Below are 288,358 nucleotides of genomic sequence, written 5' to 3'. Positions count from 1 at the left end.
TCATATTATTTTTTGCTCTCTTAAAACCTCCCCCCCACTAATTAGTTTAAAGCCCTCTCTACAGCCCTAGTTATTTGATTCGCCAGGATTCTAGTCCCAACACTGGCCAAGTGAAGTCCGTCCCAACGGAACAGCTCTCTCCTGTCCCAGTACTCCTGTCCCAGTACTCCCTGGACTCGGCAATGGTCCCGGCAGACTGGAAAACTGCTAATGTAACACCCTTATTTAAAAAGGGCAGTAGACAGAAGGCTGGAAACTATAGACCGGTTAGCCTAACATCTGTGGTAGGTAAAATTTTGGAGTCCATTATTAAGGAGACAGTAACAGGGCATTTGGATAATCATAATTTAATAGGACAAAGTCAGCATGGTTTTATGAAGGGCAAGTCATGTTTGACAAATTTGCTGGAGTTCTTTGAGGAAGTAACATATAGGGTGGATAAAGGGGAACCAGTGGATGTAGTGTATTTAGACTTCCAAAAGGCATTTGACAAGGTGCCACACAAAAGATTATTGCTTAAGATAAAAAATCACAGGATTGGGGGTAATATTCTGGCATGGATAGAGGATTGGCTATCTAACAGAAGGCAGAGAGTTGGGATAAATGGTTCATTCTCAGACTGGCAATCAGTAACTAGTGGTGTTCCGCAGGGGTCAGTGCTGGGTCCCCAACTCTTTACAATCTATATTAACGATTTGGAGGAGGGGACCGAGTGTAACATATCAAAGTTTGCAGATGATACTAAGATGGGGGGGGAAGTAGTGAGTGAGGAGGACATAAAAAACCTTCAAGGGGACATAGACAGGCTAAGTAAGTGGGCAGAGATTTGGCAGATGGAATACAATACTGGAAAGTGTGAGGTTATGCACTTTGGCAGGAAAAATCGTAGAGCAAGTTATTATCTTAGTGGCAAGAAACTGGAAAGTACTGAAGGGAAGTAGGGAAAAACCGGGGAACTACAGGCCAGTGAGCCTAACATCAGTGGTAGGAAAATTATTGGAAAAAATTCTGAGGGACAAAATTAGTCTCCACTTGGAGAGACAAGGATTAATCAGGGATAGTCAACATGGCTTTGTCAAGGGAAGATCATGTCTGACTAATTTGATTGAATTTTTTGAGGGGGTGACTAGGTGTGTGGATGAGGGTAACGCAGTGGATGTGGTATACATGGATTTCAGTAAGGCCTTCGATAAAGTCCTGCACAGGAGACTGGTCAAGAAGGTAAGAGCCCATGGAATCCAGGGTGCCTTGGCACATTGGATACAAAACTGGCTTAGTGGCAGAAGGCAGAGGGTGATGGTCGAAGGTTGTTTTTGTGACTGGAAGCCTGTGGTCAGTGGGGTACCACAGGGATCGGTGCTGGGGCCCTTGCTGTTTGTGGTCTACATTAATGACTTGGATATGAATGTAAAAGGTATGATCAGTAAATTCGCAGATGATACAAAAATTGGTAGGGTGGTAAATAGTGAGGAGGGTAGCCTCAGTCTGCAGGACGATATAGATGGGTTGGTCAGATGGGCGGACCAGTGGCAAATGGAATTTAACCCGGAAAAGTGCGAGGTGATGCACTTTGGGGGGACTAACAAGGCAAGGGAATACACAATGAATGGTAAGACCCTAGGCAAGACGGAGGGGCAGAGGGATCTGGGTGTGCAAGTACACAGATCCCTGAAGGCAGCGGAACAGGTGGATAAGGTGGTAAAAAAGGCATATGGGATACTTGCCTTCATTAGCCGAGGCATAGAATATAAGAGCAAGGAGGTTATGATGGAGCTGTATAAAACACTGGTTAGGCCACAGCTGGAATACTGTGTGCAGTTCTGGTCGCCACACTACAGGAAGGATGTGATCGCTTTGGAGAGGGTGCAGAGGAGATTCACCAGGATGTTACCAGGGCTGGAGCGCTTCAGCTATGAAGAAAGACTGGGCAGACTGGGTTTGTTTTCCTTGGAGCAGAGGAGGCTGAGGGGGGACATGATTGAGGTGTACAAAATTATGAGGGGCATAGATAGGATGGATGCTGAGGAGCTTTTTCCCTTAGTAGAAGGGTCAATAACTAGGGGGCATAGATTCAAGGTAAAGGGCGGGAGGTTTAGAGGGGATTTGAGAAAGAACTTTTTCACCCAGAGGGTGGTTGGAGTCTGGCACTCACTGCCTGAAAGGGTTGTGGAGGCAGGAACCCTCACAACATTTAAGAAGCATTTGGATGAGCACTTGAAATGCCATAACATACAAGGCTACGGACCAAATATGGGATTAGGTTAGACAGGGCTTGATGGCCGGCACGGACACGATGGGCTGAAGGGCCTCTATCCGTGCTGTATAACTCTATGACTCTATGACTCCACAAAGGGATCTGGGGGTCCTGGTGCACGAAACTCAAAAGGTTAGTATGCAGGTGCAGCAAGTGATTAAGAAGGCCAATGGAATGTTGGCTTTCATTGCTAGGGGGATAGAATATAAAAATAGGGAGGTATTGCTTCAGTTGTACAAGGTACTGGTGAATCCGCACCTGGAATACTGCGTACAGTTTTGGTGTCCATACTTAAGAAAGGACATACTTGCTCTCGAGTCAGCACAAAGAAAGTTCACTCGGTTAATCCCGGGGATGAGGGGATGGACATATGAGGAGAGGTTGAGTAGATTGGGACTCTACTCATTGGAGTTCAGAAGAATGAGAGGCGATCTTATTGAAACATATAAGATTGTGAAGGGGTTGGATTGGGTGGATGCAGGGAAGATGTTCCCGATGATGGGTGAAACTAGAACTAGGGGGCATAGTCTTAGAATAAGGGGCTGCTCTTTCAAAACTGAAATGAGGATGAGCTACTTCACTCAGAGGGCGGTAGGTCCATGGACTATGCTGCCCCAAAAAACTGTAGAAGCTACATCATTACATAAATTTAAAACAGAAATAGACAGTTTCCTAGAAGTAAAGGGAATTAAAGGTTACGGGGAGCGGGCAGGAATTTGGACATGAGTCTAGGTTCGGATCGGTCATGGCCCTGTGGGTAGCGGAGCGGGCCCAGGGGCCGTGTAGCCTGATCCTGCTCCTATTTTGTGTGTCTAATTCTCTTAGATGCAGGAGATGGTTCTGTGATAGTGGATTGGCAGTTAGGATCAGAGCAGCCATGATCTTATTGAATGGCGGAGCAGGCTCGAGGGGCCGATTGGCCTACTCCTGCTCCTATTTCTTATGTTATTATGTGTCCCAGGAAGCAAAACCCATTTCTCCCACACCAGTCTTTGAGCCACGCATTTAACTCTCTAATTTTATTTACCCTAGCCAAATTTGCATGTGGCTCAGGTAGTAATCCAGAGATTATTACCCTTGTGGTTCTGCTTTTTAATTTGGCCCCTAGCTGCTCAAACTCCCTCAGCAGAACCTTCTTCCTTGTCCTATCTATGTCATTGGTACCAACATGGACCACGACAACTGGATCCTCCCCCTCCCACTCCAAGTTTCTCTCCAGCCCAGAGGAGATGTCCTTAACCCTGGCACCGGGCAGGCAACACAGCCTTCGGGACTCTCGCTCTCGGCTGCAAAGAACTCTATCTATCCCCCTAACGATACTATCCCCTACCACTACAACATTTCTTTTATCTCCCCCCACTTGAATGGCCCCCCGCTCCACGGTGCTGTGGCCAGGTTGCTCATCCTCCCCGCAGTCCCTGTTCCCATCCTCACAGGGAGTAAGAGCCTCAATCCTGTTGGACAAGAGCAAGGGTTGCGGCTCCTCCAACACTACCTCCTGGATCCCCGTACCTGCCTCACTTCTAGTCACACCATCCTGACCCTGGCCACGGACTACATCTGAATTAATTAATCTAATTGGTGTGACTACCTCCTGATACACAGAGTCCAGGTAACTCTCCCCGTCCCTGATGTGTCTCAGTGTTTGAAGCTCGGACTCCAGCTTTTCAACACGGAGCCGGGATTCCTCGAGCAGCCAACACTTACTGCAAATGTGATCACCGTGAGCATCAATGGTGTCCACCAGCTCCCACATATTGCAGCAGCAACACATCACCTGATCTCCCATTCTATGTAATTAATTAAATTTATTTATATTATTTTTAAATACCCTCTGCCCGATTCTAGATGATGAATATCGCACCTTAGAATCTATAAACCACAGACTTTAAGCTTAAAAAAGAGAGAAATACTTACCAACCAATCACTTACCCACTTTCTGGTGACGTCACACTTGGATTACTTTTTACCTCTCTCCTTCCCTCCGAGTTCTGAGTTCGGAGATTAGTAAACCTTACCTGGTCTCTGGGGCCTTTTATAGCCCCGCTCTGCCGCTCGAGTTTCCCGCCGACGCTGTGAGGCCTTACCTGGTCTCTTTTTAAACTTAAACTCTGTGGTTTATAGTTTCTAAGGTGTGATATTCATCATCTAGAATCGGGGCAGAGGGTATTGAAAAATAATATTAATAAATTTAATTAATTACATAGAATGGGAGAGCAGGTGATGTGTTACTGCTGCAATATGTGAGAGCTGGTGGACACCATTGATGCTCACGGTGATCACATTTGCAGGAAGTGTTGGCTGCTCGAGGAATTCCGGCTCCGTGTTGATGAGCTGGAGTCCGAGCTTCAAACACTGTGACACATCAGGGAGGGGGAGAGTTACCTGGACTCTGTGTTCCAGGAAGTAGTCACACCAATTAGATTAACTAATTCAGATGTAGTCCGTGGTCAGGGACAGGAGGGTGTAACTATGAGTGAGGCAGGTACGGGGATCCAGGAGGTAGTGTTGGAGGAGCCGCAGCCCTTGCTCTTGTCCAACAGGTTCGAGGCTCTTACTCCCTGTGAGGACAGTAGCAGGGACTGCAGGGAGAATGAGCAACCTGGCCACAGCACCGTGGAATGGGGGGCCATTCAAGTGGGGGGAGTAAAAAGAAATGTTGTAGTGGTAGGGGATAGTATCATAAGGTTCGATAAGGATAGATAGGGTTCGTTGCAGCCGAGAGCGAGAGTCCCGAAGGTTGTGTTCCCTGCCCGGTGCCAGGGTTAAGGACATCTCCTCTGGGCTGGAGAGAAACTTGGAGTTGGAGGAGGAGGATCCAGTTGTCGTGGTCCATGTTGGTACCAATGACATAGATAGGACAAGGAAAGAGGTTCTGCTGAGGGAGTATGAGCAGCTAGGGGCCAAATTAAAAAGCAGAACCACAAGGGTAATAATCTCTGGATTACTACCTGAGCCACAAGCAAGTTTGGCTAGGGTAAATAAAATCAGAGAGTTAAATGCGTGGCTCAAAGACTGGTGTGGGAGAAATGGGTTTTGCTTCTTGGGACACTGGCACCAGTACTGGGACAGGAAAGAGCTGTTCCGTTGGGATGGACTTCACTTGGCCAGTGCTGGGACTAGAATCCTGGTGAATCGAATAACTAGGGCTGTAGAGAGGGCTTTAAACTAATTAGTGGGGGGGGAGGTTTCAAGAGAGCGAACAATAAAAATGTCAGCGGAGAAGGCAATAGAACAAAGTAGCAGTGGGGAAATTAAAAACCAGAGCGTGTCAGGAAGGGACAGAATATATAAAAATAAAGGTAAAGTAGTAAAGGGGGTAAAAGCAGGAATAAATTGTCACAAAACATATTTAAAAGTTCTTTATCTGAATGCACGCAGCATTCGTAACAAAATAGACGAGTTGACGGTACAAATAACTACACATGGGTATGATCTGGTGGCCATTACAGAAACATGGCTGTGAGGTGGCCATGACTGGGAACTAAACATCCAGGGGTATTTGACTATTAGGAAGGACAGACAGGAAGGAAAGGGAGGTGGGGGTGGCTATGTTAATAAAGGATGGAATCACTGCAATAGTGAGAAATGATATTGGGTCAAAGGATCAGGATAGTGAAACAGTTTGGGTGGAGATAAGGAATAATAAGGGGAAAAAGTCACTAGTGGGCGTAGTCCATAGGCCTCCTAACAGTTGCAACTCTATTGGTCAGAGTATAAATCAGGAAATAGTTGGGGCTTGTAATAAGGGAACAGCTATAATCATGGGAGATTTTAACTTTCATATTGACTGGACAAATCAAATTGGGCAGGGCAGCCTTGAGGAAGATTTCATAGAGTGCATTAGGGATGGGTTCCTTGAGCAGTATGTTACTGAACCAACCAGGGGGCAGGCAATCTTAGATCTGGTCCTGTGTAATGAGACAGGATTAATAAAAAATGTCCTAGTAAAGGATCCCCTTGGAATGAGTGACCATAAGATGGTTGAAATCCAAATTCAGTTGGAGGGTGAGATAGTTGGATCTCAAACCAGCGTACTAAGCTTAAATAAAGGAGACTATGAAGGTATGAGAGCAGAGTTGACTAAAGTGGACTCGGAAAATAGATTAAGGTGTAAGATGGTACAGGAGCAGTGGTGTACATTCAAGGAGACATTTCACAACTTTCAAGATAAATTTATTCCACTGAGGGAAAAGGGGCGTAAAAGAAAAGACAGCCATCCGTGGCTAAGTAAAGTAATAAAGGATAGTATCCGACTGAAAACAAGGGCATATAAAGTAGCCAAATCTAGTGGGAGGATAGAAGATTGGGAAGCATTTAAAAGCCAGCAAAGAATAACTAAAAGATTAATTAAGATAGGGAAGATAGATTATGAAAGTAAACTAGCAAAAAATATAAAAACAGATAGCAAGAGTTTCTACAGTTATATAAAAAGAAAAAGGGTGGCTAAAGTGAATGTTGGTCCCTTAGAGGACGAGACAGGGAAATTATTTGTGGGGAACATGGAGATGGCAAATACGCTGAGCAAATATTTTGTATCAGTCTTTACAGTAGAGGACACTAAAAATATCCCAACACTGGACAAACAGGGGGCTATGGGGGGGAGGAGCTAAACACAATTAAAATCACTAAGGAGATGGTACTCGGTAAGATAATGGGACTTAAGGCGGATAAATCCCCTGGACCTGATGGCTTACATCCTAGGGTCTTGAGAGAAGTAGCGTTAGGGTTTGCGGATGCATTGGTGGTAATTTTACAAAACTCCCTGGATTCAGGAAAGGTCCCAGCAGATTGGAAAATTGCTAATGTAATGCCCTTATTTAAAAAGAGAGGTAGACAAAAGGCTGGAAACTATAGACCAGTTAGCCTAACATCTGTGGTTGGTAAAATGTTGGAGTGCATTATTAAGGAAGCAGTAACAGGACATTTGGATAAGCATAATTTAATCAGACAGGGTCAGCATGGTTTTATGAAGGGGAAATCATGCTTGACAAATTTGTTTGAATTCTTTGAGGACGTAACAAACAGGGTGGATAAAGTGGAACCAGTGGATGTGGTGTATTTGGACATCCAAAAGGCATTTGACAAGGTGCCACACAAAAGATTACTGCACAAGATAAAATATCACGGGATTGGGGGTAATATACTGGCATGGGTGGAAGATTTGCTATCTAACAGAAAACAGAGAGTTGGGATAAATGATTCATTCTCGGGCTGGCAATCAGTGACGAGTGGTGTTCCGCAGGGGTCAGTGCTGGGACCCCAGCTCTTTACAATCTATATTAACGATTTGGAGGAAGGGACCGAGTGCAACGTATCCAAGTTTGCTAACGATACAAAGATGGGAGGGAAAGCAGTGAGTAAGGAGGACATAAAAAACCTGCAAAAGGACATAGACAGGCTAAGTGAGTGGGCAGAAATTTGGCAGATGGAATATAATGTTGGAAAGTGTGAGGTTATGCACTTTGGCAGAAAAAATCAAAGAGCAAGTTATTATCTAAATGGAGAGGAACTGCAAAGTGCTACAGTACAAAGGGATCTGGGGGTCCTGGTGCATGAAACACAGAAGGTTAGTATGCAGCTACAGCAGGTGATCAGGAAGGCCAATGGAATCTTGGCTTTTATTGCAAGGGGGATGGAGTATAAAAGCAGGGAAGTCTTGCTTCAGTTATACAGGGTACTGGTGAGGCCACACCGAGAATACTGCGTACAGTTTTGGTTTCCATATTTAAGAAAAGATATACTTGCTCTCGAGGCAGTACAGATAAGGTTCACTAGGTTGATTCCGGAGATGAGGGGGTTGACTTATGAGGAAAGGTTGAGTAGGTTGGGCCTCTACTCATTGGAATTCAGAAGAATGAGAGGTGATCTTATCGAAACATATAAGATTGTGAGGGGGCTTGATCGGGTGGATGCGGTGAGGATGTTTCCACTGATGGGTGAGACAAGAACTAGGGGGCAGAATCTTAGAATAAGGGGCTGCCCTTTCAAAACTGAGATGAGGAGAAACTTCTTCACTCAGAGGGTAGTAAATCTATGGAATTTGCTACCTCAGAGAGTTGTGGAAGCTGTGACATTAAATAAATTTAAAACGGAGATAGACAGTTTCCTAGCAGATAAGGGAATTAGGGGTTACGGGGAGCGGGCAGGGAAGTGGATGTGAGTCTAGGCTCGGATCAGCCATGATCCTATTGAATGGCGGAGCGGGCCCGAGGGGCCGTATGGCCTACTCCTGCTCCTACTTCTTATGTTCTTATGTTCTTATGATGGTTACTGAGCCCACTCTTAGCTCCTCACTGACCGGCTCCTCCCAGTCCTGGAGTTTAATGCTCACTCCCTGCTCTGTAAATGTAGACAACTATTTACTGACTGTGACTAACTGTGTTTGGAGCTGTAGTTCCAGCTTGTATCATTCCCCGTGAAAGTCAGAGTGAGTTACAGCAAAATCCGTGCAGATATAAAGGCTCAAATCCTGGAAACTGAAACCAGGTCAGTACATGCTGGTTGTTCTGATCAACTTGTCCTGGACACGGGAATAGTCTGTGGGACAGCTCAGCCCGACCATTTAAAAAGTCAACAGCGTCCCTCTTGAAACCGTTGATTGGTGTTGAATGAACGGGTCTAAATAAGAGGAGAGGCTGACAGGGAGAGTGAACAACTGAATAATCAGTTTCTCAAAGTGTTCACCAGTACTGAGAGCTCAGGCTTAAGACTCAAAGAATGTACTCCTGGGCAGTAATGCCACTGGAGCTGCCTTGACCGAGCTTGGTACCTGCCCACACAGCTCGACGCTGGCCCAAGTGTTGACTTTTTAAAGGGAATTTGATAAATCCTTTTACAGGTTATATGGTTTACTATATGAGGGGAGCGATAAAATGCCCGTCGTTGTCCTTGTTGCAATCCAGTGATTTTTGTCATTTCTTCTTCTGTCACAGGTACACGGTTGGTGTCAGGATGAGTGAGAGGAAATGGACGGTTTCATCAAACTACCAACAGATTGAAGCTGTGAGTAACAAAACCACAAAGACAACTGGATCACACATCCTGACCAAAATCACATCAATGCCAGCAGAGATACCACAAAGGAGGAAACAGCAACACTGAAATACCCCTCACGCCCATCCCTCCGTGTCCCATCCATTTCTTTAGTATCAACTGTACATCTTTTAATTTCTTTATTTGACGGTCAATAACAGATCCATTTAAACGCGCAGCCAATGATTGGAGATGGTGTTAAACCAATTCTTTCCCTTCTAGCACGTTTCTTTCCCATTTAAAAAAATTTCCCACGCCCCTCTCCCTCCTCCCTAGTTCTCCCCTGGGCTGGACCTTCACGTCCAGCCCTCAGGTCCCTGAATTGGCACCAAGCACCAACCCTGCTCCAACTCCAGGCTCAGTTTGGCATTGCTCGGGGTTAACTGCACTGGCACTGGATAGGGCCCAGTCAATTCAATTCAATTCAATTCAAATCGCTTTATTGGCATGACAAGTTACATCTTATGTTGCCAAAGCATCGAAAAACATTCATGTTTGTTCACAAAAATACAGATCTATCCATACAGTGTATAAACAGATATATCCCTGAGTGTATAAATATACTTTCATATAATTTATATATACTCTTTTCTTATATTTAGTGGTTGTCCCTCTGTTTATGGCAAGCTGTAACATAGTGTGCCGCTAGTGTTATACAATTTCTCTCTTCCCCTAGTAGGTATGGGAGTTTTTGGTCGTCATTCAAATTTCTGAAATCCGGGCATATTTTTGTGAATTTTGGGTAGAAATTCTCCCTTATGCCCTGATATTTTCTACAAGCTGTGAGGAAGTGCATCTCTGTCTCCACCACTCCCTGACTGCAGTGAGAGCATATCCTGTCCTCTCTTGGTAGCCGGGTCTGTCTGTGTCTACCTTTTTCGATCGCCAGGTTATGTTCACTAAGTCTGTACATTGTCAAAGTTTTTCTCAGTTTGCTATCCTTTACCATGGTCAGGTAATCAGCCATGTTGTATTGTCTGTTTAGGGCCAAGTAGCAATTGAGTTTGCTTTGGGTTTTTGTTGTTTCTGCCCAATATGACAGATATTATTCCTTTTGCTTAGCGACGATTGTGTTGGATCGAATTCTTTGTGTTACGCTGTCACTGTCCTGGGGCTGGTTATTGTTAGTAGTGTTAGTAGTTACTTCACTGAGTCCCAGGACTAGTTGACTGAGGGTATTCTTCTGTATGGTCCTCTCTTGGCATTTCAGGGCTTCGTAATGATAGCATTGGGGGTTGCTCATTTCTAGGTGTTTCCAAAATTTGATGGCTCTTATTTGGATAGTGATTATTAATGGATATTGGCCTAGTTCTGCCCTGTATGCATTGTTTACGGTTTTCCTTTGAGTCTGGAGGATACTTTTACAGAATTCTGCATGTAGGATCTCAATTGGGTGTTTGTCCCATTTTGCAAATTCTTGTTGTGTTAGCGGTCCCCACACCTCACTGCCATAGAGTGCAATTGGTTCAATTACTGATTTGAAAATTTTGAGCCAAATGCTAATTGGGATTTCTATTTGGATTGATTTTTTAATGGCATAGAAAGCCCTTCTTGCTTTCTCTTTCAGTTCATTCACAGCCAGTTTGAAATTTCCCGTAGAACTGATTTTTAAGCCCAAGTATGTGTAGTTAGTGGTTTGTTCAATTTTGGTTGTTCCTAGTGTGAAATTTATTTTGGGTCCCTGATGTCTGGATCTTTGCTGGAACACAAGGACTTTGGTTTTTTGGGGATTTATTGTCAGGGCCCAAGTCTGGCAGTACGACTCCAGCAGATCCAGTTTCTGCTGTAGACCCTCCTTAGTTGGTGACAGCAGAACCAGGTCGTCTGCATAGAGGAGGAATTTAACCTTGGATTCATATAGGGTGAGGCCGGGTGCTGTAGATTGTTCAAGTAGTTTTGCCAATTCATTTATGTAAATATTAAAGGGTGTCGGTGAGATTGGCGAGCCCTGCGTCACCCCCCGCCCCTGTGGGAAGTATTTTGTTTGTTTGTCTCCAATTTTAACTGCACATTTGTTGTTTGTATACATTGATTTAATTACATCATATGTTTTTCCCCCTACCCCGCTTTCGATAAGTTTCAGGAATAAACCGTCATGCCAGATGGAGTCGAAAGCCTTCTGGAAATCTATAAAGCATGCGTAGATTTTGCTTTTGTTTTGATGAACGTGTTTGTCAATTAGGGTCTGTAGGGTGAAGATATGATCTGATGTTCTATAGTTTGGCAGGAATCCAATTTGGCTTTTACTCAAGACATTGTGCTCCTCAAGGAAGTTTATAAGTCTTTTGTTTATGATGCTACAGAATACCTTCCCCAGGTTACTGTTTACACAGATGCCTCGATAGTTATTTGGGTCGACTTTGTCCCCACTTTTGTATATGGGCCATACAGTCATCTCTGACCGATGTCGGCTGGTGGTCCAAGTTGGGACTGAACAGGAAAGTCATCTCTAACCGATGTCGACTGGTGGTCCAAGTTGGGACTGAACAGGAAAGTCATCTCTGACCGATGTCGACTGGTGGTCCAAGTTGGGACTGAACAGGAAAGTCTCAAGGGTGGACGCTCTGGTTGTTGCCTCGATGGTGTGGAATGGGACGAGCTGGTTAAAGCCAATCCATCCCAGTCAACAACATCGGGTGAAACCCCGGTACCACTTGTACTGAGGCCTCCCAGGATAGAGGAAGAGTCTTCCTCTGGCACCAGCTGGTTCGGAGGTGTCCATGCCTACTGGTGCCAGAATCAGGCTGGTTCCCCCAAGCGCCACCAGCTACTGTTGGTGTGTCCTTCACCAGAGGCATCCGTCCTCTCTGGTGACACCAACGCAGCCCCGGGACATTGGTCTCTAGTTGGCACCAGCTCATTTGGGGGCACCACCCTCGGTGGACTCGACCCTACACAGGGTCACCTATGCTGCGGGTGATGCCCACTTTGGTGAGTGCAGCTGCAGATCTCTATTTATAGATCTGTGGCTCCCACCCACCACTGTGGACCCACCTTCAGCTGCTCCCTACGACACTCGAGAGGCACTCCCACGGAGAGTGCGTGCGCTCCAGAAACCAAACTGGGAGCCTGAGTCGACCACGGCTTCCGTGCATTGAGGTTTTTCCATATATTCAAAACAAGGGTGACTTCGTGTCTGAAACTGTGAGTTCCGGAAGTCCCATCACTTGTGCGGGTTGAGTCTTTACCTGGGTCTTGCAAAGGCCTCAGGCATCGACCTTTGTTGGATTCCCCCTCCCAATTTCCAAGGCGGTTTGGGCGGACTTGATAGGCGCGCCCCAGTTATGGCCAAGGTAGGCAGCTCCGCCACTCTGCCTCACAACTTAAGGTTCGCTGGTACAGCTGGCGAACTTCAGTCATGAAAGCCTCAGAAGGAAGGGAACTGCCCAGGAAACTAGTCCTGTTCCACCTACCAGAATCCAAATGGTGGGACATGTGGGCCTGGCGGACCTTCCTGCAGGGTTTGGTGCATATCCCGAATTCCCTGCCATCAAATCCACTGGGGCTGGCTTCACTGACCAGCAGGTGAGTTGAGGGAGCAATCCCTGCCAGAGAGGACCACCTTCAGAGAGCATCTGCTGCAGCAGCAGACTGTGTGGGTGCTCTCAATGTAGGAGCAGGATCTATCATCCAGTGGATCTTGCATCGCCACTTAGTTTGTCCTCACACCTTGGGTATCCTTCAGGTTCTGCAGATGCCCATTGGTGCCGAGGGCTTCTTTGGCGAGCAAGTGGAGGATCTGCTGTAGCAGAACCTTCAGGCATTCCCGAATTGACACACAAGGGTGGGGGGGCACTGCTCACTTTGTAGCTTAGCCCACCCCATCTATAGGCCCCTTCCACTCGCCAACACCAGTCCACTCACCACCACCAATCCATTCACCTCCACCAGCCTATTCAAGGCTTTATCCGGAGCACGATGTCCTTTGTATCTTGCTAGCCCGTCATTCCAGATTAGGACCTGGAATGCAAGTAGTTCACAACAAGTAACATTCGAGACCCTGTCCAGCTCCATCTCCCCCAGCAGTGATCATGCCTGGATAGCCCACCTCAGAGTTGTGTGGGTGGACTATTTCCAGTACTTCCCTGTGGAAGTGGATCACTCTGGATGTTTGGTTTGGCCATCAGAGGAACCATCTACTAGTGGGCATACTGGCAGGTCTTCTACCATCCACACTGAGAGCGAGTGATCATCATCCAGAGGGCTCAACTTTTGGGGATATTTCTCCAGTTGAGCCTTCTGGATGACCATCACTCTGCCAGTAATGTATCCACAGGATGAATGGTCTTCTCAGCCAGTGATTTCACTTGGCATTTCACTTGGGGTGTGAACGGTATAATAGGACATCTCCACTTTCAGACTCGGTGCAGGGTAAGTTAGTGTGTCTGCAGACAGACAATATGACAAGGGTCCGGTAAGTCAACAAACAGGGTGGGACCCCCCTTCCTGGGACCCTCTGTCAAGATGATGCATTGCTTCCCATTGGTGCTTGAACGACGGGGTGACACTCTTGGTGCCACATTTGGCCCGGGGAGGACAACACAACAGTCGGCACACTCAGCTGCTCTGTAGTCCACCCTAACTAGTGGATGATCCACACTGAGGTAGTCCAGAACACCTTCAGGACTTGGGGGGTTTACCAGGTTGATCGACTTGCTCGCATCACCGGATAATCACCAATCTGCTAGAGGACCTCAGGCTGTAGGGGCGGAGGCCCGACAGTCTTTCGTGCTTTTGTTTCTGGATTCTGTTGCTCAGGGTTGCCTGATCTCCAGGATGCTCCAGGAAATTGCAGCAGGTGGTGGTTCTGGTTAACCCTTTAGTTACCTCACAAACCGTGCTTCAGGGACACCCGGGTGTTGAATACACATTTTGATTTCAGGAGCCCACGGGAGAAATCCAAGTCATTTTTAGAGTATAGAGGACCCTACCTTTTTTAGGGAATTTTTCATTCTGACATCCTCCACACATTGCTGGACACTGTCCAACTGGTACTCAGGGTGAAAAGGGCGGAACGTACCTGCAAGTGAACAGATTCGCCGGCTCCCAGGACAAATAGATCAAAGTGGGTGTTATTCACGGGCGCCAGCGCCAGATCCAAACAGTAAGCTGAACCGTCAGGATCTGGATTTGGATCCTGCCAGCTTCTGATTGATGGCCTGGCAGTTGAGATGGAATGCCCGTCAGATTAGGGTATACCAGCAGTACGGCACTCATGGGTAATGCTCACTTTATTGTGTCTGTCCTGGTCATTTAAGCCTCTGTTCCCATACAAGTACCTCCACCCTCCTCGTCCTCAGTACGACTTGGTTAGTCGCCAGCAGTGTGTGCAGAATGCCTGAATGAAGATCACAGCTCCCTTGTCAGCTGTTCCCATGTCAGCTGCTCCCTTGTAAGCTCCTCTTCATTCTTCAAGTGACGTGGCATTTGCCACCCGCCTGGTTGTCGCTTGGGTCTACTGGGGAGTGTTGATATGTCTTTTCCTCGTTCTGGGTTGTCTTTGGGTGTCAACAAACTGGGTTCTGGGGTGTGCTAAAAGTTAACACTGCACGGGAGTTGGGGAGGGAGGGGAAAAACAAGTGGGTTTGTCCTTCAAAGTTAGGACGTCTTAACAAAATGTCTTAACAGGGAAGGTCACGCCTTAAGAGATTTTCCCCAGGCAAATTGTGCCGATGCATCCCAGTAATTAGATCCACATTCCACCCCCAATTCGGCCTGTCAATGTTTAGAAACGGATGTTCCCAGCAAATTAAACGGTGTCACAGTTAACACTTTAAAGAAAAGATTGGGGACAGTTTTCGTTCAACCTGGAACAACAGAAGTGGGAACTCTAGACAACCTGCCAACCAGTTTCTCGTCATGGCTGAATATTGGGTTTGTGACTGCTGCTATAGAACTAGACTGGAGGTTGTTGAAGACCAGGCTCCCGGGGGCTGTGTTCAATTGATGTTAGCAGAGTTGAAGTGAGAAAGTAATTGTCTTAGAATATTTGGGCCATAATGATCTCCTGGACTAGTTTCGATCGCCTAAGGGGGTCGGAGAGGAATTTCCCAGATTTTTTTCCCAAATTGGCCTGGGTTTTTATGTCTGGTTTTTCACCTCTCCCAGGAGATCACATGGTGGGGGGTCTATATATTGCGATACACAAAGCTGGATGGACCAGAGAGTCTTTCCCTGTATGTGATATTTCATATATTACAAGTCATGTTTCAATAACTGAAATGTGAGAAGTTTAACATCTGAAAATAAACGTGGATTGAAAATGAACAAACTTACTGTGTGTCTCCTGATTTGTGCACGGATCATTGAAGGGAACAGAAAGGGGAAGAGATGAGTTCTGATTGTCCCTGGGCTCAGTTACTGACTGGGTGAACTCTTTGAGCCACACACTAGGCTGGACCCAGATTGATTCCCCAGTCTGCACATACAAACATACAAAAAGACATACAAAAGTAGATGAAGACTATCAGGCCCATTAAGCTCTCCGCATCCAGTAGACAGTATGACCTCACATGCTGCCGTCCCACCTACCAGTTACGCTATCTCTGGAAACAGACAAAGAAACATGGCCAATTCAGGAAAAACCTCTGGCCAATTGCTCTCCAACTTCCAACACATGACAATCTAAACTAACCACTAACTCTCACTGTAACTGGTAATGGCCTCTCAGGGACTGGTCAAGATCATACAGCACAGAAGGAGGCCATTCAGCCCATCATGCCTCTGCCAGCTCTTTGAATGCACTATCCAATTAGCCCCACTCTCCCGCTCTTTCCCCGTAGCCCAGCAAATTTTTCCTTTTCAAGCATTTACCCAATTCCCTTCTGAAAGTTACAGTGGATGGAATTATAAGTTGGTGGAATTCTGTCATGTGATCCCCAAAGTTCCAGTAACTAAATTGCCAAATCCCCCGGTCAGTAAAACCTGGATTGGGCTTATTCAGTCACTAAAACACCAGTGGCACTTTCAAAGTCCAAGGCCATGTCAAGGAACTCCTCCAAACACAATTAAACAACAAAGTAGTGAATTGGTACAAAAACAAATACTAGTCGGGAGGGGCTGGGGGTGAAGAATTGAGTGGGGGAAACAAGACAACACTTGGCATGTGCTGAGAGGCAGAGTAGTGTGTTGGGTTTCCAACTCTGCAGGATGTCCCGGAGTCTCCTGGAATTTAATCTCCTGGATTTTTTTAAATTCGTTCATGGGATATGGGCTTCGCTGGCAAGGCCAGCATTTAATGCCCATCCCTAATTGCCCTTGCGAAGGTGGTGGTGAGCTGCCTTCTTGAACTGCTGCAGTCCGTGAATTGAAGGTACTCCCACAGGAGCAGTTTGGTAGAACTGAGCGACTTGCTCGGCCATTTCAGAGGGCAGTTAAAGAGTCAACCCCATTGCTGTGGGGTCTGGAGTCACATATAGGCCAGACCGGGTAAGGACAGCAGATTTCCTTCCCTAAAGGACATTAGTGAACAAGGTGGGATTTTAGTTTCATGGTCATCATTACTGATGGTAGCTTTTTATTCCAGATTTATTTACGTAACTGAATTTAAATTCCCCAGCTGCCATGTGGTGGGATTTGAACTCATGTCTCACAGATTGTTTAATCTAAGTCTGTCCCTGGATTGCTAGTCTGGTAACATAACCACTATGCTACCATTCCCCATTGCAGCTGTGAGCAAACCTGGGATAAAAGTCAACAGGGCATTAAAGAAAATGATTTTCTTTTCCATTTTCTTTGACCACTTTCATTCATTTATAAAAATATTGGAGACGGGGGAAAAAGGCGGTCGGATCCAGCAGGTCACATGATGAAAGCGCCAGGAATACGTCCAATCAGAGATGGCGACCTGTGTTGGGTGACTCACGCCATTTATATACCACGACAAAATAAAATAATAGCACGGGTTGATAATTGTGGGTGGCACCAAGACACACACGTGCAATGTGAAACCTGTTGAATAATCACTGACTACTGAGGCACAAGTGGGTCTAAATAACACTTTAACAAACAGAATGGCTGCACATTAATGGCACAGTAATTAACTTGGGATATAATAGGCTTTATTTTGGAAGTACTTAACTCCCAAACTCTCATTACCACACGGCTTGCCAAGAAACAACTGGATCTTCTTTCAATCACAGGTGTTAGAACTCACAACCAATCAGCACAGTGTTAACCCTTCGCTCCCCGGAAGTTTAAAGAACTTTCATTTTCAATTGACATTGAGAATGACTATTTTGGGAACTGCCTCCCCGGTTTAGCACCAGGATTCTCCCCAGATAACCTGGGTTTATAACACAGTGTTCACATGGTTAGTGCCCCGAGGCACTTTAGAGAGTAGAATGAGATGCCAAATAGTAATACTAAGAAAGAAGCAATGGACACAAGTAACACTGCACCTTCACTGGACAGCTGCTGACGATAACCTTCTGTGGTGTATGTAACCTGTTCCACCTTAAGAGAACTTAAGCCTGGTCCACCTTAAGAAAGGTACTACTTTCTTTGGCTGCTGTATACGTAATACCGGTGGTGACCACACCGGTATATAAGCACAGTGTAATAATATTGTATTCAGTATAGTCCGACCTCCAACCAGTAAAGACCTGTTGAACTTACTCTTGTGGTCTGTGTAGTAATTCTCACTATAACACACAGACTTAACACCTTCAATCCGCCCTCACAACAGATGTCAAGCCAGCTCCTTCTTCAAGGTGAGAAATTACCCTGGATGATAATCCTGAGATTTATTCTCCTTTTTGTTTCTTATCCGGCTCCCGACATTAAATTACTTGGTTTTGTTACCCCATTGTCTTCTATTTGCAAACGTGAGCTATTGGAGCTTGATAGACAAACATGCTCACACGTGTCACCTAGAAACACAAACAAATTGATTTTTTTTTAAACAGTGAGGATATTGCACCGTCAGATCCAATCCATGTGCTGCCGTCAAAAATGGATGAATAGTTTAGGGTCTGGTCATTACAAGGACAATGTTGAAAGATAAAGGACCGACTGAAAGGTTGGTGCTGAATTTAGCAAAGACTAACTTTCCAATGTTGATACCAGGTAAACAATTGCACAACGCAATTTTGATTTACACCCTCCAATTTCTCAGTAGTGCATCAAGAACATGCATTGATAGACCTTTCACAACATCAGGACATCCCAAAGCACTTTACAGCCAATGAAGCACTTCCTTAAAGTGTAATCGCTGCTGCAATGTAGGAAACGCAGCAGCCAATTTGCGCACAGCAAGCTCCCACAAATAGCGATGAAATAATGACCAGATAATCTGTTTTTTTAGTGATGTTGGTTGAGGGATAAATGTTGGCCCAGGAGAACTCCCCTACCCTTCTTCAAAATACTGGCCATGGGATCTTTTAAGTCCACCTGAGAGGACAGATGGAGCCTCGGTTTAACATCTCATCCGAAAGACGACACCTCCGACAGTGCCGCACTCCCTCAGTATGGCACTGAAGTGTCAGCTTAGAGTATGTGCTACCACTGGGCCATGCAGGCACCTAAATCAAACAGCTAGATGATTTTAAAAGTACGGGATAATGGAACAAGAAATCTGAATGGGTTTCAAGAAGGAACTAGACAGGTTCTTATCAACAAATGGGATTCAGGGTTATTAGAAACGCACCAAGGGAATACGGTGAATAGGTGGGCTCATCAGAACATAGGAACATAAGATGTAGGAGCTGGAGTAGGTCATTTGGCCCCTCGAGCCTGCTCCACTGTTCAATAAGATCATAACTGATCTGATCTTGGCCTCAACTCCACTTCTCTGCCCGCTCCCCATAACGCTTGACTCCCTTATCGTTCAAAAATCTGTCTATCTCCACCTTAAATATATTCAATGACCCAACCTCCACAGCTCTCTGGGGAAGAGAATTCCAAAGATTCACGACCCTCTGAGAAGAAATTCCTCCTCATTTCTGATTTAAAAGGGTGCCCCCTTATTCTGAAATTATGCCCCCTAGTTCTAGATTCCCCCACGAGGGGAAACATCTTCTCTGCATCTACCCTGTCAAGCCCCTTCAGAATCTTATATGTTTCAATAAGATCACCTCTCATTCTTCTAAACTCCAATGAGTATAGGCCCAACCTGCTCAACCTTTCTTCATAAGATAACCCCTTCATCTCCGGAATCAACCTCGTGAACCTTCTCTAAACTGCCTCCAATGCAAGTATATCCTTCCTTAAATAAGGAGACCAAAACTGTATGCAGTACTCCAAGTATGGTCTCACCAATGCCCTGTACAGTTGTAACAGGACTTCCCTACTTTTATACTCCATTCCCTTTGCAATAAAGGCCAACACTGCATTTGCCTTCCTAATTACTTGCTGTACCTGCATGCTAACTTTTTGTGATTCATGTACAAGGACCCCCAGATCCCTCTGTACCTCAGCATTTTGTAATCTCTCCCCATTTAAATAATAATTTGCTTTTTTATTTTTCCTACCAAAGTGGATGATAAGTATGTACCATCTACAAGATGCACTGCAGCAACTCACCAAGGTTTCTTCGACAGCATCTCCCAAACCCGCAACCTGTACCACCTAGAAGGACAAGGGCAGCAGGCGCATGGGAATACCACCACCTCCAAGTTCCCCTCCAAGTCACACACCATCCTGACTTGGAAATATATCGGCCGTTCCTTCATTGTCGCTGGATCAAAATCCTGGAACTCCCTCCATAACAGCACAGTGGGAGCACCTTCACCACACGGACTGCAGCGGTTCAAGAAGGCAGCTCACCACTACCTTCTCAAGCGCAATTAGGGATGGGCAATAAATGCCGGCCTTGCCAGCGACGCCCACATCCCTGGAAAGAATTAACAAAAAGTCCAAATACAATTTAAAACAAAATTGGAGCAGGGTTAGATCAATGTGGTGCAGCGCCTTGAATCATGGAATTTTACAGCGTAGTAGGAAGCCATTTGGCCCATCATGCCAACTCCATGCGTACCAGCTCCACGGAAGAGCTTAGTCCCATTTCCCTGCTCTTTACTCATACATTTTGCATTTTCCTTTAGTAAATATTTAATCACTAAGATGACTCAGTTGTTTCTCAATGGGCAGCACTCTCTCTCGCCTTTGAGTCAGAAGGTTGTGGGTTCAAGTCCCACTCCAGAGATTTGAGCACAAAAATCCAGGTTGACACTCCCAGTGCAATGCTGAGGGAGTGCCGCAATGTCGGAGGTGCCGTCTTTCAGATGAGACGTTAAACCGAGGCCCCCTTGCAACTCTCTTATCTGGTCTGGGCCTGTATGTGACTCCAGACCCACAGCAATGTGGCTGACTCTTAACTGCCCTCTGAAATGGTGACTCACCACCTTCTCAATAAAAGCCGGCCTTGCCAGCGATGCCCACATCCCAGGAATTAATTAAAAGAAGATGATCTGGTCATTAGTTGTTTGTGGGAGCTTGCTGTGCGCAGATTGGCTGCCGTGGTTCCTACATTACAACAGTGACATCACAACACTTCAAAAAGTACTGGGACATCCTGAGATTGAGAATGGTGCCATATAAATGCAAGTTTCTTTTCCCTAATGAGTCCGTGGGGCGATGCTCTCCCCTGGTGCGATGATGAGTTAAATGGTGCAGCAAAGCCTGTTACTCAATCCACCCTTGCACGAGGTCAGAGGATCTGAACCAGGACGGATTGGAGGAGGTGCTACAATGGACCTCAGTATCCCTGGGTGAAGAACATAAGAACTAGGAGCGGGCCATTCGGCCCCTTGAGCCTGCCCCGCCATTCAGTAAGATCATGGCTGATCTGGTCTTGGGCTCAACTCCACTTTTCCCGCCCGCTCCCCGTAACCCTCGACTCCCCCCATAGCTCAGAAATCTCAGCCTTGAATATATTCACTGACTTCGCCTCCACAACTCTCTGGGGTAGAGAAATCCAAAGATTCACGACCCTCTGAGAGAAGAAATTCCTCCTCAGCTCCGTCTTAAAAGGGCGACCCCTTATCCAGAAACTATGCCCCCTAGTTCTAGATTCCCCCACGAGGGGAAATATCCTCTCTGTATCTACCCTGTCAAGCCCCCTCAGAATCTTATATGTTTCAATAAGATCACCTCTCACTCTTCTAAATTCCAATGAGTATAGGCCCAACCTGCACAACCTTTCCTGATAAGACAACCCCTTCATCCCAGGAATCAACTGAGTGAATCTTCTCTGAACAGCCTCCAATGCAAGTATATCCTTCCTTAAATACGGTGACCAAAACTGTGTGCAGAAGGAGGAGACAAATCAGCTGTAGTTTCCACTCATGATCTCCTTCAGGTTTTCCCGAAGACATTGGCTGTAGACCAGGGTTTGCCAACACTCTAGGGTTGCCCTGGAGCCTCCAGGAGTGAAGGACTAATCTCCAGGACACTGTGCTGCGAGGAGGACAACCCAGGAGTAAAACAGTGGGTTTTATTTTTAATTTTCTTTGAACACTTTTGCTTCTTAGCAATGGAAATACTGGAGATCGGGGAAAAAAGGCTGTTTGACTGATGGGCAAGAATCCTCCAATTAGGTAACGAAGAGTCTGTCCACTTTACGATTGGCCGTGGGGAGGCGGGGCTCCGCGAGGGTGGACGTGTCGAGCGACCAATGGCGGGAGGGTGGGGGTGGGGCGGTGGGAGGCAGGAGATCATGTGATGACACCTCCAGGAATATGTCCACCCAGAGTTGGTGACCCGAGCAAGTATTTAAAACAGGCATAGATATTGATCGATGCATTTTTGAAAAAATATATTTTGAATCTTCATACCATCTATTCTATTACTTTAAAGGAATGGACGTCAATCCCTTTCTTAACAGGCCAGGTGGAGAAGGTCTTTACACTGATGTCTCGTCATATCCCTTTAAAATTACGAACAGGTTCAAGGAGAAAGATCTGACAACACTGGAGGAGGAGAGGAAGCGTGAGCAGAACCTGAAGAGACTAAATTGCTGGTTTGGCCTCAGCTAGAGTATTGTGTCCAATTCTGGACACTGCACTTTAGGAAGGATGTCAGGACCTTGGAGAGGGTGCAGAGGAGATTCACTAGAATGGTACCAGGGATGAGGGACTTCAGTTATGTGGAGAGACTGGAGAAGCTGGGGTTGTTTTCCTTGGAGCAGGAAAGTTGAAGGGGAGATTTAATCGAGGTGTTCAAAATGATGAGTGGTTTTGATAGAGTAGATAGGGAGAAACTGTTTCGAGTGGCAGGAGGGTCGGTAACCAGAGGACACAGAATGAAGATAATTGGCAAAAGAACCAGAGGCGAGATGAGGAGAATTTTTTTTACGCTGTTGTTGTGATCTGTGATCTGGAACGCGCTGCCTGAAAGGGCGGTGGAAGAAGATTCAATAGTTACTTTCAAAAGGCAATTGGATATAAACTTGAAAAGGAAAAATTTGCAGGGCTATGGAGAAAGAGCAGGGTGAGTGGGATTAATTGGAGAGCTCTTTCAAAGAGCCGGCACAGGCACGATGGGCCGAATGGCCTCTTTTGGTGCTGTAAAAATCTATGATAATATGAAAGAAAAGCTAATGGCATGTTAGATTATAAAGAGAAAATGACCAGTTGAGTGTCAATCAGAGGTAATCCTGCATCAATACAATGCACTGGGCTGGCACCACTTAAAGCTCTCATTGTGGTGTATGTAACCTGTTCCACCTTAAGAGAACTTAAGCCTGTTCCACCTTAAGAGATGTACTACTTTCTCTGGCTGCTGTATACGTAATACCGGTGGTGACCACACCGGTATATAAGCACTGTGTATTAATATTGTATTCAGTATAGTCCCGACCTCCAACCAGTAAAGACCTGTTGAATTTACTCTTGTAGTCTGTGTAGTAATTATCACAATAACACGCAGACTTAACAGTGGCGACGAGTCCGATTCTTACCCTGCGGCAGTTATTTCCACGGCGGCTTCGTCCACAGACAGGACGTCGAAGAGAGGTTTCCACCCTCATCACCCTACTGGAAGACACGTCGAGCGGCAGACATCGAGAAACCGGAGTGCAGAAGACATCCTGACCTCAAAGCCTCCATCAGCGACTGTCAGCTTTCTTCTTTTCTACCTCGGTGGTGGGTAAGCCGGGCAGCGACGCGACAGAAAGTCAACCGCGTTGGCTTTACAGACGGGGCTGGGAAGACGGAGGAATAAGGGCGGTGAGATCGATCGCGACCGGAGATAAGGGCCGGGCCACTTTCGAGCGAGAGGCGCAGCGCGGGGACATCGATCGCGACCGGAGGTAAGGGCCGCATTCGGGCTAAAAGGTGCAGCGTCTGGGGAAACTGAAGGCGCGAGAGCCGCGGTGAAGCGGAGACAGCGTCGGGGGATGGTTGAAGACCGCCAAGCGTGGGAAAACTGCCATTTTGTGGGCGGAGGACGACGACAAGAGCGGGAAGCCGCCACCTTGGATAACATAAAAATACAATAAATTGCAACGATGCCTAAACATGGGAACATTAATACCTTTGATAGTGACATCGAAGATTGGGCCATGTATGTAGAACGCATACAAAATTATTGTAAGGCAAATAAAATTCCTGATGCAGATAAAGCACTAACATTATTAAATTTAATGGGTGCGAAGACATACGGGCAATTGAAACATCTGTTATCACCAGATGAACCGGCGGATAAGACGTTCGATGAGATTGTTACTGTCCTGAAAAATCACCTAAACCCCACGCCGCTGATGCTAGCGGAACGATGTAAATTTTACGACAGAAGGCAGCTGCAGAATGAAAGCAATGCTGAATATTTGATGGAATTACGTAAGCTAGCAAAATATTGTCAGTTTGGAACGGGACTGATAGAGGCACTACGAGATAAATTTGTGTGTGGTTTATTTAAACAGGATACACAAAGGCGACTGCTCGAGGAGAATGAGCTGACGCTTGAGAAGGCGGTCACTATGGCAGCAGCACATGAAGCCGCAGCGACAGGCACGGCAGTAATGCAGCTACGGTCACCGGAACTCGGTACAAACAAATTGGGTTTGAGTTCTGTCAAATGTTATCGTTGTGGAAAGACAACGCACGATGAGAACCAGTGTTGGTTTAAAAACCAAGAATGCAGAACGTGTGGCAGGCTTGGCCACATAGCTAAAGTATGCCGGTCAGGAAAGAAGACCAGCAACAAAAAGTCACCACAAGGAAAATACGCAAAGGTACACAAGGTGACAAAGAACAGTTTGACCGAACAGAAGTCAGATTCAGACGCTAGCAGTAATGAACTGGATAGCTTAAGAGTACACAATGTTGGTAAGGGTGCAGATCTCCAGACAATTTGGGTCACTCTTCAGATAGCAGGAGTCCAAGTAAAAATGGAATTGGACACTGGATCGGCATTGACGGTCATGAATAAGAAAGATTACAGAAGGTTATTCCAACATATTCCCCTACAGGATACGGAGATTATATTGAAAACATACACGGGGCAAAGAGTGTACCCCATCGGAAAAATAGAGGTAGAAGTGGTCCACAAGGGCGAAGAAAGCCAAGTAATGGACTTACATGTGCTACCTGAAGGAGGTCCACCACTACTAGGACGGGAGTGGATTAGGAAAATGAATATGGACTGGCACTCCTTGAAGGCACTAACGGTAGATTCCGGGGAAACAGATGTCAAACCTAAACGATTGTCCAGAATATTGGATGATGCTAAAGAGGTGTTCCAGCAGGGACTGGGAACACTGAGGGTAATTACGGCAAACATCAAGATTGATGAACATGCACAACCAAAATTTTTTAAAGCCAGACCGGTACCCGATGCAATACGACCTACTGTTGAAGCGGAACTGGAAGCACTAGAACGTTCAGGTGTACTGTCTAAGGTAGATTGGAGTGAGTGGGCTACGCCCATTGTTCCTGTTATGAAACATCCTGCGAGCAACAAGCCAGGAGATCCAGGGAAGGTTCGCATCTGTGGAGACTTCAAAATCACCGTTAATCCGGTGCTTCACACGGTGCAGTATCCGCTTCCACGGATTGAGGATATTTTCGCTTCATTGTCTGGCGGGAAACACTTCACCAAGATAGACCTGGCGCAGGCGTACTTGCAGATGGAGGTTGAGGAAGAGTCACGCCAGTACCTCACGATCAACACGCATCGAGGGTTGTACCAGTACAATAGGCTGGTTTTTGGAGTGGCATCGGCTCCAGCAATTTGGCAGAGGGCCATGGAGCAGGTATTACAGGGAATTCCAGGCACACAATGTTACCTGGACGATATTCTGATCACAGGTGATGGTGATGAACAACATCTCGCAAACTTGGAACTGGTGCTCAACAGACTGAAAGAGTATGGACTTAGAGTAAATCGGCAGAAATGTGAGTTCTTCCAGAAGCGGATCTCGTACTGTGGCCATGTCATTGACCAGGAGGGGCTTCATAAGTCTCCTGACAAGATTGAGGCAGTTGTAAAGGCTCCCGCTCCAGAGAATGTCTCTCAGTTGAGGTCGTTTCTAGGATTAATTAACTATTACCATAAATTTCTGCCAAATCTATCCATGGTACTGCACCCGTTAAACGCTCTTTTACAGAAAGGGGTACCATGGGAATGGGGCGAAAACTGTAAGAAGGCATTTCGCAAAAGCAAAGAATTGATCACCTCAGAGGAAGTGTTGGCTCACTTCAACCCGACACTGCCTATTCGGTTGGCTTGTGATGCTTCTCCATATGGTATTGGGGCAGTACTCTCACACAAGTTGCCAAATGGCACGGAAAGGCCAGTCGCGTTTGCATCCAGATCATTGACCTCCGCTGAGCGCAACTATGTGCAGATCGATAGGGAGGCTCTTAGCCTTGTATGGGGAGTGAAGAAGTTTAATCATTACCTGCAGGGCCAAAGATTCACACTTCTGACAGACCATCAACCGTTGGTATCTGTGCTGTCTCTCCCTCTAACTTAACCTTACTGTATGTACATAACCTACTTAAATATGTATAACTTACCTGTTAGGGCCGTTGCCCCTTTAATTCACCGTTTAGGGCCATTGCCCCTTTAAGACGCGCCTTAGCGTGCTGACGTCACGTACGACGTGACGTACGTGCGTGAGGCGGCTGCCGGCCCGACTCGGCTCTCCTGAAAGGCTGCCGGCACAGCCCGGCCCAGCGTCTTCGGCCGCATCGATCAGCCGCCGGGAGCGCCGCTATCCTCCGCTCCCGCGGCAAGCACCGGCCCAGCCTGGCCTCCAGCTCCTGCTCCCGACCTAGGCCCCAACGGCCAGCGACGCAACTACCGGCAAATGCGACGACGTCACGACCCCGAGCGTGATGAGGCCACCACGCTCCCCACGGCACTGCGAGTTCATTCCTCGTGGAGCTGCCGCCGGAACAAGACCTGCGCCACGGTGCTCCTCGGTTGTATTGTCCCCATGCTTCAGTCTTGGAAATTGTTTGTCTGTGAGTACTTAGAATGCTATAGACGATTAGCGTACACTGCATGTTGTAGAAAATGTTTAGTTGTAACTTTCTCTGTCTAGCTGGTTAACTAGCAGCCGTATTTGATACACTATGTACAGGGCTAATTTAAAGAGAATGCCTTCCAGCTTGCTAAATGTAATTCGTTGCCAGATGTACCGTGTTGCCCAGACGTACCTAAATTTGTGTATACATATCAATTATGCGTCTGTATACTAATGTGTCCTTCCATTTCTGTGTTGTATTTCAGTTTTACAATTAGAATCGTTCAGTAAAGCGTTACAAGAAAAGTCAAGCCTTGTGATTTTATTGGAAGATATCGAGTTGTTCGCTATCTGTCTAGCTCTGCATAGAATCGCGTTGCGAGGGCAGAACAGTAAAAAGACAGCAGCACAGCGGGCTCAAGCACAGGAAGATACCACTCAGCTACCATGAGTCTACGCTCAGGAAAACAATATACTCTAGAGGAAGTCGACCAGCCAATCGAGAAGAATGAGCCTCTCCCAGCAAACGAGGCCAAGTCACAGTCCTCTAAAGCAGCCTCTAGAACATCTCGGCGGTCCAGCAGACCGTCGTCACCGACAGCTCTCCCAGCAAACGACGCCAAGTCACAGTTCTCTAAAGTATCCTCTAGGTCATCTCGGCGGTCCAGCAGACCGTCGTCATCGACAGCTTCTACAGCCGCCAAAGCACGTGCCAAGGCAAAGGCCACCCAAGCGCAATTGTCCTTCGCTGAAAAAGAAGCTGACCTCATGGAGCAGAGAAACCCACAAAGGACAGCAACAAAGCCTCTGTGAGTGTGCACAAAACAGAGGTTCCAGCCGAACCCTCAGTCAACCAATCCAGTTCTGCTGGGAATGAAGTGGATGACCCAGATCGTCAGTGTCCTATACACAAGAAGCCCCACCCACTCAAAAAGTGTCGAAGCTTTAGAGACAAGCCCATTGATGAGCGCACGTCATACCTGAAAGAGAACCGCATCTGCTTCAGGTGTTGTGGGTCGACTACGCACATGGCAAAAGACTGCAAGGCGACAATCAAGTGCCTTGAGTGCAACAGCGAAAAACACATAGCAGCCCTGCATCCAGGTCCTCCTCCGTCAACCACCGAGAGCGCCGCGGTTGACAAAGAGGATAGCGGGGAGCAAAGCGAAAGCACATCTTCAGTCACCTCCAAGTGTACAGAGGTTTGCGGAAATGCAAGCAGCCCATGCTCATGCTCCAAAATCTGCTTGGTTAAAGCATATCCTGCAGGGAGAAAGGAGAAGGCAATCAAAATGTATGCAGTGCTCGATGAGCAAAGCAACAAGTCCCTAGCGAAGACGGAATTCTTCAATCTCTTCGACGTCAAGGCCAGCACCGCTCCGTACACGCTAAAAACCTGTGCAGGGACAACAGATACTACGGGTAGGAGAGTCGGGAACTTCATGATCGAGTCCATGGATGGGAAACTACAGCTTCCCCTCCCCACCTTGATTGAGTGCGACATGATGCCAGAGGACAGGACGGAAATCCCCTCCCCAGAGGTCGCACGCCATCAGCCCCACCTACAGCCAATTGCCAATAAGATTCCAGCTGTGGACCTGGACGCTCCAATCCTCCTACTCTTGGGAAGAGACATCTTAAGGGTGCACAAGGTACGTGAGCACATCAACGGGCCCCACGATGCTCCCTATGCGCAGCGGCTTGACTTGGGATGGGTCCTCGTGGGTGGAGTTTGCCTGGGAACAGTCCACAAACCAGCGGATGTCAGCGTCTATAAAGCAAACGTGTCGTGCAACGGTCGCACATCCTGTCTCAGCCCATGCCCAAACAGGATCCAGGTAAAGGAGGACTACGACGACATGACGCAGCATCATAGGTCAACCTCCTCTGCCTGTGAGGAAGAGGCAGGCCCCACTGTGAGCACAGATGGCCTAGGATGCTCAGTGCTTGAAAGGTCCAAGGACGATAGACACAGCTGGGCGGCACCCCTGCCATTTCGCCCTCCTGGACGCCGTCTTCCGAGTAGCGGGGAGCAGGCTGCGGGGCGCCTCTGCTCGCTCAGGAGAACCCTGGTGCCGGGGTCCACCGACCCAGACACGCCTGCAGTCCCCACCCCAGCGATGCTCCTGACTCAAAAGATGAGTGCTATTTCAGCTCCCTCTGGAAACTTCGACATGGCCGAGCTGCACGGGAAGCAGTGGAAGCAAGTACAGTGTCGTGCAGACACTTCTTGGAAGAGATGGGGAGGAGAGTATTTGCCCACCCTACAGAGCCGTAGGAAATGGACAGAAGACAAGCCGAATGTCAAAGTGAGAGATGTCGTCTTGCTGAAAGACAGCCAAGCACACAAACGAACGGTCAGTGGGACTGGCCGTCAAAACTCTGCCGAGCAGGGACAAGAGGGTCCGCAAGGTGGAGGTGAAGACCGTCAAGGAAGAGACTGTCAAGGTGTTTCCGAGGCCAGTCTCAGAGATCATAGTCCTCCTTTCCGAAGAAATCTAGAGAACGGACTCTGAGCGTGTGCCAGCCAAAGGACGTTTTCTCCAGGTTATTTTGTATCTGCAGTGGTACAAATGGAATTGTACCAAGCGGGGAGTGTGCTGTCTCTCCCTCTAACTTAACCTTACTGTATGTACATAACCTACTTAAATATGTATAACTTACCTGTTAGGGCCGTTGCCCCTTTAACTCACCGTTTAGGGCCATTGCCCCTTTAAGACGCGCCTTAGCGTGCTGACGTCACGTACGACGTGACGTACGTGCGTGAGGCGGCTGCCGGCCCGACTCGGCTCTCCTGAAAGGCTGCCGGCACAGCCCGGCCCAGCGTCTTCGGCCGCATCGATCAGCCGCCGGGAGCGCCGCTATCCTCCGCTCCCGCGGCAAGCACCGGCCCAGCCTGGCCTCCAGCTCCTGCTCCCGACCTAGGCCCCAACGGCCAGCGACGCAACTACCGGCAAACGCGACGACGTCACGACCCCGAGCGTGATGAGGTCACCACGCTCCCCACGGCACTGTGAGTTCATTCCTCGTGGAGCTGCCGCCGGAACAAGACCTGCGCCACGGTGCTCCTCGGTTGTATTGTCCCCATGCTTCAGTCTTGGAAATTGTTTGTCTGTGAGTACTTAGAATGCTATAGACGATTAGCGTACACTGCATGTTGTAGAAAATGTTTAGTTGTAACTTTCTCTGTCTAGCTGGTTAACTAGCAGCCGTATTTGATACACTATGTACAGGGCTAATTTAAAGAGAATGCCTTCCAGCTTGCTAAATGTAATTCGTTGCCAGATGTACCGTGTTGCCCAGGCGTACCTAAATTTGTGTATACATATCAATTATGCGTCTGTATACTAATGTGTCCTTCCATTTCTGTGTTGTATTTCAGTTTTACAATTAGAATCGTTCAGTAAAGCGTTACAAGAAAAGTCAAGCCTTGTGATTTTATTGGAAGATATCGAGTTGTTCGCTATCTGTCTAGCTCTGCATAGAATCGCGTTGCGAGGGCAGAACAGTAAAAAGACAGCAGCACAGCGGGCTCAAGCACAGGAAGATACCACTCAGCTACCATGAGTCTACGCTCAGGAAAACAATATACTCTAGAGGAAGTCGACCAGCCAATCGAGAAGAATGAGCCTCTCCCAGCAAACGAGGCCAAGTCACAGTCCTCTAAAGCAGCCTCTAGAACATCTCGGCGGTCCAGCAGACCGTCGTCACCGACAGCTCTCCCAGCAAACGACGCCAAGTCACAGTTCTCTAAAGTATCCTCTAGGTCATCTCGGCGGTCCAGCAGACCGTCGTCATCGACAGCTTCTACAGCCGCCAAAGCACGTGCCAAGGCAAAGGCCACCCAAGCGCAATTGTCCTTCGCTGAAAAAGAAGCTGACCTCATGGAGCAGAGAAACCCACAAAGGACAGCAACAAAGCCTCTGTGAGTGTGCACAAAACAGAGGTTCCAGCCGAACCCTCAGTCAACCAATCCAGTTCTGCTGGGAATGAAGTGGATGACCCAGATCGTCAGTGTCCTATACACAAGAAGCCCCACCCACTCAAAAAGTGTCGAAGCTTTAGAGACAAGCCCATTGATGAGCGCACGTCATACCTGAAAGAGAACCGCATCTGCTTCAGGTGTTGTGGGTCGACTACGCACATGGCAAAAGACTGCAAGGCGACAATCAAGTGCCTTGAGTGCAACAGCGAAAAACACATAGCAGCCCTGCATCCAGGTCCTCCTCCGTCAACCACCGAGAGCGCCGCGGTTGACAAAGAGGATAGCGGGGAGCAAAGCGAAAGCACATCTTCAGTCACCTCCAAGTGTACAGAGGTTTGCGGAAATGCAAGCAGCCCACGCTCATGCTCCAAAATCTGCTTGGTTAAAGCATATCCTGCAGGGAGAAAGAAAGAAGAAGGCAATCAAAATGTATGCAGTGCTCGATGAGCAAAGCAACAAGTCCCTAGCGAAGACGGAATTCTTCAATCTCTTCGACGTCAAGGCCAGCACCGCTCCATACACGCTAAAAACCTGTGCAGGGACAACAGATACTACGGGTAGGAGAGTCGGGAACTTCATGATCGAGTCCATGGATGGGAAACTACAGCTTCCCCTCCCCACCTTGATTGAGTGCGACATGATGCCAGAGGACAGGACGGAAATCCCCTCCCCAGAGGTCGCACGCCATCAGCCCCACCTACAGCCAATTGCCAATAAGATTCCAGCTGTGGACCCGGACGCTCCAATCCTCCTACTCTTGGGAAGAGACATCTTAAGGGTGCACAAGGTACGTGAGCACATCAACGGGCCCCACGATGCTCCCTATGCGCAGCGGCTTGACTTGGGATGGGTCCTCGTGGGTGGAGTTTGCCTGGGAACAGTCCACAAACCAGCGGATGTCAGCGTCTATAAAGCAAACGTGTCGTGCAACGGTCGCACATCCTGTCTCAGCCCATGCCCAAACAGGATCCAGGTAAAGGAGGACTACGACGACATGACGCAGCATCATAGGTCAACCTCCTCTGCCTGTGAGGAAGAGGCAGGCCCCACTGTGAGCACAGATGGCCTAGGATGCTCAGTGCTTGAAAGGTCCAAGGACGATAGACACAGCTGGGCGGCACCCCTGCCATTTCGCCCTCCTGGACGCCGTCTTCCGAGTAGCGGGGAGCAGGCTGCGGGGCGCCTCTGCTCGCTCAGGAGAACCCTGGTGCCGGGGTCCACCGACCCAGACACGCCTGCAGTCCCCACCCCAGCGATGCTCCTGACTCAAAAGATGAGTGCTATTTCAGCTCCCTCTGGAAACTTCGACATGGCCGAGCTGCACGGGAAGCAGTGGAAGCAAGTACAGTGTCGTGCAGACACTTCTTGGAAGAGATGGGGAGGAGAGTATTTGCCCACCCTACAGAGCCGTAGGAAATGGACAGAAGACAAGCCGAATGTCAAAGTGAGAGATGTCGTCTTGCTGAAAGACAGCCAAGCACACAAACGAACGGTCAGTGGGACTGGCCGTCAAAACTCTGCCGAGCAGGGACAAGAGGGTCCGCAAGGTGGAGGTGAAGACCGTCAAGGAAGAGACTGTCAAGGTGTTTCCGAGGCCAGTCTCAGAGATCGTAGTCCTCCTTTCCGAAGAAATCTAGAGAACGGACTCTGAGCGTGTGCCAGCCAAAGGACGTTTTCTCCAGGTTATTTTGTATCTGTAGTGGTACAAATGGAATTGTACCAAGCGGGGAGTGTGCTGTCTCTCCCTCTAACTTAACCTTACTGTATGTACATAACCTACTTAAATATGTATAACTTACCTGTTAGGGCTGTTGCCCCTTTAACTCACCGTTTAGGGCCATTGCCCCTTTAAGACGCGCCTTAGCGTGCTGACGTCACGTACGACGTGACGTACGTGCGTGAGGCGGCTGCCGGCCCGACTCGGCTCTCCTGAAAGGCTGCCGGCACAGCCCGGCCCAGCGTCTTCGGCCGCATCGATCAGCCGCCGGGAGCGCCGCTATCCTCCGCTCCCGCGGCAAGCACCGGCCCAGCCTGGCCTCCAGCTCCTGCTCCCGACCTAGGCCCCAACGGCCAGCGACGCAACTACCGGCAAACGCGACAATGTCACGACCCCGAGCGTGATGAGGTCACCACGCTCCCCACGGCACTGCGAGTTCATTCCTCGTGGAGCTGCCGCCGGAACAAGACCTGCGCCACGGTGCTCCTCGGTTGTATTGTCCCCATGCTTCAGTCTTGGAAATTGTTTGTCTGTGAGTACTTAGAATGCTATAGACGATTAGCGTACACTGCATGTTGTAGAAAATGTTTAGTTGTAACTTTCTCTGTCTAGCTGGTTAACTAGCAGCCGTATTTGATACACTATGTACAGGGCTAATTTAAAGAGAATGCCTTCCAGCTTGCTAAATGTAATTCGTTGCCAGATGTACCGTGTTGCCCAGGCGTACCTAAATTTGTGTATACATATCAATTATGCGTCTGTATACTAATGTGTCCTTCCATTTCTGTGTTGTATTTCAGTTTTACAATTAGAATCGTTCAGTAAAGCGTTACAAGAAAAGTCAAGCCTTGTGATTTTATTGGAAGATATCGAGTTGTTCGCTATCTGTCTAGCTCTGCATAGAATCGCGTTGCGAGGGCAGAACAGTATCCATTTTTAACCCTAAGAAGGGTGTTTCGGTGATGACAGTGCAGCGTCTCCAGAGATGGTCTCTTTTCCTAGGGGCACATCAATATCAAATAGAATTCAAAGGTACGAAACAGCATGGCAATGCTGATGGGCTGTCGCGCCTGCCACTACCTGAAGAAGAAGACACGACGAAAGTTGACCCTGTTGAGTTATTTCATTCGACCATCATCGAGTGTTTACCAGTCACCAATGCAAGTATTGAAAGAGAAACCAGGAACAACCCGACACTGTCCAGAGTCTACGAGGTGACAGTGAAAGGATGGCCAACACGGGGTGATCCTCTGTTACCGGCATTTTCGGCAAGGCGAGACCAGCTGTCCATCTGCCATGGTACCTTGATGTACGGGACAAGAGTGATTATTCCTCCCAAGTTAAGGGAAAGAGTTTTAAACGAACTGCATGAAGGTCATCTGGGGGGAGTTAAAATGAAAAGTCTTGCTAGGGCTTATGTATGGTGGCCGGGTATTGACCAACAGATTGAAGAGTTAACGAAAAGCTGCGCTGGGTGCCAAAAAGTGCAAAATGCACCTCCGATAGCACTGCTACACCCATGGGAATGGCCTTCAGCCCCATGGCAATGCGTACACATTGACTTTGCTGGTCCATTCATGGACTCCATGTTCCTAATCGCGGTGGACGCACATTCCAAATGGCCAGAAGTCATCAAGATGAATACCACTACTTCAGAAAAGACAATTGCGGTGTTAAGAACAATATTCGCAAGGAACGGATTGCCAGAACAGATCTGTTCGGACAACGGACCACAGTTTGTATCGGAAGAATTCCGACAATTCTTAAAGAAGAATGGAGTAAAACATTATACCTCTGCCCCATATCATCCGGCGACAAACGGGTTGGCTGAAAGACTTGTCCAGACATTCAAAAAGGCAATTAAGGCCATGAACGATGATCAGATTCCACTGCAACACAAGGTCGACAAGTTCCTGATGTCATATCGAAACGCCGATCATGCAGTGACTAACCAAAGTCCTGCCATGATGTTTTATAACAGGAGGTTGCGGTCCAAGTTGGACTTGTTAAAACCAAATGTGCGGAGGGAAGTGGAAAACAAACAGTTTCGGCATATTAACAACAAGACCACTCGAACTTTCGACGTAGGACAACCAGTGTTGGCAAGGGGCTATGGAAACGAAAAATGGCAGTCCGGAACAATTCGGGCCAGACAAGGACCTCTGATGTACACAGTAGATATTGGTCATAATGTGATAAGGCGTCATGCGGATCAACTGGTAGAGTCGAGAGCAAGGGTCGAACCCATGGTTGTGACAGAGACAACTGTGGAAGACGTTAATGAACCTGAGGCATCTACCTCGGCAGGGAATGTACTTGATGATGATGACACCCAATACATTGGAAACCAAATAGAGGAGGCACCTCAACAACAAGAATCAGAGACTACTGAGAGGCGTTATCCAAGCCGCATCAGAAAGCCTCCTGAGAGACTGAACCTTTGAACTGTTATACCTGAAGTTATATATGTATATATGTTATTATGTTATGTTAAATGGGGATATGACTGTTAAGCTAAAAAGGGAGGATTGTGGTGTATGTAACCTGTTCCACCTTAAGAGAACTTAAGCCTGTTCCACCTTAAGAGATGTACTACTTTCTCTGGCTGCTGTATACGTAATACCGGTGGTGACCACACCGGTATATAAGCACTGTGTATTAATATTGTATTCAGTATAGTCCCGACCTCCAACCAGTAAAGACCTGTTGAATTTACTCTTGTAGTCTGTGTAGTAATTATCACTATAACACACAGACTTAACACTCATCAAAGTCACAAATGACATCCTATGTGACTGTGACAAAGGTAAACTACCCCTCCTCGTCCTTCTGGACCTGTCTGCAATCTTTGACCACTCCATCCTCCACAAATGCCTCTCCACCATCGTCCAGCTGGGTGGGACTGCACTCGTCTGGTTCCATTCTTATCTATCCAGTCGTAGCCAGAGAATCACCTGCAATGAATTCTCTTCCCACTCCCGCACCATTACCTCTGGTGTCCCCCAAGGATCTATCCTTGGCCCCCTCCTACTTCTCATCTACATGCTGCCCCTCGGCAACATCATCCGAAAACACAGCGTCAGTTTCCACATGTACACTGACCGCACCCAGCTCAACCTCACCACCTCTTCTCTCCACCCCGCCACAGTCTCTAAATTGTCAGACTGCTTGACGGACATCTTATTCTGGATGAGCAGAAAGTCTTGCCAATTAAATATTAGGAAGACCACAGCCATTGTAGAACTAGGGGACGGGATGATGGCTGGTTCCCGACCCGCTCCCAAAAATGTCAACTTTCCCACCCGACCCGCCTCTGATAGCGTCCGCAACCACCCCGGAAAATTCCGGCCCATGACGCTGTCAGATTGTTGTAAAAACCCAACTGGTTCGTTAATGTCCTTTAGGGAAGGAAACCTGCCGTCCTTACCCGGTCTGGGCCTATATGTGACTCCAGTCCCACACCAATGTGGTTAACTCTTAACTGCCCTTCTGAACTGGCCGAGCGAGACGCTCAGTTATATCATAAACTGCCGCATAGAATCTGCAGCGGTTCGAGAAGAAGGCCCACCACCACCTTCTCAGGAAAACTCGGGGATGGACAATAAATGCCGGCCTTGCCAGCGACGCCCACATCCCGAGAACTAATGAGAAATATTATACAGAGAAAGGGGTAGGGAAATGAGTAGATAGCTCCCGTGAAGAGCTAGCAAAGGCACAGCAACGATCGGTCGAATGGCCTGTGCAGTGCTATAATTTCTATGAATATGGTATTAGTGAGGCAGGTGGGAACTGGTGAAACCCACAGACACAGACACCAGAATGACATATTAATTTTCATAAAATAAAAACAGAAAAGGCTGAAAGCACTCAGCAGGTCAGGCAGCATCTGTGGAGAGAGAGAAACAAAAGAACATAAGAACATTAGAAATAGGAGCAGGAGTAGACCAATCGGCCCCTCGAGCCTGCTTCGCCATTCAATAAGATCATGGCTGATCTGATCCTAACTGCGAATCCACTATCACAGAACCATCTCCTGAATCTAACAGAATTAGACACACGAAATAGGAGCAGGATCAGGCTACACGGCCCCTGGGCCCGCTCCGCTACCCACAGGGCCATGTCCGATCCGAACCTAGACTCATGTCCAAATTCCTGCCCGCTCCCCGTAACCCTTAATTCCCTTTACTTCTAGGAAACTGTCTATTTCTGTTTTAAATTTATGTAATGATGTAGCTTCTACAGCTTTTTGGGGCAGCATATTCCATGGACCTACCACCCTCTGAGTGAAGTAGTTCCTCCTCATCTCAGTTTTGAAAGAGCAGCCCCTTATTCTAAGACTATGCCCCCTAGTTCTAGTTTCACCCATCATCGGGAACATCCTCCCCGCATCCACCCGATCCAACCCCTTCACAATCTTATATGTTTCAATAAGATCACCTCTCATTCTTCTGAACTCCAATGAGTAGAGTCCCAATCTACTCAACCTCTCCTCATATGTCCATCCCCTCATCCCCGGGATTAACCGAGTGAACCTTCTTTGTACTGACTCGAGAGCAAGTATGTCTTTTCTTAAGTATGGACACCAAAACTGTATGCAGTATTCCAGGTGCGGTCTCACCAATACCTTGTACAACTGAAGCAATACCTCCCTATTTTTATATTCTATCCCCCTAGCAATGAAAGCCAACATTCCATTGGCCTTCTTAATCACTTGCTGCACCTGCGTACTAACCTTTTGAGTTTCATGCACCAGGACCCCCAGATTCCTTTGTGCTTCAGTACTTTCCAGTTTCTTGCCATTAAGATAATAACTTGCTCTACGATTTTTCCTGCCAAAGTGCATAACCTCACACTTTCCAGTATTGTATTCCATCTGCCAAATCTCTGCCCACTTACTTAGCCTGTCGATGTCCCCTTGCAGGTTTTTTATGTCCTCCTCACTCACTACTTTCCCTCCCATCTTAGTATCATCTGCAAACTTTGATATGTTACACTCGGTCCCCTCCTCCAAATCATTAATATAGATTGTAAAGAGTAGGGGACCCAGCACTGACCCCTGCGGAACACCACTAGTTACTGATTGCTGTTGTGTCTGTGTGTTGATAGAGACACTGAAGACAGGAGTTTGGTTCATAGGTGTTTACTAAACAAAGTCTGGAGGGGAACTAACGGATACAACACAATATACAGGCTTATGTAGCCCGAGTGGCCATTACCGGCATTACAGTACACATGGGGCTCTTAAAGGCACATACACTACAATTCCTCCCCTTCTAGCTAACCAGTACATAATATTTTAAGTAATTATTAATTACATGTTATAAGAAAAATAATATACACATTGCTGCAGTTAATTAATTATAAGTCAGTCTCTCGGGAGGCTTCCTGACTCGGTCCGGATAACGCCTCGGTGGTGTAGTAGTTTCTGGTGGTGTAGTAGGTTCTTTTGGCAAGGCTGATTCGGCTTGAATGCCAGTGTCGGGTTCATCGGGTTCCAGTATCACCGGATCGGAGGTAGATATGGGTATCTCTACTTCATCGTTAGGCGTATAGAGTTGTGGTGTAGGTTGTCCCTTTTCGGATGACTCTATGATTTGGTCAGCATGGCGCCTTATTATGCTTTCTCCGATGTCCACGGTATACATCAGCAGTCCTAGTCGTGTGCAGATAGTTCCAGGCTGCCATTTCTCGGTACGGTAGTCCCGGGCCAAAACTTGTTGACCTATCCAGAAGGTTCTAGTTGGCCTTTCATTCATGCCTTGAAATTGCCGGTTCTCCACGTCCCTTCTGATGTTGGGCTTGATCAAATCCAGCCCGCATCTTAGGCTTCTATTGAAGAACATCATGGCAGGAGTTTGGTTTGCAACCATATGTGTTGCATTCCTGTATGCGAACAAGAAGTTATCCACCTTGTGCTGAAGTTTTATGTCTTCATTACCCATGGCCTTTATGGCCTTCTTGAAGGTCTGGACAAACCTTTCAGCCAATCCATTGGTGGCGGGATGGTATGGGGCGGACGTGTAGTGCTTAACCCCATTGTTTTTTAAGAACTTCCTGAATTCTTCGGACACAAATTGCGGTCCATTATCAGAGCAGATCTGTTCCGGCAGCCCATTCCTGGCAAATATGGTCCTTAATACTGTGATGGTTTTTTCCGTGGTGGTGGAGGACATCTTTATTACCTCCGGCCACTTGGAGTGTGCATCAACCGCGATTAAGAACATTGAGTCCATAAATGGACCAGCAAAGTCAATGTGTACCCTTTGCCAGGGAGATGAGGGCCACTCCCATGGATGTAGAGGGGCTTGGGGTGGAGCGTTTTGGACCTTCTGGCATCCTAGGCAGCTCTTGGTCATTTCTTCTATGTCTCCATCGATACCTGGCCATCATACAAACGCTCTGGCTAGGTTCTTCATTTTCACTCCACCCAGATGCCCCTCGTGAAGCTCCTTTAGCACTTTATCCTGGAGTTTGGGTGGAATCACCACTCTGGATCCACACATCAAGGTTCCTCGGCATACTGACAGCTGTTCTCTTCTTTGCGAGAATGCTGGCAACAGTGGTTCGCCCTGTGCTGGCCATCCCTTCACCGTTAAGTCGTAGACTCATGAGAGAGTCGGGTCATTTCTCGTTTCCTTTTCAATGGCAGAATTTGTTACTGGTAGACATTCCACTATGGTTGAGTGGAACATCTCCACTGGGTCTGCTGTAGGTGCCTCTTCTACCATTGGCAATGGTCGGCGCGATAACCCGTCAGCATTCCCATGCTGTTTTGATTCTTTGTATTCTATGTTGTATTGGTGTGCCCCTAGAAAAAGGGACCACCTCTGTAGCCTTTGCGCTGTCATAATGGGAACACCCTTTTTAGGGTTGAATATGGAGATGAGGGTTTGATGGTCAGTCAACAAGGTAAATTTTTGTCCGTGTAGGTAATGGTTGAATTTCTTCACTCCCCACACCAGGCTGAGTGCTTCCCTGTCGATTTGGGCATAGTTACGCTCAGCTGAGTTCAATGAGCGTGACGCAAAAGCTATTGGCCGTTCCGAGCCATCAGGGAATTTATGCGATAATACTGCTCCTATGCCGTAAGGGGATGCATCGCACGCCAGTCTGATTGGCAGTGATGGGTTGTAATGAGCCAAAACTTCTTTGGGCATGATTAAGTCTTTGCATTTATGGAAGGCACGTTTACAGTCTTCGCTCCATTTTCAAATTACTCCTGTTTGTAGCAGTTCATTAAGAGGGTGTAGAAGAGTTGATAAGTTTGGTAAAATTTTATGATAGTAATTTATTAATCCCAGGAACGACCTTAATTGTGAAACATTTTCAGGTGCTGGGGCTTTTATGACCGCTTCAATTTTTTCAGGTGACTTATGCAACCCTTCCTTATTAATTATGTGGCCACAATATGATATTTGATTTTGGAAAAATTCGCACTTGGGGCGATTTGCTCGTAGGCCCCGTTCTCTCAGCCTAGTGAGCACCTGCTCCAAATTGGCAAGGTGCTCGTTGCCGTTTTCTCCTGTTACAAGGATGTTGTCTAGGTAGCATTGAGTCCCCGGAATCCCTTGGAGGACTTGCTCCATAGCTCTTTGCCAGATAGCTGGAGCGGATGCCCCTCCGAAAACCAGTCGATTGTACTGGTACAGGCCTTTGTGTGTGTTTATCTTGAGATACTTTTTAGAGGCCTCTTCAACCTCCATCTGTAGATATGCCTGTGCCAAGTCAATTTTGGTGAAACGTTTCCCTCCGGATAGTGAGGCGAAAATATCTTCTATCCTCGGAAGAGGATACTGTACCGTGTGAAGGACCGGGTTTACCATCACCTTGAAGTCTCCACAGATGCGAATTTTTCTCTGTTCTTCAGATTTATCATTATTCAATGCTTTCTTCATGACTGGAACGATGGGTGTTGCCCACTCGCTCCAACCTATTTTGGATAATACGCCTGCATTTTCCAAATTCTCCAGCTCTGCCTCGACTGCTGGACGAATTGCGTATGGCACCGGTCTTGCTTTAAAAAGCTTGGGAATTGCTGCATCTTCCACTTTTATTGAGGCGGTGATGCCTTTCAAGGTTCCTAGTTTCTCTTGAAACACTTCTTTGGCGTTGGCCAAGATGTCTTTTAATCGTTCAGGTATGACGTCATCATCGTTTTTTTTCTTACTGGTCACCGTCAGTGCCTGAATGGAGTGCCAGTCTAAACGTATTTTCCTGATCCATTCACGTCCCAACAGCGGTGGGCCACCATCTTGTAGAATGTATAAGTACAACTTTTGTATTTCCTTGCCATTGTATACAACAGGCACCCTTATTTTTCCTTTGGGGTATACTTTCTGCCCCGTATATGTTTTCAAGATAATGGATGTGTCTTTTAAAGGTATATGCGGAAATAGCCACTCGTAATCCCGTCGATTTATGACGGTCAGAGCTGATCCTGTATCTAGCTCCATTTTAACTGGGGACCCTGCTATCGTGATAGCAACCCAAATGGTCTGGTAATCATCTTTGTCAAGTACATTATGTAATTTGAGACAGCATAGTCTCTTGTTTTCGGAGTCGCCATCGCTCTTCTGGTCTTCGGAGCTACTGTCCGTCATCATTTGTACCTTTCTGTACTTTTCTTTATTGATTTTTTTTTCCTGTCTGTGGATTTATTTTGTCCAGATCGGCATACCCATGCAATGTGTCCAATCTTTCCGCATTGCCTGCATGCTTTGTCCTTGAACCAGCAGTCCCTCTGGTTATGGGTGGATCTGCCGCAGCGATAACATCTCTCGAAACCCTGTGTCATTTCATGGGTGCCGAAGTCCTGTGTCTTTTGTTGTATCTCTGCAGCTCCTCTTGCGGCTGCTTCGTATGATACAGCCATACTGAAAGCCTTGTCCAGTGTTAAATCTTTTTCAGAAAGCAGCCTTTTCTGTGTTCCTTCACTTAAGAGACCGCAGACGAATTTGTCTCGAAGATAATCTGCTAGTCCTGCCCCGAATTGACAGTGTTTTGATAGCTTTCTTAATTCGGTGAGGTAATCAGCGTTACTTTCATTCTTATGTTGATTTCTCTTGAAGAATTTGAATCGTTCCGCTATCAGCAGCGGTGTTGGGTTTAAGAGCTCCTGTAGGGTATCAACAATTTCTTTAAAATTCTTGTCCTTTGGTTTGGCTGGAGTGGTTAAATTTCGTTACGGCTCGTATATCTTTGCGCCCATTAGATTTAGCAGTACTGAAGCTTTTTTTTCATCTTCTATTCCATTTGCAGTGCAATATACCTCCACTCTTTCCACATATGTGGTCCAATCCTCTATCTCGTTATCAAAAGCATCAATATTGCCAGACTTAGGCATCTTAGAAAAGATATGGCGCTTCCCGCGCTTTTCTTTCTTTTCTGCAGAAAAGATATGGCACTTCCCGCGCTTTCCCGCCGCTGCTGCCGATGACAACGCTGTTTCCTGCGGTTTCAGTTCTTTTTTTATTTATTTATTTACAGTTGGAGACTCGTTCCCACCGGACTTTCTCTCTAGGTCTGAACGCCGGCCTGCTTGCAGCGCCGGCCGTCTCCCGAGTGCTCCCTCCCCATCTGTTACTGCTTGCCTCCGATTTCGCTGCTTGTCCCAGCTGTAGAACCAGCCGTTGGAGCCCCAGCCTGACGCCCAGGAAGGATTAGTGCAGTACCTGCCACCAGCTTGGCCAGCTGGTGAAACCACAGCTTCTTTCACTTTCTTGATTCTTCTGGACGCCAGAGGAATCGATGTCCTTGAGGTGCTGCCGAATTGCAGGTAAGTCCGTTTCCACTTCATTGCCACTGTTGTGTCTGTGTGTTGATAGAGACACTGAAGACAGGAGTTTGGTTCATAGGTGTTTACTAAACAAAGTCTGGAGGGGAACTAACGGATACAACACAATATACAGGCTTATATAGCCCGAGTGGCCATTACCGGCATTACAGTACACATGGGGCTCTTAAAGGCACATACACTACTATTGCCAGTCTGAGAATGAACCATTTATCCCAACTCTCTGCCTTCTGTTAGATAGCCAATCCTCTATCCATGCCAGAATATTACCCCCAATCCTGTGATTTTTTATCTTAAGCAATATTCTTTTGTGGGGCACCTTGCCAAATACCTTTTGGAAGTCTAAATACACTACGTCCACTGGTTCCCCTTTATCCACCCTATATGTTACTTCCTCAAAGAACTCCAGCAAATTTGTCAAACATGACTTCCCCTTCATAAAACCATGCTGACTTTGTCCTATTAAATTATGATTATCCAAATGTCCTGTTACTGTCTCCTTAATAATGGACTCCAAAATTTTACCTACCACAGATGTTAGGCTAACCGGTCTATAGTTTCCAGCCTTCTGTCTACTGCCCTTTTTAAATAAGGGTGTTACATTAGCAGTTTTCCAGTCTGCCGGGACCTTTGCTGAGTCCAGGGAGTTTTGGAAGATTATTACCAATGCATCCACAATCCCTACCGCCACTTCCCTCAAGACCCTAGGATGTAAGCCATCAGGTCCAGGTGATATATCCGCCTTGAGTCCCATTATTTTACCGAGTACCACTTCCTTAGTGATTTGGATCGTGTTTAGCTCCTCCCCCCCCCCCCTATAGCCCCCTGTTTGTCCAGTGTTGGGATATTCTTAGTATCCTCTACTGTAAAGACAGATACAAAATATTCATTCAGTGTTTTTGCCATCTCCATATTTCCCACCATTAATTTCCCGGACTCATCCTCTAAGGGACCAACATTTACTTTAGCCATCCTTTTTCTTTTTATATAACTATAAAAACTCTTACTATCTGTTTTTATATTTTTTGCTAATTTACTTTCATAATCTATCTTCCCTTTCTTAATCAATCTTTTTGTTATTTTTTGCTGTCTTTTAAAGTTTTCCCAATCCTCTATCCTCCCACTAGATTTGGCTACCTTATATGCCCTTGTTTTTAGTCGAATACTATCCTTAATTTCTTTACTTAGCCATGGATGGCTGTCTTTTCTTTTACACCCTTTTCTTCTCAGTGGAATATATTTTTTTTGGAAGTTGTAAAATAACTCCTTAAATGTACACCACTGATCATGTATCGTCTTACCCTTTAATCTATTTTCCCAATCCACTCTACTCAATTCCGCTCTCATACCTTCATAGTCTCCTTTATTCAAGCTTAGCACGCTTGTTTGGGATCCAACCTTCTCACCCTCGAATTGAATATGGAATTCAACCATGTTATGGTCACTCATTCCAAGGGTATCCTTTACTAGGACATTTTTAATTAATCCTGCCTCGTTACACAGGACCAGATCTAAGGTTGCTTGCCCCCTGGTCGGTTCAGTTACATACTGCTCAAGAAACCCATCCCTAATACACTCAATGAACTCATCCTCAAGGCAGCCCTGCCCAATTTGATTTGTCCAATTAATATGATAGTTAAAATCCCCCATAATTCTAGATGTTTTATCTTATTACAAGCCTCAACTATTTCCTGATTGATATTCCGTCCAACAGAGTTGCAACTGTTCGGAGGCCTATAGACTACACCCACTAGTGTTTTTTTCCCCTTATTATTCCTTACCTCCACCCAAACTGTTTCATTATCCTGATCTTTTGACCCAATATCATTTCTCTGTATTACAGTGATTCCTTACTTTATTAACATAGCCACCCCACCTCCCCTTCCTTCCTGCCTGTCCTTCCTGCTCGAGTTAACACTTCAGATTGATGACCTTTCGTCAGAATGCAAAGGCCATCGGCCCGAAGTGTTGATTCCATTTCTATTCCCACAGGTGTTGCCCGACCCACTGAGCTGTTCAACAACAACTTGCATTTATATAGCACCTTTAACATAGTAAAACATCCCAAGACGCTTCACAGGAGCGATTATCAGATAGAATCTGACACCAAGCCACATCAGGAGATATTAGGACAGATGACCAAAAGCTTGGTCAAAGAGGTCGGTTTTAAGGAGCGTCTTAAAGGAGGAGAGAGAGGCGGAGAGGTTTAGGGAGGGAATTCCAGAGCTTGGGGCCCAGGCAGCTGAAGGCACAGCCACCAATGGCGGAGCGATTGAAATCGGGGGATGCACAAGAGGCCAGAATTGGAGGAGCGCAGAGATTTTAAAGAGGGTCTTACAGCATTTTCTGTTTTTATTTCAGATTTCCAGCATCCGCTTTGGATATACGAATTTTCACCTTGCCTCTCTCGGGTTTAGGGCGGGTTACCTGCGAGCAATCTTTCCTAGCACAACAAATTCTGTTTGCAGTTACTTTGCATCCCGATTTGTGATAAGTCTTTCTTTAATAAGTTTGCAAAGCAATAACCATCTGACATCCATCTAAGTTCTACAGAAAATGCCTATATTTGCAAGACAAAGTGAGACCTTTGTACCTGTGGGTGACTCACGCTGCCGTCAGTTCTTCAATCCCTTGTGCTATTTGTTTAAAAGTTGAGGGACTGGATCCATGTAAAACACAGCAATAGATAGCGCAACCCCTAAACTGCAGACTGCACTGGTACACAAGGAAGCTACAACCATAGACTGCCTTGCAACAAACTCGACAACTTTGTAAGTAGAAATTGCTTTGGCTTCGGTTGCTATGAAAGGTGAATCTATCGCTGAGACCACGCAAGGGGCAATTGGAGTTTAAAATGGTTAACAATTAAAATGGATTCCACTTGTGTGAATAGCTTAGTCTCTACAGTTTTAGTGTATGTGTGTAGGCTTTACAATTTGCAAAATCTAAAAACAGTATAACCCTATGTAAGCTATAAGAAAGAAAGAACTTGCATTTTTGTAGCGCCTTTCATGACCTCAGGAAGTCCCAAAGTGATTTACAGCCAATGAAGTACTTTGTTGAGGTGTAGTTGTAATGTATGTACTTTCAATGGGTGCAAAAACGTATGGCTTACTACGAAACCTAATAACCCCAGAGAAGCCAGTAGAAAAGGATTTTGAAAACATAGTGTCAATCCTACAGGGCCACTTAAACCCCACACCGCTGCTGATAGCAGAAAGATTTAAGTTTCACAAAAGGAACCAGCATAAAGATGAAAGTAATGCTGAGTATTTAACGGAACTGTGCAAGCTATCGAAACACTGCCAGTTTGGAACGGGACTAGCAGATACTTTAAGGGACAAGTTTGTGTGTGGGCTTCAAAGTGAAGGAACCCAGAAACGGCTTCTATCAGAAAAGGACTGCAGAGAACGGTACAACAGGTGTTTACTCAACGTGGTTCAAACTGCAACTGAAACAACAGATTACTACTCAGCGTTATATACAGGTGTGGTCACTGCCGGTACTACAGTATACATGAGCTGCAGAAAGTAGTTCCCCCCTTAAAGGTACATACATTACAATTCCTCCCCTTTTAGATTAACAGTACCATAACACTCATTTAACAATTAAATATCAAACTAATTACAATTAACACTTTTAACATGCAACATTAGCTGAAAATAGTCTATTTATAAATTCAGTCTTTGGGGAGGCTTCCTGATCCTTTCTGGATAGCGCCTTTCCCGAGTGTCTTGCTCTTGGTGCGGAGGCGATTCTGGCCCCCTGTCGTCGGTTGGTTCATCAGCTTCCGATGCTACTGTTTCTGGGGTAGATGCTACCTGTACGTCGGGTTCATCACCAGGTACGTATGGGCGAGGCATGGGGTTGACTCGTTCCTGTGACTCTAGGATCTGGTCAGCATGGCATCTCATGATGCAATGACCCGAAACTGTCTCAGGTATATGATTTGACGGTGAAGGGATGGCCAGCACATGGTGACTCACTGTTGCCAGCATTCTCATCCAGAAGAGAACAGCTGTCAGTATGCCAAGAGACCTTGATGTGTGGATCCCGAGTGGTAATTCCACCCAAGTTAAGGGAGAGCGTGCTCAATGAGCTTCACGAAGGTCATCTGGGAGGGGTGAAAATGAGAAGCCTTGCTAGGGCTTATGTGTGGTGACCGGGGATCGATCAGCAAATCGAGGACCTGACAAAGAGCTGCTCAGGATGCCAGAAGGTCCAAAATGCACCACCACATGCCCCTCTACACCCATGGGAGTGGCCCTCATCTCCATGGCAACGGGTGCATATTGATTTTGCTGGTCCATTCATGGACTCAATGGGCCAGAAATTCGGGAACGGGGCTTGCCGCGCGTGCAAGGTCCCGATTTGCACTTACCCGACGCGCCTGCCGATCACCTCCAGGGACGCCTGGAATTCCATTTTGAATCTGAAGAATCCCGGGCAGTGTTTGACGTCACGCCGCCCAGGAGTACAGCCAGCGCGAAGCCTGGAGCGCGCTGTGCAAGTGAGACACGCCCCTTAAGGTCTCATTGTAGTAGGACACGCCCCCAATCTCTCCGAGCAGCTGCACAGGACTTTGGAGTTACACAGCTGCAGGGAAAGTAAGTTATCTGCTATTTTATGAATGTTTTGTGAACTTTTATAACATTTTTAAAACGTTTAAATGATTTTGATGACTCTTAGATAGTTTTAAAGAGAATTGAAGCTATTTAAGCATTTTTTAAAGCCTTGAAAACATTCTATTAATTCTTTACAGTTAATTAGCAAAGTGAAATGGCTGGAATGAGCACAATTAACGTGATTAAAAGAACTCAGAACTTCACTGATGAGGACCTCAGCAATCTCCTCAACGAGGCGCCTGCGCATCATTGGGAATGAGCAGTCGAGAGCTCCGCGAAAAGGTCAGACGGCAGCGTGGTCGGAAGTTGCACAAGCTGTCAGCGCGACCTCCACCATTCCACGTACAGTGGAACAATGCCGCAAGAAATTCAGTGACATGCTCCGATCTGTCAGGGTTTGTACAGTTATAACTAAAGTGTACTGTAACATTGCTTAGAATTTAAGTTAGCCAGATCTATAAAGGCTTTCTTTTACTGCAGTCAATTTACTTCTTGGTAAAGTCACCTGAGGTAGCAATAAAACTTTATGGCTTTGGGGCCATCTCAAGGATACCTAATGTTCTCTTATCTTGATTCCATTGCTTGGAGCTGTAAAACTTCAATCAAAGATGTAAAGAAACACCCAGCCCAGTCTTCAAAGCCTTCGCTGTCCATGTCAGAAATGCAGCTGTGTGATTCTCTTATTTAAATTGAAGTGTTTATTTATGAAGGAAAGGATAGGTAACCTTGTCGTTTCATCAGTACACCCAGTAATCAATGTTGAAAGAATTTAAACATTTATTTAACTTCAAAAACTTTTACAACAAATGTTACAAAATTGTAAAATAGCTAGTTTGCACTTTGAATGTCTGTATTGCAGTAAGAAAGTAAAAATTACTGTAAAATGTTTACACTTTCTTTTCTAACAGTCACCATTTTGCACATGTTTGAAAACGTTGAAAGAGGTAGTTAGCATCTTTATTTTTGTTATATCACTAAGAATCAAACACAAATAGTTAAACCTGTTTACAAAGTGATTTAAAAACTGTTAACATTAACATTTTTAAATTGCATAAAGTAGGTCATTAACATCCTTGAACGAAGAAAGACAAGTAAAGACGAATTCTTTCCAATAACACTTCCTCACTGTTCCTGTCCATAATTTTTTTTTACATTCATAACTGTTACTTAAAATTTACAAGTTATTCACTTTATACATTGAAACTGAATCTGAAAAGTGTTTGATTATGCAATAAAAGGTCAATGTTGCACTTCAATATGTGTCTGCTTCTGTCTTTGCCTTGCGGGGGGAGGGGTAGGTACAGGGCATAACTACCGCGTGAAGGTGTTGGCTACCAGCAGTTCGCGAGCAGCCTTAGATTCGGCGGCACTTGGATCCTCTCCATGAGGCCTGGCAGCATGCACATTGCCATCGCCTTCATCCTCCACTTCAACAGGCAGCTGTTCCTCATTGTTAAGGGTCAGTCCTTCCTGCAGGGCAAGGTTGTGCAAAGCACAACAGGCCAGCACTATCCTTGACACTTTCTGGTGAGAGTACTGCAAGGTCACCCCTGACCTATCCAGGCACCGGAAGCGTGATTTCAGAACTCCTATTGTCCTCTCCACCACTTGACGTGTAGTCACGTGTGCATGGTTGTATCTCTCCTGAGACTGATTAATGGTATTGCGGTAGGGGGTCATCAGCCATGGTTTTAGCGGGTAGCCCTTGTCGCCCAGTATCCATGCGGATCCTGTAGGCAATTTGCTGAGAGAATCATACAATTTAGAGTTCCGGAGGACAAAGGAGTCATGATTACTTCCCCGGTGTCCAGAATTAACGTTTAGGATCCTCAGGTGCGCATCACATAATATCATTACATTCAATGAATGATACCCCTTCCTGTTAATGAATGTCACAGGTGCATCCTTGGGTGACTTCAGTGCAATATGTGTTCCATCGACGGCCCCAATCACTTTGGGGAATCCAGCAATGCGATAAAAAGCTAAGGCCATCTCCTTCTGATGTCGAGTTGACAAGTCATAATGAATGAAATCTGAAATCCTACGGCAAATGGCTGCTGTGACCTGGTGAATGCAGACCCTCGCAGCATTCTTGGAGATGTTGGTTATGTCACCGGTACCTGCTTGAAATGATCCACTTGCAAAGAAGTTCAATGCTGTGGTTACCTTCATGTTCACTGACAAGGCAGTGTGGATCTTCGAGCGTGGCTCCAAGTCTGCCTTCAACATGTCACATAGTCGTCCAATTGCCTCTTTACTGAAGCACAGCCGCCTGATACACAACTCCTCGGACAGCATTTCAAATGATCGCCTCTCCCTGTAAACTCTGTGGGGTGGGTAGTTGTTCCTTCTGATCAGGAGACGTTCCTGGTTCCTCAATCTTCTACGTTGTTCCCTGGCATTCCTATTTCTTTGCAGCAAATACACAAATAGCATCAGGGCTAAATTTCTACAACAGGGCATTTTCCTCGCTCACAGGACTACTCCTCACACAGACGTACCTGTACGGAGTAAATGGAAATAGTTGTTACACTCCTTTTAATAAACTGAGTGCCTATAACATCAACTCTGCCTATGCCAGGAAGCATGCTTTTACGACTTGCAAACACATCCTTCCCGCCTGATGAATATCACAGGCCTACATCTTATTCACTGAAAGGAATACATACATAAATGCACATCCTAAATGGAATATATACAGACATACATACAATCATACATACATACTTACTAAATATTACTGATGAATATTTCATTCTGTAAGCATTTCATAATTTAAAAAATAAATTTCACATTTTATAAAAAAAAATTCAATGAGGCCTTGCCCACAGCCACAACAATTGCTCGTTCTAACTACAGTACTGAAAAACCATTTTAAACAAAAAAAAATGTTTTAACTTACCTCAGCCTTTCTTAAAATAAGTTTCCTCCCTTTCCCAAACAGAAATAGAAGACTTTCAGAAGCTCCACGATAAAATATATCTTCCTCCGCAGCCAATGAACAACTTTACACATGCTTTTTTCAAGTGTAACTTGTAAGGACTTACCCTCACTGAATCCATGAATGAAATCGATGAAGTTCACTGCGCAAGCGCTGCCTGTGCAGTCGCACGCGCTGTGCCTATGAACCCCTTCGTTCCGAGGACTGTAAATGCTGGCGTTCCCCGCATGCGCTGTGCATGCTGAACGCCGGCATTTCCAACGGCCAGATGCGTGAGTACCCAGACCGTACTCACGCATTTGGACACGAATTTCTGGCCCAATGTTTTTAATAGCCGTGGATGCGCACTCGAAATGGCTTGAGGTCATCAAAATGTCCGCCACCACCACGGAGAAAACTATTGCAGTCCTACAGACCATTTTTGCCAGGAACGGCTTGCCAGAGCAGATTTGCTCTGATAACGGACCACAGTTTGTGTCCGAAGAGTTTCGAAGATTTATGAAAAGGAATGGGGTAAGGCATTACACATCCGCCCCGTATCATCCAACCACAAATGGATTGGCTGAGATGTTCGTACAAACCTTTAAAAAAGCAGTAAAGGCCATGTGCGATGACGACATTCCACTGCAGCATAAGGTGGACAATTTCCTGTTAGCCTACAGAAATGCGACACATGCAGTCACCAACCAGGCCCCGGCCATGATGTTCTTTAACCGAAGGTTGAGATCTCGTCTGGATTTGCTCAGACCAAATGTACGAAGAGATGTTGAGAGTAAGCAATTCCAGCACATCAATGAGAAGCCGACAAGGAGCTTCAATGTAGGGCAATCAGTCTTGGCCGCGACTACCGAGCAGAGAAATGGTAACCAGGAACGATATGCACATGGCAGGGGCCACTAATGTACACAGTGGACGTTGGGGAGAGCATCATGAGACGCCATGCTGACCAGATCCTAGAGTCACAGGAACGAGTCAACCCCATGCCTCGCCCATACGTACCTGGTGATGAACCCGACGTACAGGTAGCATCTACCCCAGAAACAGTAGCATCGGAAGCTGATGAACCAACCGACGACAGGGGGCCAGAATCGCCTCCGCACCAAGAGCAAGACACTCGGGAAAGGCGCTATCCAGAAAGGATCAGGAAGCCTCCCCAAAGACTGAATTTATAAATAGACTATTTTCAGCTAATGTTGCATGTTAAAAGTGTTAATTGTAATTAGTTTGATATTTAATTGTTAAATGAGTGTTATGGTACTGTTAATCTAAAAGGGGAGGAACTGTAATGTATGTACCTTTAAGGGGGGAACTACTTTCTGCAGCTCATGTATACTGTAGTACCAGCAGTGACCACACCTGTATATAACGCTGAGTAGTAATCTGTTGTTTCAGTTGCAGTTTGAACCACGTTGAGTAAACACCTGTTGTACCGTTCTCTGTAGTCCTTTTCTTATAATACACGGACATAACAGTAGTCATTGGTGTAATGTAGGAAACACGGCGTGATAATGACCAGATCATCTGTTTTAGTGATGTTGGTTGAGAAATAAATATTGGCCCTGGGACACCGGGGGGAACTCCCCTGCTTTTCTTCAAAAAGTGCCGCGGGATGTTTTATATCCACCTGAGAGAGCAGACGGGGCCTCGGATAAACATCGTATCTGAAAGTCGGTGCCTTTGACAGTGCAGCACTCCCTCAGTAAGGCACTGGGAGTGTCAGCCTGGATTATGTGCTCAAGTCTCTGGAGTGGGACTTGAACCCACAACCTTCTGATTTAGAAGCGGGAGTGAGCTACGGCTGGGGTTGTGCTTAGAGCAAGGTGTTTGTGAGTGTTGCCACTTGATTGGCATACATTCAGAATCTAAGAGGGCAATTGTAACCTAACTCATTGGCCTACTGACTTCAATGAACAGAAAAATCGGGCGGAGTGTGAAACCAGCGATGCACCTGATCCCGTCAGAGTCCTGACAGATGGGTTTGGCTAACATTGCCCCCTAAAGATCACTTGTGCTCAACAGCTTGCATTTATGTCATGCCTTTAACATGGAAAATGTCCCAAATTGCTTTACAGGATCATGGTGGGGGGGGCGCAGTGTTTAGAATATAAATCAAATGAATTGGCGTTGGACCGTGGAGCAAGGGTTAGGAGAAGTGACTGGGAGATGGGGTTTTGAGAAATTTGCTGTGGGTGGAGAGGTGGAGGGGATTAGTGAGGGATTTGCAGAGTCTAGATCATGAGGGGTTTGGACAGAGTAGATAGAGAGAAACTGTTCCCATTGGTGGAAGGGTCGAGAACCAGAGGACACAGATATAAGGTGATTGTCAAAAGAACCAAAGGCGACATGAGGGAAAACTTTTTAACGCAGCGAGTGGTTAGGATCTGGAATGCACTGCCTGAGAGGGTGGTGGAAGCAGATTCAATCGTGGCTTTCAAAAGGGAATTGGATAAGTACCTGAAGGAAAAATTTTTGCAGGGCTACAGGGAAAGGGCGGGGGAGTGAGACTAGCTGAAGTGCTCTTGCAGAGAGCCAGCACGGGCTCGATGGGCCGAATGGCCTCCTTCTGTGTTGTAACCATTCTATGATTTTACAAATCAAACAAATGGGCGTTAGGCTGTGGAGCAATGGTTAGGAGAAGCGACTGGGAGATGGGGTTTCGAGGCGGTTTCTGTGGGTGGCGAGGCAGAGGGGATTAGCGAGGGATTTGCAGAGAGCGGTGCCCAGGCAGCTGTAGGCACGGGGCCGGCTGTTGTGGGGTGAAGGGAGGAGAGACACCAAAGGTCAGTCAGAGGGACCGAAGGGTGTGGCAGCAGATGTAAAGCTGGAGAAGTTTGCAGTAATCGGGTGTGGCGAGATTAGAAGATAAGGACGAGGATCTTCAATGGAAGCCAATGTATTTCAGCAAGGGCTGCACGATGCTCCATTAACATGCTGGAAAGACATTAGATCGGAGGGATAGCAGATCTCAGGTGACGTGGGTCATGAAACGTTGGATGATTCATCATTGTAGAAGGCACGTATACACATTTTAGTCGAGGTTCTGTGGCGCTGCTCATGGTGCATTTGATGATATGCTGCTTTTATAATGACTGGTGTGTTATACAATGCAATGGACCATGTATTATACTGCCGCTAAGGTAGACCTGTATTTAAGCTGGCACGTCCCGTAAAGACCGCAAAGGTCTAATTGCAGATTGGAAGGTGCTTGCAAATTTCCGTCTCCGGGTGAGAAAAAAAACATAAAATGCCTGGCTTTCTTTTTTTCTTTACATATTTTTAACATTTTTAAGCATGATGTTGAAGTTGTACATGGATAGATAATACTTACACTTATATAGTGCCTCACCTCAAAACATCTCAAGCCACTTCATGCAATTATAAACCTTTGAAGTGCAGTGATTGGTATAATCTGTTGGTATAATATATAATGTAATATCATGTAATGTAATGTAATTTTTTTTATCCATTCATGGGATGTGGGTGCCACTGGCGAGGCCAGCATTTATTGCCCATCCCTAATTGCCCTTGAGAAGGTGGTGGTGAGCCGCTGTCTTCTTGAACCGCTGCAGTCCGTGTGGTGAAGGTGCTCCCAGAGTGCTGTTGGGGAGGGAGTGAAATGGTAGAATGCGATGTCCAAGTAATTTGTTACCATTAAGCAATGGGACCAATTATAAATGGATGGAATCGTGGTCTCCAAAAGATAGATAAAATCCCAGGAACCCAAATAAATAAAGATGGAGCTTGACTTATTCAATCACTGTAAACCAATGGTTCCGCTGATGGTGAGAAGGTAAATCTTGCTATTCGACATTTTGCTAGCGTCAGCTGTGGCTCAGGGGGTAGCACCCTCGCCTCTCAGTCAATAGGTTGTGTGTTCTAAGCCCCACTCCAGAGACTTGAGCATGTAATCTAGGCTGACCCTCCCAGTGCAGTGCTGAGGGAGTGCTGCACTGTCGGAGGTGCAGTCTTTCAGATGAGACGTTAAACCGAGGTCATGCCAGCCCTCTTGGGTGGAAGTAAAAGAATTCCATCGCACTATTTCGAAGAGCAGGGTAATTCTCCCCGGTGTTCTAGCCAATATTTATCATTCAAGCAACATCACTAAAAAACAGATTATCTGGTCATTCTCTCATCGCTGTTTGTGGGAGCTTGCTGTGCAAATTGGCTGTTGCATTTCCAACAGTACACACTGCAGCCACAGTGCACCGGTGGTGAAAGGAGTGAATGTTTAAGGTGGTGGATGGAATGCCGATCAAGTTGGCTGCTTTAGAAACATAGAAACATAGAAGATAGGAGCAGGAGTAGGCCATTCGGCCCCTCGAGCCTGCTGCGCCATTGAATGAGATCATGGCTGATCATCCAAATTCAGTACCATGTCCCTGCTTTCTCCCCATATCCCTTGATCCCTTTAGCTTTAAGAAATATATCTACCTCCTTCTTGAATATATTTAATGAATTGGCCTCCACTGCCTTCTGTGGTAGAGAATTCCACAGGTTCACCACTCTCTGGGTGAAGAAATTCCTCCTCATCTCAGTCCTAAATGGCTTACCCCTTATCCTTAGACTGTGCCCCCTGGTTCTGGACTCCCCCGCCATTGGGAACATCCTTCCTGCATCTAGTCTGTCTAGTCCTGTTAGAATTTTATAAGTTTCAATGACATCCCCTCTCATTCTTCTGAACACTAGCGAATATAAGCCCAATCGACCCAATCTCTCCTCATACGTCATTCCTGCCATCCCAGGTATCAGTCTGGTGAATCGTCGCTGCACTCCCTCCATGGCAAGAACATCCTTCCTCAGATAAGGCAAACAAAACTGCACACAATACTCAAGGTGTGGTCTGACCAAGGCCCTGTACAACTGCAGCAAGACATCCTTGCTCCTGTACTCGAATCCTCTCGCTATGAAGGCCAACATACCATTTACCTTCTTAACCGCCTGCTGCACCTGCATGCTTACCTTCAGCGACTGGTGCACAAGGACACCCAGGTCTCATTGCACTTCCCCTTCGCCCAATCTATTGCCATTCAGATAATAATCTGCCTTCCTGTTTTTGCCACCAAAGTGGATAACCTCGCATTTATCCACATTATGCCATGCATCTGCCCAATCACCCAACCTGTCCAAATCATACTGGGGTTTCTCTGCATCCTCCTCACAGCACACACGCCCACCCAGCTCTGTGTCATCTGCAAACTTGGAGATATTACATCTAGTTCCCTCGTCTAGATCATTAATATATATTGTGAATAGCTGGGGTCCTAGCACCGATCCCTGCGGTACCCCATTAGTCACTTCATGCCACTGGGAAAAAGACCCGTTTATTCCAACTCTTTGCTTCCTGTCTGCCAACCAGTTCTCTATCCAAGTCAGTACCTTGTCCCCAATCCCATGTGCTTTAACTTTGCATGCTAATCTCTTACGCGGGACCTTATCGAAAGCCTTCTGAAAGTCCAAATACACCACATCCACTGGTTCTCCCTTATCTATTCTACCAGTTACATCCTCAAAAAATTCCAGTAGATTAGTCAAGCACGATTTACCTTTTGTAAATCCATGTTGACTTTGTCCGATCCTGTCACTGTTTTCCAAGTGCTCTGCTATTACCTCTTTTATAATGGACTCTAGCATTTTCCCCACTACCGATGTCAGGCATGCTGGTCTATAATTCCCCATTTTCTCTCTACCACCTTTTTTAAATAGTGGGGTTACATTAGCTACCCTCCAATACATGGGAACTGTGCCCGAGTCTATAGAATTCTGGAAGATGACCAGCAATGCATCTACTATTTCTAGGGCTACTTCCTTAAGTACCTTAGGATGTAGATTATCAGGCCCTGGGGATTTATCAGCCTTCAATCCCATCAATTTTCCTAACACCATTTCCCTACAAACACTGATTTCATTCAGTTCCTCCCACTCATTAGACCCTATGTTCCCCGACATCTCTGGGAGTTTATTTGTGTCCTCCTTTGTGAAGACAGAACCAAAGTATGTATTTAATTGGTCAGCCATTTCTTTGTTCCCCATTATAAATTCCCCTGATTCTGACTGCAAGGGACCTATGCTTGACTTCACCAATCTTTTTCTCTTCACATATCTATAGAAGCTTTTACAGTCAGTTTTTATGTTCCCTGCTAGCTTACCCTCATATTCTATTTTCCCCCTCTTAATTAATCCCTTTGTCCTCCTTTGCTGAATCGTAAACTGCTCCCAATCCTCAGGTTTGCTGCTTTTTCTGGCCAATTTATATGTCCTCTCCTTGGATCTTATGCTATCCCTAATTTCCCTTGTTAGCCATGGTTGAGTCACCTTTTTTGTTTTATTTTTATGCCAAACAGGGATGAACAAATTCTGTAGTTCATCCATGTGATCTTTAAATGTTTGCCATTGCCTATCCACCGTCAACCCTTTAAGTAACGTTCCCCAATCCATCCTAGCCAACTCGCGCCTCATACCATCATAGTTTCCTTTATTTAAATTCAGGACCCTAGTCTCTGAGTCAACAACTTTACTCTCTATCGTAATGAAGAATTCTATCGTATTATGATCACTCCTCCCCAAGGGGTCTCGCACAACAAGATTGCTAATGAATCCTTTCTCGTTACATAATACCAAGTCTAAGATGGCCTGATTTCTAGTTGGTTCCTTGACATATTGGTCCAGGAAACCATCCCGTATACACTCTAGGAATTCCTCCTCCACAGTATTGTTACTTATTTGATTAGCCCAATCTATATGTAGATTAAAGTCACCCATGATAACTGCTGTGCCCTTATTGCACGCATCTCTAATTTCCTGTTTAATGTCAACCCAACCTCAGCATTACTGTTTGGGGGTCTGTATACAACTCCCACTAACATTTTCTGCCCCTTGGTATTTCTCAGCTCTACCCATACAGATTCCACATCGTCAGAGCTAATATCCTTCCTTACTATTGTGTTAATCTTCTCTTTAACCAGCAATGCTTCCCCACCTCCTTTTCCTTTTTTCCTGTCATTCCTGAACATTGAATACCCCTAGATGTTGAGTTCCCAGCCTTGGTCACCCTGGAGCCATGTCTCCGTAATCCCAATTATATCATAATCCGTTTACATCTATTTGCACTTATGGCTTTGACACACTGCCTCATCTAACCTGTTTCAAGCCTGAATTACCAAAAATAGGACCGAAATCCACAAGATCTAAAGCCTCTCTTCCTGAGCTGTAGTCCTAAAGCTATACGGAAAATAAGATTTATGACCTTATAATAAATATGTGGTTCTCTATAAAGTTATAAACTGGAAATATCCAGCGCGAGTGTCTAACGGATGCTGCATTTTGCAGCATATATAAAATGCTGTTCTTTTGCCCTGCCTGAATTTCAACAGATATTGGAGAAAACGTTGGCCCAGAAATTCGGGGCGGGGGCTTCCTGCGGGTGCAAGCCCCCGGTCTGCACTTAGCTTGCGCGCCGGCCGTTGAGCTGTGGGCTCCCGTGGAATTCCGATCCGGGGCCTGGTCCAGCTGCTGGCGAGCAGTGCTTGCGTATCCCAGGGGCGCAGTTAGTTCGATGCGTCCCCTGGGATCACGTGGGCCATGGGCAGCCAATTGGAGCAGGGAATGCTCCATTCATAAGTCTGACAGGAAGTGCTGTCAAAACTTATAAATACTACAGCCCCAAAATAGCACTAAATCTTCAAATACATTTTTTTTTAAATCACATTTTTTAAATAAACTATAAATTACATGAAATAACTATTTTAAACAATAATTTAAATTTTTGAAAAAAATAATTTTATTGTCTAACAGGGCTAAAAATCAACTTACCTTGCTTTAAAGTATTTAAAAATAATAAACCTGTGGAAAAAATGTTTTAATTTTAATTAATTCACCACTTACCTTGTAAAAAGTAGGCCTTATGCCTGCTTTTTATATTTCTAAATTCTGCAGGCTTACCCTCCCGGGAAAACCTGTAAAAAAAAAACGAAGTTCAATGCGCACGCGCAGCCTCCCCCGTGCACGCGTTCGACCTCTGAACCTCTTCGTTCAGAGGAACGGAAGTGCCGGTTTCCCACGCATGCACAGGTGGATATTACAGCTGGATATTACAAAGATCCAAACATCAGGGACCCAAAATAAATTTCACACTAGGAACAACAAAAGTTGAACAAACCACTAACTACACATACTTGGGCCTAAAAATCAGTTCTACGGGAAATTTTCATCTGGCTGTGAATGGACTGAAAGAGAAAGCAAGAAGGGCTTTCTATGCCATTAAAAAATCAATCCAAATAGAAATCCCAATTAGCATTTGGCTCAAAATTTTTAAATCAGTAATTGAACCAATTGCACTCTATGGCAGTGAAGTGTGGGGACCGCTAACACAACAAGAATTTGCAAAATGGGACAAACACCCAATTGAGATCCTACATGCAGAATTCTGTAAAAGCATCCTCCGGACTCAAAGGAAAACCGTAAACAATGCATGCAGGGCAGAACTAGGCCAATATCCATTAATAATCACTATCCAAAAAAGAGCCACCAAATTTTGGAAACACCTAGAAATGAGCAACCCCCAATGTTATCATTACGAAGCCCTGAAATGCCAAGCAAGGACCATAAAGAAGAATACCCTCAGTCAACTAGTCCTGGGACTCAGTGAAGTAACTACTAACACTACTAACAAGAACCAGCCCCAGGACAGTGACAGCGTAACACAAAGAATTCGACCCAACACAATCGTCGCTAAGCAAAAGGAAAAATATCTGTCATATTGGGCAGAAACAACAAAAACCCAAAGCAAACTCAATTGCTACTTGGCCCTAAACAGACAATACAACATGGCTGATAGATAAGCTAAATACGTGGCTTGAGCAGTGGTGCAAGGGAGAGGGATTTAAATTCTTGAGGCATTGGAACCAGTTCTTGGGGAGGAGTGACCTGTACCAAGGGGACGGTCTACACCTGAACTGTGAGGGAGCCGATGTCCTCGGGGTAATATTTTCTAGGGCGGTTCGGGAGGATTTAAACTAATTTGGCAGGGGGATGGGAACCTAGGTAGTGGAAAAGAGGGAAGTCATATGAAGTCAGAAATAGATGGTAGAAAGGTGAGAAGCAATAAGCAAAGGAGAGAAACACAAAGGGCCAAACTAATTCATAATGAGAGTGTGAAAAAAGCAAGCCTGAAGGCTTTGTATCTTAATGCTAGAAGCATTAGGAACAAGGTGGATGAATTAGTTGTGGAAATAGAGGTAAACAAGTATGATTTGATTGGGATTACAGAAACGTGGCTGCAGGGTGGGCAAGGCTGGGAACTTAACATCCAGGGATATACAATATTTAGGAAGGATCGGCAAAAAGGTAGGGGAGGTGGGGTAGCATTGCTGGTAAAGGAGGGGATTAATGCAATGGAAAGGAAGGATATTAACTCGGATGAAACGGAATCTGTATGGGTAGAAATGAGAAATAGCAAGGGGTGGAAAACGTTAGTGGGTGTGATATATAGGCCTCCAAATAGTAATATGGAGGTGAGGGAAGGCATAAAAAGGGAAATTAGAGAAGCGTGCGATAAGAGCACAGCTGTCATCATGGGTGACTTTAATTTACATATTGATTGGACTACCCAAATTAGTAAAAATTCTGAGGAGGAGGAATTCCTGGAATGTTTTCGGGACGGTTATCTGGACCAATATGTCGAGGAGCCGACTCGAGATCAGGCCATTTTAGACTGGGTATTGTGCAATGAGAAGGGACTTATCAGCAATCTTCTTGTACGAGGCCCCTTGGGTCAGAGCGATCATAATATGATCGAGCTCTCAGTCGAGATGGAGAGTGAGGAAATTGAATCAGAGACTAAGGTCCAGAACTTAAATAAAGGGAATTACGAGGGTATGAGACGGGAATTGGGTAAGATTGATTGGGTGGTGTTTCTGGGGGGATTGACAGTGGATAGACAATGGCAAGCATTCAAAGATAGAATGGAAGAATTCCAGAACATGTTTATACCGGTTTGGCATAAAAATAAACCTAAAAAGGTGACTCAACCGTGGATAACGAGGGAAATTAGGGACAGCATAAAATCAAAAAAAAGGGCATATCAACTGGCAAAAAAAAGCACCAGACCGGAAGATTGGGGGCAGTACAGGATACAGCAAAAGAGGACAAAGGGATTAATCAGGAAGGGGAAAATAGAATACGAAAGTAAACTTGCAGCAAACATAAAGACAGACTGCAAAAGCTTTTATCGGTATATCAGGAGGAAAAGACTGGTAAAATCCCAAGTCGGTCCCTTGCAGTCCGATTCGGGAGAATATATAATGGAGAATAAGGAAATGGCAGACCAATTAAACTCATACTTTGGTTCTGTATTCACAAAGGAGGACACAAATAACCTCCCAGGAATATCGGCAAACATAGGGACTAATGAGAGGGAGGAGCTGACAGAAATTAGTATCTCTAGGGATATGGTGTTGGGTAAGTTGAGGGGACTGAAGGCCGACAAATCCCCGGGGCCTGATAAACTACATCCTAGGGTACTTAAGGAGGTGGCCCTGGAGATAGCAGATGCTCTAAGGATCATCTTCCGGAACTCCATTGACTCGGGAACAGTACCCGTGGATTGGAGGGTAGCTAATGTTACCCCAATATTTAAAAAGGGGGGTAGAGAGAAAGCAGGGAATTATAGACCAGTAAGCCTTACATCGGTTGTGGGCAAAATGCTAGAGTCCATTATTAAGGATAAAATAGCGGAGCACTTGACAAATGGGGAAAGGATCGGACAGAGTCAACATGGATTTACAAAGGGTAAATCGTGTTTGACTAATCTGCTGGAATTTTTTGAGGAAGTAACTGGTAAAATAGATGGGGGAGAGCCAGTGGATGTGGTGTACCTTGACTTCCAGAAAGCCTTCGATAAGGTTCCACACAAAAGATTATCATGCAAAATTAAGGCTCATGGGATTGGGGGCAAAGTATTAACGTGGATAGAGAACTGGCTGGCGGATAGAAAACAGAGAGTTGGAATAAACGGCTCGTTTTCGGAGTGGCAGGCAGTGACCAGCGGGGTGCCGCAAGGATCTGTCCTGGGACCCCAGCTGTTCACAATATATATAAATGATCTGGATCAGGGAATTGGATGCAATATTTCCAAATTCGCTGACGACACTAAACTAGGAGGAGGGGTGGGCTCTGATGAGGATGTCAGGAGGCTACAGTGCGATTTGGACAGGTTGGGGGAATGGGCGGATACGTGGCAGATGCACTATAATGTGGATAAATGCGAGGTTATCCACTTTGGGGGTAAAAACAGGAGGGTAGATTATTATCTAAATGGCAATAGATTGGGAGATGGGGAAGTGCAGAGGGACCTGGGTGTTCTTGTGCACCAGTCACTGAAGGAGAGCATGCAGGTGCAACAGGCGATTAAGAAGGCAAATGGTATGTTGGCCTTCATATCAAGGGGGTTCGAGTATAGGAATAGGGATACCTTACTACAGCTGTACAAGGTGCTGGTGAGACCGCATCTGGAGTATTGTGTACAGTTTTGGTCGCCCCATCTGCGGAAGGATGTTCTTGCCATGGAAAGAGTGCAACGGCGATTCACCAGGCTGATACCTGGAATGGCGGGAATGACCTACGAAGAGAGATTAAATAGTTTGGGCTTGTACTCACTGGAGTTTAGAAGATTGAGAGGGGATCTCATCGAAACATATAAAATTATGGCAGGCCTGGACAGGCTGAATTCAGAGAGAATGTTTCCAATGGCCGGGGAGCACAGAACCAGGGGCCACAGTCTAAAAATAGCGGGCAAATCATTTAAAACAGAGATGAGGAAGAATTTCTTCACTCAAAGAGTGGTGAGCCTGTGGAATTCCCTGCCACAGAGGGCTGTGAAGGCTAATTCAATAAATATTTTCAAGAGAGAATTGGATATATTTCTGAAGGCAAAGGGGATTAAGGGTTACGGAGAAAAGGCGGGGACGGGGTACTGAACTGGTAAGATCAGCTATGATCTCAGACGAAGATCAGCCATGATCTCATTGAATGGCGGAGCAGGCTCGAAGGGCCGAATGGCCTACTCCTGTTCCTATCTCTATGTTTCTATGTTTCTATGATTACCTGACCATGGTAAAGGATAGCAAACTGAGAAAAACCTTGACAATGTACAGACTTAGTGAACATAGCCTGGCGATCGAAAAAGGTAGACACAGGCAGACCCGGCTACCAAGAGAGGACAGGATATGCTCTCACTGCAGTCAGGGAGTGGTGGAGACAGAGATGCACTTCCTCACAGGTTGTAGAAAATATCAGGGCATAAGGGAGAATTTCTACCCAAAATTCACAAAAATATGCCCGGAATTCAGAAATTTGAATGACGACCAAAAACTCCCATACCTACTAGGGGAAGAGAGAAATTGTGTAACCTTAGCGGCACACTATGTTACAGCTTGCCATAAACAGAGGGACAACCACTAAATATAAGAAAAGAGTATATACAAATTATGTGAATGTATATTTATACACTCAGGGATATATCTGTTTATACGCTGTATGGATAGATCTGTATTTTTGTGTACAACCATGAATGTTTTTCGATGCTTTGGCAACATAAGAGGTACCTTGTCATGCCAATAAAGCGATTTGAATTGAATTGAATTGAATTGAGTACCCCGTGCATACTCACCCGTGGAGACCCGAATTTCTGGGCCAACTGGGGTAGAGAATTCCAAAGATTCACGACCCTCTGAGAGAAGAAATTCCTCCTCATCTCCATCTTAAATGGGCGACCCCTTATCCTGAAACTATGCCCCCTAGATCTAGATTCCCCCACGAGCGGAAATATCCTCTCAGCATCTACCCTGTCAAGCCCCCTCAGAATCTTATATGTGTCAATAAGATCACCTCTCATTCTTCTAAACTCCAATGAGTATAGGCCCAACCTGCTCAACCTTTCGTCATACGTCAACCCCTTCATCCCAGGAATCAACTTAGTGAACCTTCTCTGCACTGCCTCCAATGCAAGTATATCCTTCCTTAAATATGGAGCCCAAAACTGTACGCAGTACTCCAGGTGCAGTCTCACCAGCGCCCTGTAAAGTTGTTCAAGTCTTCCCTACTTTTATACTCCACACCCCTTGCAATAAAGGCCAACATTCCATTAGCCTTCCTCATTACTTGCTGTACCTGCAAGCTATCATTTTCTGTTTCATGTACTAGGATCCCTAGTACCAAAAGTGTGAAGAAAAGCGGCTTACCAGCGCTCGTTGTTCCATCGTGTGTCAGTTTCAGCCTCTGCCCGATGTCAATTACGCTCTGTACATCTGGATCGCTGATCCCACACTGACTCCAATCACCAGCTTCAGACACTGTGAAGCACGGATTGGATACAAGGGGCAACATTCAATGGCTGGGAGGCTGCGTGAGATGATAGATCATCTCCCACCATAACACCCAATATGAGCACAGCAAGGTCCCATTAGCATCAACGAGATAATGACCAGATAATCTGTTTTAGTGATGTCGGTTGAGGGACAAATGTTGGCCCCAGGACAGGGGGGAGAACGCCCCACCCCTGCTCTTCTTCGAAATGGGATCTTTTACCTATAACCAAGAGGGCAGACGGTGTAATGTTATCTTAATAACGTAATTACGAGTCTCCCAAGCAGCTGTAGTGGAGTGCCATTTATTCAGTCCTGACTCTGTGTCTCGTAGTACAGTACCTCAAGCATGGCCAAGATGGCGTCGGATCCCGCCCCCGGATATGACGTCAGCCGTCAACCAGCTGTCAATCAAACCCCACTGTCTTTACGACAGCTACGGTTATCTGTACATCTTCCCCCTTCAATGAAGACATAACACAGTAACAACATAACATAACATAACCATGAACACTTGTTAACATCATATAGAAACAGTCAGTGTAACTACACCGTTGAACTAATTGCAGGTAGGTATAAACCTTACCCACACCCAGGAGTCCATTAACTGTTTACAGTCTTATCAATCCCTGTCTACAGGTCAAGTTTAACTACAGGCTTTCTGGTGCGCTATAACCTGCGTGGCTGAATGGGTGTTTGCTGAACCACCCCAATTGTATCCCTTAAGTTCATGTCTGTACCACACAGGTCCCTTGTCACATTATCACTACTGTGTCCTTCGTCACTTTGTGGCATTTCCCTCATCTCGTCTCTTTGTGGCATTGCCCTCATCTCGTCATCCTCTCTGTCCTCCTGAGGCTGAAAGGTCTCTGTGGTTTTCAGTAGGTGCCTCCTGTTTCTGCGAAACACATTGCCGTTCCCTGTCATGACACTGTATGACCTGGGGGGCGACCTGTTGTAGAACGGTGACTCTTTTAGGCCATGACTCAGGCCCTTCAATGCGAACTATATCTTTCTCCTGTAGAGGCACTAGTGTAGTGGCTGTGCGGTCATGAAGTGTTTTTTGTTTCTGTTGTAGTTTCCGAGCCTTGTCTGCCCACACCTCATCTCTGTGGTCAGGTGTGACATAACTGGGAAGTCGTGTACGGATTTTCCGACCCAGTAAGAGCTCAGCTAGAGACTTGCCACTTGCTAGTGGGCCCGCCCTGTACGACATCAGGGCCAGATATGGGTCAGTGTTGCTGTGTGCTGCTTTCTTTAATAGTCTTTTCACAATCTGTACCCCCTTCTCCGCTTTTCCATTAGCCTGAGGAGAGAGCGGACTGGAGGTTACATGATTAAACTCATACTCTGAAGCAAATGACTGAAACTCATGACTGGCATAGGGAGGGCCATTATCAGAGACCAGGGTTAGAGGGATGCCCTGCCTGGAAAAGACTGACTTCAGGTGAGTTATCACAGCTCTTGATGTGGTACTGGACAAGAGAGCCATCTCCGGATAATTGGAATAATAATCAATAACTAACAAATAGTCTTTTCCTTCATACTGAAATATATCAGTTCCGACCTTTTCCCAAGGTTGTGATGGGAGCTCTGTGGTAATGAGGGGCTCTTTTGTTTGCTTGTAGTGATACTCCTGACATGTAGCACACTCGCTGATCAACTGGTCAATATCAGAGTTCATGTTTGGCCAGTAGAGTGCCTCACGTGCTCTCCTTTTTGACTTTTCTGCACCCAGGTGCCCTTCATGTATACTGTTGAGCATTTCTCGTCGCATAGAGGTGGGCACTACTATCCTGTTACACTTAAGCAGTAGTCCATTGACCACAGAGCGCTCAGACTGAATGTGATAATATTGTTTACATGACCCTTTCTTCCAGCCCTCTTGAAGATTTCTCATTACTTTACTCAGGACTGGGTCCTTTGATGTCTCTGTGACTATCACGGATAGTTGTTCCTGTGTGGCGGGCAATGCTGCGTAGACCATATCCACATGAAGAGCCACATCCTCTTCTGATTCACTGTTTTGTGTGGCGTAAGGCGCAGCCCTGGATAGTCTGTCTGCAATGAACATTTGTGTCCCAGGCACATATGTTAGCTCAAAATCATAATGTTGAAGTCTCATCATTAGGCGTTGTATCCGTGGTGACATGTCACACAGATTCTTCTTTGCGATCCCTAGCAGTGGCTTATGGTCAGTTTCTAGGATAACCTTGGGAAGGCCATAGATGTAGGTATGAAATTTTTCACACCCAAATGCCAAGCCAAGGCACTCCTTCTCGATTTGCGCGTACCGGCACTCTGTAGCCGTCATGGAGCGTGACGCATACGCCACTGGTCGCCATTCTCCTTCATCTTCCTGTAGAAGGACAGCCCCTAATCCATTCTTAGAGGCATCTGTGGACACTTTTGTCCTCTTTTTAGGGCAGAAGAACTTCAGTAGGGGTTCACTTGCTAGAATGTGTAGCAGCCCCTTCCATTCTCTCTCATGTTCATGTCCCCATTGGAACTCTGTCTCTTGGTGCAGCAGTTTTCTCAGATGAACAGTTTTCACTGCTAGATTTGGAATGAATTTTCCTAGGTAGTTAACCATGCCAAGGACCTGCTGAACCCCTTTCTTGTCCTTTGGTTTCTCCATGTCATGTATAGCCTTTACCTTTGGCTTGTCTGGCTGAATCCCCTCTGTAGAGATCTTGGGCTAGATTTTCAGTATAGGCAGTTTTGGGGCGCTAGCTTTAGCGCCCGCCCAAAGTTAGCGCCCGCCCCAAAGTAGCGCCCCGTTGCCGGGAATTCAGTGGCTTCGCCCTAAGAGGTTGGTGGAGCGCTAAAAGAGGCGTTCCACTACTCTCTTTAGGCGCTAAGCCGGCGGTCCAGAGGGATAGCGCCCAGGCGGGGCGCAGCACGGGTGCGGTCATTTTTGCACTGACAGCAGACCCCGTGGTGCCGACCAGCTCTTAAAGGGGGAAGGGACGAATTGGTCTGCTGCCACGCCCTGCACACTGCAGCCTTGCAAAGAGGCCTCAACACTACTGCTCAGCCCCAGGGAGTCATGGCAACGCCAGAGAAGGCCCGTCAGCGTGCCCTGCGCTTCTCAGAGGGTGATCTGGACATAATGGTCACAGCTCTGGAGGTGAGGCGCAAGATCTTGTTTCCAGAGAGTGGGAGGAATCCAACCCACCACGACTACACCAAAGCCTGGAAGCAGATCGCCCAGAGGGTGACGTTCACCGGCGAGGCCCCCAGGACCCACAAACAATGCCGTAAGAAATACAACGATCTGACCAGGATTGTGAGGGTGAGTAGCCTTTCCAGTCTCCTCCTCATTCTTGCATGTACACCTGACATGATGGGCAAAGGGACCTGAAAGTCCTTTTGGCCAGCCCTCAGCCAGCAGCATTGGGACAGTCATGAGCATCAAATGGCCATTCGGCACTCTACACTTTGGCCAAGCTATTCCACCATGGGAGGCAGTGCACAGTACATCAGGGCTTCACTCTGTCCAAGCTATTCCACCATGGGAGGCAGTGCACACTACATCAGGGCTTCACTCTGTCCAAGCTATTCCACCATGGGAGGCAGTGCACAGTACATCAGGGCTTCACTCTGTCCAAGCTATTCCACCATGGGAGGCAGTGCACACTACATCAGGGCTTCACTCTGTCCAAGCTATTCCACCATGGGAGGCAGTGCACACTACATCAGGGCTTCACTCTGTCCAAGCTATTCCACCATGGGAGGCAGTGCACACTACATCAGGGCTTCACTGCGCACTTACAGCCCGTCCTTTCTCTTGCAGGCTAAAGTAGCGTTTAATCGCCAGGCCCGTGCCAGGGGTGGCCGCGCCAAGCTGCAGAAGCTCACTCGGCTGGAGGAGCGCGTGTGTGTGCTCATGGGAGCCCGTGTGATTGTCCCCACAGCGTGCGGTGTATCCGACCCTCCACTGCCCGGCAATGGTAAGGACCTCGCCTTTTGGCCCTCTCGCGTCGCACTGGCCCATCCGAGCTACCTCCTTTGCCACTGTCCCACCAATGCGCTGAATCCCACCAGTCCTAACTCCCTCGCTGACGCCGTCTCCTCACTCTGAAGTTCTCTTGTGCATTCCTGCTTTCAGCTGGTGACGACCAGGACCCTGAGGCTGCCAGTGACAGCACCTCCAACCAGGAGGAGGAGGAGGAGCAAGCCGGACCTTCGGGGGAACAGTCACGTCCCGCAGGAGAGGAGGAAATGCTTGACACCTCCTCACTGGACGAGTGCCTGGAGGAACTGTCGCAGGGCAATGCAGCTTCTGGGACCAGTGGCGTCCAGCCACCCAGCAGCCGTGCGCGTGGCCCGCGGCCTTCCCCCCAAAGGGGGGAAGGATCAGAGGGGAGTGCTGCTGCTCGGCACACTCGCCGTCACCAACGCGGCAAGGGTCCCCTAGTTCGGCCCCCTCCTCCCCAGCGGGAGAGTCGCGACTCCAGTCCGGACACCTTCACTTCGGAGGAGGTGCGGAAGCTCGATCAGATGGCCGACGACTCGGACCGGCGCCACACGGAGCTCATGAGCGTGGTGGGGCGCATGCCTGAGGCCATCGAGTCGCTGGCGACCAGTGTGCGCGAGTTCGGGGCAGCAACTGCCGCGACTGGCCGCATGTTAACTGATGCCGTCAAGACCCTGGCGGATGTGATGCGCGCGCACACCAGGACCACAGGGCCACTCACTGCTGCCACACGCGCTGTCTCAGGCAGGCATCGCCAGGGCAGGCGCCGCGCTGGACCATCCCAGCAAGCCGGCCGTCGGCTGATTGCTGCGGATCCTGCAGTGCGGGCCCGGCCGAGTGCCACCGCGCCACAGCACCAGCCAGCGCATCCCAGACGCCAGCTGGCCCACATTGCGCCATCCGTCGCCGCCATTCCCCCTCTGGGGCGTCAAGGGCAAGCGGCTGCAGCTGATGGTGGCCAGGCTCAGGTGCGCCACTCAGGAGACGGCCCCTCGAGGCCCAAACGCCGTGTAGGCCGCCCCCCAGCGGCATCTGGCGGAAGGGCATCTGAGCCTCAGGCGCCTTCCCCCAGCCTCGCAGCAGCCACTGGGCAGAGCTTGCGAAGGAGCAGCAGGCAGGGCAGGGGAGGCAAAATGCTGGCCAAGGTCTCGCCCTCGCGGGCCACTCAGTAGAGGGTGTGGCCAGCTTTCCTTTAATATGGCGGTGGCCATCTTTATTTTGCCCATGGTTGTGCTTTTGGAGGGCTTTTTTTTTGCGTTAGGCCGACGTTGAGGCCCGGTTTCAATAAAGGTGGAGTGGCTCCTCCCCAGTTTGTGGGAGTGAGTCGTTTGTTGGGCTTTTTGTGGGGCCCGTTTATTGTTTTTGGGGATTCATGTGGGAAGGGCTTTTCATTTTTGTGTAATAAAAAATTATCTTTATTCATGCAGTCTCCATGGTTGTTCTTCTTAGTGTTTGTTGGCTTCGCCGGCTGAGGGCTTGCGGAGCGGCTGCATTCATCTTCCCTCATGGCCCCTGGCCATTCCCTGACAGGGGGCTTAGAAGTACCGTGTAATAAGGTGGCGTCGTGCGGCCCTTGGCCCTGGTCGCTCCCTCCTGGGAACGTACTCCTGCTCCTCCTCCTCCTCCTCCTCCTCCTCCTCATGCTCCTCCTGCTCCTCCTCCTGAGGTGCTGGTCCAACGTCAGGTGGCAGTGCCTGAGTCCTGCGGATAGCCAGGTTGTGTAGCATGCAGCAAACCACCACAAATTGGGAGACCAGGTCCGGCGAATACTGGAGAGCTCCTCCGGAGCGATCAAGGCAGCGGAACCGCTGCTTGAGGACCCCAATAGTTAGCTCGATGATGTTGCGGGTGGTTTGATGGCTCTCGTTGTAGGCCTCTTCAGCAGCGGTCCTGGGCGCGCGGAGCGGGGTCATGAGCCAGGTGCACAAAGGATAGCCTTTGTCCCCGAGTAGCCATCCTCTTGGGGGAGGCTGTGCCTGGAACATGTCATGCACAGTACTCTGCCGCAGGATAAAGGCATCGTGGCTGCTGCCTGGGAAGCTGGCATTGACTGCCATGATGCGCTGCTTGTGGTCACAGACCAGCTGCACATTCAGAGAATGGTAGCCCTTCCTGTTGCGATACTGCTCGCCATGCTCCAGAGGGGCCCACAAAGCCACATGCGTACAGTCAATGGCGCCCTGCACCAAGGGGAATTCCCCGAGTCTGGAAAATCCCAATGCGCGCTGATGCTGGCTCTCCAGGGCCATGGGGAAGGAGATGAATTGGCTTCTCCTTCTGAACAGTGCTTCGGTCACCTGGCGGATGCAGCGATGCGCGCCGTACTGGGAGATGTTTGCTATGTCCCCAGCAGCGTATTGGAAGGAGCCGGTGGCATAGAAGTTCAATGCCACTGTCACCTTCACTTCCACCGACAGAGACGTCCTGCACCTGAGCTTTGGCCGCAGATCTCGGCGAAGCAGGTGGCAGATCTCTGCAATCACCCCCTTTCGGAATCGGAGCCTTTTAACACATTGCGCGGCACTCATGTTTAGGTAGGAGCGCTGCTGGCGGTATAGCCTGACTGGGTAAGGCCTACGTGGCCGACGCCTGTAGCCCCCTCTGCCTCTAGCCAGGGCTGCCCCTCTCACAATGCGTCTGCGAGCCCTACGGACATGGAGCTGCAGCTCCGCGTTGGCACCCCATGCAACCCCCATCAAATCCTGGCAAACACTCTAATTTCCAAATGGCCACTTGCAGCGCTGTTGCCTGAGTCCAAAAATACCTGGCTCTTGCTGCTTGAAACCAGTTAGCTATCCTCCTTGTTGCGTCTCCAGAAATGCGTTGCACAAGACTGTTTTCTGAAAAAAGGATGGCCTTTATACTGGAGAGGACGTTCCCTTTAATTAGCGCCCCCCGGGGCCCGCGCTGGTTGTGTTGCGTTCCTTTTTCCAAACGCTCCGGCCGCCCGCCGCACAATGGGGCGGTCCGACTGAAGTTTGCAATCGGGGCGGCCAAAGGGCGTTGCACGAGGATGTGACGTCATTTTCTGCGCGCGCATCCGGGCGGGCGCTAAACTTTGCGCCGGCGCTAACGGGCAACTTAATTTGGGGCGGGGCGCAAACTGCGCTGCGCCCGGGCGCTACACGCATAGCGCCCGGAAATCACTTCTCTTAAGGCGCTAACTGCTGGCGCAAGCAACTGAAAATCTAGCCCCTTGTCTCCGAGGAATGTGATTTCATTGACACTGAACTGACATTTGTCTTTATTTAGTTTGAGTCCATACTGCTGTATTCTCTGAAGTGTTTTCTCCAGTCTGGTGTCATGCTCCCCGAGTGGAGCCCCATACTACCAGATCATCTACGTACACCCGCACTCCCTCCAGGCCCTCGAGGATTTGCTCCATTGCTCTGTGAAAGATTTCTGGGGAGGAGCTAATACCAAAGGGCAGACGCTGGTAGGAGTATCGACCAAACGGGGTGTTAAAAGTGCACATCAAGTTTCAACTGCCAGAAACCATGCGAGGCGTCCATCTTGGAGAAGGCTTTCGCTTCTGTCATTTCGCTGACTATTTCCTCTCTCTTTGGAATTTGGTAGTGCTCTCTTTTGATATTGGCATTAAGGCCCTTGGGATCCATGCAGACACGCAATTTATCAGTTTTCTTTGAATTGACGCAGACCATGGAATTTACCCAGTCAGTCGGTTCCTCAATCTTCTTTATGACAGCTAGTCTCTCCATGCGGTCTAGCTCTTTCCTCAGTTTTTCACGGAGAGCCACTGGAACTCTCCTGGGTGCGTGAATCACAGGTTGTGCATCCTCTCTCAGTTTGATGGAGTATGTAAAGGGCAGTGCTCCGAAACCCTGAAATACATCTGCATATTTGTGTGCTATAGTCTCATGAGTCAGATTTGTACTATCTTGGGGGGCACTCTGCACACAGTTCAGTTCATTGATAGTATAGACTCATTTTACCAAGCCCAAATCCACACAGGCCTTATCCCCCAACAGTGACTCATGTCCTTCAGGCACTATAAAAAAGGTCAAAGTGTGAATGTGATTTTTTACCTTAACATTCAGCCTACACGTTCCTTTTGTTTCAATGCTTTGTCCATTGTATGCCTTCAAAGACACTGGCCTAGAAATTCACTTGGGCGCGGGCAGCTCGCTCGCGCCCAAAAGTTAGCGCTGGGCGGGGAGGCATTAGCGCACACCGTATATTCATCTTCTGCGCCCCAATTCGGAAGCGGGCGCTATACCAGGGTGTGCCCGCCTCCGTTTGGGGCGCTGCAACTGAATATCGGCGCGCTAGTTGCCGCAGCGCCACCCGATGCGGTGCGGCAGGCTGCGGTACTGCAGGCCTCCCCCTTCTCTTAAGGGGGAGGTGCCTGCAACGGCCGGAGCCCCGATCGCGAGTGCCGGCAAAAGAGCCCGGCACAACGGAGAAGTGCCGGGCTCCACGGAAACCAGCCGGCAATGCCGCGGGGGGGGTGGTGGAGGAGGCCGGGGAAGGAGGTGCGGGCAGGCGGCCGCCGAAAAAGTGGCCGGCCGCACCTTCAGCTTTAAAGCGCCCCACTATGGCAGCAGGACGGCCCCGTTTTCTGTTCACTGTTTGCGCCCGCTTCGGAGGAGGCGGGCGCAAATAAATATGGGGATCGGCGCGGTTTCGGGGTGTTACGGGCCACCGCACACACCGATGACGTCATCGGTCCCGGCGCAGCGCTAACGGCTACCGCCGCCAATACCGCTGCAGTCAATTTCAGCGCTACCATCCCGCCAGCGCAAAAGACCTCTTTAGGCGCTAAGTGGGCGCAAGGCCCCCTGAATTTCTAGGCCACTGTCTTGTTCAGTATTTTAGGTCGCACTTTGAGATTCCGTGCATCACTCCAACTTATGAGGTTTGCCTTAGCACCTGTATCTAGCTTAAAGGGAACAATGGTGCCATTTACCAGCAAGGGAGCTATCCAAACTTCAGTCTTTGGTCCTACAGAGTGCACTTCATTAGCATTTCTGCCCTGTTTTGACTCATTTTGCACCATTCCAACAAACAAAGTCTCTGCTCCTGTCTCTTCAGTCTCAATAGCATGCACTGTCTTTTTACCTTCAGTTTTCTCTTCCCAAAAATACATCTTGGCAAAGTGATTCCTGCCTTTACATTTTGCACAGTTCTTCCCATAAGCAGGACACTGTCTGGCTACATGTTTATTACCGCACCGTCTGCATTCATAAGGTGTCATCGTCTTGAACTCCGTGGGCCCTCTTGTGTCCCTTTTGTGTATCACAGGTTTTTCAGCCCCAGGGCGCTGCCGCCCACGGCTGTGCTGCTCCCTTCGAAAGTTTTCGTGTGCATGGCTGAGAGTTCACTAGCATGACATATTTTCACAGCTGCATCCAAATTTAGGTCATTGTCTCTAAGCATTCTCTCCCTCACCTTCTTGTCGAGTATTCCAAAAACGACTTGATCGCATATCATCAATTCCTTCAGATCCCTAAAGTTGCATGTTTGTGCTTTATTTTCAAGTCCGTCAAAAAAAATCAAAGGATTCTCCTTGCTTTTGCATGCGGGAGCGAAACACGAATCTCTCATACGTTTCATTCTTTTTTGGAGGGCAGTATTCGTCGAACCGTTCTATTACCTTGTCCAGATCATTTCTGTCATCTTTGGCTGCAAATGTAAATGTATTAACCAGCTCGATTGCCTGCGAGCCAGCCACTGTTAGCAACAAAGCTACTTTATGTGTTCCAGAGCTAGTCGAAGCGTTAATCGCTATGAGGTAGAGAAGAAAGCGTTGCTTGAAGACATGCCTATTTCCATCCACATTTCCTTCTAGTTGCAGGCTAGCCGGAGGTTTTATTCCTTCCATTGTTGTAGTATGTCCTTATCGTGAGTTCTATAAATCCTGGTACCATGTAATGTTATCTTAATAACGTAATAACGAGTCTCCTAAGCAGTTGTAGTGGAGTGCCATTTATTCAGTCCTGACTCTGTGTCTCATAGTACAGTACCTCAAGCATGGCCAAGATGGTGTCGGATCCTGCCCTCGGATATGACGTCAGCCGTCAACCAGCTGTCAATCAAACCCCGCTGTCTTTACGATAGCTATGGTTATCCGTACAGACGGGACATCGGTTTAATGTCTAATCAGAAAGGTGACACCTCCGAGAGTGCAGCGCTCCCTCAGTACTGCACCTCCGACAGTGCGGCATTCCCTCAGTACTGCCCTTCCAACAGTGCAGCGCTCCATCAGTACTGCCCTTCCAACAGTGCAGCGCTCCATCAGTACTGCCCCTCCGACAGTGCAGCGCTTCCTCAGTACAGCCCCTCCGACAGTGCGGCGCTCCCTGAGTACTGCCCCTCCGACAGTGCAGCGCTCCCTCAGTACTGACCCTCCAAAAGTGCGGCACTCCCTCAGTACTGCCCCTCCAACAGTGCAGCACTCCCTCAGTACTGCCCCTCCGACAGTGCACCACTGTGGTAAACCACTGTTATTGTTACACTGTTGTTATCACCTACACAAGGTTACCTCTTGCCTCGCACGCTGTTATACCTGGGCATACCTCAGCTGACTCCGCCCATGGCTCCGCCTGCTTGCCCAGGTATAAAGGTGATTGCTTGGCTAGTATTCTTCCTTGCTGGAACCGATCACCCACGAGGGTGGGCTCTGTTATTTAGCCAATAAAAACCTATAGTTACTATCTTAACTCGTCGCTTTTCATGGAATGAATTGATAGGTATATCAATTTTATTGGCTAAATTTTGAAATGACTGACCAGCCCCAGCAGCCGACTTGGCTGTGAGCCCTCCGACCACCGTACCTGGATCTAAATCCACAGGCAGCGAATTCAGCCCTCGACTTCGATCACTGGCTGAGCTGCTTTGAATCCTACCTGGTAGCCTCCGGCGTGCCATCGGAAGCCGACAAGCTAAGAGTTCTGACCGCCCAGGTGAGCCCTAAAGTATTTGCACTCACCCGGGACCTTACTACATATGAGGAGGCCCTCGACCTGCTAAAAGAGCAGTACCGGAGCCCAGTAAATTCAATGTATGCCAAACATCTCCTAAGATCCCGCTCACAACAGCCAGGAGAGTCTGTAGATGAATTTTTACGGGCGCTACAAACACTCGGCAGGGACTGTGACTTTAAAGCTGTATCGGCTGCACAACATGCTGAAGGAAATATCCGTGATGCCTTCGTGAAAGGTCTTCGGTCCAACTACTCACGGCAAAGACTGCTTGAATCAAAGGACCTCGACTTGAAAGCAGCTACAGCCCTCGCTCGCTCCCTGGAAGTGGCCCATCGGGACCTCGAGGCGTACTCCGGGTACAGTGCTGCGCGACCGTGGGACTCGGGCCCGACTCCGGCCGCAATACCCCTCGCACCGCCGCCCCTGGGACCTACTACGGCGGCGGTGTCCCGGAATCGATCGGGACCGCCACCCCCGGGACCTGCTGCGGCAGCGGAGCCCCACGATTGGGCCGCCAGCTGCTATTTCTGTGGCCAGGCGAGACATCAAAGGGCGCGCTGCCCTGCAAGGAACGCGGCCTGCTCCGGCTGCAGAAAAAAAGGCCACTTCGTGAACGCCTGCAGAGGGAAAGCCACAGACGCCAGCAGTGCCTCATGTGAGTTGTGGGGCGGCCATCTTTGATCAAGGCCACAGACGCCAGCAGTGCCTCATGTGAGTTGTGGGGGTGGCCATCTTTGATCAAGGCCAGAGACGCCAGCAGTGCCTCATGTGAGTCGTGGGGGTGGCCATCTTTGATCAAGGCCACAGACGCCAGCAGTGCCTCATGTGAGTCGTGGGGGCGGCCATCTTCTCCGCCATTTTGTTCACCGCACTCGGCCGCCATGTTGTCTCCAGACCCGACCACTGCCTCACCTGCCGACGACAGCAGCACACTCAGCCATACACTGGCCTCCGTCACGCTTGACCAAGCTCTCCCGCATCATCTGTCCAGGTCCATGATGGACATCGAGGTAAACGGCCACGCCACGACCTGCCTGTTCGACAGCGGGAGCACGGAGAGTTTTATTCACCCAGACACGGTGCGCTGCTACTCCCTCACTGTCCGGCCAACGCGCCATCGGATCTCAATGGCGTCGAAGTCCCATTCAACAGACGTCAGCGGATACTGTGTGGTGACCCTGTCGGTTAGGGGCACGGAATATAAAAACTTTAAACTTCTCGTCCTGCCCCAGCTCTGCGCTGCCGTCCTACTAGGGCTGGATTTCCAATGCCACCTCCAAAGTGTCACTTTGGCATGCAGTGGACCCCTCCCCCCACTCACAGTCTACAACCAGCAGTTTTTAAACCGCCCGCCGCATACCACCTGTGGCCTCTCCACTCTCAAAGTCCCGCCCCCCTCCTTGTTCGCTAACCTCACCCGCGACTGTAAACCCGTCGCTACCAAGAGCAGGCGGTACAGCGCCGGGGACAGAGCTTTTATTAGCTCTGAGGTGCAGCGTCTCCTGAAGGAGGGCATCATCGAGGGGAGCACCAGCCCCTGGCGTGCCCAGGTCGTAGTCGTTAAGACCGGCAATAAAAACCGCCTGGTCATCGACTACAGCCAAACCATAAACCGGTACACCCAGCTGGACGCATACGCCCTTCCCCGCATATCTGACATGGTCAACCAGATTGCACAGTACCGGGTATTCTCCACCATCGACCTTAAGTCGGCCTATCACCAACTCCCTATCCGCCCTGAGGACCGCCAGTATACCGCCTTCGAGGCGAATGGCCGCCTCTACCACTTCCTTAGGGTTCCCTTCGGCGTCACCAACGGGGTTTCAGTCTTCCAAAGGGAGATGGACCGGATGGTTGACCAGAACGCGCTGCAGGCCACGTTCCCTTATCTAGATAACGTCACCATCTGCGGCCACGACCAGCAGGACCACGATGTTAATCTGGAGAAATTCCTCCGTACGGCCCAACGGCTGAATCTCACTTACAATAAGGAGAAATGTATATTTAACACCTCGCGCCTTGCCATCCTCGGCTGCGTAGTAGAGAACGGAGTCATCGGCCCCGACCCCGAAAGAATGCGCCCCCTCATGGAGCTTCCCCTTCCCCACTGTCAAAAGGCACTGAAGAGAACCCTGGGGCTCTTCGCTTACTATGCCCAATGGGTGCCCAATTATGCGGACAAAGCCTGCGCAGCCTTCTCCCTCATAAAAGGAGACATTGCGAAGGCCACAATGCACGCAGTGGATGAGTCCATCCCTTTCCAAGTGGAGAGCGATGCATCCGACTTCGCCCTAGCTGCAACCCTTAACCAGGCGGGGAGACCTGTGGCCTTCTTCTCAAGGACCCTTCAGGGCCCTGAGATCCGACACTCTTCTGTCGAGAAGGAGGCCCAGGCGATTGTGGAAGCGGTACGATGCTGGAGGCATTACCTGGCAGGCAAACGATTTACCCTCCTCACCGACCAGCGTTCGGTTGCTTTTATGTTTAATAACAAGCTGAGGGGCAAAATCAAGAACGACAAGATCTTGAGGTGGAGAATTGAGCTCTCCACCTACGAGTACGATATCTTGTACCGGCCTGGTAAACTCAACGAGCCCCCAGATGCTCTATCACGAGGTACATGCGCCAACGCGCAAGTTGATAGACTGCGGACCCTCCACAACGACCTCTGCCACCCCGGGGTAACTAGACTTTACCACTTCATTAAGGCCCGCAACCTGCCCTACTCCATCGAGGAGGTCAGGACCATGACCAGGAACTGCGAAGTCTGTGCCGAATGCAAACCGCATTTCTATAGGCCGGACAGAGCAAGCCTGATCAAGGCCACCCGCCCCTTCGAGCGCTTGAGCATCAATTTTAAGGGGCCCCTCCCGTCCTCTGACCGTAATGTGTACTTCCTCAACATTATTGACGAGTACTCCCGTTTCCCCTTTGCCATCCCCTGCCCAGACATGACCAGTACCACGGTCATCAAATGCCTGAACGACCTCTTCGCCTTGTTCGGGTTCCCGAACTATATACATAGCGACCGGGGCTCATCCTTCATGAGCGAGGAACTTCGGCAGTTCCTGCTCGCGAGAGGTATTGCTGCGAGCAGGACCACCAGCTACAACCCCCGGGGGAACGGCCAGGTGGAAAGAGAGAACGCGACAGTTTGGAAGGCCGTCCTCTTAGCCCTAAAGTCTAAGGGCCTCCCAACCTCTCGCTGGCAGGAAGTCCTCCCGGCAGCGCTCCATTCCATCCGGTCACTGCTTTGTACTGCCATTAACGCCACCCCTCATGAGCAAATGTTCGTTTTCCCCAGGAAGTCGACTACGGGAACCTCGCTACCAACATGGCTGACTTCTCCGGGGCCCGTCCTGCTGCGGAAGCACGTGAGGACCCATAAAACGGACCCCCTGGTCGAGAGGGTGAACCTCCTGCACGCCAACCCCCAGTATGCCTATGTGGAATACCCAGACGGGCGGGAGGACACAGTCTCCTTGCGAGACCTCGCACCCTCGGGCACCCCTGAGACACCACCGTTATCCCCCACCACTCCCCCAAATCCAGCTCCTGTAGGCGGCATGCCGGAACCCCAGGGGCCTTCGTCGACCACGCAGACACCAGCATTAACATCGGATACTGTAAGGAATGACCCAGATTCTGCCTCGCCTCGCCACCAGAGGGCTCCATGAACTCTCTTAATTGTGTCCTTCTTTATTCATTATTGTATTCACCTGTGCATTGTTAGATACCTACTATTTAAGTGGTGTTCACTTTATGTTCATTGCTCAGTCTTGAGTTTCACTGCCTGGTGATACCTCTTGCTGGCCTGCTAGCCTGTATTCTGTGCTGTTGTTATTTTGTTTATGTCAAGTAAAGTCTACCTTTGTTTTGCAACCTAACCTCTGCCTCAGTTTGCCTTACTGCAGTTGGGTCCACTGAGTTCCGGTCCTTACAGCAAGACTGAGCCAAAACATGGACCCAGCAGAGAAGGACCAATGGCTAAGACAAATTTCTGAACAGCTACAACTGATCTTGAACGAACTGCGGTGCCTCGCCACGGCATTCTCCCGAAGCCAGAATCAGCTGGAGGCCCTCGTCATTGCTTTCCATCAGAGCCAGAACCAGAGTCAGGTGATCCAAGCCGCTCCAGCACCGTTACCCGCTCCTACGGTTTCGCCTTCCCCTCTGAAAGAACCCCGATTACCTGCACCCGAGCGCTACGACGGTAACCCAGGAGGATGTCGAGGTTTCCTAACCCAGTGTTCCCTGGCTTTCCAACTGCAGGGTTCATTATTTCCCAGTGACTGTTCCCGAGTGGCCTACATCACTTCGCTACTCACCGGCAAGGCACTTACCTGGGCTACAGCCGTCTGGGAACAGCAAACTCCGGCATGTTCAAACTACCAACTTTTCTCGGAAGAAATGAGAAGGGTCTTTGATCACCCTGTCAGTGGGAGAGAGGCATCTAACAAACTGCTTCGGCTTCGCCAGGGGGTTCGTAGCGTTGCGGACTACGCTATTGAGTTTCGCACTCTCGCTGCAGAAAGCCAATGGAATTTGGAGGCGCTCATCGCCACTTTTCGCCACGGTCTCACGGATGAGATCAAGGACGAACTGGCTTCCAGGGATCCGGTGAGTGATTTGGAGTCTCTTTTTGATATCTCCGTTCGTGTGGATAATCGTCTCCGTGAGAGACGAAGAGAACGCCACTCCTTTTTCACCCCGCTTCCAGAGACCAGAGCCTTTCCTGCTTCGAAGCCATCTGAGAACCTCCGAGCCATCCCGAGTCCATCTTTGACCGATCCAGAGGAGCCCATGCAGGTGGGAGTAACCCGCCTCTCGCAGCCCGAACGTGATCGCCGAATGAGAGAGGGATCTTGCCTCTATTGTGGGGAAGCTGGCCACTTTTGCTCTTCCTGTCCAGAGTTGGTGGTAAAAGCCAGGGCTCGTCCAGGACGGAGGCACCTGAGATGAGCGTAACCATTCCTTCCGACCCCACTGTTTCTAGGGTTTTGCTGGCATCCTCCCTTTTCTGGGGCAATCAACAACATGATCTTAAGGCCCTGGTGGATTCGGGGTCTGATGGTAACTTCATAGATCTGGGGTTAGCTAAACAGCTCAGGATTCCCCTGACCCATCCTGATCACCCCCTCACTGTTGTTGCCCTGGATGGAAGACCCCTGGGCTCTGGAACCATTCACCATCATACTGTCCCCCTGTGTTTGGGCGTAGAAGGACAACATTTCGAGACCATCCAATTCTCCCTTATCCACTCTTCCGAGTTTCCATTAATTCTGGGTTACCCTTGGTTGGCCTGCCATAATCCTCGCTTGGATTGGGCCACCGGCCGGCTTACGGAATGGGGCTCCGCCTGCCATACTACCTGTCTTCGCGCCAAGTCTCCTTCCCAGCCCCAGGAGTTTCCATCACGCTCTGAATTGTCCCGAGTGCCACCCGAGTATGAGGATCTAAAAGAGGTCTTCAGTAAGGTTCGAGCCACATCACTTCCCCCTCATAGGCCATATGACTGTGCCGTTGACCTCCTGCCTGGGACATGCCCACCAAGGGGTAGGATCTTTTCCCTTTCTGCTCCCGAGACCACCGCCATGGAGGAGTACATCCGTGACGCCCTCGCCGCTGGCTTCATCCGTCCGTCCACCTCTCCTGCTGGTGCCGGTTTTTTCTTCGTGAGTAAGAAAGATGGAGGTCTCCATCCCTGCATCGACTACCGTGGCCTTAATCGGATTACCATAAAGAACCGTTATCCGCTTCCACTCATGTCGACGGCCTTCGAGCTACTTCAGGGAGCCACGGTCTTCACAAAATTGGATCTCCGCAACGCCTACAACCTCATCCGCGTCCGCGAAAGGGACGAGTGGAAGACGGCATTCAACACACCTACTGGGCACGATGAGAACCTGGTTATGCCTTTTGGATTGACCAACGCCCCTGCTGTGTTCCAGGCGCTCATCAATGACGTTCTCCGAGACATGCTGAATCGCTTTGTTTTTGTCTACCTGGATGACATTCTTATTTTCTCCAAAACTCTTCACGATCATGTCCAGCATGTAAGACAAGTCCTGCAACTTCTGCTTAACAACCTCTTGTTTGTCAAGGCTGAGAAGTGTGAGTTTCGCGTTTCCATGGTTTCATTTCTGGGCTTCATCATCTCCAGCGGCAACATCCAAATGGACCCTGGCAAGACCCAAGCTGTCCGAGATTGGCCACCACCCACCTCTCTCAAACAGGTGCAACGTTTCTTGGGGTTTGCTAACTTCTATCGGAGATTCATCAGAAACTTCGGCACCATTGCTGCCCCTCTCAACGCCCTCACCAAGACCGCCTCTACCCGGTTCAGTTGGTCCGCTGAGGCTGCGCAGGCTTTCGAGGATCTCAAGCGGCGCTTCACGTCTGCTCCTGTCCTCGTGATTCCGGATCCCTCACTCCCCTTCATTGTCGAGGTGGATGCCTCGGATATAGGAGTGGGCGCCGTTTTATCCCAACGGTCTAACGACAACAAACTGCACCCTTGCACCTTTTTCTCTCGCCGACTCACTCCCGCTGAACGAAACTACGATATTGGGAACAGGGAATTACTTGCAGTTAAATTGGCACTGGAGGAGTGGAGACATTGGTTGGAGGGGTCTAAACACCCGTTCATTGTCTGGACTGACCATAAGAATCTGGCCTATATCCAGGAGGCCAAACGACTTAACTCTCGTCAAGCTCGCTGGGCACTGTTTTTTAATCGTTTTGACTTTGTCCTGTCATACCGTCCAGGATCCAAGAATCTCAAGCCTGATGCTCTCTCCAGGCAATTTGATCCACCCGAGCGGGAGAGACAACCAGAACCTATTATTTCTACTTCTCGAATTGTAGCACCGGTTCGCTGGGGGATCGAGACGCTGGTCAGAAAGGCGCAACAGAGGGAGGCAGACCCTGGCAACGGCCCACCCGGTCGCCTTTTTGTCCCCAACATGACTCGCTCACAAGTCCTGCAGTGGGGGCATTCGTCGCGACTCACCGGTCATCCAGGCACATCCAGGACGCTGGAGTTTCTTCGCAGAAGGTTCTGGTGGCCCACCATGGAGAAGGATGTAAAGGCATTCGTGGCAGCTTGTGCCATTTGTACACGAAACAAGAACCCTCGTTCACGCCCCCAGGGTTTGCTGCATCCTCTCCCCATTCCCACTCGCCCCTGGTCACACCTCTCGGTGGATTTCATCACAGGCCTTCCACCATCTCAAGGCAACACTGTCATTCTGGTCATCGTAGATCGCTTCTCCAAAGCCTGTCGCTTTCTGCCCTTGCCCAAGCTTCCCTCAGCTCAAGAGACAGCCGAGCTCATGGTCCAGCATGTTTTTAGGTTGTTCGGTTTGCCCCTTGACATCGTTTCTGACCGTGGTCCACAATTCGCCTCCTGGTTTTGGAGAGCCTTCTACAAGCTCATTGGAGCTACTGTCAGTCTTTCCTCGGGTTTCCACCCTCAGTCGAACGGTCAAACAGAACGGATCAACCAAGACCTGGAGACGACCCTGAGGTGTCTCGTGTCCACTGACCCTGCGACCTGGAGTCGTCACATCGTCTGGGCTGAGTACGCGCACAACACGTTGCGCTGCTCCCCCACAGGACTGTCGCCGTTCGAGTGCCAGTTCGGTTTTCAGCCTCCACTGTTCCAGGAGCTCGAGGTGGGGGTTCCGTCCGCGGAGAAGTTTGTCCAGCGTTGTCGGCGGACCTGGAGGAGAGCGCGGCTGGTCTTACAACGAGCTTCTCGACAACGGCAGATCCAGGCCAACAAGCGGCGCAGACCGGCTCCTTCATTCCGTCCTGGTCAGAGGGTCTGGCTTCCTACGCAGGATCTCCCGCTGCGAGTGGAGTCCCGCAAGCTGGCGCCCCGTTTCATCGGTCCCTTCATGGTGTTGAGGAAGGTCAACCCGGTGTCCTACCGTCTCCAGCTGCCCCGCTCCATGCGGATTCATCCTACCTTCCATGTCTCCCGGCTTCAGCCAGTGGCCAGCAGTTCCCTGGTGCCCGCCACGAGGCCTCCTCCTGCTCCCCGCATCATCGACGGCCAGCCTGCTTACACGGTCCGTCGCCTGATGGACTCTCGCTGGGTTCGCGGGGGCCTCCAGTTCCTGGTGGACTGGGAGGGATATGGTCCGGAGGAACGCTCTTGGGTCCCGGACCGGGACATCCTGGATTGCGATTTAGTACGGAATTTTTTTCGTCGTCACCATGGGCCTTCTGGGGGAACGTCAGGGGCCGTTCCTAGGGGGGGGGGTCCTGTAAGGAATGACCCAGATTCTGCCTCGCCTTGCCACCAGAGGGCTCCATGAACTCTCTTAATTGTGTCCTTCTTTATTCATTATTGTATTCACCTGTGCATTGTTAGATACCTACTATTTAAGTGGTGTTCACTTTATGTTCATTGCTCAGTCTTGAGTTTCACTGCCTGGTGATACCTCTTGCTGGCCTGCTAGCCTGTATTCTGTGCTGTTGTTATTTTGTTTATGTCAAGTAAAGTCTACCTTTGTTTTGCAACCTAACCTCTGCCTCAGTTTGCCTTACTGCAGTTAGGTCCACTGAGTTCCGGTCCTTACAGATACTGCACCACCGCCGCCGCTGCTGCGCCGGTCAGAAAGGCTTACGAGGCCTCCTGATAGACTGACATACATGAACTAGTAGTGCACTTCACCCCGCCAGACTCAATTTTAAACAAGGGGTGAATGTGGTAAACCACTTTTATTGTTACACTGTTGTTATCACCTACACAAGGTTACCTCTTGCCTCGCACGCTGTTATACCTGGGCATACCTCAGCTGACTCCGCCCATGGCTCCGCCTGTTTGCCCAGGTATAAAGGTGATTGCTTGGCTAGTATTCTTCCTTGCTGGAGCCGATCACCCATGAGGGTGGGCTCTGTTATTTAGCCAATAAAAACCTATAGTTACTATCTTAACTCGTCGCTTTTCATGGAATGAATTGATAGGTATATCAACCACCACCTCAGTACTACCCATCTGACAGTGCAGCGCTCCCCCAGTACTGATCCTCCGACAGTGCAGCGCTCCCCCAGTACTGATCCTCCGACAGTGCAGCGCTCCCCCAGTACTGATCCTCCGACAGTGCAGTACTCCCTCAGTACTGCCTCTCCGACAGTGCAGCACCCCCTCAGTACTACCCCTCTGACAGTGCAGCGCTCCCCCACTACAGACCTCTGACAGTGCAGCACTCCCTCTGTACTGACCCTCCGAAAGTGCAGCGCTACTTTAGTACTGCCCCCTACGACGGTGTGGCCCTCCCTCAGCACTGCCCCTCCGACAGTGCAGCACTCCCTCAGTACTGCCCCTCCGACAGTGCAGCCCTCCCTCAGTACTGCAACTCCGACAGTGCGGCGCTCCATCAGCACTGCCACTCCGACAGTGCAGTGCGCCCTCAGTACTGCCCCATCAACAGTGCAGTACTCCCTCAGTACTGACCCTCCGACAGTGCGGCGCTACCTCAGTACTGCCCCCCGACACTGTGGCGCTCCCTCAGTACTGACCCTCTGACAGTGCGGCCCTCCCTCAGAACTGCCCCTCCGACCGTGCAGCGCTCCCTCAGCACTGCCCCTCCGACAGTGCAGCGCTCCCTCAGTACTGCCCCTCCGACAGCGCAGTGCTCCCTCAGGACTGCCCTGCCGACAGTGCAGCGCTCCCTCAGTACTGCTCCTCTGACCGTGCAGCGCTCCCTCAGTACTGACCCACCGACAGTGCAGCGCTCGCTCAGTACTGAGCCACCGACAGTGCGGCGCTCCCTCAGTCGTGACCCTCCAACAGTGCAGCACTCCCTCAGTACTGTCCCTCTGACAGTGCAGCACTCCCTCAGTACTGCCTCTCTGACAGTGCAGTGCTCCCTCAGTACGGCCCCTTCGACAGTGCAGCGCTCCCTCAGTACTGACCCACCGACATTGCAGAGCTCCCTCAGTACTGCACATCTGACAGTGCGGCGCTCCCTCAGTACTGACCCCCAGACAGTGCGACGCTCCCTCAGTACTGACCATCCAACAGTGCAGCACTCCCTCAGTATTGCACCTCCGACAGTTTGGCACTCCCTCAGTACTGCCCCTCCAACAGTGCAGCGCGCCCCCAGTACTGACCCTCCGACAGTGCAGCACTCCCTCAGTACTGACCCTCTGACAGTACGGCACTCCCTAAGAACTGTCCCTCGACAGTGCAGCGCTCGCTCAGTACTGCCCCTCCGACAGTGCAGCACTCCATCAGTACTGCCCCTCCGACAGTGCTGCGCTCCCACAGCACTGCCCCTCCGACAGTGCAGTGCTCCCTCAGTACTGCCCCGCCGACAGTGCAGCGCTCCCTCAGTACTGCTCCTCCGACAGTGCAGTGCTCCCTCAGTACTGACCCCCCGACAGTACAGAGTTCCCTCAGTACTGCCCCTCCAACAGTGCGGCGCTCGCTCAGTACTGAGCCGCCGACAGTGCAGAGCTCCCTCAGTAGTGACCCTTAGGCAGTGCAGCACTCCCTCAGTACTGCCCCTCCGACAGTGCAGCACTCCCTCAGTACTGCCCCTCCGACAGTGCGGCGCTTCCTCAGTACTGCTCCTCCGACAGCGCAGAGCTCACTCAGTAACGCCCCTCCGACAGTGCGGCACTACCTCAGTACTGCTCCTCCGACAGTGCAGCGCTCCCTCAGCACTGCCCCTCCGACAACGCAATGCTCCCTCAATACTGCCCCTTCGACAGTGCGGCACTTCCTCCATATTGACCCTCCGACAATGCAGCGCTCCATCAGTACTGACCCTCCGACAGTGCGGTGCTTCATCGGTACTGCCACTTCGACAGTGCGGCGCTCCCTCAGTACTACCCCTTCGACCGTGCAGCGCTCCCTCAGTGCTGCCCCTCCAACAGTGCGGCACTCGCTCAGTACTGACCCACCGACAGTGTGGTGCTCCCTCAATACTGCCCCTCCAACAGTGCGGCGCTCCCTCATTCCTGCCCCTCCGACAGTGCAGCGCTCCCACAGTACTGACCCTTCGACATTGCGACGCTCCCTCAGTACTGACCCTCTGATAGTGTGGCGATCCATCAGTACTGCCCCTCCGACAGTGCGGCACTCCCTCAGTACTGACACTCCGACAGTGCAGCGCTCCATCACTACTGACACTCCGACAGTGCGGCGCTCACTCAGTACTGATGCTCCAACAGTGCTGTGCTCCCTCATTGCAGCCCCTCCGACAGTGCGGTGCTCCCTCAATACTGCCCCTCCGACAGTGCGGCACTCCCTCAGCATTTCCCTCCGACAGTGCAGAGCTCCCTCAGTACAGATCCTCCGACAGTGCAGCACTCCCTCAGTACAGGCCCTCCAACAGTGCGCCGCTCCCTCCGCACTGCCCCTCCGACAGTGCAGTGTGTCCTCAGTACAGCCCCACCGACAGAGCGGCACTCCCTCAGTACTGACCCTCCGACAGTGCAGTGCTCCCTCAGTACTGCCTCTCCGACACTGCAGTGCTACCTCAGTATTGCCCCTCCGACAGTGCGGCACTCCTTCCGTACTGCCCCTCTCACAGTGCTACGCACCCTCAGTACTGACACTCCAACAGTGCGGCGCTCCCTCACTACTGACCATCCGACAGTGCAGCATTCCCTCAGTACTGACCCTCTGACAGTGCAGTGCTCCCTCAGGACTGCCCCTCCGACAGTGCGGCGCTTGCTCAGTACTGACGCTGCAACAGTGCAGTGCTCCCTCATTACTGACACTCCGACAGTGCGGCGCTCCCTCAATACAGCCCATCCGAAAGTGCGGCACTCCGTCAGTACTGACGCTTCGACAGTGCGGCGCTCCCTCTGTACTGCCCCTCTGACATTCCGGCGCTCCCTCAGTACTGCCCCTCTGACATTAGAGCGCTCCCTCTATAAAGCCCATTCGACAGTGCGGCACTCCCTCAGCGCTGCCCCTCTGACAGAGCAGTGCTCCCTCAGTACTGCCCCTCCGACAGTGCGGCGCTCCCTCAGTACTGACCCTCCGACAGTGTGGCGCTCCCTCAGCACTGCCCCTCCGACAGTGCAGAGCTCCCTCAGTACTGATGCTCCAACAGTGCGGCACTCCCTCAGCATTTCCCTCCGACAGTGCAGCACTCCCTCAGTACTGCCCCTCTGACAGTGCAGCATTCCCTCAGTACTGCCTTTCTGACAGTGCAGTGCTCCCTCAGTACGGCCCCTTCGACAGTGCAGCTCTCCCTCAGTACTGACCCACCGACATTGCAGAGCTCCCTCAGTACTGCCCATCTGAAAGTGCGGCGCTCCCTCAGTACTGACCCTCAGACAGTGCGACGCTCCCTCAGTACTGACCCTCCAACAGTGCAGCACTCCCTCAGTATTGCACCTCCGACAGTTTGGCACTCCCTCAGCACTGCCCCTCCGACAGTGCAGCACTCCATCAGTACTGAACCTCCGACAGTGCAGCGCTCCCACAGCACTGCCCCTCCGACAGTGCAGCGCTCCCTCAGTACTGCCCCGCCGACAGTGCAGCGTTCCCTCAGTACTGCTCCTCCGACAGTACAGAGTTCCCTCAGTACTGCCCCTCCAACAGTGCAGCGCTCGCTCAGTACTGAGCCACTGACAGTGCAGAGCTCCCTCATTAGTGACCCTCCAGCAGTGCAGCACTCCCTCAGTACTGCCCCTCCGACAGTGCAGCGCTCCCTCAGTACTGCCACTCCGACGGTGCGGCACTCCCTCAGTACTGCCCCTCCGACAGTGCGGCGCTTCCTCAGTACTGCCCCTCCGACAGTGCAGTGCTCCCTCAGTACTGACCCACCGACAGTGCAGAGCTCCCTCAGTACTGCCCCTCCGACAGTCCGGCGCTCCCTCAGTAGTGACCCTCCAACAGTGTAGCACTCCCTCAGTACCGCCCCTCCGACAGTGCAGCTCTCCCTCAGCACCTTCCCTCCGACAGTGCAGCGCTCCATCAGTACTGATCCACCGACAGTGCAGAGCTCCGTCAGTATTGCCCCTCCGATGGTGTGGTGCTCCCTCAGTACTGACCATCAGACAGTGCAGCGCTCCCTCAGTACTGACCCTCCAACAGTGCAGCGCTCCCTCAGTACTGCTCCTCCGACAGCGCAGAGCTCACTCAGTAATGCCCCTCCGACAGTGCGGCACTACCTCAGTACTGCTCCTCCGACAGTGCAGCGCTCCCTCAGCACTGCCCCTCTGACAATGCAGTGCTCCCTAAGTACTGCCCCTTCGACAGTGCGGCACTCCCCCCATACTGACCCTCCGACAATGCAGCGCTCCATCAGTACTGACCCTCCGACAGTGCGGTCCTTCATCGGTACTGCCCCTTCGACAGTGCGGCGCTCCCTCAGTACTGCACCTCTGACCGTGCAGCGCTCCCTCAGTACTGCCCCTCCAACAGTGCGGCACTCTCTCAGTACTGACCCACCGACAGTGTGGTGCTCCCTCAGTACTGACCCTCTGATAGTGTGGCGATCCATCAGTACTGCCCCTCTGACAGTGCGGCGCTCCCTTAGTACTGGCACTCCGACAGTGCAGCGTTCCCTCAGTACTGCCCCTCTGACAGTGCGGCGCTCGCTCAGTACTGATGCTCCAACAGTGCAGTGCTCCCTCATTGCAGCCCCTCCGACAGTGCGGTGCACCCTCAATACTGCCCCTCCGACAGTGCGGCACAACCTCAGCATTTCCCTCCGACAGTGCAGAGCTCCCTCAGTACAGATCCTCCGACAGTGAAGCACTCCCTCAGTACAGGCCCTCCGACAGTGCGGCGCTCCCTCCGCACTGCCCCTCCGACAGTGCAGTGTGTCCTCAGTACAGCCCCACCGACAGAGCGGCCCTCCCTCAGTACTGACCCTCCGACAGTGCAGTGCTCCCTCAGTACTGCCCCTCCGACACTGCAGTGCTCCCTCAGTACTGCCCCTCCGACAGTGCGGCGCTCCTTCCGTACTGCCCTTCTCACAGTGCTACGCTCCCTCAGTACTGACAATCCAACAGTGCGGCACTCCCTCAGTACTGACCATCCGACAGTGCAGCATTCCCTCAGTACTGACCCTCTGACAGTGCAGCGCTCCCTCAGTACTGCCCCTCCGACAGTGCAGCGCTCCCTCAATACAGCCCATCCGACAGTGCGGCACTCCATCAGTACTGACGCTTCGACAGTGCGGCGCTCCCTCTGTACTGTCCCTCCGACATTCCGGCGTGTAAGATTCGCGAAATTTTCATTAAATAATCACGCAGGAATTTAGGGTTAATAAAACAGCTTTATTGACCAAAAGAAGCTTGTACAGAGAAACCTTTGATAAAAGGGCACACAAAATCGCCGCCGGACCTCGTGACCAGCTTCTGGGACCATTTGAATTTCTGTTACTGCAAGCCAGACAGGCTTGTGGATTGAGGACATTAAAAGCCCGCGGAAACCAGTTTCGGGAAGCCGAAACTCATGGAACTGAGTATACATATTGATTAGATTATAAGTACAGGACAGATTTGGGTAGCAGGATGAGACCCATCAAGAAATGGGCGGACAATTGAACGAACACTTTATCCCATTTACTGTACAAAGAGAAGCCGTTTAACAGCCATCAAGGGCAATCTCCAGACTGATCAATATACAAACCGAGTTACGGTGACAAAGCAAAGACATTATCGGCCCAGGAAGGCCAGTTAAGCTATCACCGACTCCCGTTATGAAGACAAAACACCCCTGCAGAGAGTTCTGCCCGCCAAAATTATTACAAAGACAGGACTATGATTTGGCGGGAGATAAGAATGTTCCAAAAAGGTATAACTGTGGATTGAAAAAGTCCATCAGTAGTTTCCCTTCTTGAACGCTTCAGAAACGCTTCGGAGTAGCTTCGGAACTTCTACGGTACTTCTTCAACTTCTTTGGTGAAACGCTTCGGGACCATCAGAGACCTTCACACAGCACTTCGGTTCGGAACGTGTTCGGTGTTCGGGCAGGCAAGGCCTGACCACGACGAGAAGACGACGAGAAGATTTCGGCTTGGAAGCCAGCTCGGCCAGACAAGGCCCGGCCACGACGGGAAGACGACAAGGGTGGCCCGGGTACTTTTGTCGGGAGATCATCGACGACCCAGGCCGAAGAAGAAGACACCCTGTACCCCAGCTCTGCTTCAAATCAGAAGGACAATTATGACTGTATAAAGAAAGCTTTTTGGGACCAGCGTCCCGCCCCGGGGAAGACCATCGGGAGATCGACGACCCAGGCCGGAGAAGAAGACTCAGGGCCCAGCACTCCAGCGTCTCAACATCACATCGGCGAGCGCTCATCGCAGGGGAACCAAGAGGAAAACAAGCTGCGCCAGAATCTTCCAAACCCACGTGACGACGGAAAGCTGTGTCGAAAGGCTGTAAACCCTGTTAAGTCTGTTAATTATTTAGTTAATTAAGACACAGACTAATGAGTAACAATACAAACAGGTCTTTACTGGTTGGAGGTAGGGACTATACTGAATACAAGATTACTGCACAGTGCTTATATACCGGTGTGTTCACCCCCGGTATTACGTCTACAGCAGCCTGAGAAAGTAGTACATCTCTTAAGGTGGAACAGGCTTAAGCTCTCTTAAGGTGGAACAGGTTACATACACAACACTCCTCCCTTCTTAGCTTTATAGTCATCCCCCCATTTAACATAACGTAATAACATATATACATATATAACTTCATGTTTAACGTAACATATCACAGATTCAGTCTCTGCGGAAAACAGTTCACAGATTCAATCTCTGTGGTGTAGTCGGTTCACGTTACTCATTCAATAGTCCTTTCATGGATTTAACAGCTTGAACTTCCGAACTGATTTGGCTCCGTTCGGAGGGACCACGTGTGTGATCTGGTAGAGGTGATAATGGTTCAGATGGGTCATCTTCTGTTTTTCCTTTTCCTTTTCTGCTTCTTGGAGACTCTCTGGGCTCCATTGTCAGCTGCCACAGCTGCCAGCTGCATGCGCAGTTCCTCCTTCTCTTCCTCCTGTTTCCGTCGTAGAGCCAGCTTCTCCCGATGTTCCGTAGAATTTTGGTGCTCCTCCATGATTTCTGCACTTTGGGAGTCGAAGTTACAAGCTGGGCAGGACAGGACATCGTAATATTCAGTGTCGTCCACCAGGTCATGGTAATATTCGGTGTCGTCCTGAGCTAGACCAGTGAGAGGGTCGTCTATTTCCTCCATACCCAGCTGGACATTAGCCAGCTCTTGTTCCAAATCCAGACATCTTTCCTGAAGAGACTTCTTCATGTGTACCTCTGCATCCAGCTTTTTCTGGGCTTTCAGCAAGTCATTTACTAGTGACCTCATTTGTGATTTTAATACTTCAACTTCCTTTGGAGATTGATTGATCGGACTATGCAATCCCTCTACCGGAGCAGCTGTTTCAGCGGTCTGTTGCTCTACATTGACGTGAGTCAGCGTACTTTTGGCATCCAATGGCTGCTCTGTTGCAGTCGTTTCAGTCTGTGTCGTCACATCAGCCATCTCAATGACTTTTGAGAGCTCCGAACCCTTTTCCTTTGAAGATCGCAGCTCGTGTTCAAGTTTTTCCCATTTCAGAGTCTTGTCCCTCAGCATATGAAGGAGTTGGCTGACCGTTAACTCTTCTGACACCAGATTATGGCACGCACCTTCAGAACCTGAATCAGCTTTGATTCGTTCGGCCTCCTCGCGCAGATGGTTGGTGTGCTCCTGCTCCATTTTCTCCATCAGTTGCTTCTGTTGACTTTCCAGATTCTCCCACTCTGTAACAAAGAACTTTTTTATTTCATTCATCTCTTGCTCAAAACGGCGAATCATTTGTTCTAATTGCTGTTGTAGTTTGAAATGGAGTTGAGTTCGAGCCCAGTGTCCCTCAAAAATGTGCATATCAGTAGACTTGACAGACTCAGAATTCTCTGTTAAACTATGTTGTTGTTGCTCAGTGGAATTCTGTGCTGAAACTTTGTCTTTTGCACATGGGTTGGTCTTACCATCATCAGTTCTAGAGTCTGGGCTGATTATCTGCACCGAGTTCTCACTCTTTATGGCTTTTAGCGAATGCCAGTCCATATTTATGTTTCTAAACCACTCCCGGCCTAGTAGTGATGGACCTCCCTCCGGTAGCACATATAAGTCCATTATTTGACTTCCTTCGCCCTTGTTGGCCACTGCAACCTTTATTGTCCCGATGGAGTACACTCTCTGCCCCGTGTAGGTTGTCAATATAATCTCCGTATCCTGTAGGGGAATATGTTGGAATAACCTTCTGTAATCTTTCTTATTCATGACCGACAATGCCGATCCAGTGTCCAATTCCATTTTTACTTGGACTCCTTCTATCTGAAGAGTAACCCAAATTGTCTGGAGGTCTGCACCCTTACCAACGTTGAGTACCCTTAAGCTAGCCAGTTCAATACTGCTTAAGCCAGCCAGTTCATTACTGCTAGCGTCTGAATCGGACTCCTGTTCGGCCACCTTGTGTACCTTTGCGTATTTCCCTTGTGGTGACTTCTTGTTGCTGGTCTTCTTCCCTGACCTGCATACTCTAGCTATATGTCCAAGCCTACCACATGTTCTGCATTCTTGGTTTTTAAACCAACACTGGTTCTGATCATGCGTTGTCTTTCCACAACGATAACATTTAACAGAACTCACACCCAATTTGTGTGCACTGAGCTCCGGTGACCGTAGCTGCATTACTGCCGTGCCTCTCGCTGCGGCTTCGTGTGCTGCTGCCATAGTGACCGCCTTCTCAAGCGTCAGCTCATTCTCCTCGAGCAGTCGCTTTTGTGTATCCTGTTTAAATAAACCACACACAAATTTATCTCGTAGTGCTTCTGTCAGTCCCGTTCCAAACTGACAATATTTCGCTAACTTACGTAATTCCATCAAATATTCAGCATTGCTTTCATTCTGTAGCTGCCTTCTGTCGTAAAATTTAAATCGTTCCGCTAGCATCAGCGGCGTGGGGTTTAGATGATCTTTCAGGACAGTAACAATCTCATCGAACGTCTTATCCGCCGGTTCAACTGGTGATAACAGGTGTTTCAATTGCCCGTATGTCTTCGCACCCATTAAATTTAATAATGTTAGAGCTTTATCTTGGTCACGAATTTTATTGGCCTTACAATAATTTTTTACTCTTTCAACATATATGGCCCAATCTTCGAGGTCACTATCAAAGGTGCTAATATTCCCGTGTTTAGGCATTGTAGATTTGCAATTTCTCAGATTTTATTTTCTTTACTTGTTATCAAAGATGGCGGCTTCCCGCTCTTGCCGTCGTCCTCCGCCCACAAAATGGCGGTTTTCCCACGCTTGGCGGTCTTCACCCGTCCCCCGACGCCGTCTCCCTTCAGCCCCCGATTGCGGCCCTTATCTTCGCCGCGATCGCCCGAGTGCGGCCCTTATCAGCGGATGCGATCGATGGCCCGGCTGCGCCTCGCACTTGAAAGCGGCCCGGCCCTTATCAGTGCTTGCGATCGATGGCCCGGCTGCGCCTCGCACTCCAAAGCCCTTATCTCCCGATCGCGATCGATGGCCCGTGCTTTTCACCGCGGCTCTCACGCCTTCAATTTCTGCAGCCGCTGCCCTTTCAGCCCGAGTGCGGCCCTTATTGGTGGTTGCGATCGATGGCCCGGCTGCGCCCCTCACTTCAAAGCGGCCCGGCCCTTATCTGCCGATCGCTATCGCCCTGTACCTCTGTCTTCCCCAGCCCTGTCTTCTACTCCGGTTCACAAGCTGATGGAGGCTTCAGGGTCCTAATGCCTGTCGCTTCCAGTGGGGTGGTGTGGTTTGAAACCTCTCTTCAACCACCGTGGAATAACTGCCGCAGGGTAAGAACCTGACTCGTCGCCAGTGTTAAGTCTGTGAATTATTTAGTTAATTAAGACACAGGCTAATGAGTAACAATACAAACAGGTCTTTACTGGTTGGAGGTAGGGACTATACCGAATACAAGATTACTGCACAGTGCTTATATACCGGTGTGTTCACCCCCGGTATTACGTCTACAGCAGCCTGAGAAAGTAGTACATCTCTTAAGGTGGAACAGGCTTAAGCTCTCTTAAGGTGGAACAGGTTACCTACACAACAAACCCCTTTTCGCAATTCTTAAAGTGGTGAGCATGATCCCGAGTTCCTCAAATCGAAACTTAGTTAGGTCTAAGGGAGGGGGTTAAGGGTAGTTGTAATGTGTTACCCCTTTTACGATGTGCCATGTGTTCCCCATTTCCAGAGAGTTAAGTTTATAGATGTGTGCATGCTTGTAGTTGCTTTAATCTGTGCATATGACATGTATTTTATAATGCTGCAAACTGTTCAATAAAGGCATCCATTTCGTGCTATTCGACCTGGTCTATTGAGCTTTTCTGCACTACAGCTCCCTGCACCTAAGTCCAAGGTCGAGAACCGTAGGGGCGAGTGGGTCGAACCACTCACGGGTAATTATTGCAAGAAGCCTGGCAGGAGACCAGAGCAAGCAAGAGAAACCCCCTACAGGCGCTCCCTCAGTACTGCCCCTCTGACATTAGGGCGCTCCCTCTATACAGCCCATTCGACAGTGCGGCACTCACTCAGCGCTGCCCCTCCGACAGAGCAGTGCTCCCTCAGTACTGCCCCTCCGACAGTGCGGCGCTCCCTCAGTACTGATCCTCCGACAGTGTGGCGCTCCCTCAGCACTGCCCCTCCGACAGTGCAGAGCTCCCTCAGTACAGATCCTCCGACATTTCAGCACTCCCTCAGTACAGCCCCTCCGACAGTGCGTGCTCCCTCAGCACTGCCCCTCCGAAAGTGCAATGCATCCTCAGCACTGCCCCTCCGACAGTGCAGAGCTTCCTCAGTACAGATCCTCCGATAGTGCAGCACTCCATCAGTACAGCCCCTCCGACAGTGCGGCGCTCCCTCAGCGCTGCGCTTCCGACAGAGCAGTGCACCCTCAGTACTGCCCCTCCGACAGTGCGGCGCTCCCTCTGTACTGCCCCTCCAACAGTGCGGCGCTCCCTCAGTACTGCCCCTCTGACATTAGGGTGCTCCCTCAATACTGCCCCTCCGACAGTGCGGCACTCCCTCAGTACAGCCCCTCCAACAGTGCAGCACCCCCTCAATACTGCCCCTCCGACAGTGCAGTGCTCCCTCTGTACTGCCCCTCCGACTGTGCGGCGCTCCCTCAGTACTAACCCTCAGACAGTGCAGTGCTCCCTCAGAACTGACCCTCTGACAGTGCGGCGCTCCTCAGTACTGCCCCTCCGACAGTGCAGCGCTCCCTCAGTACTGCCCCTCCGACAGTGCAGGCCTCCCACAGTATAACCCCTCCGACAGTGCAGCACTCCCTCAGTACTGCCCCTCCAACAGTGCAGCACTCCCTCAATACTGCCCCTCCGACAGTGCAGCGCTCCCTCTGTACAGGCCCTCCGACAGTGCGGCGCTCCCTCAGTACTGACCCTCCAACAATGCAGCGCTCCCTCAGTACTGCCCCTCCGACAGTGCGGCGCTCCCTCAGTACTGCCCCTCTGACAGTAGGGTGCTCCCTCAATACTGCCCCTCCGACAGTGCAGGCCTCCCCGTGTACAACCCCTCCGACAGTGCAGCACTCCCTCTATACTGCCCCTCCGACAGTGCAGTGCTCCCTCTGTACTGCCCCTTCCGACAGTGCTCGCTCCCTCAGTACTGACCCTCCGACAGTGCGGCACTCCCTCAATATTGCCCCTCTGACAGTGCAGCAATCCCTCAGTACTGCCCCTCGGACAGTGCAGCGCTCCCTCAGTACTGACCCTCCGACAGTGCAGCGCTCCCTCAGTACTGCCCCACCGACAGTGCGGCGCTCCCTCAGTACTGCCCCTCTGACACTACTGTGCTCCCTCAGTACTGCCCCTCTGACAGTGCGGCGCTCCCTCCGTACTGACCCTCTGATAGTGCAGCGATCCAGCAGTACTGCCCCTCCGACAGTGCAGCGCTCCCTCAATACAGCCTATCCGACAGTGCGGCACTCCCTCAGCACTGCCCCTCCGACAGTGCAGAGCTCCCTCAGTACAGATCCTCCAACAGTGCGGCGCTCCCTCAGCACTGCCCCTCCGACAGTGCAGTGCGTCCTCAGTACTGCCCCACCGACAGAGCGGCGCTCCCTCAATACTGACCCTCCGACAGTGCGGCGCTCCCTCAGTACTGCCCCTCTGACAGTAGGGTGCTCCCTCTGTACTGCCCCTCCGACAGTGCGGCGCTCCCTCAGTACTGCCGCTCCGACAGTGCAGTGCATCCTCAGTACATCCCCACCGACAGAGCGGCCCTCCCTCAATACTGACCCTCCGACAGTGCGGCGCTCCCTCAGTACTGACCCTCTGACAGTGCAGCACTGCCTCAGTGCTGCCCATTCGACAGTGCGGCGCTCCCTTGGTACTGCCCCTCCGACAGTGTGGCGCTCCCTTGGTACTGCACCTCCGACAGTGCGGCACTCCCTCAGCATTTCCCTCCAACAGTGCAGAGCTCCCTGAGTACAGATCCTCCGACAGTGCAACACTCCCTCCGCACTGCCCCTCCGACAGTGTAGTGCGTCCTCAGTACTACCCCACCGACAGAGCGGCCCTCCCTCAGTACTGACCCTCCGACAGTGCAGCATTCTCTCAGTACTGACCCTCAGTGCAGCAATCCCTCAGTACTGCCCCTCCGACAGTGCAGCGCTCCTCAGTACTGCCCCTCCGACAGTGCGGCGCTCCCTCGGTACTGCCCCTTCTACAGTGCGGTGCTCCCTCAGTACAGCCCTTCCGACAGTGCAGCGCACCCTCAATACTGCCCCTCCGACAGTGCGGCACTCCCTCAGCATTTCCCTCCGACAGTGCAGAGTTCCCTCAGTACAGATCCTCCGACAGTGCAGCACTCCCTCAGTACAGGCCCTCCCACACTGCGGCGCTCCCTCCGCACTGCCCCTCCGACAGTGCAGTGCGTCCTCAGTACTGCCCCACCGACAGAGCGGCCCTCCCTCTGTACTGACCATCCGACAGTGCAGTGCTCCCTCAGTACTGCCTCTCCGACACTGCAGTGCTCCCTCAGTACTGCCCCACCGACAGTGCGGCGCTCTTTCCGTACTGCCCTTCCGACAGTGCTACGCTCCCTCAGTACAGCCCATCAAACAGTGCAGCACTCCCTCAGTACAGCCTCTCTCACAGTGCGGTGCTCCATCAGCACTGCCCCTCCGACAGTGTAGTGCGTCCTTAGCACTGCCCCACCGCCAGAGTGGCCCTCCCTCAGGACTGACCCTCCGACAGTGCGGCACTGCCTCATTACTGACACTCCGACAGTGCGGTGCTCCCTCAGTACTGCCCCTCCGACAGTGAGGCGTTCCCTCAATACTGCCCCTCCGACAGTGCGACGCTCCCTCAGTACTGCTCCCGACAGTGCAGTGCTCCCTCAGTACTGCCCCTCCGACGGTGCAGCGCTCCCTCAGTATTGCCCTTCCGACAGTACGGCGCTCCCTCAGCACTGCCCATATGACAGTGCGGCGCTCCCTCAGTACCGCCCCTCCAACAGTGCGTTGCTCCCTCCGTATTGCCCCTCCGACAGTGCGGCACTTCCTCAGTACTGCACCTCCGACAGTGTGGCACTCGCTCAATACTGACCCTCCGACAGTGCAGCGCTCCCTCAGTATTGCCCCACCGACAGTGCGTTGCTCCCTCCGTATTGCCCCTCCGACAGTGCGGCGCTTCCTCAGTACTGCACCTCCGACAGTGCGGCGCTCCCTCAGTACTGACCCTCCGACAGTGCGGCGATCACCCAGTACTGCCCCTCTGACAGTGCAGCGCTCCCTCAGTAATGCCCATCCGACAGTGCAGCACTGACACTCCGACAGTGCGGCATTCCCTCAGTACTGACCCTCCGACAGTGCAGCATTCTCTCTGTACTGACCTTCAGTGCAGTAATCCCTCAGTACTGCCCCTCCAACAGTGCAGCGCTCCTCAGTACTGCCCCTGTGACAGTGCGGCACTCCCTCGGTACTGCCCCTTCGACAGTGCGGTGCTCCCTCAATATTGCCCCTCCGACAGTGCGGCGTTCCCTCAATACTGCCCCTCTGACAGTGCGGCGTTCCCTCAATACTGCCCCTCTGACAGTGCGGCACACCCTCAGTACTGCCCCTCCAACAGTGCGGCACTCCCTCAGCACTGCGCCTCCGACAGTGCAGCACTCCCTCAGTACTGCCTCTCCGACACTGCAGTGCGTCCTCAGTACTGCCCCTCCGACAGTGCGGTGCTCATTCCGTACTGCCCTTCCGACAGTGCTACGCTCTCTCAGTACTGACAATCCAACAGTGCGGCGCTCCCTCAGTACTGACCATCCAACAGTGCAGCATTCCCTCAGTACTGACCCTCTGATAGTGCAGCGATCCATCAGTACTGCCCCTCTGACAGTGCGGCGCTCGCTCAGTACTGATGCTGCAACAGTGCGGTGCTCCCTCATTACTGACACTCCAACAGTGCGGCGCTCCCTCAGCACTGCCCCTCCGACAGTGTGGCGCTCCCTCAATACAGCCCATCCAACAGTGCAGCACTCCCTCAGTACAGCCTCTCCGACAGTGCGGCGCTCCCTCAGCACTGCCCCTCCGACACTGCAGTGCGTCCTCAGTACTGCCCCTCCGACAGTGCGGCGCTCCTTCCGTACTGCCCTTCCGACAGTGCTACGCTCTCTCAGTACTGACAATCCAACAGTGCAGCGATCCATCAGTACTGCCCCTCCGACAGTGCGGCGCTCGCTCAGTACTGATGCTGCAACAGTGCGGTGCTCCCCCATTACTGACACTCAGGCAGTGCGGCGCTCCCTCAGTACTGCCCCTCCGACAGTTTGGCGCTCTCTCAATACAGCCCATCGGACAGTGCAGCACTCCCTCAGTACAGCCTCTCCGACAGTGCGGCGCTGCCTCAGCACTGCCCCTCCGACAGTGCAGTGCGTCCTCAGCACTGCCCCACTGCCAGAGTGGCCCTCCCTCAGTACTGACCCTCCGACAGTGCGGCACTCCCTCATTACTGATGCTCCGATAGTGCGGGGCTCCCTCAGTACTGCCCCTCTGACAGTGCGGTGCTCCCTCAGTATTGAACCTCTGACAGTGAGGCACTCACTCAGTACTGCCCCTCCCACAGTGCAGCACTCCCTCAGTACTGCCCCTCTGACGCTGCAGTGCTCCCTCCGTACTGCCCCTCCGACAGTGCGGTGCTCCCTCCGTACCGCCCCTCCGAGAGTGCGGCGCTCCCTCCGTACTGCCCCTCCGACAGTACAGCGCTCCGTCAGTACTGGCCCTCTGACAGTGCAGCGCTCCCTCAGTACTGCCCCTCCGACAGTGCAGGCCTCCCCCAGTACAACCCCTCCGACAGTGCAGCACTCCCTCAGCACTGCCCCTCCGACAGTGCAGCGCTCTCTCAGTACTGCCTCTCCGACAGTGCGGCGCTTTCTCAGTACTGCCTGTCCGACAGTGCGGCGCTCCCTCAGTGCTGCCCCTCCGATAGTGCGGCACTGTCTCAGTGCTGCCCCTCCGACAGTGCGGGGCTCCCTCAATACTGACACTCTGACAGTGTGCGCTCCCTCCGTACTGCCCCTCCGACAGTGCGGCGCTCCCTTAGTACTGCCCCTCCAACAGTACGGCGTTCCTCAGTACTGCCACTCCGACAATGCGGCGCTCCATCAGTACTGATCCTCCGACAGTGCAGCACTCCCTCAGTACTGCCCCTCCGACAGTGCGGCACTCCTTCAGTACTGACCCTCCGACAGTGCGGCGATCACTCAGTACTGCCCCTCCGCCAGTGCAGCGCTCCCTCAGTACTGACCCTCCGACAGTGCGGTGCTCCTTCAATAATGCGCCTCCGACAGTGCGGCGCTCCCTCAATACTGCCCCTCTGACATTGCGGCACTCCATCAGTACTGTCCTTCTGACAGTGCAGTGCTCCTTCAATACTGCCCCTCCGACAGTACGGCGCTCCCCAAGTACTGCCCCTCCGACAGAACGGCGCTCCCTCTGTACTGTCCCTCCGACATTCCGGCGCTCCCTCAGTACTGCCCCTCTGACATTAGGGCGCTCCCTCTATACAGCCCATCCGACAGTGCAGCACTCCCTCAATATTGCCCCTCTGACAGTGCAGCAATCCCTCAGTACTGCCCCACCGACAGTGCAGCGCTCCCTCAGTACTGACCCTCCAACAGTGCAGCGCTCCCTCAGTACTGACACTCCGACAGTGCGGCACTCCATCAGTACTGCCCCTCCGACAGTGCGGTGCTCCCTCAGTACTGACACTGTGACAGTGCGCTCTCCCTCCGTACTGCATCTCCCACAGTGCAGCACTCCCTCAGTACTGCCCCTACGGCAGTGCAGCACTCTCTCAGTACTGCCCCTCCGACAGTGCGGCGCTCCCTCAGTACTGCCCCTCCGACAGTGCAGCACTCCCTCAGTACTGCCCCTCCGACAGTGCAGCGCTCCCTCAGTACTGACCCTCCGACAGAGCGGCCCTCCCTCAGTACTGACCATCCGACAGTGCAGTGCTCCCTCAGTACTGCCCCACCGACAGTGCGGCGCTCCTTCCGTACTGCCCTTCCGACAGTGCTACGCTCCCTCAGTACGGCCAATCCGACACTGCGGCGCTCCCTCAGTACTGACCATCCGACAGTGCAGCATTCCCTCAGTACTGAACATCTGACAGTGCAGTGCTCCCTCAGTACTGACCCTCTGACAGTGCAGTGCGCCCTCAGTACTGCCCCTCCGACAGTGCGGCGCTTGCTCAGTACTGACGCTGCAACAGTGCGGTGCTCCCTCATTACTGACACTCCATCAGTGAGGCGCTCCCTCAATACAGCCCATCCGACAGTGCGGCACTCACTGAGCGCTGCCCCTCCGACAGAGCAGTGCTCCCTCAGTACTGCCCCTCCAACAGTGCGGCGCTCCGTCAGTACTGAAGCTTCGACAGTGCGGCGCTCCCTCTGTACTGTCCCTCCAACATTCCGGCGCTCCCTCAGTACTGCCCCTCTGACATTAGGGCACTCCCTCTATACAGCCCATCCGACAGTGCAGCACTCCCTCAATATTGCCCCTCTGACAGTGCGGCAATCCCTCAGTACTGACACTCCGACAGTGCAGCACTCCATCAGTACTGCCGCTCCGACAGTGTGGTGCTCCCTCAGTACTGACACTGTGACAGTGCACACTCCCTCCGTACTGCATCTCCCACAGTGCAGCACTCCCTCAGTACTGCCTCTCCGACAGTGCAGCACTCTCTCAGTACAGACCCTCCGACAGTGCGACGCTCCCTTAGTACTGCCCCTCCGACAGTGCGGCATTCCTCAGTACTGCCACTCCAACAATGCGGCGCTCCATCAGTACTGATCCTCCGACAGTGCAGCACTCCCTCAGTACTGACACTCTGATAGTGCAGCAATCCCTCAGTATTGCCCCTCCGACAGTGCAGCGCTCCCTTATTACTGCCCCTTCGACAGTGCGGTGCTCCCTCAGCACTGCCCCTCCGACGGTGCAGCGCTCACTCAGTATTGCCCTTCCGACAGTACGGCGCTCCCTCAGCACTGCCCATTTGACAGTGCGGCGCTCACTCAGTACTGCCCCTCTGACAGTGCAGTGCTCCCTCAGTACTGCCCCCCGACAGTGCGGCACTCCCTGTGTAATGCCCCTCCGACTGTCCAGGGCTCCCTCAGTACTGCCCCTCCAACAGTGCAGCGCTCCCTCAGTACTGCCCCTCTGACATTAGGGCGCTCCCTCTATAAAGCCCATCCGACAGTGCAGCACTCCCTCAATATTGCCCCTCCGACAGTGCAGCAATCCCTCAGTACTGCCCCACCGACAGTGCAGCGCTCCCTCAGTACTGACCCTCCAACAGTGCAGCGCTCCCTCAGTACTGACACTCCGACAGTGCGGCGCTCCATCAGTACTGCCTCTCCGACAGTGCGGTGCTCCCTCAGTACTGACACAGTGACAGTGCGCACTCCCTCTGTACTGCATCTCCCACAGTGCAGCACTCCCTCAGTACTGCCCCTCCGACAGTGCAGCACTCTCTCAGTACTGCCCCTCCGACAGTGCGGCGCTCCATCAGTACTGCCCCTCCGACAGTGCGGTGCTCCCTCAGTACTGGCACTGTGACAGTGCGCTCTCCCTCCGTACTGCATCTCCCACAGTGCAGCACTCCCTCAATACTGCCCCTCCGACAGTGCAGCACTCCCTCAGTACTGCCCCTCCGACAGTGCAGCGCTCCCTCAGTACTGACCCTCCGACAGTGCAGCTCTCCCTCAGTACTGACCCTCCGACAGAGCGGCCCTCCCTCAGTACTGACCATCCGACAGTGCAGTGCTCCCTCAGTACTGCCTCTCCGACAGTGCGGCGCTCCTTCCGTACTGCCCTTCCGACAGTGCTACGCTCCCTCAGTACGGCCAATCCGACACTGCGGCGCTCCCTCAGTACTGACCATTCGACAGTGCAGCATTCCCTCAGTACCGACCATCTGACAGTGCAGTGCTCCCTCAGTACTGACCCTCTGACAGTGCAGTGCGCCCTCAGTACTGCCCCTCCGACAGTGCGGCGCTTGCTCAGTACTGACGCTGCAACAGTGCGGTGCTCCCTCATTACTGACACTCCTTCAGTGGGGCGCTCCCTCAATACAGCCCATCCGACAGTGCGGCACTCACTGAGCACTGCCCCTCCGACAGAGCAGTGCTCCCTCAGTACTGCCCCTCCGACAGTGCGGCGCTCCGTCAGTACTGAAGCTTCGACAGTGCGGCGCTCCCTCTGTACTGTCCCTCCGACATTCCGGCGCTCCCTCAGTACTGCCCCTCTGACATTAGGGCGCTCCCTCTATACAGCCCATCCGACAGTGCAGCACTCCCTCAATATTGCCCCTCTGACAGTGCAGCAATCCCTCAGTACTGACACTCCGACAGTGCAGCGCACCATCAGTACTGCCGCTCCGACAGTGCGGTGCTCCCTCAGTACTGACACTGTGACAGTGCACACTCCCTCCGTACTGCATCTCCCACAGTGCAGCACTCCCTCAGTACTGCCCCTCCGACAGTGCAGCACTCTCTCAGTACTGCCCCTCTGACAGTGCAGCGCTCCCTTAGTACTGCCCCTCCGACAGTGCGGCGTTCCTCAGTACTGCCACTCCAACAATGCGGCGCTCCATCAGTACTGATCCTCCGACAGTGCAGCACTCCCTCAGTACTGACACTCTGATAGTGCAGCAATCCCTCACTCCTGCCCCTCCGACAGTGCAGCGCTCCCTTATTACTGCCCCTTCGACAGTGTGGTGCTCCCTCAGCACTGCCCCTCCAACGGTGCAGCGATCCCTCAGTATTGCCCTTCCGACAGTACGGCAATCCCTCAGCACTGCCCATTTGACAGTGCGGCGCTCCCTCAGTACTGCCCCTCTGACAGTGCAGTGCTCCCTCAGTACTGCCCCCCGACAGTGCGGCATTCCTTGTGTAATGCCACACCGGCTGTCCAGGGCTCCCTCAGTACTGCCCCTCCAACAGTGCAGCGCTCCCTCAGTACTGCCCCTCCAAAAGTGCTGCGCTCCCTCAGTAATGACCCTCTGACAGTGCGGCATTCCCTCAGCACTGCCCCTGTGACAGCGCAGTGCTCCCTCAGTACTGCCCCTCCGCCCGTGCAGCGCTCCCTCAGTACTGACCCTCCGACAGTGCGGTGCTCCATCAATAATGCGCCTCCGACAGTGCGGCGCTCCCTCAATACTTCCCCTCTGACATTGCGGCACTCCATCAGTACTGTCCTTCTGACAGTGCAGTGCTCCCTCAATACTGCCCCTCCAACAGTACGGCGCTCCCTCAGTACTGCCCCTCCGACAGAACGGCGCTCCCTCTGTACTGTCCCTCCGACATTCCGGCGCTCCCTCAGTACTGCCCCTCTGACGTTAGGGCGCTCCCTCTATACAGCCCATCCGACAGTGCAGCACTCCCTCAATATTGCCCCTCTGACAGTGCAGCAATCCCTCAGTACTGCCCCACCGACAGTGCAGCGCTCCCTCAGTACTGACCCTCCAACAGTGCAGCGCTCCCTCAGTACTGACACTCCGACAGTGCGGCGCTCCATCAGTACTGCCCCTCCGACAGTGCGGTGCTCCCTCAGTACTGACACTGTGACAGTGCGCTCTCCCTCCGTACTGCATCTCCCACAGTGCAGCACTCCCTCAGTACTGCCCCTCCGACAGTGCAGCACTCTCTCAGTACTGCCCCTCCGACAGTGCGGCGCTCCCTCAGTACTGCCCCTCCGACAGTGCAGCACTCCCTCAGTACTGCCCCTCCGACAGTGCAGCGCTCCCTCAGTACTGACCCTCCGACAGTGCAGCGCTCCCTCAGTACTGACCCTCCGACAGAGCGGCCCTCCCTCAGTACTGACCATCCGACAGTGCAGTGCTCCCTCAGTACTGCCTCTCCGACACTGCAGTGCTCCCTCAGTACTGCCCCACCGAAAGTGCAGCGCTCCTTCCGTACTGCCCTTCCGACAGTGCTACGCTCCCTCAGTACGGGCAATCCGACAGTGCAGCATTCCCTCAGTACTGACCATCTGACAGTGCAGTGCTCCCTCAGTACTGACCCTCTGACAGTGCAGTGCGCCCTCAGTACTGCCCCTCCGACAGTGCGGCGCTTGCTCAGTACTGACGCTGCAACAGTGCGGTGCTCCCTCATTACTGACGCTCCTTCAGTGGGGCGCTCCCTCAATACAGCCCATTCGACAGTGCGGCACTCACTGAGCGCTGCCCCTCCGACAGAGCAGTGCTCCCTCAGTACTGCCCCTCCGACAGTGCGGCGCTCCGTCAGTACTGAAGCTTCGACAGTGCGGCGCTCCCTCTGTACTGTCCCTCCGACATTCCGGCGCTCCCTCAGTACTGCCCCTCTGACATTAGGGCGCTCCCTCTATACAGCCCATCCGACAGTGCAGCACTCCCTCAATATTGCCCCTCTGACAGTGCAGCAATCCATCAGTACTGACGCTGCAACAGTGCGGTGCTCCCTCATTACTGACACTCCTTCAGTGGGGCGCTCCCTCAATACAGCCCATTCGACAGTGCGGCACTCACTGAGCGCTGCCCCTCCGACAGAGCAGTGCTCACTCAGTACTGCCCCTCCGACAGTGCGGCGCTCCGTCAGTACTGAAGCTTCGACAGTGCGGCGCTCCCTCTGTACTGTCCCTCCGACATTCCGGCGCTCCCTCAGTACTGCCCCTCTGACATTAGGGCGCTCCCTCTATACAGCCCATCCGACAGTGCAGCACTCCCTCAATATTGCCCCTCTGACAGTGCAGCAATCCATCAGTACTGCCGCTCCGACAGTGCGGTGCTCCCTCAGTACTGACACTGTGACAGTGCACACTCCCTCCGTACTGCATCTCCCACAGTGCAGCACTCCCTCAGTACTGCCCCTCCGACAGTGCAGCACTATCTCAGTACTGCCCCTCCGACAGTGCGGCGCTCCCTTAGTACTGCCCCTCCGACAGTGCGGCGTTCCGCAGTACTGCCACTCCAACAATGCGGCGCTCCATCAGTACTGATCCTCCGACAGTGCAGCACTCCCTCAGTACTGACACTCTGATAGTGCAGCAATCCCTCAGTACTGCCCCTCCGACAGTGCAGCGCTCCCTTATTACTGCCCCTTCGACAGTGCGGTGCTCCCTCAGCACTGCCCCTCCGACGGTGCAGCGCTCCCTCAGTATTGCCCTTCCGACAGTACGGCGCTTCCTCAGCACTGCCCATTTGACAGTGCGGCGCTCCCTCAGTACTGCCCCTCTGACAGTGCAGTGCTCCCTCAGTACTGCCCCCCGACAGTGCGGCACTCCCTGTGTAATGCCCCTCCGACTGTCCAGGGCTCCCTCAGTACTGCCCCTCCAACAGTGCAGCGCTCCCTCAGTACTGCCCCTCCAAAAGTGCTTCCCTCAGTAATGACCCTCTGACAGTGCGGCATTCCCTCAGCACTGCCCCTGTGACAGCGCAGTGCTCCCTCAGTACTGCCCCTCCGAAAGTGCAGTGCTCCCTCAGCACTGCCCCTCTGACAGGGCAGTGCTCCCTCAGTACTGCCCCTCCAATAGTACTGCGCTCCCTCAGTACTGCCCCTCCAACAGTTTGGCGCTTGTTCAGTACTGACCCTCCGACAGTGCAGCGCTCCCTCAGTATTGCCCCTCCGACAGTGCGGTGCTCCCTCAGCACTGCCCCTCCGACGGTGCAGCGCTCACTCAGTATTGCCCTTCCGACAGTACGGCGCTCCCTCAGCACTGCCCATTTGACAGTGCGGCGCTCACTCAGTACTGCCCCTCTGACAGTGCAGTGCTCCCTCAGTACTGCCCCCCGACAGTGCGGCACTCCCTGTGTAATGCCCCTCCGACTGTCCAGGGCTCCCTCAGTACTGCCCCTCCAACAGTGCAGCGCTCCCTCAGTACTGCCCCTCTGACATTAGGGCGCTCCCTCTATAAAGCCCATCCGACAGTGCAGCACTCCCTCAATATTGCCCCTCCGACAGTGCAGCAATCCCTCAGTACTGCCCCACCGACAGTGCAGCGCTCCCTCAGTACTGACCCTCCAACAGTGCAGCGCTCCCTCAGTACTGACACTCCGACAGTGCGGCGCTCCATCAGTACTGCCTCTCCGACAGTGCGGTGCTCCCTCAGTACTGACACAGTGACAGTGCGCACTCCCTCTGTACTGCATCTCCCACAGTGCAGCACTCCCTCAGTACTGCCCCTCCGACAGTGCAGCACTCTCTCAGTACTGCCCCTCCGACAGTGCGGCGCTCCATCAGTACTGCCCCTCCGACAGTGCGGTGCTCCCTCAGTACTGGCACTGTGACAGTGCGCTCTCCCTCCGTACTGCATCTCCCACAGTGCAGCACTCCCTCAATACTGCCCCTCCGACAGTGCAGCACTCCCTCAGTACTGCCCCTCCGACAGTGCAGCGCTCCCTCAGTACTGACCCTCCGACAGTGCAGCTCTCCCTCAGTACTGACCCTCCGACAGAGCGGCCCTCCCTCAGTACTGACCATCCGACAGTGCAGTGCTCCCTCAGTACTGCCTCTCCGACAGTGCGGCGCTCCTTCCGTACTGCCCTTCCGACAGTGCTACGCTCCCTCAGTACGGCCAATCCGACACTGCGGCGCTCCCTCAGTACTGACCATTCGACAGTGCAGCATTCCCTCAGTACCGACCATCTGACAGTGCAGTGCTCCCTCAGTACTGACCCTCTGACAGTGCAGTGCGCCCTCAGTACTGCCCCTCCGACAGTGCGGCGCTTGCTCAGTACTGACGCTGCAACAGTGCGGTGCTCCCTCATTACTGACACTCCTTCAGTGGGGCGCTCCCTCAATACAGCCCATCCGACAGTGCGGCACTCACTGAGCGCTGCCCCTCCGACAGAGCAGTGCTCCCTCAGTACTGCCCCTCCGACAGTGCGGCGCTCCGTCAGTACTGAAGCTTCGACAGTGCGGCGCTCCCTCTGTACTGTCCCTCCGACATTCCGGCGCTCCCTCAGTACTGCCCCTCTGACATTAGGGCGCTCCCTCTATACAGCCCATCCGACAGTGCAGCACTCCCTCAATATTGCCCCTCTGACAGTGCAGCAATCCCTCAGTACTGACACTCCGACAGTGCAGCGCACCATCAGTACTGCCGCTCCGACAGTGCGGTGCTCCCTCAGTACTGACACTGTGACAGTGCACACTCCCTCCGTACTGCATCTCCCACAGTGCAGCACTCCCTCAGTACTGCCCCTCCGACAGTGCAGCACTCTCTCAGTACTGCCCCTCTGACAGTGCAGCGCTCCCTTAGTACTGCCCCTCCGACAGTGCGGCGTTCCTCAGTACTGCCACTCCAACAATGCGGCGCTCCATCAGTACTGATCCTCCGACAGTGCAGCACTCCCTCAGTACTGACACTCTGATAGTGCAGCAATCCCTCACTCCTGCCCCTCCGACAGTGCAGCGCTCCCTTATTACTGCCCCTTCGACAGTGTGGTGCTCCCTCAGCACTGCCCCTCCAACGGTGCAGCGATCCCTCAGTATTGCCCTTCCGACAGTACGGCAATCCCTCAGCACTGCCCATTTGACAGTGCGGCGCTCCCTCAGTACTGCCCCTCTGACAGTGCAGTGCTCCCTCAGTACTGCCCCCCGACAGTGCGGCATTCCTTGTGTAATGCCACACCGGCTGTCCAGGGCTCCCTCAGTACTGCCCCTCCAACAGTGCAGCGCTCCCTCAGTACTGCCCCTCCAAAAGTGCTGCGCTCCCTCAGTAATGACCCTCTGACAGTGCGGCATTCCCTCAGCACTGCCCCTGTGACAGCGCAGTGCTCCCTCAGTACTGCCCCTCCGCCCGTGCAGCGCTCCCTCAGTACTGACCCTCCGACAGTGCGGTGCTCCATCAATAATGCGCCTCCGACAGTGCGGCGCTCCCTCAATACTTCCCCTCTGACATTGCGGCACTCCATCAGTACTGTCCTTCTGACAGTGCAGTGCTCCCTCAATACTGCCCCTCCAACAGTACGGCGCTCCCTCAGTACTGCCCCTCCGACAGAACGGCGCTCCCTCTGTACTGTCCCTCCGACATTCCGGCGCTCCCTCAGTACTGCCCCTCTGACGTTAGGGCGCTCCCTCTATACAGCCCATCCGACAGTGCAGCACTCCCTCAATATTGCCCCTCTGACAGTGCAGCAATCCCTCAGTACTGCCCCACCGACAGTGCAGCGCTCCCTCAGTACTGACCCTCCAACAGTGCAGCGCTCCCTCAGTACTGACACTCCGACAGTGCGGCGCTCCATCAGTACTGCCCCTCCGACAGTGCGGTGCTCCCTCAGTACTGACACTGTGACAGTGCGCTCTCCCTCCGTACTGCATCTCCCACAGTGCAGCACTCCCTCAGTACTGCCCCTCCGACAGTGCAGCACTCTCTCAGTACTGCCCCTCCGACAGTGCGGCGCTCCCTCAGTACTGCCCCTCCGACAGTGCAGCACTCCCTCAGTACTGCCCCTCCGACAGTGCAGCGCTCCCTCAGTACTGACCCTCCGACAGTGCAGCGCTCCCTCAGTACTGACCCTCCGACAGAGCGGCCCTCCCTCAGTACTGACCATCCGACAGTGCAGTGCTCCCTCAGTACTGCCTCTCCGACACTGCAGTGCTCCCTCAGTACTGCCCCACCGAAAGTGCAGCGCTCCTTCCGTACTGCCCTTCCGACAGTGCTACGCTCCCTCAGTACGGGCAATCCGACAGTGCAGCATTCCCTCAGTACTGACCATCTGACAGTGCAGTGCTCCCTCAGTACTGACCCTCTGACAGTGCAGTGCGCCCTCAGTACTGCCCCTCCGACAGTGCGGCGCTTGCTCAGTACTGACGCTGCAACAGTGCGGTGCTCCCTCATTACTGACACTCCTTCAGTGGGGCGCTCCCTCAATACAGCCCATTCGACAGTGCGGCACTCACTGAGCGCTGCCCCTCCGACAGAGCAGTGCTCCCTCAGTACTGCCCCTCCGACAGTGCGGCGCTCCGTCAGTACTGAAGCTTCGACAGTGCGGCGCTCCCTCTGTACTGTCCCTCCGACATTCCGGCGCTCCCTCAGTACTGCCCCTCTGACATTAGGGCGCTCCCTCTATACAGCCCATCCGACAGTGCAGCACTCCCTCAATATTGCCCCTCTGACAGTGCAGCAATCCATCAGTACTGACGCTGCAACAGTGCGGTGCTCCCTCATTACTGACACTCCTTCAGTGGGGCGCTCCCTCAATACAGCCCATTCGACAGTGCGGCACTCACTGAGCGCTGCCCCTCCGACAGAGCAGTGCTCCCTCAGTACTGCCCCTCCGACAGTGCGGCGCTCCGTCAGTACTGAAGCTTCGACAGTGCGGCGCTCCCTCTGTACTGTCCCTCCGACATTCCGGCGCTCCCTCAGTACTGCCCCTCTGACATTAGGGCGCTCCCTCTATACAGCCCATCCGACAGTGCAGCACTCCCTCAATATTGCCCCTCTGACAGTGCAGCAATCCATCAGTACTGCCGCTCCGACAGTGCGGTGCTCCCTCAGTACTGACACTGTGACAGTGCACACTCCCTCCGTACTGCATCTCCCACAGTGCAGCACTCCCTCAGTACTGCCCCTCCGACAGTGCAGCACTATCTCAGTACTGCCCCTCCGACAGTGCGGCGCTCCCTTAGTACTGCCCCTCCGACAGTGCGGCGTTCCGCAGTACTGCCACTCCAACAATGCGGCGCTCCATCAGTACTGATCCTCCGACAGTGCAGCACTCCCTCAGTACTGACACTCTGATAGTGCAGCAATCCCTCAGTACTGCCCCTCCGACAGTGCAGCGCTCCCTTATTACTGCCCCTTCGACAGTGCGGTGCTCCCTCAGCACTGCCCCTCCGACGGTGCAGCGCTCCCTCAGTATTGCCCTTCCGACAGTACGGCGCTTCCTCAGCACTGCCCATTTGACAGTGCGGCGCTCCCTCAGTACTGCCCCTCTGACAGTGCAGTGCTCCCTCAGTACTGCCCCCCGACAGTGCGGCACTCCCTGTGTAATGCCCCTCCGACTGTCCAGGGCTCCCTCAGTACTGCCCCTCCAACAGTGCAGCGCTCCCTCAGTACTGCCCCTCCAAAAGTGCTTCCCTCAGTAATGACCCTCTGACAGTGCGGCATTCCCTCAGCACTGCCCCTGTGACAGCGCAGTGCTCCCTCAGTACTGCCCCTCCGAAAGTGCAGTGCTCCCTCAGCACTGCCCCTCTGACAGGGCAGTGCTCCCTCAGTACTGCCCCTCCAATAGTACTGCGCTCCCTCAGTACTGCCCCTCCAACAGTTTGGCGCTTGTTCAGTACTGACCCTCCGACAGTGCAGCGCTCCCTCAGTATTGCCCCTCCGACAGTGCGGCGCTCCCTCAGTATTGCCCCTCCGACAGTGAGGCGCTCCCTCAGTACTGCCCCTCCGACAGTGCGGCGCTCCCTCAGTTCTGCCCCTCCGAAAGTGCGGCGATCCCTCAGTACTGCCCCTCCGACAGTGCAGCACTGAGACTCCGACAGTGCGGCGTTCGCTCAGTACTGACCCTCCGACAGTGCAGCATTCTCTCTGTACTGACCCTCAGTGCATTAATCCCTCAGTACTGCCCCTCCGACAGTGCAGCGCTCCTCAGTACTGCCCCTCCGACAGTGCGGCGCTCCCTCGGTACTGCCCCTTCAACCGTGCGGTGCTCCCTCAATATTGCCCCTCCGACAGTGCGGCGTTCCCTCAATACTGCCCCTCTGACAGTGCGGCGCACCCTCAGTACTGCCCCTCCGACAGTGCGGCACTCGCTCAGCACTGCGGCTCCAACAGTGCCGCGCTCCCTCAGTATTGCCTCTCCGACACTGCAGTGCGTCCTCAGTACTGCCCCTCCGACAGTGCGGCGCTCCTTCCGTACTGCCCTTCTGACAGTGCTACGCTCGCTCAGTACTGACAATCCAACAGTGCGGCGCTCCCTCAGTACTGACCATCCGACAGTGCAGCATTCCCTCAGTACTGACCCTCTGATAGTGCAACGATCTATCAGTACTGCCCCTCCGACAGTGCGGCGCTCGCTCAGTACTGCCCCTCCGACAGTTTGGCGCTCCCTCAATACAGCCCATCGGACAGTGCAGCACTCCCTCAGTACAGCCTCTCCGACATTGCAGCGCTCCCTCAGCACTGCCCCTTCGACAGTGCAGTGCGTCCTCAGTACTGCCCCACTGCCAGAGTGGCCCTCCCTCAGTACTGACACTCCGACAGTGCGGCACTCCCTCATGACTGACGCTCCGATTGTGCGGCGCTCTCTCAGTACTGCCCCTCTGACAGTGCGGTGCTCCCTCAGTACAGAACCTCTGACAGTGCGGCACTCACTGAGTACTGCCCCTCCCACAGTGCAGCACTCCCTCAGTACTGACCCTCTGACGCTGCAGTGCTCCCTCCGTACTGCCCCTCCGACAGTGCGGCGCTCCCTCCGTACCACCCCTCCGACAGTGCGGCACTCCCTCCGTACTGCCCCTCCGACAGTGCAGCGCTCCGTCAGTACAGGCCCTCTGACAGTGCAGCGCTCTGTCAATACTGGCCCTCTGACAGTGCAGCGCTCCCTCAGTACTGCCCCTCCGACAGTGCAGGCCTCCCCCAGTACAACCCCTCCAACAGTGCAGCACTACCTCAGCGCTGCCCCTCCGACAGTGCAGCGCTCTCTCAGTACTGCCTCTCCGACAGTGCGGCGCTCTCTCAGTACTGCCTCTCCGACAGTGCGGCGCTTTCTCAGTACTGCCTCTCCGACAGTGCGGCGCTCCGTCAGTGCTGCCCCTCCGACAGTGCGGCACTGCCTCAGTGCTGCCCCTCCGACAGTGCGGGGCTCCCTCAGTACTGACACTGACAGTGTGCACTCCCTCCGTACTGCCCCTCCGACAGTGCAGCGCTCCCTTAGTACTGCCCCTCCGACAGTGCGGCGTTCCTCAGTACTGCCACTCCGACAATGCGGCGCTCCATCAGTACTGATCCTCCGACAGTGCAGCACTCCCTCAGTACTGACCCTCTGATAGTGCATCAATCCCTCAGTACTGCCCCTCTGACAGTGCAGCGCTCCCTTATTACTGCGCCTTCAACAGTGCGGTGCTCCCTCAGCACTGCCCCTCCGACAGCGCAGTGCTCCCTCAGTACTGCCCCTCCGACGGTGCAGCGCTCCCTCAGTATTGCCCTTCCGACAGTACGGCGCTCCCTCAGCACTGACCATATGACAGTGCGGCGCTCCCTCAGTACTGCCCCTCTGAAAGTGCAGTGCTCCCTCAGTACTGCCCCTCCGAAAGTGCAGCGCTCCCTCAGTACTGCCCCTCCAACAGTGTGGCACTCGCTCAATACTGACCCTCCGACAGTGCAGCGCTCCCTCAGTATTGCCCCTCCGACAGTGCGGCGCTCCCTCAGTATTGCCCCTCCGACAGTCCGGCGCTCCCTCAGTACTGCCCCTCCGACAGTGCGGCGCTCCCTCAGTACTGACCCTTGGACAGTGCGGCGATCACTCAGTACTGCCCCTCCGACAGTGCAGCGCTCCCTCAGTAATGCCCATCCAACAGTGCAGCACTGACACTCCGACAGTGCGGCATTCCCTCAGTACTGACCCTCCGACAGTACAGCATTCTCTCTGTACTGACCCTCAGTGCAGTAATCCCTCAGTACTGCCCCTCCAACAGTGCAGCGCTCCTCAGTACTGCCCCTGCGACAGTGCAGCGCTCCCTTGGTACTGCCCCTTCGACAGTGCGGTGCTCCCTCAAGATTGCCCCTCCGACAGTGCGGCGTTCCCTCAATACTGCCCCTCTGACAGTGCGGCACTCCCTCTGTACTGCCCCTCTAACAGTGCGGCGCTCCCTCAGTACTGCCCCTCCGACAGTGTGGCGCTCCCTCAATACAGCCCATCCAACAGTGCAGCACTCCCTCAGTACAGTCTCTCCGACAGTGCGGCGCTCCCTCAGCACTGCCCCTCCGACAGTGTAGTGCGTCCTTAGCACTGCCCCACCGCCAGAGTGGCCCTCCCTCAGTACTGACCCTCCGACAGTGCGGCACTCCCTCATTACTGACACTCCGACAGTGCGGTGCTCCCTCAGTACTGCCCCTCCGACAGTGAGGCGCTCCCTCAATACTGCCCCTCCGACAGTGCGACGCTCCCTCAGTCCTGCCCCCGACAGTGCAGGCCTCCCAAAGTACAACCCCTCCGACAGTGCAGCACTCCCTCAGTACTGCCCCTCGAACAGTGCAGCGCTCCCTCAATAGTGCCCCTCCGACAGTGCCTTGCTCCCTCAGTACTGCACCTCGGACAGTGCAGTGCTCCCTCGTTACTGCCCCTCCGGCAGTGCGGCGCTCCCTCAGTACTACCCCTCCGACAGTGCGGCGCTCCCTCAATACTGCGCCTCCGACAGTGCGGCGCTCCCTCAATACTGCCCCTCTGACATTGCGGCACTCCCTCAGTACTGTCTTTCTGACAGTGCAGTGCTCCCTCAATACTGCCCCCCCGACAGTACGGCGCTCCCTCAGTACTGCCCCTCCGACAGTGCAGCACTCCCTCAGTACTGCCCCTCCGACAGTGCAGCGCTCCCTCAGTATTGCCCCTCCGACAGTGCGGCGCTCCCTCAGTACTGCCACTCCGACAGTGCGGCGCTTCCTCAGTACTGCCCATCTGACAGTGCAGCGATCCCTCAGTATTGCCACTGCGACAGTGCAGCACTCCCTCAGTACTGCCCCTCCGACAGTGCAGCTCTCCCTCAGTATTGCCCCTCCGACAGTGCGGCGCTCCCTCAGTACTGCCACTCCGACAGTGCGACGCTCCCTCAGTACTGCCCCTCCGACAGTGTGGCGCTCCCTCAGTACTGACCATCCGACAGTTTGGCATTCCCTCAGTATTGACCCGCTGATAGTGCAGCGATCCATTAGTGCTATCCCTCCGACAGTGCAGCGCTCCGTCAGTACTGACCCTCTGACAGTGCAGCGCTCCCTCATTACTGCCCCTCCGACAGTGCAGGCCTCCCCCAGTACAACCCCTCCGACAGTGCAGCACTCCCTCAGTACTTCCCCTCCAAGAGTGCAGCACTCCCTCAATACTACCCCTCCCACAGTGTGGCACTTGCTCAGTACTGACCCCCCGACAGTGCGGTGCTCCCTCAATACTGCCCCTCCAACAGTGTGCCACTCGCTCAATAGTGACCCTCCGATAGTGCGGCGCTCCCTCAGTACTGCCCCCGACAGTGCAGGCCTCCCACAGTACAACCCCTCCGACAGTGCAGCACTCCCTCAGTACTGCCCCTCGAACAGTGCAGTGCTCCCTCAATACAGCCCATCCGACAGTACGGCGCTCCCTCAGTACTGCCCCTCCGACAGTGCAGCACTCCCTCAGTACTGCCCCTCCGACAGTGCAGCGCTCCCTCAGTACTGACCCTCCAACAGTGCAGCGCTCCCTCAGTACTAAGCCTCCGACAGTGCACCGCTCCTTCAGTACTGCCCCTCCGACAGTGCGGCGCTCCCTTAGTACTGACCATCCGACAGTTTGGCATTCCCTCAGTATTGACCCTCTGATAGTGCAGCGATCCATCAGTACTGTCCTTCGACAGTGCAGCGCTCCGTCAGGACTGACCCTCCGACAGTGCAGCGCTCCCTCAGTACTGCCCCTCTGACAGTGCGGCTCTCCCTCAATACAGCCCATCCGACTGTGCGGCACTCCCTCAGTGCTGCCCCTCCGACAGTGCGGTGCTCCCTCAGTACTGCCCCTCCGACAGTGCGGCGCTCCCTCAGTACTGTCCCCCCGACAGTGCAGGCCTCCCCCAGTACAACCCCTCCGACAGTGCAGCACTCCCTCTCTACTTCCCCTCCAACAGTGCAGCACTCCCTCAATACTACCCCTCCCACAGTGTGGCACTCGCTCAGTACTAACCCTCCGACAGTGCGGTGCTCACTCAATACTGCCCCTCCGACAGTGCGGCACTCCCTCACTATTGCCCCTCCGACAGTGCGGCGCTCCCTCAATACTGCCCCTCCGACAGTGCGGCGCTCCCTCAGTACTGACCCTCTGACAGTGCGGCAATCACTCAGTACTGCCCCTCCGACAGTGCAGCGCTCCCTCAGTAATGCCCATCCGACAGTGCAGCACTGACACTCCGACAGTGCAGCATTCCCTCAGTACTGACCCTCCGACAGTGAAGCATTCTCTCTGTACTGACCCTCAGTGCAGTAATCCCTCAGTACTGCCCCGCCAACAGTGCAGCGCTCCTCAATACTGCCCCTCTGACAGTGCGGCGCTCCCTCGGTACTGCCCCTTCGACAGTGCGGTGCTCCCTCAATATTGCCCCTCCGACAGTGCGGCGTTCCCTCAATACTGCCCCTCTGACAGTGCGACGTTCCCTCGGTACTGCCCCTTCGACAGTGCGGTGCTCCCTCAATACTGCCCCTCCAACAGTGTGCCACTCGCTCAATAGTGACCCTCCGATAGTGCGGCGCTCCCTCAGTACTGACCCTCCGACAGTGCGGCGATCACTCAGTACTGCCCCTCCGACAGTGCAGCGCTCCCTCAGTAATGCCCATCCGACAGTGCAGCACTGACACTCCGACAGTGCGGCATTCCCTCAGTACTGACCCTCCGACAGTACAGCATTCTCTCTGTACTGACCCTCAGTGCAGTAATCCCTCAATACTGCCCCTCCAACAGTGCAGCGCTCCTCAGTACTGCCCCTGCGACAGTGCGGCACTCCCTCGGTACTGCCCCTTCGACAGTGCGGTGCTCCCTCAATATTGCCCCTCCGACAGTGAGGCGTTCCCTCAATACTGCCCCTCTGACAGTGCGGCGTTCCCTCAATACTGCCCCTCTGACAGTGCGGCACACCCTCGGTACTGCCCCTCCAACAGTGCGGCACTCCCTCAGCACTGCGCCTCCGACAGTGCAGCGCTCCCTCAGTACTGCCTCTCTGACACTGCAGTGCGTCCTCAGTACTGCCCCTCCGACAGTGCGGTGCTCCTTCCGTACTGCCCTTCCGACAGTGCTACGCTCTCTCAGTACTGACAATCCAACAGTGCGGCGCTCCCTCAGTACTGACCATCCAGCAGTGCAGCATTCCCTCAGTACTGACCCTCTGATAGTGCAGCGATCCATCAGTACTGTCCCTCCGACAGTGCGGCGCTCGCTCAGTACTGATGCTGCAACAGTGCAGTGCTCCCTCATTACCGACACTCCAACAGTGCGGCGCTCCCTCAGTACTGCCCCTCCGACAGTGTGGCGCTCCCTCAATACAGCCCATCCAACAGTGCAGCACTCCCTCAGTACAGCCTCTCCGACACTGTGGCGCTCCCTCAGCACTGCCCCTCCGACAGTGTAGTGCGTCCTTAGCACTGCCCCACCGCCAGAGTGGCCATCCCTCAGTACTGACCCTCCGACAGTGTGGCACTCCCTCATTACTGACACTCCGACAGTGCGGTGCTCCCTCAGTACTGCCCCTCCGACAGTGAGGCGTTCCCACAATACTGCCCATCCGACAGTGCGACGCTCCCTCAGTACTGCCCCCGACAGTGCAGGCCTCCCACAGTACAACCCCTCCGACAGTGCAGCACTCCCTCAGTACTGCCCCTCGAACAGTGCAGTGCTCCCTCAATACAGCCCATCCGACAGTACGGCGCTCCCTCAGTACTGCCCCTCCGACAGTGCAGCACTCCCTCAGTACTGCCCCTCCGACAGTGCAGCGCTCCCTCAGTACTGACCCTCCAACAGTGCAGCGCTCCCTCAGTACTAAGCCTCCGACAGTGCACCGCTCCTTCAGTACTGCCCCTCCGACAGTGCGGCGCTCCCTTAGTACTGACCATCCGACAGTTTGGCATTCCCTCAGTATTGACCCTCTGATAGTGCAGCGATCCATCAGTACTGTCCTTCGACAGTGCAGCGCTCCATCAGGACTGACCCTCCGACAGTGCAGCGCTCCCTCAGTACTGCCCCTCTGACAGTGCGGCTCTCCCTCAATACAGCCCATCCGACTGTGCGGCACTCCCTCAGTGCTGCCCCTCCGACAGTGCGGTGCTCCCTCAGTACTGCCCCTCCGACAGTGCGGCGCTCCCTCAGTACTGTCCCCCCGACAGTGCAGGCCTCCCCCAGTACAACCCCTCCGACAGTGCAGCACTCCCTCTCTACTTCCCCTCCAACAGTGCAGCACTCCCTCAATACTACCCCTCCCACAGTGTGGCACTCGCTCAGTACTAACCCTCCGACAGTGCGGTGCTCACTCAATACTGCCCCTCCGACAGTGCGGCACTCCCTCACTATTGCCCCTCCGACAGTGCGGCGCTCCCTCAATACTGCCCCTCCGACAGTGCGGCGCTCCCTCAGTACTGACCCTCTGACAGTGCGGCAATCACTCAGTACTGCCCCTCCGACAGTGCAGCGCTCCCTCAGTAATGCCCATCCGACAGTGCAGCACTGACACTCCGACAGTGCAGCATTCCCTCAGTACTGACCCTCCGACAGTGAAGCATTCTCTCTGTACTGACCCTCAGTGCAGTAATCCCTCAGTACTGCCCCGCCAACAGTGCAGCGCTCCTCAATACTGCCCCTCTGACAGTGCGGCGCTCCCTCGGTACTGCCCCTTCGACAGTGCGGTGCTCCCTCAATATTGCCCCTCCGACAGTGCGGCGTTCCCTCAATACTGCCCCTCTGACAGTGCGACGTTCCCTCGGTACTGCCCCTTCGACAGTGCGGTGCTCCCTCAATATTGCCCCTCCAACAGTGCAGCGCTCCCTCAGTACTAAGCCTCCGACAGTGCACCGCTCCTTCAGTACTGCCCCTCCGACAGTGCGGCGCTCCCTTAGTACTGACCATCCGACAGTTTGGCATTCCCTCAGTATTGACCCTCTGATAGTGCAGCGATCCATCAGTACTGTCCTTCGACAGTGCAGCGCTCCGTCAGGACTGACCCTCCGACAGTGCAGCGCTCCCTCAGTACTGCCCCTCCGACAGTGCGGCTCTCCCTCAATACAGCCCATCCGACTGTGCGGCACTCCCTCAGTGCTGCCCCTCCGACAGTGCGGTGCTCCCTCAGTACTGCCCCTCCGACAGTGCGGCGCTCCCTCAGTACTGTCCCCCCGACAGTGCAGGCCTCCCCCAGTACAACCCCTCCGACAGTGCAGCACTCCCTCTCTACTTCCCCTCCAACAGTGCAGCACTCCCTCAATACTACCCCTCCCACAGTGTGGCACTCGCTCAGTACTAACCCTCCGACAGTGCGGTGCTCACTCAATACTGCCCCTCCGACAGTGCGGCACTCCCTCACTATTGCCCCTCCGACAGTGCGGCGCTCCCTCAATACTGCCCCTCCGACAGTGCGGCGCTCCCTCAGTACTGACCCTCTGACAGTGCGGCAATCACTCAGTACTGCCCCTCCGACAGTGCAGCGCTCCCTCAGTAATGCCCATCCGACAGTGCAGCACTGACACTCCGACAGTGCAGCATTCCCTCAGTACTGACCCTCCGACAGTGAAGCATTCTCTCTGTACTGACCCTCAGTGCAGTAATCCCTCAGTACTGCCCCGCCAACAGTGCAGCGCTCCTCAATACTGCCCCTCTGACAGTGCGGCGCTCCCTCGGTACTGCCCCTTCGACAGTGCGGTGCTCCCTCAATATTGCCCCTCCGACAGTGCGGCGTTCCCTCAATACTGCCCCTCTGACAGTGCGACGTTCCCTCAATACTGCCCCTCTGACAGTGCGGCACACCCTCAGTACTGCCCCTTCAACAGTGCGGCACTCCTTCAGCACTGCGCCTCCGACAGTGCAGCGCTCCCTCAGTACTGCCTCTCCGACACTGCAGTGCGTCCTCAGTACTGCCCCTCCGACAGTGCGGTGCTCCTTCCGTACTGCTCTTCTGACAGTGCTATGCTCTCTCAGTACTGACCATCCAACAGTGCGGCGCTCCCTCAGTACTGACCCTCTGACAGTGCAGCGCTCCCTCAGTACTGCCCCTCCGACAGTGCGGCGCTTGCTCAGTACTGACGCTGCAACTGTGTGGAGCTCCCTCATTACTGATACTCCGACAGTGGGGCGCTCCCTCAATACAGCCCATCCGACAGTGCGGCACTCACTGAGAGCTGCCCCTCCGACAGAGCAGTGCTCCCTCAGTACTGCCCCTCCGACAGTGCGGCGCTCTGTCAGTACTGAACCTTCGACGGTGCGGCGCTCCCTCAGTACTGCCCCTCTGACATTAGGGCACTCCCTCTATACAGACCATCCGACAGTGCAGCACTCCCTCAATATTGCCCCTCTGACAGTGCAGCAATCCCTCAGTACTGCCCCTCCGACAGTGCAGCGCTCCCTCAGTACTGACACTCCAACAGTGCGGCGCTCCATCAGTACTGCCCCTCCGACAGTGCGGTGATCCCTCAGTACTGACACTGTGACAGTACGCACTCCCTCCGTACTTCATCTCCCACAGTGCAGCACTCCCTCAGTACTGCCCCTCCGCCAGTGCAGCACTATCTCAGTACTGCCCCTCCGACAGTGCGGCGCTCCCTTAGTACTGCCCCTCCGACAGTGCGGCGTTCCTCAGTACTGCCACTCCGACAATGCGGCGCTCCATCAGTACTGATCCTCCGACAGTGCAGCACTCCCTCAGTACTGACACTCTGATAGTGCAGCAATCCCTCAGTACCGCCCTTCTGACAGAGCAGCGCTCCCTTATTACTGCCCCTTCGACAGTGCGGTGCTCCTTCAGCACTGCCCATTTGACAGTGCGGCGCTCCCTCAGTACTGCCCCTCTGACAGTGCAGTGCTCCCTCAGTAATGCCCGCCGACAGAGCGGCACTCCCTCTGTAATGCCCCTCCGACAGTCCGGGCCTCCCTCAGTGCTGCCCCTCCGACAATGCGACGCTCCCTCAGTACTGCCCCTCCAACAGTGCAGCGCTCCCTCAGTACTGCCCCTCCAAAAGTTCGGCGCTCCCTAAGTACTGACCCTCTGACAGTGCGGCATTCCCTCAGCACTGCCCCTCCGACAGTGCGGCGCTCCCTCAGTATTGCCCCTCCGACAGTGAGGCGCTCCCTCAGTACTGACCCTCCAACAGTGCGGCGCTCCCTCAGTACTGCCCCTCCGACAGTGCAGCGCTCCCTCAGTACTGCCCATCCGACAGTGCAGCACTGACACTCCGACAGTGCGGCGTTTGCTCAGTTCTGACCCTCCGACAGTGCAGCATTCGCTCTGTACTGACCCTCAGTGCAGTAATCCCTCAGTACTGCCCCTCTGACAGTGCAGCGCTCCTCAGTACTGCCCCTCCGACAGTGCGGCGTTCCCTCGGTACTGCCCCTTCGACAGTGCGGTGCTCCCTCAATATTGCCCCTCCGACAGTGCGGCATTCCCTCAATACTGCCCCTCTGACTGTGCGGCACACCCTCAGTACTGCCCCTCCGACAGTGCGGCACTTGCTCAGCACTGCGCCTCCTACAGTGCAGCGCTCCCTCAGTACTGCCTCTCCGACACTGCAGTGCGTCCTCAGTACTGCACCTCCGACAGTGCGGCGCTCGCTCAGTACTGATGCTGCAACAGTGCAGTGCTCCCCCATTACTGACACTCAGACAATGCAGCGCTCCCTCAGTACTGCCCCTCCGACAGTTTGGCGCTCCCTCAATACAGCCTATCGGTCAGTGCAGCACTCCCTCAGTACAGCCTCTCCGACAGTGCGGCGCTCCCTCAGCACTGCCCCTCCGACAGTGCAGTGCGTCCTCAGCACTGCCCCACCGCCAGAGTGGCCCTCCCTCAGTACTGACCCTCCGGCAGTGCGGCACTCCCTCATTACTGACACTCCGATAGTGCGGCGCTCCCTCAGTACTGAACCTCTGACAGTGCGGCACTCACTCAGTACTGCCCCTCCCACAGTGCAGCACTCCCTCAGTACTGCCCCTCTGACACTGCAGTGCTCCCTCCGTACTGCCCCTCCAACAGTGCGGCGCTCCCTCCGTACTGCCCCTCCGACAGTGCGGCGCTCCCTCCGTACTGCCCCTCTGACAGTGCAGCGCTCCATCAGTACTGGCCCTCCGACAGTGCAGCGCTCCCTCAGTACTGCCCCTCCGACAGTGCAGGCCTCCCCCAGTACAACCCCTCCGGCAGTGCAGCACTCCCTCAGCGCTGCCCCTCCGACAGTGCAGCGCTCTCTCAGTACTGCATCTCCGACAGTGCGGCGCATTCTCAGTACTGCCTCTCCGACAGTGCGGCGCTCCCTCAGTGCTGCCCCTCCGACAGTGTGCAATCCCTCCGTACTGCCCCTCTGACAGTGCGGCGCTCCCTTAGTACTGCCCCTCCGACAGTGCGGCGTTCCTCAGTACTGCACTCCGACAATGCGGTGCTCCATCAGTACTGATCCTCCGACAGTGCAGCACTCCCTCAGTACTGACCCTCTGAAAGTGCATCAATCCCTCAGTACTGCCCCTCTGACAGTGCAGCGCTCCCTTATTACTGGCCCTTCAACAGTGCCGTGCTCCCTCTGCACTGCCCCTCCAACAGTGTGGCGCTCGCTCAGTACTGACCCTCTGACAGTGCGGTGCTCCCTCAGTATTGCCCCTCCGACAGTGCGGCGATCACTCAGTACTGCCTCTCCGACAGTGCAGCACTCCCTCAGTAATGCCCATCCGACAGTGCAGCACTGACACTCCGACAGTGCGGCATTCCCTCAGTACTGACCCTCCGACAGTGCAGCATTCTCTCTGTACTGACCCTCAGTGCAGTAACCTCTCAGTACTGCCCGTCCAACAGTGCAGCGCTCCTCAGTACTGCCCCTCCGACCGTGCGGCGCTCCCTCGGTACTGCCCCTTCGACAGTGCAGTGCTCCCTCAATATTGCCCCTCCGACAGTGTGGCATTCCCTCAATACTGCCCCTCTGACAGTGCGGCGTTCCCTCAATACTGCCTCTCCGAAAGTGCGGCGCTCCCTCAGTACTGCCCTTCTGACAATGCGGCGCTCTCTCAATACTGCCCCTCCAACAGTGTGGCACTTCCCAGCACTGCACCTCTGACAGTGCGGTGTCCCCTCAGTACTGCCCCTCCCACAGTGCAGCACTCCCTCAGTACATCCTCTCTGACAGTGCGGCGCTCCCTCAGCACTGCCCCTCAGATAGTGAGGCGTTCCCTCAGTACTGCCCCTCCGACAGTGCGGCCCTCCCTCAGTCCTGACGTTCTGACAGTGCGGCACTCTCTCAATACTGCCCCTCCGACAGTGTGGCACTCCCTCAGCACTGCATCTCTGTCAGAGGGGCAGTACTGAGGGAGCACCGCACTGACAGTGCAGCGCTCCTTCAGAACTGCCCCTCTGACAGTGCGGCGCACCCTCAGTATTTCCCCACCGACAATGCAGCGTTCCCTCAGTACTGCCCCTCCGACAGTGCAGCAGTCCCTCAATACTGCACCTCCAACAGTGCAGTGCTCCCTCGTTACTGCCCCTCCGACAGTGCAGCGCTCCCTCAGTACTGCCCCTCCGACAGCGCGGCGCTCCCTCAGTACTGCCCCTCCGACACTGCAGCGCTCCCTCAGTAATGCACCTCCGACAGTGCATCGCTCCCTCAGTACTGACATTCCGACATGTGTGGGTTTGTGTTGGGAGTGCTTGTGTGTGTTCGGTGTGTGCATGTGTTGGGAGTTTGTGTGGTGGGTGAGCATGTGTGATGGGTATGTGTGTCTGTTAGGGGAGTGTGTATTTGTGTTGGGAGTGTGTGTGTGTTGGGATTGTGTGTGTGTTGGGAGTGTGTGTGTGTGTGTGTGTTGGGAGCGTGTTAGCGTGTGTGTTGGGAGCGTGTGAGCATGTGTGTTGCGAGCGTGTGTGGTGGGTCAGCATGTGTGTTGGGTATGTATGTCCTTTCAGTGTGTCTGTGTGTGTTGGGAGTGTGTGTGTGTTGGGAGTGTGTGCGCTGTCTGTTTATGTATGTTGGGTGTGCATGCGTTGGGAGTGTTTGTGTGTTGGGAGTGTTTGTGTGTTGGGTTCCTGTGTGTGTGTTGGGAGTGTGTGTTGGGAGTGTGTGTGTGTTGGGAGTGTGTGTGTGTTGGGAGTGTGTGTGTGTGTTGGGAGTGTGTGTGTGTGTTGGGAGTGTGTGTGTGTGTTGGGAGTGTGTGTGTGTTGGGAGTGTGTGTCTGTTGGGAGAGTATGTCTGTTGGGAGCGTGCGTTTGTGTTGGGAGTGTGTTTGTGTTGGGAGTGTGTGTCTGTTGGGAGTGTGTGTGTGTTGGGAGTGTGTGTGTGTGTGTTGGGAGTGTGTGCGCTGTCTGTTTATGTATGTTGGGTGTGCATGCGTTGGGAGTGTTTGTGTGTTGGGAGTGTTTGTGTGTTGGGTTCCTGTGTGTGTGTTGGGAGTGTGTGTTGGGAGTGTGTGTGTGTTGGGAGTGTGTGTGTGTTGGGAGTGTGTGTGTGTGTTGGGAGTGTGTGTGTGTTGGGAGTGTGTGTGTGTGTTGGGAGTGTGTGTGTGTGTTGGGAGTGTGTGTGTGTGTTGGGAGTGTGTGTGTGTTGGGAGTGTGTGTCTGTTGGGAGAGTATGTCTGTTGGGAGCGTGCGTTTGTGTTGGGAGTGTGTTTGTGTTGGGAGTGTGTGTCTGTTGGGAGTGTGTGTGTGTTGGGAGTGTGTGTCTGTTGGGAGTGTGTGTCTGTTGGGAGAGTGTGTCTGTTGGGAGAGTGTGTCTGTTGGGAGAGTGCGTTTGTGTTGGGAGTGCGTTTGTGTTGGGAGTGTGTGTCTGTTGGGAGTGTGTGTGTGTTGGGAGTGTGTGTCTGTTGGGAGAGTGTGTCTGTTGGGAGAGTGTGTCTGTTGGGAGAGTGTGTCTGTTGGGAGAGTGTGTCTGTGGGAGGGTGTGTCTGTTGGGAGTGTGTGTTTGTGTTGGGAGTGTGTTTGTGTTGGGAGTGTGTTTGTGTGTGTGTGTTTGGGAGTGTGTGTGTGTGTTTGGGAGTGTGCGTGTGTGTTGGGAGAGTGTGGGTGTGTGTTGGGAGTGTGTGTGTGTGTTGGGAGTGTGTGTGTGTGTTGGGAGTGTGTCTCTCTGTTGGGAGTGTGTGTGTGTGTTGGGAGTGTGTCTCTCTGTTGGGAGTGTGTCTCTCTGTTGGGAGTGTGTCTCTCTGTTGGGAGTGTGTGTCACTGTTGGGGGTGTGTGTCTCTGTTGGGGGTGTGTGTGTGTTGGGTGTGTGTGTTTGTTGGGTGTGTTTGTGAGTTGGGAGTGTGTGTGCTGTGTGTGTGTTGGGTGTGTGTGTTGGGAGTGTGTGTGTGTTGTGTGTGTGTGTGTGTGTGTGTGTGTCTGTTGAGTGTGTGTGTGTGTTGGGTGTGTGTGTGTGTTGCGAGCCATGTGTGATGGGTTTGTGTGTCTTGGGTGTGTGAATGTGTTGGGAGTGTGTGTGTGTTGGGAGTGTGTGTTGGTTGGGACTGTGTGTGTTGGCTGTGTGTGTATGTTGGGAGTGTGTGTGTTTTGGGTGTGTGTGTTTTGGTTGTGTGTGTTGGGAGTATGTGTGTGTTGGGATTGTGTGTGTGTTGGGTCCATGTTTGTATTGGGAGTGTGTGTGTGCTGCGAGTGTGTGTGTGCTGGGAGTGTGTGTGTGTGCTGGGAGTGTGTGTGTTTGTGCTGGGAGTGTGTGTGTGTGCTGGGAGTTTGTGTGTGTGTTGGGAGTGTGTGTGTGTGTTGGGAGTGTGTGTGTGTGTGCTGGGAGTGTGTGTGTGTGCTGGGAGTGTGTGTGTGTGTGTTGGGTGTGTGTGTTGAGAGTGTATGTGTGTGTTGGGAGTGTGTGTGTGTGTTGGGAGTGTGTGTGTGTGTGCTGGGAGTGTGTGTGTGTGTGCTGGGAGTGTGTGTGTGTGTGCTGGGAGTGTGTGTGTGTGTTGGGAGTGTGTGTGTGTGTTGGGAGTGTGTGTGTGTGTGTGTGTTGGGAGTGTGTGTGTGTGTGCTGGGAGTGTGTGTGTGTATTGGGAGTGTATGTGTGTATTGGGAGTGTGTGTGTGTTGGGAGTGTGTGTGTGTGTTGGGAGTGTGTGTGTGTATTGGGCGTGTATGTGTGTATTGGGAGTGTGTGTGTGTATTGGGAGTGTGTGTGTGTGTTGGGAGTGTATGTGTGTATTGGGAGTGTGTGTGTGTGTTGGGTGTGTGTGTGTGTGTTGGGTGTGTGTGTGTTGGTTGGGACTGTTTGTGTTGGCTGGGACTGTGTGTGTTGGCTGTGTGTGTATGTTGGTAGTGTGCGTTGGGTTCCTGTGTGTCTTGTGTGTTGGGTTCCTGTGTGTGTTGGGAGTGTGTGTGTGTTGGGAGTGTGTGTGTGTTGGGAGTGTGTGCGTGTGTTGGGGGTGTGCATGTGTTGTGAGTGTGTATGGTGGGACAGCATGTGTGTTGGGTGTGTGTGTCCATTGGGTGTGTCTGTTTGTGTTGGGAGTGTGCATGTGTGTTGGGAGTGTGTTTGTGTTGGGTGTGTTAGGAGAGTGCATGTTTTGGGAGTGTGTGTGTGTTAGGAGTGTGTGTGTGTTAGGAGTGTGTGTGTGTTGGGAGAGTGTGTGTTTTGGAAATGTTTGTGTTGGGAGTGTGTTTGTGTTGGGTGTGTGTTTCTGTTGGGAGAGTGTGTATGTTGGGACTGTGTGTGTTGGGAGAGTGAGTGTGTTGGAAATGTGTGTGCTGGGTGTGTGTGTGTGTGCTGCGTGTGTGTGTGTGCTGGGTGTGTGTGTGTGTGCTGCGTGTGTGTGTGTGCTGGGTGTGTGTGTGTGTGCTGCGTGTGTGTGTGTGCTGGGTGTGTGTGTGTGTGCTGCGTGTGTGTGTGTGCTGGGTGTGTGTGTGTGTGCTGCGTGTGTGTGTGTGCTGGGTGTGTGTGTGTGTGTGTGCTGGGTGTGTGTGTGTTGGGAGTGTGTGTGTTGGGAGTGTGTGTGTGTTTCGTGTATGTGTGTGTTGGGAGTGTGTGTGTGTGTTTCGTGTGTGTGTGTGTTGGGAGTGTGTTTTTGGTGGGCGGGAGTTTGTGTGTGTTGGGAGTGTGTGTGTGTATTGGGAGTGTGTGTGTGTTGGGTGTATGTGTGTGTTGGATGTATGTGTGTGTTGGGAGTGTGTTTGTGTTGGGACTGTGTGTGTGTTGGGACTGTGTGTGTGTTGGGAGAGTGAGTGTGTTGGAAATGTGTGTGCTGCGTGTGTGTGTGTGTGCTGCGTGTGTGTGTGTGTTTCGTGTGTGTGTGTGTTGGGAGTGTGTTTTTGGTGGGCGGGAGTTTGTGTGTGTTTGGAGTGTGTGTGTGTATTAGGAGTGTGTGTGTGTTGGGTGTATGTGTGTGTTGGATGTATGTGTGTGTTGGGAGTGTGTTTGTGTTGGGACTGTGTGTGTGTTGGGACTGTGTGTGTGTTGGGAGAGTGAGTGTGTTGGAAATGTGTGTGCTGGGAGCGTGTGTGTGCATTGGGTGTATGTGTGTGTTCGGTGTGTGTGTGTATGTGTTGAGTGTGTGTGTGTTGGGAGTGTGTGTGTGTGTTGGGAGTGTGTGTGTGTGTTGGGAGTGTGTGTGTGTGTTGGGAGTGTGTGTGTGTGTTGGGAGTGTGTGTGTGTTGGCACACTAGGCGGTGGGTGTCTGATTCAGTCGTCGGGCTCCCGGATCGAGGCTGGGGAGCCCCCTGGCAGCTACATCCATGACTGAGCAGCCCTATTTAGGATCCGCTCTGCTCACCCTGAACAGAGAGGGGGCTAGAAAAGGTGCCCCAAAAAGAGCCTGCCACAATAACACCCTGTCTGGAATACCGCATCCAGAGGGGTCACCAAAATGGGATCCTAAAGACAGAAAATTGAACTTCGGAGCATGGAATGTGAGGACACTAGTAGACAGTGCAACAAGTGATCGACTGGAGAGAAGGACGGCCATCGTATGCAGAGAGCTGAAACGATGCAACATTGATATAGCGGCCCTATCTGAAACTCAACTAGCAGAAGAAGGTCAGTTGAAGGAGGAGAAGGGGGGTTACACATTCTACTGGAAAGGGAAGCCAACGGAAAACCCCCGGATCCATGGAGTTGGATTTGCCATCAAAAATGAACTTGTTAGCCAACTCTCCGAATTTCCTGTGGGAATCAATGAACGCCTCATGAAAATGCGTCTAACCCTATCCAACAATCAGATGGCAACAGTTGTGTGTGCTTATGCTCCCACCCTGGATTCGCTAGATGAAGTAAAGGAGATCTTCTATGCTGACCTGGATAAAACCTTGTCTGGTATCCCAAAAGACGATAAAGTCATTCTTCTTGGGGACTTCAATGCCAGGGTTGGTCGGGATTACCAACTATGGAAAGGCATCATAGGAAAAGAGGGCATCAGAAAGTCCAACTCAAACGGACTACTTCTTCTCACTAAATGTGCTGAGCAAAACCTCATAATCACAAACACTTTCTTCCGACAAAAAAACAAGTACAAAACCTCCTGGAGGCACCCCCGCTCAAAATTGTGGCATCTCATTGACTATGTCATTGTACGGGCAAGGGATCGTCGTGATGTTCTGGTCACTAGGGCCATGTTCAGCACTGATGACTGCTGGACAGATCATCGCCTTATCCGAGCAACTATGTCCCTCAAACTAAAGCCCAAAACACGTGCCCAGAAGAAGCAGTTCCGGCCAAAATTAAACATTGAATGTCTTGAGGACACTGCCATACAGCAGTGCTTTCAGGATTCCATCAGGCAAAGTCTTCCAAAGGAATACCCACATGATATTGGAGAACATTGGGAACTGCTGAAAGCCACTATCCTCAACACCTCCCAGAACATACTGGGTTTCAAGTCCAGAAAACATCAGGACTGGTTTGATGAGAACAACTCAGAAATTGAACAGCTCATAGAAAAGAAAAGGAAAGCCTACTGCGCCTGGCAAAACAACATCAGCAGCAAGGCCAAAAGAGAGGCTCATGCTAGAGTTAAGGCAGATGTCCAGCAGAGAATAAGGGAGATGAAGAACAACTGGTGGTCTCAAAAGTCCCTAGAAATACAACGTATGGCTGATACTGGGGACTCCAGAGGCGGCTTCAGTGCCACCAAGGCAGTTTTCGGACCAAGCTACCGTGGCTTAAACCCCTTACGCTCTAAGGACGGTTTAACTCTGCTCAAGGACAAGGAGGCAATTGACATAAGATGGAGGGAGCATTTTCAAGAACTGCTCAACCGACACAGTAGCGCAGATCTGGAGTCCATCAATCAATTACCGCAGAGACCAGAATGGGAGGAGATGGGGGCACCCCCAAGCATTGTAGAAGTGCAGAATGCCATCAGGTCCATGAAAAACAACAAAGCTGCCGGCTCAGATGGGATGCTAGCAGAAATCCTTAAAAAAAGGTGGCCCTGAGCTCCTGACACACATACATGCCTTCCTCCTAAAAATATGGCAGCAGGAAGAAATTCCACAAGATCTCAGAGACGTTTTAATTGTTACTATCTTTAAAAAGGGGGAAAAGTCGGTGTGTGGTAACTACCGAGGTATCTCCCTTCTTTCTTCCACAGGAAAAGTGCTTGCCCATGTCCTTGCTAACAGACTTTTGCCGTTATGAGGAGGTGCTTCCGGAGTCGCAGTGTGGTTTCTGACCATCCAGAGGAATAGCTGATATGACCTTCACAGTACGTCAATTACAGGAGAAATGCCATGAACAAAAGCAACCACTGTTCATAGCTTTCATAGACTTAACTAAAGCTTTTGACACCGTCCACTGCCAGACTCTATGGCATATCTTGTCTAAGCTTGGTTGCCCTGATAAATTCATCTTAGTCCTGAGGCTGCTACATGACAACATGTCCGCAGCAGTTCTCAGCAGCAGCGGTTCTATTTCAGAGCCTTTTACAGTTGAGACAGGAGTAAAACAGGGCAGCATCATTGCTCCAACCCTTTTTACAGTGTTCATCTCAGTTATCCTCCATCTCATCGGCAATGATCTGCCCACCGGAATTCAAATCCTTTACCGTACTGATGGCCGACTTTTCAATCTCAACAGGCTTAAGGCCAAGAGCAAAGTCTCCATCACTACCATTATGGAGTTACAGTATGCAGATGATAACGCCATCACAGCTCTTTCCGAGCATGATCTACAAAACACCTTGAATGCTTTTTCCAGAGCCTACAAACTTCTGGGCCTCACCATGAACATAAAGAAAACCCAGGTGCTCCACCAGCCATCACCTAATCAGCTTGCAACTCCTCCCTCTATAAAGATTGATAATAACACCCTTGAAAATGTCAACACCTTTCCATATCTTGGTAGCCATTTATCCTCCAAAGCTGACGTTGATTCTGAAATCCATCACCGCCTGAGTTGTGCAAGTGCAGCCTTTTCTAAACTGAGGAGGAAAGTCTTTGAAAATCATGACCTCCAAGTCCAAACTAAAATTCTTGTATACAAAGCCATCATCCTTCCCACCCTTTTATATGGAGCTGAAACCTGGACTACGTACAGTAGACATCTCAAAGCCTTGGTGCAATACCACCAACGCTCTCTACGCAAAATCTTGAGGGTCAGCTGGGAGGACAAGCGTACCAACTGGAGTGTACTTGAGGAGGCCAATATCTACAACATCACTACACTCATCATGCAGTATCAACTCCGATGGATTGGACATGTCATTCGCATGTCAGACTCACGTCTCCCAAAACAGGTTCTATACTCCCAGTTGAAGGAAGGGCAGAGGTCTCCTGGTGGTCAAAAGAAGCGTTACAAAGATAACATCAAAGTAATCCTTAAAAAGTTCCATATCGATATTAATAACTGGGAGGAAATTGCACTGGACAGAGACAATTGGAGAAAATGCATCCACAACGGTGCCGCACTACATGAAAAGAATCTCCAGCATGCCGCTGAGGATAAACGCCAGCGCCGTAAGGAGAGACAACTTAAGAAGACCCATACTCCAGTCACTACCAATAGTCTTACATGTCCACACTGTAGTAGAGTCTGTGGATCTCGGATTGGCCTCCACAGCCACCTGAAGACCCACAAGTAGATGACTGATGAAGGACATACCATACTCGAATTCGAGTGGTCGCCGATGATGATGTGTTGGGAGTGTGTGTGACTTGGGAGTGTGTGTGAGTTGGGAGTGTGTGTGTGTTGGGAGTGTGTATGTGTTGGGAGTGTGTGTGTGTTGGGAGTGTGTGTGAGTTGGGAGTGTGTTGTGTATGTGTGTGTGTGAAGATGCACTATGTTGATGGATGTGCGTGTGTGTGTGATTGAAGAGTGCTTTGGAATATTTACCTGCCATATGAGCCACCAGGCCAGGCAGAAGTGATCTCAGTTTAATATCTGATCCAAAGGACACCATCTCTAATGATGCAGCACACTTTCAAAACTACACTGAAGTGTCAGACTGAATTATGAGCTCAAACCTAGTTATGGACTTGAACCCATAACTTTCTGATACAGAGGCAAAGATGCTACCTTCTGAGCCAAGACACTAAGAAATTGACTCTAAGGATGATGCACTGTATCTTTATTTGACCTCAAGCTGAGTGTTAATTATGTAGGAGGTATCATTTTAAAAAGCTAAACTTAACTCTCAAAGCTATTTATTTGCTCTTGGGAAAGTGTATTCATATGAATACAATAAGGCAGTGTGCTCTCAACTTTCTCCTCGTAAGTGTTTTACAGTAGCTTCTCACTGGACTCACTGGTTCAACTACCTGGTAGGATGCAGATTACTTGGCAGTTGGTTAAGACCAAAATGTTTGCCAAGTTAAATTAAGTCCCAAAGCTGCTTCTTTCCCAAGCCTGTCTAGCCAGTAGAACTATTTAAGAAAAACAGGAACAAAGCATTCTTCAATACCAGTGATTATCCACTGAATAAGCAAAAATGATTTAATTCAGATCAAAACCCATATCATCAATACAGCTAAACATAGCAATTCATTATTTGGAAAATGTTTCAATTGTCTTGACCGTCCCTAAAAATGGGGAAGCAGGAAAGAACATTGAAATTTGAGGCCTTTTGAGGATTATTCAGGCTTTGTGAAGTACGAAGTGCTCTCATTACAGAAAAAGTGAATACCCTCTTTGTTGCTGAAGCCGAGTGCTCTACATGCCTTTCCTTATTGAACAACAGGTAGCAAAGATCCGATCTAGCTGAACATTCACACATTTATCAACTGTGGGTGCAATTTCTTTGGCTTTATGGAGCAAATAGGTTTTAAAAATTATTGTTTTGCCTTATCAGATCACAAACTTATACATAGGAAAGAGTCACTCAAAATACTTCAATATTTCCCCTCTGACACATAGTTACAAAATGGACATTTCATAAATTTTGACAGCTCCAACAGGATGTCCCTATGAATATTCATTGCATTTTTGTTTTTATAGGAAAATAATTCTGACATAAATACAAGCCATATTTCTTATGATTGTACTTTCAATGATTTGTCCACATCTAACTGTTTTGTGCAGATCAAGACACTTGCCTGCATAATCAGGCAGTGAGAGACAATCTCTCAACTGGAAGTATCCTATAAAAAGCTATCAAAAGTCATAGTTGATGTCCCTCAATCTATCTCACAGATGTTTATCCTGTTTACTAGACGCTATATACAATTGTGTTACAGTGCAACATGGCTTCATTCAAGTGCATGCAGAATATTTTCTAAAATAGTGAAATTTGCTTGATGCAGCAGATTATTCCAATGTATATAGTGGCGAGACCCCATTAGTCAAATTCTGTACTGTACCTGGATGCCAGCGGTCTACCCTCCAATGAGTGCCAGCAATAAAGGCCACCTTGAGCTGCATCAAAGTGTATTGTTCACTGGTATTGTGGCTGATGTGTCAATCCATTCTGAGGGTGACCCTGTAGAGGGCACCACCACTGAGGATACCTCCAAAATCCTTTTACAAATGTGTCACATCTGTAAATGCATGGAATGTACATAATTTCAGTGAAAGCAAGCATTACTTTATGAATTTACTGCATATATGGACTATCGTTTACAATTACACATTTGATTTGATTGTGATATAATGGATGGAACCTCATATAGTTTTTAAATCGGTGTCAAATCAAACATGCTCGGTTTATGTCATGTTACAGTAACTGCTACTTATAGCAGTTTGTGCAGACAATCAGATAAACCAGACAAATTGCATCTGGCCAAACTAAATATGTTAACACGTGTTAACAGGTGTACAATATTTGTTGGTTTGTGTACACAGAAATATTAGTTCGTCCAGAGAAACTAATGAATCTTGTATACCATTCTATTAGATCATGGCTGATCTGTAGCTCAACTCTTTGCTCCATATCCCTTGATAATATTGATTTGAATCTTTTAAAAATATATATAATTTTTCCGATGTGTGCATCGCTGGTAAGGCCAGCATTTATTGCCCATCCCTAGTTGCCCTGAGAAGGTGGTGATGAGCCGCCTTCTTGATTCTCTGCAGTTCATTTGGTGAAGGTACTCCCACAGTCCTGTTAGGTAGGCAGTTCCAGGATTTTGACCAAATGACCCAATGACGATTAAGAAATGGTGATATATGTCCAAATCAGAATGGTGTGTGACTTGGAGGGAAACGAGGAGGTGGTGGTGTTCCCATGCACCTGCTGCCCTTGTCCTTCTAGGTGGTGGAGGTCATGGAGATTGGGGGATGCTGCTGAAGAAGTGTTGGCGAGTTGCTGCAGTGCATCCTATGGATATGATACACTGCAGCCTCGGTATGCTAGTGATGGAGGGGGTGGATGTTTAAGCTAGTGGATGAGATGCCAATCAAGTGGATTGCTTTGTTCTAGATGGTGTTGAGCTTCTTAAGTGTTGTTGTAGCTGCACTTTTCCAGGCACGTGTAGTGTGTTCCATCACACTCCTTACATGTGCCTTGTAGCTGGAGGAGAGGCTTTGGGGAATTGGGAGATGAGCCACTCACTGCAGAATACCCAGCCTCTGACCTTTATGTGATCTGTCTATTGGCATTTCTGGTCAATGTTGACCCCCAAGATGTTGATGGTGGGGAACTCAGAAATGGTAATGGCATTATTGTCAAGGGGAGGTGGTTAGACTCTCTCTTATTGGAGATAGTCATTGCCTGGCAGTTTTGTGGTGCAAATGTTACTTGCCACTTATTAGCCCAAACTTGGATGTTGCCTTGCTGCATGTGGGCACAGATTGCTTCATTTTCTGAGGAATTGCAAATGGAGCTGAACATTATGCAATCATTACCGAACAGCCCCACGTCTGACCTTGTGATGAAGTGAAGGTAATTGATGAAGCAGCTGAAGATGGTTGGGCCTCAGACGTTGCGCTGATAAACTCCTGCAGCGATGTCCTGGGACTGAGATGATTAGCCTCCAACAACCTTAATCATCTTCCTTTGTGCCAGGTATCATTCCAGCCAATGGAGAGTTTTACCCCCGATCCCCATTGACTTCAGTTTAACTAGGACTCTTGTTTCCACACTTGTTTGAATGTTGCGTTGATGTCAAGGGCAGTCACTCTCACCTCACCTCTGGAAATTAGCTCATGTAGCAGATTTGTTAGCTTAGCACTACAAAAAAAAACGAATTGGAAATTATACTGGCATATAATACATTGAAAATATATTTTTTTAATTCTTTGCAGGTGGTAGTCTTGATTCATTTGATTTAAATTCTGCCTCCTACAAATCAGGTAGGGAATTAGCAAAGAGAGTTGGAGGTTTACCCCAGTGTCTCCATAATACAAAGGGAAGTTCTGCTTTGAGCTTTATAAAGAATGGCCCAGATATTCCAATCCCTACAGGTGGGTACGCGCTGTGTACCTACCCATAGGGACATCGGAAATGCCGGTTTCAGGCATGCACAGCGCATGCGCTGAAAACTGGCATTTCTGATCTGTCAAGAATGGTTTTGACAGATCCTCTGGCTGCCCTGGAGAAGGGCCTCTGCGGGCAGATAGTTCCACTTTTTGGAGACCCTCCGCCCACAGAAAACCCTTACAATTCTTACGCCTGGTAAAAGCAGGCGTAAGACCTGCTTTTACCAGGATAAGAGTTGAAAAAAGTTTTTTTTTTTTAAAAAGGTAAGTTTATTTTTAGCCGCGTAAAAAACTTTAATTATTTTTTCAAAAAATTAAATTTTTGTTTAAAATACTTAATATATTGTAATTTCAAATCATTTTAAAAATGTGATTTTTTTTTTTATTTATTTAAAGTTTTACTATGTTTTTTCATTGATCTCCATTCATATATTTGACAGGTCTTCCTGTCAAATGTATGAAGGGAGATTCCCTTCTGTGATTGGCTCCCCATGGCCCACGTGATCCCAGGGACGCTGCGAACTACATGCGCCCCTAGGATACGTGGGCCCTGCGCACTTGGAGTTTGGTGAGGCCCAGGAGCGGAAGCGTGCGCGTCCCGGGAGCCCTCAGGTACGGGCGCAGGTTTTTCCAGGAGGCCTGCGATCGGAAAATACGGGCCATTGTGTTCTGTATTTAAATGCAAACAGAGTTGTCACATTTGTTTGTTTAAATAGAGTACTGTTGTTGCCGTAGTATTAGCAACAGTGGAAGAGTCTTATATCAGGACAAAACGAGTAAAACTCACTCAATGTTTTGGATTGAGTTTCATGCTGTTCTGATTTGGCTTTACCCAATTGTGACATTTATTTACTGATCTTTGGATGGCCTATGCATTGCCCTGCCGTAACCTTGTGTCACCATCTTACTCTCAATTTCATTGGCTACAGTGTATCCCTCCTCCTTATCACTATCACCAGTGATAACACTTTCAAAGTTCTTTTCAAAGCAAAGATGCTTATTCACTGTTAGAGGCACCAGCGAAAGTACTGTAAGATCAGTCTCCCATTCACTAATAGGGAAGGAGCATAAGTGCACAATCGTAGAATGGTGAGCCATTGTTTAAATGGTGAAGTAGTCATCCTTGAAAGCAGGAGTGCTCCACCGACTGGCCTCTACAAGAATACTGTGGTTCACTGCAACCACAGGCTCCCCCACCCCGACCGTAATCTCCGCTCCACCGGTCGGCTGCCCAATAATTAAAATCTACCCCACACAGTGCAAAGGAAGCATACCAGTTACATCCATTAATTTGAAGGCACTCTGTAAAACCTCTACACTGCTTTAAAATAATGGCTTAATTGAGTAATATGTTTTTAAACAGTTATATGGAATGCAAGCCATTTTTACAATAACGAACCAAAAATAATATTACACCCAAATGAACTGTTTGGGTCTGAAAGTAAAGCTGTAGAGTTGTTTTGCTGCATATCTATGTATTTTTTAGTTTACAAAGTTGATGTAAAGTCACTTTAGCTCAAAATTAAATAAACAGAATTTTTATGTATTGATTTTCCTGCTATGGCAATGTAACAGAAACAAATTTGTACCAAGTCCCTTAATCAAGAGGTCAAATTTATGATTTGATTCATGTCAACTAAACAAAATTGGCAATCTTAAAGAATTGCTAGATTGTTCTCAGCCAAACTATACACACTGGTAACAAAACATGTAGATCTAACTGAGGACATAACCCTTAATTACTGATTCCTAAGCTTCTTCATCTTTAATCATTAATCCCTCTAACTAGAGAATTGAAAGATAGGTATTCCTGATGATTGAAATGGATAGGTAATGGCAAAGCGTAAGAAATTCGCAGTTCTTGTTTCTCAATATAACGTACTGTCACTGAATTAAAGTGATAATCATCAGGGCCCCTGGTTTTCAGTGACTGCATAAGTCAAATTCCATTCTTATTACATGGGATTCCAAGATTTTACTGGTGTTTTGGGGATCACATTCTGCAATTCTTCTGTGAAAAGTGAAAATCAGTGGCCTTGCCAATAAAATTCATTCATTGCATTCGAGGGTCCCTCCACGCCCTGGAAAACAAAGTGGATATGGCTTTGGACACGGCCCACAGATTTCTGGGCCTCATGCCGACAGATCCATATCATGCCAGAGTTTTGTGGTGCATGTTCACGACTTCTAGACCAAGGAGATGATGATGTCCTAAGCAAAAGCTAAAGAGGTCCTGCCCCTCCAGGGCCATAATATATATTCATCCTCACAGATCTGTCCCCAGAGCGTCTCTGGAAACAAAGCTCTTTACTAGGATTAAGCTTGCCATTCAAATCCAAAACATCCAGTAGAGGATACTCTTTTCCACCAGGTTGAAAATCCTAACAGAAAGTGATCCTGATCCCTTTGAGATCCCAGGCTAAGCTCAACATAAAGGACAGAAACTCCCTCAGTACTGTATTGGAGTATCAGCCTGGATTTCTGTGCTCCAGCCTCTGGAGGGAGACTTGAACCCACAATCCTTCTGACTCAGCAGCAAGAATGCTACCAACTGAGCCACAGCTGACACTGACAAAGGCTGCCCAAATTGATTAGAATAAGAGGAACAGCCAATAACTTAACTAGAGGGCATAAAGACTGGGGCGACAGTCACAAGGCCAGTGTTCGGAAAAAAGCACAAAAAGCAAACAATTGTCAATTGGCAAGGGAAGTAAAGATGGAAATCGCACCCCTCCCACCTGGTGTCTGCTGATATCAGGAAGCCTTGAGCTGGGTAATCAATATATTACCTTGAAAGTTAATCAGTCAATTCTTTCACAAACCACCAGCATTCACAACAATAAAAGTACTGCCAAGATAACTGGGCACACATCTTTGATATTGCTGACAGGACATAACACCCGCACAAGATAAGAAGTCTATCCTGTTATCGTGTACCGAGCTAACTGGGCACATTTGATGCAGTTTAAGATACTGGGAAAATCAGCATAGCCAGGAGTGGAATGGTCCTCTGGTGTTGCTGCTGCAGGTATTGTAATGGTAATAGAACCAGCCATACCCCTGAGCAAAGAATGATATGAGAAATAATATTAGGCAGTGCTGACTAGAAGATTTTCACAGCTACTCTGGCTAAGGTTGAAAAGTACGAGCTGTGCTGATGTATTAATGCATCCAGATATTTGTATTTTTGTTTAAACAGGCCCCATTCTGAAAGAGTACAGAACTCAATTTTCGTTCTCTTCCCCAGTAGAACTCTGCATGATTGTATAATGACTGACCTCAATAAGCCAATAATAAGCATGTTTGTTAGATCCGTGATTCTGAGAGTATGATGTTTTTCAATAACCACACGGATGCTGTAACTTAACAATCAACAGGTATTTACTGGAGTAGGGTAGTCTCAAGACTGGGGTACAGAGGCATGCTCAAGGCTTATATACAGGTGTGGTCACTGCCGGTACTACAGTATACAGGAGCTGTAAAAGTAGTTCTCTCTTAAAGGTACATACACTACAGTTCCTCCCCTTTTAGATTAGCAGTACCCATAATATTCAAATAACAATTAACACTTTAACATGTACATTAAACAACAATAGTCCATTTATAGATTCAGTCTTTGGGGTGGCTTCCTGATCCTTTCGGGATAGCGCCTTTCCTGAGGTTCTTGTTCTTGGTGCGGAGGCGATTCTGGCCCCTTTTCGTCGGTTAGTTCATCGGTTTCCACTGCTACTGGTTCGGAGGTAGATGCTACCGGTATGTCGGGTTCATCCCCAAGTATGCGAGGCATGGGGATGACTCGTTCCTGTGACGCTAAGATCTGATCGACGTGGCGTCTCACAATGTTCTCCCCGACATCCACTGTGTACATTAATGGCCCCTGCCTTGTGCATATCGTTCCGGGTTGCCATTTCTCTGTTCGGTAGTCGTTGGCCAAGACTGGTTGTCCTACATTGAAGCTCCTTGTCGGCTTCTCATTGATGTGCTGGAATTGTTTATCCTCAACATTTCTTCGCACATTTGGTCTGAGCAAGTCCAGACGAGATCTCAACCTTCGGTTAAAGAACATCATGGCCGGGGTCTGGTTGGTAACTGCATGTGTCGCGTTTCGGTAGGCTAATAAGAAATTGTCCACCTTATGCTGTAGTGGAATTTCATCGTTGCACATGGCCTTTATCGCCTTCGTAAAGGTTTGTACGAACCTCTCAGCCAATCCATTTGTGGCTGGATGATACGGGGCGGATGTGTAATGCCTTACCCCATTCCTTCTCATAAATTTTCGAAACTCTTCGGACACAAACTATGGTCCATTATCAGAGCAAATCTGCTCTGGCAAGCCGTTCCTGGCAAATATGGTCCGTAGGACTGCAATCGTTTTCTCTGTAGTGGTTGAGGACATTTTTATCACCTCAGGCCATTTTGAATGAGCATCCACTGCTATTAAGAACATTGAGTCCATGAATGGACCAGCGAAATCAATATGCACCCGTTGCCATGGAGAGGAGGGCCACTCCCATGAGTGTAGAGGGGCATGTGGTGGTGCATTTTGGACCTTCTGGCATCCTGAGCAGCTCTTGGTTAGGTCTTCGATTTGTTGATCGATTCCCGGCCACCACACATAAGCCCTAGCAAGGCTTTTCATTTTCACTCCCCCCAGATGACCTTCATGAAGCTCATTTAGCACTCTCTCCCTTAACTTGGGTGGAATCACCACTCTGGATCCACACATCACTGTCCCCTGGCATACTGACAGCTGTTCTCTTCTGGATGAGAATGCTGGCAACAGTGAGTCGCCATGTGTTGGCCATCCCCTCACCGTCAAATCATATACCCGAGACAGCGTCGGATCATTGCGGGTCTCCTTCTCTATATCCGCGTTCGTTACTGGCAATCGTTCAATTATTGATGAATAAAATATTTCAACAGGGTCCACTGTTGGTGCTTCCTCCACAGCAGGCAGTGGCAGGCGCGATAGCCCATCAGCGTTTCCATGCTGTTTCGTGCCTTTATATTCTATTTCATATTGATTCGCCCCTAGAAACAGGGACCATCTTTGTAACCGTTGTGCAGTCGTCACTGGAACACCCTTCTTAGGATTAAAGATGGAGACAAGTGGTTGATGGTCAGTCAACAAGGTGAACTTCTGCCCATGCAGACAGTGGTTGAATTTTTTTACTCCCCATACTAGGCTGAGGGCCTCCCTGTCAATCTGGGCGTAGTTGCGCTCGGCTGAGGTTAGTGACCGAGACGCAAAGGCTACTGGCCTCTCCAACCCGTCTGGGAATTTGTGCGACAGCACCGCTCCAATACCATAGGGTGATGCATCACATGCCAAACGAATTGGTAGTGCTGGGTTGAAATGGGCCAACACCTCTTTTGATGTGATCAATTCTTTACACTTCTGGAAAGCTCGTCTACGTTCGTCATTCCACTTCCATAGTACCCCTGTTTGCAGTAGGGTGTTCAGTGGGTGTAATACCGTGGACCAATTTGGTAAGAACTTATGGTAGTAGTTTACCAGCCTGAGGAACGACCTCAGTTGTGACACATTTTCCGGTGCTGGAGCCTTGACTACTGCCTCAATATTTTCAGGGGACTTATGTAACCCCTCTTCATCGATGACGTGGCCACAATACGAGATCTGCTTCTGGAAAAACTCGCACTTGTGGCGATTAGCTCGTAGCCCATATTCCTTTAATCTGGGGAGCACCTTCTCCAAGTTGGCGAGGTGATCACTTTCATTTTCGCCCGTGACCAGGATGTCGTCCAAATAACACTGGGTCCCTGGAATCCCTTGCAGGACTTGATCCATCGCCCTTTGCCAAATAGCCGGAGCCGATGCTACCCCGAACACCAGCCGGTTGTATTGATAGAGACCTTTATGAGTGTTGATCGTAAGGTATTGTTTCAAGGCTTCTTCTACCTCCATTTGCAAGTACGCCTGGGCTAGATCAATTTTGGTGAAGCGTTTACCTCCAGATAGCGAGGCGAAAATATCCTCAATTCGTGGAAGCGGATATTGTACCGTGTGAAGGACTGGGTTCACTGTCACCTTAAAATCCCCACAGATGCGGACCTTCTTTGGTTCCCCAGGCGTATTACTCAACGACCTCTTCATTACAGGAATGATGGGTGTAGCCCACTCGCTCCAGTCTACTTTGGACAGTACTCCTGAACGTTCCAACCCTTCCAGCTCTGCTTCGACAGCTGGTCTGATCGCATAAGGCACTGGTCTGGCCTTAAGAAACTTTGGGCTTGCATTTTCCTTTATTTTAATCGTTGCTGTTATGCCTTTTCGTGTTCCGAGTCCCTCCTGGAACACTTCTTTTGCGTCAGTTAGCATTTTTGACAGTCGTCCAGGTGTGACGTCATCATCCTTTTTGGCCTCAACCTTCAGTGCCTGTATGGAATGCCAATCTAATTGTATCTTCCGGATCCAGTCACATCCTAGCAGTGGTGGTCCTGCATCTGGCCATACATATATGTCCATTTTAGGTATTTCCTGACCTTTGTATATCACTTTCACCCTTATTTTTCCTTTGGGGTAGACTTTTTGCCCCGTGTACGTCTTCAAGACAATCTCTGTAGCTTTCAAGGGTATGTGTGAAAATAGCCGCTTGTAGTCCCTTTGGTTTATGACTGTTAGGGCTGATCCTGTGTCCAATTCCATTTTCACTTGGACTCTGTCTATCTTGAGTGTAACCCAGATAGTCTGGTGATCCTCCATTTTGGTTACCTTATGTAGTTTCAGACAACCCAGCTCCTTGCTTCCGGAGTCTGTGTCACTTTTCTGTTCGTCTGAACTACTGTCCATCACCTGGTGTACCTTTTTGTACTTCTCCTGTGGAGATTTCTTGCTGTTGGTTTTCTTCCCAGACCTGCAGACTCTTGCTATGTGTCCTGCTTTTCCACACTCTCTGCACACTTGGTCCTTGAACCAACAATCCTTCTGGTCATGTGTTGTTCTGCCGCAGCGATAACACTTCCCTGTTCCATAGGACATTTCATTGGTGCCATATTCTTGCGGTCTCCGTTGTATCTCTGCAGCGCCCCTTGCGGCTGCTTCGTGTGATACTGCCATACTAAAAGCCTTGTCCAGCGTAAGATCCTTTTCTGATAGAAGCCGTTTCTGGGTTCCTTCACTTTGCAGCCCACACACAAACTTGTCCCTTAACGTATCTGCTAGTCCCACTCCAAACTGGCAGTGTTTCGATAGCTTGCGCAGTTCTGTTAAGTACTCAGCATTGCTTTCGTCTTTGTGTTGGTTCCTTTTATGGAACTTAAATCATTCTGCTATCAGCAGTGGTGTGGGGTTTAAGTGGTCCTGCAGGATTTCTACTATGCTTTCAAAATTCTTGTTCACAGGCTTCTCTGGGGTTATTAGGTTTCGCAGTAACCCATAAGTTTTTGCACCCATGGAATTTAACAAAACCAGTGCTTTCCTAGCATCTGGCACTTCATTCGCCCTGCAGTACACCTCAATATGTTCCACATATGTAGCCCAATCTTCGACTTCATTGTCGAACGTAGAGATACTGCCACTCTTTGGCATCCCTGGGTGTGATTTAACTGTCAAAAATGGCGTCTCCCGCGCTTTCCCTTCTTCTCCGCTGGCACAAAATGGTGTCTCCCGCGCTTCCCTTTCTTCCCGCGCTCGCCCTTCTTCTCCGCTGCGGCTTCTAAAAATGGCGTCTCCCGCGCTCTTCCTTCTTCTCCGCGGCTCAATGGCATCTCCCGCACTCTCCCTTCTTCTTTCCACGAACACTGTTCAGCCCTTGAGCCCTGGCTGTGCTCTGCACATTTTTTTTCTATGCGCCTTTCCCGTTTCCGCCGCTCGGTCCTCAACCTGGCTGCTGCTTTACCCTCTCTCTCTCCATTTTGTTTTTCCTCGACGCCGCTCGGTTTTCAACCCCGGCTGCGCCCTGTGCACTTCACCCTCTAACTTACCCCGTCGACGCTGCTCGGCTTTTTCTCCGCCGTCGGTCGGCTCCAGCCGCCGCTGTCCGGGAAGGGTCTGCGCTGTACCTTTCGTCAGTCTGTTGCTGATCGTCGTGGCTGGGGAACCAAGCCCGGCTCTCCACAGCCTCCCCTGCGATGTTCACTCTCTGCCGGACAATTGGGCGGTTGCTCGTGGTTGACGCCCGTGCTTCTGGCCTCGACTTTCTTCGACCGCCCTCCCGGAGCGAATCCTCGAAGGGAAATGCAGAGTTGCAGGTAGATTCGAATCGACACTCGTCGCCACTGTTAGATCCGTGATTCTGAGAGTATGATGTTTTTCAATAACCACACGGATGCTGTAACTTAACAATCAACAGGTATTTACTGGAGTAGGGTAGTCTCAAGACTGGGGTACAGAGGCATGCTCAAGGCTTATATACAGGTGTGGTCACTGCCGGTACTACAGTATACAGGAGCTGTAAAAGGAGTTCTCTCTTAAAGGTACATGTGATGAAATATGCCATTCATCAGGCACACTGTATTCTCTGTGTTTGATTGTGCCTGTGACTGTGACAAGCAGGGGAGTTTAGTTTCAGTTCCACTTCCTTACCTGTATTGTATTGTGTGTAGGGCTCCGCCCATACCTGGCCCCTACTTAAGCAGGCCCCAGCGTGTCTCACAGGCAGTACAGCAGATCTCTGGATGAGAGACACTTCTCCACTGTGTATTACTTTCTGAGTTAATAAAAGCCTTGCTTTGCTCCGTTAACGTTGGGTCTCGGATTCATTGAGGCACATCAGTACATACACTACAATGTTATTTTGTTGCTAATTGCCTTTCGACCCTTTTGAGACCAAGGCTCAGAAGGGTGAATTTTACAGATCTGCAAGTGGCTCCACACTGACCTGAAGCTTGAGCAATCAGTCCCATGGTCATTGCCAGCGGCAACAGAAATAATTGGTGGCATAATTGGTAGTTGCTGATAGTCCAGTGCTGATAATGACCCGAGTTTATCTCCCTGACATCCCTTCTTTTGTCTAGAAGCAATTAAGATGAAATACTGTATTTGAGGAGCTTTGAAAGCAACCCCCAGCAATCAGGTAACAATGACTTGTCAAAGGGCACTGCACTTGGCATAGCTTCCATTTAAGTTCTGTTGCGTACTCTGAGGTGAAATCATTGTTGATACAGTGATTACAGATCCCATTTTCTTTAAGGATCCTCCCGTTTTACAGAAATCTCATTAAAAAAATTCTGCAGTTACAATGTGATATTGGTAACAATGGGGGTAATTTTCACCTTCACTGCTCGACCGCCCTTTATAGAATCCGTTCAATTTTCATTTCTAATGGAATACCCTTTAAATTAGCTAAAAATAATAAATTAATACTTTAGATTAGTTGTAAAGTAAAAATGATAAATTAATATACTTTACATTAGCTCAAAAAACGTTTTTGTAAAAAATGCATCAAAAATTGGTTGCTTCAGTCTCTTGAACTGGGACGTTAAATCTCTTCCCTGTTACTCTTAGTTTTCAGGAGTGGTTATTCTGCTGGGCAGGATTTCTGTAGACACGTCAGAAACAGGAAAACAGGTCTACAAGGGACCCTGGTTGCATGTTCTATGTATGCTTACATAGAATTACATAGAATATACAGCACAGAAACAGGCCATTCGGCCCAACTAGTCTGTGCTGGTGTTCATACTCCACATGAGTTTTCCCCCATTCCATCTGCCTCATCTCAGCCTTTCAGCATATCTTTCTATTCCCTTTACTCTCGTACTCATCTAATTTCCTTTTGAAAGCATCTAAGCTATTTGCCTCAACCACTTCCTGTGGTAGTAATTTCCACATTCTCTGAGTAAATAAATTTCTCATCATTTCCCTATGGGATTTATTAGTATTTATGGCCCCTAGTTTTGGATTCTCCCACAAGTGGAAACATCCTCTCCACATTTACCCTGTCCAACCCATTCATAATTTTAAAGACCTCTTTCAGGTCACCTCTAATTATTCTCGTTTCCTAAAGAAAAAAGCCTGAACCTATTTAATCTATCTTGATAGCTGTTAACCTCCCAGGTCTGGTACCATCCTTGTAAATCGTTTTTGCACTTTCTCCAGTGCTTCTATGTCCTTTTTATAATACGGAGTCCAGAACTGTGCACAATACAAAGTGCAGCTTCAGCAGGGTCATATACAAGTTGAACATAACTTCACTACTCCGCTCCACTCCCACTCTGATCTCTCCATCCTCGGCCTCTTACACTGTTCCAACGAAGCTCAACGTAAGCTCGAGGAACAGCACCTCACCTTTCGATTAGGCACTTTACAGCCTTCTGGACTCAACATCAAGTTCAACAATTTCAGATCATAACCTCGGCCCCTATTTTTTTTTCTTTTTTTTCTTTTTTCTTTTTTTTCTCACATGGCAGCTGTTGATGATTCTGCCATTGCCATTTACAGTTCACCTAGAGTTATCTTTTGTTTCTTAACTTGTCCCATTACCATCTCCTTTTGCCTTGCACCATCATCCCTTTTGTCTTTTAATCTTTCCTGCCTTCCATCCTATCACAGACCTTCCCCTTGTTCTTTCATCCCCTCCCCCCTTTCCCAGCCCCTACACTTGCTTAAAAATCTGTTACATCTCTAACTTTTTCCAGTTCTGACAAAGGGTCATTGACCTGAAACGTTAACTCTCTCCACGATGCTGCCTGATCTGCTGAGTGTTTCCAGCATTTTCTGTTGTTATTTTACTATTTTTGAATTCTGTACCCCTACAAATAAATCCCAGTGCTTTGTTAGCATTTTCAATTGCTTTGTTGACCTGTGATGCTGCTTTTAATGATTTACTCACCTGTATCCCTAGACCCCTTTGCTCTTCTACCCCATTTCGTTTTTTATTTTCTAAGGTGTAGGTGATGCTTCTATTTTTCCTACCAAGGTGCATTATCTCTCATTTATTTATGTTAAAGTTCATTTGCCACTTAACTGCCCAGACTGCAAGTTTTCTAATGTCTTCTTGTATTATGTTGCATTCTTCCTCAATGTTAGCTATACCACCAACACCCCCAGCACCACCTCCACCACCACCCCCCACCCCAGTTTGGTATCATCTGCAAATTTTGATATTGAGTTACTTGTTCCTAAGTCCAAATCATTAACGTAAATTTGAACAACACCACTGATCCTTATGGAACACCGCTTTCTGCCTTGTTCCAATCTGAATAACTAACCTTTACCCATACTCTCTGCTTACTATTTTTTTTAGCCAATTTGCTATCCATTCAGCTATTTGTCCCTTGACTCTACGGGGGAGAAATTCGGTATCACCCCATTTGGGGTGCAATTATCGGCCGGGCACAAAGTTTAGCACCTGGTGCTAATTATTGCCTCCGACTGCAAACTTGGCTTTTATCGCCCCTGGAGGTGATTGGAGAGCTAAATCAGGTACTACACACCTATCTTAAGGCACAAAGGCCGAGGAGCGAGGTGCTAACTCAGAGCACGGGCGAAGCTCAGGTGATGCTCAGACTCACTGGTGCCGGCCAGTTCTTAAAGGGGAGGGTTGATCTTGCTCTCCAGCCACACCTTGCTCATTGCAGACTTGAATCGCGTCGTGGAGAAACCTGTGCCTAAATTTTCCAGCCAAGGACTATCGAGAGAGTCAGGGAACGAGCTCAGCGCTTCAGCGACCGGACCTTGGAGGCTCTGGTTGGCGTGCCGAAGAGATTTACTGTACCCCTGAGAATGGCAGGAGGCCATTGCCGCGCGACTAAAGAAGAGTGTGGAGGGAGGTGGCTAATCACGTCTCCTCCAGAAGCATGGTGCCCAGGATCCATATGTAATGTCGCAAGAAGTTCAACGACCTCAGTCGTGTCGTCAGGGTGAGTGGCTGCTTTTCAATACCTCTCCATCCCTCCATCTCAACCTCACTCTATGCCCAGAGGGTCTTAAAACCCCAATGCCCAACACTCATCCAAGACCTATGACCATCTCATAAAACACACACGCACATTCCACACATTAAGGGCTATTCAACTATGGGAGGAACATCAGGCAAGACCATGGCTGCATACATTAAGGGCTATTCAACTATGGAAGGCACATCAGGCAAGACCATGGCTGTATATTTACTCAGACGCCGTCCTTTTTCTTGCAGGCCAAGCTATCTCATAACAGGAGACAGCAGCAACGGATGGGTGGAAGGCCACCTCAGCTGCAACCTTTCAGCGATCTTGGGCGTGCGTCCACATGATTGTCGCAAGCCAGGTGATCGGTCCCGTCGCCCCTGGAGAGGCCAACCCCGTTCGGGACAGCAATGTAAGGTCATCAGCTTTCTCTCCTCTCTCATTCCACTTGTCCCTCACAACACCAGCCTTTTACACTTTCAATCCAACTTACTAAATCGCTCCACTCCTTCCTCCCTTGCTGCCCCCCTGTCCTCATGCTAAAGCCACTCTTGTACCTCCCTGCTTTCAGATGGTGATTCACCAGCTGAGGAGACGGGCCCTCAAGCTGCCAGTGGGAGCGAAGCCGCAGGCGAGGAGGAAGAGGAAGCCGGAGCCTCAGTGCCACCCTCTCCCGAGGGAGCCCATGCCCACACTGGGACCACGTCTTCCCTGGAGGGGAGCAGGGGGGAAGGGTCAGATGAGGGTGAAGCTCCGGGACCCAGTAGGCGGCAGCAACACGATGGGGGTAGGGAAGCTCGGGGGCCTTCTCCCCAGAGGGAGAGCAGGCCAGCGAGTCCTGCTGCACTGGACGCAGAGGAGGAGCGGCAATTCGCTGAAATGAACACCCAGGCGGTGGACATGCACACTCAGCTCATGGGTGCAGTGGGAAGGGGGCCCGAATGCATTGATGCACTGGCAAGGAGTATGGAGCACTACGCTACAGCACAAGCGGACGCCACGCAAATGCTTAGTGCTGCAATTCAGTCACTGGCTGCCGTGATCTGTAGTGTATGTACCTTTAAGAGGAGAACTACTTTTTACAGCTCCTGTATACTGTAGTACCAGCAGTGACCACACCTGTATATAGCCCTGAATAGGGATCTGTACAGTTAGTTTTAGAGTAACCCTCATCCAGTAAACACCTGTTGATTGTTCCCCTGCAGTCTCTTGTCTAGTTATTGAAGGACACACAACATCAAGATACACGGATTAAACATTGGCGACGAGCAGATTCGAACCTACCTGCAACTCTGCAGAAGAAGGCCGATTCCACAAGCACGGGCGTCGACCATCCAACGGAGACTCCAGCGAAACGGGCTGGCAACAGGTACGGCGCAGACCCTTCCCGCACAGCGGCGGCTAGAGCCGACCGACGGCACAGGAAAAGGCCAAGCAGCGTCGACGGCAGCAGAGAGAGGGTAGAGCGCACAGGGCGCAGCCGGTGTTCAGGACCGAGCGACGTCGACGGGAAAAGAGAGCGGGTAGAGCGCACAGGGCGCAGCCGCTGTTCAGGACCGAGCGGCGTCGACGCAAGAAGAGAGAGGGTAGAGCGCACAAGGCGCAGCCGCTGTTCAGGACCGAGCGGCGTCAACGAGAGAGAGAGGCGGTGTTCAGGGGGCGAGCAGCGTCAGCGGGGAAGAAAGGAAGCGTGGGAGACGCAATTTGAGCCGCAGCGGAGAAGAAGGGAGAGCGCGGGAGACGCCATTTTTTTTCGAGCCGCAGCGGAGAAGAAGGGAGAGCGCAGGAGATGCCATTTTGAGCCACAGCGGAGAAGAAGGGAGAGCGCGGGAAGAAAGGAAAGCGCAGGAGATGCCATTTAGAGCCACAGCGGAGAAGAAGGGAGAGCGCGGGAGACGCCAATTTTAGCCAGTCTAACCACACCCAGGGATGCCAAAGAGTGGCAGTGTCACAGCATTCGACAATGAAGTTGAAGATTGGACGACATATGTCGAACGCATAGAAGTGTACTGCAAGGCGAATGAAGTGCCAGATGACAGGAAAGCGCTGGTATTGTTGAATTCAATGGGTGCAAAAACGTATGGCTTACTGCAAAACCTAGTAACCCCAGAGCAGCCAGTGGAAAAGGATTTTGAAAACATAGTGTCAATCCTACAGGACCACTTAGACCCCACACTGCTGCTGATAGCGGAAAGATTTAAGTTTCACAAAAGGAACCAGCATAAAGATGAAAGTAACGCTGAGTTTTTAACGGAACTGCGCAAGCTATCGAAACACTGCCAGTTTGGAACGGGACTAGCAGATACTTTAAGGGACAAGTTTGTGTGTGGGCTTCAAAGTGAAGGAACCCAGAAAAGGCTTCTATCAGAAAAGGATCTTACGCTGGACAAGGCTTTCAGCATGGCAGTATCACACGAAGCAGCAGCACGGGGCGCGGCAGAGATACAACGGAGACCGCAAGAATATGGCACAAGTGAAATGTCATACGGAACAGTGAAGTGCTATCACTGCGGCAGAAAAACACACGACCATAAGGATTGCTGGTTCAAGGACCAAGTGTGCAGACAGTGTGGAAAAGTAGGACACATAGCAAGAGTCTGCAGGTCGGAAAAGAAAACCAGCAGCAAGAAATCCCCACAGGAGAAGTACAAGAAGGTACATAAGGTGACGGAGAATAGTTCAGATGAACAGAAAAGTGATACAGACTCTGGGAGCAAGGAGCTGGGTTGTCTGAAACTACATAATGTGATCAAAACGGAGGATCACCAAACTATCTGGGTCACGCTCAAGATAGCCGGAGTCCAAGTGAAAATGGAATTGGACACAGGATTAGCCCTAACAGTCATAAACCGAAGGGACTACAAGCGGCTATTCTCACATATACCCTTGAGAGATACAGAGATTGTCTTGAAGACGTACACGGGGCAAAAAGTCTACCCCAAAGGAAAAATAAGGGTGAACGTTATATATAACGGCAAGGAAACACCAAAAATGGACCTATATGTATTGCCAGATGGAGGACCACCACTACTAGGACGTGAATGGATCCGGAAGATACAATTAGATTGGCATTCCATACAAGCACTGACTTTAGATGCCAAAAAGGGTGACGACGTCACACCTGGACGACTGTCAAAAATGCTAACTGACACACAAGAAGTGTTCCAGGAGGGACTCAGAACACTAAAAGGCATAACAGCGACGATCAAAATAGAGGAAAATGCAAGCCCAAAGTTTTTTAAGGCGATCCGCCCAGCCGTCGAAGCAGAGCTGGAAGGTTTGGAACGTTCAGGAGTACTGTCCAAAGTGGACTGGAGCGAGTGGGCTACACCCATCATTCCTGTAATGAAGATGTCATTGAGTAATACGCCTGGGGAACCATAGAAGGTTCGCATCTGTGGGGACTTCAAGGTGACAGTGAACCCAGTCCTTCACACTGTACAATATCCGCTTCCGCGGATTGAAGATATTTTCGCCTCGCTATCTGGAGGGAAACGCTTCACTAAGATTGATCTGGCCCAGGCGTACCTGCAAATGGAGGCAGAAGAAGCCTCGAAACTGTACCTCATGATCAACACTCATAAAGGTCTCTATCAATACAACCGGCTGGTGTTCGGGGTAGCATCAGCTCTGGCTATTTGGCAAAGGGCAATGGATCAAGTCCTGCAAGGGATTCCAGGGACCCAGTGTTATTTGGACGACATCCTGGTCACGGGCGAAAATGACAGTGATCACCTCGCCAACCTTGAGCAGGTGCTCACTAGATTGAAGGAATATGGGCTCCGAGCTAATCACCACAAATGCGAGTTTTTCCAGAAGCAGATCTCGTATTGTGGCCACGTTATTGATGAAGAGGGGTTACATAAGTCCCCTGAAAAGATTGAGGCAGTAGTCAAGGCTCCAGCACCGGAAAATGTGTCACAACTGAGGTCGTTCCTCGGGCTGGTGAACTACTACCATAAGTTCTTGCCGAATTTGTCTACAGTACTACACCCACTGAACACTCTACTGCAAACGGGGGTACCATGGAAGTGGAATGACGAATGTAAACGAGCTTTCCAGAAGTGCAAAGAATTGATCACATCAAAAGAGGTGTTGGCTCATTTCAACCCAGCACTACCAATTCGGTTGGCGTGTGATGCATCACCCTATGGTATTGGAGCGGTGCTGTCGCACAAATTCCCGGACGGCTCGGAGAGGCCAGTAGCCTTTGCGTCTCGGTCACTAACCTCAGCCGAGTGTAACTACGCCCAGATTGACAGGGAGGCCCTCAGCCTAGTGTGGGGAGTGAAAAAGTTCAACCACTATCTGCACGGGCAGAAGTTCACCTTGCTGACTGACCACCAACCACTTGTCTCCATCTTTAATCCAAAGAAGGGCGTTCCGGTGATGACTGCGCAACGGCTACAAAGATGGTCCCTTTTTCTAGAGGCGAGCCAATATGAAATCGAGTATAAGGGCACGAAACAGCATGGAAACGCTGATGGGCTATCACGCCTGCCACTGCCTACTGCGGAGGAAGCACCAGCAGTGGACCCTGTCGAAATATTTTATTCGACTATAATTGAACGCTTGCCAGTAACTAACGCTGATATAGAGAAGGAGACCCGAAATGACCCGACACTGTCTCAGGTATATGACTTGATGGTGAAGGGATGGCCAGCACATGGCGACTCACTGTTGCCAGCATTCTCATCCAGAAGAGAACAGCTGTCAGTATGCCAGGGGACCTTGATGTGTGGATCCCGAGTGGTAATTCCACCCAAGTTAAGGGAGAGAGTGCTCAATGAGCTTCATGAGGGCCATCTGGGAGGGGTGAAAATGAAAAGCCTTGCTAGGGCTTATGTGTGGTGGCCAGGAATCGATCAGCAAATCGAGGACCTGACAAAGAGCTGCTCAGGATGCCAGAAGGTCCAGAATGCACCACCACATGCCCCTCTACACCCATGGGAGTGGCCCTCATCTCCATGGCAACGGGTGCATATTGATTTTGCTGGTCCATTCATGGACTCAATGTTTTTAATAGCCGTGGATGCGCACTCGAAATGGCCTGAGGTGATCAAAATGTCCTCCACCACCACGGAGAAAACTATTGCAGTCCTACGGACCATATTTGCCAGGAATGGCTTGCCAGAGCAGATTTGCTCTGATAAAGGACCACAGTTTGTGTCCGAAGAGTTTCGAAGATTTATGAAAAGGAATGGGGTAAGGCATTACACATCCGCCCCGTATCATCCAGCCTCAAATGGATTGGCTGAGAGGTTCGTACAAACCTTTAAAAAAGCAGTAAGGGCCATGTGCGCTGACGACATTCCACTGCAGCATAAGGTGGACAATTTCCTGTTAGCCTACAGAAATGCAACACATGCAGTCACCAACCAGACCCCGGCCATGATGTTCTTTAACCGAAGGTTGAGATCTCGTCTGGATTTGCTCGGACCAAATGTACGAAGAGATGTTGAGAATAAGCAATTCCAGCACATCAATGAGAAGCCGACAAGGAGCTTCAATGTAGGGCAACCAGTCTTGGCCCGCGACTACCGAACAGAGAAATGGCAACCAGGAACGATATGCACACGGCAGGGGCCACTAATGTACACAGTGGATGTTGGGGGGAACATTGTGAGACGCCATGTTGACCAGATCCTAGAGTCACAGGAACGAGTCAACCCCATGTCTCGCGTACCTGGTGATGAACCGGACATACAGGTAGCATCTACCCCAGAAACAGTAGCATCGGAAGCTGACGAACCAACCGACGACAGGGGGCCAGAATCGCCTCCGCACCAAGAGCAAGACACTCAGGAAAGGCGCTATCCAGAAAGGATCAGGAAGCCTCCCCAAAGACTGAATTTATAAATAAACTATTTTCAGTTAATGTTGCATGTTAAAAGTGTTAATTGTAATTAGTTGATATTTAATTGTTAAATGAATGTTATGGTACTGTTAATCTAAAAGGGGAGGAATTGTAGTGTATGTACCTTTAAGGGGGGAACTACTTTTTACAGCTCCTGTATACTGTAGTACCGGCAGTGACCACACCTGTATATAACCCTGAGTAGGGATCTGTACAGTTAGTTTTAGAGTAACCCTCATCCAGTAAACACCTGTTGATTGTTCCCCTACAGTCTCTGTCTCGTTATTGAAGGACACACAACATCAAGATACACAGATTTAACATGATCCAATCTCAGACTGCTCTCATGCAGTCTCAGATTGAGGCCACACAAGCACTGACTGCTGCCATCATCGCTGGTTCGGACACATTGCCCAGGGGTTCTCACGGTGCCGCAGCAGGCCAGCAATCTGTGCTCCAGTAGATTGCTCTAGATGCTGAGGTGCTGCCCCGTGGGAGTGCCAGTGTGTCGGTTGAGCAGGGAGGTGCTGTCCTCTCTCAGGATGACAGCATTCCTGCTGCCACCACTGTCACTTCCCCATTGCACTTGCCACCGCCTGTAGCCCAGACTGCTGCCGCCCATGCAGAGTTGGTGCAGTCTGCAGCCGGGGCCTCCAGGCCCAGAGCTGGTCGAGGCCGTCCTTCAAGGGCATCTGTAGTCTCAGGATCTGACATTCAGCAGCCTTCCACCAGCCTTGCTGCAGCTACTGGGGCCCCATTACGGAGGAGCAGTAGGGGGGAAGGGGGGAAGTGTTGTGTCTGTGTGTTGATAGAGACACGGAAGACAGGAGTTGGTTTGATAGGTGTTTACTAAGCAAAGTCTGGAGGGGAACTAACGGATATAACACAATGTACGGGCTTATATAGCCCGAGTGGCCATTACCAGCATTACAGCACACATGGGGCTCTTAAAGGCACATACACTACAATTCCTCCCCTTATAGCTAACCAGTACATAATATTTTAAGTAATTATTAATTACATGTCATAAGAAAAATAATATACACATTGCTGCAGTTAATCTATATATATAAATCGGTACTTCTGTCATTCTGTCTATCTGTCTATCTGTCTGTCATCGCGTGTGCGTTGCGGGTATGCACTCGAAAGTTACAGGGCATACCTACGCGCGCGTTACCTCCAAAGAAAGCTTACGCTTCCGAGACGGTTTTAAGCGTATTTACGTTTCGGCCGGGCTAAAATTGCGCCCGCGGTATCCCAAAAACCTTCAACATTCCGCTCATTAGCATCTCATTATCCGCTCATTAGCGACAGAGTGATCTCGAGCTCGACCAATCGTACGCCGGGTTGCTGGCGTGTGCCGCCGGGCCAATCGGTGCGCGTGTGGCCGGGCTTTATCGTTCTGAACCGAGGTGAGTCGCCGCCATCTTGATTCCAAACTTTTCCTTTCTTTTTCCCGCTTTCTGCGTCTTAAAAAAAAAACGTTGCTTTTAAAACACATATTGTTTTTAAAAAAAATGATTTAGAAAGTAATTAACTTATCTAATCTCATTAATTTTCCTACCTTTCCCCGTTTTTCCAGGTAGGCCTAGAAGCCTCGGCGTCTCCTCCGCACCCACGCCCGAGCTAGGCACCTCCCGGCCCCACTCGAAGGCTGGAGGGCCGAGCCTCAGCCCAGCGCCGCTAGGGTGCGCGCGCAGCAGGAGCTGAGACGTCTCTCTCTGCCGGGGCTTGCTGAGCGTCCAGCGTTACCCTGGCAACGGGCGCAATCGGCGGTCTTCACCTCGGGGGGAGGGGGGGCGGCCGCGACCCTCGGGGGGGGGCGCGACCCTCGGGGGGGGGGCCGCGACCCTCGGGGGGGGGGGCCGCGCGCGCAGCAGGCGCAGCTGAGACGCGGCGTCTCTCTCTCTCTGGCTTGGTCAGCGTCACGGTTGCCCTGGCAACCGGGCCCGCCGGCCGAGAGAGACGCCGTGTCTCAGCTCCTGCTGCGCGCGCAATCGGCGGTCTTCACCTCCGGGGAGGGGGGGGGTGCGACCCTCGGGGGGGTCGCGACCCTCGGGGGCCGCGACCCTCGGGGGGGGCGCCCGCCGCCCTCCCTCCCCTCCCTCCCCCCCGCCCTCCATCCCCCCTCCCCTCCCCCGCCCTTCCCCCCCTGCCCTCCCTTCCCCCTCCCTCCCTTCCTCCCCCCCGCCCTCCCTCCCTCTCCTCCCTCCCGCTCCCCCCCGCCCTCCCTTCCCCGCCCTCCCTTCCCCTCCCTCCCCTCCCCCCCGCCCTCCCTTCCCCTCCCCTGCCCTCCCTTCCCCCCCTCCCTCCCTTCCTTCCCCCCTCCCCTCCCCCCGCCCTCCCTTCCCCGCCCTCCCCCTCCCTCCCTTCCCCGCCCTCCCCCTCCCCCTCCCCTCCCCCCCGCCCTCCCTTCCCCTCCCCCTCCCCTCCCTCCCCCCACCCCTCCCCTCCCTCTCTTCCCCCCACCCCTCCCCTCCCTCTCTTCCCCCCAGTCGCTCTCTCTCTTCCCCCCAGTCGCTCTCTCTCTTCCCCCCAGTCGCTCTCTCTCTCTCTCTTCCAACAACAATATGCCCTCGAAAAAGCCTCGGCACCGCCGGGCACTTCAGCTAGTTAATTATAAGTCAGTCTCTCTGGAGGCTTCCTGACTCGGTCCAGATAACGCCTTGGTGGTGTAGTAGTTTCTGGTGGTGTAGTAGGTTCTTTTGGCAAGGCTGATTCGGCTTGAATGCCAGGGTCGGGTTCATCAGGTTCCAGTATCACCGGATCGGAGGTAGATATGGGTATCTCTACTTCATCGTTAGGCGTATAGAGTTGTGGTGTAGGTTGTCCCTTTTCGGATGACTCTATGATTTGGTCAGCATGGCGCCTTATTATGCTTTCTCCGATGTCCACGGTATACATCAGCGGTCCTAGTCATGTGCAGATAGTTCCAGGCTGCCATTTCTCGGTACGGTAGTCCCGGGCCAAAACTTGTTGATCTATCAGGAAGGTTCTAGTTGGCCTTTCATTCATGCCTTGAAATTGCCGGTTCTCCACGTCCCTTCTGATGTTGGGCTTGATCAAATCCAGCCGGCATCTTAGGCTTCTATTGAAGAACATCATGGCGGGAGTTTGGTTGGTAACCATATGTGTTGCATTCCTGTATGCGACCAAGAAGTTATCCACCTTGTGCTGAAGTTTTATGTCTTCATTACCCATGGCCTTTATGGCCTTCTTGAAGGTCTGGACAAACCTTTCAGCCAATCCATTGGTGGCGGGATGGTATGGGGCGGACGTGTAGTGCTTAACCCCATTGTTTTTTAAGAACTTCCTGAATTCTTCGGACACAAATTGCGGTCCATTATCAGAGCAGATCTGTTCCGGCAGCCCATTCCTGGCAAATATGGTCCTTAATACTGTGATGGTTTTTCCCGTGGTGGTGGAGGACATCTTTATTACCTCCAGCCACTTGGAGTGTGCATCAACCGCGATTAAGAACATTGAGTCCATAAATGGACCAGCAAAGTCGATGTGTACCCTTTGCCAGGGAGATGAGGGCCACTCCCATGGATGTAGAGGGGCTTGGGGTGGAGCGTTTTGGATCTTCTGGCATCCTAGGCAGCTCTTGGTCATTTCTTCGATGTCTCCATCGATACCTGGCCACCATACAAATGCTCTGGCTAGGTTCTTCATTTTCACTCCACCCAGATGCCCCTCGTGAAGCTCCTTTAGCACTTTATCCTGGAGTTTGGGTGGAATCACCACTCTGGATCCACACATCAAGGTTCCTCGGCATACTGACAGCTGTTCTCTTCTTTGCAAGAATGCTGGCAACAGTGGATCGCCATGTGCTGGCCATCCCTTCACCGTTAAGTCGTAGACTCGTGAGAGAGTCGGGTCATTTCTCGTTTCCTTTTCAATGGCAGAACTTGTTACTGGTAGACATTCCACTATGGTTGAGTGGAACATCTCCACTGGGTCTACTGTAGGTGCCTCTTCTACCGTTGGCAACGGTAGGCGCGATAAACCATCAGCATTCCCATGCTGTTTTGATCCTTTGTATTCTATGTTGTATTGGTGTGCCCCTAGAAAAAGGGACCACCTCTGTAGCCTTTGCGCTGTCACAATGGGAACACCCTTTTTAGAGTTGACTATGGAGATGAGGGGTTGATGGTCAGTCAACAAGGTAAATTTTTGTCCGTGTAGGTAATGGTTGAATTTCTTCACTCCCCATACCAGGCTGAGTGCTTCCCTGTCGATTTGGGCATAGTTACGCTCAGCTGAGTTCAATGAGCGTGACGCAAAAGCTATCGGCCGTTCTGAACCAACAGGGAATTTATGCGATAATACTGCTCCTATGCCACAAGGGGATGCATCGCACGCCAGTCTGATTGGCAGTGATGGGTTGTAATGAGCCAAAACTTCTTTGGACGTGATTAAGTCTTTGCATTTATGGAAGGCACGTTTACAGTCTTCGCTCCATTTCCAAATTACTCCTGTTTGTAGCAGTTCATTAAGAGGGTGTAGAAGAGTTGATAAGTTCGGTATAAATTTATGATAGTAATTTATTAATCCCAGGAACGACCTTAATTGTGAAACATTTTCAGGTGCTGGGGCTTTTATGACTGCTTCAATTTTTTCAGGTGACTTATGCAACCCTTCCTTATTAATTATGTGGCCACAATATGATATTTGATTTTGGAAAAATTTGCACTTGGGGCGATTTGCTCGTAGGCCCCGTTCTCTCAGCCTCGTGAGCACCTGCTCCAAATTGGCAAGGTGCTCGTTGTCGTTTTCTCCTGTTACAAGGATGTCGTCTAGGTAGCATCGAGTCCCCGGAATCCCTTGGAGGACTTGCTCCATAGCTCTTTGCCAGATAGCTGGAGCGGATGCTACTCCGAAAACCGGTCAATTGTACTGGTACAGGCCTTTGTGTGTATTTATCGTGAGATATTTTTTAGAGGCCTCTTCAACCTCCATCTGTAGATATGCCTGTGCCAAGTCAATTTTGGTGAAACCTTTCCCTCCGGATAGTGAGGCGAAAATATCTTCTATCCTCGGAAGAGGATACTGTACCGTGTGAAGGACCGGGTTTACCGTCACCTTGAAGTCTCCACAGATGTGAATTTTTCTCTGTTCTTCAGATTTATCATTATTCAATGCTTTCTTCATGACTGGAACGATGGGTGTTGCCCACTCGCTCCATCTATTTTGGATAATACGCCTGCATTTTCCAAATTCTCCAGCTCTGCCTCGACTGCTGGACGAATTGCGTATGGCACTGGTCTTCCTTTAAAAAACTTGGGAATTGCTGCATCTTCCACTTTTATTGAGGCGGTGATGCCTTTCAAGGTTCCTAGTTTCTCTTGAAACACTTCTTTGGCGTTGGCCAAGATGTCTTTTAATCGTTCAGGTATGACGTCATCGTCGGTTTTTTTCTTACTGGTCACCGACAGTGCCTGAATGGAGTGCCAGTCTAAACGTATTTTCCTGATCCATTCACGTCCTAACAGCGGTGGGCCACCATCTTGTAGAATGTATAAATACAACTTTTGTATTTCCTTGCCGTTGTATACAACAGGCACCCTTATTTTTCCTTTGGGGTATACTTTCTGCCCCGTATATGTTTTCAAGATAATGGATGTGTCTTTTAAAGGTATATGCGGAAATAGCCTCTCGTAATCCCGTCGATTTATTACGGTCAGAGCTGATCCTGTATCTAGCTCCATTTTAACTGGGGACCCCGCTATCGTGAGGGTAACCCAAATGGTCTGGTAATCATCTTTGGCAAGTACATTATGTAATTTGAGACAGCTTAGTCTCTTGTTTTCGGAGTCGCTATCGCTCTTCTGGTCTTCGGAGCTACTGTCCGTCATCATTTGTACCTTTCTGTACTTTTCTTTATTGATTTTTTTTTCCTGTCTGTGGATTTATTTTGTCCAGATCGGCATACCCGTGCAATGTGTCCAATCTTTCCGCATTGCCTGCATGCTTTGTCCTTGAACCAGCAGTCCCTCTGGTCATGGGTAGATCTGCCGCAGCGATAACATCTCTCGAAACCCTGTGTCATTTCATGGGTGCCGAAGTCCTGTGTCTTTTGTTGTATTTCTGCAGCTCCTCTTGCGGCTGCTTAGTATGATACAGCCATACTGAAAGCCGTGTCCAGTGTTAAATCTTTTTCAGAAAGCAGCCTTTTCTGTGTTCTTTCACTTAAGAGACCGCAGACAAATTTGTCTCGAAGATAATCTGCTAGTCCTGCCCCGAATTGGCAGTGTTTTGATAGCTTTCTTAATTCGGTGAGGTAATCGGCGTTACTTTCATTCTTGTGTTGATTTCTCTTGAAGAATTTGAATCGTTCCGCTATCAGCAGCGGTGTTGGGTTTAAGTGCTCCTGTAGGGTATCAACAATTTCTTTAAAATCCTTGTCCTTTGGTTTGGCTGGAGTGATTAAATTTCGTAACAGCCCGTATGTCTTTGCGCCCATTAGATTCAGCAGTACTGAAGCTTTTTTTTCATCTTCTATTTCATTTGCAGTGCAATATACCTCCACTCTTTCCACATATGTGGTCCAATCTTCTATTTCGCTATCAAAAGCATCAATATTGCCAGACTTAGGCATCTTAGAAAAGATATGGCGCTTCCTGCGCTTTTCTTTCTTTTCTGCAGAAAAGATATGGCGCTTCCCGTGCTTTCCCGCCGCTGCTGCTGATGACAACGCTGTTTCCCGCGGTTTCCGTTCTTTTTTTATTTATTTATTTACAGTTGGAGACTCGTTTCCGCCGGACTTTCTCTCTAGGTCTGAACGCCGACCTGTTTGCAGCGCCGGCTGTCTCCCGAGTGCTCCCTCCCCGTCTGTTACTGCTTGCCTCCACTTTCGCTGCTTGGCCCAGCTGTAAAACCAACCGCTGGAGCCCCAGCCTGACGTCCAGGAAGGATTAGCGCAGTACCTGCCACCAGCTTGGCCAGCTGGTGAAACCACAGCTTTTTTCACTTTCTTGATTCTTCTGGACGTCAGAGGAATCGATGTCCTTGAGGTGCTGCCGAATTGCAGGTAAGTCCGTTTCCACTTCGTCGCCACTGTTGTGTCTGTGTGTTGATAGAGACACTGAAGACAGGAGTTGGTTTGATAGGTGTTTACTGAGCAAAGTCTGGAGGGGAACTAACAGATATAACACAAAATACGGGCCCGAGTGGCCATTACCGGCATTACAGCACACATGGGGCTCTTAAAGGCACATACACTACAGTAAGTGGGCAAGGGAAGGAGATCACCCTCGAAGGGCAAAAAGTAGGAGGTCTGACGAAATTTTGGGAATGTTTTTATTAAAGGCCAAGGTTCGTCTGATAACTGTTGTTTAGTGTTTTGGCCATTATCTCCAGGTTGTGAGAACCAGTTATGTTAAGTATTGATTTTTTTTTGTTTGTTTCTATTAGTTTGTCATGAATAAATGACACACACAGAGTTTGTAAAATAAAAAAGTTGTTGTATTCAAAATATACATGTTTGGCCTTTGGAATCATTGCTGCCTTGGCCGGCTATAGGGGTTGCGGGTTGCTTTCCATCATGTTGTTCTCCATGCCAGAAGCCATTTCCTGAGTAGAGGCCTAGAAGCAGCTTGTTATCAGTCTTTGACGGCCGGCCCTTGCAGTTTCAACATTGTGGGCCTCCCTCCCACCTTGGTGCTGCTGCTGATCTTCCTCCTCCTCTTCCTCCTCCGGTGGTGCACCAAGGCCTGGTGGCATTGGCTGGGTCCTGAGAATTGCAAGGTTATGAAGAATGCAGCAAACAATTATGAAGAGGGAAACTCGCTCAGGCGAGTACTGCAGGGCTCCTCCTGAGTGGTCCAGGCAGCGGAACCGTTGCTTGAGCATGCCGATCGTCTGCTCAATGATGTTCCTGATGGCAAGATGGCTCTTATTATACCACAGCTCAGCAGGGGTGTTGGGGTTACGGAGCGCTGTCATCAGCCAGGTGCAGAGTGGATAACCCTTGTCCCCGAGGAGCCAACCAATTGGCTGGTGCGCTGCCTGGAAAAGCTCCGGCACATCAGTTTGGCACAGGATGAAAGCATCGTGGCTGCTGTCAGGATAGCGGGCATTGACAGCGAGGATCAGCTGTCTGTGGTCACAGACCAACTGAACATTTAAGGAGCGGAACCCCTTGTAGTTTCAGAAAATCTCTGCCTTCTCATGCGGTGCCCGCAGTGCCACATGCGTGCAGTCAATGGCGCTCTGCACCATGGGGAAGCCCGCCCGCTATCCTCGCAAAGCCCAATGTGCATTCATGCTGTTTGACCCGAGTCTTCGGAAAAGAGATGTACTGACTTCTCCTTTTATAGAGGGCATTTATGACCTCCCGGTTACAGCAATGGACCACAAACTGGGAGATATTGGCGATGTCCCCAGTAGCTGCTTGAAAGGAGCCGGTGGCATAAAAATTCAGAGCCACTGTGACCTTCACTGCCACCGACAGAGACGTCCTGGTCCTCAGTTGAGGCTGCAGATCTGGCTGCAGCAGGTGGCAGATCTCAGTGACCACCTCCTTGCTGAAGCGCAGCCTGCGCAAACACTACTCCTCAGACAAATGAATGTAGGAGAATTGTTCCCGGAATACCCTGGGAGGGTAAGGTCTCCTGTGCAGAGGCCTGTTGGCCCTCCTCCCTCTGGCCATGATTGCCACTCTCTCTCTGCGTTTCTGATGCCTCTGATTCTGCAGGTGCAGGATGACGCCCCGAATCAGTGCAGCCCCCAGAGTCTCTTGACAATCGAAGTAATGAAGGTCAAATCCAAAAGAACCTGAAAAGTGCTGCTCAGTAGCCAAAACTACTTCACACAGTGTTGACTCTTTGCAGAAGTCTCTCTCTCTCTCAGAATCTCTCTCTCTCTCTGTCAAAATGTCTCCCACAAAAAAAAGGCAGGAAGAGGGCGCCTTTAAATAGCACTCCCCCAGCCCCACACCGACTGGAAACCGTTCCACTCTCTCTGTCGTTGATTGCGGCAGGCGGAAAGGAAGGGGGCACCACTCAATATCCAGTCCAGGACGCCGCCGGGGCATTGCACGCTTGACTGACGTCATGATCTGTGGGCGCAGGAGATCGTAGCGGTAGAGTTTAGCGCCGCCGCAAAAACTCTGGTCAATTTCGTGAGCGGCATAAACATCACCACGCCCAGTCGCTAGTTGCGTTGCGCCCCATTAGCACCCTCTTAGGGCACTAACGGGAGGTGCTAAGCAACTGAATTTTTCCCCCTACATGCCTTAACTTTAGTCATGAGCCTACCGTGTCGTACCTTATTGAAGGCCTTTTGAAAATCCAAGTATATGACATCTACTACATTACCCTTGTCTATGCTTTCCGTTATCTCTTCAAAGAATTGTGTCAGGTTAGTTAAGCATGACTTAGCCTTTCAGAATGCATGCTGACTTTTTTAAATTATATTTTCTGTCTCTGGATGCTCTTCTAATACTTCTTTTAGAAAAGATTCCAGTATCTTTCCTATCACTGACATTAAGCTGACTGGTCTATAGGTGTCAGGTTTTGTTCTCTCTCACTTTTTGTATATAGGAGAAACATTAGCTGTCTGCCAGTCCTCTGGCACTAGCCCCTCTTCTATGGAACTATATATATATACAAACGAATGCCTCTGCTATTTCCTCCCTAGTTTCCTTGAGTGTGCGTGAATACATATCATCTGGACCTGGGGTTTTATCCTCTTTGAGTTTTGCTAGTTTGTTAATTATTTTCTCCCTTTCTATCCCAACTGTATTAAAATTCTTTTTAAGCTCAGCCTCTAGTGAATTGCCTATTTTGTTATCTTATTTAGTAAAAACTGAGGTGAAGTAGTTATTCAATACTTCTGCCATTTATCTGTCATTACCTGAGTTTATCTTGCTCCTCCTTTAGTGGCCTTTTCCCTACTTTAATTTCCCTTTTGTTATTGATGTATCTGTAGAACATGTTATTATTTATTTTTATATTCCTTGATAATTTGATTTCGTAATTTCTCTTTACCTTCCTGATGGCTTTTTAACTTCTCTCCTAAGTCCCTCATAGTCCCTATTGTCTTCCTCTCCTTTAGTATCTAAATACTTCTTATATGTCTTTTTCTTTCGATTCAAATTTCCCTTTAGTTGTTTATTCATCCACGAAGCCCCATAATTAGCTTGCTTGTTTTTTGGCTTTTAGTAGAATACATTTCTCTTGAACTCTATTGATTACCCCTTTAAAGCTTTCCCACTGTTTTTCTGTCTTTGTTTTTCAAGATTTTCTCCCTGTTTACCTTCTTTAGTTCTACCCTCAATGCCCCATAATTTTCTCTTTTTCAATCTATTACCTTAGTCTTTGTCCTATTTATGTCACACTTGATCCTAATCTTGAACTTTACTATGTTGTGATCATTACTACTAAGATGCTCTCCTACTCTTACTTCTCCGATCTGTTCTGGTTCATTACCCATCACAAGATCCAGCAGTGATTCTTTTCTTGTTGAACTTCTTATGCACTGATGGAGAAAGGAGTCCTGTATACACTGTAAAAACTCAATTCCCTTTTCTCCTTTTGCTACTTCTCCCTGCCAGTTAATTTGGGGGTAGTTGAAATCTCCCATGATTATTATTCTATGCCTGTGACTCAACTCATAGATTTGCCTACATATTTCTTCCCCTTCCACTATTTGGTGATCATTAGGCTAATGGATCACTTCTTATCTTTTAACACAATCTATATGGATTCTGTACCTTTCTTAACTGCTAGTTACGTCCTTTTTTTCCACTGCCACTATGTTATCTTTAACTAATGCAGCTACTCCACCTTCCCTCGTTTCTTCCCTTTCCTTCCTAAATGTCTTATATCCAGCAATATTTAGTTATTCAGTTGCCAATCCTGTTCTCTATGTAGCCATGTTTCAGTCATCCTTACTATATCCAGATTCTCTCTACAAATGATTGCCTCCAGTTCATTCATTTTGTTTTGAATACTACGTACACTGCAGTACCAACAGTTTAAATTGTTGTTATTTATTATTCGACTCTCTTCGTTTTTAGTAGTTATTTTATCATTATGCTCTATGACTTTATCTGATCTGTGGCCATTCCTGTTATTCTTATTCCTTCCTTTAGTTTTTCCTTTACTCTCTTTTACTGATTCTTTCATTGTTAGGTTTCTGTAATTTCTAGCAGTTTCCTCCCCCCAAGTTATTAGTTTAAAGCCTTATTACAGTCCTAGTTCTCCTTTCCGCTAGGACCTTGATCCCAGCCGGTTCAGGTGCAGCCCGTCCCAACGGTACACCTCCTTCCTGTCCCAGTACTGGTCCTAGTGTCCCATCAAATGGAACCCCTCCTTCCCACACCACTCCATTAGTTACGTGGCTCAGGTAATAATCCCGAGATTATTACCCGTGAGGTCCTGCATTTAAATTTAGCTCCTAACCTCTGATATTCCCTTAGCAAGACCTCTTCCCTAATCTTTCCTATGTCGTTGGTTCCAACATGGAGCACAACAACTGGATCCTCCCCCTCCAAAAGACATTCGATAAGGTGCCACATGAAAGGGTGCAATGCAAGATAAGGGCTCATGGGGTTGGGGGTAATATATTAGCATGAATATTGGATTGGTTAACGGACAGAAAACAGGGAGTAGGGATAAACAGGTCATTTTCCGTTTGGAAGGCTGTAACTAGTGGGGTGCCGCAAGGATCAGTGCTTGGGCCTCAGCTATTTACAATCTATATTAATGACTTAGATGAAAGGACCAAGTGCAACTCTGCTGACAATACAAAGCTAGGTGGGAAAGTAAGCTGTGAGGAGGACACAAAGAGCCTGCAAAGGGATATAGACAGGTTAAGTGAGTGAGCAATAAGGTGGCAGATGGAGTATAATGTGGGGGAATGTGAGGTTATTCACTTTGGTACGAAGAGTAGAAAAACAGAATATTTTTTAAATGGTGAGAAACTATTAAATGTTGGTGTTCAGAGAGATTTAGGTGTCCTCGTACAAGAAATACAAAAAGTTAGCATGCAGGTACAGCAAGCAATTAGGAAGGCAAATGGCATGTTGGCCTTTATTGAAAGGGGGTTGGAGTACAAGAGTAAGGAACTCTTACTCCAATTGTACAAGGCTTTAGTGAGACCACACCTGGAGTACTGTGCACAGTTTTGGTCTCCTTATCTGAGGAAGGACATACATGCCTTAGAGGCAGTGCAACAAAGGTTCACTAGATTGATTCCTGGGATGAGAGCGTTGTCTTATGAGGAGAGATTGAGCAGATTGGGCCTATACTCTCTGCAGTTTAGAAGAATGAAGGGTGATCTTATTGAAACATTGAAACGGGAACGGTAGCAGAGTGGTTATGTTGCTGACTAGTAACCCAGAGGCCTGGACTAATAATCCGGAGATGCGAATTCAAATCCCACCATGGCAGCTGTGGAATTTAAATTCAGTGTCAGCTGTGGCTCAGTTGGTAGCACACTCATCTCTGAGTCAGAAGGTTGTGGGTTCAAGTCTCACTCCAGAGACTTGTGCACATAAAGCTAGGCTGACACCCCAGTGCAGTGCTGAGGGAGTGCTGCACTGTCATAGGTGCCATCTTTCGGATGAGACGTTAAACCGAGACCCCGTCTGCTCTCTCAGGTGGACGTAAAAGATCCCATGGCACTATTTCAAAGAAGAGCAGGGGAGTTATCCCTGGTGTCCTGGCCAATATTTATCCCGCAACCAACATAACAAAAACAAATTATCCGGTCATTATCATGTTGCTGTTTGTGGGACCTTGCTGTGTGCAAATTGGCTGCAGCGTTTCCCACATTACAACAGTGGCTGTAAAGCGCTTTGAGACGTCTGGTGGTCATGAAATGGCGCGATATAAATGCAAGTCTTTCTTTCAGTTAATTAAATAATCTGGAATAAAAAGCTATTATCAGTAATGGTAACCATGAAACTATCAGATTGTCGTAAAAACCCATCTGGTTCACTAATGTCCTTACCCGGTCTGGCCTATCGGTGACTCCAGACCCACAGCAAACTGGTTGACTCTTAACTGCCCTCTGAAATGACCTAGCAGGTTACTCAGTTGTAACTAACTGCTACAAGAAACAATAATGGCCCAGTAATTCGGGTCGGTGGCTTGCCGCGCGTGCAAGCCCCGTATATGCACTTACCCGACACGCTGACATTTCACCTCCAGGGACGCCTGGAATTCGTGTTTGAAAAAGAAGAATCCCGGGCAGCGTCTGACGTCACGCCGCCCAGGAGTGCAGCCAGCGCGAAGCCTGGAGCGCGCTGTGCAAGTGAGGCACGCCCCTTGAGGTCTCAGTTTAATAGGACACGCCCCCAATGTTTCTCACAAGCTGCTAAGCATTTTTACATGCAAAGCAGCAGTTTAAATAGGTTTTTGGTATTTTTATGAAGCTTTTGGTAACTTTTATAAACTTTTAAAAACGTTTACATTATTTTGAAGAATCTGAAGTAGTTTCAAACAGAATTAAAGCAATTTAAAGACTTTTAAAAGCCCTAAAATATTTTTTTTTATTCCATTTATTTATTTAGCAATGTCGTCGTCATACGTGTCTTCACACTGTTCCCTTTGGGGAACCGTATGAAGTGGTGGAAGGATTTATGGCCATGATTAACACTCATTTCGTGACCGTAACCATCTTTGAACCAGCCATTAGGGTGGTTAGTCCTATGGCGGGAGGGTTTTACGGGCTCCCACAAGCTATACAAGGAGGGGGGGCCGCCCACACCCACGGACGCAAATATCCCACTGGATGTCAACCCAGAATTTAGAGCCGGAGCTCCGACTCCACTTGCCGGGACTGTCTGGAGCGGGGTTCGAAACCCTACCCCGTCTGGCCCAGCGGCGGGGATCCTACCGCTACGCCAAAGGCCCAATCCGATTAGCAACGTGAAATGGCTGGAATGAGCACAATTCACGGCATTAAAAGAACTCACAATTGAACTGATGATGACCTCAGCAATCTCCTCAACGAGGTGGAGGCGCAGCGCCTGCTCATCATTGGTAATGAGAAGTCAAAGGCGCCGCAAAAAGGACAGATGATAGCTTGGTCTTTCAAGTGGCAGCATAGGGCTCCAGTCACGGGGAGGGAAAAGGCGCAGGAAACGTATGGGTGTCACCTTTTGCGCGGAGTGGGCCTTTTGCGTAGCGGTAAGCATCCCCGCCGCTGGGCCAGAAGGAGTAGGGTTTCGAACCCCGCTCCAGACAGTCCCGGCAAGTGGAGTCGGAGCTCCAACTATAAATTCTGGGTGGACATCCAGCGGGATACTTGCGTCCGCGGGTGTGGGTGGCCCCCCCTCGTCAGATGGGTTGTGGGAGCCCGTAAAACCCTCACGCCATAGGACTAACCACCCTAATGGCTGGTATGAAGATGGTTATGGTCACGGAAGGAGTGTTAACGTGGCCAGAAATCCTTCCACCACTTCATACAGTTCCCGAAAGGGAACAGTGTGAGGATACGTACGACGATGACCTGTTGCGCAATGCACCTCCTTGGACCCTCAGTCGCAGATGCAAGGGGGCAAATCGTGCAATTGTTAAATTTTTCATTTTATTGACATGTAAAATGTTGGCCCAGTAATTCCCTTCCAAACGCGCGAGTACGGTCGGGGTACTTACACGTCTGTCCGGAGGAAATGCCGGTTTTCAGCATGCACAGCGCATGCGGGGAAAACCGGCATTTCCTGTCCTCTGAACGAAGGGGTTCAGAGGCAGAACGCATGCGACTGTACAGGCAGCGCGTGCGCAGTAAAATTCGCCGCTTTCATTCATGCTTTCAGTGAGGTCAAGTCCTTACAACTTACACATGAAAAAAGCATGAGTACAGTTGCTCCAGAGGCTGCGGTTGTTTGGGAAAGGGATGAAAGTTATTTTAAGAAATGCTGAGGTAAGTTTTAAAGTTTATTTTTGTTTTTTAAAATGGGTTTTCAGTACTGTAGGAAGAAGGATCAATTGTGGCTATGTGAATTGAATTTGCTGTTTATTAAATGTGAAAATGACTCCAACATTTTTAAGAAAGAAACTTTTCATCAGTAATATATTCTTTTAAGTAATTATGTATGTATGTCTGTACATATTCCTTTGCGTGTATGTATATATTCCTTTACTTATGTGTATGAATGTATGTATTTAATTATGACTTTCAGAGAAAGTAACTTATTGGAAAATCATAATTAAAAACATACATTCATACACATAAGTAAAGGAATATAAAACATACATACATATACGTAAAGGAATATATGCGGACATACATACATAATTACTTATTACTGATGAAAAGTTTCTTTCTTAAAAGTGTTGGAAATGTTACATTAGTCATTTTAGGACACTCATTCTCACATTCAATTCACACAGCCACAATTGCTCCTTCTACCTACCGTACTGAAAACCCGTTTAAAAAAAAAAAATTTAAACTTTAAAACTAACCTCAGCATTTCTTAAAATAATTTTCCTCCCTTTCCCAAACAAAAATATTGCCTTTCAGAAGCTCCACGATAAAATATATCTTCCTCCGCAGCCTTGGAGCAACTTTACACATGCTTTTTTCAAGTGTAACTTGTAAGGACTTACCCTCACTGAATCCATGAATGAAATCGACGAAGTTCACTGCGCACGCGCTGTGCCTCTGAACCCCTTCGTTCAGAGGACTGGAAATGCCGGCATTCCCCGCATGCACGGTGTTTCCTGAACGCCGACATTTCATCCGGCCAGATGCGTGAGTACCCAGACCGTACTCACGCATTTGGACCCGAATTACTGGGCCAATAAGACTAAAACCGGACAGACCACCCAGCACTGATCTCGGCAGTGGCTTCAGACACGACAACGACACACCCAGCCTAGTCGACCCTGCAAAGTCCCCCTCACTAACATCTGGGGACTTGTGCCTAAATTGGGAGAGCTGTCAACTGACTCTTCAAGCAACAGCCTGACAAAGTCATACTTGTTGTGTCCGTCAGTAGTAAGACACAAGACTGCAGGAGAACGGTACAACAGGTGTTTACTCAACGTGGCTCACTCTGGAACTGAACTGTACAGATTACTACTCAGTGCTATATACAGGTGTGGTCACTGCCGGTACTACAGTATACATGAGCTGTAAAAAGTAGTTCCCCCCTTAAAGGTATATACATTACAATTCCTCCCCTTTTAGATTAACAGTACCATAACACTCATTTAACAATTAAATATCAAACTAATTACAATTAACACTTTTAACATACAACGTTAGCTGAAAATAGTCCATTTATATATTCAGTCTTTGGGGAGGCTTCCTGATCCTTTCTGGATAGTGCCTTTCCCGAGTGTCTCGCTCTTGGTGCGGAGGCGATTCTGGCACCCTGTCGTCGGTTGGGTCATCAGCTTCCGATGCTACTGTTTCTGGGGTAGATGTGACCTGTACATCGGGTTCCTCACCAGGTACGTATGGGCGAGGCATGGGGTTGACTTGTTCCTGTGACTCTAGGATCTGGTCAGCATGGCGTCTCACAATATTCTCCCCAACATCCACTGTGTACATTAGTGGCCCCTGCCGTGTGCATATCGTTCCTGGCTGCCATTTTTCTGTTCGGTAGTCGCGGGCCAAGACTGGTTGCCCTACATTGAAACTCCTTGTTGGCTTCTCATGGATGTGCTGGAATTGCTCACTCTCAACATCTCTTCGTACGTTTGGTCTGAGCAAATCCAGGCGAGATCTTAACCTTCGGTTAAAGAACATCATGGCTGGGGCCTGGTTGGTGACTGCATGTGTCGCATTCCAATAGGCGAACAGGAAATTGTCCACCTTATGCTGCAGCGGAATGTTGTCATTGTACATAGCCTTTATTGCCTTCTTAAAGGTTTGTACGAACCTCTCAGCCAATCCATTTGTGGCTGGATGATACGGGGCGGATGTGTAATGCCTTACCCCATTCTTCTTCATAAACCTCCGGAACTCTTCGGACACAAACTGTGGTCCGTTATCAGAGCAAATCTGTTCTGGCAAGCCGTTCCTGGCAAAAATGGTCCGTAGGACTGCAATAGCTTTCGCCGTGGTGGTGGAGGACATTTTGATGACCTCAGGCCATTTCGAGTGCGCATCCACGGCTATTAAAAACATTGAGTCCATGAATGGACCAGCAAAATCAATATGCACCCGTTGCCATGGAGATGAGGGCCACTCCCATGGGTGTAGAGGGGCATGTGGTGGTGCATTTTTGACTTTCTGGCATCCTGAGCAGCTCTTGGTCAGGTCCTCGATTTGTTTATCGATTCCCAGCCACCACACATAAGCCCTGGCAAGGCTTTTCATTTTTACCCCTCTCAGATGATCCTCATGAAGCTCATTGAGCACTCTACCCCTTAACTTGGGTGGAATTACCACTCGGGATCCACACATCAAGGTCCCCCAGCACACTGACAGCTGTTCTCTTCTTGTCGAGAATGCTGGCAACAGTGAGTTGCCATGTGCTGGCCATCCCTTCACCGTCAAATCATATACCCGAGACAGTGTCGGGTCATTTCGGGTCTCCTTTTCTATACGAGCGTTAGTTACCGGTAGGTATTCAACTATAGTCGAATGAAATATTTCAACAGGATCCACTGCTGGTGCTTCCTCCGCAGTAGGCAGTGGCAGGCGTGATAGGCCATCAGCATTTCCATGCTGTTTCGTGCCCTTATATTCAATCTCATAGTGGTGCGCCCCTACAAAGAGTGACCATCTTTGTAGTCGTTGCGCAGTCATCACCGGAACGCCCTTCTTTGGATTAAAAATGGAGACAAGAGGCTGGTGGTCAGTCAGCAAGGTGAATTTCTGCCCGTGCAGATAGTGATTGAACTTTTTCACTCCCCACACTAGGCTGAGGGCCTCCCTGTCAATCTGGGCGTAGTTACGCTCGGCTGAGGTTAGTGATCGTGACGCAAAGGCTATTGGCCTCTCTGAGCCGTCCGAGAATGTGTGCGACAGCACCGCTCCAATGCCGTAGGGTGACGCATCAGACGCCAACCGAATTGGTAGTGCTGGGTTGAAATGGGCCAAAACCTCTTTCGATGTGATTAGTGTTTTGCTCTTCTGGAAAGCTCGTTTACATTTGTCACTCCACTTCCATGGCACTCCAGTTTGCAGTAGGGTGTTCAGTGGGTGTAGTATTGTAGACAAATTTGGCAAGAACTTATGGTAGTAGTTTACCAGCCTGAGGAACGACCTCAGTTGTGACATGTTTTCTGGTGCTGGAGCCTTGACTACTGCCTCAATCTTTTCTGGGGACTTATGTAACCCCTCTTTATCGATAACGTGGCCACAATACGAGATCTGTTTTTTTTAAAACTCGCATTTGGGGCGGTTAGCTCGGAGCCCATATTCCTTCAATCTAGTGAGCACCTGCTCCAGGTTGGCGAGCTGATCACTGTCATTTTCGCCCGTGACCAGGATGTCGTCCAAATAAAACTGGGTCCCTGGGATCCCTTGCAGGACTTGTTCCATTGCCCTTTGCCAAATAGCCGGAGCTGATGCTACCCCGAATACCAGCCGATTGTATTGGTAGAGACCTTTATGGGTGTTGATTGTGAGGTATTTTTTTGATGCTTCTTCTACCTCCATTTGCAGATACGCCTGGGCCAGATTAATCTTAGTGAAGCGTTTCCCTCCAGATAGCGAGGCGAAAATATCTTCACTCCGCGGAAGTGGATATTGCACGGTGTGAAGGACTGGGTTCACTGTTACCTTAAAGTCCCCACAGATGCGAACCTTCCTTGGTTCCCCAGGCATGCTGCTCAACGACTTTTTCATCACAGGGACGATGGGTGTAGCCCACTCGCTCCAGTCTACCTTGGACAGTACTCCTGAACGTTCCAAACTCTCCAGCTCTGCTTTGACGGCTGGGCGGATCGCATAAGGTACCAGTCTGGCCTTAAAAAATTTTGGGCTTGCGTTTTCTTCGATTTTAATTGTTGCTGTCATGCCTTTTAGTGTTCCAAGTCCTTGCTGGAACACTTCTTGCGCGTCGGTTAGGATCTTTGACAGTCGCCCAGGTGTGACGTCGTCATCCTTTTTGGCAGCCACAGTCAGTGCTTGTATGGAATGCCAATCCAGCTGTATTTTCCGGATCCATTCACATCCCAGTAATGGTGGTCCTCCATCTTGCAATACATACAGGTCTAGTTTTGGTGTTTCCTTACCGTTATATATAACGGTCACCCTTATTTTTCCTTTGGGGTAGACTTTTTGCCCCGTGTACGTCTTCAAAATAATTTTTGTGTCTCTCAAGGGTATGTGTGAGAATAGCCGCTCGTAGTCCCGTCGGTTTATGACTGTTAGGGCTGATCCTGTGTCCAATTCCATTTTTACCTGGACTCCTGCTATCTTGAGAGTGACCCAAATGGTTCGGTGATCCTCCGTTTTGATCACATTATGTAGTTTCAGACAACTCAGCTCCCTGCTTTCGGAGTCGGTATCACTCTTTTGTTCGTCTGAACTATTCTCCGTCACCTTATGTACCTTCTTGTACTTTTCTTTTGGAGATTTCTTATTGCTGGTTTTCTTTCCCGACCTGCAGACTCGTGCTATGTGTCCTACTTTTCCACACTGTCTGCACACTTTGTCTTTGAACCAGCAATCATTGTGGTCATGTGTTGTTCTGCCACAGCGATAGCACTTCTCTGTTCTGTATGACATTTCGTTTGTGCCATATTCTTGCGGTCTCTGTTGTATCTCTGCAGCGCCCCATGCTGCTGCTTCATATGATACCGCAATGCTGAAAGCCTTGTCCAGCGTAAGGTCCTTTTCAGATAAAAGCCGTTTCTGGGTTCCTTCACTTTGAAGCCCACACACAAACTTGTCCCTTAAGGTATCTGCCAGTCCTGTTCCAAACTGGCAGTGTTTCGATAGTTTGCGCAGTTCTGTTAAATATTCAGCATTGCTTTCATCCTTATGCTGGTTCCGTTTGTGAAACTTGAATTTTTCTGCTATCAGCAGCGGTGTGGGGTTTAAATGTTCCTGTAGTATCGTCACTATGTCTCCAAAACTCTTTTCCACTGGCTTCGCTGGGGTTACTAGATTTCGTAATAAGTCATACGTCTTTGCACCCATTAAATTTAACAATACCGGCGCTTTCTTGTCATCTGACACCTCATTTGCCTTGCAGTATACCTCTATTCGTTCGACATATGTAGTCCAATCTTCGACTTCGTTGTCAAATGCGGTGATACTGCCACTCTTCGGCATTTTGTGTGTGGTTTAAAATGGCCTAAAATGGCATCTCCCGCGCTTTCCTTCCTCCCCCGCTGCTGCCAACACCGCTCTTGGCGGTCCTCCTGGCAATGGCGGCGCCCTGTAGGTTTCGCCCTCTTCTCCTGCGCTGCTGCCAACGCCGCTCTCGGCGGTCCTCGTGGCAATGACGGCGCCTCGCGGGTTTCTGCGCATCTCGCTCCCTCTCCTCGACGCTGCTCAGCCCCTGAACACTGGCTGCGCCCTGTGCACTCTGCCCTCTCTCTCTCTCTCCCGTCGACGCTGCTCGGTCCTTTGCTGTGCCGCTCGGTCGGGCTCTAGCCCGCCGCTGTCCGGGAAGGATCTGCGCACTACCTGTTGCCAGCCCGTTTCGCTGGACCACCGTGACTGGAAAGCCAAGCCTGGCTCTCAACAGCCTCCCCCGCAATTCTCGAGTCTCTGCTGGATGACTGGGCGGTTGCCCGTGGTCGACGCCAGTGTCTCTGGCCTTGACCTCCAATCTACTGGTCTCCAGGAACGAATCCCTGGGAGGTGATGCAGAGTTGCAGGTAGGATTGAATTTACCTCGTCGCCAATGTTGTGTCCGTCACAGAATCACAGAAATCACAGAAACCTCACAGTGCAGATAGAGGCCATTTCAGCCCATCAAGCCTGCACCGACACATATCCCACCCGATCCCCGTAACCCCTACACCAACACATATCCCACCCTATCCCTGTAACCCCACGTATTTAATCCCCCTAACACTAAGGGTCAATTTTATCATAGCCAATCAACCTAACCCGCACATCTTTGGACTGTGGGAGGAAACCGGAGCACCCGGAGGAAACCCACGCAAACACGGGGAGAATGTGCAAACTCCACACAGACAGTCACCCGAGGCCGGATTCGAACCCGGGTCCCTGGCGCTGTGAGGCAACAGTGCTAACCACTATGCCACCGTGCTGCCCGTAGTAAGACACAAGACTGCAGGAGAACGGTACAACAGGTGTTTACTCAACGTGGCTCACTCTGGAACTGAACTGCACAGATTACTACTCAGTGCTATATACAGGTGTGGTCACTGCCGGTACTACAGTATACATGAGCTGTAAAAAGTAGTTCCCCCCTTAAAGGTATATACATTACAATACTCACAGAAGCATACCTTTCAGCCAATGTCTCAGACTCCTCCATCACCATCCTTGGGTATGTCCTGTCCCACCATCAGAACAGATACACCAGGGGTGGCAGCACAGTGGTATACAATCGGGAGGGAGTGGCCCTGGGAGTCCTCAATATTGACTCCGGATTCCATGAAGTCTCATGGCACCAGGTCAAACATGGGCAAGGAAACCGCCTGCTGATTACCACCTACTGCCCTCCCTCAGCTGATCAATCAGTACTCCTCCATATTCAACACCATTTGGAAGAAGCACTGAGAGTAGCAAGGGCACAGAATGTACTCTGGGTGGGGGACTTCAATGTCCACCACCAAGAATGGCTCAGTAGCACCACTACTGACCGAGCTGGCCGGATTCTGAAGGACATAACTTCCAGACTGGGCGTGCAGCAGGTGGTGAGAGAAACAATACGAGGGAAAAATCTACTTGACATCATCCTCGCCAATCTACCTGTCGCAGATGCGTCTGTCCATGACAGCATTGGTAGCAGTGACCACCGCAGAGTCATTGTGGAGACGAAGTCCCGTCTTCACACTGAGGGCACCCTCCATCATGTTGTGTGGCACTACAACCGTGCTAAATGGGATTGATTTAGAACAGATCTAGCAGCTCAAAACTGGGCATCCATGAGTCGCTGTGGCACAGCAGCAGAATTGTAGACCACCACAATCTGTAACCTCATGGACTGGCATATCCTTCACTCTAACATTACCATCAAGCCAGGGGACCAATCCTGGTTCAATAAGGAGTGCAAAAGAGCATGCCAGGAGCAGCACCAGGCATACCTTAAAATGAAGTGCCAGCCTGGGGAAGTTGTAACACAGGACTACATGCATGCTAAAAAGCGGAAGCAGCAGGGCTAAGCAATCCCACAATCACCGGAGCAGATCAAAGTTCTGCAGTCCTGCCACATCCAGTCATGAATGGTGGTGGACCATTAAACAACTAAGGGGAGGAGGAGGCTCCATGAATATCCCCGTCCTCAATGATGGTGGAGCCCAGCACATGAGTGCAAAAGACAAAGCTGAAGCGTTTGCAACCATCTTCAGCCAGAAGTGCCGAGTGGATGATCCATATCAGCCTCCTCCTGAGGTCCCCACCGCCACAGAAGCCAGTCTTCAGCCAATTTGATTCACTCCACTTGATATCAAGAAACGGCTGAGCGCACTGGATACAGCAAAGGCTATGGGCCCTGATAACATCCCGGCTGTAGTGCTGAATACTTGTGCTCCAGAACTAGCCGTGCCTCTAGCTGTTCCAGTACAGCTAATAACACTGGCATCTATCCGACATTGTGGAAAACTGCCTAGGGATGTCCTGTTGACAAAAAGCAGGGCAAATCAAATCTGGTCAATAACCGCCCCATCAGTCTACTCTCAATCATCAGCAAAGTGATGGAAGGTGTCATCGACAGTGCTATCAAGCAGCACTTACTCGCCAATAACCTGCTCACTGATGCCCAGTTTGGGTTCTGCCAGGACCACTCAGCTTCAGACCTCATTACAGCCTTGGTCCAAACATGAACAAAAGAGCTGAGTTCCAGAGATGAGGTGAGAGTGACTGCCCTTGACATCAAGGCAGCATTTGACCGAGTGTGGCATGGAGGAGCCCTAGTAAAACTGAAGTAAATGGGAATCGGGGGAAAAACACTCCACTGGCTGGAGTCATATCGAGCACAAAAGAAGATGGTTGTGGTTGTTGGAGGTCAATCATCACAGCCCTAGGACATCGCTGCAGGAGTTCCTCAGGGCAGTGTCCTAGACCCAACCATCTTCAGCTGCTTCATCAATGACCTTCCCTCCATCATAAGATCAGAAGTGGGGATGTTCGCTGATGACTGCACAGTGTTCAGTGCCATTCGCAACTCCTCAGATAATGAAGCAGTCCATGCCCGCATGCAGCAAGGCCTGGATGACATTCAGGCTTGGGCTTATAAGTGGCAGGTAACATTCGCACCACACAAGTACCAGGCAATGACTAGCTCCAACAAGCAAGCATCTAACCACCGCAATTTGACATTCAATGGCATTACCATTGCCGAATCCCCCACCATCAATATCCTGGGGGTCACCATTGACCAGGATCTTAACTGGACCAGCCACATAAATACTGTGGCAACAAGAGCAGGTCAGAGGCTGGGTATTCTGCGGCAAGTGTCTCACCTCCTGACTCCCCAAAGCCATTCCACCATCTACAAGGCACAAGTCAGGAGTGTGATATAATACTCTCCACTTGCCTGGATGAGTGCAGCTCCAACAACACTCAAGAAGCTTGACACCATCCAGGACAAAGCAGTCCGCTCAATTGATATCCCATCCACCACCTTAAACATTCACTCCCTCCACCACCGGCGCGCCGTGGCTGCAGTGTGTACCACCTACAAGATGCACTGCAGCAACTCACCAAGGCTTCTTTGGCAGCACTTCCCAAACCCACGACCTCTACCACCTAGAAGGACAAGGGCAGCAGGCGCATGGGAACACCACCACCTCCAAGTTCCCCTCCAGTCACACAGCATCCTGACTTGGAAATATATCGCTGTTCATTCATCGTCGCTGGGTCAAAATCCTAGAACTCCCTCCATAACAGCACTGTGGGAGTACCTTCGCCACATGGACTGCAGCGGCTCAAGAAGGCAGCTCACCACCAGAACTAGGGGGCATAATCTTAGAATAAGGGGCTGCCCTTTCAAAACTGAGATGAGGAGAAACTTCTTCACTCAGAGGGTAGTAAATCTATGGAATTTGCTACCCCAGAGAGCTGTGGCAGCTGCAACATTAAATAAATTTAAATCGGAGATAGACAGTTTCCTAGCAGATAAGGGAATTAGGGATTATGGGGAGATGGCAGGGAAGTGGACGTGAGTCTAGATTCGGATCAGCCATGATCCTACTGAATGGTGGAGCAGGCCCGAGAGGCCGTATGGCCTACTCCTGCTCCTACTTCTTATGTTCTTATGTTCTTATGTACCTTCTCAAGGGCAATTAGGGATGGACAATAAATGCTGGCCTTGCCAGCGACGCTCACATCCCATGAATGATTTAAAAAATATAAAAGATTCTGAGGGGAATTGAAAGGGTAGATGCTGAGAGGTTGTTTTCCCTGGCTGGAGCGTCTAGGACTAAGGGGCACAGTCTCAGGATTAGGGATCAGCTATTTAAAACTGAGATGAGGAGGAATTCCTTCATGCAGAGGGTTGTGAATCTTTGGAATTCTCTACCCTAAAGGGCTGTGGATGCTGAATTGTTCAGTATATTCAAGGCAGAGATAGATAGATTTTTGGACTCTAGGGGAATCAAGGGATATGGAGATGGGGCGGGAAAGTGGAGTTGAGGTCGAGGGTCAGCCATGATCTTATTGAATGGCGGAGCTGGCTCGAGAGGCTATTTTGAGATGTTCCTTACTCTTTTCCAGCCATTTCGAGAGCAATTTTCGTGGATCAGTATATGGCTCACTCACAGCAGCATGTTTCAGGATTGGCTCAGGGACCAATTGCGAGGGCGCACAGATTCTCGGACATGGCATTGGTAGTCATGGTGGAGGAGGTCCAGAGGAGGAGGGATGTCTTGTACCCACAGGGCGGCAAGGAGCCCACCTAGCTCTCCTGTCCCTCTCTCCTGCAGCAGCTGGTGCTGCTCTGCCTGGCCTCGTGTCTGTCTTGTTTTGCACACTTTGTACAAAGTTATAATTGCAGGACAATGGAGTATTGCAGTTTAACTCTTTTATGAAAGCAATAGGTCTGTGAACTTACTCATACAGCACCTTGGGGAAAAGATGGAGTTAGGACCCTAGCCTGGGTCTTCCAAAACAATAGTAGTCCTTACAGATGCCTGCAGACCAATGACAACTCAGCATGTGATGTAAGATTTAGGATCACAGGCTCACACAGATTACCCAACAGGGTTTTGGAAGTTGCAAGGCTTTTATTGAAGAGCTACAGTTTTAAAGCATAATCAAATATTACATATGGTTTAAGCCGAGTATAATAGACATACAACCCGTGACAGTAGGAGCGATCTATGACTCCCGAATCTGAATGACATGACCGGACGGACGGGGAGGCAGTATGGTGGTCTCGGATTAGGTGGATTCCTGCAGTCTGCTGCAGTGGTCACTTCCGTTGGGTCATCTCTCAAGCTGCTGGAGGTATTAGGCCATCAGCCACCTCAGAGGCTAAACTTGACCAAGGTGTTAGGCCGTATCCACCTTGGGGAAGCCTTTGCCCCTGACTGCCTGATTTCCTCTCTCGGTCGTCTATATTTATAGTTATTTCGGTGGGCTGGTAATCACCTGGTGTCAATCATTTGATCCCCATCCTATTGTCCAATTGTGAAGCAGGAAGGCATCCCTCGCCGTCCCTTTCTGCATGACTGACAAGGCCTCCCTCTTACCTTTCTGAGGAATGTTTTGTCAAGTTTCTTCAAGGGCATTTTATGGCTTCGTGGCTCCTTGTTATCTAGCAGGTGCTATCCTCCCTGTTTCCTTGCATTTTACAATTCCCTTATCACTTCTATTTGTCTTTTGATGTGTGATATTCGACCTTGCTGGCATTTATGCTGTCTGTTCCCGGTTGCATGTTGTCAGTCTCTGTTCTAAGAATTAAAACCCATCTTTGAATCTAACAGCTATTTCTTACATTGAATATAATAGGTATTCCTTACAGATGCCTGCGGGCCAATGATAATTCAAGATGCAAATGTTACATCCCCTTTCTTTTAAAAGAAAAATGTTATGCATTACTTTTAAAACTTTCTTCTACATAATGTTCTTGGTAGCATAAACATACAAGTAAACTCAGCATTTATCTAGCACTGAAAACATCTCAACTTTTCAATAACGATGTACAGTTTTTTTTTTAAGGGCAGCGATCTGCCTACACCCTTTGACAGTTCACAAGTCAAGGATAACTCTAGGCTTGAGCTCTCGTCCCGACCTTGTGTGGTATGGAACTGAGCATGCTCCTGAATCGGTCAACAAATCAGGTTCAGGTTTAGGTTCAGGTAAGTATGATGTGTTTTGTGTATTGCTCTGTTCATCACACTCTGTTGAACTGATCCTCTCGTCAGAATGACGGTGTTGTTGCTTGGTGTTCAGGAGGTGCCTGCGATTGCGGCAGTACACCTGTCCTTCTGGGGTGCGGACGTGATACGATCGCTCAGTGTCAGCTGGCTGGATGATGACTGCTGGCTTCCAGTAGTCATGCTCTTGGATTCTGATGGATTCTCCATTGTGCAGCGGCGGCAGTAGTCTAGCTGACCTGTCATAATATCTCTTTTGGCATTGCTGTCTCTGTATGCATTTTGTATGCACTTGCTTGCAGCTGATGACCTCTGGCTGCAGCTGCTGGTTGGTGCTTGGAAGGATTGAGCGAAGTCTGCGGCTCATCAACAGCTGTGCTGGTGACTTGAAGTTGTCAACCGGAGTGTTGCGGTACTCAAGGAGACTGATGTAGGGGTCTCTTTTGTCCGCTTTGGCTTTGTCCATGAGTTGTTTTGCAATCTGGACAGTTTTTTCAGCAAGGCCATTACTTTGAGGGTAATGTGGGCTTGATGTGACATGTGTGAAATCCCATGCCTTGGCAAACGACTCTAACTCTTTTGATTTGTATTGGGGGCCATTGTCTGAGACTAAAGTCTCTGCCATGCCATGCCTGGCAAAGGCTGCCTTTAGCTTGTGGATCACAGCTGCAGATGTGGTGCTGTGAAGCTTGTCCAATTCAAAAAATCTGCTGTAGTAACCAACAGTTACAATGTAGTCCTCATTGTTCCATGTGAACAGATCCGTTGATGTGAACAGACCTGCCAGGGCCTGTCTGGGATATGGTGAGGAATCATGGGCTCTTTGACATTTGATGGGTGGCGTTCTAGACAAATGGAACATTTTCCGACAATGTCCTCAATGTGTTTGCACACTCTGGGCCAAAACATAATGTCACATGCTCTTTGTTTGCATTTTTCCATGCCCATATGTCCAGCATGAATTTTTGTCAACATCTCTTCTCTGAGACTGGTAGGAATGATGATTTTCTCCCCTTTGAAGACGATTCCGTTGATTTGTGACAGTTCGTCTCTGTGGGTCCAGAAATCAGATATGCTCTGAGGGCATTTCCTCCTTTCCTCAGGCCATCCTTCATGTATGACTTTGCTCAGCAGTGTGAGTTGTGCATCTTTCTCTGTTCCTGCTCGGATCTCCTTCAGTTTTGAGTCACTCACAGGTAAGCTGTTGTACACCATGTGCACCTACACATCCATGCCTTCAATGAGGCTGCTGTCCTGGTAGCTAAGAGACTTTCTGGAGAGCGTGTCTGCAAAAGGAATATCTTTGTCTGGACGGTGAATGATTGTGAAGTCGTACTTCTGTAGCTGAAGGATCATTCTCTGTAGCCTTGGTGGGGCTGCGGCTAGTGGTTTCCTCATGATTGACTCGAGGGGCTTGTGGTCGGATTCCACAATGACTTGTCGGCCATAGACGTACTGGTGGAAACGCTTACATCCGAACAGAATTGCATATAGCTCTTTCTCGATTTGAGCATAGTTGATTTCACTGTCTGAGAGAGATCTGGAAGCGTAGCCGATGGGCTTTCCTTCTTGCAGTAATATTGCACCTAGTCCGTACTTTGACGCGTCCACTTGTAGTCTGAGCTCTTTGTTGGGGTCGAAGTAGGCAAGAACTGGTCTTGGTTCTCTGGTGATTAGGTCTTTCATTTTCTGAAATGCTGTGTCATGTTGTTTGTCCCACAGGAACTCATTGGATTGGTTGAGCAACTGACGCATGGGTGCGTTGATTTCGGAGAGGCTCGGGGCAAACTTGGCTAAGTAGTTAACCATGCCTAGTACTGTCTCTACCTCTGCGCGGTTCTTCGGTGGCTCCATCTTCTTGATGGCGGAGATTTTCTCTGGATCCGGCTTAATGCCATCAGTTGAGAGGCGATGCCCGAAATAACTGATCTCGGTGGATCCGATTATGCTTTTCTCGGGGTTGAGCCGGAAACCTTTCTCACGTGATCTTTGTAGCATCGCACGGAGGTTCCTGTCATGTTCCTCTCTATTCCGGCCATAGATGAGGATGTCGTCTACGATTGCAACTACTCCGTCGAGGCCTTCATAGGTTTCGTCGATCTTCTGCTGGAATTCATCCTGAGCTGAGATAAGACCAAATGGTAAACGCAGAAATCGGTAGCGTCCAAATGGTGTGTTGAATGTTGTTAGCTTAGATGACTCTTCCGTGAGCTTGATAGTCCAGTATCCTGATCGTGCGTCCATTACACTGAAGTAACGTGCTCCCACTAGCTTGGGTGTGATGTCATCTAGCGTTGGTAGAGGGTAGTGAGGGCGTTTGATAGCCTTGTTCAAACCTCTGGGGTCGAGACAGACTCTGAGCTTGCCTGTACGTGGTTTCTGAACCACTACTAACGCGTTGACCCACTCTGTCAGTTGTGTTTCCCAGACGATGATTTCTGTATTCTCCATGCTCTGCAGCTCCTCCTTCAGGCAACTATGTAGAGCAAGGGGTATCCTTCTCAGTGGGCAAACCACAGGGGTTGCTGCTGGGTCAAGGTGAATAGTGCATTCACCTGGGAATAGTCCGATTCCTTTGAAAACGTCAGCAAACTCCTCCATAACTGTCTGCTTCTCAACTGGTGCTGTCAATGATAGCACTAGCTTGATGAGGTCCATGTCTAAACATACCTTTAGACCTAGCACTGGAGGTGCTTGAGTGTCAACAATGTAAAAATCCAACATCATGTCACTTTCTTTGTACTTGCATCTCATCATGCATGTGCTTTTTACAATGAGCTGCTCACCCCCATAGCTGGTCAGTCTGCATGAGGTGGGCCGTAGCTTACACTCATCCTTCAAGCTGTGATACTCACTCAGAGGAATTACATTAACCTGAGATCCAGTGCCTAGTTTAAACTTAAGCTCTTTGCCCTGTTTTCCTATTTCAATTATCGGCATAGGCTTGCTCAGTCTCTGAAATCTGTTTTTTCTGTGACACAGAATCAATAAACAGTTCTTCTGCATTTGGCTCTCTATCTGGCATTTGGCTGTCACTCACTGTGTGTACTGCTATTCCGAAAACAGTCTTGCAAACTTTAGCAAAGTGGTTCTGTTTACCACATTTAGTATATTGCCTTCCTTTGGCAGGGCAGTACTCCTTTTCTCCATGCCAGTTGTTTCCACACTATCCAGTTTTTGAAGCGTTTTATGTCTGTGTCGCCCATTTTTAGAACTCTCGCTGTTCTTTCTGTTCTGAAGCACGCTCTCTGGGCAGTGTTCTTTGGTGTGTATCTATTAACTACGTGCACTGTCTGTTCACTCGAGCTGCTCGTGGCACCGGTTATGGGTTCAACTGTGCTTGGGCTATCTCGTGCGATCTAGCTATGTCTATAGCTTTGTCCAGCATTAGCCCGGACCCAACATTCAAAAGTTTCTCTCTCACTTTAGCTGAATGTATTCCAAACACGATGCAGTCTCTGACCATCTCATCTTTATCGGCATATACACAGTCTTTTACCAGCAGTTTTAACTCAGTCACGTACTGTTCAAATGAATCACTAGCTCCTTGTACTTTCTCCTGAAACTTGTACCTAGCGAATATCGTATTTGTCTTGGACATCACATATGCTTCAAAACGGTCAAAATAACTTTTCAGTACCTTTGCTTCATCTGCGGTGAGAGACCATGTGTTAAAAATGTCTCTCCCTTTTTCTTCGATCCACAGGAGTAGGTAGCTGCATCTTTCTTCCTCCCCTTTGCTTTTCAGTGGACCCGAAAACATCAACTCCACGTGTTGCTTGAACCTGCTCCATTCTCTAGCTAAGTTCAAAGATTCCCAATTCATTCGAGGTAAGGGAGCTCCAACGATGTCCATTTCAAATCCCTGTTCTGACACCATGTCTTGTTTTGCACACTTTGTACAAAGTAATAATTGCAGGACAATGGAGTATTGCAGTTTAACTCTTTTATGAAAGCAATAGGTCTGTGAACTTACTCATACAGCACCTTGGGGAAAAGATGGAGTTAGGACCCTAGCCTGGGTCTTCCAAAACAATAGTAATCCTTACAGATGCTTGCAGGCCAATGACAACTCAGCATGTGATCACATGAATATAATAGGTATTCCTATTATATTCCTGCGGGCCAATGATAATTCAATATGCAAATGTTACAGTGTCCTCCTCCCTTTCCTCCTCCAGAGTAAGGGGGACCCCTAGCAAGATGCCCATGATCAAGCACTCCCTTTCTCCTGGTGACTCCCATAAGGTGTCCAATAAGGTAGAGTAGCACAGCACTTAAGGATAAAAATTCGTGTTCGCCAGCAAAGTTGCCGGTGCAGTCAACAGCCGCTGGAAATGGCCCCAACGCGAAGCAAGTGAAATTGATCTGGGGGGCATGGAGATAGGTGGCGCAGTGCTCAGCTGCTGTGCAACGCCATCCTGGTGGCATTGCTGGAATGATCCGGGACAAAGTTCCTGTCCAGATCCGGCGTTGCAGCTTCCCACAGCCTCTGTGAGTGAAGCTGTGGAGCTCACAAGGAATTGTGGGCAATGAAGAGGTCTGAGATTTAATGGGGCCATGCACACTGAAGCAATACAAAATAAAATGCAGTGAATCAATACATTTGTCAGCCCTTTCTGCCTTTTAAGAAATATTTAACAGTTAAAAGAAGTTCCAAATGTGAATATTCAGCTGTTCAAGCTGAATTACCTTCCTAACCTCAACAAATGGGAAAAGTGCCTCAGCACTAACACAAATGGCTCAGCAAGCCAGGGAAGGGGCACCCAGGATCTCACACGCAGCACTCCAGCTTTGTGCAGGGGGTCAACACTGCAAGAGCGGCCCTCTACCCACAGGGCCCAGGAGACCCTCCAGAAAGAACGATGTGGGAGTACATCACTAAGGCCATCACTGCCAGCACTGTCACCCCTCACCATCTGACTCCAGTGCCCAAAGAAGCTTCATGTCCTCAGACCACTGGTCAAGGTCTGTGAATGCATCGTCAAAAGCCGTCACCTAACAACTGCACCACTAGCCTCACCCACTGCTCAATCCATGTCCCAGCAATCTGCACCAATCACGAGGCATATCTCCCATTCCTAGCCTCACCTCACCCCCTTGGAGGAGACGGTGCAGGCCATTCTTGGCAGAGGCATGGATGAGCCCTTGGCCAGTGGTGGGGCTGAAAGATAAAAGATGCTGGTATCCTCATACGTTATCCTCCTTTTGGCATGCACCTCTTGCTTTCCCGCCTTCCCCTCACCACAACTCCACCCTTGTGCCTTCCTCATTTCGCACACCAAAGAAATGCAGCCTTCCCAGCTAGTGAGTGACCAGGAAGACGGAGAGGAGAATGAAGCAGAAGAAGATTGTTCTCACACTCCCAGCCACCAGCTTCTCAAGGTCCACCAGCAAGGCCATTTGCAGTGTCCCCCACTGAAAGTCAACAGCCTTCCACCAGCCATGCTGCAGCCACTGGGGTAGCACACTGCGTGACATCAGTAGAGTCATAGGCCTAGAAATTCATTATAGCCACTTTTGGGGCGGTAAAGTCGGGCGGCCGCTAAAGTTTGCGCCCGGCGTAAATTCGAGGCCACATCGCCGATATTCATTAGCTTCGCCTTAAGAGTTTGCTCGAGCGCTAAAACTGGCGATGCACGGCTCTCTTTAGGCGCTAAGCCGGAGGTGCTGAGCGATACCGCCGAGGCCGGGCGCAGCGCAGGTGCGGCCATTTCTTGATTGACAGCAGACACCCTGGCGCCGGCCAGCTCTTAAGGGGGAAGGGTCGACTTGGTCTGCTGCCACGCCCTGGATACTGGAGCCCTCCAGCTAGGCCTGAACACTGCTGCTGGACCCAAATAGCGCCTCAAAGTATGGAGAAGGCCCGTGAACGAGCGCAGCGCTTCTCAGAGCATGATCTGAGGGTGCTGGTTAGCGCTGTTGAGAAGAGACGCCATATTTTGTTCCCAGACAATGGGAGGAAGCCGCCGGCCCGCGTCTACCGGAGAGCCTGGAGGCATGTCGCCACCAGGGTGACATCCAACAGTGAGGTCCCCAGGAGCGCTGTACAATGCCGCAAGAAGCTAAATGACCTCGCCAGGATTGTCAGGGTGAGTACCCTTTCCAGTGTCCTCCTCATCCTTGCATGTGCACCTCACATTATGGGCAAAGGGACCTGAAAGCCCTAATGGCCAGCCCTCATGCAGCAGCTATGGGACAGTCATGAACATCAATTGCACATTGTGCACTTAACACACTGGCCAGGCTATTCGACCATGGGAGGCAGTGCACACAAGATCAGGGCTACACACTGGCCAGGCTATTCCACCATGGGAGGCAGTGCACACAAGATCAGGGCTACACACTGGCCAGGCTATTCCACCATGGGAGGCAGTGCACACAAGATCAGGGCTACACACTGTACTTAGAGGCCGTCCTTTCTCTTGCAGGCCAAGCTGGCCAATAATAAGAGGAGCCGGACTGTGACCGGGGGAGGCGGACCCCAGATCCAGCCGCTCACCGAGCTGCAACAGCGCGTGGAGCGCATCATGGGTGCCCGGGTGATTGGCCCCGGTGCATCTGGAGATGCCGACCCTGTTCTGGGCACCAATGGTAAGGACATCACCTTTTGGACCTCTCTCGTCCCACTAGCGCATCAGATCTACATCCTTTGCCACTGTCCGACCAATGCGCTGAATGCCACCACTCATGCATCCCTCGCTGACGCCCTCTCCTCACTCTAAAGCTACTCTTGTGCCTTCCTGCTTTCAGATGGTGAGGAGGAGGTCCCTGAAGTTGCCAGTGACAGCCCCTCAGAAGAGGAGGAGGAGGAGGAGCAAGAGGAAGGCGGCCCATCAGGGGAACCCTCAGCCGCGGCAAGCCATGCCACTGTAGGGGAGACGTCTTCCCTGGAGGGGAGCGTGGGGGAAGTGTCGGAGGGGAGTGTAGCTCCTGGGACCAGCGGCCTGCAGGAACGCGGGAGGGGGGTGGAAGCTCAGCGGCCTTCTCCCCAGAGGGGGGAAGGGTCGGAGGGGAGTCCAATTGCTGGGCCCAGCGGTGTCCAGCAACGCAGGAAGGGTCGGCCAGTTCGGCGGCCTTCTCCCCAAAGGGAGAGTCCGGCCTCCAGTCTGGAGACGGCCAACGCCGAGGAGATGCGCCGCCTCGAGGACATGTCCGCGGACTCAGAGCGCCGGCACACGGAGCTCATGGGGGTAGTGGGACGGATGCCTGAGGCCATCGAGTCCCTGTCTCGGAGTGTCACCGAATTCGGGGCCTCTCTGGCAGTGACTGGCCAGGTGATCAGTGGTGCCGTGCAGTCACTGGCTGCTCTGATACGGTCAAAGAACAGGGCAACACGGGCACTCACTGCTGCCACACTCGCTGTGTCAGCCCGGCATCGCCAGGGCACCCGGCGCGCTGCAGCAGCACAGCAGTCTGTCCCTCGGCAGATTGCTGCGCATGCTGCAGTGCTGGCCCGGGCGAGTGCCAGTGTCTCAGGCGACCAGCGAGTGCCTGCCATCTGCCAGCTTGCCCCCATTCCTCCAGCCGCCACTGCCATTCCCCCAGTGGAGCTGCCACGAGCTGCTGCAGCGATTGATGCTGGCCAGCCACAGCTGCAGCATTCACCAGTCGGCCCCTCGAGGGCCAGACCTCGTCTAGGCCGACCCCCAAGGGCATCTGCCGTCACGACATGTGCCCCTCAGGAGCCTTCCCCCAGCCTTGCAGCAGCCACTGGCCTCACTTTGAGGAGGAGCAGCAGGGCGTTCAGGGGCCGGCAAAGTTTGCAGAAGGCATCGCCCTCGCGGGACACAAAGTAGAGGGTGTGTCCAAATGTTGTTTTTTTTGGAATGGTTGTTTTTTGAAGGCCGAGGATGAGGCCATTTTTGTTTACATCTTTTGTTAATCCTCCCCAGGTTGTGGGAGTGAGTCATGTGTGTGAGTGTTTTTTGGGGGTTTCGTGTGTTCTTGGTTTTCATGTGGGAAGGGCCCTGAGTTTGTACAATAAACCATTTTATTTATTCACATTGTCCATGTTTGATCTTTGAAGTGTTTGTTGCCTTAACCGGCTGAGGGCTTGCGCAGCGGCTGCAATCATGTTCTTTCATTGGCACAAGCCATTCCCTGACAGGGGGCCTAGAAATGACGTTCAATAAGCCGCCGACGGGCGGCCCTTGGACCTTCTGCCTCCCTCCTGGGCTGGTACTCCTCCTCCTCCCCCTCCTCATGCTCCTCCTGCTGAGGTGGTGGTCCAACGTGAGGTGGCAGTGCCTGAGTCCTGCGGATAGCCAGGTTGTGCAGCATGCAGCAAACGACGACGAATTGGGAGACTCGCTCCTGTGAATACTGTAGGGCTCCCCCGGAGTGATCCAGACAGCGGAACCATTGCTTCAGGATGCCGATTGTTTGTTCGATGAGGTTCCTGGTCGCTTGATGGCTCTCGTTGTATGCCTCTTCAGCAGGGGTCGTGGGCGCGCGGAGCGGGGTCATGAGCCAGGTACACAAAGGATAGCCTTTGTCCCCGATAAGCCATCCTCTTGGGTGAGGCTGTGCCTGGAACATGTCAGCCACAGTTGTCTGTCGCAGGATAAAGGCATCGTGGCTGCTGCCTGGAAAGCGGGCATTGACAGCTAGGATGCGCTGCCTGTGGTCACACACCAGCTGCACGTTGAGGGAATGGTAGCCCTTCCGGTTGCGGTAATCCTCGGCATGCTCCAGAGGTGCCCGCAAAGCCACATGCGTGCAGTCAATGGCGCCCTGCACCATGGGGAAGCCTGCTATTCTTGCAAATCCCACTGCACGCTGCTGCTGCTTGTCCAGGGTCATGGAGAAGGAGATGAATTGACATCTCCTTCTGAAAAGGGCATTGGTCACCTGGCGGATGCAGCAATGCACGGCAAACTGGGAGATGTTAGCGATGTCCCCAGCAGCGGATTGGAAGGAGCCGGTGGCATAGAAGTTGAGAGCCACCGTCACCTTCACTGCCACCGACAGAGACGTCCTGCGCATCAGCTGTGGACGCAGATCTCTGTGAAGCAGCTGGCAGATGTCTGCAACCACCTCCCTTCTGAATCGCAGCCTCCTAACACACTGCACGGCAGACATGTTGAGATAGGAGAACTGCTGGCGGTGTGTCCTGGGTGGGTAAGGCCTCACTTGGCGACGCCTGTTGCCCCCTCTGCGTCTAGCCAGGGCTGCCACTCTCTCACGGCGTCTGTAAGCCCTTCCGACATAAGGCTGAAACTCAGCGTTGGCACCCAATGCAGCCCCCATAATATGCTGGCAAACACTGAGATCTCAATGAAGGCAAAGAGAATTGCAAAGCTCTGGCCTGAAGCCAAAAAGACTTGTCCTAGTGTTGGGCCAAAGCAGTAAGCTCTCTTCCTTGGTCTCTCTCCAAAAATCCGTTGCACAAGAGTGAATGCTGCAAAATGGCTGCCCTTTATAGTGCAGGGTAAGTGCCCTTTAATTTGCGCTCCCCGCAGCCCGCCTCGGCTGTGTACCGTTCCACTTCACAGTCGTTAGGGCCGCCCGGCGCACAATGGGGCGGCGCGAGTGAAGTTCTGGTTCCAGGCGCACAAAGGGCGTTGCACGACGAAATGACATCATGATCTGCGCGCGCAGCTGAGCACGCGCAAAGACTTTGCGCCGGCGCTAAATGTCTACTGAAGTTGGGGCGAGGCGCAGATCGCGCAGCGCCCGGGCGCTAAGCGCCTAGCGCTCGAGATCTGCTCCTCCTAAGGCACTAACGGCTGGTGCAGCCAACTGAATTTCTAGGCCATAGAGTCATAACGGCACAGAAGGAGGCTCGCTGTAGAGCAATCCAGTCAGTCCCATTTCCCCCGCTCTATCCCCGTAGCCCTGCAAGTTTATTTCCCTCAAGTGCCTCTGCAGTCTCCCCTTGAAAACATTGTGGCCTAGAAATTCAGTGGCCTGCGCCACCAGTTTGCGCCCAAAGATGGCTTTTGCGCCTCTGGCCACAGCCACCGCGATATTTAGCGGGGCACTATTGGCGGCGTTAGCCTTTAGCGCTGCGCCGCCACCGATGACGTCATCGGTGTGCGCAGCGCCCGGCTACTGCCCCGAGTGCCATATTAGGTCGCAGCTGCCTTTTCCGCGCCGGCCGCAAACAGCGACCGGTACACAGGGGCCTACCTGTGGCGGTAGTGGGGCGAGTTAAGGTGGAGGTGCGGCCGGCCGGTTTATCGGCGGCCGCCTGCCTGCACCTCCGTCCCCGGCCACCTACACCCCCACCCCCCCCGCGGCATTGCCGGCTGTTTCCCGAGAGCCCGGCACTTCTCCTTGGTGCCGGGCTCATTTGCTGGCACTCGCGAGCGGGGATCGCGCTGTTGCAGGCACCTCCCCCTTAACAGTGGGAGGAAGGCCTGCAGTACCGCAGCCTGCCGTGCCGCAGCGGGTGGCGCTGCGGCACTTTGCGCGCCGATATTCAGTTTCAGCGCCCCAAGCGGGGCGCCGAAACCCTTGTTTAGCGGCCGGCTTCCACTTGGGGCGCTGAAACTGAATATCCCGATGGCGCAAGTGGCTCCGCGCACAGCGGTAATTCCGGCACCCAGGCGAGCTGGGCGCCCCAAACTGAATTTTTAGCCCTGAGTGTCTCCGCTTCCACCACTTCCGTCGGCAGCGAGTTCCAGGTCCTCACCACTCGCTGCGTAAAAAAGTTTTTCCTCATATCCCCTCTGTATCTCTTGCCCAAAGCCTTAAATCTGTGTCCCCTAGTCCTTGTACCATCAACTAGTGGGAACAGCTTTGCCCCATCTAGCCTATCCAAACCCGTCATACGAGCATAAGAAATAGGAGCAGGAATAGGCCACTTGGCCCCTCTAGCCTGCTCCGCCATTCAATAAGATCATGGCTGATCTTGGGTTCAAAGCCACTTCCCTGCCTGCTCCCCATACCCCTTCACTTCTTTATCTTGCAAAAATCTGTCTATCTCCACTTTAAATGCATTTAATGACCCAGCCTCCACAGCTCTCTGGGGCGGAGAATTCCACAGATTCACGACCCTCTGAGAGAAGAAGTTCCTCCTCATCTCAGTTCTAAAAGGGCAACCCTTTATTCTGAGACTGTGCCCCCGAGTTCTAGATTTCCCCATGAGGAGAAACATCCTCTCTGCATCTACCCTGTCGAGCCCCCTCAGTATCTTATATGTTTCAATAAGATCACCTCTCATTCTTCTAAATTCCAATGAGTATAGGCCCAACCTGCTCAACATTTCCTCATAAGTCAAACCCCTCATCTCTGGAATTAACCTAGTGAATCGTCTCTGAACTGCCTCCAATGCAAGTTTATCCTTCCTTAAATAAGGAGACCAAAACTGTACACAGTACTCAAGGTGTGATCTCACCAATACCCTGTACAGTTGTAGCAGGACTTCCCTGCTTTTATACTCCAACTCCCTTGTAATAAAGGCCAACATTCCATTTGCCTTTTTGATTACTTGCAGTACCTGCATGCTAACTTTTTGTGTTTCATGCACAAGGACTCCCAGGTCCCTCTGAACTGTAGCATTTTGTAATCTCTCTCCATTTAAATAATAATTTGTTTGTTTTTTTTTCTACCAAAGAGGAAAACCTCGCACTTTCCCACATTATACTCCATCTGCCAAATGTTTGCCCACTCACCTAGCCTGTCTATATCCCTTTGCAGATTCTTTGAGTCCTCTGCACAACTTACTTTCCCACCCATCTTTGTATCATCTGCAAACTTGGCTACATTACGCTTGGTCCCTTTTTCCAAATCATTAATGTAAATTGTAAATAGTTGAGGCCCCAGCACCAATCCCTGTGGCACCCCATTAGTTACCATTTGCCAACCGGAAAATGACCCATTTATCCCGACTGTCTATCCATGCTAATATATTACCCCCAACTCCGTGAGCTCTTATCTTATGCAGTAACCTTTTATGTGGCACCTTATCAAATGCCTTCTGGAAATCCAAATACACCACATCCACTGGCTCACCTTTGTCCACCCTGCTCGGTACATCCTCAAAGAACTCCAGCAAATTTGTTAAACACAATTTCCCTTTCATAAAACCATGCTGACTCTGCTTGACTGCATTATGATTTTCCAAATGCCCTGCTACTGCTTCCTTAATGAAGGACTCCAGCATTTTCCCAACGACCGATGTTAGGCTAACTGATCTATAGTTTCCTGCTTTCTGTCTCCCTCCTTTCTTAAATAGGGGTGTTACATTTGCGGTTTTCCAATCCACTGGGACCTCTCCAGAGTCCAGGGCATTTTGGTATATTGCAACCAATGCATCCACTATCTCTGCAGCCACTTCTTTTAAGACCCTGGGATGCAGGCCATCTGGTCCAGGGGACTTGTTGTCCTTTAGTCTCATTACTTTACCAAGTACTTTTTCCTTAGTGATAGTGATTGTTTTTAATCTGGGAATTGTGGAAACTGCCACCAGCTGGCGAAAGAGCGGCGGCTTCCATTTTTTCGCCATTTCATGGCACTATGGAGTGGCACTCAGCAAATGAATTTCTAGACTTTATTCTTTTCAGGTGAAGTCCTCAAATAATTTACTGGTCCCTGTTAGGAGAGGACATTAGATCAAGCACTAGCCATCAAAATGCCATGCAGCCTTTTTAATGAGCGCTAGCAGGCAATTTAAGTGGCAATCAGCTGCTTAATGATCCTCCGGGCAGCCGTTCTTAGCGCAAGCTTCAACTCCTTTACCAAGATTAAAATTATGAGGGGTCTAGACAGAGTAGATAGAGAGAAACTGTTTCCATTGGCAGAAGGGTCGAGAACCAGAGGACACAGATTTAAGGTAATTGGCAGAAGAACCAAAGGCGACATGAGGAAAAACTTTTTTACACAGCGAGTGGTTAGGATCTGGAATGCATTGCCTGAAAAGCTGGCAGATTCAAAAGTGGCTTTCAAAAGGGAGTTGGAAAAGTACCAGAAGGAAAAAAATTTGCAGGGCTTTAGGGAATGGGTGGGGGAGTGGGACTAGCTGAAGTGCTCTTGCAGAGAGCCGGCATGGGCTCAACGGACTGAATGGCCTCCTTCTGTGCAGTAACCATTCTATGATTCTAAGATGGCGTCGTGCACTAAACACGAGCTAAACCAACGTTTCAGCTTAAGACCCTATCTCTGCCACCTCGGAGGCTCTTTAACGACCCTAAAAATTCGATAAAGCCCAAAATCGGGCAGTGCCACTGCGGGCCAAGGTTAATGCCCACCCATAAAAAGAGCGCAGGCAGCACTGTTATTTTGGTGCTGCCTGCTGATTTAAATGAGCGCAGCGCAGAACCTCCCGTGTAACACGCTCTTTCAGGCGGTACAATCAGCAGGAGGCCGAAAGTCGGGTCTAAACTATCTGTGCGGCGTGATCAGGAAATCGCGATTTATGAAAGTGAAGTGGAATATTTCCGGTTATGTTTCTCGTGATTTGTGGGTTGACAGAGAGGGTATGCAAAAATAATCAAAGCCTAAAAATACACTAAGCTGTCAGATTTTAAAGAATGCAACCTGCAGTTTTGCTGAAATCTATTTTTAATTTAATTGCTGACACTCTCAAATATTTAGCCGGCTAATTTGTCACGTACAATTATTAATCAAAAAGAGTCATCACTAACTGATTAAATGACTGCAATTTGGGTGGAAGCAGATTGAGGTTCCAAATACTTGAAGTTATGAAAACTCATGTGTCATAAAATTCCTGATTACACCATCTGGTGCAAACAATGTCAAAATTATTTGAAACAGTGATCAGTGAAGAATGCAAACCTGTCACAGAGTCTGGGTTCGGTGGGGCTGCACATACTCTGCATAGTTATTGAAGACTTCTCAGAGATCTATTGATCTCCTCCACTTTCTCCCGGGTCTACGCACTGGAAACGGCTGCACGCACGAGCGAGCTTTGGAGAGGGTGATAAAAGGAGCGGCAACGTCCATAATTGCTCAGCGTGCGTCAATTCGGTGTTGCAGGCCGATTGACGTCATGCTCTTGATCATCATTAAAATATTTGAGACGAGCGTAGGCAACGGCAGCGCTGCCGACCTGCCCAATATGGCGTCCGCCACAGTCTGCGCCGGAAGTGGGCGGAAGTGTGGCAGCCACCAATTTTTCTTCAAAACTGGCCTTAACAGCTGGCGCTAAAGGTTCCAATTTCTATACCAAAGTATCCAGGGAAAATCGCCCCCTTTATCTATCCCTTAATTAGGTTCCACTCAAAATGGGGAAAAATGTATTACAGGGACGTACAACCCGAATCACCACACGTGGTGGGGACTGGCTGAAAGCACTAGCCAGCCAATTTTCCAGTCGTGCTCAACCAAATACCACCTGTCAGCAATCAGCCAGTTGGATAATATATCCATTCGTAGTGCTGGAAGCAAATGTTATGGTCCATTATCCTGTACTACCGGTCTTGTTCACCTGTTTACTGATGTCTTTTTTTTTTGCACTGTACACCCAGAGGAAAATGCACCCTTTCATAAATGTCCTATTGTAATAATTTTTATTTATCTCTACCTGTACCTTTAGGACAAAGGTGCCCCTAAATCCTATCTTTAGCTTCCTGGATTAATTTGGCGCTACCCTTTGTTACCTAAGGCTCTTCATGTAACATCAGGCAACACTTACTCTTGTAAAACAGCTCATTTCCATTTCTTATATACAAACTGCTGAGCTCAGACCTCCCAGCAGCATTTCTAGTTTACACATGGCTTTAATTAATTTGTTGTTGATCCACATCCACACTTTCCACACAAATAGATTGTACCTTTTCCTGAACTGTTAAAAATAACCAAAGTTTTTCTCTCTTGCTGGTTTTAAATTCTTTTCAGTATCTTATTATTTGGTATCCAGCTTCACTACCTAATATATTAGGCCTGGGCTGTGCAACCGCTGCAAGGGTAAAGTAAGCAAGTGTCACCCTTCCTGTTCAAAGGACATAAGGTCCAGTCACATGAAGAGTCGGAAAAAAAACAGTATTTTAAAAGCCTGAATTTATAACAACTACCAATGAAATCAGAAGAAGAGATTTGTCTACCAGACAACTAAACAGGTGGTCACCAATGTTCCCGCTAATTTTTTTTCCCCTTTAACGGGCTGCGCGGCCCATTCCAATTCCTGCGCATGTGCCATTTAAAAGCTGGCGAGTGGCCTGCGCGAGAGCTCCAGACCACGCTGTCGCTCGGCTTAACGGGAATATTGGTGGTCACTAGTGTCAATCACTAAATTGTAGCTTGCTGACATGCAATTCTGGTGGACTGCAAACCAAATAGCACTGTGCATGAATAAAAACGACAAGTAATCCCATTTTCATTGTACCTGTGAGTGATGTGCTTTTGTTGCCTCACCATTTATCTAAACAGTAATATAAATCTAAACACCATGGGGGTAGAATGTAGCTAAGGGTGCTCCCAATCATCCACTGTAATTTAGGAACATAGGAACATAGAAATAGGAGTTTCAGCCCCTCGAGCCTGTTCCACCATTCAATTCCATCAGGGCTGATCTGTACCTCAACCTCATTTACCTGCCTTTGCTCCATATCCCTTGATACCCTTACCCACAAAAAGTCTATCAATCTCAGTCTTGAAAGTTTCAACTGATCCAGCATCCACAGCCTTTTGTAGGAAAGTGTTCCAAATTTCTGCTACCCTTTGTGTGAAGAAGTGTTTCCTGATTTCACTCCTGAATGGCCTGGCTCTAATTTTAAGGTTATCACCCCCTTGTCATCACCCCCTTTATCACCTCCTGACATCAGTAGTAGGGAAAATGCTAGAATCTATAATTAAGGACGTGGTAACAGGGCACTTAGAAAATAATAATAGGATTGGGCAGAGTCAACACGGAGTTATGAAAGGGAAATCACGTTTGACGAAACTGTTAGAGTTTTTTGAGGTTGTAACGAGCAGAATAGATAAGGGGGAACCAGTGGATGTGATGTATTTCGATTTTCAGAAGGCATTCGATAAGGTGCCACACAAGAGGTTATTAAACAAAATTAGGGCTCATGGGATTGGGGGTAATATACTAGCATGGATTGAGGATTGGTTAACGGACAGAAAACAGAGAGTAGGAATAAACGGGTCATTTTCGGGTTGGCAGACTGTAACTAGTGGGGTACCGCAAGGATCAGTGCTTGGGCCTCGGCTATTCACAATCTACATCAATGATTTGGATGAGGGGACCAAATGTAATATATCCAAGTTTACTGATGATACAAAGCTAATGTAAGTTGTGAGGAGGATGCAAAGAGGCTTCAAGAGGATATAGACAGGCTAAGTGAGTGGGCAAGAACATGACAAATGGAATATAATGTGGAGAAATGTGAAGTTATCCATTTTGGTAGGAAAAATAGAAAAGCAGAGTATTTTTTAAATGGTGAGAGATTGGGGAATGTTGGTGTTCAGAGGGACCTGGGTGTCCTTGTACACAAATCACTGAAAGTTAACATGCAGGTAGAGCAAACAATTAAGAAAGCAAATGGTAATGCCTTTATTACAAGAGGATTTGAGTATAATAGTAAAGATGTCCTACTGCAATTATATAGGGTCCTGGTGAGACCACACCTGGAGTACTGTGTACAATTTGGTCTCCGTACCTAAGGAAGAATATACTTGCCTTAGAGGGGGTGCAATGATGGTTCACTAGATTGATTCCTGGGATGAGAGGTTGCGTAGAATGGACCTATATTCTCTGGAGTTTAGAAGAATGAGAGGTGATCTCATTGAAATGTATAACATTCTTAGAGGGCTTGACTGGGTAAATGCTGAGAGACTGTTTCCCCTGGCTGGAGAGTCTAGAACTAGGGGTCACAGTCTCAGAATATGGTGTCAGCCATTTAGGACTTAGTTGAGGAGAAATTTCTTCACTCGGAAGTTGTGAACTTTTGGAATTCTCTACCCCAGAGGTCTGCGGATGGTCAATCAATGAGTATATTCAAGACTGAGATTGATTGATTTTTGGGCAGTAAGGGAAAGTGGAGTTGATGTAGAAGTTCAGCCATGATCAGCATAGACCTGAGCGGGAGCAGTGGCAGCAGAGGCGGCGGCATAAAGGGAGGACCAGAGAAGGTCCAGGACACAGCGTGGACCTGAGTGGGAGCGGCGGCAGCAGCTTAAAGGGAGTGCTGGAGAAAGTCCAGGACACAGTGTGGATCCAAGTGGGAGCTGTGGCAGCAGCTTAAAGGCAGCACCGGAGATGGTCCACGACACAGTGTGGACCCGAGTGGGAGCAGCAGCAGAGGCGGCGGCATAAAGGGAGCACTGGAGAAGGTCCATGAGCAGGAGCGGCGGCAGCAGCTTAAAGAGGACAGAGCGGCGACTTAAAAACAAAAAAAACAAGGAGTGACATCACAGGACAGCAGGTAGGTGATTGGTTGGTGAGTAGTACAGCTCTTTTGCTCTCTATGTTAGGTAGGTGGATTAAATTCAGAACTGGGATAATATTAGCTACTATAACTTTATTAAATTAATAACTTAAACAAAATTAACTAATTAAAACTAAAAATTTAAACTAAAAATAATCATTTGAATAAAAACTGTAACTAATTATATAAATAAAATAAGGTTAGCTAGAGATGGCAGTGCAGGTGGTGTGTCGTAACTGCAGCATGTGGGAGTTGGTGGAGACCAATGAGATCCCGAGCAACCACATCTGCGGTAAGTGCCTGCAATTCGAGGAACTTCAGCTCAGAGTTGTTGAGCTAGAGTCCGAGCTGCAGACATTGCGATGCATCAGGGAAGGGGAGAGTTACCTGGACACTTTGTTCCAGGAGGCAGTCATACCCCTTAAGTTAAGTAGTACTTCAGAGTTAGTCAATGATCAGGGACAGGAGGGTGTGACTGCAACTCGGGCAGGTAAGGGGTCCCCAGGTGCAGTGCTGGAGGAGCCTCAGAATTTGTCCTTATCCAACAGGTATGAGGTTCTTGCTGCCTATGTGGATTACGGAAAAGCCTGCCGGATGGATGAGCAAGCTGGCCATGGCACCATGATGCAGGAAGCCATTCAAGTGAGGGAAGTGAAAGGGAATGTAGTTGTGGTAGGGGATAGTATAGTCAGAGGGAAAGATACTGTTCTGTGCAGCCGCGACCGAATGTTCCGAAGGTTGTGTTGCCTACCCGGTGCCAGGGTTAAAGACATCTCCTCGCAGCTGGAGAAGAACTTGGAGTGGGAAGGGGAGGATCCAGTTGTCATGGTCCACATAAGAACCAATGACATAGGTAGAACTAGAAATGAGGTTCTGCTGAGAGAGTTTGAGGAGTTGGGGTCCAAATTAAAAAGCAGAACCTCAAAGGTAATAATCTCTGGATTGTTACCTGAGCCACCCGCCAATTGGCATAGGGATAAGCAGATTAGAAAATTAAATGCGTGGCTGAAAGAGTGGTGTGGGAGGAAAGGGTTTCGCTTCATGGGCCACCGGCACCAGTACTGGGGAAAGAGGGAGCTGTTCCATTGGGTCAGGTTCCACTTAAACCAGGCTGGAACCAGTGTCCTGGCGAATCGAATAACTAGGGCATTGGATAGGGCTTAAACTAATGAAGTGGGGGTGGGATGAGTCAGGAAATAGTAAATTTAAAAACAGCAAGAGAAATGTCAAGGCTCTAGAGCAAAGTTTTGGGTAAAAATAAGCAGAGTGGGTCAGGAAGGGACAGAGAGAGTAACAAAGATACAGTAATCGGGCATCAGTGACTAAGGTGACGTCAGGGAAAAATAGAAAAAAGTCAAAGCTAAAGGCACTGGCCCAGAAATTTGGGTCGGGGGCTTCCCGCGGGTGCAAGCCCCCGACCTGCACTTACCTTGCGCGCCGGCAGTTGAGCTCTAGGGCCCCATGGAATTCCGCTCCGGGGCCTGGCCCAGCTGCCAGCGTGCTGTGCTTGCGTGTCCCAGGGGCGTAGTTAGTGCGATGCGTCCCCTGCGATCATGTGAGCCATGGGCAGCCAATCGGAGGAGGGAAAAGCCCATTCATAAGATTGACAGGAAGACCTGTGAAAACTTATGAATACTACGGGCCCCAAAATAGCAGTAAACCTTCAAATAATTTTTTTTTTTAATCACACTTTTTAAATAAACTATAAATTACATTAAATAACTATTTTAAACAATAATTAAAATTTTTGAAAAAAATAATTTTATAAAAAAACGGGGCTAAAAATAAACTTACCTTGCTTTAAAGTATTTAAAAATAACAAACCTGTGGAAAAAATGTTTTAATTTTAATTAATTGACCAATTACCTTGTAAAAAGCAGGCCTTACGACTGCTTTTTAAATGTGTAAATCCTGCGGGCTTAGCCTCGCGTGAAAACCTGCAAAAAAAACCTAAGTTCAAAGCGCACGCGCAGCCTCCCCTGCGCGCGCGTTCGACCTCTGAACCCCTTCATTCAGAGGATCGGAAGTGCCAGTTTCCCACGCATGCGCAGTGCATGCAGGAAACCGGCATTTCCATTCGGCCTACGGGTGAGTACCCCGTGCGTACTCACCCGTGGAGAGCCGAATTTCTGGGCCACTATATCTGAATGCGCAAAGCATTCACAACAAAATACATGAATTAGTAGCGCAGATAGAAGTGTTTTGATCGAATAGCCATTACAGAGATGTGGTTGCAAAGTGACCAAGGTTGGGAACTAAATATTCCAGGATACTTAACTTTTAGAAGAGATAGGCAAAATGGAAAAGGAGGAGTGGTAGCCCTGATAATAAAGGGTGGGATAAAGACAGTAGAGCGAAAGGGTCTTGGCTTGGAAAATCAGGAAATTAGAGGCACATGTAACAATGGTAATACATGGTAATCATTTGACACCAATTAGATGGTAATCATGGGGAACTTTAATCTACATATAGACTGGACAAACCAAATTTGCAGTAATAATGTGGAGGACGAGTTCATGGAATGTATACAAAATAGTTTTCTAGGTCAGTATGTTGAGGAACCAACTAGGGAATAGGCTATTTTAGATCTAGTATTGTGCAATGAGAAAGGGTTAATTAATAACCTTGTAGTAAAGTGGCCTTTAGGAAAGAATAACCATAATATGATAGAATTTTATATTGAGTTTGAAAGTGATTTAGTTAAGTCCGAAACTAGGGTCTTAAATCTAAACAAAGCAAACTACGTAGGTATCAGGGGTGAGTTGGCTAAGGTAGATTGGGAAACTACATTAAAAGATATGACGGTAGACAAGCAATGCCAAGCATTTAAAGAAATAATACATAATTTACAACAAATATACATTCCTTTAAGGCACAAAAACCCCACAGGAAAAGTGATCCAACCATGGCTAACAAGGGAAATTAAAGATAGTATTAGATCAAAGGAAGAGGCTTATAATGTTGCCAAAAAGAATAGTAAGCCTGAGGATTGGGAAGATTTTAGAATTCAGCAAAGGAGGACGAAGAAATTGGTAAGGAAAGAGAAAAAAGAATATGAGAGTAAATTAGCAAGAGAGATAAAAACAGATTGTAAACTTTTCTATAGGTGTGTAAATAGGAAGAGATTAGTGAAAGTAAACATGGTCCCATTAGAGGCAGAGACAGGAGAAATTATAATGGGCAATAAGGAAATGGCAGAGACATTAAACAAACACTTTGGCTGTGATTTCGCCTACCGAGGCGGGTCCGGGGCGGCCGGGGTCGGTAGCGCCGTCCCAGCCCGCTGCCTGCTCCATCCCACTCTGTTGAAGTGATTGTACAATATTTGGGCCTGTTAAGCCCGCCCGGCGAGGTTCCCGGTCAATTGAAAGGATGCGGGTCTGATGTCATTTGATGACGCATCATTAGCCAGTTTCCTTAAAGGGGCCATGTTCAAATTTACTTTGACAGTTCTGCTGTCAGTGTTCTACAGCATTGAGGTGCTGCAAACACTGACAAGCACTTCACAAAGTGCACGGCTGCACCCAGGCTCTCCCATGACTCTCTCCATATGCTTATGGAGGGAGTCACAGCACGCAGGGAGGTTCTCTTCCCTTCCAATGGGTGGAAGAGACCTTCCCAGGAGACCAACACAGCCTGGTTACACATTGCGCAGGAGGACACAAGCAGGGATGTCGTCAGGAGGACCAGGTTGCAGTGGCACAAACCTTTCAATGATCTCAGTAGATCATGAAACATTACTGCCAAGCCATACTCAACCTCATCCTGCTGTGCCACTCATCACATCCCCATCACTCTGCCTTCCCTGCCCTACTCCTACACATCCTTACTCACTCCAACTTATCTTGCATCCCCACCCATCCCTCTCTATCTACATTATCACTTCCCCATCTCACTAGCCACCCCTCACACTTACCCTCATCCTAATGCAAACATACCAACTAACAACACACAAGGTTTAGGCACTTGGGTGTTTTAGCCAATGTTCATGTGAAGTTTCTGGTAATGTGCTGTCAAACATTGAAATCTTTATTTTCAATATTTTGCGTTCTTGGACAGATTTGTGTGCACCTTCGGAAGTGGCTTAGTGAGTTGCAGTGAATGGTGAGACATAACAGTACCCCCCCACGCAATGGTGATGAGTGTGAAATGAATCACCTGGGCATTGTAGGGATGCTTTATGGTGTGGGGTGGTGCCAACTTGGCGCATCATGTGGCAGCCAGGGTATGCAGCATCAAGTGAAGTAAATGTGGCCATGGTGAGGCCATCCCTGGCGTCCGGGGCAGCAATGTGGTTGAGTGCTGATGCCCTCTGTCCTGTGCCGCATTAGTTGATTGCGGAGAAGGTTGGTATTGATGTTGGTGCTGCTGGTGTGTCTGGTGATGCTGGTGTTGGGGCTAATCGTGGTGGGATTCTGAGGACCAAGGTAAGATTTTTTCAAGGGCACCGATGCTGATGGAATAGATGGCAGGTGAGGTTGAGATGATAGAAGCAATCTGTCAATGGTGAGAGAGGTTGTTCCAATGAGGTGAGACTGGATGGAGAGATTTCTCCAAACACTTGCAAACTGCATAAAACTCAATCTGTCTTTCAAATGCAATAACAGCTTCTAACCTTGGAAAGTGAAGACCTATGAAATGGGAGCTTTTATAGACCATTTGCAGCTGTCAAGTTAGTAAATCATCCCATGCTGACACAACAACTGACCTCCTTGCGTGATCCCCGAGCAGTTGGTAAGCCGTTGGCAAACTCTAAAAATTGAAAGGTAAGCTTAAAATACTTAATTGCCTCTTAACAATACAACTAATGATCTAAATTGCCTCCCCTGCTGCTTGGTGTCGGGTCTGTTCAGTGCTGACAGACCCAACACCTGGGAGACTAACGTGGAGGCAGGTTGACAGCGGGGTCCCAACCCGCTGTCAATCATTTCAAATTTCACAGCTGACTTGCCTTTGATCCCGTCCTCTCAGCGCCGGTAAAATTCCAGCCTTTGTATCTGTCTTCACGGTAGAAGACACAAAAAAATATTCCGGAAATAATGGGGAACCAAGGTCTAGAGAGAATGAGGAACTTAAGGAAATCAGTATAAGTAAAGACGTAGTGTTGGAGAAATTAATGGGACTAAGTGGTGACAAATCCCCTGGACCTGATGACCTGCATTCCTAGGATTTTAAAAGAGGTAGCTGCAGAGATAGTGGATGCACTGGCATTAATCTTCCAGGATTCCCTAGATTCTAGAACGGTCCCTAAGGATTGGAAGGTAGCAAACATAACCCAGCTATTTAACAAAGGAGGAAGAGAAAAAACAGGGAACTATAGGCCAGTTAGCCTGACATCAGTAGTAGGCAAAATGCTAGAATCTATTATTAGGGATGTAGTAACAGGGCACTTATCAAATCGTAATATGATTAGGCAGACTCAACATGGTTTTATGAAAGGGAAATCGTGTTTGACAAATCTCTTAGAGTTTTTTGAAGATGCAACTAGTAGGATGGATAAGGGGGAACCAGTGGATGTAGTGTATTTGGATTTTCAAATAGCATTCGATAAGGTGCCACACAAGGGGTTATTATTCAAAATTAGGATTCATGGGATTGGGGGTAATATATTAGCATGGATTGAGGATTGGTTAATGGACAGAAAACAGAGACTCACCGGCAGCAGCAGCAGCGAGAGCGGACCTGGGTGGAGACTGAGCGCAGAAACCGAGGATTTAAAGATCGGGAGAGAGAGAGAGGAAAACACACAAGGAGTGACGTCACAGGACAGCTGGTAACTGATTGGTTGGTCAGATCGTTTTCTTTTCTTTTTCTTGTTCTTCAAGGGACCGGGGTTAAATAGCTGGTTAGAGATAAAACAGAAACTTAGAGATTGGTAACTGTTAATACTATATTAAATTAGTAATTGTTAATACTATGTTAAATTAATAACTGTTAATACTATATTATATTAATAATTTGAATTAGATACATCTTAGTCTTAAGTTTCAGTAAAGTTAGTTAATAGCCTATTAAATAGAGTCATGGCAGGGCAGCTCAATCCCACGGAGTGCACATCCTGTGCCATGTAGGAAATCAAGGACACTTCCCGTGTCCTGGTTAACCACGTGTGCAGGAGGTGTCGTCAATTGGAGGAGCTCGAGCTCTGGGTTTTGGAGCTTGAGCAGCAGCTGGCGTCACTGCGGTGCATCCATGAGGCTGAGAGCTACGTAGATAGCATGTTTCAGGAAGTGGTCATCCTGCAGCTAAGGAGTGAGCAGGCAGAGAGGGAATGGGTGACTGCCAGACAGAAAAGGAGGACCAGGCAGGTAGTGTAGGAGTCCCCTGAGTGCATCCCACTCTCCGAACAGTAATCTGTTCTGAGTACTGGTGAGGGCAATGGTTCCTCTGGGGAGTACAGCCAGAGCCAAGTCTGGGCAGCACAAGTGGCTCAGCTGTACAGGAGGGGAGGAAGAAGAGTGGGAGAGCAATAGTGGTAGGGGATTCGATAGTTAGGGGAGCAGACAGGCATTTCTGCGGCCGCAGACATGACTCCAGGATGGTATGTTGCCTCCCTGGTGCCAGGGTTAAGGATATCACTGAGCGGCTGCAGAACATTCTGAGGGGGGAGGGTGAACAGCCAGAGGTAGTGGTCCATATTGGTACCAACGACATAGGTAGAAAGAGGGATGAGATCCTGCAACAGATTTTAGGGAGTTAGGAAAGAGATTAAAAAGCAGGACCTCAAAGGTAGTAATCTCCGGATTACTCCCAGTGCCACGTGCGAGTGAGTATAGAAATAGGAGGATAGAGCAGATGAATGACTGACTGGAGAGATGGTGCAGGAGGGAGGGCTTCAGATTTCTGGGGCATTGGGACCGGTTCTGGGGGAGGTGGGACCTATACAGGCTGGACGGGTTGCACCTCAACAGTCCAGAACGAATATCCTCGTGGGGAGGTTTGCTAGTGCTCTTGGAGAGTGTTTAAACTAATTTGGCAGGTGGATGGGCACCAGGATGTAACATTAGGAAGAGGAAATAAAGTGCTCAAAGGATTGGGAGATGCAGACAGCACTAAAGTAAGAAATAGTAAGGTATTAAGTAGGGTCCAACCAAGAGAGAATACAGGATGGTCTGAGATGGGTTTACAGTGTATGTATGTGAACGCACTAAGCATAGTAAACAAGGTAAGTGAGCTGCAGGCGCAAATAGCCACATGGGAATATGATGTTGTGGCAGTAACTGACACCTAACTCAAAAAAGGGCAGGATTGGGTATTAAATATTCCTGGTTATAAGATGTTCAGGAAAGATGGGGAAGGAAAGATAGGAGGTGGTGTGGCAGTATTGGTTAAGGAGAATGTTACAGTGCTGGAGAGGGAGGATGTCCTGGAGGGGTCAAGGACAGAATCTATATGGCTAGAGTTAAGAAATAATAGAGGTGCCATTACACTACTAGGTGTATTCTATAGATCACCAAATAGTGGAAAAGATATGGAGGAGCAAATTTGCAGTAAAATTACAGAGAGGTGCAAGGACTATAGAGTAGTAATAATGGGGGACGTCAACTATCCTAATATAGACTGGGATCATAATAGTGTTAAGGGCAGAGATGGGGAAGAATTTCTGAAATGTGTTCAGGAGAACTTTCTTGATCAGTATGTTTCCGGCCCGATGAGGGAGGAGGCATTGCTGGATCTGGTTCTGGGGAATGAGGTGGGTCAAGTGGAACAAGTGTCAGTAGGTGAACATTTAGGGAACAGTGATTATAATATCATAAGGTTTATATTAGCTATGGAAAAGGACAGGGAGCAATCTAGAATAAAAATGTTTAACTGGGGGAAAACCAATTTCAGTTGGATCAGAACGGACCTGGCCCGGGTAAACTGGAATCAAAGATTGGCAGGCAGAACTGTAATGGAACAATGGGCTGCCTTTAAAGAGGAAATAGTTCAGGTACAGTTGAGGTACATTCACACTAGGGGAAATGCAGGGCAACTAAAGTCAGAGTTCCTTGGATGACGAAAGAGATAAAGAATATGATGAAGCAGAAAAAGAACACATATGACAGATGCCAGGTTGCAAATACTTCTGAGAATCAGGCTGTATATAGAAAGGTCAGAGGAGGAATGAAAAAGAAAATAAGAGGGGCAAAGAGAGGGTATGAGAATAGAATGGCAGCCAACATAAAAGGTAATCCAAAAGTCTTCTATAGGCATATAAATAGTAAAATGGCAGTAAGAGAAGGGTTGCGCCAATTAGCGAGAAAAAGGAGACCTATACATGGAGGCAGTGGGTATGGCTGAGGTACTAAATGAATACTTTGCATCTGTCTTCACCAAGGAAGAGGATGTTGCCATAAACATAATGAAGAAGGAGGTAGTGGAGATATTTAATTGGATAAAAATTGATAAAGAGGAGGTACTAGAAAGGCTGGCTGTACTTAAATTGATAAATCACCAGGACCAGATGGGATGCATCCTAGGATGCTGAGGGAATTGAGGGACGAGATCGCGGAGGTACTGGCCATAATATTCCAATCCTCCCTTGATACGGGGGTGGTACCAGAGGACTGGAGAATACAAATGTTACACCATTGTTCAAAAAAGGATGTAAAGATTAGAAACAGTAATCAGGGACAAAATCAACAGTCACTTGGATAGGGGTAGATTAATTAAGGAAAGGCAGCACGGATTTGTTAAAGGCAAATCGTGTTTAACCAACTTGATTGAGTTTTTTGATGAGGTAACAGAGAGGGTTGATGAGGGCAATGTGGTTGAAGTGGTGTAGATGGATTTCCAAAAGGCATTCGACAAAGTGCCACATAATAGGCTTGCCAGCAAAGTTGAAGCCCATGGAATAAAAGGGACAGTGGCAGCCTGGATACAAAATTGGCTTAGTGACAGGAAACAGAGAGTAGTGGTGAACAGTTGTTTTTCAGACTGGAGGAAGGAATACAGTGGTGTTCCCCAGGGGTCAGTTCTAGGACCACTGCTTTTCTTGATATATATTAATGATTTGGACGTGGGTGTACAGGGCACAATTTCAAAATTTGCAGATGACACAAAACTTGGAAGTATAGTGAACAGTGAGGAGGAGAGTGATAGACTTCAGGAAGACATAGACAGGCTGCTGAAATGGGCAGACACATGGCAGATGAAATTTAATGCAGAAAAGTGTGAAGTGATGCATTTTGCTAGAAAGAATGAAGACATATAAACTAAATGGTACAATCCCATAGGGGGTGCACGAACAGAGAGACCTTGGGGTATGTGTGCATAAATCATTGAAAGTGGCAGGACAGGTTGAGAAAGCAGTTAAAAAGGCTTACAGGATCCTGGGCTTCATAAATAGAGGCAAAGAGCAGGATTTTCATTGGGCCGTGGAGGCGGGATTGGAGGCGTGCGGGTGGTTAAAATTGCAAAACCTGGCAGGCAGGCCCGACCCCGACTCCATCTCGCCTCCACGCAATTTTCAAAAATTCATGTCTAATGGTCTTGACTCCGTCCCGCCTCCAACAGGCGGGATACGCCGTTAAGGCCCTTAACAAGCTCTAAATTGCCTCTATAATGCCATTTTGAATGGCCATTGCGATTTTAACCCTTTTCCCACGTGAAACATGCCTAGTGGGAAACACAACGGTGAAATCTGGCGGGAGCACAATTGGATTGCTGACTATCAGCTGCAGGTCAACCATTAAAGAGGAGATATAATCAGCCATCATTTGCAGGTGGCAGGACTTTGTAGTCTCAGGTCTGGGGGAACTTTTAGAAGGCATAACCACAGCTGTGGAAGTTTGGAGACTGAAACCCATCTCCAGTGTGACCTCCTGGGACACCCCTCTCGCCACCTTCACTAAGTGCTTCCTCAACTGAGGCATCTACCAGAAGCATGGGAGCCATTTATTTCCTTCCCTTCTGGATCTTAGATGAGGCCGAACAACAGCAGCAACAACAACAGCAGCCCCAACAGCAGCAGCAACAACAGGAGCGCCAGGCTGCTGCTCACCCACCTGAAGGTGCACAGGCCAGAAGGGGCCAGCACTTGGAAGCCCGTTGCGTAGGAGATACCCCCCAAACAGGGTCTACAGACACAGGGTCAGCTATCTCAACATGTCTGAGCAGCAGTGCCAAAGGCGGCTCCGACTTTCACGAGAGGTAGTGGGTGACATCTGCGCAATGCTGCAACAAGACCTGCAGGCCAGAGGACCAGGTGGACAACCCTTACCAGTGGCCATCAAAGTCACCACCGCACTCAACTTTTTTGCCTCAGGCTCATTCCAGGGATCAGCAGCAGACATCAGCAGCATCTCCCAGTCGGCCGCACACACTTGCATCACGCAGGTAACCGATGCCCTCTTTGCCCTCACGCACAATCACATCCATTTCACCAAGGATTGAGCAAGTGTCATGGCGCGTGTGGTTGGATTAGCTCATCTGGCAGGCTTTCCAACGGTGCAGGGCGTCGTTGACTGCACACATGTGGCCCTTAAGGCACCCCATCGCGATCCAGGTATTTTTGTAAATCGCAAGGGCTTCCACTCCCTTAACGTTCAGCTGGTGTGTGACCACAAGAAGGAAATTTTGCATGTTTGTGCCAAGTACCCTGGCAGTTGCCACAATTCCTTCATACTGCACCAGTCTAGTGTGCCTCCACTATTCAGTCCACCAGACCAACTTAACGGATAGCTACTTGGAGACAAGGGCTATCCCCTGAGGACGTGGCTAATGACACCATTGAGGACACCATCCAACGAAGCTGAGGAGAGCTACAGCTCCAGCCACATGTCCACCAGATCCATAATCAAGCAAACCATCAGTTTGCTGAAGATGCGCTTCAGATGCCTGGATAGATCAGGTGGAGCCCTGCAGTACTCAGCAGCCAGGGTCTCCAGAATCGTCGTGGTTTGCTGTGCACTTCACAACATGGCATAGCGTTGTGGCTTGCAGATTCCTGAGGACCAAGTGGCTCCTCACATATCCTCCTCAGATGGGGAGGAGGAGGAGGAGGAGGAGAGCGAAAATGAACATCCTGCAGAGGCCCATCAACCAGCGGCATAAGTACGCGAGAACATAGCTGCCCAGGATGCAAGGAACACATTCATCTTGGCCAGATTTGCTTAGCCTAGCAACTCAAGCACTTTTGCCTCGCAGCTTCTTACCTGAGCATCAACAATGGCCACGAACCAGCTGATTCCTAGCAATTTGACCACCATACTGACAATTGCAAGTCATCCTAAGCCATCAATGTGGAAGTCCCATTTGTGAAATGACGCACGCCACAACTACAGCAGTAGCCATCAGATTTTTTATGTACATGATTCATATGATGGCTTTTACACAAAAAACATCAAATTTCACCCAAGTGACTACCCTTGTGACTATTTGTGCAGTATCTTTCTCTTACGCATGCTCCTACGTGGTGCTTCCCCTGTGGCTTCAGCAGATGTGGCGGCCCCTTGCTCACTTTCTTGCTGCTCCTGTCTCGACACCTTTGGTGGGCATTCTCTGGGGTGACGAACATGTGAGAGCTCCTCAGCAGTCTGCTGCTCCTGTGGCTGTGCAGGGGTTGAGACGCCTATCTCACTTGGGTGTGGACACCGGTGGGGCTCTGACCAAGGGCTCTGCAGTGGCATGGAAGTGTGAGCGCTTGGAGAGGAGCCCCCACTTCCTTGATGTCTGCCAACAACCTCCCTCTCATGGGTCAGGTCCCCCTCAGCGCTTGCAAGTGGCTTGAGAGCACCTTGCTGCACATCAGGGGGGCCATGGGGACACGTATCTGCACTGGCAGTCCTACTCAGAGGGACTGCCATGAAGGTCTGGTTTCTCTGTGCAATAGCTGACCATCGCTCCTTCAGAGATGTCAGTCTATTCTGAACACTCACCATGTTTTCAACACTCTGGCGACTTAGCTCCTCCATGGCCATAGCCATCCTCTCCTCTACTGTAGCCATCCTTTCCACGGAGGTTGCCATCCTTTCCATGGTGATGCGTTCATGCACCAATGACTCCACAAAGGCTCTACTCATGTTCGCTATGGACTCCTCCATTCACTCCACACTCGCAGCGACACTGGAGACAAAACCTGCCAGAGACTCCTGCATCTTTTCCTGTAGTGCCATCACCGCTGATACTGTGGATGGACCCAGAGGCAGAGGGTCGACATGCAGCTGAGCCAAGCTGGCAGAGTCCTGTGCCCTCCGACTAGGATTCTCCACTGCTGTCCCTGTCTCCACAATCTGCTGATGCTCACTTGTGAGCTGTGATACACCAGGTGACAACACTACTCTATGTCCTGAAGGTCCTACCGAGGTGTGAGTGTCTGCGCTGGTGCTGGGTGCACTGAATTCTGCTGATGCTGCATCCTCAGATGTTGCAGCTTCCTCTGAGGAGTCTGGAGGCTCAGCCTGTTCCTCCTGGCTAGTGGGGACTGTAAGGAATTAGCACACACACTATCGGGGGTGGGGTTATTTGTCTCTGGTCAGTCAGAAGCCTCTGAGCTGCTCCAGGGACCCCCTTGCGGTTTCGAAGCACTCCCCTATTCCTGAGTTCTGACCGCCGGACTTATTCGGTAGCGATGTAGACAGAAAACAACGTGACTCGTGGTTTGGGTGCAAAACAGACCAGTATTTATAAAGAAAGAAACAACTTAGAAAAATCGATATAGCTCTTATGCCTGATACAACACTTTTGCTTAACGCAGTACCCTCAGTGTCCACTAGAGCGCTCCCTGCTCAGTGCAACATTATTTTATTTTAAATCCAGCACCTTTTGCTTAAAAACCCTTTTGCTCACTACAGCACCTTAGCTTAGTGGCTTTTACTTAAAAACAGCACTTTAATACAGCTGTAAAGTGTTCACTGAAGCACTTCTCTGCTTAGTGCAACACTCCTTTTAACAGCACTTTTAATATAGAAACACTTTGCTCACTACAGCACCTTAGCATAGTGGCTTTTACTTAAAAACAGCACTTTAAATACAGTTACTTAACTACAGTTACTTAACTACAGTTACAGCACGGTGGCATAGTGGTTAGCACTGTTGCCTCACAGCGCCAGGGACCCGGGTTCGAATCCAGCCTCGGGTGACTGTCTGTGTGGAGTTTGCACATTCTCCCCGTGTTTGCGTGGGTTTCCTCCGGGTGCTCCGGTTTCCTCCCACAGTCCAAAGATGTGCGGGTTAGGTTGATTGGCTATGATAAATTGACCCTTAGTGTTAGGGGGATTAAATACATGGGGTTACGGGGATAGGGTGGGATATGTGTTGGTGCAGGCTTGATGGGCCGAAATGGCCTCTATCTGCACTGTGGGGTTTCTGTGATTCTGTGAAACAGCTAACAGCGTTCACCACAGCACTTCTTTGCTTGGTGCAACACTCCTTTTAATACAGATTTAAATACAGTACTTTGAAACAGCTACTCCTTTTTAATACAGTTTTAAATATCAAATTCAGTGTTCACTATAGCACTTCTCTGCTAGGTGCAACACTGTCTTGCTTAAATAGGGGAGGCGAGATGGACACAACGAGGGAAGATCGACTAAAATCACAGTTCTTAACAAAATTCCCTTTTACTCCCACCCCTATACCTATCCTAAGTTGCCTTGTGGAAGGCCAGAAAAATATAGGCTCACCACTGGAAATGCCCGCTCCGTGCCCTGTGAACTTAGATCTTCACTGCCCCGAAGTAAGAAACACCCCAGCATTTTAAAAGTAAACTGCTGGTGTTCTACTTCCTCAGGCAGGCTCCCACACTGTAGAGGCACACGGAGGCGAGGCCAGAGAGAGAGAGATGCTTCTGGGAAGCTATCTTTTATACCCCCATTTGGGGCCTGCCTAGATCCTGATGTTTCTGGGCTAAAACAAAAGGGATCCAAATGCCCCATTGTCTAGTAATAGGTTTGAATGTGTTCTCCCATTCATTTAAATGGTTTCTCCTCAGTTTGGATGTGTCCACTTGATATACAAACAAATGCTAATAGCATTCAATTTCTTTGTAAACAAAGCATTGTCCTGTGGTCATCTGGAACTGCAATTGATTGACAGTCTTGAGTGCTTAGCAAACAAAGTTCCTTTGTTCATGCTGGCAGTTTCAAGCACTTGATCTTAGAGTCAACATTGTAGAACGTTCTGTAAACAGGCATCGATTGTCCTGCTGCAGGGTGGGGGAAACTCCCCTTTGATTGACAGATTTGACTGCCATTGAACCTTTCTTCACAGACACACACACACAAGCTGTTTCCAAGTCCTTTGCTTTCGGCCATGTGGTCTGACAGCCATCTTTGATCCCTGGAATCTTTTAAAGGCACATCACCCAGGGATTCTTTAATCAAATAAATTAATCTTCGGAGCTGTAAATTATTGCGATGGTCCTGTGGGGGAGTAAAGAGTCAGAGATGTGATGCCAAGGTTACATGCACATTGCATATAGCAGATGATCATTAGTCCATCTGTTAGAGGTTCCGAAACATTATCAGCGACTTATGCAATGTCAATGAGAGAGATGGAAAACTATTCTGTCACCAGCTTGGTGTGATGCACTCATCTGTCGGTCCCCCACATGCGCTTCATCCTCCACTCCTGCAATCTCCAGGACCGCCTCCTCCCAGGGGGTTAGATGGGCTACTGATGGTGGCCCTCCGCCTGTCCTCGCTCATTCTCTTTTATTGTGAGCTTTCTTTTCCTGCAATGAGGGAGACAAGTGGAGGTTGAGTGAGAATGAAGGAGTGAGTGTAGAGAATCCATAGCATAGATGCTTAGAAGGAGACAAAGATGGAGTGAGGTGGCAAGACCAAGGGCCCTCCCTGTGTGTTGTCAGTTGTTTTCATAGCATCAGAGTGATAGGGAGTGTGAGGGCTGCATAGTCTAATAGTTAGGTGAATGTGACCATAAAGAGAGAGGGAATGGGTAAGGGTGCATGGATGTCAGTGTCAAGTGGGATGTGGAGGAAGAGATTGCTAAAGCTGAGTGCTGGTGAGGAAAGGCAATGGGGATCAGATTGAGAGTGATGGGAAATTCATACTCACTTTTCCAGTGCGCTGAAGGTCATGAAATCTCTTCCTGCACTGTATCCAGGTTCTGCGGGTAGACGATAAGGAGTTGACCTCCTCTGCCACTTGCTGCCACACAGCCTTTGTCTGCTGGGGAGGCTTCTTCCTCCCTGATAAAGGGAAGAGCACCTCCTTGTGAGCTCTTGCTCCCTCCACTAAAGCCTGCAGGGCAACGCCGTCGAACCTGGGAGCAGCCCTAGGTCTGTCGCTGGCCATTGTGACTCCAGGTTCCTCTAACAGTAAATGCCAAAAGTTTGGCAGCCTGCAGAAGAAGCCAGGCTTGTTGCAAACCTTAAATGCAGCAGCAATAATGACATCATATTATGCGACTTTCTGACTGGAAATACTCATTTCCCACACGCTGGACCTCAATTGGGCAATTAAATTAAAATTGCATCAATCTCCCACATCAAATTAGATTTGTGTGGATAACACGAAATGCAGATTACACGACACCAACCCACACCTGAATGAAAATCCAGCCCATAAAGTACAAAAGTGTGGAAATTATGATGAACCTGTATAAAACACTGGTTCGGCCCCAACTGGAGTACTGTGTCCAATTCTAGGCACCGCACTTTAGGAAGGATGTGAAGGCCTTAGAGAGGGTGCGGAAAAGATTTACAAGAATGATTCCAGGAATGAGGGACTTCAGTTACATTGATAGACTGGAGAAGCTGGGGTTGTTCGCCTTGGAGCAAGGAAGATTGAGAGGAGATTTGATAGAGGTGTTCAAAATCATGAGGTGTCTGGACAGGGTAGATAGAGAGAAATTGTTCCTATTGGCAGAAGGGTTGAGAACCAGAGGACACAAAAGTTAAGGTGATTGGCAGAAGGCGACTTAAGAAAAAACTTTTTACACAGCGAGTGGTTAAGATCTGGAATGCACTGCCTGAAAGGGTGGTGGAGGCAGACTCAATTTTATCTTTCAAAAGCAAGTTGGATAAGAATCTGAAGGGAAAAAAATTGCAGGGCTATGGGGAAAGGGTGGGGGAGTGGGACTAGCTGAGAGTTTGCACGGGCTCGACGGGCTGAATGGCCTTCTTCCGTGCTGTAACCATTCTATGATTCTATGACAAATGGAGTACAGTACAATGTGGGGAAGTGTGAAGTTATCCACTTTGGTAGGAAAAACAAAAAAGCAGAATATTTTTTGAATGGTGAGAGACTGGGAAATGTTTGCATTCAGAGGGACCTGGGTGTCCTTGTACATGAATCACAGAAATTTAATATGCAGGTACAGCAAGCAATTAGGAAAGCAAATAGTATGTTAGCTTTTGTTACAAAGGGATTAGAGTATAACAGTAAAGAAGTCGTACTACAATTATACAGGGCATTGGTGAGGCCACACCTGGAGTACTGTGTACAGTTCTGGTCTCCTTACCTAAGGAAAGACACACATGCCTTACAGGAAGTGCAACGAAGGTTCACTAGATTAGTTCCTGGGGTGAGGGGATTGCCCTATGAGGAGAGATTGAGTAGACTAGTCCTACATTCCCTAGCATTTAGAAGAATGAGAGGTGATCTAATTGGAACATATAAAATTCTTAAGGGGCTTGACAGGGTTAATGCTGAGAAAATGTTTCCCCTGGCTGGGGAATCTAGAACACGGGGTCACAGTCTCAGAATAAGGGGTCGGCCATTTAGGACTGAGATGAGGAGACATTTCTTCACTCAAAGGGTTGTGAATCTTTGGAATTCTCTACCCCAGAGAGCTGCGGATGCTCAGTCGTTGAGTATATTCAAGGCAGAGGTCGATACATTTTTGGGGAATTAAGGGATATGGGGATAGTGCGGGAAGGTGGAGTTGAGGTAGAAGATCAGCCATGATCTTGTTAAATGGCGGAGCAGGCTCGAAGGGCCAAATGGCCTACTCCTGTTCCTATTTCTTATGTTCTTATTGACTGGTGGAGCAGGCTTGAGGGGCCGTATGACCTACTCCTGCTCTTATTTCTTAAGTTCGTATGTATGCAGATTTATTGGTGCTTGGCCAATAACCTTTTTGGAGTATTCTCTCACACATGAAAGTGATCATGACTGCAATGGCACTTTATATGTCTTTTTCACATTTCAGCAAGTTCCCAAATATCCCTTGTGTACACGGCGTACAGATCACGCTGCTCCTGACTTGGAGTGATAGCTACCGCTTGCACATTATGTATACCCCTTGACAAACAAACTGCAGCAGATTTCCCCCAGAATAACACTTACTGCCAAATCATAGCGAGTTCAGTGGCTTTATACAAATAATAAATGCCAAACAATGAAGTGTGTATTGGACATGAATCAAGTACATACCACATTGATATGCTGTTTTCCTTAAAGGGAGATTGTTTTCATGCAAAAGTATTTTTAGGAGACCCAGAAGAGCCATGCACCATGATATCTCACTCTAGCCATGCAATTATGCATCCCAGTATATTAACATCATTAACTCCTTTCTAAACAAAATAAACAGGTTGCCAAGCATTTCTGTATAATGTCTGTATTTGTTTAAAAAGAAACAATTTCATCCACACTGCATCTTCGACACTCATGATTCACTTGGGAGTCTCGTGAATTGCAGTTGTTTTTTTAATGCTTGTAATTCATGCAGAAAATTTAAACATTTAGCAAGCTACATTTAAATTCCCATGTAAATCATGGGCATTTAAAAGACTTCCACAAATCACAGGACAAGTGTGAACAACAAATGTTGGCAACACATCGCACTATACTTTGTCCACTATTTGCTATCAATGTGTATGTACAACAATGCATTGTGACTAAAGGGCAAGTGTAATATAACAAACAAGTCATTATGCATGATTCATTTCTTAGCCATGAGTTGTTCATTTAACATAGGGAAAGTGCTTTTGTTAACATCTATGTTGGTGAATACTGAACCATTGGTGCGTGAGGTACAACTGACTGGAGCACAACACATAATTTCCATGATATGATTTATACTGTGCAGATGGAAAAAACTTACTAGTATTCAGTAGTTGGTATATGGCATGACAACAGGGCTTAGCTCACCCACTTTAATATCATTTACCAACTAATTACATTTGTCAGAAGAGATGATGGAAGTAATTTGTAATACAACTCTAAATCTAGAAACAGAACATGGCATCATAAAGGTTTAGGTTAAAGATCTGCTCAACCACAATTATAAATGTGAACTTTAAAATAGAATTACATGAAAATTATAACACATAAAGAGGCAGTTCAGCCCAAACAGTCCATGTTGGTGTTTATCCTCCACACGAGCAGTGGTTCTAATCTCATATGCCTTTATTCCCGTTTCATTCAACCACCTAAAGAAATGTCTTAATAAATTCTTAAATGTTGCTTCAATCATTAACTCGAATAGTGCAATCCACAGTCTAACAATCCTCTGTGTAAAAGTGTTTAATCTGCTCTCTGTCCTAAATCTCGTACATTTAACCTAATGTCAATGTCCCCTAGCTCTAGGTCTCCTTAATTAGTCTGTTTCTATGTATTCTGTCCCATCCCTTCATAATTTAAATTACCCCATAATCTCCTCTGTTTTAATGAAAGCCCCAATTTTTCAATCTTTCTTTATATTTGCATTTCCTCTTACCAGACAGCATCCAAGTGACTCTGCACTGAACCCTTTCCATTGCCTCAACATCCTTCCAATAGCGTGGAGCCTAAAATTGCACACAATACTCCTGCCATGATCTTACTATGGTTTTATATAAATCTACCACTACATCTTGACTTTTATATTCTATGGGGGAGAAATTCGGTATCGCCCCGTTTGGGGCGCTAGTATTGGCAGTGCGCAAAGGTTAGCGCCAGGCGCAAATTATCGCCACCTCCAGTAATATTGGGTACCTGCGCCCCTGAAGGTGATTGCGGTGCTAAATCAGGCGCTGCACGACAGTCTTAAGGCGCTAACCCGGCGGCGCGACGCAATATCTCCGCGGGCGGGCACAGCGCAGGTGCTGTCAATTATCAAGTGCAGCCAGACACGCTGGCGCCGGACAGCTCTTAAAGGGGCAGATCGATCATCATCTCCAGCCGCACCCTGCGCATCGTAGGTCTCAAACTCGGTGGTAACCTACCTGTGGCGTCGACAACTGCCTGAACATGGAGAGGGCCAGGGAGAGAGCGCAGCGCTTCAGCGAGGGGGCATTGGATGCTCTGGATGGCGCGGTGGAGTGCAGACGATCTGTACTCTACCCAGAGAATGGCAGGAGGTCTCATTACAGCGACTATCGCAGAGCTTGGAGGGAGGTTTCCAACAGAGTCACCTCCAGCAGCATGGTTCCCAGGACTCCTGTGCAATGCAGGAAGAAGTTCAACGACCTCACTCGGGTCGTCAGGTTGAGTGCCTTTTTCAGAATCATCTTCATCCCTCCATCTGGACATCACTTTATGGCCAGAGGGTGTGCAAAGCCCCAATGGCCAGCTGTCATCCAGCACCCATGGCCCTTTCTGGAAACACACACGCACATTCAGCTCTGTGCATAATGTAAGGGCTCCTGGACCATGGGAGGCATGTCATCCCAGATCAGGGCAGCATAATGTAAGGGCTAATCAACCATGGGAGGCATGTCATCCCAGATTACGGCTGCAGGTTTCCTTACACCCCGTCCTTTCTCTTGCAGGCCAAGCTGGCCCATAATAGAAGGCAACATCATCGGACCGGAGGAGGCCGGCCTCACCTGCAGACCCTCGCAGACCTGGAGGAGCGAGTCCATCGGATTGTGGCAAGCCGGATGATTGGCCCCGTCGCCTCTGGAGATGCCGACCCCATTGTGGACAGCAATGGTAAAGTCATCACCTTTTTGACCTCTCTCCTTCCACTTGTTCCCCACACCAGCATGCTTTTTCACTCTCGAGCCAACTCAGAGCATTGCAGCACTCATGCATCCCTTGCTGCCACCCTGTCCTTTCGCTAAAGCCACTCTTGAACCTCCCTGCTTTCAGATGCTGCATCACCAGCTCGGGAGGCGGGCCCTCAAGCTGCCAGTGCAAGTGACTCTGGAGGCGATGAGGAGGAGAAAGCCAGACCATCCGTGCCACCCTCAGCCAGCCCATGTCCAGACTGGGGAGACGCCTTCCCTGGAGGGCAGCGGGGGGGAATGGTCTGAGGAGGATCCAGCTCCAGGACCCAGTGGCCTGCAGCAACACGAGGGGGGTAGGGAAGCTCGGGGGCCGTCTCCCCGGAGGGCGAGTCGGGCCATGAGTGCTGCTGCACAGAACGCGGATGAGGTGCGTGCCCTCACAGAAATGAGCGCCCAGGCTGGGCAGAGGCACACTGAGCTCATGGCTGCAGTGGCAAGGATGCCCGATTGCATTGAGATACTGGCAAGGAGTGTCCAGGACTTCGGTGAAGCACTGGCACCTGCCACGCAAGTGCTGAGTGCTGCCACGCAGTCAGTGGCTGGTCTCATGCAGATGCAGATTGAGGCCACGCGAGCACTGACTGCTGCCACCCTCGCTGGATTGGGCAGGATTCCCCGGGGCCCTCGCCACGCCACAGCAGGCCAGCAATCTGTGCACCAGCCGATTGCTGCGCATGCTGCGGTGCTGCCCCGTCAAGAGTGCCAGTGTGTCGGCCGACCAGGGAGCTGCTGTCCGCTCTCAGGATGACAGCATTCCTGATGCCACCACTGGCACTACTCCACTGCAGCTGCCACCACCTGTAGGACAGACTGCTGCCACCCATGCAGAGTTGGAGCAGTCAGCAGCCGGGCCCTCCAGGCCCAGAGCTGGTCCAGGCCGTACCTCAAGGGCATCTGCGGTCTCAGTTTCAGACAGTCAGCAGGCCTCCCACAGCTTTGCTGCAGCCATTGGGGTCCCATTACAGAGGAGCTGCAGGGCGGGAAGGGGGCAATTCCGCAAGGGAAGCAGATCACCATCGAGGGGCAAAAAGTAGGAGGTGTTGCTAAAATATGTTATTTCTTTCATTCAAGGCCGAGGATGCTGGTCTGAACATTGGTTATGTTTTGGACATTGTCTCCAGGGTGTGAGAGCCAGTTATGTTTTGGACATTGTCTCCAGGGTGTGAGAGCCAGTTATGTGGCAGTCTGTTTGTTTTGGTGTTTGTTTCCATTGCTTTGTCATGCGGGAAGGATACACAGTTTGTTAAATAAAGAAGTTTATTTATTCACAATGTCCATGTCTGTTCTTTGCACAAATTGTTGCCTTGACCGGCTTAGGGGTAGCAGAACAGTTCCATTAATGTTCTTGGAATGGCAGAAAGCACTCCCTCAGAGGGGCCTAGGAGCGACTTGCTATAAGCCCCTGACGGACGGCCCTTGCAGTTTGTGCCTCCCTCCCATCTTGGTGCTGCTCCTCCTCCTCCTCCTCTGCTGGTGCTTCAATGTCTGGTGACATTGGCTGGGTCCTGAGGATTGCCAGGTTATGCAGCATGCAACACACAACCACGAAGTGGAAGACTCGCTCAGGTGTGTACTGAAGGGCTCCTCCGGAATGGTCCAGACAGCGGAACCGTTGCTTCAGACTGCCGATTGTGTGCTCCACGATGTTCCTCGTCGCTTGATGGCTCTCATTGTATTGTTCTTCAGCAGGGGTGCTGGGCGAATGGAGCGGGGTCAGCAGCCAGGGGCACAGAGGATAGCCCTTGTCCCCGAGAAGCCAGCCTCCTGGGTGAGCCGGGGCTTCAAAAAGGTCTGCCACAGAAGTCTGGCGCAGGATGAAGGCATCATGGCTGCTGCCTGGAAAGTGGGCGTTGACAGCGAGTATCAGCTGTCGGTGGTCACAGACCAGCTGCACATTCAAAGAATGGAACCCCTTTCAGTTGCAGAAATCCTCTGCATTCTCTAGAGGCGCCCGCAAAGCCACATGCATGCAGTCAATGGCGCCCTGCACCATGGGGAAGCCCGCTATCCTTGCGAAGCCCTCTGCGCGCTCTCGCTGCTTGTCCGGGGTCATTGGGAAGGAGATGTACTGCCGTCTCCTTTTAAAGAGGGCATTAGTCACTTGATGGATGCAGCAATGCACCGCGAACTGTGAGATGTTGGCAATGTCCCCAGCAGCAGCCTGAAAGGAGCCGCTGGCATAGAAGTTTAGAGCCACAGTGATCTTCACAGCCACCGACAGAGATGTCCTGCACCTTAGTTGAGGCTGCAGATCTGGCTGAAGCAGGTGGCAGAGCTCAGTGACCACCTCCTTACTGAAGTGCAGCCTTCAGAAACACTGCTCCTCCGACATGTTGATATACAAAAACTGTTGGCGGAAAACCCTGGCAGCGTAAGGTCTTGTGTGCCGATGTCTGTTGGCCCTCCTCCATCTGGCCATGCCTGCCACTCTATCCCTGCGTCTCTGTGCCCTGTCAATATGATTGAGAAGGACGACGTTCCCATCCAATGCAGTCCCCATAGTAAGTGCGCACTGAAAGTTATGCCGGTTGAGAAGCTTACCAACTGCAAAGTTATGTTCAGAAGGCTAAAGTTCCTCAGGCAGCGCTGGCTCACTGCTGAAATGGCTCTCCGTTTGTCTTTGAGCAACTCTCTCTCTCTCACAGAAGGTGTGGTCCAAAAATGGCTACCACTAATAATCCAGGAAGAGTCCCCTTTAAATAGCGCCCCCCCCCCCAGCCCGACAGCGACTGGGGAACGTTCCAGGTAAGCTGTCGTTGGTAGCGACAGGCGGAACGGAGGGGGGCGCCCCAAGGGCGTTGCACACTGAAGTGACGTCATGATCTGCGTGCGCCGGTGAGCAGGTGCTACGGTTTAGCGCCGGCACTAAATGTCCGCTCAATTTGGGAAGAGGCGCAGGGTTCGCTGCGCCCAGGTGCTAGTTGGTTAGCGCCCCACTTCTCGACCTCTTTAGGTGCTAATGGGTGGCGCAACCAACCGAATTTTTCCCCCTATACCTCTTGCCATAAACCCCACTATTCTATTTTTTTTTCAACGTGATGCTGCTTTTAAGGTCTTGTGAACACTAACCCCCAAATCATTCTATTCTTCCACGACACCTTGCCTTTTCCCATTGAGTGTAACTACTATAAGTATTTTTTTACCAAAATGTACCACCTCACACTTACTGCCATTGAATTCAATCTACCACTTTTTGTTCAGTCCACCATTTTATCAATATCTCTTTGTAGCTTCCTTTGATCCTCATAATAATTTACGTCGCCTCCTGTTTTAATATTATCTGCAAATTTGAACAGCACTCCCTCAGTCACTCGGTCCAAATCATTGGTATGAACAGTGAACAAAAGTAATTCAGAACAGAACGCTGTATTTGTCAATCACAGTGAAAAAGTAGTCCTGGGTATAAGTGAGCGCTAACAGATAACTTATCCAGGTTTCGCACTGCTGAGCACTCCTACCCTGCAAAAGTGCATGTGAAAATGATGAAAGGGTTAATTTTAACTTGTTAAAGTTATTAATGATGCACTTGTGCATCATCTGTAGCTGCACTCACATCAAAAGGTTAATTAACATAACAAAGGGGAAGATTTCAAAAGATCACAGCAGCAGTGAGTTTTCTGTCCATGGGCAGAAAATGTCCATGGCCATTGGCAGATATATCACAGTAAAACAGGAAGAGGAGAGGTAGCCTGGAAGCACAGAAGATATTGTGTACTTCCGATTAGGCAGCAAATGCACTGCTATACAGTCATCCACCTGGGCAAGAGGAGCATTGTGGCGCCCACACTGATCCTGACTGACCCGTATTGCAACACTTTGCATCCTCGTTGCTTGCTAGGGGGCTGTCCTCACTCACTAAAAATATACGTCCACCAGTCCTTACTACGCTTAGCAATTCTTGCAAGGATTTGTTAGGAAATTGACTTTTTGTCAGTTAGCATTCAAACATTTTCTCTAATAATTGTGCACTCCACAGCTGCTTTATTCAATGTTATGGCATGAACAGCGCTTAAGTGACAAGTTAGGTGCGTGAGATGTATTAAAGGACCATTCTTCTCTAAAGACAAGATGTGCCCCATAATTCCAGCATCTGGCCACTCAGTAGCACATTCCCCATCACTCACATTCAAAAAGCTCTTGAGAATCCGACTTAAAAATAAAAATGAAAGAAAAAAGTTGTAGTTCCAAATGGACTCTGCATAAGTAGTTCCTGGCAGCTGAGCTGACTCTCATCTCTTACTTCCTCTCTCTTTACGCATATCATTTTTAAATTTTGCTGCAGCAAATCAACGGAAGTCGATTCTACAGTCAGTCCTTTCCCCAATGCCAAAACCTTCAACGTTACATTTGGGGTTTATGCCATTCAGCAAATGCAAAACTGCTTGAGATTTTAAGCAAACAGTATGTCAAACCCATGCATAACCCCTGTGTATGCTATAGTTTAACTGGTGAGAAACAGGGAGTTTCCACTGGGAAAAAAAACCACACACATATTCAAAGAAGCAATCCACTCTTCTAAATCTGAACTCATGGAAGTGGACAAACTAAACAGTTGAATTTGGATATCTTTTGATTTTGTCTTTGCAGTTGGCTTCGTCAAATTATTACTAGGAATTGAGTTCCTGTTGAAACTTGTTTGGAAACAAGGAAATGAAGCTACATTTTTGTTGCCTTGGCAGGGCCATAAACAAATTTAGTCAGATTCTTAAGACTATGGAGAATTCCCGAAAGCCTGTATTTGGCTCCTCAGTCAGTGGAGTGCACACCTTCTCATTAGTCTGAGTACTTTACTTCCTCCATGATTAGCCTGTAGATGTTTGCAGAAGTAAATGAGTTCACTGCAGCTGCACGGAAAGCCCAAGGGAGTTTTCTTGGCCTTTACTTCAGTTTTTCCCCTGGCCTCCTTTCTATGCCAGAATTCTCTGGTTGTTAAAAATATTTTCAACATCTTATTTTGAGAGAAAATATTAAAAGTGGGACTCAAATATTACAACTATGGTAACATTTCTGATTATGGTATAAGGTTCTGGAATATTTTTATACATGTTTAGTATTTAGGAACTGAATTTCTTTGTACTAATTCTCAATAAACCAGATACCCAAACTGCCAACACCAGCAGTGCTTTATTCTTTGATTTTGCCTCAATAAATTGTAAACATATAGGCCGAGAAATTCCTTTGGGTTTGCGCCCATTTAGGGGCGCAAGAGTGGGTTGCGCCGGAAGTTGCGTCACCGCTGAAATTAGGTGGGCCTTTAAATCAGCGTAAGCCGGTAGCGCTGCGCCGGCACCGATGACATCATCGGTGTGCGCAGCGCCCCGGTACCGCCCGAAACCACGCTGATCCCCATCTTCAGTAGCGGCCGCCTCTTCCCTAGCGGCCGCTAACAACGTTTTGAAAACCTGGCCGTGCTGCAGCCTTAGAGGCGCTATTTAAAGCGGAGGTGCGGCCGGCCGCTTTTTCGGCGGCCGCCTGCCCGCACCTCCTTCCCCGGCCTCCTCCACCACCCCCCCCCGCGGCATTGCCGGCTGGTTTCCGTGGAGCCCGGCACTTCGCCGTTGTGCCGGGCTCTTTTGCCGGCACTTTCAATGGGGCTCCGGCCGTTGCAGGCACCTCCCCCTTAAGAGAAGGGGGAGGCCTGCAGTACAGCAGCCTGCCGCTCCGCATCGGGTGGCGCAGCGGGACCGGCAGCGCTGAAATTCACTTTCAGCGCCCCAAGCGGGGCGGGCACACCCTGTACCAGCGCCCGCTTCCGCTTTGGGGCGCTGAAAGTGAATTTGGGGCGGGCACAACTGGCTCGGCGGCGGGCGCTAAATTTCCGGCGCAAACGTGCTGGCGGGGTGTCACCGAATTTATAGGCCATACTCGCTTAACCATAACTACTAACAGAATATATACATTTCTATGAAGAAATAATTGTAAAAATTTGTTTGTGTATACTTTAGTAACTAAATAAAATGGCAGAAGCATGCAATATTTAAAGAGTTGTTAGTTTAATGCAAAATTACTCCCGCAATTGCATTTTTCTAGAATGCTTGCTTCATTTTTTGCGATTGTTCTTCATTTGCAAACTGTAACATTGAACAGCAAATTACAAAATATACAGTCTGTTCTTGTGAACTACAAGAAAACATCAGACTATTATAACAGATCGCTGTATATCAATGTAATATTTACTATTTGCTAATGTACACTTGAATCTTTCAACAACTTTTCCATGCATACCTATAATACGTACACAGAAAATCAATCTTTTTGTTGCTTAGTTTATCATTTTGAGGAGAATTATTTTCTGTTCACTATTTTTAGCAAAAGAAGAAAGAAATTGCATTCATATAGCGCCTTTGATGACCTCAGGACATGCCAAAGTGCTTTACAGCCAATTAAGTACTTTTGAAGTGTAGTCACTGTTGTAATGTAGGCCACACAGCAGCCTGCTTTTCTTCAAAATAGTGTTGTGATCTTTTACGTCCACCAAAGACTGCAGATGGAGCCTCAGTTTAACATCTCATCCAAAAGACGGCACCTCCGACAGTACTATATCAGAACCCACAACCTTCTGACTCAGTGGCGAGGGTGTCAGCACTGAACCACGGCTAACACCAAAAGCATAGAGGTGAGCATGAAGTGGTATTCTCTGCTTTATACTCATGCAACGTTTGCATTAAAAATAGTGAAAATGTAAATATATGTAGCCTGGCGAAATGGAGCAGCACAGGACACGAACTTCCGTTTTTGGGGTTTTTTATTCTGTATTAATAACTTGGGTCTAGGTTTAGGATGAAATTGTAAATACATAAAACACAGTCGACAAAATACGGCAGTGGCTTGCCCAACTCTCCTCAGAGCACACCCCCCACGCTGCATCTAGAAAATGGAGGCTGTGAAGAAAGGGGAGGTTCCTTTGGCATCACATGGCCCTTCCCATAAACCTTTTCTCCTTTTTTCAAATTCTAAAGGGGAAAATGAACCGCGCCATCTAGTGGACTTAAATATTCACTGCATTTTCCCACTTGGCTACATTCTCCCCTGCTTTAAAGTCAACGTCCTCGGTGACTTAGCACCCGTTTTTCACTTCTTTTACAGCTTCTCGAAAAAATGCAGTACCCAGACTCGATAAAACATGAGAGAACACCTCAGGACTGAGTGAGACTGCATTACAGGCTGACTGAGGCAAATGGTATGGGTTAGGGTTTACCCCAGCATTGGCTCTTTTAGTTCTGCGAGGAGCCGGAATGGGTACCTCAACCTCAGTCCCACACTCAGAAGGATCTGAATGCTCTGGCTCAGAAACAGCCTCTGATTCCTGTACATCTTGGGCGTTACCAACAGGATCATTGTTTACTTTTTCCTCCTGAGTTAACTCTGGATAGGTGACTTCCTCTACCACAACAAACTCAGTATCAGAGGGCTCTGGCAACGATTCTGTCAAAAGAGTGACAGGGGGTACGGTGACAGGGGACTTGGTTCTCGTCCGCCTAGGCTCAGGGACAGGGGTAACACATGGCCTAAGATTAACTCTATGGACCCTTTTTAAAGGACCGCCTTCTAAAGGCTCAACTGCATGTGTAGTACCCTGTACCTCCACCACTCTGTACACAGTAGGACCCCAAGCATCCTGAATTTTGTTCCTACCCAAAGGCCTGTGTCGTAAGTATACCAACTGACCCACCTCAATGGTTGGACAGTACACTTTGTCTTTGTTAAGTTCAATTCTTTGAGCTGATTTCTTTTCAGTGTACTCTCTTGCCCTTGCATGTGCCTCCTTCAAACGCTCTTGGTGGACAACCAACCACTCATGTTTCTTGTCTAACACTTGCTCCTGACCTAATAAAGCATCTACAGGAAGGTGTGGATGAACCCCGAAAAGCAGATAGTACGGTGAGTAGCCAGTCGTAGCATGGGGTGTTACATTGTAGGCATACACCAACTCAGATAAGTGCTCAGGCCAGCGGCGCTTCTTTTCTGGAGGCAGTGTACGCAAAAGATCATGTAAAGATCTGTTGAATCTCTCACATTGAGCATTTCCTTCTGGGTGGTGATAAATTCTAAAAGGAGAAAAGGTTTATGGGAAGGGCCATGTGATGCCAAAGGAACCTCCCCTTTCTTCACAGCCTCCATTTTCTAGATGCAGCGTGGGGGGTGTGCTCTGAGGAGAGTTGGGCAAGCCACTGCCGTATTTTGTCGACTGTGTTTTATGTATTTACAATTTCATCCTAAACCTAGACCCAAGTTATTAATACAGAATAAAAAACCCCAAAAACGAAAGTTCGTGTCCTGTGCTGCTCCATTTCGCCAGGCTACACATTTTGGTACCAGGAGTGGGGTCTGTTAGCTTGGAGTTTCTCAGGTTTGGGAAAGTTACATAAAATACGGCAGTGGGGGAAGAGCGGTGTGGTGCCAAGTGGACCTGGAGACGGACGGAGAGTGCTGCCTGGGGTTGCTAAGGAGGACCAGACCAGACAGACGGGATCCAGAGGGCGCCAGGACCAATCTGGGAGAGGACCCATCAAGGCACCGAGGAGGGACACCATTGGAGAAGAATCGTCACAGCGGCCATCCCATTCAGTGACTGTCAGGGACTTGTGAACTGAGTCAAAATGTTAGACCCTCCTGAGGAGGCGGGTGGAGCTCACAATTCGGATGGTGAGGACAATACCTCGAGTGTGGGTGAGGGCAACCAGATAGATCAACTCAAGGCACAGATTTCAGAGTTGAAAAAAAACCATGACCAAGCAATGGCAATTATTGCCACTCTAGGTAATGGGGCAACCAAGTCATATGTGTATGTACCCAGAGAGCGTCAGATCCAACCATTCAGTGGTGAGGTATCTAAAGATAGTCGTTCAGTTGATGAGTTCATTGAAGAGGTTGAAAGTGTACTACGAGCTAGAGATCAGACTCCTGCAGAGCAGGTAGATTTCATTCGATCTTTGTTGAGGGGGGCAGCCCTACAGGAAATTAGGTTACGGTTGGGTGGAGAGTCTAAGCAGCCCAGTGACCTGTTCAGTTACCTAAGGGGGGCTTTCACCGAAAAACGCAGTGAGTCCCAGCTGTTAGAAACTTTCTATGGACGCAAGCAAGAAGAGGGTGAAGGTTTCCAAGAATACTCACATGCACTCTCTCAGATTATTAGAACTTTGGTAAAGCAATCACCTGATGCTGTGCCGGACACAAAACGGGTTGTCAGAAACAGATTTGTTGATGGTGTTAGAGATCCCTCACTCCGGAGAGAGTTGCGCAAGTTTGTACGAGACAACCCCCAGTCTACCCTGTTCGATGTACGTGAGGAAGCTGTCTTATGGTCCTTAGAAGACCAGCCCTGTAGCACTAAAGTTGCAAAGAGCAAGAATGTAGTGTGTGACAGTACGGGGAGGGATCTTCAGTGTTCTGCCATTGGGGTACCAGGCAGCCAGGCTGTCACTTTACAGGATGTTCTTAAAGTGGTGGCGGAACAGGGTAAAGCTATCGGGGAACTAACAGAGGCAGTACGGGGTAATGACAAGGTTGGGAAACCTAGAGCCAAGCCAAAGTTCACTGATGAAGGTCAGCCTATTTGCTTTAAGTGCAACGGGGCGGGGCACATTGCCAAACAGTGTCCTCAGAAGCACGAGGTAGCAAACACATCCACCAATGCTGGCTGGGGTGCAGGAAAACTAACTCCCTCGATTGCCATGAGCCGGGCAATGCGAGGAAAACCTGCAGGCTCTCAGAACAGTACTGGTATTCGTGACAGATTTCTTGACCGTGCAGTAGGTAAATGTCCAGTAGTAGATCTCAAGATTGGGGGGGTTACTGCTAACTGTTTACTGGATACCGGGAGCCAAGTCAGCACTGTTACTGAAGTTTTTTTCAGAGAGCACTTACTTGGGAGGGATGAGGATATGCTGCCTACAACCGGGTGGCTTAAGATCACTGCCGCCAACGGGTTGGACATTCCCTACTTGGGCTACCTTGAGTTAGACGTTGAAACTATGGGCATAACCTTACCCGAATGTGGTTTCCTGGTAGTCAAAGAGCATCAGCAGTCACAGCCTGCAGCACCAGGTCTTATTGGTATGAACATCATCAGCCGATGCAGACAACTAGTTCATGCTGAGTTTGACACTACTCTAGGGGGAAAGTTGGATTCAGATTGGAGGGAAGCATTTCAGCAAGTACAACAGTGTAACATCACTCCAAAGTCATCTTCTGTCCGTGTAGCTGGTAGGGGTGCTGTACATGTGCCTGCGTCTTCCATAGCTACAGTCTATGTAAAGGGACTTAAAACTCAGTCAGGTGGCAGCACTAAAATGCTGTTGGAGCCAGGTAACACACCATTGCCAGGTGGCCTGGTAGTTGTCCCCACTCTAGTTGAATCAAAGGGACATTTATTTCCAGTGCAGGTGGTAAATTTCTCTGAGGAGGATGTGTGGTTAAGCCCCAGGACCAGGCTTGGTATTCCGACTCAGGCAGAGTGTGTAGACAAGGACTCCTGTGAGGTGCGATTTCAACGCATCTCCGCTGACACAGAGGAAGTAACTGTTGGCAGACAAGAAGGACAGATGACAGACCAAGACATTCAGTTGCTTTTGGACAAACTACACATAGGTGGCACACAGGGCCAACAAGCAGAGTTAGGTGCACTTTTAGCCAGGTATTCGGAAGTATTTGCTTTTAAGGATGAGGACCTAGGCTACACTGATAAAGTTGAGCATGAGATTAACTTGGTAGATGACGCACCAGTTACAGAGCCATACCGTCGTATCCCACCTACACTGTACAAAGAGGTGAGGGACCACATCACTAAGCTTTTAAGAAAGCGTGTCATCCAGGAGAGCAATAGTTCATACGCTTCACCCATAGTGGTAGTTCGTAAGACTGATGGAGACATACGACTATGTGTTGACTTTAGGAAACTAAACTCAAAAACCAGACGTAACGCATTTCCTTTGCCCCGCATTGACGAGAGTTTTGATGCCCTTCATGGTGCAAAGTTCTTCTCGACCATTGATCTTGCAAGTGGGTACCACCAGGTTGCTGTTCGTGAAAGTGACAGGCCTAAGACTGCTTTTACAACTCCTTTTGGCCTTTTTGAGTACCTCAGAATGCCTTTTGGTGTCTGTAATGGACCTGCGACTTTTCAACGACTTATGCAAGCGACTATGAGCGACTTAGTGTTCCACATCCTATTAGTGTATTTAGATGACATCCTTGTGTTCTCTCAGACCTTCCCGGACCATTTAGAGAGGCTTGAGACAGCTCTAAGACGACTGAAAGAGACAGGTTTGAAAGTAAAGCTTGAAAAGTGTCACTTCCTGCAGCAGGAAGTCAGGTTCCTTGGGCATCAAATTTCAGGGGAGGGTATAGGGACAGATCCAGAGAAAATTGCCGCCGTAAAGAAGTGGCCGGTCCCCAGTACAGTCAAAGATCTGAGGTCATTTCTTGGTTTCTGTAGTTATTACAGGAGGTTCATTGAGGATTTTTCTAAACGAGCTGGCCCTCTCCATGACGTAGTCAATGCATGCCTTAGGGAAGACAGCCCAGCAAAAGCAAAACGGTTGTTTGAAGGTTCATGGACAGCGGCGTGCCAAGCTGCTTTCGAACAGCTGAAAGAAAAGCTGATCAGTGCTCCAGTGTTAGGTTACGCAGATTTCACTCAGCCTTTTATTGTAGAGACGGATGCCAGTAACCTAGGATTAGGTGCCATCCTCCACCAGCAGCAGGGAGATAGGAAGAGAGTGATAGCATATGCCAGTAGGAGGCTCCGTAATGCTGAAAGAAATGACAGAAACTACAGCAGTATGAAACTAGAGCTCCTCGCCCTCAAATGGGCTGTTTCAGAGAAATTTCGAGGTTACCTTCTAGGTTCCAAGTTCACTGTCATAACAGATAACAACCCCCTGTGTCACCTTTCTACAGCTAAGTTAGGTGCTGTTGAGCAAAGATGGGTGGCTCAGTTAGCTGTTTTTGACTTTGACGTCAAGTACCGCCCAGGCCGCTGTAATGCAGCAGCAGATGCCCTCTCTAGGCAGCCGTTAGCAGGGGAGCCCGAGTCAGACAGTGGGGATGCGGACTATGATGGTTGTGTGGCCATATGTAATGTCACTCACAAGGGAACAGCTCTAGGACCAGACTTAGGGACAGCAGGAGTCAAGTGCTGTAAAGTCAGACAGATCCGTGTTTCGGACGCAGAAGAAAGTACTGAGCGTAGTGAGTTGCAGGGTAACACACCAACACTTCCCGGTTACTCTAAAGAGGAACTACGTAAGTTTCAGGACACAGACCCCACTCCTGGTACCAAAATGTGTAGCCTGGCGAAATGGAGCAGCACAGGACACGAACTTTCGTTTTTGGGGTTTTTTATTCTGTATTAATAACTTGGGTCTAGGTTTAGGATGAAATTGTAAATACATAAAACACAGTCGACAAAATACGGCAGTGGCTTGCCCAACTCTCCTCAGAGCACACCCCCCACGCTGCATCTAGAAAATGGAGGCTGTGAAGAAAGGGGAGGTTCCTTTGGCATCACATGGCCCTTCCCATAAACCTTTTCTCCTTTTTTCAAATTCTAAAGGGGAAAATGAACAGCGCCATCTAGTGGACTTAAATATTCACTGCATTTTCCCACTTGGCTACATATATCTCTACTAATTTTGTGTTGACCATGGTTATATTTTTATTGGTTACTTACTTAGATGTTAAAGAACTTGGCAGAAGATGACCCCTTCCTGTAAATAGGGTGATTGAAAGAAATGACAGATAGATTAGTGAGGTCTCATTTGGTTCATTAAAATGTAGATAACTAAATAATGGACATGTTAATGGGTCCCTTAAATGTTTCCTTATACATAATGAAATGATGTCAATCATGTTGAAACACTTCATTTCATCATTTGCATATGACATTGGGCCGGATTTTCCAACCCTCACAAGTGGGTACAAGGTGTGTACACACCCGTAGGGGCCTCGCAAGTGCCAGTTTCAGGCATGCGAAGCGCATGTGCTAAAAACCGGCACTTGCGATTCAAGAGGGTTCTTGACAGATCATCGGCCTGCCCTGGAGAAGGGCCTGTGTGGGCAGAGAGTTCCGCTTTCTGCACAACCTCCACCCACTGAAAACCTTTAAAAATCTTACGCCTGGTAAAAGCCTGCATAAGGCCTGCTTTTACCAGCGTAAGAGTTTAAAAAAATTAAAAAATAATTTTTTTTCACTCATTTATAATTTTAAAATACTTTTAAAAAAGGTAAGTTTATTTTTAGCCCTGTAAATTTTTGTTTAAAATATTTAATGTAATTTTAACTAATTTTAAATACATGCTTTTAAAAAAAATGTTATTTAATGTTTAAATGTGTTTTTAAATGTGATCCCCATTCATACTTTTGACAGTTCTGTCCGTACGGAATTGTTAAAAGTGTGAAGGGGGATTCCCTTCTTTGATTGGTTCCTCATGGCCCACGAGATCCATGGGGCGCTTGCGAGCCGCATGCATCCCTGGGATACCTGGGCCTCTGCCCGCGTGGACCCGGAGAGGCCCAGGATCGCAAATCTCGGGACCTACGGAGCCAGCAGATAAGTGCATAGATTTTTTCTGATCGGAGGCATCCACACGCAGGAAGCCTCCGATCGGAAACTCAGGGCCATTATTGTTCAAAAAATAATGCATGCTTCTTTTGCCTCCCAAACTAAAAAAAGGTTTGCCAAACAGTAGTCTTTCAGATGGTGACAGACCAGCTGTGTATTTTAATCCTGATTTCTTTGTAAGAAAGATCGCTATCAAATGGTGCACCTCTAGCAAAGTTGTTTCAATACAGCTACAACACTGGCATCGCCCCAACACTGTGGAAAACTGCCCAGGTATGTCCTGTCCACAAAAAGCAGGACAAATCCAATCCAGCCAATTACCACCCCATCAGTCTACTCTCAATCATCAGTAAAGTGATGGAAGGTGTTGTCAACAGTGCTATCAAGTGGCACTTACTCACCAATAACCAGCTCAGCGATGCTCAGTTTCGGTTCCGCTAGGACCACTCGGCTCCAGACCTCATTACAGCCTTGGTCCAAACATGGACAAAATAGTTGAATTCCAGAGGTGAGGTGAGTGTGACTGCCTTGACATCAAGGCAGCATTTGACTGAGTGTAGCATCAAGGAGCCCTAGTAAAATTGAAGTCAATGGGAATCAGGGAGGAAACTCTTCACTGGCTGAAGTCATACCTAACACAGCCCCAGGACATTGCTGCAGGAGTTCCTCAGGGCAGTGTCCTAGGCCCAACCATCTTCAGCTGCTTCATCAATTACCTTCCCTCCATCATAGTGTTAGAAGTAGGGATGTTCGCTGATGATTGCACAGTGTTCAGTGCCATTCGCAACTCCTCAGATAATTAAGCAGTCCATACCTGCATGCAGCAAGACCTGGACAACATTTAGGCTTGGGCTGATAAGTGGCAGGTAACATTTGCGCCAAACAAGTGCCAGGCAACGACTATCACCAACAAGCGAGCGTCTAACCATCGCCTCTTGACATTCAATGGCATTACCATCGCCGAATCCCCCACCATCAATATCCTGGGGGTCACCATTGACCAGAAACATAACTGGACCAGCCACATAAATACTGTGGCAACAAGAGCAGGTCAGAGGCTGGGTATTCTGCGGGGAGGATCTCACCTCCTGACTCCCAAAGCCTTTCCACCATCTACAAGGCACAAGTCAGGAGTGTGATGGAATACTCTCCACTTGCCTGGATGAGTGCAGCTCCAACAACACTCAAGAAGCTCGACACCATCCAAGACAAAGCAGCCCGCTTGATTGGCACCCCATCCACCACCTTAAACAGTCGCTCACCACTGGCGTACAGTGGCTGCAGTGTGTACCATCTACAAGATGCACTGCAGCAACTCAACAAGGCTTCTTCAGCAGCACCTCCCAAACCCGCGACCTCTACCACCTAGAAGGACAAGGGCAGCAGGCTCATGAGAACACTACCAGCTCCAAGTTCTCCTCTAAGTGACACACCATCCTGACTTGGAAATATATCGCCGTTCCTTCATCGTCGCTGGGTCAAAATTCTGGAACTCCCTCCCTAACAGCACTGTGGGAGTACCTTCACCACACAGACTGCAGTGGTTCAAGAAGGCGGCTCACCACCACCTTCTCAAGGGCAATTAGGGATGGGCAATAAATGCTGGCCTTGCCAGCGACACCAACATCCCATGAACGAATAAAAAAAACTGCAATTAGCTGTACCATGGAACAGGAATATACAGGATTCCTCAGAGTGAATTCTCAATCTTAACCATATCCAAATGCAGAGAAGGAATACTGGACAGCAATCAACCCTGTCTACACTTTGGAAGAAAGGGATAAAAAAAAGCTTTCCAAAGAATTCCTGTGAATTTGATGCATAAGATGACAAATATTAGCAGGATGTAAATATATCTATAATCTGCAGAAAGGTAGTTTTCCAATGTTCAGTTGAAATAAATCTTAACTAAACAAGCTATTCTCTGGGCAACAGAACAGAAATTATTATTTGTCGTTACGTCATCAATAGGCCCACATCTCTTGTAAACTCTTTGGCAATTGAACATAAACTATTGTTTTATAGTTCATGTTTATGATGCACTTTTCATGGTACCAGCAGTTAGCTTTGCTGAGCTTACTCAATTCTTGCATGAAAGTTTTCCCAATTTTACGATGTGACGCATACTCTAAACAAGAGCGAACTCAATCTTGAAAAGATAACAATAATGTAGACTTCCAAAAAATCCAAACAACATTCGACAGCTTACCCAAGTGTCCTCTGATGCAAGAACAGATTGCTCAAGACAATATGCCAACTCAGCAAAGATTAGACAAATGCAGTACAGATGAGTTACTCTCCCTGTAGAATTTCATTAAGAATATTACAGTAATGCAATTGTTCCACCACAATTTTTTTCTTTTAACATTATTACCATGATAATGGAATTTACAAATTCAAACATACCTGGGGAAAAAATTAGATTTATTCAGACTCAGATGAATTAGTTGCAGCTGTGCACAGAAACATTCATTGTTTCAATTAAAGTCTACCCATGTTGTGCTTTCATAGATCAGATCCAGAAACATTTCTGATTGAATATGTACACATGCTGATCTTATTAATAATGGTCTGCAGCCAGTCCAGCACTAAAGCGCAGAAACATTATTTATGCCTGAAATGTCTTGTCTTTAAATTATTAAAAATAAATTACATTGACTTTCTATCTGTAGATGGCACTCTTGCTTTAATATGAGTCTTTTGTTTTCATTTAAACCTGTAGCTTTCCCATTTTATGCAGACCAGTGCAAGTCTGTTGAGTGCCAGGGAATATCTATGTGGTAGATGTCTTTAAAAATCCATGATACTCTAATTAAGGTTCACCAAATTACAGGTATGTGACAGATTGTTACATACCTAAGGATGCCCAGAAGTCTTCCTTGGACTGGATCCACAGGGAGACGGATAGTGACAGGCTGAGTAAGCTGTACTAAGTCAGTGGGTGTCCAAACTTTTTGTCTTTGTGGGCTGCATAAGTGTACAACATAGAGCCACATACAACGTCTAAATCAATGTTCCCATTAATTTGTATATATCTTATGTCTGATACTAACAGAACTTTGTGTTCTGATTTAGGAATTATTCATGAATGAGCAACAGCTCTAAGAATGGGCCTTTCAAGCTTCCAGGCTCACTAAATTTAAACAGGACAAGCTAGCCAAAAGCACAATAGGACCAATTTGCATGAGCTTCAAGTGCTTGATTGCCAAGGCATGGGAACAATAGTTTGAATACCCATGGTGTATGTGATCCGTCCATTTAAAGTGCAGATTTTCTTCCAGTGTGCACAAACCTCTGGGCACGTTCACAATATGTAGAAATGGTTCCACTCTGTGCAGATCATCTCCTGCACTCAAGGGAACTCTAGGGTTCCAGCCATGAAGCCTAGTGGGCATGTAGCATGATCTGTGGATAACTTCAGTATCATTTTGGTAGCGTGTAGTAGCCTGGGCCACTAATGGGATAACTGATAACGCTCATTAGCACAAATCAATCATACACTCAGTTGGCAGTCCTGTGCTATGAGCAGATCAAATTTCCGTGTTCTGGCACTTAATTGGCCAAGAAACCAGTCTTTGCATCGGGTTTTCTGAAAACCAGTAAACAATTTTTGAACACAATGACGATCAAACACCCCGGAACACAAAATCTGGTGTGAAACAAGCACACATGCAGCGACACCAATAAGAGTAATAGTGAGTAGGCTGTTGTCTTCCACCACGGCAACTCAGTCTCAGAGCCTTCTTCGGTAGCTTGGGTCCCCACAGTCAGCATCTGAGTCCTCTGTGACAGAGCTAGTATGTGATCTCACCCTCCGGTAAGTTGACACGTGTGGCTTCTTATCCCCCGCCCTAGCTGGTACACACTTCTCCGTGATTCACTACTTGAAGACCCTTTCTCTAGCCTAGCCTCTAAAGTATGGGTGGTGCCAATCTCTGAACTGATGCTTGCTAGGGTCAGATTGAGTGACACTGCATCTTCAGGTAGGATGTTCTCCTCATTCTACACTGACACAAGGGGCAGGATTTTCATTGGGCCATGGAGGTGGGATTGGAGGCATGTGGGGGGTTAACATCCTGAAATCGGGGGGCACAAACCCATCCTGCCCCCAACCTGCCTCCATGCCAGTTTCAAAGGAGGTGGGTACCTGACCCGCACTGGGACCCGCCTCCCCAAGGCGGGAAGGGGATTAGTGCCAATTAACTGCCTGTTAACAGGTAGTTAATAGGCAGTTTTTAGCCTAATCCCTATTTTCATTGTTGAAATGTGGGATTCCCGATGGCTCCAAACCACGCCAAGTTAGCGAGGCGGGCCGTCGGGATGAAGGGCTTGGAGGGGTTGAGATGTCCGGTGTTCAGGTGAGTGATGGGTGCATGAGTGCAGAGGTAAGTGTGTTTGGTGTGTTTAAAGTGTTTAAAGAAGTTTTACTTACATTTACATACCTTTACAGCCTTCCTTCCCTCAGGTCTCGGGAGTCCCTCATCTCACCGGCACAGAAAGCAGAATGGCCGCGATCTGTCAAAAGTTGCAGCATTCAGCTTTGTGTTCTGGGGCGATCTCTAAATGATCCTGATAGGAAGGAATTAACTTGAAGTACAGATTGTCAATGTTTGACAGCTTCAAACAGCTGTCAAACGCTGATATTTCATCTGTTAAAAGGTCTTGACAGATGAAATATCAATCTGTGACATCTCCTGTTGTCGGGTGGCCCTTAATTGGCCTGCTGAGCCCGCTGGGTGGGCTCAACAAGGTCAATCAAGTCAAAATCGCATGGGTTGGCTAGAACTCGATGGAGGCGGGACTACAACCCCAAAAGTTGTAGTCCCGCCTCCTACCTGACTCCTCAATGAAAATCCAGCCCAGGGACTTTGACATTTTCAACACCTCAAATGAAAGAGATGGACAAGGGTTATCTTTTAGTGTGACAGGAGAGCAGAGAGAGATGAGTGGCTGCAGAAAGCAGCTGCAGTTTGTCATGCAGATTGTCTAGGGTGTGATAGAAAGAAAAAAGAGGGTAACATATGAAGTGACCCTGCACCATGTCTCCTCCAGCATTGCCATGCATCATGGCCATGATTTTCTTCCTGCACATGATGTCCTGCACATCCTCCTCGAGTGGGGAGAGTGTGCAGTGTTACATGTTGTGTATAACCTTCTCCTGCAAGAAGGGAGGCAGCCTTGTGAGCTGTTTTGAGAATGTGCCTGTCATAGTAGAATACTGTAGATGTTGTATGCAAGATGTGAGGTGTGGGGAACTGAGGATTGCAATGATGGTGAGAACAGAGTTTGTGAGTAGAAGGAGAAGAAGATGGAATGAAGTGTGGTGCAGTGATTGTAGGAGAGTGAAGGGAAGCGGCGGAGGGGAGTATTGTGAGTAGTGGGGCTTCAGGTGGTACAGGTGTGAGCAGAGAGTAATTAAGGTGAGAAGTAAGATTCTTATCTTGAGTAGTCTGGCGAGATCATTAAATGTTCTACATTGCAGCCATGTTCTGGGAGCTAAGTTCCTTGCCTTGACCTCCTCTGTGAACTCTTCTCACAGATGACGGAGGTATTGCCTGGAGTGTTTTCTGCCCCTGGTGGGGGGGAAACAGAGTTTCCCTCCTGCTGTACACCACCTGGACTTGAGCCTCTAAAATGGCATCTGAACACCTGGAGCCAGATCTACAGGTCTTGCAGCCATATCTCTGTTCACATACATTTCCTCCAGTCTGCAGCCAGAATGCACCTTACCTTTAAGAGGTGCTGGCTGATTTTAAGTGGCGTCATAGATGCCCAATTTCCTTCCCCCACAAACAGGTGTGCAGCCAATAAGCAGTGTGGATAGCACTTGCTACATGCCTGACCCATGATAATGATCTGCCTGCTCGAATTTCATGTGGTCCCTGCACCCATGTGAACACACACAAGCAGCACCCACCCTGCCCCCTGCGCACCCATTTGCAGGCACAATCGAATTCTAGGCTGTAGTTTTCTTTTCCCCAACAGTTAGGCCTAAGAGCAATTTTATTGGTGCCGAAGGATAAGGTAACTTCAGTGTTTAGTCCTTTGAATGATAAATAAATAGTCCTAGATGTATCTCAAGTATTGCTTTTAGAAGTAATAAACTTTAAAAAAAGAACTTGCCTGAAGAGGTTTTTCTGGACCTCTCCAGATAACCATGTGCAGGGAATGGCAATCGAGAAAGCCACTGACAGATGTCAACACAGTGTTCCATTTTATACCTTTGGCTTCAATGGGGGAAATTTTAACCTAAAAAATGGGTGTGTTTGGAGCGTGGGGTAAGTGAAATTGTTAAAAATCTGAATCCCGACCTGAACCCACTTCCATCCCACTCACTTCCAGTTTTAACGGAAGTGGGATGGGGGCGGGCAGCCAGGAGGCGGGATGTTAATTTCAATATATTAATGAGGCTAGAACCCCTCACAAGGCTGCGATTGTCTTCCCGGATCTCCCCCACCCCCCACTATCCTGAGGCTAGCCATGATCTTCTCGTCCCTCCACCTCCCCCCATCCCCGATCATCCTGAGCCCGGCAACGATCCTCCAGTGGCAGCCCTCGATCTTCCCTTCCCTCCCCCACCCCGACCCCGAGTTTTGCTTTGCTAATACATCTTTGCTACAACAAAGCCTGCTTTTTAAGAAAAAGGCATTTCTTGATGCTGTAGTTGAAAGTACTCATCCCTAGAGTAACATTCTCCTTTAATGGCCATTCTGCACTATGTTAAAAGAATTGATAAATTTAAAATGTTCACCACTTCCAGCTTCCTATGAAATTTTGCCAACAGCAGTTGGCACACTGACAGCATCGTTTGGTGGCAGGCTGTTGCTCAGATCCTGGCCAAAGAAGTTAATGGCTACTATCAAATCAAAGGGGAAAAAAAACCATTCATTTTGAAGACATATTTTCACTGTGCAGTAAAATGACAAAAATGAATTTGTGCTGGGAATTAAATTTGGAGCCGCATGTGAGGTGCAGTAAATTCTAGGTGATTGGTGCCTGGAGCCATGTTCTGATTTGATATTTTTATTAATATTATATTTTCTTCATTCATGCGCTACTATTAAGTGGCTTCCAGGCTAGACATATATGGGGTGAAATTGGACTACTTCAAAGGAAGTGTCCCTTTAAATAATCGCTCCCAATGGCACTGGGAGTGATATTTAAAGAATGAGGTCAATGGAAAAGAAAATTAGGCATCAGTGCAAAACGTGATGCTGATTCGCTACTGAGCTCGTTTCGTGCTACTGGCGTAGACCAACTTCATCCCTGACGTTTTGTAGACTGAAAATAAAATGGAATGAGTGCCAGCACATTTCTTAACAGTTGTTATAGTGATGCGCATATCCAGTTTACAGCTAAATCAATTGAAGTGGAAATCCCCTAAACATTATTAGTGAAAGAATAGCCTGATACTATACTAGTTCAAGCTCTGTTGTACATAGAAAGAGCCAGGACATTTATAGAAACAGTCAAGAACAGCGTGAGCTGGTAATGTAACAATATGAATGGAATTGGTATGATGACGAATGCTGTTGGAATTAAAAGTTCACTGAGAATTTTATAATAATTATATTAAAGGATTTTAACGATTTTGGGTGTTCTGGAACTGTACTTTGGAGCACCTCAGTGCAGCAACATAATATTGGTGTTTAGATTTTACTGCCTTTCTACTCACTTCCCAATTTTAAGGCCTAGAAATTCAGTATAGCCACGTTTGGGGCACTACAGCATGGCGTTCGCTAACTTTTGCGCCCGCCGCAACTTAGCGCCACCTTCGCCGATATTCAGTTGCATCGCCCCAAGAGGTTGCTGCTGCGCTAAAGCAGGCAATGCACGACTATCATTAGGCGCTAAGCCGGCGATCCGGGGCGCAAACACCGAAGGCGGGTGCAGCGCAGGTGCGGCGAGTTGCTCATTGAGGGCAGACAGTCAGGCGCCGGTCAGCACTTAAAGGGGGAGGGTGGAATTGCTTGGCTGCCACGCCCTGCACACTGCAGCCCTAAGGCAAGGCCTGAACACTGCTTCTGGAACAGCTCCACGCCCAGGAGAATGGAGAAGGCCAGGGAGAGAGCGCAGCGCTTCGGCGAGGGTGACCTGAGGCTGCTGGTTGGCGCAGTGGACCGCAGGCGGCATATCCTCTTCCCTGAGGGTGGCAGGAGGCTGCTGCCTGCCGAATATCGGAAAGCATGGAGGGATGTGGCAAACAGGGTCACGTTCAACAGCATGGTTGGCAGGACACAAACCCAGTGCCGGAAAAAATTCAACGACCTCACTCGGGTTGTCAGGGTGAGTACCCTTTCCAGTATCCTCCTCATCCCTGCATGTGCACCTCACGTTATGGCCAAACGGGTCTGAAAGCCCTAATGGCCAGCCCTCATCCAGCAACTATGAGACTGTCATGAAAAGCACTTGCGCATTCAGGAATTTAGACACTGTCAGGGCTATTCGACCATGGGAGGCAGTGCGGGCAAGATCAGGGCTTGACACTGTCAGGGCTAATCGAACATGGGAGGCAGTGCGGGCAAGATCAGGGCTTGACACTGTACTTAGAGGCGGTCCTTTCTCTTGCAGGCCAAGCTGGCGCATAACAGAAGACAGCAGTGACAGACCGGGGGAGGCTGTCCTGACCTGAAACAGCTGAGCGAACTCAAGCAGCGAGTGGAGCGGATCATGGCAGGCCGGCTGAGTGGCCCCGTCGCCACTGGAGATGCTGACCCTGTTCTGGGCACCAATGGTAAGGTCATCACCTTTTTGACCTCTCCCTTTCCACTTGCGCCTCACACCAGCATCCTTTGCCACTATCGAACCAATGCAGTGCACAGCAGCACTCATGCCTCCCTCGCTGCTGCCCTGTCCTCACTCTAAAGCAACTCTTGTGCCTCCCTGCTTTCAGATGGTGACTCGCCAGGTGAGAAGGCGGCCCCTCAAGCTGGCACTGTGTCCGAGTCAGACATAGAGGAGGAGGAAGAGGAAGCCAGCCCATCAGGGACACCCTCAGCCGAGGCAGCCCATGGCCATGATGGTGACACGTCTTCCCTGGAGGGGAGCAGGGGGGAAGGGTCGGAGGATAGTGAAGCTCCAGGGACCAGCGGGCTGCAGCAACGTGGGAGGGGTGGGCAAGCTCGGCGGCCTTCTCCCCGGAGGGTGAGTGCGGCCTGCAGTCCTGCTACAGTGAGCGCAGAGGAGGTGCGGCTCCTAGCGGAAATGGGCGCCCAGGCTGAGCGCAGGCACACTGAGCTCATGGCTGCAGTGGCAAGGATGCCTGACTCCATAGAGTCACTGGCAAGGAGTGTGCAGGAATTCGGGGCAGCACAGGCCAGGAGTCTGCAGGACGTCGCGGCAGCACAGGCCAGGAGTCTGCAACAATTCAGTGCAGCACAGGCCAGGAGTCTGCAACAATTCAGTGCAGCACAGGCCAGGAGTCAGCAGGACTTCGCTGCTTCACAGGCGGCTTCTAGCCAAGTGCTCAGTCGTGCCGTGCATTCACTGGCTGCTGTCATGCAGACACAGACCAGGGCCACATGGGCACTAACTGCTGCCACACTCGCTGGATCAGCCAGGCATCGCCGGGGCACTCACCGTGCCGCAGAAGCCCAGCAGTCTGTGCCTCAGCAGATTGCTGCGTATGCTGCAGTGCTGGCCCGTGCGCATGCCAATGTATCAGCCGACCAGGGAGTGCCTGTGATCTGTCAGGTTGGCAGCATTCCTGCAGCCAACACTGTCACTTCTCCATTGCAGCTGCCACCAGCTGTTGGACAGACTGCTGCCACCCAAGCAGAGTTGGAGCAGTCAGCAGCCGGCCCCTCCAGGCCCAGAGCTGGTCCAGGCCGACCCCCGAGGGCATCTGCCGTCTCACCATCTGACCCTCAGCAGCCTTCCCCCAGCCTTGCTGCAGCCACTGGGGTCCCATTGGGGAGGAGTTGCAGGGAGGGCGGGTAGGGGCCAGTCACGGAAGCGAAACGGATCACCCACGCAGGGGAAAAAGTAGAAGGTGTAGCCAAATGTTTTGTTTTATATATAAAGGCCGTGACTGGTGTATTTGTTTCATATATAAAGGCCGAGACTGGTATATTTGTTTTACTTGTAAAGGCCGAGACTGGTGTATTTGTGTTTTTGGGGGGGGTTTCTCTCCATTAGTTTGTCATGTGGGAAGGGCACAGAGGTATCACAGTAAAAAAATTTCTTAAATCGCACTGTCCATGCTTTCTTTTGGAAGTCCTGGTTGCCCTGCTCGGCTGAGGGCTTGTGGAGCGGCTACATTCATCTTCTGCCATTGGCACAAGCCATTCCCTGAGAGGGGGCCTAGAACCGACTTGCAATAAGCCGCCGACGGGCGGCCCTTGCACTTTCTGCCTCCCTCCTGTGCTGGTCCACCTCCTCCTCCTCCTCCTCCTCTGGTGGTCCTCCAATGTCTGCTGGCAGTGGCTGAGTCCTGCGGATAGCCAGGTTGTGCAGCATGCAGCACACGACAACGAAATGGGAGACTCGCTCAGGTGAGTACTGTAGGGTTCCCCCGGAATGATCCAGATAGCGGAACCGTTGCTTCAGCACGCCGATTGTTTGCTCAATGATGTTCCTGGTTGCTTGATGGCTGTCATTGTATCCCTCTTCAGCAGGGGTGCTGGGCGCACGGAGCGGGGTCATCAGCCAGGTGCACAAAGGATAGCCTTTGTCCCTGAGAAGCCATCCTCGTGGGTGAGGCTGGGCCTCGAACATGTCTGCCACAGAAGTCTGGCACAGGATGAAGGCACCGTGGCTGCTGCCTGCAAAGCGGGCATTGACAGCTAGGATGAGCTGCCTGTGGTCACACAGCAACTGCACATTGAGCGAATTGTAGCCCTTCCGGTTGCGGTAATCCTCGGCATTCTCTAGAGGTGCCTGCAAAGCCACATGCGTGCAGTCAATGGCGCCCTGCACCATGGGGAAGCCCGCTAATGCTGCAAAGCCCATTGCACACTCTTGCTGCTTGTCAACGGTCATGGGGAAGGAGGTGAACTGACGTCTCCTTCTGAAAAGGGCATTGGTCACCTGGCGGATGCAGCAATGTACTGCAAACTGGGAGATGTTGGAAATGTCCCTAGTAGCGGATTGGAAGGAGCCGGTGGCATAGAAGTTGCGAGCCACCGTCACCTTCACTGCCACCGACAGACGTCCTGCTCCTCAGCTGTGGCTGCAGATCTCCGTGAAGCAGGTGGCAGATCTCAGTGACCACCGCCCTTCTGAATCGCAGCCTCCGAACACACTGCTCCTCAGACATGTTCAGATATGAGAACTGCTGGCGGTATACCCTGGGTGGGTAAGGCCTCCTTTGCCGACACCTGTTGGCCCTTCTCCGTCTGGCCATGACTGGCACTCTCTCACGGCGTCTCTGAGCCCTTTGAATGCAATGGAGAAGCCCAGCGTTTCCACCCATTGCAGCCCCCATTATATGTTTCCAATCAATGCTATGACACTGAAGTTAAAGACAAGTGCAAAGCTCTGGCCTGAAGCCACAAGTACCTGTGTGTTGAGCCAAACCAGAATGCTCTCTACCTTTGTCTCTCTCCAAAGATCCGTCTCTCACAAAGAAGGAGTGGTGCAAAATGGCTGCCATTTATACTGCAGGAGGAGTCCCCTTTAATTAGCGCCCCCCGCACCCCGCAGCGACTGGGAACCGTTCCCCTCTACCAGTCGCGGGGGGCGCCAGGCGCACAATAGGCCGGCGCCACTGAATTTCCGGTTCAGGGCGCACAAAGGGCGTTGCACCATGAAATGATGTCAGGATGTGCGCGCGCAGCTGAGCGCGCGCAAAGGTTTTGCGCCGCCGCTAAATCTTAACTGAAGTTCGCGAGAGGTGCAGATCACGCTGTGCCCGGGCGCTAGCCGCTTAGCGCCCCACTTCTCCTCCTCCTAAGGCGCTAGCGGCTGGCGCAAACAACTGAATTTCTAGGTCTAATTGCCTTAAAGATCGGGCTAGAAATTCGGTGCATTTGTGCCTCTTGTTAGCACCCCCAGGAAAGCCATTCCCAGCTTCTTCTGGCTCCTCTTCTAGCGGTTGGTTCAGGTTAGGGGAATCGGGACATTTGGACAAGGGCGCTAATGACTTTTTGCCCAGGCGCGGCACCACTAACCACTCCTGCTAATTTCAGCAGGAGTTTAGCAGCGGTGGTAATGCCCCGCGCTGCTGCGCAGGCAATGATGTCATCACCGTGCGGAGCACCCAGTTTTCACCCCGCCTGCAAAATTGGCCTGCGCCCGGTGATAGCAGCGACCAATTCAGGGGGTAGGAATGGAGTGGCAGGAGGCTCGCGGCACAATAAGTAAAGGGGAGGTGGCAGATGGGGGGGGGGGGGGGGGGGAAAAAAAAATCGGCTGACTTACTTGTTGCCCCTTTGTGTCTTTGAACGCGGGGTCCATGCCGTGATTTGGCAGCCCAGCACGCCTCTGGTGTGCCGAGCTGCTGGCACGGCAACCTGCTCCCCGGTGGTCCAGGTAGGGCCCCACAGAGTTGTGGGCTTGTGCCCTTCCCTTTAAATGAGGTGAGGAGCCCTTCCATGTGGCAGCGCTAAGTGGCCCAGTGCGCAGTGCTGCAGAACACATCACCCCGATATTCAGGGTTAGTGCTCTAAGAAGGAAGTGCAGTGCTTGAATTAGCGCTCCACCGCCCTCTTGGGGCGCTAAAACTGAATTTAGCAATCGCTGGCGCTATTTTTCACTGCCACTAAATTTACTGCCCAGGCGATGTTAGCGACCCAAGATGGTCGCTAGCGAATTTTTCCCCCATGATGAGCATAGGCCAAAAGTCTGTCAGAAGGAAAGCCATTCCCAGTTTCTTCTGGCTCCTCTTCTAGCGGTTGATTCAGTTTGGGGGAAATCAGGACATTTGGACAAGGGCAATTGGGACATCGGGCTGAACGGGGTGGGGCGAGGCAGCAATCAAGATGGGGTGGCGGTGAGAGGTAGTCGGCAGAGGCCTACGACTTTATTGTGGAGCTGGGAGGAGCAGTCCTGTAACTCCTAGATCCACATTCAGGTAAGTATATTTTACAAACGTATCTTTTTGGTGGTGGCATGTAGCAGCCCCTTTAAGGATTGACTGTTAGGCCACATGCAGGCCTGATTTTCCTGAACGCAGCCGGCCTGGCCTCACTTCCTGAAGCAAAATATCCACAGCCGCATCCGAAAATCTTGCTGCCCTTACCTGTGCCACAGCATCCTTCAGATTCACCTCCCAATGTGCAGAGCAAAAAATTACATCTTCCCTTTTGAGAGATGCAGCCACTCTTTAATTGATGCTGGGCCAGCATGAAATCGTGCTCCCCCCTCCTCATTGGTGAGCTTCCCGTTAATGGCGGAAAACTTGTGGGCTGCACACTTGTCATGGGGTAATGTGGCCCAACCACCAAAATGGTTCAGGCCACTCACACATTTCACTGGGCGGACAGCCTGGAGCTAAAATCGGCACAATTTATTTAGATGTACAAAAAGTGTCATGGAGTTTCACTATTTGTGTCCAGATCATGCTTTCAGACTATGTAATTCTTCAGCTGCAGCTCTGGGCCCAATCACTCACAGCTTTGCTCAAACCTCTTTAAAAATACCTTTATTTTTCTTTTAATGGAAATGTCCTGTTAGAAGTCTGCAAAGAAGCACTGCGATTGTTCAGTTTAACATGCCGATCTGGCACCCATTCCCTGACAATCTTTGACATTTTTGGTAACCATCACTAATTTTTGGTAGACAAAGCAAAATTAGGCAGGTGGATAGACAGTGGTGGGCACCAAGGATGTACATCACCATGAGCTCACTGAAGCACACAGGGTCAGAAGAACCATAAACAGGAATGGAGAGATGTGGTAAAAGATGCTAGAGGCGCAAATAAGATCCAAGTGTTCTTTTGCAGTTGTCTTTGTGCTACATTACGTTAAACAATTAAAATTAAATCTAATATCCATAGCAGATAATTCTGAAAAATGATTTCACAACACAAACTACATATGTACTTTTCTCTCAATTCTACTTTTAATATACAGTATTTAAAATAATGAACAGACATAAGGGGCTGAATTTTAATGAGGAAGGCGAGTAGGGGGTGGGGGAGATTCCGAAGCAGTTGAGAAACCTGGGAGAATGAGCTTCCCGCAGGCCCGGCCAAATTTAACAGCAGGGCTTGATTTGAATGGGAAGCCTCTGTTTCTCACCCACAGCCAGCCAGATTGAGAGGCTGGCTGGCTCCAGGCGGGTAGGCCTGTGGCACTAAGCCACACAAAGGAGAGAGGGATCGTGTGGGGGACGGGGGGGCAGCCGGAGGAGCAGGTGAGGTGCATCAGCGATCTCGGGTGGGGAGGAGCAGGTGGGGTGTATTAGCGATTGCGGACCGGAGGAGCAGGAGGGTATGAATCAGCGATTGCGGGCATGGGGGAACAGCGGGAGGGGGGCGCGTCGGAAGAAGATCGTGAGCCGCAGGGCAGCCAGAGAAGCAGTGGGGGACTGAAGAAGAATGCGGACCGCAGAGTGGTCGGAGGAGCAGGGAGTGGGGGGGGGGGGGTCGCTGAAGATTGGGGGCCGGAAGCAGCACGGGGGGGCGGGGTGGTCTGAAGGAATCATGGGCCGGGAGCAGCACGTGGAGGGCCGGAGGAGCATGGGTGGGAGGGGAGGGGAGGCCTTGAGGGGGATTGGAGGCCTCGGGAGGGGGTGTAAAGGCACTTACCTCCTGGATCCAGCAGTCCTTACCTTGCATTAGCTGGCGGGTTTCACGTGCTGTTAACTTTGCAAAAACGGCATCTCGTTATCTGGCTCCCCATTGCTATGCATTGAATGGCGTGAATTTGCTATACTTGCGCGGTAGATATGAACTAAACTCGCCACAGAAAGTTAGGACTTGTCCATTTCAGTCCAAGTGCCCTTTTAACAATGTGGTAAGTGTTAATTACTGCCAGTCAACCACTATGGCACTGAAAATTAACTATTACAAGTGTAGAGTCCCATCCCTTCAGGTTTTAATTGTTGGAGATTTTAAAAATGTAAAAAAAGTGTTTTACTTTGGGAGCATGTTGAAAGTCTCCAAACCAAACTCCCGCCCCCACCCCCACATTTCAAAAAATTACTCATTTCCTTTCTCAACCGCTCCGAAAAAATAAACAAGCAGTGTTAAATATCTCTATATAATCCGTAATTGCAGTTCCCACAATATCAATCCAGCTCCATTTAAGATGACAACCTGTGACAGTGGTCACAGCAGGGAGTTTTTGTTTTGGTTTACCCTGATTTTATTGTTTTAAATTAACTTAAGTTAAAAAATAAATACAAAATGAATAAATTTAAGACTAGTTGTGCTGGGCTATCCTCCCTGTAATGTTGTATTGCTCCCTTGAAGAGAGTCACTTGAGCGTTCTGATGAGGTTGGGTTTAGCCCAGTCCCACTGCCCAGGTATGCCCTGTCCACAAAAAGCAGGACAAATCCGACCCGGCCAATTACCGCTCCATCAGTCTACTCTCAATCATCAGCAAAGTGATGGAAGGTGTCATCGACAGTGCTATCAAGCGGCACTTACTCACCAATAACCTGCTCACTGATGCCCAGTTTGGGTTCCGCCAAGACTACAAGGCTCCCGACCTCATTACAGCCTTGGTCCAAACATGGACAAAGGAGCTGAATTCCAGAGGTGAGGTGAGAGTGACTGCCCTTGACATCAAGGCAGCATTTGACCGAGTCTGGCATCAAGGAGCCCTAGTAAAACTGAAGTCAATGGGAATCAGGGGGAAAACACTCCACTGGCTGGAGTCATACCTAGCACAAAGGAAGATGGTTGTGGTGGTTGAAGGTCAATCATCACAGCCCCAGGACATCGCTGCAGGAGTTCCTCAGGGCAGTGCCCTAGGCCCAACCATCTTCAGCTGCTTCATCAATGACCTTCCCTCCAACATAAGGTCAGAAATGGGGATGTTCGCTGATGACTGCACAGTGTTCAGCGCCATTCGCAACTCCACAGATAATGAAGCAGTCCATGCCCGCATGCAACAAGACATGGACGACGTTCAGGCTTGGGCTGATAAATGGCAGGTAACATTCGCGCCACAGAAGTGCCAAGCAATGGCTATCTCCAACAAGCGAGAGTCTAACCACCTCCCCTTGACATTCAATGGCATTACCATCGCCGAATCCCCCACCATCAACATCCTGGGGGTCAGCATTAACCAGAAATTTAACTTAACCAGCCACATAAATACTGTGGCAACAAGAGCAGGTCAGAGGCTAGGTATTCTGTGGCGAGTGTCTCACCTCCTGACTCCCCAAAGCCTTTCCACCATCTACAAGGCACAAGTCAGGAGTGTGATGGAATACTCTCCACTTGCCTGGATGAGTGCAGCTCCAACAACACTCAAGAAGCTCGACACCATCCAGGACAAAGCAGCCCGCTTGATTGGCACCCCATCCACCACCTTAAACATTCACTCCCTGCACCACCAGCATACCATGGCAGCAGAGTGTACCATCTACAAGATGCACTGCAGCAACTTGCCAAGGATTCTTCGGCAGCACCTCCCAAACCCGCAACCTCTTCCACCTAGAAGGACAAGGGCAGCAGGTGCATGGGAACACCACCAACTCCAAGTTCCCCTCCAAGTCACACACCATCCTGACTTAGAAGTATATCGCCGATCTTTCATCATTGCTGGGTCAAAATCCTGGAACTCCCTATCTAACAGCACTGTGGGAGTACCATCACCACACGGACTGCCTATCTAGCTGCATGTTAAAAATCACATGGCCATATTTAAAGTAGAGCAAAGAGTTTCCCTTGTGTCCTGTCCAACATTTTTCCCTTACACCATCAAATAAAAAGATTAACAGGTTATTCATCCAATTGCTGTGTATGGAGATCTTGCCGTGTGCAAAATGGCGACTGTGTTTGCCTATTATGTAATAATAGTGACTGTACTTACAAAATAATTAATTGTATGTGAAGCACTTTGGGATGATCCCGAGAGATGTGATGAAGTGCTGTATAAATGCAAGCCTTTCTTTTTCTCTCACATTATCCAATGTCTTGTGCAAGTCAGGTAAATTATATCCATAGAATTGTGCAGCACAGGGGGAGATCACTCAGTCCATTGTACCTGTGCCCTTTCTCAAAGAGCTATCCACTTCGTCCCATTCCCCTATAGAAACTGCATAGCTCTTATATTATTTAGGATATATCCAAATTAGTGTATCCTAAATAATTCTAATAGATTTGTGAAATATAATCAATTACAATACTTCTAAAACTGTGATGACTACTCTTCAACAGCTAGGAACATTGATAACACTCATAAAATGTTTGAGTATTTTCACCACTACAGATTTTCAGATAATTTTTCTACCATTGAGGGTAATGTTTCATTCCTTTTTAAATATTTTGATATTATAATCCAGCCTTTCGGAACAGCTTCAGTGTTTTGGGGGCTCTTAAAAAATGTTAACCAGACCATCACCTATTTGCTTACTTTCTTGACCATTCTTGACAATAGTGTTTATCCTATCTTTACAAAACACACTGTACCATCTTGTTTTACTTACCTTGGCATATATAGATTTCTGAACCAAAATGGCTAGATAAATAATTAGTTTGAAGAACTCATTTAACACATGTCATTTCTAGGTCCTCTATAATAGCCCTGTCCCACTTGTCCTTTAAAGGGCACATCAGGTCTTTCACCCTCTGTCAATTGTATATATTGCTAAAATAAAATCTTCGGATCACTCTTACTACTATCTAAAATCTACCTATTCCCTTCTTTGAGATTGTGGAGGTGGAGGTGGAGGTAGGGTTAGCTTGTTCGGCATGGAGGAAAGACTCCTGCTCCACTCCATCTGGCCCACAAGCAGTGCCGTAAGCACTTAGCTGATGGATCTGGACATTCACACCTTCCCTTACCTGCCAGGATTCCCGAGGCCCAGGAAAACAGCCAACATGGGTTAAAAATAGAAATCCTGTTAAAATGGAGGCATGCAGCCTCCTTAAAAGGCTTGAACGACCAACGCGCCTCCTGAGAGCGGATTGGTCGCCCGTCCCACTTTCTGCCTCCGTTAAAACCAGAAGTGGGTGGGTTCGAGATGGCATGGGTTACTGTTTCAGATTTTTAACATTTTAACCTCCCAAGCAACCCGAACCTACCCATTTTTAAGGGTTAAAATTACACCCTTTATCTCTGGTCCAGCTTTAACATTGGTCGGCCTGGTTTCCTGGGCCTCAAGAACCCCGGCAGCTGAAGGAAGGCGAGGACTGCTGGATGGAACAGGTAAGTGCCTTTCTGTAGTGTCCGCGTACCAATAACACACGGACTGCAGGAGAACGGTAATAACAGGTGTTTACTGAACAGAGGGTATGCTGGAACTGAAAGTACAGAAGCCTGCTACGGCTTTATATACAGGTATGGTCACTGCCGGTACTACAGTATAAAAGCAGTTCTCTCTTAAAGGTACATACACAACAATTCCTCCCCTTTTAGATAAACAGTACATAACATTCATTTAACAATTAAATAATAACTAATTACAATTACAATTTTCTCTGTACTATATACATCAGCTGAAAGTAATCATTTATAAATTCAGTCTTTGAGGAGGCTTCCTGATCCTGTCTGGATAGCGCCTTTCTCGAGTATCCTGTTCTTGCGGCGGAGTCGATTCTGGCTCATTGTCATTGGTTGGTTCATCAGCTCATATTCTTGCAATCTAGTGAGCACCTGCTCCAGGTTGGCAAGGTGTTCACTGTCATTTTCGCCCTTAACCAGGATGTCGTCCAAATAACACTGGGTCCCCGGGATCCCTTGCAGGACTTGTTCCATCGCCCTCTGCCAAATAGCTGGAGCTGATGCTACCCCGAATACCAGTCGGTTGTACTGGTAAAGACCTTTGTGAGTGTTTATCGTGAGGTATTTTCTAGATGCTTCTTCTACCTCCATTTGTAGATACGCTTGGGCCAGATCAATCTTCGTAAAGCGTTTCCCTCCAGACAGTGAGGCGAAAATATCTTCTATCCGCGGAAGTGGATATTGTACTGTGTGCAGGACTGGGTTCACAGTTACCTTAAAGTCCCCACAGATGCGAACCTTCTTCGGCTCCCCAGGCGTGCTGCTCAATGATTTCTTCATTACAGGAACGATGGGTGTGGCCCACTCACTCCAGTCCACCTTGGACAGCACACCCGAACGCTCCAGACTCTCCAGCTCTGCTTTGACGGCTGGGCGGATCGCATACGGTACCGGTCTGGCCTTAAAAAATTTGGGGTTTGCGTTATCTTCAATTTTTATCATTGCCGTTACGCCTTTTAGAGTCCCAAGTCCTTGCTGGAACACCTCTTTCGCATCAGTTAGAATTTTTGACAGTCGTCCAAGTGTGACGTCGTCATCCTTTTTGTCAGCCACAGTTAGCGCCGGAATGGAATGCCAATCCAATTGTATTTTTCGGATCCATTCACGTCCCAATAATGGTGGTCCTCCATCTTGTAGTATATATAGATACAGTTTCTGTGTTTCCTTGCCGTTGTATTTAACGGGCACCCTTATTTTTCCTCTGGGGTAGACTTTTTGCCCCGTATATGTCTTCAAGACAATGGACGTGTCCTTCAAGGGTATGTGTGAGAATAGCCGCTCGTAGACTCGTCGATTCATGACTGTTAGGGCTGATCCTGTGTCCAATTCCATCTTTACTTGGGACCATGCTATCATGAGGGTGACCCAAATGGTTCGGTGATCCTCCTTTGCGGTCACATTGTGTAACTTTATAGACAACTTAGTCTCCTGCTCCCGGAGTCATTATCACTCTTCTGATCTTCTGAACTACTGTCCGTCATCTTTTGTACTTTCTTGTACTTTTCCTTAGTAGTTCTTTTAGTGTTGGTTTTCTTTCCCGACCTGCAGACTCGTGCTATGTGTCCCACTTTTCCACATTGCCTGCATACTTTGTCCTTAAACCAGCAATCTTTCTGGTCATGGGTTGTTCTGCCGCAGCGATAGCACTTTTCTGCTCCATATGCCATTTCATTGGTGCTATATTCTTGCGGTTTCTGTTGTATTTCCGCAGCTCCCCGTGCTGCTGCTTCGTAGGATACTGCCATGCTGAAAGCCTTTTCTAGCGTAAGGTCCTTTTCCGAAAGTAGTCGTTTCTGGGTTTCTGGGTGATGCTGCCACTCTTCGACATCTTGGGTGGTTTAAAATGGCACCTCCCGTGCTTTTCCTTCTTCCCCAATGGATTAAAATGGCGCCTCCCGCGCTTTTCCTTCTTCCCCCTGCTGCCAATGCTGCTCCTAGCGTTCTAAATAGTAATGGCGGCACCCCGCAGCTTCTGCGCGTCTCTCTTTTGTTAATTAATTTTCTTAGTTTTATTCTTCTTCGACGCTGTCCACTGCGCATCTCTATCCCTTCCCCCTTTTTATTTTCTTTAACGCTGCCCGGCTCTTGAGCACCGACCGCGCCCTGTGCGCTCCACCCTCTCTCTCTCTTTTCCTTCCCGACGACGCTGCACGGCCCCCTTGCAGAGCCGCTCGATCGAGCTCTAGCCTGCCGCAGTCTGGAAGGGTCAGCGCACTACCTGCTACCAGCACGATTTGCTGTAACACCTTGACTGGAGAGCCAAGCCCAGCTCTCCACAGCTTCCCCTGCGATTCTCTGAACTCCGATGGATCACTGGGCGGTTGCCCACGGTCGACGCCTGTTGCTCTGGCTTCGACCTCCAAGAAGCTTCTTCTCAGGGATGGATTCCCGTGAGGTGATGCAGTACTGCAGGTGAGTTTGAACCTGCTCGTCGCCACTGTAGTGTCCGCGTACCAATAACACACGGACTGCAGGAGAACGGTAATAACAGGTGTTTACTGAACAGAGGGTATGCTGGAACTGAAAGTACAGAAGCCTGCTACGGCTTTATATACAGGTGTGGTCACTGCCGGTACTACAGTATAAAAGCAGTTCTCTCTTAAAGGTACATACACAACACTTTCCACCACTGCTTATGGGCCACAAAAAGCAGGAGCGCATCCCCCAGCTGCCATGTAATTCTCCCCAGCAATTGGACCCCCCCATGCGGTCAGAAGCCACCCCTCTTCCCCACGATCCAATGCCCCCCTGATAGCCTCCATGCCCCAAAATCTCCTCCCTGGCCTGTGATCTCCTCGCTGCGCCCCCCACCCCACCCCCCCGTGATCTCCTCTCTGGCCCCCCACCCCACAATCTCCTCTCGGGCCCCCCACCCCACAATCTCCTCTCGGGCCCCCCACCCCACAATCTCCTCTCGGGCCCCCCACCCCACAATCTCCTCTCGGGCCCCCCACCCCACAATCTCCTCTCGGGCCCCCCACCGCACAATCTCCTCTCCGGCCCCCCACCCCACAATCTCCTCTCGGGCCCCCCACCCCACAATCTCCTCTCGGGCCCCCCACCCCACAATCTCCTCTCCGGCCCCCCACCCCACAATCTCCTCTCCGGCCCCCCACCCCACAATCTCCTCTCCGGCCCCCCACCCCACAATCTCCTCTCCGGCCCCCCCACCCCGCGATCTCCTCTCCGCCCACCCCCCCGCGATCTCCTCTCCGCCCCCCCACCCCGCGATCTCCTCTCCGCCCCCCCACCCCGCGATCTCCTCTCCGCCCCCCCACCCCGCGATCTCCTCTCTGCCCCCTGCGATCTCCTCTCCGCCCCCCCACCCCACGATCTCCTCTCCGCCCCCACACCCTGCGATCTCCTCTCCGCCCACCCCGCGATCTCCTCTCCGCCCACCCCGCGATCTGCTCTCCGCCCACCCCGCGATCTCCTCCGCCCCCCCGCGATCTCCTCTCCGCCCCCCCGCGATCTCCTCTCTGCCCCCCCGCGATCTCCTCTCCGCCCCCCCACCCCGCGATCTCCTCTCCGCCCCCCCCACCCCGCGATCTCCTCTCCGCACCCCCCCACCCCGCAATCTCCTCTCCGCCCCCCACACCCCGCGATCTCCTCTCCACCCCCCCCACCCGCGATCTCCTCTCTGGCCCCCACCCCGCGATTTCCTCTCCGCCCCCCCCCCACCCGCGATCCCCTCTCTGGCCCCGCCGGTGATCTCCTCGCGCACCCCCCCACCGCCATCTCCTCGCGCACCCCCCCACCGCCATCTCCTCGCGCACCCCCCCACCGCCATCTCCTCTCCGCCCCCCCACCCCGCGATCTCCTCTCCGCCCCCCCGACCCGCGATCTCCTCTCCGCCCCCCCGACCCGCGATCTCCTCTCCGCCCCCCCGACCCGCGATCTCCTCTCCGCCCCCCCGACCCGCGATCTCCTCTCCGCCCCCCCGACCCGCGATCTCCTCTCCGCCCCCACACCCCGCGATCTCCACTCCACGCCCCCCACCCGCGATCTCCTCTCCGCCCCCCCCCCACCCGCGATCCCCTCTCTGGCCCCCCCCGGTGATCTCCTCGCGCACCCCCCCACCGCCATCTCCTCGCGCACCCCCCCACCGCCATCTCCTCGCGCACCCCCCCACCGCCATCTCCTCTCCGCCCCCCCACCCCGCGATCTCCTCTCCGCCCCCCCGACCCGCGATCTCCTCTCCGCCCCCCCGACCCGCGATCTCCTCTCCGCCCCCCCGACCTCCTCTCCGCCCCCCCGACCCGCGATCTCCTCTCCGCCCCCCCGACCCGCGATCTCCTCTCCGCCCCCCCGACCCGCGATCTCCTCTCCGCCCCCCCACCCCGCGATCTCCTCTCCGCCCCCCCGCGATCTCCTCTCCTCCCCCCGCGATCTCCTCTCCGCCTCCTCCGCGATCTCCTCTCCGCCCCCCCACCCCGCGATCTCCTCTCCGCCCCCCCACCCCGCGATCTCCTCTCCGCCCCCTCACCCCGCGATCTCCTCTCCGCCCCCCCACCCCGCGATCTCCTCTCCGCCCCCCGTGATCTCCTCTCCGCCCCCCACCCTCCCCACCCGCGATCTCCTCTCCGGCCCCCACCCCGCGATCTCCTCTCCGCCCCCTCCCACCCGCGATCTCCTCTCCGCCCCCTCCCACCCGCGATCTCCTCTCCACCCCCCCCACCACGATCTCCTCTCCGCCCCCCCACCCCGCGATCTCCTCTCCAGCCCCCCCCCCCGGCGATCTCCTCTCCGCCCCCCGCTGATCTCCCCTCCGGCGCCCCCCCCCCCCCGGCGATCTCCTCCATAACCTGCGCTCTCCAGGCTCCGCCCCCCCAAACCATGATCACCCCTCTCACCTCTACACTCCCCGGCTGCGGCCTGGTGTCGCAGGCCTACTCACCCGACAGCCAGCCAGCCTTTAAATCTGACTGGCTGCAGCCAGGTAACAGATTCCACAGGACCCGAGGGAAACCCGTACTTCTGAGTTTTCCAAACGCTAAACCTCTTCCCTGCCTTGCTGTAAATAACAGAGCCAAAGCTCCTCACACCTCTGGTTCCTCCCTGTGAATCACCTCCCCCGCCCTCGGTTTCCCCTTCTTCATCTGCTCATAGGTGGCTTCCTGGTTCTTGAAACTTTTCACACAGCCACTGCTGGCACAAAACCACAAGCAAAGATGCTGAACTACAGGGGGCCCAACTTTTATAAGGTAAATGCAGTAACATTTGTAGATGTCATGTGATCAGATAGCGCGTGATCAGGTGTCACGTGATCAGGCATCACATGGTCAGATGTCATGTGGTCAGAACATCACATGATCAAACCTCCACCAACGTCGACAACCAGAGTTAGCAATCCTAGTTTGGAAATTAGACCGTTTTATGATGTCACTTTAGTGGAAATATGATTTTGTTTTTATATTTTGAGACCACACAAGGCTCATAATCTAAAAATGACTAGGTTGTTTTTGGTATGGAACCTGTGCCCTCTCCTAGTATTTAGAAAATGACTATAACAATGCAAATATGAAGCCATATTGCCAGTGCCACAGATGAACTTCTGCCTGTGCCAGCCATGGCCCCAGTTAACCTGAGAAATGTTCAGATTCCTTGTTTTTTGCTTTTGGCAGTGAGCTTAATTGGCAGTTTCACATTGATCTTTTATTTGCTGGGAGCACTTGCCAACGACAATTAGAACTGCTTATACTTCAAACTCGGAGTACAGCCATTTGAGTTCTGGCTTATTTTGAACCAGCCTCACAACAGCAGCAGTCAAACACTTGAGGGAAAAAAGCTTTAGAAGGATTTGAGAGGATTGATGGAAATCAGCCTTTTGTTGAGATCTGAAGGCTAAGTACAGTATCAGAATTTTATTTAAAAATCGAAAATATACAAATCAGCAGGTACTTTACTCAGAATCTGCAAGCCTCCAAAACCACAGATTGAGGCTGTATATAGTTGATCTTATTAAATGACAGGATTTTCGGTAAACAGGAAACTGACTATCATTTAATGGAGATATTGTTTATGAAGGTACCAGCATCTCCACTGAGTGTCCCCTTCACCGACACAAAAATAAACCTACTAAAGCTTATCTTTGTGCAGTAATATACGATAAAGAAGTGCATGTAACATTTATTACATCGATTTTTTTTTTTAATTGGTTAAAAATAGCAGCACCAAATAATAGTGAAATTGAGACAGAGTAAGAAGAATGCAAGAGCCCGTGAAGTACTTTGGCATGCCGATGAACCCAATGAAAGAATAGACATTCGATATCAACTGCAGTCTGAACATTTAAATGAGATATTTATAACGTTCTTGTCATTTTAGTGGTATACTAATATTTGGAACACAGACAACACCTTGTGGTAAACCACTGTATTGTATATTGCCACCTCTGGGTGGCGCTGTGTATGGAGGCATGCCTCAGCTGACTCCACCCACCACTGTGTGGGTTTCGTTCAGACTTGTTCAGTCACTCACGAAGAAGCATGGTCTCTTCTTAGCTAATAAAAGCCTTATTCATCTCTTCTTTCGACTCATCATCTCTTCTTCGACTCATCACCTTTTATGAAGTAATTGATAAGCGTATCAATTTTATTAGCTAAAAGTTAAATGGCGACACCTGAGGAGCAACAACAGCAACGGATACAGCAGACATTGCTGAGAGCCCTCAGACCACCACGCCTGGACCTCGACCCTCAAGATGTGGGTGCATCAGCCAAGTTTGAACACTGGCTGAGCTGCTTTGAATCCTTCCTCGCAATCTCACAGGTTACAGAGGAGGATCACAAACTGAAAATTTTGACCGCCCAGGTAAGCCATCAAGTATATATGCTAATCCGGGACTCTAATACGTACGTGGCGGCCCTCGAGCTACTAAAAGGGCAATATACGCGCCCAGTGAACACAATTTACGCCCGACACCTCTTGGGATCCCGCAGGCAGCAACCGGGAGAATCGGTAGGGGCATTTGCACGGGCGCTACTGGCACTCTGCAGAGACTGTGATTGTAAAGCGGTAACGGCTGTGGAGCACGCGCAGGGACTCGCCTGTGATGCCTTCGTCAGGGGCCTCCAGTCAGACCACACCCGGCAGAGACTGCTAGAAAGCAAGGAACCCGACCTGAAGACGGCCATTGCCCTTGCGCTCTCGTTAGAGGAGGCCCACCGAAACCTCGAGGCATACCCCCGTAACGGCGCCGAGACATGGCAATCGAAACCGTGGGACACGGGACCGCCGCCCCCGGCACCAACCGCTGCAGCGACCCAACCGAGACAGCAGCCTCCGGTAAGAACTGCTTCGATGCCCAGTAACCAGGCCCAAAAATGCTATTTCTGTGGCCAGTTAAAACATCCCAGAGCGCACTGCCCAGCTAAGACAGCTACCTGCTCGGGCTGCGGGAAGAAAGGCCATTACGCTAACGCCTGCAAGGGGAAGCCAGCCAGCAGCGCAGCGTGCGGGCCGTGGGAGCAGCCATCTTATCCGCCATTTTGTGTACCCCCGGCCGCATGGCATCCGCCGCCATCGTATCCAACGCACTCAACCGCCATTTCGTCACCGGAACCGACCACCGTCTCGGCGGATGACTATAGTGACTCACTAAGCCACATACTGGCCTCCGTGATGCTGGATCAAGCCCTCCCTCACCATCTATCCAGCTCCATGATGGATATCGCGGTAAACGGCCGCGCCACCAGTTGCCTGATCGACAGCGGGAGCACAGAGAGTTTCGTCCACCCCGACACGGTACGTAGCCACTCCCTCACGATTCTGCCAACGCACCATCGCATTTCTATGGCGTCCAAGTCCCAGTCAATGGACATCAGCGGCTACTGTGTGGTGACCCTGTCAGTAGGGGGCACTGAATATAAAAAATTTAAACTGCTAGTCCTGCCCCGTCTTTGCGCTGCCGTCCTGCTAGGGTTGGATTTTCAGTGCCACCTTAAGAGTGTCACACTAGCATACGGTGGACCCCTCCCCCCACTCACAGTCTGCAACCAACAACTTTTAAATCGCCCGCTGCAAACCACCTGCAGCCTTTCCACATTAAAAGTCCCCCCCCCTCCCCTGTTCGCTAACCTCACCCGCGACTGTAAACCCATCGCTACCAAAAGCAGGCGGTACAGTGCCGGGGACAGAGCTTTTATCAGCTCTGAGGTGGAGCGGCTCTTGAAGGAGGGCATTATCGAAGGTAGCACTAGCCCCTGGCGAGCCCAGGTTGTAGTCGTTAAAACCACTGCAAAACGCCGCATGGTAATCGACTACAGCCAAACCATAAACCGGTACACCCAGCTGGACGCGTACCCCCTCCCTCGCATATCTGATATGGTCAATCAGATTGCGCAATACAAAGTATTCTCCACCATCGACCTTAAGTCAGCGTACCACCAGCTGCCCATCCGCCATGAGGACCGCCAGTATACTGCCTTCGAGGCAAACGGCCGCCTCTACCACTTCCTGCTGGTCGTGGCCGCAGATGGTGACGTTAATCTAGCAAATTTCCTCCGTACGGCCCAACGGCTGAACCTAACGTACAATAAGGAAAAATGTATGTTTCACACCAAGCGCCTGGCCATCCTCGGCTGCGTGGTGGAGAACGGAGTCATCGGGCCCGACCCCGACAGAATGCACCCCCTAATGGAGCTACCCCTTCCCCACTGCCAAAAAGCACTGAAGAGATGCCTGGGGTTTTTCTCCTACTACGCCCAGTGGGTGCCCCTCTATGCAGACAAAGCCAGGCCCCTCATCAAAGCCACCTCCTTCCCCCTGACACCAGAGGCGTGTGCAGCCTTCACTCTTATCAAGAACGATATCGCGAAGGCCGCAATGCACGCGGTGGATGAGTCCATCCCCTTCCAAGTGGAGAGCGATGCCTCCGACTTCGCCCTAGCCGCGACCCTTAACCAGGCGGGCAGACCCGTGGCCTTTTTCTCAAGGACCCTCCAGGGCCCCGAGACGAGACACTCCTCCGTCGAAAAGGAGGCCCAGGCTATTGTAGAAGCGGTGCGTCACTGGAGGCATTACCTGGCCGGGAAACGATTTACCCTGCTCACTGACCAGCGTTCAGTAGCTTTTATGTTTAATAATAAGCAGAGGGGTAAAATCAAGAACGACAAGATCTTGAGGTGGAGAATCGAACTCTCCACCTACAATTATGATATCTTGTATCGGCCAGGGAAACTCAATGAGCCCCCAGATGCCCTATCACGTGGTACATGCGCCAACGCGCAGAGTGATAGGCTGCAGTCCCTCCACAATGACCTCTGCCACCCGGGGGTCACCAGGTTTTTCCATTTTATCAAATCCCGTAACCTGCCCTACTCCATCGAGGAGGTCAGGACCATGACCAAGAGCTGCCAAATCTGCGCCGAGTGCAAACCGCACTTCTATAGGCCGGACAGAGCAAGCCTGATCAAGGCCACCCGCCCCTTCGAACGCCTGAGCGTCGATTTTAAAGGGCCCCTCCCCTCCGCTGACCGCAATGTGTACTTCCTCAACATAGTTGATGAGTACTCCCGTTTCCCCTTTGCCATCCCTTGCCCAGACATGACCAGTACCACGGTCATCAAGTGTCTGAATGACATCTTCGCTCTGTTCGGGTTCCCCAGCTATATACATAGCGACAGGGGCTCATCGTTCATGAGCGACGAACTTCGGCAGTACCTGCTAACAAGAGGTATCGCCACGAGCAGGACCACCAGTTACAACCCCCGGGGGAACGGCCAGGTGGAAAGGGAGAACGCGACGGTTTGGAAGGCAGTCCTCTTAGCACTAAAATCTAAGGGCCTTCCGACCTCCCGCTGGCAGGAGGTCCTCCCTGCAGCGCTCCACTCCATTCGGTCACTGCTTTGTACTGCCACTAATGCGACCCCTCATGAGAAAATGTTCGTTTTCCCCCGGAAGTCTACATCGGGAACCTCGCTACCGGCATGGTTGACTTCTCCTGGGCCCGTCCTACTGCGGAGGCACGTGAGGACGCATAAAACGGACCCCCTGGTCGAGCGGGTGCACCTCCTACACGCCAACCCCCAGTATGCCTGGGTGACATACCCAGACGGGCGGGAGGACACGGTCTCCATACGAGATCTCGCACCCTCGGGTACCCCTGAATTACCACCGTTATCCCCCTTACCACCGTTATCCCCCTTACCACTGTTATCCCCCACCACCCCTCCCAACCCAACCCTTGCAGACGGCATGCCAAAGCCCCAGGAATCTTCGCCAACCACCCAGACACCAGACCCGACGTCGGATGCTGTAACACCACCGCCGCCACCACGACGATCAGGACGTCAGACAAGGCCTCCTGATAGACTTAACTTGTAGTACCCTTCACCCCGCCGGACTTCACATTAAACAAGGGGTGAATGTGGTAAACCACTGTATTGTATATTGCCACCTCTGGGTGGCGCTGTGTATGGAGGCATGCCTCAGCTGACTCCACCCACCACTGTGTGGGTTTCGTTCAGACTTGTTCAGTCACTCACGAAGAAGCATGGTCTCTTCTTAGCTAATAAAAGCCTTATTCATCTCTTCTTTCGACTCATCATCTCTTCTTCGACTCATCACCTTTTATGAAGTAATTGATAAGCGTATCACACCTCAGTTAAATTCCAATGCAGACTGCTATAACAGTTCGAGTGTAGTTCAACACAACTTTTTAATTGACAACTATGTATGTTGGTTTGGCAAATAGGTTATGCCATTGGTATAATGAAAGCAGTGCTGACTTCGAAGGGGAACTCACATCTGCCTTTTAATACATACACATCACTTTGATACTTTTGGGTATCACTCAGTTAAATCCAGTTTAACTTCAGCAGCTGGTTGTAATTGGATGGAGGAGGGGTAGTTGATTCCTCCATGCTAAAACAAGTAGGGTAATTGCTGTTCTGGTCAGCACACAATACATATACTGAAACTGATTTTAGACAGTCAACTAAAATTGTATTTACGTCAGCTGTGGCTCAGTGGGCAGCACTCTCGCCTCTGAGTCAGAAGGTTGTGGGTTCAAGTACCACTCCAGAGAATTGAGCACATAAAGCTAGGCTGACACTCCAGTGCCGTGCTGTAGTGTCGGAGGTGCCATCTTACGTGAGACGTAAAACCGAGGCTCCGTCTGCTCTCTCAGGTGGACGTAAAAGATTCCATGGCACTATTTCGAAGAAGAGCAGGGGAGTTATCCCCGGTGTCCTGGCCAATTTATTCCTCAATCAACATCACTAAAACAGATTATTTGGTCATTATCACATTGCTGTTTGTGGGAGCTTGCTGTGCGCAAATTGGCTGCCGTATTTCCTACCTTACAACAGTGACTATGCTTCAAAAGTACTTCATCATTGCTATAAAGTGCTTTGGGACGTCCGGTGGTCGTGAAAGGTGTTACATAAATGGAAGTCTTTTTTTCTTGTATTCTTCCTAGAAACGTGTAAATTTTGTAAAAGATTTGTAAGTGGTTAGAATAATACTTAATATTGTAATTGATGAATCAGTACTCCTTCATGTTGAACACCAATTGGAAGAAACAGAGAGTAGCAAGGGCACAAAATGTCTTCTGGGTGGGGGACTTCAATGTCCATCACCAAGAGTGGCTCGGTAGCACCACAACTGACCGAGCTGGCCGAGTCCTAAAGGACATAGCTGCCAGACTGGGCCTGCGACAGGTGGTGAGGAAACCAACAAGAGGGAAAAACCTACTTGATCTCGTCCTCACCAATCTAGCTGTTGCAGATGCATCTGTCCATGACAGCATTGGTGGAAGTGACCACCGCACAGTCCTTGTGGAGACGAAGTCCCGTCTTCATGTTGAGGATACCCTCCACCGTGTTGTGTGGCACTACCACCGTGCTAAATGGGACAGATTTCGAACAGATCTGGCAACTCAAAACTGGGCATCCATGAGGCACTGTGGGCCATCAGCAGCAGCAGAATTGTATTCAACCACAATCTGTAACCTCATGGCACAGCATATCCCTCATTCTACCATTACCATCAAGCCGGGAGATCAACCCTGGTTTAACGAAGAGTGCAGGAGAGCATGCCGGGAACAGCACCAGGCATACCGAAAAATGAGGTGTCAACTTGGTGAGGCTACAACACAGGACTACTTGCATGCCAAACAATGGAAGCAACATGCGATAGACAGAGCTAAGCAATCTCACAACAATCGGATCAAATCAAAGCTCTGCAGTCCTGCCACATCCAGTCGTGAGTGGTGGTGGACAATTAAACAGTTAACAGGAGGAGGAGGCTCCAAAAATATCCCCATCCTCAATGATGGTGGAGCCCAGCACGTGAGTGCAAAAGACAAGGCTGAAGCATTTGCAACTATCTTCAGCCAGAAGTGCCGAGTGGATGATCCATCTCGGCCTCCTCCTGAGGTCCCCAGCATCACAGATGCCAGTCTTCAGCCTATTCAATTCACTCCACGTGATGTCAAGAAACGGCTGAAGACACTGGATACTGCAAAGGCTATGGGCCCTGACAACATTCCGGCAATAGTACTGAAGACTTGTGCTCCAGAACTAGCTGCGCCCCTAGCCAAGCTGTTCCAGTACAGCTACAACACTGGCATCTACCCAGCAATGTGGAAAATTGCCCAAGTATGTCCTGTCTACAAAAAGCAGGACAAATCCGACCCGGCCAATTACCGTCCCATCAGTCTACTCTCAATCATCAGCAAAGTGATGGAAGGTGTCGTCGACAGTGCTATCAAGCGGCACTTACTCAGCAATAACCTGCTAACTGACGCCCAGTTTGGGTTCCGCCAGGGCCACTCAGCTCCTGACCTCATTACAGCCTTGGTCCAAACATGGACATAAGAGCTGAACTCAAGAGGTGAGGTGAGAGTGACTGCCCTTGACATCAAGGCAGCATTTGATTGAGTGTGGCATCAAGGAGCCCTAGCAAAACTGAAGTCAATGGGAATCAAGGGGGAAACTCTCCATCGGTTGGAATCATACCTAGCACAAAGAAAGTTAAGAAGTCACACAACACCAGGTTATAGTCCAACAGCTTTATTTGAAATCACAAGCTTTCGGAGCGCTGCTCCTTCTTCAGGTGAAATGGAGAAATGCATAAAGACACAGCTTATATAGTCAGAGGTGTGATAAATGGCAGTTGGAAAGATTACCTGTAAACATCTGACATGATTCTCTGACTATATAAGCTGTGTCTTTATGCATTTCTCCACTTCACCTGAAGAAGGAGCAGCGCTCCGAAAGCTTGTGATTTCAAATAAAGCTGTTGGACTATAACCTGGTGTTGTGTGACTTCTTACATTTGTCCACCCCAGTCCAACTCCGGCATCTCCACACCACAAAGAAAGTTGGCTGTGGTTGTTGGAGGTCATTCATCCCAGTCACATGACATCACTGCAGGAGTTCCTCAGGGCAGTGTCCTAGGCCCAACCATCTTCAGCTGTTTCATCAATGACCTTCCCTCCATCATAAGGTCAGAAGTGGGGATGTTCGCTGATGATTGCACACTGTTCATCACCATTCGAGACTCGTCAGATACTGACGCAGTCCGTGTCCATATGCAGCAAGACCTGGACAACATTCAGACTTGGGCTGACAAGTGGCAAGTAACATTCGCACCACACAAGTGCCAGGCAATGACCATCTCCAACAAGCGAGACTCTAACCATCACCCTTGACATTCAATGGCATTACCATCATTGAATCCCCCACTATCAACATCCAGGGGGTTACCATTGATCAGAAACTGAACTGGACCAGCCATATAAATACTGTGGCTACAAGAGCAGGCCAGGCGAGTGTCTCACCTCCTGACTCCCCAAAGCCTTTCCACCATCTACAAGGCACAAGTCAGGAGTGTGATGGAATACTCTCCACTTGCCTGGATGAGTGCAGCTCCAACAACACTCAAGAAGCTCGACACCATTCAGGATAAAGCAGCCCGCTTGATTGGCACTCCATCCACCTTCAACATTCACTCCCTCCACCACCGGCGCACTGTGGCTGCAGTGTGTACCATCTACAAGATGCACTGCAGCAACTCGCCAAAGCTCCTTCAACAGCACCTTCCAAACCCGCGACCTCTACCACTTAGAAGGACAAGGGCAGCAGACACATGGGAACATCACCACCTACAAGTTCCCCTCCAAGCCACACACCATCCTGACTTGGACCTGTATCGTCGTTCCTTTACTGTCGCTGGGCCAAAATCCTGGAACTCCCTTCCTAACAGCATTGTGGGTGTACCTACACCATATGGACTGCAGCGGTTCAAGAAGGTGGCTCACCACCATCTGCTCAAGGCCAATTAGGGATGGGCACAAAATGCAGGCCTAGCCAGCCAGCGACGCCCACATCCCATCAATGAATAAAAAAAAACCTTTATGTCCAGAATGCTCATTTTTATGGTTTTCTGTTTAAAATGTAAACATAAGGGCCTAGAAATTCAGTTGCGTTCGCCAGCCGTTAGCGCCATAAGAGGAGTAGATTTCGAGCGCTAGGCACTTAGCGCCCGGGCGCAGGCCGATCTGCGCCTACGCCCAACTTCAGTTGACATTTAGCGCCGGCGCAAAGTGTTTGCGCCCGCTCAGCTGCGCGCGCAGCTTATGACGTCATTTCGTCGTGCAACGCTGTTTGTGCGCCCCAAACCGGAACTTCAGTGGCGCCCGCCCAATGTGGGCGTGGCGCTGTTAAGAACTGTGAAGTGGAACGCAGCAGAGGCCCTGCGGGCCTCGGGGAGCGCTAATTAAAGGGCACTCAGACTGGACTATAAAGGCCAGCCATTTTGCTGCAATTACTTTAGTGCTTTGGATTTCTGGACAGAGACCAAGGAACAGACCTTACTGATTTGGGACAACATAGGAGAGGTATTTTTGGCTTCTGGCCAGAGCTTGGAAATTTGACTCATTGTGATTTCACTGTTTGCAAGTATATTATGGGGGCTGCATGGGGTTCCAACCCTCAGTTCCAGCATTATGTGCGAAGGGCTCGCAGACGCTGTGTGAGAGGGGCAGCCATGCCTAGACGCAGAGGGGCCATCAGGCATCGGCAACGTAGGCCTTACCCACTCAGGGAATACCGGCAGCAGGTGTCCTATCTCACCATGACTGCCGCGCATTGTGTGAAGAGGCTGCGCTTCAGAAGGGAGGTGGTTGCAGAGATCTGCCAGCTGCTTCACAGAGATCTGCGTCCACAGCTGATGTGCAGGACGTCTCTGTCGGTGGAAGTGAAGGTCACGGTGGCTCTGAACTTTTATGCAAGCGGCTCCTTCCAAGCCGCTGCTGGGGACATAACGAACATCTCCCAGTTCGCCATGCATCGCTGCATCCGGCAGGTCACCGATGCCCTTTTCGCAAGGAGACACCAATTCATCTCCTTCCCCATGACCCTAGAGAGGCAGGAGCAGCGTGCAGTCGGATTTGCCAGGATCGCCGACTTCCCCATGGTGCAGGGCGCCATTGACTGCACGCATGTGGCTATGCGGGCACCTATCGACAATGCCGAGGATTACCGCAACCGGAAGGGCTACCATTCCCTCAATGTACAGCTGGTGTGTGACCACAGGCAGCGCATCCTAGCTGTCAATGCCCGCTTTCCAGGAAGCAGCCACGATGCATTTATCCTGCGCCAGACTACTGTGGCTGACATGTTCCAGGCACAGCCTCCCCCAAGGGGATGGCTTATCGGGGACAAGGGCTACCCTTTGTGTACATGGCTCATGACCCCGCTCCGCGCGCCCAGGACCCCTGCTGAGGAGGCATACAACGAAAGCCATCAAGCCACAAGGAACATCATAGAGCTAATGATTGGCGTCCTCAAGCAACGGTTCCGCTGCCTGGATCGTTCCGGCGGATCTCTACAGTATTCGCCAGATAGAGTCTCCCAGTTAGTCGTCGTTTGCTGCATGCTGCACAACCTGGCTATCCGCAGGACTCAGGCACTGCCACCTCACGTTGGACCACCACCTCAGGAGGACGAGCAGGAGGACCATGAGGAGGAGGAGGAGGAGGAGGAGGAGTACCAGCCCAGGAGGGAGCCACAAGGTCCAAGGGCCGTCCGCCGGCGGCTTTTGAACGACACTTCTAGGCCCCCTCTCAGGGAATGGCTTGTGGCAATGAACGCACCTGAATGCAGCCGCTCCGCAAGCCCTCAGCCGGTTAACGCAACAACCACTTGAAACATGACACATGGACAAGCTGAATAAATAAAAAGCTTTATTTAACAAACTCAGGGCCCTTCCCACATGAAACACAAAAACAGACAACACCCCCAAAAAACAGTCAAAAACATATCTCACTCCCACAACCTGGGGAGGAATAACAAAACTTGTCCATCCAATTGGCCTTCATCCTCGGCCTTACCAAGACAAACCCCCCCCATACAGAACACAAACACCCCCATCTAAAAAAGCATTTGGCAACACACTCTACTTGGTGTGCCGAGAGGGCGAGTCCTTGTGCAGGCTTCTCCGGCCCCTGCCCGACCTGCTGCTCCGCCTCAACCTGGGCCCTGTCGGTGTTGCAAGGCTGGGGGAAGGCTCCTGAGGGGCACAAAGCGTGACGGCAGATGCCCTTGGGGGTCGGCCTAGACGAGGTCTGGCCCTGGAGGGGCCAGCTGCTGACTGCTGCAGCTGTGGCTGGGCAGCATCAGTCTCTCCAGCAGCTCGTCGCAGCTTTGCTGGGGGAGTGGCAGTGGCGGCTGCAGCAATGGGGGCAAGCTGGCTGATGCCAGGCGCTCGCTGGTCGCCAGAGACACTGGCACTCGGCCGGGCTGGCACTGCAGCAAGCGCAGCAATCTGGTGAAGGCCAGACCGCTGTGCTGCAGCAGCGCGGCGGGTGCCCTGGCACAGCGAGTGTGGCAGAAGTGAGTGCCCGTACTGCCCTGGTCTGTGCCCGCATCAGACCAGCCAGTGTCTGCACGGCACCACTCATGAACTCTCGACTCGCGTCCTGTGCTGCCGCGAGTTGTTCGACACCCCTGGCCTGTGAGTCCCCGAAATCGGCCACACTATGAGCCAGGGACTCAATGGCCTGAGGCAACTGTCCCACAACCCCCATGAACTCGGTGTGGCGCCGCTCCGAATCCGCGGACATTTGATCAAGGAGGCGCACCTCCTGGGCGAGGACCGTCTCTGGACTGGAGGCTGGACTCTCCCTCTGGGGAGAAGGCCGCCGAGCTGGCCGACCCTTCCCGCGTGGCTGGACGCCACTGGGCCCAGCAACTGCCCTCCCCTGCAACACTTCCCCCCTCTGGGGAGAAGGCAGCCGTGCTGCCCGACCCTTCCCGCGTGGCTGCACGCCACTGGGCACAGGAGCTACACCCCCCTGCAACACTTCCCCCTGGCTCTCCTCCAGGCAAGACGTGTCCCCTCCATTGCCATCCCCTGGCGCGGATGAGGGTTCCCCCGATGTGCCGCCTTCCTCTTGGTCCTCGTCGTCCTCCTCTTCCGAGGGACTGACACTCGCGGCTTCAGGGACCTCCTCCTCACCAGCTGAAAGCAGGAAGGCGCAAGAGTAGCTTTAGAGTGAGGACAGGGCATCAGCGAGGGAGGCATGAGTGGTGGCATTATGCGCATTGGTGGGACAGTGGCAAAGGATGTAGATCTGAAGCGCAAGGGGAACGAGAGAGGTCCAAACGGTCATGTCCTTAGCATTGGGGCCCAGCACAGGGTCGGCATCTCCAATAGCAACGGGGCCAATCACCCGGGCACGCATGAGTCGAGCCACGCGCTCCTCCAGGTCACTGAGCTCCTGGAACTGGACGCGGCCTCCCCCGGTGACAGTCCGGCTCTTCAGATTCTGCGCCAGCTTGGCCTGCAAGAGAAAGGACGGCCTCTAAGTACAGTGTGGTGCCCTGTTGTTGTGTGCACTGCCTCCCATGGTCGAATAGCTTGGCCAGTGTGTCAAGTGCAGAAAGTGCTACTGATGATCATGCCAGTGCCATAGCTGCTGGAGGAGGGCTGGCCATTAGGCCTTTGAGGTCCCTTTGCCCATAATGTGAGGTGCACATGCAAGGATGAGGAGGACACTGGAAAGGGTACTCACCCTGACCAACCGAGTGAGGTCGTTGAACTTCTTGCGGCATTGGTCACCAGTCTTGGGGACATCGCTGTTGGCTGTGACCCTCTGGGCGATTTCCCTCCAGGCTCTCCTGTACAGCCTCTTGGGAGCCTTCTTGCCACTGTCCGGGCACAAGATATCTCTTCTCTTCTCCAAACCCCTAAGCAGCACCCTCAAAGCATGCTCTGAGAAGCGCTGCGCTCGTTCACGGGCCTTCTGCATGGCTTCAGGCGCTATTTGGGTCCAGCAGCAGTGTTCAGGCCTAGCTGGAGGGCTGCAGTATCCAGGGCGTGGCAGCAGACCAAGTCGACCCTTCCCCCTTTAAGAGCTGGCTGGCGTCAGGGTGTCTGCTGTCAATCAAAACATGACCGCACCTGCGCTGCGCCCGGCCTCGGCGTTATCACTCTGCACCGCCGGCTTAGCGCCTAAAGATAGGGGTGCAACGCCAGTTTCAGCGCTCGCCCAAACTCCTTGGCCAAAGCTACTGAATATCGGCGAAGTGGCCTCCACTTTCCGGCGGGCGCTAACTTTAGCGCCCGCCCGAATTTACCGCCCCAAAAGTGGCTATACTGAATTTCTAGGCCAAGATGTGCCCAGAAGAGCACAGACCCTAATATTCTAGTCTCTCCTCCTTGCCACAAAATGCATTTTCACATTCTCACAACAGCAGCACCTTATTTGTGAAACCTGCAACCCTATGGATCCACATCCATATATTTCCACAGCTCCTGCAACTCTTCAGTGGTGAGTAAATTCCAAGCTCCTCATACCTAAATAAGAAAACATCAAGGGGGAAAAATTTGGTTGATTAGCGCCTCCCATTAGCAGCCTCTTAGGGTGCTAACGGGGCGCAAAGCAACTAACGCCCGGGCGCGGCGATGTTTGCGCCGCTCGCGAAATTAACCAGACATTTTGCGGCGGCACTAAACACTACCACCACGCTCTCCTGCGCCTGCAGATTGTGACGTCAGTCAAGCGTGCAACGCCCAGAACCGGATATTGAGTGGCGCCCCCTGCCTTTCCGCCTGCCGCTAGCAACAACAGGTAGAGGGGAACGCTTTGCAGTCGGGAAGGGGCTGGGGGAGTGCTATTTAAAGGCGGCCGCTTCCTGCCTTTTTGTGTCGGCGACATTTTTGCACCATGCATTATGAGAGAGAGAGAAGGAGTTTTGGATACTGAGCAGCACTTTGCAGGTTCATTTTGATTTGACCTTCCTTGCATCGATTTAGAAGAGACTATGGGGGCTGCACTGATTCGGAACGTCGTCCTGCACCTGCAGAATCGGAGGCATCAGGGACGCAGAGAGAGTGGCAAACATGGCCAAAGGGAGGAGGGCCAACAGGCCTCTGCACAGGAGACCTTACCCTCCCAGGGTATTGCGGGAGCAATTCTCCTACATTCATTTGTTTGAGGAGCAGTGTTTGCGCAGGCTGTGCTTCAGCAAGGAGGTGGTCACTGAGCTCTGTCACCTGTTGGAACCAGATCTGCAGCCTCAACTGAGGACCAGGACGTCTCTGTCGGTGGCAGTGAAGGTGACAGTGGCTCTGAATTTTTCTGCCAGCAGTTCCTTTCAAGCATCTACTGGAGACGTCGCCAATATCTCCCAGTTCACTGTCCATTGTTGTATCCAGGAGGTGACAAATGCTCTGTATAAAAGGAGACACCAGTACATCTCTTTCCCCATGACCTGGGCCAAACAGCATGAACGCGTATGTGGCTTTGCGAGGATAGCGGGCTTCCCCATGATGTAGGGCGCCATTCACTGCATGCATGTGGCATTGCGGGCACCACATGAGAATGCAGAGGTATTCCGAAACCACAAGGGCTACCACTCCTTAAATGTGCAGTTGGTCTGTGACCACAGACAGCTCATACTCGTGGTCAATGCCCGTTATCCTGGCAGCAGCCATGACGCTTTCATTCTGTGCCAGACTGGTGTGCCAGAACTTTTCCAGGCACTGCATGCCCCAAGTGGATGGCTCCTCGGGGACAAGGGTTATCCACTCTGCACCTGGCTGATGACACCGCTCTGTAACCCCAACACCCCTTCCGAGCTGTGGTATAATAAGAGCCATATCACCACCAGGAACATAATTGAGCAGACGATCGGCGTGCTCAAGCAACGGTTCCACTGTCTGGACCACTCAGGAGGAGCCCTGCACTACTCTCCTGAGCGAGTCTCCCTCGTCATAGTCGTGTGCTGCATGCTTCACAACCTGGCAGTCCTGAGGACCCAGCCAATGCTACCAGGGATTGGTGCACCACTTGAGAAGGAGGAAGAGGAGGAGGAGGATGAGGAGGATGATCAGCAGCAGCACCAACGTGGAAAGGAGGCACACAATGTTGCCACTGCAAGGGCCGTCCGTCAATGGCTGATAACATGCCGCTTCTAGGCCCCTACTCAGAAGATGGCTTCTGGCATGGAGAACAACATCATGGAGAGTATCCCGCACCCCCTATTGCCGGCCAAAGCTGGAATGATTCCAAAGGCCAAAAATGTAAATTTAGAATACAACAACTTTTTTCTTTAACAAACTCCGTGTGTGTCATTTATTCAGGACAAACAATTAGAAACAAACACAACAAATCATGAATTAACAGAACTGGTTCTCACAAGCTGGAGATAAACGACTAAACAGTAAACAAATGTAATCACACAAACCTCGACCTTTACTATAAACATTCCCACCATTTATTTAGACCTCCTACTGTTTGCCCTTCGAGGGTGATGTCCATCCCCTACGCACTTCCCCGCTTCCCACCCTACTGCTCCTCTGTAATGGGGCCCCAGTGGCTGCAGCAAGGCTGGTGGAAGGCTGCTGAATGTCAGATGCAGAGACTACAGATGCCCTTGAAGGATGCCCTCGACCAGCTCTAGGCCTGGAGGCCCCGGCTGCAGACTGCACCAACTCTGCTTGGGCGGCAGTAGTCTGGGCTGGCTGTGTTGCAGGCGGTGGCAAGTGCAATGGGAAAGTGACAGTGGTGGGAGCAGGAATGCTGTCATCCTGAGAGAGGACAGCACCTTCCTGCTCGACTGACACACTGGCACTTCCATGGGGCAGCACCTCAGCATCCGGAGCAATCTGCTCGAACACAGATTGCTAGCCTGCTGTGGCACTGTGAGAGCCCCGGGGCAATGTGGCCATCCCAGTGATGATAGCAGCAGTCAGTGCTTGCGTGACATCAATCTGAGACTGCATGAGAACAGTCTGAGATTGGATGGCAGCAGCCAGTGACTGAATCGCAGCACTAAGCCTTTGCGTTGTGTCAGCCTGTGCTGCAGTGGAGTGCTCCACACTCCTTGCCAGTCCATCAATGCTTTCGGGCACCCTTGCTATTGCACCCATGAGCTCAGTGTGCATTCTCAAGGCCTGGCTATTCATTTCCGCGACGATGCACTCCTCCTCTGCGCCAAGTGCAGCAGGACTTGCTTACCTACTCGCCCTCCGAGGAGATGGCCCCCGAGCTTCCCTACCCCCATGCTGCAGCCCACTGGGTCCCGGAGCTTCGTCCTCATCAGACCTTTCCCCCCTACTTCCCTCCATGGAAGGCGTGGTCCCAGTGTGGGCATGGGCTCCCTCAGGAGAGGCAGGCGGTGAGGCTCCGGCTTTCTCTTCCTCCTCGCCTGGGGCGTCCCTGCCACTGGTTGGTTCAGGGACAGGCTGGTCAGCTAGTGGTTCACTATCTGAAAGCAGGGAGGTATAAGAGTGGCTTTAGCGTCAGGACAGGGGGGCAATAAGGGAGCAAGGACTGGAGACATTTAGTAAGTTGGATTGAAAGTGTAAAAGGCTGGTGTTGTGAGGGGCAAGTGGAATGAGAGAGGAGAGAACGCTGATGAACATACCATTGCTGTCCCCAAGGGGGTCGACCTCTCCAGCGGCCACGGCACCTATCACCTGGCTGGCAACGATCCTGTGCACGCGCGCCTCCAAATCGCTGAGGGTCTGCAGCTCAACCAGCCCTCCTCCCATGCGTTGCTGCTGGCGCCTGTTATGAGATAGCTTGGCCTGCAAGAAAAAGGATGGCGTCTGAGTGAATGTACAGCCATGTGCTTGCCTGATGTACCTCCCATAGTTGAATAGCCCTTAATGTATGCAAGGTGTGGAATGTCCGTATGTGTTTTATGAGATGGCCATAGGTCTTGGATGAGTGTTGGCCATTTGGGGTTTTTAAACCCTCTGGGCACAGAGTGAAGTTGAGATGGAGGGGTGTAGAGGTATTGAAAAGCAGCCACTCACCCTGACCACCCGGGTGAGGTCGTTGAACTTCTTCCGACACTGGGTGTGGATCCTGGGCACCAGGCTCCTGGAGGAGACGTGCTGAACCACCTCCCTCCACACTCTTCTATAGTCGTGGGGCAATGGCCTCCTGCCACTCTCTGGGTACAGTATTGATCTTCGCCACTCCACAGCGCCAACCAGAGCCACCAAGGCCCGGTCGCTGAAGCGCTGAGCTCTTTCTCTGGGCCTCTCCATTGTTGGTTCCAGCAGAATTTTTGTACAGGTCTGTCCAGGCCAAGATTCAAGGCTGCAATGAGCAGGGTGTGGCTGGAGAGCAAGATTGACCCTCCCCTTTAAGAACTGGCTGGCGCCAGTCTGTCTGTGTTCCATTGCTAACTGACATCACCTGAGCTTCGCCCGCGCTCTGAGGTAGCGCCTCGCACCTCGGCGTTAGCGCCTTAAGACAGGTGTGTAGCGCCTGATTTAGCGCTCCAATTAACTCCAGGGGTGATAGAGGCCAAGTTTGCAGTCGGAGGTGATAATTAGCGCCAGGCGCTAAACTTTGCGCCCGGCCGATAATTGTGCCCCAAACGGGGCGATACCGAATTTCTCCCCTTAAAGACCTATGTTGGTTGTATAGGTTTAAAATTTGTGACTGTGCCTTGATATGTACAGTTAGCACACACCCAGAACTGGATTTCCACTCAGTGGGCATGTTTCCTGGTGATAGTACTGGCACAAAACTCAACGCCTTGCCTCTGAGTCAGAAGATTGTGCGTTCAAGTCCCATTCCAGAGACTTAGGGCTGGATTTTGTCATTGGTGGTGGGTTGGAGGCGAGTCAGATGGTCAGCGGGTCCCACCACGCCTCCGCTGTCAGGCGGGATAATTTAGCTATTTTGCCCTAATTGGGCAATTGATTCCCAGCGTGTGCGCACCCCTGGCCCAATTAGTTTTTTGAGCCTGAAACTCGCCTCTGATGACATAATTTCTCCAGCTGTCTTTAAGGGCTCCAAGCAGCCTTGGTTTATTTTCAGCCTCTACACTTGCCCTTGCTTCTGTTCATAATAGTGTTTGGAGATCGTGGGATGTCTACTTCAAGGCTCAAGGCCTCACCACGGTTTGATGATGACTCCCTCCATGCTCTGGTGGAGGGAGCCAGAGCACAAAAGGAGGTGCTGTTTCCTTCATCTGGGAGGAAATAACCTCCCCAACAGGCCAAAGCTGTGTGGCTGCAACTTGCTCAGGAGGTCAGTTCCACATCAATGTGCAGCAGAACCTGGCTGCAGTGCCGAAAGAGGTTCAATGACCTTGTCCGCACAGGAAAGGTGAGTATAGCATCACCTTTACCCTCATTCTGCTCCCCATCTCCTCTCAGCACCAGCACTCTGCTTTGTCAACCTCCTCCTACACATCCCACTTGACCCTTACATCCCCTGCAACCTGAATCACTCCCTCTCTCTCTATGTACACAATCACTTAACTATTCGACTATGCTGCCCTCACACTCCCTATCACTGTTATGCTGCGACAACAACTAACAACACACAGGGAGGGCCCTTAGTATTGGGACCTCACTCCATCTTTGTGTCCTTCTGAGCATCTATGCTATGGATTCTGTACACTCACTCCATCATTCTCACTCAAACTCCACTTGTGTCCCTCATTGCAGGAAAAGAGAGCCCACAATAAGTGGGAAAGGGCGAAGACAGGAGGAGGGCCACCCTCAATATCCCATCTCACCAGCGCTAAGGAGGCGGCCCTAGAGATCGTTGGCGCCGATGAGGATGTGGAAGTGGGGGACGGACAGACAGGCGCATCAGAGCAAGCTGCTGACAGAATAGTTTGGCATCTCTCTCATTTACATTGCATGAGTGACTGAGATTGATTCTGATGCTCTAACAGATTGACTTATGATCATCTGCACAATTCTATGTGCATGCAACATTTACATCACATGTCTAACTCTTTCCTTTACTCCCCCACAGGACCATCGCCAGCTCCCCCCCCCACCCACTGTCCAGGAGGAAGAGCCTGAGCCTGAAGACTCCTCAGAGGAACCTGCAACTTCTGAGGGCGCAGCGTCAACAGACGTAAGCGCACCCAGCACCAGCGCAGATACGCACACCTCGGTGGAACCTTCGGGAGATAGAGTAGTGCTGTCACCTGGTGTATCACAGTGCACAAGTGACCATCAGCAGATGGTGGAGACAGGGAAAGCAGCGGAGAGTCCTCGTCGGAGGCCGCAGGGCGCTCCCAGCTCTGCTCAGCTGCATGTCGACCCTGTGCCTCTGGGCCCATCCAGAAGGAGAGTGGTGTTGGAACTCCAGGAACAGGTGCAGGAGTCTGGCAGGTTTTGTCTCCAGGGTCACTGCGAGTGTGGAGAGGATGGAGGAGTCAATCGCGAACATGAGCAGAACCTTTGTGAAGGCATTGGAGCATGAACGCATCACCACGGAAAGGATGGCAGCCTCTGTGGAAAGGATGGCTACGGTAAAGGAGAGGATGGCTATGGCCATGAAGGAAATAAGTCGCCAGAGTCTGGAAAACATGGTGGATGTTCAGAATAGACTGACATCACTGGAGGAGCAATGGGCAGCTATTAAGCAGAGAAACCAGAGCCTCATGGAAGTCCTCTGTAGTAGGACTGCCAGTGCAGATATGGGTCCTCATGGCCCCCCTGATGTACAGCAAGCCACTTGCTAGCACTGAAGTGGGGCTGAACCATGAGAGGGATGTTGGTGGCAGGCAACAAGTGGGGGCTCCTCTCCAAGCGCTCACACTCCCATGCCACTGTGGAGCCCTCGGTCAGAGCCCCACCAGAGTCCTCACCCAACTGAGATGGGCGTCTCAGCCCTTGCACAGACGCAGGAGGAGCAGACTGTTGGCAAGCCCTCAAGAGGCTCGCAACCCCAGAGGACGCCCGCCAAAGGTGTCGAGGCAGGAGCAGCATGAAAGTGAGCAAGGGGCCTCCACATCTGCTGAAGCCACAGGGGAAGCACCACGTAGAAGCACCTGTAAGAGGAAGGTAAAGCACAATTAGTCACAAGGGTAGTCACTTGGGTGTTCTGTTGTGTTTTATAGTTAAATGCCATCCTTTAGTAAATGTATTAAAAAGTGATGGCAAACTGTTGAAGATCTGGCCTCTGTCATTTTGGAAATGGAAGTTCCACATTGAGGGCTCAGGGCGAATTGGATTTGTCATGATGGTGGTCAGGGTGATAGGAAGCCACAGATTCTTGTCCATTGTCTATGGTGTGGTAAGAAGGTGCCAGGCATATGTGTCTGATTGGGCAACCTAAGCAAATCTGGCCAAGATGAGTGCATCCCTTGTATCCCGGGCAGCAATGTGCTCACGTGCTGCTGCAGCTGCTTCATGCGCATCCACAAGGTCTTCATTCTCGTTCTCCTCCACCTGCTCCTCCTCATCTTCTGAGGAGGCTATGCGCTAAGCCACTTGTTCCTCAGGCAGCTGCAAGCCATGATGCTGTGTGATGTTGTGCAGTGCACAGCAGACCACGACGATTCTGGAGACCCTGGTGTATGGGGTGGCGGGTGGTGCGTGCGCCCAGTCAGTTATGCCCCTGACTGTTGGTGAGCGGTTCGAATCGCTCCCACGCCCCTGGGTTCTAGACACCGGACTTAGGTACAGGCGACGATACAGAAAGACTCGAGTAGACAGGTGGTTCGGTGTAAGAAAACCGAGATTTCTTAATGCGGGGAGCGAGAAGAGAACCCGCCACGAGGCCAGGGCTCGAGTGCGAGCGGCGATAGCCCAAGCAGAGCAAGAGTCAAGCTACCAGAGTCAAGAGAGTGATTGGTACTAAGGGCCTACAATTATACTCCTTTCGATGGCCCCTTATCTGCGCACCAAATCAGGTTAGTCCATTGTTTCAATTTTGGCGGGCTGTTTTAAATGATTGTACCAATCTAAAATAACTGTTTTTAGATGGCCGTTTATCGCACCTAATGGCCTGATGTCCGGGCTGTATTGTCATTAATGCATTCTAATCGGCCTGTCCAGCCTTGATGGCTTCCTTAAGCTGTTTCCGATTATTTATGCGGACAAATAATGGCCTCCTGTTTAGGCCTAACTGGGTTGATCTGTTCCAATTTGATGAAAATGCATATTCAATTGTTTGCTTAGCTGTCTGGCCCTCCAAACACAAAAGTCCTTTTCACAGAAATGCATTTTAAGTTTCGATTTCCCAAAGCTGCTTGCCCAAAGCGATTTCCCAAAGCAAAGCTGCAGAGTCCGAGCTTTTAAAATCTTACAGGCTTTTGGTCACGAGGTGCGGACGCCATCTTTGGGTACCCTTTTTAAATTGTCCATAGGGTCCCTTTTATTAATAACCTTGGTGAAATGTGGAAATTTTGCGAATCCTACACTCCCCCCTGTGATACTAAAACTTGCTTGAAGTATCATCCTTACAAGGTGAGCAAAATTTTCTGACCCTCCATAGTCACCCTTCCCCTGTAATTACCTATCTAATATACCCACGACACATGCACTTCCCATTCCGCGAAGATGTAGTGTACATAAGCATACATAGAATAATTACAGTTTTTTATACACATCCAAGCATGGAGGGGGTCCAACGCCCCTGCACCATAGAGTCATAGAGTTATACAGCACAGAAAGAGGCCCTTCGGCCCATCGCGTCCGCACCGGTCATCAAGCCCTGTCTAATCTAATCCCATTTTCCAGCATTTGGTCCGTAGCCTTGTATGCTATGGCATTTCAAGTGCTCATCCAAATGCTTCTTGAATGTTGTGAGGCTTCCTGCCTCTACCACCCTTTCAGGCAGTGAGTTCCAGATTCCAACCACCCTCTGGGTGAAAAAGTTTTTCCTCAAATCCCCTCTAAACTTCCTGCCCCTTACCTTGAATCTATGCCCCCTTGTTATTGACCCCTCTACTAAGGGGAAAAGTTCCTTTCTATCTACCCTATCTATGCCCCTCATAATTTTGTACACCTCAATCAGGTCCCCCCTCAGCCTTCTCTGCTCCAAGGAAAACAACCCCAGCCTGTCCAGTCTTTCTTCATAGCTGAAGCGCTCCAGCCCAGGTAACATCCTGGTAAATCTCCTCTGCACCCTCTCCAAAGCAATCACATCCTTCCTATAGTGTGGCGACCAGAACTGCACACAGTACTGCAGCTGTGGCCTTACCAGCGTTTTGTACAGCTCCATCATAACCTCCCTGCTCTTATATTCTATGCCTCGGCTAATGAAGGCAAGTATCCCATATGCCTTTTTAACCACCTTATCCACCTGTTCTGCTGCCTTCAGGGATCTATGTACATGCACACCAAGGTCCCTCTGATCCTCTGTCTTTCCTAGGGTCTTACCATTCATTGTGTATTCCCTTGCCTTGTTAGTCCCTCCAAAATGCATCACCTCACACTTTTCAGGGTTAAATTCCATTTGCCACTGTTCCACCCATCTGACCAACCCATCTATATCGTCCTGTAGCCTGAGGCTTCCCTCCTCGCTATTTACCATCCCACCAATTTTCGTGTCATCTGCGAACTTACTGATCATACCTTTTACATTCACATCCAAATCATTAATGTAGACCACAAACAGCAAGGGACCCAGCACAGATCCCTGCGGTACCCCACTGGACACAGGCTTCCAGTCACAAAAACAACCTTCCACCATCACCCTCTGCCTTCTGCCACTAAGCCAGTTTTGGATCCAATGTGCCAAGGCACCCTGGATCCCATGGGCTCTTACCTTCTTGACCAGTCTCCTATGCGGGACTTTATCAAAAGCCTTACTGAAATCCATGTAAACCACATCCACTGCACTACCCTCATCCACACACCTAGTCACCCCCTTGAAAAATTCAATCAAATTGGTCAGATATAATCTTCCCTTGACAAAGCCATGCTGGCTATCCCTAATTAATCCTTGCCTCTCCAAGTGGAGACTAATTCTGTCCCTCAGAATTTTTTCCAATAATTTCCCTACCACTGATGTTAGGCTCACTGGCCTGTAATTCCCTGGTTTATCCCTACTACCCTTCTTGAATAATGGTACTACGTTAGCTGTTCTCCAGTCCTCTGGCACATCCCTTGTGGCCAGAGAGGTTCTGAAAATTTGTGTCAGAGCCCCTGCAATCTCCTCCTTTGCCTCACATAGTAGCCTGGGATACGTCTCGTCCGGGCCTGGGGATTTATCCACTTTTAAGCCTGCTAAAACCGCTAGTACCTCCTCCCTCTCGATGCTAATATGTTCAAGTATATCACAGTCCCCCTGTCCGATCTCTACCACTTGGTACACATACATCTTTATTAACAACTCATCGCAAGAATCTTTATTAAAAACAACAAACAAAAACAACAATCTTTAATTGAAAATACAAGGAAAAAAACTCAAACAGGCGTATCTCCCTCCACCTTCACATAATGTTCCTTCCATATCTTCTGGTTTCGGAACTCTAACAACTGACCTTTTCCCTTGCACAGGATGCAGACTAGATACAACACTATCCCTAACTGGCAAACCACGAGAATGTAATCGTCCAGTGGGTATTGTTCCCCAACCGTTTCCACTCGACTGCGGGGTCCCTCATATCTTTGCTCAGCTTCCTGAGCCACCACCACCTATCCAGAGGAATGTGTCCCTTACACGTTAAACATATACGCTTTCCAACGGTGACGCTGACCCTCGTGGTAACGACCCATACCCTGGGGCACAGGAGGGAGGCTTCCCCGTACGTGAATCCGGTTTGGCTGGAGTACTGAGACGAATTGGACCCCAGCCATCCTGGCCACCTTCCCTCGTGGACGTAGACGGCGGTCTCCTCCATCTCCCGTTCACCGCTTCCGTCGGTCGCTACAGGCGCTCTATCTCCCGAGCACCCGTAGATGTGGGGGTCTTCTACATCGCCCCTCCTTCCCCGGCTCAGTCCCATCAGGGTGAGTAGGATTACGATCCCCTTCATCCCGACAGTCTTTCTGTAACAGATACAAAACATACAGCCAGGTCCCCAAGAGATTCTCTGGCTTGGGTGAAGCATGGTCGGGTCTCGTGACCTCGACCCAAATACATACACTCTTAGCAGATTACTTACTTAATCTAAAACTACCCATCACCTTATTTAACTCAAGCTAAAACACCCAAACTTAAGCTAAATCTTAACAATATAAACTTACATTACCTAAACTATGTACATCCGCTGCCCGTCTCCGGGCTGCCAGGCTAATTCCTGGTTGGACTGCGGCATACCGCTTCCCCTGGTGTGGCCGCACCGTCCTGCACTGTTGGTCCCTCGCCGCCCGCGGTGACTAGCTGGGGACCTCTGTCCTTTGACTTCCCCGACTCGGGAGGCTGTCCCTTTGAACTGGGGAGCTGGTGACCATGGCTTTCTCGGCTGGGGCATCCGTGGGGACCTTCTAGGGACTCTGGCGGGTGGGGCTTTCTTGGCCGATGGGCCTTTAACCCGAACTACTGTCCCCTCCGGTGCGGCCTGTGGGCTAACCACTGCCGCTGGCCGGGGATCTTCCCCCTTAGGCTTGACCTCTCCCGAACCTGGGCTAGGGGCAAGTAACTCTCCGCAGCCTGTTGCTACAGGCTGAGAGTCTCCGCCACCAGGTCCCAAAACTGGCTCCGGGGCGGGGTCTTCACCCTCGGGTCCCTCCTCCTCTAGATCCCAGAAGAGTGGGGGAGTGTCCCAATCGATGGGCGGGATGGCCCCTCCCTTTAAGCAAGCCACAGCGCCTGCCTGTGCAGCCTGTGAACTCGCTCCTGCTGCAGGCTGAGGATCTCTATCCTCAGACTTTACCCCAACTGGCTGTTTTCTCCTCTCAGGTTTAAACAGTTTGCACTGGTTAATATAACCAGCAGCCTGTTTTAAAACCTCGTCCGCTGCCCCGAACGGGCCTTCTAGGGACTCCCCATTCTCTTCCCTTACCGGGACGGCCTTACAGACGGAATCTTGGGCCTGGACCTGCTTTAGGTCCAGGGCCAAAGCTACCCCCTGCGTGCCTCCCTTGTCCTGGACTGTGGCTACCGGGCCTGCTCTACAGGGATCCCATAACTTCCCTTCCCTGGCCCCCTGATCTCCACCTCGTTGGTCCTTTGGTTACCCTCCCACGTGGTAGGGAGGGATCCCAAATCTATGGCCAAAGGTTTGGCCATTCCCCCAGCCTGCTCGTTCCCTGTAGATCCCATTAGGTTAAATGGGGCCTCGTTAGACCTGGGTGGATTGGTCGGGTCTTCCGAATGGACCACCGTGCTGGAAGCTCCAGTGTCCACCGAATATCTCCCCTGCACCGTCTTCACCCGCATCTTAACACAGGGCCTGCTCCCCTCATCGTTTTCAAGGGGACACAGGTCGACAGGCTGCACTGGTTCTAGTCAGGGCTGTGGGTTGGATGGGGCTGACGGGGTCAGAACACCGGTAGCGGCTGCTACTCTCCCCTGGCCAGTCAATATGGACCTCATGGCGTCCAAAAATGACTCGACCTCTGCAGGAGGGATTCCTGCCCCCGCCTTTTGGGCTGGGGCTGTGGAATTCTTTCCCTTGTTATCTTTCTAAGGGTTTTTGCACTCCTTCCGCCAGTGACCATCCTTCCCGCACTCGTAACAATTCCCCTTTGTGTTGGGGGGGGTTATTCCCTTCCTGGTGCCACTCTTTCCTACCCGGTCCGGGTTTTACCTCATGCACCTTCCCCTTGGGTGGGTGTGCATCGGTTCCCCTACCGTTTTTATAGGCTAGAGTTAGCTACCTGATCACCGTAAGTTCGGTGGTCTGGGGATTTTTGGGGTCGAACCAGACTTCTGCCTTGGCCCGGACCTGTGGCAAGCTGTTCGCCACCAGGCAACGGAGCCAATGGGCCAGGGGGTCCCCATTCAGGAATGCCCGGTTCGGCGCCCCCGGGCAGGCCCTCCGGTACACCGGCCCGCGAAAGCCTGCGGGGTTTCCCCTGCGAGCTGGACCGTTTTCTCCACACAGGAGAAAGGACTTCCCTCATTCATCCCCATGGCCTCCAGAACTGCATCTCTGAGCTCCTCATACCCGCTCTGCCCCCTCTTGCACTCGTCAGAGAGGGATTGGAGGAGACTACTCTCCAGGGAGAATAGCAGCATCTTGGCTTGCTCAGCGCCATCGCAGTCGTTGACGCTGGCTGCCTGCTCTATGTCCCTGAAGTGGATCGAGGGGTCTCCCTTTTCGGAGAGCCTTGGGATATGGTTGACCATAGCCCTCAGCTGTTGGGTGCTATAAGGTAATACGAACTGGTTTTGGAGGGGTCCCTCATCGCCGCCATTGACGGGTGGACCGAACATCCGATGCCGTGCTGGGCACATCGGTCTCGGTTCCAACCTCTCTGGCGGGGGTTGCTCCACCTCCGCCTCTGGCTCCACCCCCCCTTGCTGCCAAACCTCGCTGAAACTTGGCGCTACGGGTGGTGGTCGTGAGATCTCCTGTCCCTCAACCGGGTCGTCCCTGGGCACTACCGGTGACGTTGGAACTGTCCTCCCCTTGTTCCCCATAAAATCGGCCTGACCTGCCTTTGGGCTTATGAGGCATACCATGCCTTTTTTTTCCCCGGAGGGCCCGGCTCAGATTTTCTATCCGCTCTTTACAGGGGCCGTGGTCTGCCTCCTCAAACCCCTGTTTGCTCGCTCCTTGTAAGCTGCCTTTACCTCCTGTACTTTCTCTTCCTGTTCCCTAATCTGCCTTGCCAAGCGGGCGTTCTTCTCCCACAACCTTAACTCATTTCCCTTGGCCTCAGTGACTTGGCACCGTAGGTATTCCAACTGGGCCTTGTGTTCTCCCATTAAATGCACTCTCTCCTGATTCAAGGCCTGCAATGCTACCATTAACTTCTCCCCTGCTAGAGCCTTATCCTGGATTTCCAGGGCTGACTCCCTTAACTTGACTGCCTGTGCTGCAACGAGCCTGTCCAAAAGCTGGACCTGCTTTTTGAAACACATCAGCCAAACTGCCTTCTCTAAGGACTTCTTGTGTTCTTTTCCCTCTGTCCACGTAGCTGCTGCATCTACCGGACATCCAGCCCTTAACAGAGTGGTGATCCACTTCTTAGTGATATTCACCTTGCTAAACACATAATCAGAAATCCTTTCTTCCATCATGGTTTGCTCATCCGAACCATTGTCTACTGTATCGCAACCCTGTTGCCAGTGTCCTGCCGCGGTCGCCATTTTCTGTAGGGGGTGGCGGGTGGCGCGTGCGCCCAGTCAGTTATGCCCCTGACTGTTGGTGAGCGGTTCGAATCGCTCCCACGCCCCTGGGTTCTAGACACCGGACTTAGGTACAGGCGACGATACAGAAAGACTCGAGTAGACAGGTGGTTCGGTGTAAGAAAACCGAGATTTTATTAAAACAGAAATGAATATACAGTCTTATAAGAAAAATTACTGGTAGAGAACACAATTACAGGCATATAACACTACAACTATACTTATACATGGAATGGGGAACACACGGCACATCGAGGGGAAAACAATTACTTTACCAATCCCCTTATGCTTATCCCACTCCTACACCTAACTAGATTAAGCTATGAGGGGCCAGGAATTCATGCTCACCAATCCAAAGCAAAGCCTGTTGTTTTAGCAATCTCGATTTTGAGGTCTGGGCTGCTGTCCTTTGGGGTACTCCGTCGCCACGTGGTCTCAGGGCGCGGTGCTGGAGCTGCTGCTGCGACACACCTTTCTTCTCCTCAGCTGCTGTCGTCGTCTCGTCACGATGGGTTCTCTTCTTCTTCTCCCTCAGGCGGTCGTCGGCAGTAACATTACATCAATGAGACGATTAGCAGTCTTTACTGTTTAGATTTTACTACCCATCCTTAGAATGCCAACATATTCATCATGGCGTGGACACCTGCGTTACAGTGCTCAACAAGAGGCTTGCCCTCAAGCGCCAGCTTAATTGCGGGGTTCGCCAAACCAACTTAGTCTCACTGTCCTCAGATACTTTCTTCCCCGAGCGTCAGCTTATAACTCGGTGCTCGGGTTTTAATTAATATGTCTTCTGCTGCCCTTCTCTGCTCTTGTCGGGTCTACCTTACTCTTCGTCTCGGTTCGTCTCGCCTCGTTTCCTCTGCCCTCTCTCGTGGCCCGGGTGTCCTGGGTGACTTTGGACTCGGGTCTCGTTCCCCTCCCCTGCTATTGGTATGGATATCCTTGGTTGCAACTTAATGGGGGGAGCGAGAAGAGAGCCCGCCATGAGGCCAGGGCTCGAGTGCGAGCGGTGGTAGCCCAAGCAGAGCAAGAGTCAAGTGACCAGAGTCAAGAGACAAGAGACAAGAGACAAGAGAGCGATTGGTACTAAGGACCTACAATTATACTCCTTTCGAATGCCCCTTATCTGCGCGCCAAATCAGGTTTGTCCATTGTTTCAATTTTAGCGGGCTGTTTTAAATGATTGTACCAATCTAAAATAACTATTTTTAGATGGCCGTTTATCGCACCTAATGGCCTGATGTCCGGGCTGTATTGTCATTAATGCATTCTAATCGGCCTGTCCAGCCTTGATGGCTTCCTTAAGCTGTTTCCGATTATTTATGCGGACAAACTAATGGCCTCCTGTTTAGGCCTAACTGGGTTGATCTGTTCCAATTTGACGAAAATGCATATTCAATTGTTTGCTTAGCTGTCTGGCCCTCCAAACACAAAAGTCCTTTTCACAAAAATGCATTTTAAGTTTCGATTTCCCAAAGCTGCTTGTTCTGAGCTGCAGAGTCCGAGCTTTTAAAACCTTACAGGCTTTTGGTCACGAAGTGTGGACGACATCTTTGGGTACCCTTTTTAAATTGTCCATAGGGTCCCTTTTATTAATAACCTTGGGGAAATGTGGAAATTTTGCAATTCCTACACCTGGCTACTGAATACTGAATACTTGATCTGTCAAGGCATCTGAATCGCATCTTCAGCAAGCCGATGGTTTAAATGATGGTGGATCTGGTCAAGATGTGGCTGGAGTTGTAGCGCTCCTCAGCTTCGTTCGACGGCCTCCTGAGCGGCGTCATTAGCCACGTCTTCAGGGGATAGCCCTTGTCTCCAAGTAGCTATCCCGAAAGTTGGTTTGGTGGATTGAAGAGCAGAGGCACACTAGACTGCCGCAGGATGAACGAGTCATGGCAACTGTCAGGGTACTTGGCGCAAACATGCAAAATGCCCTAATTGTGCGCCTTTGCAAAGAGGGCATCGGTAACCTGCGTGATGCAAATGTGTGAGGACGACTGGGAGATGCCGCTGCTGTCTGCTGATGATCCCTGGAAGGAGCCTGATGCAAATAAGTTGAGTGCGGTGGTGACCTTGACAGCCACTGGTAAGGGGTGTCCACCCGATCCTCTGGGCTCCAGGTCTTGCTGCAGCATTGCACAGATGTCACCCACTACCTCTCGCGAAAGCCTCAGCCTCCTTTGGCACTGCTGCTCACTCATGTTGAGGAAGCTCATCCTCATCCTGTAAACTCTGTTTTGGGGATATCTCCTGCGGTGACGTGCTTCCCTGCGCTGGCGCCTTCTGGCCTGTGCAGCTTCAGGTGGGTGAGCAGCAGGTTGGCGCTCCTGTTGTTGGTGCTGCTGTTGTTCCTGGTTCTGCTGCTGCCTCGGCTGCTCTTCGTCCGAATCTGAGGTCCAGGAGGAAAGGAAATAAATGGTTCCCATGCTGCAGGTATATACCTCAGTTGAGGAAGCGCTCAGTCAATGTGGGGAGAGAGTTTTCCCAGGAGGTCACAGTGGAGATGGATCTCAGCTTCACCACTTCCAAAATCAGTGGACCTGCAAAAAGTTCTCCAAGACCTGAGAAATCAAAGTTCTCCCACCTGCAACTGATCCTTGTTGATAGCTCCGTTTTTATGGCGGAGCTGCAGCTGTTTGGAAGCCAGCCACTTGTGAACCCGACACGATTAGCTGGCGTGTTTCAGGAGAGACGTGCAGCATGCTGGAAATGTGGCAAAATTTGAAAGGCCTCTCAAAATGGCATTATAGAGGTCCTTAAGTAGTAGTTAAGTACCTTAAGGGCCTATCCCGCCACTTGGAAGCGTGACCGAAACGGACTCTGCAAGCCCGCCTCTGGCAAAGTTGCGCGGAGGCGGGTTGACGGCGGGATCGGAACCGGCCGTCATTTTTTCAAACTTTCTCACCTGACCTGTCTTCAAACCCGCCTCCTCAGGGCTGGTAAAATCCAGCCCTTAAGGTTTCCCAGGCCTCGGGAAACCTGGCCGCTGAAGGGAAGCGAAGACAGCTTTGGGGAGAAGGTAAGTGCCTTGTGAGCCAAGAGGAGCAGGAGTGCTTCCCCCCAGCCCCCCAAGTTTGGATTGGACCTCCCCCCATACACAGACCCTCGGGGTTCGGGCTCCCCCCCCACGCTCCCAGTAGCAGCTACAGGTTCCCTACCTGGGGCTGCGGCCTGCTCCGGGGTACTCCCCGTCTGACTGGAAGCCAAGCCTGTCAACCGGGAACCTGGCAAAAAAAAATAGGCACTCTGTAGAGTCAAAACTCCACAGCATGCGGGGGAGCCCAGACTTCCGGGTTTGAAAGGGCTAAATTCGATCAAACGAAACAAAGGGAACACAAATTAGTGGACGGTTTCATAACAGTCTTATACTGTTTAGCCAAGCACTTTCCCTAAGGTATTATGCATGACAAAATGATTGTGATTGTACTGTAATGGAAAAAAGACGCAAGAGACTGATTACAGATAGACTTGAGATATCCATTGGTAAAGTAATAATTCAAGCAAAACAGAGTGAAGCTGTTAAAGGGCAGTAAGTAGTAATCAGGTGCTAGTCAGTTGAAAAAGTTGGAAGACTATAGTAGACTGGAAAATGCAGCAGCCAAAGTGATTCCCCAAGCAGAAATATAGAGTGAAGACCCTGGAAGACCAAATCCTGTGATTGATGTGGGAGATTCCTAGTACATCCCAGGCACATATATCTAGCTGGAGAGGCGAAGTGCTATAGTTGTCACCACAAGAGATATTTCCAGGCAGTGCACCAAAAGAAAAAGTAGTTGGTAACATTTCAGATGGAACACAGTAATGGACAAGACGCATAGAAAGTAAACTGTTCCCTGGACAAGTTCCTGTGGCAAAGAAAGAAGTATTTTTGTCTAACAGTTAGCGTGCTATTGACTTCTTTAGTTCTTCAGTACACAAGAGGTTATAAACCAGCTTCACTTAGAGAAATCAAGTTGCGGATTACCTTGATACAATTGTTGAAGATTTTAATCAGTTTGTCTGAGCCTGGTGTCCAAGGAAGAGGCCAAGCATTCAATCCAAATAGAAACATGTTGTACAATTTGTTGTTTAAATGGCAGCTTTTAAAAAAATTACTCGATCACTTTTTTGATGAGAAAAAGAAAGGAACTGATACATAAGAATATTGCTTAGAACATAGCAGCAGCTGTGAGCTTTTTATTATTTCCTGTTACCAGAGGAGCTAGGTAAGCTTAATAACTACTGTCAGATATATGTTGTGTTACTACTACTGCTAGTTCCTTGTTCTTTTACTGTTTAATAAATTTGATTGGCAATCAAAGCCTAAGCCAAAGTCTAGCATAGTGTTATTCTGACACCTTCCAAAGACAAGGAGGATAAAGCTAGTAGCTTTGCTCAATCCTTGGCCAAACTACGAATTTGGACATCTGAAAATCTGGGGAAATGAAGCACTCTCTGGGACATAAGCTCAGGCTAACTTATGAGAAAAGTCTGAGACATGGAAACCACAATCAAAACAGTAATAAACCTCACAAATATAACAATGTCTACTGGGAATTGCATTAAAATTAGATTGAGGAGGTTTTCTTAAACTGTTGCAATGACTCACACCCAGAATATAAACATGAGAACACTACGTGGATTATTTTCCTAAGATAAGCAGTACTATGTGGGGGGGGAATTTAACTGGGGGATGGAGTGAGTGACAAACCGGCCTGATGTCATCAGTTTCAGGCCTGGGCTATTTTAACTCCCGGACCTCATTTACATCCCATCAGCCAGCTGCCCGCCCAACATACTGCCCCATTTCCCTGGTCAGGGGTCATTATTGATGCATGGTGGATGCCTGGTGGAATTCCTGCTCCCAAGAGGCCCAGTGCTCAGCTGAAAAATCCTCGTGATGCTCCAATGGGGCCACTGTAGGCCACAGCACTGGCATTTCCTCTCCTTCTCTGCCACTGTTCCATTTTGGGCAGGATCATGGAGGAAAATCCATCCCCTACACACTTGCTTATCCCATAACAGTGTAACATCAAAAATATTGCCTCAGAAAATCTGTGAGCCTGCAATCCCAGCTATTACACTGGAATTGTGTCTGCCAGTAACCTCCATCGTTGACCCCCATCAGGCTTCCCATGATCAAGGAGAGTTTCCTCATTTTGCATATGAATGGTAGGTGTCTGTGTCTTTACGGGCAGCTCTCAGATATCCACCGGGAGGCTGCAATATGTGCCATTTTGTATCCAGTCTGGGTAGGGTGTAGATGGGAAAGACATTTAAAGTGCCCCCCCCCCCACCCCTTGCACCCTCCCCCCAGTGGTCGCCTTGGTAAGAGGGTCACTTTTTAAACAAAATGAAAAAATGATGAACTTTGGAGGTCCAGGCCATCATCCTGGCCTGGACACCCAGGTAGGGCTCACATGCACTGTTGGTTGACATACCACTGCTGATGTTACTCAGGGTCCCATCATGTATGAATGGGCTTGAGGAAAAATTCATCTGTGTTCCACTTTCTCCTATGGAATAGCATTTTTATCATCCACTATCAACAAGTTAAAAATTAGCACTTCACGGTAAACATTTGCTTTCCATCTGTTTTCTTCATTTTACTTCAAGTTCATTCATCTCTTGGTGTCACATGTTGTCTTAAAATCACAAATAAACCTGCAGGACTAGGACGTGTCCTTACTGACTTTTGTTGGCATATCCCCTGAAACCAATGACCTGAATCTTTTTGCAGGCTATCTCCTCAGTGTAAACCATATCCACAGTGTGTGTTTGAATTGAATGTGTCGGACACGATTCATACTTGTATTAAATATTAAACTGCTGTCAGTGAGTGAAAAAAAGTATGCATTTTGCACAGACATACAAAATCACAACTGTCAGTCCATATGGATGCACAAAGCAGACAAGGGCAAATAAAATGCAAAGCGATTACTAGTGCTACACAGGCACAGCTAAAAGCCTGCACTTCTCTTACATGTGGAGCAAAATTGGAAGACAGCATCCAAAAGCACGCTGCTAGGCAACATACAAAAATATTTTCTAGAGGCAGCGCTCATCATGGTGGTTAGCTCAGACCACAGGAAGATCTTTGGAATCTCAAGACGCCTACTACAGAGACCCACAGAACATGGAAGGAAATGGACCAGAGCATCAATATCAGGTTCACTATAAAAGACCAGGAAAGACTCCAAAGAACATTTCAGTGATGTTAGGCACAAAGCTGAAGTTAAGTTGACCTGAAAGGTACACTCAGGCACAGCAACAGAACAGGAACAACACATACCAGGAATTACTGGCTGGTAGAGGTGAAGGCCTCCCAAGCCATCAATATAGAGGCTGTGTCTGGTGCTGAGAGAGTCCAAGTTCGTTCAGGAAAGAAAGTCAACAAATAATGCCAAAGTAACTGTACATGAAACCGTGAGAACATCGTCAGAAGGAACTGCAAAGCAACAAGAATATAAATTACAGATTGAAAACAGTCTTTCTTTTTAATGCAGCCACCATCAAGTTCTGTGCAGACTGTATTTAAAAGAAAATGATGATTCCCACATGGTCTGTAAACTCAGCTGAATCAATGGAGATATTCTGCAGGGACCGCTCAGCTGATTTTAACAGATTGCCTGCTTCACTTTCTCTGAATTGAAGTTATTGGATTATCTCGTGAATGGAAGATTAGCGTCCCACCTATGTGGCTCTGCTAATAACCCACCTGTTTTTCCTCCTTGGGCTCTAATTATAACATCCTATGTGACTGTGATAAAGGTAAACTATCCCTCCTTGTCCTTCTCGACCTGCCTGCAGCCTTTGACACGATTGACGATACCATCTTCTTCCAACACCTCTCCACCGTCGTCCAGCTGGGTGGGACTGCACTCGCCTGGTTCCATTCTTATCTATCTAATCGTAGCCAGAGAATCACCTGCAATAGCTTCTCTTCCTGCTCCCTCACCTTTACCTCTGGTGTCCCCCAAGGATCTAGCCTTCACCCCTCCTATTTCTCATCTACATTTTGCCCCTTGGTGACATCATCTGAAAACACAGCATCAGTTTCCACATGTAAACAGACGACACCCAGTTCTACCTCACCACCACCTCTCTCAACACCTCCACTGTCTATAATTTGTCAGACTGCTTGTCAGACATCCAGTTACTGGATGAGCAGAAATTTTCTCCAACTATAAGAACATAAGAAATAGGAGCAGGAGTAGGCCAATCGGCCCCTCGAGCCTGCTCCGCCATTCAATAAGATAGTGGGAAGACTGAAGCCATTGTCTTTGGTCCCTGCCACAAACTCCGTTCCCTAGCCACCGACTCCATCCCTCTCCCTGGCAACTGTCTGAGGCTGATCCAGACTATCTTTTCTCCCCTTGTTCAGTCTCTTCCCACCTACATCCGTGACTCTCCGGACGCCCTCCGCCACTTTAACAGTTTCCAGTTTCCTGGCCCCAACCGCTTCCTTTTCACCATGGACGTACAATCACTCTACACCTCCATCCCCCACCCAGATGACCTGAGGGCGCTCCGCTTCTTCCTTGAACAGAGGCCCGACCAGTCCCCATCCACCACCACCCTCCTCCGCCTGGCTGAACTTGTTCTCACATTGAACAACTTCTCCTTTAACTCCACTCATTTCCTCCAAATCAAAGGTGTTGCCATGGGTACCCGCATGGGTCCTAGCTATGCCTGCCTTTTCGTGGGCTATGTGGAACAATCTTTGTTCCAGTCCTATTCGGGTCCCCTCCCTCACCTCTTTTTCCGATACATTGATGACTGTATCGGTGCAGTTTCCTGCTCTCGCCCCGAACTTGACAATTTCATTCACTTGGCCTCCAATTTCCACCCTTCCCTCACCTTCACATGGTCCATCTCTGACTCTTCCCTTCCCTTCCTCGACTTCTCCGTCTCCATCTCTGGGGATAGGTTATCGACCAATATTCACTACAAGCCCACTGACTCCCACAGCTACCTGGACTACACTTCCTCCCACCCCGCTTCCTGTAAGGACTCTATTCCATTCTCCCAGTTTCTCCGTTTCCGCCGTATCTGCTCCGACGATGCCACCTTCCACACCAGTGCTTCAGACATGTCTTCCTTTTTCTGCAACCGAGGATCCCCCTCTACCGTGGTTGACACTGCCCTCGACCGTGTCAGTTCTATCTCCCGTACTTCTGCCCTCACCCCTGCCCCTCCCTCCCGGAACCACGATAGGGTTCCCCTTGTCCTCACCTTTCACCCCACCAGCCTCCACATTCAACGGATCATCCGCTGGCATTTCCGCTACCTCCAAAGTGATCCCACCACCAAACGTATCTTCCCCTCCCCTCCCCTTTCAGCATTCCGTAGGGACCGCTCCCTCCGAGACACCCTAGTCCACTCCTCTATCACCCCAAACAGCCCTTCCCCTTCGCCTGACACCTTCCCGTGCAAGCGGAGATGTAACACCTGCCCCTATATCTCCCCCCTTCCCACTGTCCAGGGCCCCAAACACCCCTTCCAGGTGAAACAACGATTTACTTGTACTTCTCGCAATCTAGTATACTGTATTCGCTGCTCACGATGCAGTCTCCTCTACATTGGGGAGACCAAACGCAGATTGGGTGACCGCTTTGCGGAACACCTCCATTCAGTCCGTAAGCGTGACCCCGAGCTTCCGATCGCCTGTCATTTTAATTCACCGCTCCATTCCCACTCCCCACTCGGACCTCACCATCCTTGGCCTCTTGTATTGTTCCACGGAAGCTCAACGTAAACGCGAGGAACAGCACCTCATCCTCCGATTAGGCACTCTGCAGCCTTCCGGACTCAATATCGAGTTCAACAATTTCAGATCATAACCTCAGCCCCTATTACACATTTTTTCTTGTAATTTTTCCACTCCTTTCCCCCCCCACCCCCTTTCCTTTTATTTCTCTCTCACACCTGGCAGCTATCTCATGCCCTGCCAGTGCACTTCACACCTAATCTCAGCCTATTACCATCTCGTCTAGCTCTTTTACTTCTTTTGTTTCTTTCACTTCTTTTGTCCGATCGCAGCCCTGCCTTCGATCCATTTTCTTTTCTTTCCCGTTTTGAAGAAGGGTTCGACCCGAAACGTCAACTCAAATTTCTCTCCATGGATGTTGCCTGACCTGCTGAGTTTTTCCAGCATTTTCTGTTGTTATTTCGGATTTCCAACATCTGCAGTATTTTGCTACCAGACTGTTCGCAACCTTGGTGTCCCCGAAATGAGCTTCCGACCACATATCCGCAGCATCACTAAGACCGCCTATTTCCACCTCCAGAACATCGCCCAACCCTGCCCCTGCCTCAACTTTGTAACCTCTAAACATGACTATTCCAACTCACTCCTGGCTGGCTTCCCACATTCTACCCTCCGTAAACTTGAGGTCATCCAAAACTCAGCCGCCCATATCCTAACTTGCACCAAGTCCATTTCACCCATCACCCCTGTGCTCGCTGACTTACAGTGGC

General features: G+C 50.1%; 1 pseudogene; it reads left to right on the top strand.

Annotated features, from left to right (window-relative positions):
* Positions 1-81,114: 81,114 nt before the first annotated feature.
* On the top strand, positions 81,115-191,415 carry LOC147109235 (uncharacterized; annotated as a pseudogene).
* The last annotated feature ends 96,943 nt before the right edge of the window (positions 191,416-288,358 follow it).

The sequence above is a fragment of the Somniosus microcephalus genome, chromosome 12 (assembly GCF_052327205.1).
Source record: "Somniosus microcephalus isolate GS21.2 chromosome 12, FLI_Smic_1.0, whole genome shotgun sequence".
Taxonomy (NCBI): domain Eukaryota; kingdom Metazoa; phylum Chordata; class Chondrichthyes; order Squaliformes; family Somniosidae; genus Somniosus; species Somniosus microcephalus.
Note: the sequence above shows the minus strand (reverse complement) of the source record. Positions and strands in the feature narration are given on the sequence as shown.